This window comes from Homo sapiens, chromosome 5 (assembly GCF_000001405.40).
Source record: "Homo sapiens chromosome 5, GRCh38.p14 Primary Assembly".
Lineage (NCBI taxonomy): Eukaryota > Metazoa > Chordata > Mammalia > Primates > Hominidae > Homo > Homo sapiens.
The window spans coordinates 106,780,695-107,069,052 of record NC_000005.10 but is presented as its reverse complement, the minus strand read 5'-3'; the positions used below and the strand labels follow the sequence as shown (position 1 = coordinate 107,069,052).

The 288,358-nt window shown below is 35.6% G+C and overlaps 1 long non-coding RNA gene across 1 annotated transcript, besides 2 other annotated features; it reads left to right on the top strand.

Annotated features, from left to right (window-relative positions):
• Positions 1-58,038: 58,038 nt before the first annotated feature.
• Positions 58,039-253,856, top strand: LINC01950 (long intergenic non-protein coding RNA 1950). The gene is made up of 4 exons (NR_104671.1): positions 58,039-58,113; positions 99,102-99,169; positions 250,576-250,654; positions 253,507-253,856. It is a non-coding gene; the product is annotated as a long intergenic non-protein coding RNA 1950 (long non-coding RNA).
• Positions 84,716-85,467: an enhancer, noted in NCBI's record as "OCT4-NANOG-H3K27ac hESC enhancer chr5:106319287-106320038 (GRCh37/hg19 assembly coordinates)". NCBI's record gives its function as "activates a minimal SCP1, AML or CMV promoter by ChIP-STARR-seq in naive and primed H9 embryonic stem cells {active_cell/tissue: H9 hESC(naive and primed)}" and the evidence as "EXISTENCE:reporter gene assay evidence [ECO:0000049][PMID:30033119]".
• Positions 89,982-90,735: an enhancer, noted in NCBI's record as "OCT4-NANOG-H3K27ac-H3K4me1 hESC enhancer chr5:106314019-106314772 (GRCh37/hg19 assembly coordinates)". NCBI's record gives its function as "activates a minimal SCP1, AML or CMV promoter by ChIP-STARR-seq in naive and primed H9 embryonic stem cells {active_cell/tissue: H9 hESC(naive and primed)}" and the evidence as "EXISTENCE:reporter gene assay evidence [ECO:0000049][PMID:30033119]".
• Positions 253,857-288,358: the final 34,502 nt, after the last annotated feature.

Genomic DNA, 288,358 nt, shown 5'->3' with positions numbered 1-288,358 from the left:
GACTACTTTCAAATAGCCTGATGGAAAAAGAAATCTCTTACTGGGGTTCTAAAGAACAAAATTTGCATATTAATAGAAGATTAAAGTGCCCATCAAGTATTCTGAAGCAGTTACTTTCTCTTGTCTATTTTGTTCTTCACATAAACATCTTTCATAATAAAAAGAAACTTGTGCCTTTGCTGCTATTTCAATGAGTCTCCAAGGTTTCTTATTACAATAGAACAGATTTTTAAAATGTCTAAAACCCTTGAATAAAGCTCTTTGGATTTTTATTATTAACACAATAAAGGGGTTACTTTTAGGAAAAAATAGAACAGTTTAGAAGAAAGGACATATCAGAAATTTTTTTTTAAGAAAGACTCCCTCCACCAAAAAAATAGAAAAACAATATATACAACTAATAAATAAATATGAACTCAAAAGCTCTTATAATGAATAATATATATTTCAAAAATAAATTTTGGATGTAGTGACAACAAAAAGAGAAAAAGGAGACATTTACAGGTGGCAAAAAAGTCCTGTGTCACTCTAATAGTGTTCCATTGTGGCAAAAATACAATTGCATTTCTCATGTTAGTTTCTGATAATATCCTTGCAATATATTGCAATAAGATAGGTGTTCCTTAATCCACAAAATTTAAAATTCAGAAATATATTTGAAATAGAAAGTATAGAGCAAAATCAAGGAAATTTGTAAGGTAAGAGTGTGTGCCGAATTTTAGGCAGGAAACAGAATTTATTTATTTAACAACCAAGGATGTGGGAGTCAGAATAATATTCTGCACACTTCATGGGTTTCCCTCAATGTTTCCCTCTTTGTCCCCCTCCCCTGCCCATTTCTGTTTCTTTTGGTTTTACAGCTGCCTTCAAGTTCAAAGACCTGAGAGTATTGCCTTTCTACTGCTTTATCTGGAGTTTGAAAAGGAGCAGTCATACTCAGTCATATGAAACATAGTTTTTTTTCACTGATTTTAATATAAACGACTGCTATTTTTCAGATGAATTCTCTAAGCTGGACAATTTACTTTTTAAAGAATAGTATCTTTCTGTCTCTTCAATTAAGAATGTGTAGAATAAAAGTAAATCATATGTGGATTCCCTTTTCACACTCTCTCAGGGTCTTAAATATGAAATAACCATTTCCATGATGAGTAGGCTGGTATTCCCGTTCTATGAATGTATTATATGCAGCCTCAGCTTGAAAATGATACTTTTTACAATGGACTTTTGTGTGCCTGTTTGGTCTGTCTGTCCTGCTTTCAGTTCCTAGCCCTCTCTAACCCCAATGACAAATAAGACCAGAAAAGTGTGAGGACTAGAGCTATGAGGGCTTTGGAGAACTCATCTCACGCGGAAGTGCCCTTCTTTTCTCTCACTTTGAAGATGCTTGCACAGCGTACTTGTTAGCAGCACCAGGCATTCCTGGGCCCCAGCCTCAGCAACTTGCTGCCAGGGCACACTGTCTGGGGCATTCACTGAGCAGCAGCGCCAACTCTTGGCTGAATCTCAGTGCTCCCAAATATTCCCTTTTTGTTTGTTTGTTATTTTGCTTTTGCTGATCTAATTTTAGTCCTTGGACTTTCCTATCCTACCTTAAATATTTTAGTATTTGCTCTGGTTTCATGATGTGTTTCTCTCACTCAATCCCTTTTAGACCTAAAGGTGCTTCCAACTATGCTGCCTTTAAAAAAGGAAAGAAAAACCAGTCAAGACCCTCAAAGAAAGAAGTTTCCTACACAGACATTTCTTCCCATCTCTCTTTCTCACCGTGAGTCCTGTGGAGAGATTGATAGAACAGAGGCACTATCAGTATTTTTAAGAGTAATATTTCTATGACAAATACGTTTCTGGCTTGTAACTCTGAAAGACTTTCAGAAACCATTGTAAAGTCCTTTTGTGAGGGACATGCACCCAGAAATATTAGGTAGAAAGGAAACACAACAACCCAAAGTAAAACCTTAACTCTTTCATTGTTGCTCAGTGGCAAATTTTTACTTTAGTAATTTATTAACTTTATCTTGACAAAATTCCCACTATTTATGAATTAAAAGTGGATGAATCACAAAATGAAACATCAAGAAATAGTAGTAACCATTTGTTAAGGGTTTTTTTTTTTTTCAAGGAAATATGACTAAAAATCAGATATAATTATTTTGGCAAACATCTCAAATGACCTCGTAAATTTCAATGCCATTGGATTTGGTTTGCATCTTATTTGGATTTGACTCCATTGATTACTGCCATTGCTTGAAGTTCCCCTTTTTTGTCTTTCGAGACATCACTTTTTTTTTCCTGATGTTTCATCCCTTTCTAATAGTTCCTTATTTTTTTTTACTTTTTATCTACTACCACTAAGAGGACAAGGCCTACTATTAATATTAGCTACCATTTATTGAGCCTTCCTGCCATAGTGAAGACATGCTGGAACTCTACGAGGCAGATATTATTGTTATTATTACCTAACAAATGAGAAAATGCAGCTTAGAGAGTTTGAATAACACACAAAAGGCCACAGGTGGTGAGGTACAGATTTTCATTCAGGTCTGGTTGAGGCTAAAGTTCACCTTCTTGACCAGTGTGCAGCCATATCTGCCATGCCAGCTTTAGCCTACCTGGTAACTGTTGGTTGGGACTCTTCAAGGTGCTTTTCCATGCTTTCTTATTTTCTTATATTTCATTATTCCTAGGTAATTGTATGCATGCAGTGATTTTAACTCTACCCAGTATGTTGTTGGCTTCCAAATCTATAGTTATACCTGATTGATCACATGGCTGTGTACTGGTTTTCCTGTCCATTGGGCACATCCACCTACATGTTTTGCAAAAACTTAGGAAGAAAAAAACCCCAGAAGTGTAAAATTTTGTCTTTAAAGTCAGTTCCTTTCCCTGAATTCCCAAATTAAAAAATAATGATGTTGTTTACCCAAACCAATTTCTTCATTTCTTCCTTCCATTTTCTTCAGTTAATAGATTAACAAATTCAATAAATTCTCCTGAACATTTCCCACTATATTTTACCTAGCTTTCCTTCCCACATCTACTCTCTTTCTTCTGGTTCTCTTTATTGCAGGGCTGGACCGTTAATAGTATTATTAACATAAAATGAAGCAAGGTATGTTCATTGTAGAGAATCTGGAAAATGTGGAATTCAAAGAAAAGAAAACTAAAATTACTTGTTATTTTATTGGAAAAATACTGTGCCTATTTGATATATTTCCTCTAGCATATTTCTGTTGTTGCACACTAAAAATATTAGCTTCATACTCTGCATATTACTTCATAATTTTCTTTTATTAATGTGTCATTAACAGTTTCCCACATAATGATATTTTTCTACAATATGGTACCTAATGTCTGCTTTGGGTTTCATTATGAGGTTATTACACAATTTGATCAGTCCCCTATTGTCAGATAGATGAAATGTTTATGGATCTTCACACACTTAAATCAGTGTGCACATCTCATTAACTTTTTCGGGTACACCCCCAAAGGGATCAGCGTGTTTATGTTTTGTGTTTAAAAAATAAAATATTTTCTTGGAGTAAAAGTAATAGACATTATTTTGGATAAATCAGAAAACACATATTAGTGAAAAGTTATTACCATGTAACTCAAGAAAAAAATGTGTGTTTGCGCATGTTCTCACTCATAGGTGGGAATTGAACAATGAGATCACTTGGACACAGGGAGGGGAACATCACACACCAGGGCCTGTCTTGGGGTGGGGGGATGGGGAAGGGATAGCATTAGAGAAATACCTAATGTAAATGATAAGTTAATGGGTGCAGCACACCAACATGGCACATGTATACATATGTAACAAACCTGCACATTGTGCACATGTACCCTAGAACTTAAAGTATAGTAAAAAAAAAAAAAAGAGAGAGAGAAAAGAAAAAATGTGTGTTTGTTACAACCTGGTACATGTTATTTGGGACTTTATAGCTATGACAAATGAAATCATTCTGTATATAATATTAAAAATGTTTCTCAATTCTGTATGTAACTTTTCATTTCAAAAATATCAGTTTATAGGATGATAATGCCTAAAGTGTACATGATTTTGTGACTGTAGCATATTCTTGAAAAAATTTCTTATTGTTAAATATTAAGGAGGTGTTACTATAGTTAACCTTTTAATACCTATATTTTTGCAGGTAATTTTTTGCTTGTTTTCTTCTTTATTTCTTTAACATGATTTCTGAGAACAGAAATCATTGAGTCAAAAGGTAAAGGTGTTTTTTAAGACTTTCGATAAATATTTCCAATTTTAACAATATGACGGATTTTTTCTACTCTCTTAAGACATTTTTATAATTTATTTTCTTTCACTTCTTTTTCTTTTTTAACCAACTATATAGAAAACATCTCAATAATCTTAAATTTAAAATAATTTTATTTGTAAATAGACCGAATATTTTTCACAAGGTAATTGTCTATTAGTATTGCTTCCTTTGTTCTAATGAGTTATACTCATCCTTTAAAAATTGTATTTGAAGGTGCTCTTTAAATATTAAATAAGTGCTATTTTAAAAATATTGCAAATAGTTCATTTTTTTCCAAGTTTGTCTCCCTCCCTCCTTCCCTCCCTCCCTCCCTTCCTTCATTTCTTCCTTCCTTCCTTCCTTCTTTCCTTCCTTCCTTCCTTCTTTCCCTTTCCTCCCTCCTTCCTTTCTGTCTCTCTCTCTCTCTCTCTTTCCTTTTTTCTTTCTTCTTTTTGAGACAGTGTCTGTTGCCCAGGCTGGAGTGCAGTGGCACAATCATAGCTCACCGCTGCCTTGAACTCCTGAGCTCAATCAATCCTCCCTCCTCAGCCACCCAAGTAGATAGGACTACATGTGGTATGTGCCACCATGCCAAGCTAATTTTTAAATTTTTTTGTAAAGATGAGGTCTTGCTGTGTTGCCCAGGGTAGTCTCCAACTCCTGGTCTCAAGTGATCCTCCCACCTTAGCCTCCCAAAGCACTAGGATTACAGGTATGAACCAACGTGCTGGGCTCTGTCTCAAGTTTCTTAATTTTGTTGACGGTATTTGATAATGCATGCTAGTTAAAAATATTATGTAATGAAAGCAGTCTATTTTCAATTTGCCTTTCCTTTATTTTTTATCCATAGAAAGTCTCTACTGAACTGAGATAGATAAATTCTCACATTTTACTTTTCACTTTAACCTTTTAAATTTAAAAATGTATAAAAATCTTAATAAAAGTATTATAAGGATATAAAGGACTTTGAAAGATCTGATATTTTACCCTACATACAAACTATCAAGTTAGCCCAGCACAGTTTCATGGATGCTGGTAGAAGATTCCAGACTTCTGGGTCAGAGATGAACAATATATTACTCATAGCAATAGCAGTAGCCAGAGTCCCAGAATTATTTTTGTGCTACTTAATAGATCCTCAATTCCCACAGGGCAAAACAGAGAGAGGGAGATGGTACCTGTAAATGCAGGTGGTTGCATTACAGGAAAAAAACTTCTCTGAAAGTTATAGTCCATATAAGAGAATATGAGTCTTTATAATGGGCAATAAGCAGGCCTATAAGGAAGACATTGCATCTTCCAAGACTATAAGAAAACCTGCCCTATATAGGGGAAATACTATCTCTTTATGCCAAGGCTATTTGTTACACAAAAATTTTTTAAAGATAGTTATGGGACTTGCTACCCCAAAATATGGCACATTGGCATTTAACAAAACAGCTGAAGCAGGAAGCTCCCTCTGACCTTCTCCCACCCCTCTTCCCTGAAGCAGGTCAAAAAATAATTATCTGATCTTCCTCTAATGTATTAATAGGTCCTAAGATCCTCATGTAAGAGATACCCTCTCTATACTCAAAGAAAAGGAATGTTCTTGTCTCTGAAGACACAGAGACATAGAGAAGAATCTGAACAAACCTGTCTTGCTAAGTTTCCCCCCAGTTTATTACTATTAGATTATATCCTCTTTGTCCAATCATACTCATGCCTTACTGTCAACTATTCATCAAAACTAAGCATAAAAATACACAGGTTTCCCTGTTTCTTTGATTCTTCATTTCTGAAGACTCCCATGTCTTGTAAAATTATATTAAATAAATTGGTATCCTTTTCTCTTGTTAGTCTGTCTTTTGCTTGAGGAGTCTCAGACATGAACCTAGCAATGTGTGAGAAAAGAAATTCCTTCTCACTTACCACAGTTTGCAACTAAGGTTAGCCAGTGTCTTCCTTGTGAGATGAGTTGAAATATGAATTATCAATAGATGATTGTCTTACAACAAAACAAAACGGCTAGTAATCGACATACAACACCATATAATACAAAACAAAATTCATTCTTCTACCTCTTTTGCTCCCAAATCCCAATCTTCAAACAAAATTATTTTGGCTTGTTCTTAGCTTTTCTCACAAATATGGAAAACTTCCATATTTCTAAATAGCATCTTGATATTGTGTATTATTTTTAATAGATTAAATTATGTTGTGGTAACAAACTGACAAATCCTAATGAATTAAAACAAAAATTCTGGGTATGTTTTCTGCAAAAAAGTTTTATTTTTTCCTTTATAATATTTTTATACCTTTTATTTCTTCTTGTTTAGACAATTTGTTTTTTTAGTACAATTATGTCACATATAAGTTTGTCTTTTATCTTAGTGTAGTTTACTCTTTCAATAGTTAATATTGGAATATATTTATCCATTATTTCTCTACAATTTAAATATTACTGGGCACCTTGTATATTATCTGGCAACACTATGTGGTTGTCCTATGAGGCTTGTCTGTAGGAGTGGCCTCACAAAAAGGTTTTATAGTGGATACTGATAGAAATTCAGAGGATTCAAATGTTTTTATTTTAATTTCTTATGTTAGGATTTCTAGACAATGCAGATGGTTTAAGCTAATATCCCACAGCCACATTTGGTCTGTGTCGAGTTATTATGATTTTTGTAGCTCCCCCCGCCGCCCCACAAATGGCCTTGTTGGCACCTGGCACCCTGGCCATTTTTCCTAGATTAGTTAACAAGGTGCTATAATGTATATATGGGTCTCAATTCCTTCACCCTGCCTCAGCTTCCTGAGTAGCTGGGATTACAGGCAACTGCCACCACACCTGGCTAATTTTTGGATTTTTAGTAGAGGTGAGGTTTCACCATGTTGGTCAGGCTGGTCTTGAACTCCTGACATCAAGTGATCCACCTGCCTTGGCCTCCCAAGTATTGGGATTACAGGCATAAGCCACTGCACCAGGCCTACTTTTATTTCATTTAAAGATTTGTTTTTTATTAAGCATTTCTAAGTATTTAGTAGAAGAAAGCCACATCAATGTCAGTCTACCATATGCTCTGTTATTGTTTTTTCTGAAGCTCAGTTTTCTCTTATTATTGGATATAATAATAGTGTTTCCTTTATGAAGCTGTCAAAATTAATAGGTTCATTAATGAAAAAAATCATATACTGCCTTAAGCATAGAATGTAGTTGATAATGAATCAGGTTTCTCTACATTCTCAAATTTTTCTTCTATTTCAGTGTAGTTTTCTCTTTCAATACCTTTTGCAATTTTTGGTTCTGCTCCAGAATCAACAGTTTCCTTATATTCTTGCCCTATTTTACTTAGCTCTTTTTTCAAAAATTTCTCCCTGCCCTTCAGCCAGTTGCTTTTTTATATTTTATGGTTCATTTTTATTTTGGAGAGCAAATATGCTCTTGGATTTAAAAGACAGTACAAACAGATGCTATAGGAAATTTGCTTCCTTAGTAAATGTTTTCCCAAAGCAGATTTTCTTTTTTAGTGCTATGCTTTTCTCTTTTTTTCTTTCTTTCTTTTTTGTTTGTTTGTTATAAAAATTTTCGCTCAGTTTTGTGTAAATCACTCTTACTGATTCTTGATTTTGGAATAATGTGTCTATCTGGTAAATGCCTCAAAGAAAAATGTCTGTATTATTTCTGGATCCAAGACCCTGTCCTTCAGGATCTTGTTAGAATGACCTTCTCAGATATTCATAGAACTGCATGTCAGTTTGATGATCTAGCAACAGCTGGAAAGAGTGTGGATTCTCCCAGAAGAGCAAATTTGTCTCTCTCTTCAAGCTTTCTTCCTAATTACCGAAACCCAATGAGCAGATTTTCATAGTTTTCTGTTTGGCTTGATCTTCTTCTAGGCCTTTATCTTTGCAACCCCAAGAAAAAGCTCCACTGTGTTTATTTCTGGAATAGGTGTAGTTGTCCCTACCCATCTGTTTGGCTTACCTTACCTACATTGCTTTGTCCTGCAAATAAGGAAACATTCAATGTAAAGTCAGCCATTAGAATTTATTGGGCATCCATGAAGTACAGACCACACAATTAGGTATTAGAGGAAGAACATTGCTTGTTTTCTTTTCGCTATCATCTTTAGTTTCGTTAATGTGTTAACAAGACAAGTTGAATTCACATAAAATATTAACATAAACTACATTTGTTATAGTGTCTATGACCTGTCTTATCCTATTTGCTTTTACTTTTTATCTATCTGCTCTGTAAAACAAAAAGTATCAATAAAACAGGGAAGAAGGATTGACTATACCAATCACAATGCTGGGACTTTCTATCTTAAATCAGTTCTCATGTGGGAATTTTTGATGTTTAATTTCCCAAGTAACAGTTTAGATAGAGGAATACTATGCTCTTCTTTGACACCTCCTTATATATTTCCTGATCTTCTGTCACTTTTTCTAGACATATATTAAATCATCTCATTAAAGAAGGTTAGTTCAGTTATTCAAAATTTTAAAATTACGTTTAGATCAATTCAATGTCTGAATTATATCAATTTTATTTCACCACTTTGATTCCTGCCAAATAATATTATTAACTGGAGAGCTATGGAACTAGAAATATAGAAAAATTTCACTTCAGTTCATTTATATTTTCTTCAATGGAATTCCTTTAAAAATAGGGTTAGTATCAATGCAGGATATAAAAATTTATAGATTTGGAATATACAGGATATGACAAAAAGAAAAATTCTCATCCATAATTCCTCAAAACAGTAGTTATCATCTTTGCATAGCCATTTCATCAATTTTCTGTGAACAAGTATACATTTATATTTTTGCAAAATATTAGAACACTATATAATGTTTTCATATAAACAGCTACTTACACTAATAAGATACCACAAATATTCTTCCATGTTGTTAGGTATTCCTTTATGACCTTAATTTAAATGGATGCATTGCATTTTATTTAACCAATTTTATACTGAGGATATTTTAGGTTCTTTCCATATTTTCTTCATTTTAAACATAACTTCCATGGACATTGTTTTTTAAACACAGTTGTAATTCTATAGAGTAAGTTTCTCAAAGTGGAATTCCTGGGTGAAAGGGGATGCACCTTGCATAAGACTTGTGCCACAACACAAAACTGCTTCATTTCCCTACTGCAAGGGTGCAGCAACCTCTGCTCTCTCTAGCAGCTTCCTGCTAATTTTTAAAGGGACCTTGTAAGGTTTTTAATATAGAAAATAGTGTTGGTGAATTTAGAGCTGTTATTTATTAAAAAGTCACAAGGAATATCTGGGCTATATATAAAGAACTTCCTCTTTTCTGATTAAATTGTCAGTCCTACTAAGAATGGGGTAAGAGCAATTACTTCTTATTTTATCTTTTTCTACTATTCATATTTCACAGTACTTTCATTCAGAAGATAGGCAGAAGCATATGATATTTTCCCTTCCCTTACAAGCTCATTCAGTAGAATAAATGTACACATACAATGTGTTAGAAATTTTTATCAATATTCGATTAGTGTCTAATTTGTTTTTATATGAACCCTGAATACTAAAAGACTCTTGTGGCCTAGAGCGAATTGACAAAGGCAGAGGGGTCATACAATGGGATTTAATTGGAACTTTAAGGCTAAATTGATGTAAATGGACTAGATGGAGGTAGGCCAGAAGCTGAGTTCCGCATGAGCAAAGCTTCAAAAATGGGAAATGGGCAGGGAGTATTCAGGGTATGCTAAGGAAAGGAGCTAACAATCTCAGATTTCCTGCTATGTTCTGATGTCTACGCCGGGCACTTTATTCCAAACAACTCTATTGGTTTCATTATTCCCATTTCACTGTATCTCAGGGAGGTTCAAATACTTCCTTGCCCAAGCATATCTGCATATGGCTCACAAATGGTTATTCACTCAAATACATGGTTTGCCTTAACTTCAGTCTAGTTCAACATGAAGTATCAGCTGTTGCCTTAGGGATTTTTTGGGTTCTCTGGAGCAGTTAGTGCTTCTTGTATCACAACTGCTTGCTCATTCTAAGTCTGGCATCCAGACATTGTAATGGTCAAATATTGGGGAATCACAAGTTGGTGCTGTAGTGCTGAAGTGACACATGTCTCCATAGAACTAGTAAGTATCAACAAGGTGCTTTATTTGAGTTAAATTTATAGTTCCAACAAAACTAGAAAGTCATCACTTGATTTGGTCAGTGGCAAAGTAAGCACTGACACAATTATACCTTCTAACATTAGGAACAAGTGAGGTAGAGGGAGAGTAAGCAGTTGGCTGGACTTCAGGCAACAGGGCAAGTTCAGATTAGTTGTCTTCATTGCAGTAAGAGCCAGGACATTTTCTCCTAGTTAAACTGCTAAGTGAAGGGTATATTGTCCTAGTCATTAATCATAGCCAAGCCCATGTGTGTAGAAACAAGCTATGTTACTAATGATGTCAGAATTGCAAAACTATTTTGTAATATAAGCCATGATTCCAACCCGGTATATTGATGGTAATGCCATACTTTCTGCCCACACCCACTGTGCCCACCTTGAGTACACCAGCCTGAACTCCACAAAGGATTTTGTTTGAATTAAGGGAGATAATGCTGGAAAGTTCAGGTAGGGTGAAATTATAGAGCCCTTACAATGTTGAACTGGAATTTTACAGACCTGTCTCTTCTTGTTGAGAGGCTTCCAGTTTAATCTCACACTGGGCTATTTTCTAGCTTGCTTGATCATTAGATTCACAGAGGGTACTTGTTAAATGCATTTCCTGGCTCTACTCTGAAAATTCTGATTCTGGGAGTCTGGGGCAGAACTGGGCAATCTGAATCTTTTTTTTTTTTTTTTTTTTTTTTTGAGATGAGTCTTGCTCTGTCGCCAGGCTGGAGTGCAGTGGTGCAATCTCAGCTCACTGCAACCTCTGCCTCCCGGGTTCAAGTGATTCTCCTGCCTCAGCCTCCCGATTAGCTGGGACTACAGGAGCATGCCACCACACCAGATTTTTGTATTTTTAGTAGAGATGGGGTTTCACCACGTTGGCGAGGATAATCTCAATCTCTTGACCTCGTGATCCACCCTCCTCGGCCTCCCAAAGTTCTGGGATTACAGGCATGAGCCACCGTGCCCGGCCTGAATCTTTAACATGAGCTTCAAGTAATTTTTTAGAGAGAATGTTTGAGAAGCTCACCTCTCCTGCTAGTGTGGATATATACTCCGTCTTCAATCCAGATAGGATACTATGTCTTGAGCAGTTCCTGTGAGAAAGGTGCTATGAGAGAAAAAGAGGAATACAGTTGGGTTCCTGCCTTCAAGAAGTTTCCTTTGGTAATCGAAAGATATCGCTTGCCTCTTTCTGAACTACATGTAATAACCTAGTCATATTATTAAGAGAAAACCTGATTATGATTTGATTTTCTGGCTTTACAAAGAAATACATTTAAAAGTACTGATTACTGTGCACTTGGTTAAAAAAAGATTTAAAGGGTCTCTTTTCTTCACTTTGTGTGTTTTCCATATTTAATCTGAATTTTAATTGTTCTAAATATAAAATTATTTATATTAAACACATAATCATAATATTTATATTTCTATGGTAGTTACGGATTAGAGTTACATAATTCTCTGAATTATGAAAGAGAGGCCAGATAAAAACAATTCTGTTACTTATCTATTTAACTAAGCCATCTGATGCTTAAAACCTCATTTTGAAGGTATTGTAGAAAGCAAGGAATATTTTAATTTTAAATTCAAAATCTGGCATCATAGCTCTTTTTTTCCTTAGTTACACAGAAAATATATGGCCCTCAAACCTCTGTATTTCACTGCTAGCCCAGCTCTGTAAATGTGTCATAGTCTTGGGTTTGCACAGAGAGTATTCCTTGGGGCCATTTCCACCAAACTAAAACGGTTCCCAAATGAAATACAAATCACCACTGAGATTGTGTCTACATGTGCAAAGTTAACTGAAAAATTGTGATATGCATATCCAGGCCCCAAACATCTTTGCTTGAAATATTCTGATATTTGAGGTGATAAACATGTATTCTAGCCATCAGAAGGGACTCACAAATCCTGTAATCTATTCATTTTTAAACTCATAAGCTAAAAAATCTACATTTTCTTTAATAAAAACACACATTTTAACCTGAAGTATCCAGATAATTTTCTTACTCTTTCATTTCATTTTGCTTAAGGTCCTGGCCCCATTTTAACATCTGACATCAACAGCTTTTCTTGGGCATCTGCAGTCTGAATTGGTAACACTGTTTTTTCTATTTTGAGAAACTGTGAAGCTTAGATTGGACTCGACTGAATATAGTGTGTCATGTGATTCAGATCCCTGGGTGTTAAGCATACGACCTTTGAAACTTGTTATGTTCTCAGCATTCACCTTCACTCTCCTGATTTGAGCACCTTCCAGTTTATTCTTCACTATTGGCTTTTCTGTTCAATTTAGTTTAGTCTAATGTTCTTCTGATTTTTTTCCTTCTAAAGGAGAAGAACTAATGCTCTAATTTAGAGGACTCAAGTGCCATTTTTGCCCATTCTTCATCAGAGATTGCACTATTCAGGTACTTTGCTTTTTTTAGATGAATGCCCTAATTTGTTCCTGTTATACAGTGGAGAAATCTTAGTTTTATATTAAAAAGGTCTCATCACCAGCCTCAGACACCTTGGAATATGGAATACAAAGAAACTACCATTGAATGAATAAAAAGGTTTCTGACTTTAGGAATGAAAGCCCATAAAATAGAAGGTCAAAATTAGCTTTTTTTGAATAGATAATCAAGGAGAACCTCCAAAGCTAACCTGAGTCATGTCTGTGTTCCAAAGATGGTTGAACTTGAAATCACGATTTACTAAGTTTTGCAAATAATGACAAGAAGGAGTATTTGAGAAACAAAATATATTGACAAATAAATGGAGTCAATGTTTAAGTTAACCTTTTACAAGTCATATTTTAAATTATTAAAATCTATTTTCTTTGTACTGAACTTAGCATTAGGATGAAATAACTTTCTGTTTAGTATTAGACCATATTTGACTAAAACCAAATTCAAATGTTTTACGTGATACTTTCTTTGTTTCTATCCATATTTAATGAAACAAACCTAGGCTTTGGGAACTAAGAAAATTTAGAGATTTTCTTAGTAATTTCCAGTCTTAGAGGCAGATCACTGAGTGGTGATGAAGGATCATTTATAGTCATAGCAGGGAAAAACAACAGCAGAATAAAAAATTACTAATTTGTTTAAAATATGTTTAGAAGATGTGAGCCATTAAAATCAGGTTTCTAATATTCATCAGAGTTTATTTTCCCCTTTTATTTTTAATTGGAACATACTTGACATAAAGCAAAACACACAGATCTTAAGTGTACAATATGGTAAGTTTTGGCAAATGCAGCCATCTCTGTTAGCCACTTCTCTATCAAAGTATAGAATACTTTTATAAGCTAAGAAAATTCTTATGTCTCCTTCCAAGTCAATCCCCCTCCCCAACCCAAATGGGCAATCACTGTTTTGATTTTATTACCAGTTTAGTTTGCTGTCCTAAAATTTTATATAAATGTAATTATGTGGTAATACTCTTTTGTGTCTGGTTTCATCCATGTTGTTGTAAATATCAGCTTGTACATTTTTATTGTTGAGTAATAGTTGTTTGAATATGCCACAATTTGTCTGTGAATAGGCAGTTTACAAAAAGATTTTGGCTTTTATGAATAGAGCTGCTATGATCACTGTTATATCTGTCTTGGCTGTGGATATTAGCTCGATTTCTTTTGGGTACATAGCTAGGAGTGAAATTGCTGGACCAAACTTATATTTACTCTTCAACTTTATAAGAAATTTCCATAGAGTTTTCTAATGTAGTTGTACCATTTTTCATGTTTACCAACAATGCATAAGAGTTCAATTTCCTCTTTATCCTTGCCAAAATTTAAGGTTTTCAATATTTTGATAGCTATTCTTTTGAGTAGATAGGGACATCTTACTGAATTTAATTTGCATTTCCCTGCTGCCCAATGATTTTTGAGAATTATTAACTGCTTACTGCATATTTGTGAATCTCCCTTTGTAAAGTTTCAGTTTAAGGTCTTTTATCCATTTTTAAATTTGCTTTTTTTGTTTTTGTTAATTATTATTAAGTTGTAGACATTCTTTGTATATTCTAGATTAGGGTTCTTTTAAAAAAAAAAAATTGAGATGGAGTCTCTCTCTGTCACCAGGCTGGAGTGCAGTGGCACAATCTTAGCTCACTGCAACCTCTGCCTTCCAGGTTAAAGCAGTTCCCCTGCCTCAGTCTCCTGAGTAGCTGGGACTACAGGTGCATGCCACCACACCCAGCTAATTTTTGTGTTTTTAGTAGAGACGGGATTTCACCATGTGAAATCCAGGATGAAAGCCAGGGTGGTCTTGATCTCTTGACCTCGTGATCCACCCGCCTCGTCCTCCCAAAGTGCTGGGATTACAGGCGTGAGCCACCGTGCCTGGCCTAGATAAGGATTCTTTTACAAATAAATGTTTTACAAATATTTTACCCAATCTGTGACTTGCCATTCATTTTGGTAGTGGTTTATTTTAATGAGCAGGAGTTTTTAATTTTGGTGAAACCCATTTCATCAATTATTTACTTTTAGGGATAGTGTGTTTCCTGTGCTTGGTATAAAAACATTCATTACATATTCCAGGTCATAAAAATATTTTCCTTTTTTTTTCCAGAGGTATTAGAGTTTTAGTTTTTTTACTTATAATGTCTATTAAATCAAATTTATAAATGGTGTGAGTTTTTCCCAGCACTTTTTTTCCCAGCACTTCCACTTTTTCCCAACACTATTTGTTGGAAAGCTTTCTTTTTTCATTAAATTGCTTTGAAACAGTTGTCTTAGGTCAAGAGCAGGTATATTTCTAGAGTTTTTATTTAGTTCCTTTTATCCGTTTGTCCATCCTTAGGCCAACACCACACTGATTTGGTTTTTAGAGCTTTAAGAGCATTAAATTACATTTTGTAAATCCTCTAATTTGTTCTTCTTTTCCAAGATTGATTATTTTCCCTTTACATCCTTTGCATTTTCAAATAAATTTTAGAAACAGCTTGTCAATTATGTAAAAATGTCTGCTGGGATGCTGATCGTGATGATAACATATCTGCAGATCAGCTGGGGAAAGAATTGTCTTCATAACAATACCAATATTTCTGTTTATGGCATATTTCTTTATTTGTTTTAGTCTTTATTTTTTTCAGCATAGTTTTTATAAACATAATAGTGAAGCCTTGTACAACTTTCACTGAATTTATTGTTAAAGGTATGTGTGTATAGATTTGCTTTTAGTTATTCAAAAGGACATTTTAAACATTGTATTTTCCAATGCTTACTAATATATAGAATTAGAATTTATTTTTAAAATACTGACATCATGTATGATGATGTATTAAATTAATTAGTTGTAGTGTTTTTTATCTAAAAAATTTTACTTAGAATTTTTTATGTAAAGCAATCATATTGACTGTGAATAAAAAGAATTTTATTTCTTGCTTTCTGAACTTTATACTTTTATTGCTGGTTCTTACTTTATTGCACTGTGAGATTCTTCCAGTAAATTATCAAATAGATGAGAAGTTTGGGTGAGCATCTTAGCCTTTTCTCAGTCTTAGGAGGAAGTCGTTCAATATTTCACCACTAATTGTGGTGCTAACTGTAGACTTTTTTTTTTTTTTTTTTTTTTTTTTTGAGGCAGAGTTGCACTCTTGTTGCCCAGGCTTGAGTGCAATGGCACGATCTCGGCTCACTGCAACCTCCGCCTCCCGGGTTCAAGCGATTCTCCTGCCTCAGCCTCCTGAGTAGCTGGGATTACAGGCATGCACCATCACACCTGGCTAATTTTGTATTTTTAGGAGACACGGGGTTTCTCCGTGTTGGTCAGGCTGGTCTCAAACTCCCAACCTTAGGTGATCCGCCCCCCTCAGCCTCCCAAAGTGCTGGGATTACAGGTGTGAGACACTGTGCCCAGCAACTGTAGACTTTTCATAGATGTCTTTATCTGACTGAGAAGTTTTCTTCCATTTCTAGCTTGTTGAGAGTTTTTAATCATTAATTGTTGCATATTGTAAATAATGTTTCTGTAGCAATTGAGATAAGCATATATATTTTTTCTTCATTCTGTTAATATAGATTATAAATTATAATCAATATAATTTATAATATGTATGTTGTATTGATTTTTTAAAAATATTTTGAACTCACTTTGTACTTCTGGAATCAACCCCATTTGGTTATGTGGTGTTATCCTTTTTATATGTTGCCAAATCTTATTTGCTAATATTTTATTAAGACTTTTTGTGGCTATGTTATTTGTTCTCTAATATGCTTGTCAGGTTTTAGCGTCAGGATGATTAGTTGTGAAATACTTTTTCTGCTTCTGTATTTTGAAAAAAGTTGATGGTATTGGTATTATTTCTTCATCAAGTGTTTGCTAGAATTTATTGTGCCTTCACATTTTCTGTGTGGAAATGCTTTAATTCCAAAAGCATTTTCTACAAAAAATACAGGAACATACAGAGTTTCTATTTCTTCTTGTATCAGTTTTGGTAATTATTATTTTGATAATTTATTTCTTTCAAATAACATATCCATTTCCTCTAATTTGTCAAGTCTATTGGAATAAATGTGTGCATAATATATTCTTATCTTTAATATCTATAAGATTTGTCATGATGACCTCTTCACTATTTCTATAATTGATAATTTGTGTTTTATTTTTATGTTGGTTTAGCTAGGGGTTTATCAGTTTTATTAATCATTTCAAGACAACCTATTGTTTTTATGTATTTTTCTCTCTGAACTTTGTCCACTATTTTGATATCAGCTATTACCTTTATTATTTTCTTCATTTTCTTTTACTTACTGAATTGAATTTTCTCTTCTTTTTATAGCTTCTTAAGGTGGGAAGTTTTAGTTAAAATCTTTTTTAGCAATAAAATCTTTATACAATTTCTATAATCTTCCCTCGGATTTTCTTTTAAAGATTATTATTCATTTGGAAATGCCTTGTAATGTATCTTGAGAATTTTTTCTTTGATCCATGGATTATTAAGGAGTGTTTTTCTTAATTTGTAAATATTTGGGCAATTTTCAGGTGTATTTTTGCTACTAATTTCTATTTGAATCTTACTAGGTCAGAGAATATGCTCTGTGATTTTAATTCTTTAAAAATATTGAGACTTGTTTTATGGTCCAACTTATGGTCTATTTATGTTGGTGAATTATTTATGCAGACTTGAAAAGAATGGGCATTATGTATTAATAGATGCTGTCCTCCATAACTATTAGGTCAAATTGATTCATAATGTTTTTCAAGTATTATATTCTTACTAACTTTTTATCTACTTAGTCTATCAATTAATGAGGGCAGAATTAAAGTCTCTAACTATAATTGTGTATTTATGTGTATTTCTCTTTAGTTTTTTGAGTTTTTTGCTCCACGTATTTTCATGCTCTTTTAATAGTGTAATTAGAATGTTTTTGCTTTTATGGTGAACATATTCTTTTATGATTATGAAAATCCCTTTTACTCTTGGTTAATATTTTATGTCTTGAAGTGTATTTGCCTAATATTAGCATAGCTTCTCCTGCTTTCTTATGCTTACAGACTATATGGTATATCTTCTTCCTTTCTTTGATTTTCATCATCTCTGTACTTGTTTATTTAAAGTAATTTACTTATAAACAGCATATGTTTGGGTTACTTTTAAAAACTGCTGTGACAATTTCTGACTTATAATTGGTTTCACACATTGACTGTAATTTTACTGTGTATCTACTGAAATTTTAGTATGGTTAGGTTTCAGCCTACTGTCCTGTATTTATTTTCTCTTTGTCCTGTTTGCTCATTGTTACCTTTTATTCCCCTCTCCTGGCTTTCTGGCTGCTTTTAAGTACTGTTTTCTATTCTCTGAATTGGCTTTTTAATTTAACTTTTTGAATTTTTATTTTTACCAGGTCCTTTAAGGGATCCAATATGCACACTTATCAAATACTACCCTGAATATCACATCATTCCATGTATTAAAACTTATGATATTATAGTTTTATTTACTTGACTTCTGTCCTTTGTACTGTTGTTGGCATACATTTACTTCTATATATCCTATAAAGCCCATAACATATGACTTTTATTTTGGTTTTTAATTATCTATTATTTTGTAAAGAAACAACAAAATGAGGAAAAGCATCTTACATTTGCCACAGTTTAATCATTCTGCATTCTTCATCTCATTGCTGAGTTTTTCTTCAAATTGAATAACTTCCCTTATGATTTTTTGTGTGCAGGTCTGCTCTTTTTGTGAGAAATTTTCCCAGCTTGTGTTTATCTGAAGATGCATTAATTTTGATTTTGTTTTTTAAAGGTATTTTAACCTTTAATTCTTAGATACAGAATTTGAAGTTGAGAGATTTTTTTTCCTCCCAGCACTTTGAATATTTCTTCCATTGTCTTTGACTTGCATTGTTTCTGATAAGAAGTCAAATGTTGTGGTTAGTCCCCTGTTTATAAAGCATTCTTTTTCTCAAGCTGTGTGTTGAACACATCCTTTTAGCATTGGGAAATGACTTCTTTAGCATCATGAAGTCCCCTTTCCTTAGGCTATATCTATGGTTTTTATAAAATTAATGATTATTTGCCTAGATTTAGTTATTTTATAGTTATTATTCTTATGGCTTGTTAAATTTTTTTGACTTGTGTGTTCAAGTTTTTTTTAGTATTTGGACAATTTTAGCCATTTGAATTTTTTTTGGCATTAATCTCTATATCCTCTCTTTCTGATATTTCAGTTACTTATGTGTTGGACTACTATATATTGTTTCACAGGTCCAATATAGTTATGGACATATCTGTTATTCCTTGGTGGATGTATTAGTCTGTTCTCACACTGCTAATAAAGACATACCTGAGACTGGGTAATTTGTAAAGCAAAGAAGTTTAATTGACTCACAGTTCCACATGGCTGGGGAGGCCTCCCAATCACGGTAGAAGGCAAATGAAGAGCAATGTCATGTCTTACATGTCAGCAGGCAAGAGAACTTGTGCAGGGGAGCTCCTCTTTATAAAACCATCAGATCTCATGAGACTTATTCATTTATAAGAAAAGCAAGAGAAAGACCCGCCCCCATAATTCAGTTACCTCCCACCAGGTCTCTCCCATGACGTGGGCATTATGGGAGCTAACATTCAAGATAAGATTTGGGTGGGGACACAGCCAAACCATATCAGTGTATTTTTGATTGGTTTTTGCTTTGTGTATTTTGAATCTGTATTAACAGAAACACAGCTTTTTAGGATTTTGATACCATCATGCTCTGCTACATTACTTGGTTTTCAAATCACCACTCTAGCTAAAGCCAAAACCTTGATTTAACTGTGAACAGTTTACTAGGTTCCAGATTTTATTTTCTCCTATAGTAATGTAGAAACTTGTGACCAGTAATCACAGCTATGTTGATCACTGTCCACTCAGAAACATGAAGTTGCAACCCATTTGATGTTATGTATTACTGTTTGTCATTCAATTCCATCTCTTACTGTGCCCAACTTACTGGTAAAAAACCCTGAAATATTATATTTGCCTAATTCAACCTTTATACTCTTAGGTTTTTTTTTGGTCAGTGTGTATTACAGTCCTAACCACTTCCTTTGTGATACTGTGGGATGAGTATCAAATTGGAATAGTTCTTTCTAGCTCCCATTCAATATGGTCTTAGTTTTGTCATTGTCTGTATTGCTAAGTTTCCTCATAAATATGTGTCTGAGGTATGAGAATATTTCTTTTTATTTGGCTTGACACCAAGTATTTTCCCAAGAAATATTTGTAATTGATTGAATTAACAAATTAGTTAACTCAGAAATTATCTTTTTTTTTTCTGTGTAAGGAGTTATTGGTGACCAAAAGATGGCTGTGCTTTTAAGTGACTGGCCATTCACTTGGAGCCAATTTTTCTGCCTTGTATTCCATGCAGACTATTTACTAGGAAGCCTGAGATAAGTAAGTGGTTAGGGAACTCAGAAATATTAACAATCTTAATGAACCTGCACAAATGTGACTGACCCTTTGAATTAGATAGGAATCAAATGTCAGGTGTAGAATTTTAGTGGAAAAGATACAACAGAAATCCTGCTTGTTCTTGATTACTCTATCTTGGCTTATATAAGTTAATTAATATTTTCATAGTAATAAACTAGCTTCTACAATTTCATGCACCAGTTCTCACTGTTCTTTGTCAAGCTTAAAAAAAATTATCTGCTATGTAAGGACATTTCCATCCCTCTTCCACCAAGAGAAACCTCTTAGTTGATGGTAGTTGATTCTTTCTAGTTCACTTTCACCAAGACAGCCCCTGATTGGCTAGAAGTGGTTAAATGTCACAATTTATCTTTATCTGTAACATCTGATCAAGGCTTATTGGTAGTGTATTTCAGGTCAAAGAAAGCATTTTCATGATAAGTTATATGGAATAGTTTGGCCCAATCCACTGGAAAATGGTAGCAGTTATTCGGGATATGTAAAGTCCCTCTTCCTTCCTCTAAAGTAAGCTTTAACTCCCAAGTCAGCACAACTTGGACAGTGTACCTAGTGGTTGTGTGGTGAAATCAAGAGATCTGATGTGTTGCACTGTGAAAAAGCTTAAACACATACAAACTCTTCAAAATCAAATTATTGGGATTGATCGAATTCAATAAATATCACAAAATATATGTTTATGTTTACTGAGGATCAGCAAATTATTTTCTAGGTCTTATAATGAGTCACTCATATTTTAGAAAAATATTTACAGCAAAATGATTATGAATTAAAAAAAAGAAACAAAACACTGTTTCTTCTGCTATTATGAATGATACCTAGTCTATTTCCATCCTGAAAGTAATTAATTAGAAAGTCAAAATTAGGACAGTTATTTGCAGTTACATCCTGCAATCATTAAATAATGCTCTTATTGAACTTTCCTTGCCAACAAGGAAATAAATTCTTATAACTTATTATGACTTCCACATATAATCTTGAACAATGACCAATTAACAAAGAAGAGCTTGAACTTAAAACACTGCAAATCGATTCAAAGTTTAAAATCTCCTGATATTACATACATCTGGAACCACTGTTAGGTACATGATTCATTTAAAATTTTAATTTTATCAAAGGGAAAATTTTTTCTACTTGTACAGAGTTTTAACTTTAGAAATAACCTTAAGATTAACTTGGGGAGTATTCTTTTTCCAAAAATATCATTTGTAAAAAGATCACAATACAAAAATTGTTAGTCTTATATACTAACAACATAACAATGTTGAGTAGCATATACAACCAATATAAAACGAATTTAGACTAAATGATACTCTAAGTTTTGATCGCTTTGTCAAGATCATTTAATCAAATTTTCTCTACTATGTGACTATGCAGGTTTGCCTAGAAAACTTCAGCAACAGGTACCTTGGAATCTGATGTGATATGAGCAACTTTATTAGCTTTGTCTGTTCTTGTTCCCATCTATAAAAACATGGTTTTGTAATAGTACACAGGTATAAAAATAAAATCATTAAAATAGATTTTACAGGCTGTAACTTATTCACTGCACTATCTCTAAATGCCTGACTCAACAGGTACTCAATAAGTACTTGTGGAGTGAATATATAAAAATCTGACTTTTCTGTTAATATTCAGAGCTTAATCATTACTTGTTACTTATAAATTAGCAATTGGCATTATTATTATTTTGTTAATGCTATTTTGTTAGGCTTGTTTAATCCAGCTTTTCACAGGTAGTAAAAATTGTTTGAGGATTTGTTCAGTACCCTGCAGACATTTATGGTTCAACTTACGAGGTGAGGCTTTAGAGGACAGAGGAAGAAAGAGATGTGCTTTTCTCCAGCTTTCTGAACCGGCCCTTTCCAACACCCCTAAAAGAAACCCTGCACCTATTAGCAGTCACTCCTAACTCCACCCTCCCTGATCCTCTGGGATTTATCTATGCTCAGTCTCTATGAATGTGCCTACTATGGATATTTTATTTACATAGAATGATATGTACATACAATCAATTATTACATGACCTTTTATGCCTGGCTTTTTTCACTTAGCTTTCAAGTTTCATCCATACTGTACCATGTATGAATACTTCATTCTTTTACATGGCTGAATAATATTATATTTCGTGAGTATATCTTGGTTAAAGTTTATGTCCTTATCCTTGTTTTTCCCATCACATTATCATTTACTTTTTAAAAAAATTGAGATCGAATTCACTGAACTTGAAATTGATCTTTTAATCATTTTAAAGTGTACAGTTATGTGGTTTTTAGTATATTTCCAATGCTGTACAAACATCACCACTGTCTCCATAGATTTTTCTAGTCTGGATATTTCATATAGATAAAATCATACAATATGTAGCCTTTGTGTCTGGCTTCTTTCAGTTAGCATCGTATGTTTGACGTTCATCTATGTTGTATGCATTGATGTAGAGATTTTGAAATATGTCTTGAGAATTAGATGATCCTAAGAAAACTGGAACAAAGTAGATGGCAGAGTGACTGACTGTAAAACTAATATGAGACACATGAACAAAGCTAACTCATATTGAGGACAAACAAGAAAATATAATTTCAATATCACAAGAGTAATTGCTACTAAATTCTGTGTTGGTCAGATAACATCTTGGGTAATGTGTACAGTTCTGGACACTGGTTAAAAGAAGTTCATTGATAACTGCAGGTTATTTAACATTACAAAACTGATGAGGGATACCATAAAGTAGAAGGAATGAGAGAAACCAGAAATGTGTAGCTTGCAGAAAAGCCTAAGGGGACATATGGTAGTTCCTTTTAAGTGTCTCAAAGATTGACATTTCTTCCAGGGAGTAGATTTTCTTTTGGCTCTAGAGGAAGGAATTCAGATCAGAGGGTGACAGTCAGGAAAACAAAACTTTTGACTCAATAATAAATGTTTGAGATTTAGACATGCCTAAAACTGGATGAGCTAAGGAGTTTGGGTTGGGACAGGTGAGTGGGCTGGATGATTTCCCTGGTTCCTTGTAACTCCTTCAGGCCAGTCCTGTAATATTCACTTACGCTGTGGCAGCTGACCTCTGGGGAAGGCTTTAGTGACGCTTTATTTGAAAAGAAGAGGACTGGCTTGTCTAACTCCATACTTGTCTTTAGTATCTTCGATTTCTGTTTGCAACAGAAATCTGTGCCTTAGAAAGGTAACTCTTGTGCCTTGAGAAGGTCTACTCTTTTCTTGAGGTACTTAGTTTATCACATTTTGTTTACCATGTCTCTGGTCCACATCTGCCCTCAGAAAAGCCTCTGCTATCAGTCATTTGTACCATAGTGTGAAATAGCATCATTTTTCCCCCTTAGGGTTATTTTCATTTTGACTCTTGTTGTAGAATAAAAGGCTTTATTTCTTGGTAAGGAAATTGAGGCACCATGTAGAGATAACAGCTTTATTGGAACCATTTGAATAACCGTCTTTCATATGCTTAAGACTAGGGAGATGCCGGTATGTTCCTTTTCTGGTCACCATACAGAATGAAGAAATATTACTTTACATTTCACCTAAATAGTAACAAAATAAGTGAGAGGGAGAATATCTAAGTACTCCATAAAACTGTTATTTTTAGTGTATTATGGAGGAAAACTTAGCTTTATTTCTGATTAGATGCCAGATTTAAAAAATGTTATTTCAGGAGACTTACTTCTCCATCCTTCCTAGTGAGTCTATCTACTACAAACTATTTTTATACCATTTTGTAGAGTGATAGAGGAAAATGTTTACAACATAAAATTAGGTGGAAAAGCTATATACCAATTTGTAAATTATTTTGTCTGCGTTTTCAAAGAAACAAAAAAGGGAAACAAAACAAGCTGTTAGCAGTAGACAGTATTAAGTAGGATAATATTTGATTTTTATTTGATTTTTATCTTCTTATTTTAAAAAATTCTCTATAATGATTGCATATTATTTTCATAGTTAGAAAAAGAATCCTTGAAAAGTGCAAGCTATATATTCTCACTCTGGTACTATATTTGAACACTGTGTATTTCCTTCCTTTCCTCTACTCCTTTGTCATGAACATTTTCCATTTTCCCCTTCTCTCCTGCCCGCCTATCCTAATTTATATCTTTGCATTTGTGCAAAATCTCATGTTCACTTAAGTATTTATGAATGAAGTTCACGTTGCCCATGTGGACACTCTTCCAGATACACTATGAGGCCCATCAGTGGAATAGACTAGATGTGGAAATCCTTTGTCACAAAAATGTCTTCCAATGTTACTGGATAAATAGTCTAAGTAATGAACTTACCTTGCCTTTTTCTCCATGGGTCATGGAGGTGTGGGCAAGTGCAGGGCCATGGACATGGTGCAGGGGAGGGTTCTGAGAGGCAATCCAGTGAAGCAGGAGGAGCCCTGTTTGGCTGGCTTGAGGTGTATATGGTTTGTCTCGTGATGAGAACAGTGTATGATTATGGGCAAATATTTTTCATATTTGTTTCCTCTGTTTATAAAGTCTGGATTTTGAGGTCATTTCTGAACTTAATATTTCATGGAACTGTGTTTTGGACCTTTTTTATGAGCCTATATTTATCTGAGGTCCCTCCAGTTAAACTACTGTAGTAACTCTATAGAACTTACTGACTTTGAGACTTAATAATCAATAAAGGATGAGGTGGACATTGACCATAATTATGGAGGCAGATTGCTCTTTAGTTGCTCTTTAACTATCTTTAAAATTCATTTCCTTACTACTGTCTGCTGCACATGGGTGTATATGATGGAACTCATAACATGCGTGTGTCATACCTGGAATGAATAGTGTTTGTCAAGTCTAAAAGAGAATACACATGAGAAGGACTGCCTGAGTTCAGAGAGTAACTGCTGTCCTCCTTGGTGCTGACAGCTATTCAGAGTCTGGGAAGGAATACAGTTTCACTACCTGTGAAGTGCTGCAAAGAGACATTTTCCAGCTACCAGAGATAAGAAGCAGTGGCTATGGAATGATTCTTTATTAAAGTTTGATGAAAGTGAGAATTTTAATTGAAGAAGGTAGTATTCAGCTATTAGGCACATGCTAGTATAATTTCAGAGCTTTATTAAGTACCTTAATTAGAGCTATCAGCAATCCTGTCATTGGAATGAGAATGCATATGAAAATGCTTATTTTAATTTGCGGTATCTTATGTTGACAATCACTACTAATTTAATGTTGTTGGTAAATTTCCCTAAGAATTCAAATTTTAAAAATCTACTTCTACGATCCAGTGTTTTTGGGGATTGTTTTTGCACTGTTCTAATTATTTTATATGCATTAATTCATTGAGTTCTTGTAACAACCAGTTAGGTAATAGTATTGTCATCACTTAGCAGTAGAGGGACTTGAGGAAATTTAGCAGAAGTAAAGTATAACTTACCTAAAGTCTTGCAGAGGAGAACACTGAATTCCTACCCAAAGACCTCCGAGTCCAGAGCCTGAGTAATTACCCACTAACATCTGTCTCTCTCCATGGCTTTTGTCTATGTGATATTCTTATGTTAAGTATTCAATTGCATTGATTATTGCAGAGGCTTACAGTGCAACATTCTGAGTCCCCACCTGATTTCTGTGCAGCCGTGGCTATAAAGTGCCACTGCTAGCATTACTTGTCGGGCCTGCATCTCTGAGTGTCCCTGCTCTGCTTGCCTTCTTCAAGGCAAAAGAAGGCTTCAATCCATAGGGAGGTATACAAAGATGTACAGGGAAGATGATGCCACTGAGGGCAACTCTCAGCCAAGGGTGAGGAAGTCAGCGGATGAATTCCTTAGCCTCCCCAGCTTCTGGCAGGGCAATTCTCAAACATGCTAGTCATGGTTTCCGTGGAGGTCCCCAATAGAATCGAGCCCTATTCATCCACATTGCTAGGCAGCTCTTTAATGGTACCCTTCACTGGCTTTTATCCTTTCTCTGCTGCTTTCTCCCCACTTTCTCACTCTTTCCTTCCTAGGGACTTTTCTCAAGTAAACGACCTGCATCCATGCTCTTGTCTCAGGCTGTGCTTTCCGAGGAACATAAACTAAAACAGTGTTATTATGTTGTATGGGTGTCTGGTTGTTAACTCATGTAATATATATTCTAAGTTATAATATAATCCCTCTCTACTATTTCCATGCAGTTATGAAGACCTATCAATTTTTTCTTCAAAATGTCAATTTTCTATTCCCACAACCCACCTTGTAGTCCAAGCCTTTATCATATTGTCCCTGAGGTATTTTTTTAGGCTTCTAGTTAGCATACGCTCTTCTATCATCTAAGACTTCCTGCATACTGATGCTCTATAAATTTTCCTCTAGTGTTGGTTTCATCTGTCACTCCCCTGCTCAAAAACCTACAATTACTCTGAACAATTTATCACATCAAGTCTAAATCCCTCTCTCCAAATTAAGTTGCACTTTCTTTACGAAATTCTCCAACCCTGATAAGCTCTATTGATTTTTCATGTCTCTGAATTCTTATAACACCTATAATTTTGCCACAGAATTTAACACATATTTATTACCTTGTATTATTCACATATTTTTATGTTATCTTTGCCCACTAAACTACAGGCTCCTTGATGCCATAAACTATAGCTTGTAGTTAATTTGCGTTTTATATAATCTAGCACAGTTTTAGGCACAAAAGTACAACTCACTACTTTTCAACTGGATAATTATTCATTTTTAGAGACTATAAAAGGGGAAAATTTGGTACTGATTTTGCACATATATTTTCTAAAAAAGACAAAATCTGGAAGGCATATTGATTTGATCAAATTCTCAAAGTAAACAACAAATAAATGTCAGTTCTTTTAACTTTTAATTATGGAATATGATTTTTACTATTCCAAGCGGCAAAAATCAGCTTCAAAACCGAGCAAGATTTGCATGTGTTTTTAAACCTAGAGCATTGTTAAATATTTGACCACATGGCTGAGATAGAAAGAAAAATGAAGGTCTTCTTATGGACCCTCTGAGGACTTTAACACCTTGAAGGGAATTATTTTTAGCCAAGATATCACTATTGTTTGGCCTAGTTTTAAAGGCATCTTTCAGTAAGATAGTGGAACCCCATCTTGATTAATATAAAAGGCTCTGGAGAAGGAATGATTTCATATTCCTAAATAACTTCCCCAATATTCCCAAAGATACATTTTCTTTTGGTATAATTTTTCCTCAAATTTAAGCTGTTTTAGGGGTTCATTTCTTTATGGAAGTACATAACAAAGGTTATTTAAAACTGGAAAATAATACTAAAGAGTAAAAGATTCTAGAACTCACCATACTTAATATCCTAATTTAATGTAGTGAAAGTAGGTGTGTGTGTGTGTGTTCTCATAAGGTAGATGGGAAAATATTTCGATAAAGTATACAAAACTTGAAACCAAAAGCTCTATTTAATTCCCCTGGGAGTCTGTCCAGGTGTTTTTCCAGGCTAGATTTTTATAATTACTGAAGCATGCTCCATTGCAGAGATCCTAATAGAAGCATCTAAATCTTACTGTGCAACCTCAGGGAACAAAGATATTCTCTTGAAAACTTGATTGCTTTTCTATGGAAGCAGTTAGCTTTGATTTATGTCACTTTTGAAGGGAGCTTCACTGAGGCTTTGAGTAATCCAATAAGGATCATATAATATACTCCCCTTTACATCTTGTAGAGTTGCTGTGTATGGAGCTCTTTGTTTATGATTCAGGAAATGGGCTAAAAGCTTCCTAGGTTCATCTCTGTTCACAAAATTTGTTCTAGGGGAAGTAATGGCCTTTTGCATTTTAATAAGCAGTAAATCTCAAGTATTACAATGCTACAGTAGCAAGCTATCTTTGGCAGTGTGGGTCTTTCCCTGTTGAACTTGCTCTTATTCAGCAGTTTGGATATGAAGATGATTCTTATCTCATCACTGTGTTTCCATTGGAAGACACTGCACTGGGAATTGCTGCCCACATTTTTTTTTCTGAAAATAGTCTGAGCCTCTTTCATGAGTGCCTACGAGGGATATGAAAAATTTAACAGAAGCTCTATGAATGGCCAGAAGTTTTATTGGAGTTATATAACCTCATCTAAAAAGACAATGATATGCTATTTTACATCATTTCCCTTTACACATTGATTACTTAAGTATTTATAGTTAATTTAATATTCGGTGTAACGTCTTAGTTCCTGGGGGTGATACAAAAATGAGCATGATAAAACCTCAGCTTATAACTACTTAAGGAAATCTTGATGTTAATGAGTTTCGTGGAGTATACCACAGTGGGCCTTTTCTGAGTTTTAGGACATGAATATCCTTCTAAGTAGGTTCCTTGGAGAATTTCTTTCTTTTAAGTAGAACTGTCTGCAAAGATGACCAGATATATAAAAGCCCAACTGTGTAAACCAGTTCTGTTTGAACAATGAATGTGGTTTCCACAACTAGAAACTTCTAAAGGAAGTTCTCATAAGGATAGGGTTTTTTTCACCTGGCTCTTTGGCTGTATCTATGTGACATGACATACCTACCGCAGAATGATGTAAGGGTCTTGATAGTTCTAATTTGATCTTATCAATTGCTTAACAATCAATTAGATTGTGGTTAATTAAACATCCATAAGCAGATGTAAATTCCAATTTAATCACTAGCTCAGTGTCTTTATAGCAAAACTTTCTCTAACGTTATGTGATTAAATTTGCTTTTCAAAATTTTACTCCGTGAACATTTAAGCAGCTTAAGACTATGCAATATGATGATGATTTAAAACATAGTTAAAATATTCACAAACTATTGGCATAAGACATGGTATATAAACAAGTATTTTTCTAGATATATTAAAAATATTGCATATTTCTCTTGGGTTCAACATCTTCATTAAAAAACAGAATTTGGAACTGTAATGAATCTTTTAACTGCAGTCTGAATTGCTTTTTTAATAAATAAGATGGAAGCTCTTAGAAGCAAAATATGTCCAAGATAGAGGAAGAGCTGGAATATAAGCATTGGACTTGTAATTCAGTTCAAGATGTACTTACTGAATTCAGTATTGTATATATTAGGAGCCTTCCCTTTATTTTTGTGAGATGTTTTCTTCTAAATATTAATATATTTGACGTGATATGTCCTGTAAGTAGTAACATATTCCCCCCCACCTGCCTTCCTTCTACAGTATTTATTGAGTGACTGTTATCTGCCAGACACTAGTCTACGTATAGGTAATACAGACATGGACACAAGACAGTTGAAATCTTAGTACCGTGGAGATTAAATTCTTGTGGGGAAGATAGACAACAAACAAATATGGCCAAGAGACATATGAAACAGCCATAAATGCTGTGCAGAAGTTTGAACTGGGTGATATAAAGGGACTACCTGGGTGTAGCTGTAGCTTGATCTGGAAAGATGACATTCACACTGTGACAGGATTCAGGACCTACAACTCTAAAATATGGCTCCCTGGCATTTGAGAATACAGCAGAAGCAGGAAGTCCACTCTCACCTTCCCTTCACCCTTCTTTCCTGAAGCACGTCATAAAACTTTGGAAGGTCACTCCCTGACCTTCTCCCCTGAAGACCCTCATGATACACGTGTCCTGTCCTATAGCTGGAGGGAGTGGACATCACATAAAGGCACCAAGAAGAGTCTGAACAAAGAGGCCTTTCTAAGTTCCCTTCAATTTGTTACCATTAGAGCGTACCCTTTTGTCCTCCAATCGTACTTCTGCAAGACTGTCCATAAAAATACACAGATTTATCTGTTTCTTTGGGTCTTCATTTCTGAAGTCTCCTATGTTACATAAAACTTATATTAAATAAATCTTGATGCTTTTTTTCTTGTTGATCTGTCTTCTGTTATAGGAATCTCGCCCAAGAGCCTTGTAATGATGAGACATATTCTTTCTTCCCCAGCTGAGATGCCAAAAAAGAGAAACTATACACACAGACTGGGGGAGATCAACCCATGGGGAAAGAAGAACAAGGGTAGAGACTTGACGGTGGGGACAAACCTGGAATATTCAAGAAACGGGGAATAAGCTAGTTTGTCTACAGCTGCACCATCCAGTAGAACTATGTGCAGTTATAGAAATCTTCTCTGAGCTGCCCAATACTGTAGCCTCATGTGGCTGTTAAACACTTGAAATGTAACTAGAGTAAAGGAGGAGTTGGTTGTGATTCAAAGTGGATTGGAAATTATCAAGATATTGTACATAAGGCAGTGACACAATCTGATTTATATCTTAACAATACCATTTTTGTTGCTAGGTGGAGAATGCTGCTCAGGCAGCAAGAGTAGAATAAGGAGGCCTATTAGAATGTCATAATGATAACACATGGGAAATATGACTGGCTTGGATCCAAATTGCACAATTTTAGGAATATCTTTTTACATGTGGAATTTTAGCACATGATGATGGAATAGATGAGGAGAAAAGAAGGATAACAAAAAAGAATCAAAGAAAACATCTAGAATTTTATTGGAGCAACTGAGTGGATAGTGGTGCTACTTACTAAGTGGTAAAGATTGAGAAAGTGCAAATGTGAAGGGATAATTATGTCTTATTTATTTATTATTATACTTACATACTTTTGGCTGTATTAAGTTTGAAATGCTTCTGATACACTTAGCTAGAGATGTTACATAGTGAGTTGTATACATTATTATTCTAGTCTGAGAGGACAGGGCTGCATAAATAGGAGGCCATGATGTATATTTGTTATTATGTATATTATATATATATATATAAAATAACATATATATGCCATACGTGTATATATGTACATACATACACATAAAATCTGAGGAAAACAGAAAAATAATGGAACTGCTCTTTCTATAAAAGCAGACTACTATAGCATAGCTGCTGAAGCAAATCAAATAAAGCAGCACTTATTATTAAAATAAATATCTTGACAATGTGAATGAAGAAGAAAATTCTTAGTAAGAAAGATGGTACTCTGTATATAAATGGAAGTTTTAAAGAATCAGCAAACATATCTTTCCCAGACATTGTAGTGGCATGTGCTGTGTGGAGATGGCAGGACAACCTTTTAACTCATTCTTTGCCATTCTTTCTTTCCTCAGTTCTTTGTCACCCATGCATTTGTACAGTACTGGAGATAGATGAGGTTTTCCAGAGAGATTCCATGGCTCCATGTTGATGGTGGCCAGTGAGTGTCCAAGGGGCTTTGTGAGTAGCTATGCATATCTCTCTCTTTTCAAAAATCACCTAGAAGTTTTATTGTTATTTTTTCAATTGATATATTTATACATATGTATGGGGGTCCATGTGAAATTTTGTTATATGCATAGACTGTTTAATGATCAATCAGGGTATTTGGGATATCCATCACCTTGCGTATTTATAATTTCCATGTGTTGGGAACTGATATGGTCTGGCTCTATGTCCCCACCCAAATCTCATCTTGAGTTGTAATCTGAATTGTAATCCCCATGTGTTGGAGGAGGGACCTCATGGGAGGTGATTCGATCATGGGGTCGGTTCCTCCATGCTGTTCTTGTGATAGTGAGTGAGTTCCCATGAGATCTGATGGTTTTATAAGGGGCTCTTCCCCCTTCACTCTGCACTTCTCTCTCCAGCTGCCTTGTGAAGACGGACATGTTTGCTTGCCCTTCCAACATGATTGTTAAGTTTCTTGAGGCCTCCCCAGCCATGTGGAACTGTGAGTCAATTAAATCTCTTTCCTTTAGAAATTACCCAGTCTCGCGTATTTCTTTATAATAGTGTAAAAACAGACTAATACAGGAACATTTCAAGTTCTTTCTTCCAGCTGCTTTGAAATATACAATACATTGTTGTTATCTGTAGTCACCCTATTCTGCTATTGCATATTAAAACTGATTCCTTCTATCTAACTGTATGTTTGTATCCATGAACCCACCTCTCTTCATCCCCCCAGTCCCCCAACACATACCTTTCCTAAACTGTGATAGTTATCATTCTACTTTCTACCTTCATGAGATCAACCTTTTTTAGCTCCCACATGAGTGAGAGTTCATGATATTTGTCTTTCTATGCCTGGCTTATTTCACTTCACATAATAACCTCCAGTTCCATCCATGTTGCTGCAAATGACGTAAGTTCATTCTTTTTTATGGCTGAATAGTATTCCATTGTGTATATATACTATTTTTTCTTTATCCATTTTTCTGTCAATAGGGCAATTTGGTTGATTCTAAATATTTCTTATTGTGAATAGTGCTGCCATATACGTGGGAGTGCAGATATCCATTTGATATGCTTTTTTTCCTTTGGATAAGTACCCAGTAGTGGTATTACTGGATTGTGTGGTAGTTCTATGTTTAGATTTTTGAGAAATCGCCATACTCTTTCCCAGTGTAGTCATCCTTATTTCTTCTGGACTATTGTAATATCTTCCCAAGATGTAGGTTTTTGTTGGTAGACAGATGGACTGAGCTCTTCTCCTCTCTAGATAAGCCATATTACCAGTTGTAACTTTGCTATACCCTAGAAACCATTCTGGTACCAACATAAGGCTTTGGTGTGTCTTAATTTTACTAAAAATTTGAAGATGAGTAAAGGGAGGTTACATTTTAATACCACATAGCAAATTAGCTTTTCATGTTCTTACAAATACCATTAGGGACTCTGGACTTTCATTAAGGGGCCTGCTGTATTTCTATAGCTTTAAGCATCGGGCAGAGGTGTTAACGAAGTTACTAGAAGGGAAGGAACAACAGGCATATATCTGGTAGTCAATAAATACTAGCTGAATGAATGAGTAAATAAAGAATTTTATTTTGAGAAAGGTTACCATAATTTGTAAGAAAATTACATTATGTCTTAAAAGACAGAAGCATATGTAGCCACTTCACTGGCATAGTGATTCTCAAACTTGAGTGTGTTACAGAATCACCTGAAGGGCTTGTTAAAACAGCTTGCTGGGCCCTGTCCCCAAAGTGTCTGATATACTGGTCTAGGATGAAGAATTTGTGTTTTCAATAAGTTTCTTGGTAATGCTGATACTGTTCTTCTGAGGATGAGGCTTTGAGAACCACTGCTTTAGAATAGTTCCCCCATCCCATTCCTGATGCACATGAAGCTCTGATGCAATCTACAGTCTACAACCTGTTCCATAGTTAAGATGACAGAGACACTCAATCAGGCCTGAAATGTATTGAGTATTCTACAACTCTAATTACGCAGTATGTTTCTTAACAGTTGTTGAATTTTAAGATTATGCAAATATTCTGAGAAAAAGCCATCTAGGAATCACAAATTTCTTTATAATGTTTTAATAATGAGCTTTGTGTTGTATTAGGGTGATAGCTATAAAACAAAATAAAACTAAACAAAAATCTTTCTTTTCTAGCTGAGGAATAATTTTATAGCTAGAAAGGCTATAACTATTGGCTCTGGCCTTTGATTTCAGTGAAAACTTTCATAGCATGCTTGTTGAGAGTTTCAGTGTGTGCATATTAATTTAAATGTCATAACACCATATATCTGCAGTTCCTTATCATAAGGAAAAATATGAAATGATTAAATGGGCCAGACCCTATTTATAAATAGAAACTTTCTCTTTAAACTATTTTAAATTATGCTTCATTCATGAGTAACAGAGCGCACTAGAATCAAAAACAAGTACAATGGTGAAATATTGTCTTCATTTATACCAGTATCTTTTAATCATTAGTGGCCAAGATAATTCCCTGGTGACATTTATTGGAATAATACCAAAGTCTTACCTGCCTCAGCTCTTTACTCAGCTTGTCATATTATTAAACTATAGGTTTGCTTTGGAATGGAGACTGAAGTAAACAACTATGTGTTTAGTAGTTCTCACACTTCAACAGAATCAGAATCACCTGCAAGGCTTGTTGAACAGAGATTTCTCGACTGCGACCTCCAGAGTTCCTGATTCAGTACCTCTGGGTGGGACCTCCAAATTAATTTTGTACATATACCCAGGTAGTGCTGACGTTGCTGGGAAACTTTGAGAACCCTATTCTAGGTTCTATTTGGGTAATTGTAATGTTCTGCAGATGTCAGAAGATCCTATTTATCTGTGGCTACTGAGAGAATGTAGGTAATCTGTCTGGAAATGTGAAAGTTCGTTATTTTCAAATGCGGTGGAGTTACGTTATCCTTCTAGAAGCAAACCTGAGAAATGTCTGTCCTGTTCTAGTATCAGCTGAGGACAGATTTGACTTCTTGAAGTTGTGTGTCAATCAGCGTATACACTTAGGAAGTCCTCTATATTGAGGCCAGGTTTTCTGCCTCACTGGATTCTCTTTGTGTTGTGGCAAAATGGTAACTGTTCTAATCTCATTAAATTCCTTGCTTATAGAATTCCAAGGTATTTCTTCTATTTATAAATGAATGGGTTTAATTTTAATATCTTAGAAAGTGTACATTGACATAAACAAATCATAATGAGAACTTTGGACTAGGGGATCTATAGAGGCAAACAGATCATTTCGGTGCACTTTGGTCCACTTTGTTGTTTTAGGACTAAGAAGATGATTGACTTCTATTGTGTATTGAGGTAAGTTTAAACGTATCATAGGACAAAGGTCAAATGGAAACGCTTATGCCAATTAAGTAAAAGGAAAAAAATTAAGAAAACAGCAAAATGAAAATCTCCAGCACTTAATTGGTGTCAAAAGCTTTCTAAACTTTAAACTTGTCTACAGTTTTACTTTGTTGTGATACTCAGCAACTTAAGTGCTACTCTAATTACTTTCATTATTAGTGGCCTAGATCTCAGGTACTCCTTTCCTAAGTAAAATGTTCCCTTTGGGTATTTTAAATTCCCTCTTGCTAATTCCTATTCATTGACATTATCTAGTATAAGCTGTATTCAGTGAAATTTTATGTGTAAATGGGTGTCATATATCTTCCCAGGTGGCGGGATGGATAGCTGGACAGGCAGCTGTCTTTCTCTACAAGGAGGGAGTTAGGAAAAATGTCAGGCAAGATAATTATCTAAATGTTGCACAGATTATATTCAGATTTTACTCTTATGTAACTTATATAGATCCGGATCTATTAATGAACAATCAGTGATTTTTCTCATGGTTTAGTTTTCCTTAGTTTATAGTTTATACTAGCTTTATTTTTTAAAGCTCCATTTTTGTTACTTTCATATATATATATATAATTTAACATAATGACCTACAGTTCCATCCACGTTACTGCAGATGATATAAGTTCATTCTTTTTTATGGCTAATATATATGTTTATATTTTTTTTTCCCAAGGGTAAACTTTGTTTCTTTGATATCCATAGTTATTGTGATTGGCTGAATTTCTGTAGTTTTCTTTTTTTTTTTTTTTTTTGTTGTTATTGTTGTTTTGTTTTCCATTCTACAATTTGGAAACTTTCCAAGTACTGATATGATTGTAATTCCTCCAGCATCTACAGTAGCTTGTTTCCCTGAGGTTAAAAAGTATATTTGGTGGCTGAGAAAAGTTGGTGCTCTAGAGAAAGAAAAGTCAGTGTCTTTGGAAATTCTGTTTTGGCTTTATTTTCTCCCATTAAAGAAGTTTCTTTACTATTATGCAAGTATCTTTTCTGGTGCTCTACATATGTGTAATATATGTATTTATGTGTGAAATTTTATTCCCTAATTTCACACAGAAAAATAAAGTTGAAAATAGTGAAAATATTTGTAGCACATGTGCAACTGAAAACCTAATGATGGATTCATATTAGATTGTCTTACATTTCTGTTATTAGGCTACTATGTATCATGAAGCTCAGAGGTGTTTTTGTTTGTTGTTGTTGTTGTTTGTTTTTGTGGCTAGCTTTTCATTAAATTCTCCAAAGCCATTAAGTAAAGGAATGTGCTATTTTGACAGCTGTGAACATAGCCTTCTATAAGCTTTCATTGTTGTCTAAGGAAATTGCAGGTTTCTGTTGCTGCTGATCTTCATCAAAATATATGGTAATCTGATTACTAAAAGTCATGTTGATTCATTTCCTCTGGGCCAGAGATTCTCTTGAAATGTTCTCACTTTCTGATGCTTGAGTCAAAGATGTAATTGCCCCTGGACCTGGAGTTAAACCCAAGATGATCTTCATTTTTGTCTTTCATGTTTCTATTTCCTTCTTCTTTTATCAGCAAAATCATCCAAAATATACTTCTCAGAAATATTAGCAATGCCATCCAGAGAAAAGATATTGAAATACAACTGATTCCCCTCCCATCTCTGAACAAACAAAGAAGTTTGGTGGTCAATAATTATTCTTCTGAAATGCCTGAGGTCAATTGCAGACTGATTTTTGTAGATGAAGGCAAAAAAGATTCTTACTCTCAGCTACAGGGAACTTCTTTAGAGCTAGCCCAGAGAACCTCCATAAGAGCCAAGCTGGCTAGACTGGATAGAAGTTGGTTCAAAACTAAATATTTTTTCTTCTTTCTTACAAAACAAAACAAACAAAGCAAAAAAATTGCTTGTAGAAGTTCAGCTAACAACCCGCTCCAAGGTCATTAGTCAGCCATACAGGAGCCTTCCTTTTTTTTTAGCTAGAGATAAAAACACAAGTTGCAAAGTTATTGTAAACCTTTCAAGTAAGTCATCTAATCTATACTTAAACAAAACCAAGACATGTTTACTTTGTATATATAATTTTGTCTTATCAAATCATTTGAATTATTTTTCTTTAGTTATTGTAATGATAGGTGGTTTTCAGTGATAAAACTTTTGTTTATAGAGTATTTGCCAATCCAGAGAAAGCTTTCTTCAGATCTCTGGAAGTTAAGAGAGGAAACTCAGGGAAGACAATTATGTCTCCCAGGTCATACATAGCAGGTACCAGAATCTAGGCTATGTTTGCCAACACATATTTCAGTGGAAAGTTTGAAAGCTTGTCTATTACATTGTGAAATTTGCTTAAGTTCTCCTGTGATATTCCCTTCCTTCAAAGAATGCTAACAGCCATTTCTGCCTTTTCTCTTCTGTATATATGTGTTATTCTTTTCCTGAGTTTATTACCATAGCAAGGTAAGAACCACTTATTTTTAGTACTACTGGTAAATTTATTTTTAACATTCCTTTGAAAGAAGAATGAGGATGAGGCATTTTAGAATGAAATATGCTAGTCATCTATGATCACTTGTCCTGCCTTTTGCAATTCTGAACCTATTCTCTTTAATGGCTATGGAAATGCCTTCCTTGATACTATGCTTAATTTCTATTGTTACACCTGTACAATTTATTTTTTTAATAGCAACATCTGAACAAATTTGGGAAATTAGAAACTTTGAAAGACCATACAGTTTAAGGAATAATAGAGTTTATTATTATTATTTTGATTCACATCTCTGGAACATTCTGATAGATCAAATTTGGTAAGGAAAGCCATCATATCATGGAAGATTGAAGGGTTAAGGAACTTCAACAACAGATAGGAAGAAATGACTAAGAAGCAGAAAGAACTAATGCAGTGATATTATTGTGACTGTGACCTCCAGGACAGAGCAAAGGCAAAAACAAAATCTTGGAAAGCAACTGCATTACAATAATAATAATAATAGGCCAGGTATGGTGGCTCACGCCTGTAATCCCATCACTTTGGGAGGCCAGTCCACTTTGGGTGGATCACCTGAGGTCAGGAATTCGAGACCAGCTTGGCCAACATGGCGAAACCCCATCTCTACTAAAATACAAAAAAATTAGCTGGGCATCGTTGTGGGAGCCTGTAATTCCAGCTACTCAGGAGGTTAAGGCAGGAGAATTGCTTGAACTCGGGAGGTAGAGGCTGCAGTGAGCGGAGATTGCACCACTGCACTCCAGCCTGGGTGACAGAACAACACTCTGTCTCATAATAATAATAATAATAATAATAATAATAATAATAATAATATAAATACATTTGACTCAATAAAATTATGAATATTTAAATAGTTATACATAAAAGATCATCCTTAGTATTCACACAATCCAAGTGATGCTTACTCAAGTTCACATCATTTTTTTCATTGTGGAACACAAACAACTCTGAGAATATGACCTCATGAATACAAATTACTAAAGTTTGCAGCCTAGATGAAAGGAACACAGACAGATGGTGTTCTGGCCATTTAAAATTTAGGCTTTTTTGGGTCTCTTTTGGTAGTGTTTAAAATGACTCTATGTACTTTATGTACTCCCTATCCCTCTAGGTTAGTGAATAGTCTCCCCTGTGGTAGACTGATCTATTTTACCTTCATGTGCCCTACTGCCATGCGACCAGACTTACCTGCCATGCTTTGTACACAGTAGATGTGGAATAATTATACACTGAATTGAAGTCATTGTGCCTAATCTATTTATAGAAAACAGGAGTAAGCGATGACAACTCATCAAAACCAAGTAGCTAGTGAAGGGTTTGATCTTATTCCCTTATTTACATTTGATTATTAAATACTTCAAAACACATGTGGTCATCATATGTTGAAACATCTAAATTTGAAGTGACTAGCTGGTTTTTTAACTTCCATCAGGATAAAGCATGTTTCTGACAATTCTTCTGCAGCTGTGGAACAGAAAAATTCCTGTCATTTATTTTTCTGTCATACTAAAATCTAACTCATGATCTAAGATTTTTTTTTAGTACTTTGAAGGAAATTGCTGAAGAGGATTTGGCCAAGATCTTCCTGTCAGGTAATAGCCTTTTCCTTCTTCCACACCTTACCCTTCTTCCATATCATTACTCATATTTATGTACATTTTTGATGTGAGATACTTGTGATGCATTACTGCATTACAAGTTTATCAACTCCTTGATGACAGGCACTATAACTTATGTATTATTGTATTTTATGAAGCATCCATCAGAATGTTTTGCATATAGAAGTTTCTCACATATTTAATGATTGAATAAGTATTGTCCACTGAAAGATTTGTTTATCAGAGGCAGCACTGGGGAATAGTTCAGAGTTTAGACTCTAGAATTAAGTCACCACCAGGTTTGAATCCTGATTTCCCCCCTTTCGACATGAGCAATCTTGGGTTAATTGCAAAACCTCATCAAAGTCTCACATTCTTGTGAGTATTAAAAAAGGACATAATGCAGATGTCTTAGAGCAGTGCCTGCTTCACAGTCAATGTTTTGTGGATGTTAGTTTTTGTTCTGCCATTTCTATGGCAAATCTTATTTTCTGGCTAAAGAAGCTACACTGCCGGGGCTTAGGAAAATCTGGGATTTTAACTTCCTTCCATATTTCCATGATAGCAATGTAAAACCGTGCCATGGATATCTTTTATATCAATATTTCAGTAGATTGAGAAGAACTAAAAAAATTGTTTATTGTGACATATTCTGCCAGTATTTTAATGTCACTGTTTTTAATGAAAGAAGTATTGAAATGTTGTCTACAATGAATATTGATAAATACCAAACGGATGGTGGTGGCACTCAGTGTTATCACCAAGGAATAGAGAATACCTAAATAAGGCCTTGTCAATCACTTGAAGTTCTTGAAGAAGCTATGCCCACAAGCAACAATGACAAATGAGACAGCATGGGCTGTTTTATGTGGACTTGGCTAGTAATCTGATGCTGCAAAGTTGAGCTCTCTGGTCAGTTGTGTCAGAGAGAACCCGCCTCAGGTGCGTGACCAGTTAGTATTCTATGTATCACCTAAGACATAATTTCATTCTTACTCAGCTGCTAAGTCCCCATAGGTGAGAATGAGAACTCCCAAGGGACCAAGTCTACATGTGAGAAGAAGGAAGAAGAAGACAAGATGGCATGGCCCTAAAAGGCCTTGGCCTTTTTTACCAATCCCATTCCCTGGAGGCCTGTGAGTTTCTGCTCAATAGTAAATGCAATGAAACAGTGGCCTGAATGTGACCAGCCCTATTAGTTTTTCCTCCTCTCAGGAGGGAGAGGTGGAGCAGGGGATTGCTATATGGGGAGAGAGGAGAGACATCTCTGATTTGGGAAGTGAAAAGGCAGATTTTTCTTCCCATAGAAGCTGAAACGTGTTCTCTTATGAGATTAACCCCTGATTTTAGATATGAAGTGCTGTGACACACAGATGTTTGCATCATTACTGATATGTAATGGTCGAATCAAATTTATTCTCTTCAAAGAATTGTAAAGAATTGTACTCTCTTTTTTTTTTTCCAAATAGCTAAATGTCCTTAATATTGGTCTTACTCATTTGTACATTTGTTTTCTTTACTATTAATTTTTACAGTACTACAGCATTATCAACAGAAAATACCCTAATAACCTTAAGTAATTTGTAAATAGTTTTCCATATTTATTAAATGCATCCTTGAATATGCTTAAATAAGGATTTTTATGTATCTTTAAGGAATTCTAATACAGAAAACATTTCTCAATATTTTGGCTCATAGATTTTCTGGTTTATTTATAAAATCTATTTATTTTTAAGGCACTGGAGAAACTAGACCCATTTAATTGTGCCATGAATTCTTTAATTTTTACCTGTGGAAGTCTTAGCTTTACAATAGCAAATAATTAGAGGGAAATTTAATATTAACTAAGTAGGAGTAGTTCTGATAGATATTATTTCTTGTTCTAAGTATAAAAATGTGGATTTTATGATTCTGGATTAACATTTTAATCTAGTATAATAACTACAGCAATATTCAGTTCTCAGATAAGGAACATTGTGATATTTTGTGTTTTTATGTGAAGTAATGGAGTAGTAATTGTGTTGGTGGTAATACCAAAAAAACAAAAACAAAAACAAAAAAAACTCAAAGGGCAGGTGGTGGTAGAAGGAAGCTAACATTTATTCTACCAATTGCCAAGTGCTAAATCAATGAAATTATTCATGTTATCCTATTTTACTCTGTCACTAATCCTGTACTATTCAATTACTTTTCAGATGAGGAAACTGGTTTGTATAGAAGATAAATAGCTTGCTCAAGATCATTCCAAGAATTAGTAGCAGAAATGGAGTATTAACCCGAGAGTTGTCAGGCTTCAAATATATTCTTTGAGTGTTTTTTCTATACCTAAAAATTTAACACTAATATGACACAAACATTGGGGCTTCTTCTTTTTTGTTGATGGGAATCTTTCTACCATGATGTCAAAAAACTTGGGCTGGCCTACTGGAAGATAAGGACATGAGGCAAGAAAGGCCCCAGCTGTTCTAACCAAGTCATCACAACTACTCCAGCTGAGGCCCCAAGCATGTGATTGAGGCCATTCTACACCACCGTTGAGGCTGGATCAGAAGACCAGTCTGACCAGTCTACACAATTATGGATAATGCAGAGATATAGTTATTCACCATTGTCTTATGCAACTAAGTTTTTGGGTGACTTATACATCAGAAGCTGACTGATACACACGAAGTAGTTTTTGAAGTGATAGTTTGAATTAAATTGTAAGGAATGTTTTAGAATCATTACATTGGAGATAACTGGCGCAATTGAAGTGAAAGAGTGTTAACTTCAAATTCAAGTACGATGACCTATACAGTAATATATTACATATCCTGTACTATGCCAATATTTTTCACATGCTTGATCACTTTTAGTCCTTATCACTGTCTCATGAGGTGAATATTGTTTATCTCTATTTTACAAATAAACCAAGATTCAGAATAGTTAAGCAACTTATCTAGGCCACAGACACTTAATAAGTGGTGTTGGCAGGATTTGAAATCTCAGGGGGCTAATGTGAAAGTCTTCTGTGTTGCTTTCAAACAGCCTCAGGACAGAAGTCATGGAAGAATGGAAGAAGTGATTTGAAGAGGAGGAAGTTTACAAGCAGGATTGCTGCGCTAAAGCTGTCCCCTCAAATTATGAGAATCTGTCACTTTCTGATAGGGAGGCTTTTGTTAAAAATGATGGATCAGTGGAAAATATCCTGTAGTAAAGTTCAAGGAGATTACAGGATTAAATTAAAAAGAAGAAAAAAAAAAGTCAAAATGAGATGGAAAGTGAATGTGAAAAGAATATTGAAAAAAAAAAATCACATCACAATTCTTGTCTCTGTGTCTAGTAGCCAGCCTAAGGCGTGGAGAGAGGAATGTGAGATGTCAATGTGACAGTCTCAACCTGGGATTTAAAGAAGGGTATGGGTGGCAGATAATAAAAAACTTTAAAGAATCTCAGCGATATTCTTACAGCAGTCTCTTCATTAGCCTGGATACCTTGTCTTGGACCATTTAAATTCTCCTTGTGCCTGATAGACTTAAACTAATTTTGACTAGCTTATTATGAGCAGATGTTCATGTCATATATTAGCTATGATAAATTCACTTTGTCTCTCTTTCTCTTCTATTCTAGATGAATTGAAAACAGTATTGACAAAGTTTAACTTAAGCTTATAGCATACAAATGGCTACAAGCTTGCACATTATAATTTTTGAATTATGTGGTTAAGAGTTATCACTGGCAGAAACATCTCAAGTCAAACCTTGCTCACAGGAGGGAATAAACCCATCAGGAGCAACATCTTTGAATCATGAGTATGTTAATGTGTGTATCATGGCAACGACCTTCTCCACTGATCAACATATGAATAGATCCTCTCTTAACCAATGAGTAATATGGCATAATCAAATTAAGAGTGGTGTCATATGACTTCACAGTCAAGTAACCAGAATATAATTAGTTTGATTTAATCTGGAAAGCAAATTCATTATTGCCAAGACAGTGATTCAGTGCTCTGTGCTAAATGAGCTAGACGTGGATGTTTAACAGTCAATTTGCACCATGTGTTTTGTAAAAAAAAAAGAAAAAAAGATCCAACTAAGGTTGTGAGGAAACTCTTTAACATTTCAAAACTAAATGGGAACTCTTGGCTTTTTTTAAAAAGGAAATAAATAGAAGTGTTTTGTAGTCATAGCAAGAGTTAGAGTAATACTTACTTCATGTAAAGTAACCCTGTCTCTGTAGTAGATTTATACCTGTCACCACTAGTTCACAATCTTCCTTGCTACATCTAAGATACTAACGATTTGAGTGCCATGTGGAATAACTTAATGAACTACACATGTTTAATGGAATTACTTTCATTACCAGTCTTGATGCATTTCAGTCTCTTATAGAAACTCTCCACTATCAAACTTACTATGAAAGTGTATTGAAAAATCCAACAAAACATTTAACATTTATGCTGCCTTACTAGAACATAACAATAAAATTTCTTAAATTTGTATAGCTTTTTACATTTTTGTCATGCTCACATGCCTGCTCATTTAGTCTCACATGGACACAGCCTAGGTAGGGGCAGATGAAATTACACCCATTTACATATGAGATAACTGAGACTCAGACATAATGTCCCCTGTTTATGGTCACTCTGCCAAGAGGAAATGAATAGAAGAAAACTTGTCTGATTTTAAGAGAAAGGTCTCTATAAATTCTTACATTGCTTTTTTTCTGTGGAACTAAATATGGTTTTTACTCATCCAAATAAATTACTGAAAAGTATGAAACAGACATCTAAAAATCATTTGAGATTGATAATGGCTATGAATAGTTCAAAGCATGGAGTTTATATTTCCTGAAATGTTGCTAAACCTTCAGTGTTAATTCCCAACATATACTCTAGCATCATTTCAAAACTATTCTTAGGTAAGCTTGATTCCCATTTTCAAAAATTGATATCACCTTATAGGTTCTAAAAGTTTGGTGGTTTATTCAGGGCAAAGCCAAATGTTTTGATCTATAAAATAGACCTGCAGATCTTGTGAGAGCAGCTTTTTCAAGGATATTTCAGTGTTAGACCATCTCATTCCCATCAGTTAGATACATTAGAGAAGATAAATGAAAAGCAGTATGTGACTAAGAACAAATTTGAACTGGGCAAAAAGTCATATTTTATGGTCAGTAACTTAGATGATTTGAATTTGAAGACACAATTACATAAAAACAACCAGATACTGGGGCAGCTTGACAAGAAGGCACTTTGTATTAATGTTTTCAGATTTTTCCAAGGCATCCTTGGTATGATTCCACTGACTCTAATAGAAGTTTCATGTTTAAAGCAAGTAGTCTATAAAAATTCAATAATGGGCTATAAAAGCCATCATAGCTCTTCTGTCAATTGAATGAAATATACTTGATTGTTTCAACTTAGAGCTCAGAAAATCACATGCTGAAGAAGAGACTAATCGAAATTGTTTTATGACAGTGTGCCATTATTTAATTACTAACACTTGATATGTATATAATAGAGCTTGAATAATTGACAATTAGATATAGGAGTAGATATAATTATTTTTAGAATTCCCCAATACCTATAAAAATCCTCACAATCCAGGTACAATCTGAGTGACAAATATTAGCATTATTAGCCTAAAATTAATAGCATAATTTTTCTTCTTATTGCATGTCTTTTGTATTCTATGTCTAATGATATCATTTAATTTAATGTCCAGGGGATATTTTCAAAATACAAATTCATAGGTCAATATCCAGGCATTCTGAATTAGAATTTCCAGGGCTGAAGCTTGTAATTTTTATTAAAAAGGAGAAAAAATTGTTTTTAGGCAAGTCCAATATTCAGCTTGGTTCGGGGATTCATTGGGTAATTTACTGATAATTTTCTGTTCTCTATTTTGACTCCCTTTTGTCTCCCTAAGACTTTTCAATTTTATGCAGTAATGATTCCCCAAGGACCCCATTTTCATTGATTATTCTTATTCTCTGATCCCCTTGACTCCCCTACATTTTGTTCACTGTTGCTTCCCTCAGGCTCTTAAGCTTTCTTCTGAGATCAGAATCTTGCTTGTTCATCCTCACTGTCATTCTGTCTTTCTCATATCACTTTTCTTTACCAACTTTGAGTTTTACAAAGCTCCTTAAAAGAACTACTCAGGATTTCCACTTTCCTGTCTAGACTTGTAACTTGAGTGTACTCATGGAACTAAAAGCAAAAACACCAAGGCCCAAGTTCCCATTTCTGAGAAATATTCCTAAACAAATAAAAATATGCACAATGATTCATCCACTCATTCATGTTCCAATATGTGTTCTTGGGTCTCATATGATATATTTGGTATTGTACTACATTCTGGGGATTCAGCAATAAACAAGATACACACAGTTCTTGCCCTCATGGAAACTCTATTCTAACAATAAAGACAAAAGTAATTCATTAACCAAATAATTTCATATAGCAGTAAGTGCTTTGAAGAAATGTATTGAAAGGTAAGGTGTTCATGTCAGAAGAACAAAAATGGCCAAAAATGGAGAAAAGTTTGAATGAATAATGGTGAATCAACCTGAGGGAATATTATTCAGTTACTGAAAGCTGTAAATGTTAAGACTTTGCCACTAAATCTGGAAAACATTTGTGGTGCAATAGTCAGTTAAAAATATAGGATAAATTATATATCACTATATCTCTGCAAGACATATAGAGAAGAAAACAAAATTGGAAAAAAGTCCATTTTTGAGATAATATACTCTTCATAATTGCAGTGTTATTTTGGATTAATCTATTAAAGAGCATGAACTGTGAAAAATATAGTTTATTTAATGTCTTGTTAAGCAAAAGAATTCTATTACCTGGTTCATCTATACACTACAGCACTTGATTTTCCATAATGATAAACTTGAGGCTTTGAAGTACATCTTAAGTCATCAAGGAAAAGATAATACTTTACTTCAGTCTAATTTTGTGCTAAGTATATATTATTGTGGTTTAATTTTTCATAATCAGTGATATATGCATGGAATTAAGTAGGGTAATAATATATTAACCAGAATATTTTATTAACCAGAACACATCATTTCCCGATACCCTAGATAAGAGAGTTATTTATAGGCAAAAATAAATAAATTAAACCTCATGCTCAGACTGCTTTTTGTTAACCTTCAGTTTCTTAGAGGATGTTGGTTGCTAAATTAGAATCCTGCAAAGGTGTCTGGAGAGGCATAGAAACCTGTCTCTTTATTTCACTTCTAAGTAACAGACAGTTATTGAGTGAGTGCTCTTTTCCTGTCACTGGATATTGAGAATTGGAAATTGTTAAATATATTTTATATTTTTTTGTCTGAACATCTATCAGTTCATTCAAAACACATAGCATTTTTGTAGACTATGGTATCAGTGATTATAAAGATCCATTGCTGAATTAAATACAGCATTTGTGGAGAAAAATAAATAATTATATTAAATGTCTATTGAAATTTTTAGTCATATCCCAATTTAAAAAAATTAAAATGTGACTTAGAATCAAAGAAATATGATACATATTCTAGAGAGTGTTCCAAAATTTGTCTGCAGATGATTCAGCTATAATAAAATTCCAGCACTGATTCTGGGCTGATACTGGAAGGTAGCTGTGGCAAAGAACAGGATCCTAAATAGTGATCTATGAACCACTCCATTCCGAGGCAGACGTCTCACCAACGTGTGGTGAAATGACCAAAAAAAAAAGGGAAATACTCAACTTTTCACAACAATAAATTTATTTAATTTAAAGAGTAAAATGCCCTTTCTTTTGTGAACTGATGATGATTGGAAGCAGCCTTTTTTTGTTTTCGTTTTAATGTGCTTGGCAAAAGAAACATTAGTAATGCCGTGGTGGCTTCCCATATATTTTGGAGAAGTTTTCGAATCCATGGATGAGGATAAGTGGTCTGGTGGGAGGAGCAGTGAACTTATTGTCAGGAGGACTGGGATTGATTTGGCTCTGTCAATTAATAGCTATGTGTTCTTGAGCATTTCTGAGTCTCAATTCCTTCATCTGTGAAATAGGTCTAGTACCAAGTGCATAGGCAATACTGCATTAATGACATAACATTTGAGTTTCTCACATATATTCCTGCTCCATAAATACAACTAGTTACTTTGGTTGACTGTGTCTTGTTAACGATGTTGTTTAATTTCAGTTTTCTCAAAGCTCTCTGATTGAGAGAGTGTTAGTCAGCCACCCTGGGCTAACTTCCCTTTAAACCTCCAAGTTCCATTTGTGCCCATAAGAAATCCTCAGTGTACCTTCTTGACCTTCTGCAACAATACTGGATCATGTCATACCACTTTCTTACCTCATCTGAACTCTGTCATTTGATTCTTTCGGTGACACAGTGGACTTCAGTGACCACTAAACAACATGGATTACAGCGTGAACATGCAGTACAGAAACCACAAGTTGTCAAACCTGCTAATCATAATTTGGTCAGTAAGAATCTAGGATCCTGAAGAAGACATGAAGATAAATGACTCTTTAAAATTGAAGAAGGAGCAATCATTACCTCTGTTGTTTTGAACCAAAAAGGTCTTACTCTATGCAATGTTAGTGCAAAAGACGAAAATCGGTGAGTTCAACAATATTTTTATTGGAATAAATTTTCATGTGGAATGTCGATTTATCTTTGAGTATGCAATCTTGCCAAATTGAAAACTCTCATATATAGTTCTTTTAAATTTGATCTCTTGGTATGTCAAGAATTCTCATATTACTTTTAAAATAAGATCTCTACCTAATACTGGAAGCATTTATCTCAAATTCAGTATTTAAATTACTACTTTGAATGACTGCTGAAATTAATCTAATATCAAGTTTATATACCTTTATAATTTTTTTATTTTGACAACATGGTTTCATAAGCTATGATTAGTTCAGGGATTTTGTGGGCGTAATGTACAAGATAAGCAGGTTGAAAAGTTTTTTGACTTATCAAAGCCACATTTTGAGAAGTAAGGAAATGCAGCTTTCTTGACTGGCATCTCCATAATTATTTGCACAATTTTCTGAACTGTTTGACAAGTTCTCATTTGTCTTTAAAATAAAAGGACTATAGGGAGAACACCCTCGGACCTTCGAGGTATTTTAAAAATCTTTCATGAATAAACACTACTTCAGCCAGAGGGGAAAAATTGACACGTTTTGAATTTTTAGATCATATCATAATGCTACTACTCCAAATTCAATGAAATTTTGACTCTAAGGGACATTTTGACATCATTCTTACACTCTCTGAATTAACATTTAAATATTTATGCAATGTTTCAGTGTAGAAGAGGAACTGTAAGACTTCCCTGAATGAGAGGTTAAGCAAAGGTTATGATATTACAAATGAGAACTAAATAGGACACTGATGCTGAGAAACTGGGATCCTGTTAGCTAGACTAATAATGAATCAAGTCAACGAGAAAAAAGTTCCCTCAAGGTGAGGTTTGCTAAAGTCTGAATATAAATGGCCATATTATTATTAATGCATCCATTCATGAAAATGCTATAATACTAGTTTATGGCACAGAAAAGATAGAGTGTGAGTCACTATGAAAGTGTGAATAAAAAGGAATTATTCATACCTCTCAATTTAAACAAAGTTTAATAAAGGGGTAGAGAAATTTGCCTAATTTGTAATATATTTCTCCATCTTTTCCTTACTGAATAAGAGTTTTGCATTTTATTTTCAATGGGGGGTAATCATATTAGTTTATTTTAAAAGAAAGCATTAAAAATCAAGCAACAATTCCAGGACCTATTTGGAACATTGCATTGCAACATATCCTTTTTTATTGACTGTTCTCACTCTCGTGGTACATTTCTGCCAATACACTTTGAGAGAATAAAGTAGTGAGAATGTCTATAATGATGTTTTTGTTCTTCCACCCAAAGTTTTTATCCTTGCTCTTAAGTGTAAGTGAAAATGAACTACTTTCCCAACCTATACTTTTGAAGACACCTCAGAGTTATACAGAATTAAATTTGAAGATTGATATGGTTTGAATCTGTGTTCTCTCACAAATCTCATGTTGAATTGTAATCCCCAATGTTGGAGGTGCAGTTTGGGTGGGAGGTGATTGGATCATAGGGGCAAATTTCCCCTGAGTGATGTTCTCATGCTAGTGAGTGAGTTGTCGTGAGGTCTGGTTGTTTGAAGTGTGTGGCGCCTCCACTCCCTTCCTCCTGCTTTGGCTGTGTAAGTTGTGTCTGCTTCCCTTTCTCTTTCTGCCATGATTCAAAGTTTCCCGAGTCCTCTGCAGAAGCCACTATGTTTCCTGTACAATCTGCAGAACTGTGAGCCAATTAAAACTCTTTTCTTTATAAATTACCCAGTGTCAGGTTTTTCTTTATAGCAATGTGAGAGCAGACTAATACAAACATTTTAATCATTTTGTTTGGTTTGTTTTTTAGAGACAGAGTCTCACTCTGTTGTCCAGGCTGGAGTGCAGTGGCTCAGTCATGACTCATTGCACCCTTGAATTCCTGGGCCCAGGCAATCCTCCCACCTCAGCCTCTCAAGTAGCTAGGACTACAGGTACATGCTACCACACTTAGCTAACTTTTAAATTATGTGTGTTGCCGAGCTTGCCATGTTGCGGGGCTGGTCTCAAATGCCTGACCTCAAGAGAGCTTCCTGCCTTTGCCTCCCAAAGTGCTGGGATTACAGGTGTAAGCCACTGTGCCTGGCCCTTTATCAAATTTAAATATATCTTTATTATTTTGTTTCATATTCGTATTTGAAAGATTATCTTTTTGTGCAATTAATCTTTGTAGAAATGATATACAATGATCAAATGTGTTGGAAGTTAAAGGTCTTCTACTAAGTTTGGAGCCAAAGTAAAAAGCTGGTAGTTGAAATGAACATCTTCACCTTAAGTATATTGAGTGAAATAATTTTATATGAAACTTAAAATAAAAACAAACCTATCTTGACCTCAAATTTGGTTATCTTTCTCTGCAATGCTATAAGAAGTCATACTGTGCTGAGAATGATGTTGTTGCAGTAACATTTAATGTTGTTTATTGAAACTTGAAGTTTAAAAATTGAATTAGATTCACATTGTTCTGCTTTGGTAAACTTTATCTGGAATCTGATGTCAATAAAATTTCTACAAATACTCATTTATGCTTTCTGATGTTTTAGTAGATAAGCCTGGACACATGTAAATTTTAATATACTACATATCAATTATTTGTCTCACTCTTTCTAAAACAAAAGAATTTAGATATATTTAGGCCCAGTGAGAATATACATGTGAATGAACAGTGTAACCGAGGTGAGCACTATAAATATTCACCATGTATTTATTTTGCATTCATTTTGAGCCAGATTCTGCGTTATGTGAATATAATGGTGTGCTAACCAGATGAGGTTTCTGACTTCATGGAGCATACTATCAAAAATAATAATGGGGAACTTTATTAGTAATAAATAATTTATTCTGAAACCAGTCAAAAATATTGTAAACACTTTTACGATAATGGATCTTTTAAACTTTATCTCTCCAGTGTCCTACTCAAAGTCTTCATATTTTGAAAGTCTTTGGATTCTCCATGTTAAAAAATGAAACTTCTCATGAAAAATTAGTAAAATGCATATACTAATAATGATCATATTTCTAATGATGTTACCATAACCATTTTCACACATTGAATTTAAATTGATGAAGTATTTTCTTTGACTAATATGTTTTGAGCATTTTGGAATTGTTCATAAACTTTGGCAGAATGTCCCAGATTGGACACTGTACAGCAAACAATTGGACACAATACAAGCTAGGAATTGCTTATATCTTCTCAGATTCCTTGTTGAATTGGCCCTGGGCTTTATTATCAGAATTTAGAATTTTCAGAACTCTTTTTTAGAGATATGCTTCCTGTTTCCTCACATTCCTTCACTTCTCAAGCGCCCCTCCACCCACACCACCGACTGGCTTCTGACTTAAGCACTCTATGCATAATCCAGGTTTATAATCCAATCTAAAGGGACATTTTCACTCTTAACCCTTCATGAACCAGCTTTAGGATTTGATACAATTGACGATCCCTAACTTCTTGAAAACTTCTCTTTATTTGAGTCTTACAGGATTTTCTCCCTTTTATCATGTTCTTCCTTCTGTTCTTTGCTCCTTATTTCTTATCCTCATCCATGAATAATACGATTTTTTCCCCCAAAAGACTCACCTTTGATCCACTTCTATTCACAACATGTATGCTCTCCTTAGTAACTCTAATTTGCACTTATCAAACACAATTTACAATTCTGGAGGACTCCCAAATCAGCATTTCTCATCCTCCTGGCACCAGACCCATATTCCCCACTGCTTTCTGCATATATTCATATGGAAATTGTGCAGGTGCTTATCTATAGCTAAACTCTGGGCACCAAGTCTCCTTACCTCCTACAAACATACCCAAACATGCACATAGACAACCAAAACTTGTTTCTCTTCTGTATTCTTAATCTTTCCTATAGGAATTAGTATTAAATTATACTTGACTTCTCATTCTAACTCCTCGACCCAATTTATCCCATTTTATATCTGCTATTTTTTATATCTTCTTTATGTCTGCTATTTACTCTATATCTCCTCTAATTTAGTTTATCTGCTTCCTTTTTTCATTTTACAAACCTTAAACCCTGTATTAGTTTGCTAGAGAAGCCATAACGAGGTACCACAAACTAGGTGTCTTGAACAACCGAAATGTATTGTCTCACAGTTCTGGAGGCTAGAAGTTTGAAATCAGGGCTTTGGGAGAGTTGGTTCCTTCTGAGGCCTGTGATAGCCATCTTCTCCCTGTATTTCTTCATCTTCCCTCGAATGGATGTCTATCTCTTTGTCCAAATGTCCCCTTTTTATAAGGACACTATTGCTGTTGGATTAGGGCCCTCCCTAATGATCTCAGTTTAATTTTATTACTTTTATTAAATGCCTTTCTCTCAGTAAGGTCATATTCTGAGATCTTGGGTATTAGGATTGTCTCTCTCTCTCACACATACACACACACACGCATGCATGTGTGTGTGTATATTTTAGAGGATGCAGGTCAACCAATAAGAAGCTCCTACTATGTGTCAGATACTGTTCTAGATGCTGAGGACACCACGTGATGGGTGAGAGTACTATTTCATGGAGCTTAAAATCCAGGGATTGGGGATTTCTCTCTCTCCATGATTTGGGAGAGACAGATGACATATTATCCTTAAAAATGAACAAAATAATTTAAGCTGGTGTTAAGTGATATGGCTAAGATAAAACAAGGGGATAGTGTCTCTGTTTTTGGAATTCTATAATAACTTTCCACCTCTCCTTGTCCTCCTCACTTTCTCCACTCTGTGACATTGCCTTTGTAGCTCAGTAATGGCATTTAGAACTTTGAACTATAAGTTACCTGTGTACATGTCTGTCTTTAAAACCACTGAGCTCCCCAAGGGCTCATGCTCGTATCCCCAGGACATAGCATGAAGCCTGGCACATAATGGGTTTTCATTAACTGTTTGTTGAATGAATTTATTTTCTAATCATTACTCTGTGACATGCAGCAAACTCAAATAGGAATAAAAACCATGAAAGGAATACTCTTTAAAAATGATGCTTTTTTGGGTTGTGACTATAAATGTAAGAATGGTAAATAAGAAGGAGCCCATCTGGTCTAGATATCTATACACATAAAGGATTTATTAGCTCAGGGCTTTACGATGATAAGAGAATAGATGAACTCACACTGCAGAATAAAAACAGTGGAATAATGCTAGTTACCTGTATAGTTACTTATTTATTAAATAAATACACTGTCAAGCCCTTATATGATTGTCTATGTTTTCCTCATTAGGTATTGGTAGGAAACTTAGCCAGGAGCGGTTGAGTCAAATACTGTCTCTCCTGTAGTCCAGCCCTTATTTTTCTTTTTGGGTTGTTCTGGTACTCATGGGCATCCTCGGTATGTCACAATTTGGCCCTGCTATGTTAGTGACAGCAGTCTCCCCTTCTCCATGGTTTCACTTCCCGCAGTTCCAGTTACCGGAGGTCACCGATGGTCCTAAAGTAGGTGAGTATACTATGAATATACTACAATAAGATATTTTGAGAGAAAGAGAGAGAGAGAGGGACCATATTCACGTAACTTTTATTATAATATATTGTTACAATTGTGCTTTTTTATTATTGTTATTAATCTCTTACTGTGCCTAATTTATAAATTAAACTTTATTATAGGTATGTATGTATAGGAAAAGTCACGGTATACATAAACTGTGGTACTGTCTGTGGCTTCAGACATCTACTCGGGGTCTTGGAAGTTATCCCCTGAGGGTAAGAGTTGGGGGATGGCTACTAAACAAAACTTTCTCAAAATGTTTTCATGTATCTACTTAAAGTTTACTCTTGGTATATGATTGTTTATTAATGACATTTCCAAGTCATCTTTGTTTCTTTCTAGTAAGGGCCATTATTGGAAAATCAGGATTGGCTTTGGTGCCTCTTCACTGCATCCTTATCTGACCTTTTTTTGGTGGTGAATTGGACATAATTAGAACAGCAGGAAAAGTAATCAAAGGAACTTCCACACAAGGGTTAAGCTGAAAAGTACAACTCCATTGGGCAAAAATATCAGCTCCATGGTAATATCTGTGTCTGCCTCAATGTCATAGAACCTCTCTGTCTGAGTATTGCCTGGTCTCCCCCCAGGTGACAATGTCTGCCTTTCCTCCTCACAGGATTACTAAATGATAGATGCAAAAGTACTTAGAACAGTTAAAAGTGTTACGTAAATGTTAATAGGAATATGACTATGGTGACTTATCTAGGACCAAAAGACTAATATATAATGAGCTAGGTTGAAGACAGAGCATGATTTGAATTTCTGCTCTGAGATACTGTCTCTTTGTCCTGAGTTTGTATATTTTAAGAATGGAGAACAGGAATATGATTTATTTATTTATTTTTTTAAGCCACCCCCTGACAACCTTGTTTCTGAATATTTTTTGATATACACAACCAGGGGAAAGACTAGCATGAAAATAGAGTAGATATGTGGCATGGAGATTGGGGACACTAAGCCAGGCAGAGGAAGCTGACATAGTGGAGAGAAGGAAGAGACAGAAATGGTGAGAGAGCAGAATAAAAAGTGGTTAAAATCTTGGAGGCTTGCAGGGTGATGGGGTCTGAGGTGGCTGCAGTTTACAGAAGAAATGGGTTTGGGGAAAAGGGATTTGATTAGGTGTTTTTGTAAGCAAAAATTGAATTACCTTTAATGTTCCTTTGAAGTCTGAATTAAATATTGGATTTCCTTTTTAATTATTTGAGAGCTGGATTTTGCTCCCTCGACTTCTTTTCCATGCATGGACTGTACAATGTGGTGGTTGCATTTCATTTTTTGGTTTCAGATGAATAGGCAAGTACAGAATAAGTCTTTTTCTAAGAATTCAAATATAGAGAGTTTGGCATTTGAATTTTTCAATTTCAACTTACCTGTATTACTGAGCTCTAACATTTGGTAGTCAGTTTTAGATAATAATTGAAGTAAAACAGGAAATATTGAGATTAGGATTCTAAGAGTGACTGGTATTTCCATCATGTCTATTTAATGAGAAGTACCAAGTAAAGAAATACCTAGATGGAAATTCAGAGCTTTGGGAGGAACATTCCTGCTTCCAGGCCACCAGGGTGTCATTTAGTAAATTGCTTCTCCAGCACTCTGACTGGAGTTGCCAAATTTCTATGAATTTAGGATTCAAATCAGAAGAAGAATCCAATCTATTTCAATTATTAGCCTAAATGGTGTGTCTGGCTGAGTCCTTGTGACGAGTGGGTTCATTTATGCTGAATGCCACCTATAAAAATCGGTCTTGGTTCACTGCCTGTGTCTGCAGGTCCAATCTCTAATGTGTGGAAGTCTTCCAATCTTGTTTTCAATCTGAAAATCAACTACTGTGATTTTTTTAAGTAGTAGTGCCTTTCCTGAGACAGAAATACGGATGTGTCCATGAAGATGGTGTGAAATACGTATGTGTTGCGTTGAAGAGCCTTTTGCCCTTCATCTCTCTCTCTTCCTTAGACATAAAGACTCCACATTCCTCACATTACTCTTTTTTTTTTTTTTTTTTTTTTTTTTTTTTTTTTTTTTTTTGCTTATAACCAGTTTTAGCCACTGATAAATGTAATTAAATGTTGCTGGAGCAGTAACACATTTTGATATTTTCATCAGAATTGCCTCAATCTGAATTAGTTTATCAAAATAGCTTGCATAAGTCAGAGTCCTCAGGAAATGAGGGGGCGAAGTGTCTGAGAAAGAGGAGGTGAGCAGAAGGGCCAATGGAACAGGAGAGAGAGGGAATTAGAATCAGGGAAAGAATGGCTGTGGGGAGTTAGTGAGGGGGCAGTGTGAGAAAAAGGAGCTTTTTCAAAACCCGATCTGAGATCAATCTTTTCCTAAACAAGTGAGTAGAAAAGAATCCAGCATATATATGTATCTCTAGCATATATATATGTGAAATATATATATATATTCCACATTATGTGAAATATATATATATATTCCACATTATGTGAAATATATATATATTCCACATTATGTGAAATATATATATATATTTCACATTATGTGAAGATTTTCTTTATTACACAACTACAAAGAGTTTTAGTCCAAATGTTTCTGTTGATGATAATTAGGTTGTTTCCAGATAATAACAAAGTAGAAACCAAAAAAAAAGAGAGAAATCCTTGGATTGCATCCTTACTACATGTAGAGATGGATTTTGAAGAATTCATTTCAGTAATTCTTCACATTTATAAAACATATCTGAAACTAGTTTCTGATCGTTTAGTAGAAAGAATGATAAAACAAAACATTTATTATCTGTTTTATTCATTCAGGGTTCATTTTATTCATATAGAAATGCAATATTAAGCTCTGATGTTCCTATTGAAAATAGAATCTTAGAATGCATGGGAAGAAGACCCTAAGCATTTTATTTAATTTGATGTGAAATCCATATGCTGTCACTTACAGACATCAAGTCTAAGAACCTGGTGGGTATAAAATGTGCTCCGCATGGTCCTATTTAGAAAGACGCCTCAAATGGGAGTTTTCACAAGTTCCACAAAACACATTTTCACACCAAATTTGATACAGACATGTATTTCGAAATCCCCCTATTGACATTTGAATATAGAATGGAACAGTTTCCCTTGAGTTTGCAAGTGTGTTTCAAGTATAGGTAGGGGAAAGTACAAGCTGTGTAAACATCTGCCACTTGAAACTGCATTGTGGCATTTAGACTTTCAAAGAGATTGTGTTAAAAAATCTATTTTTCCTTAATGTAGATCCAATGGAGTTTTATATATACAAAACAGAGTCTCTGATGGTTTCTGTCATTAATTTCCAAATTAAAAATGACTTCAGCCACGCATATACTCCTGCTTTCTCTGCCATCAGTCACATCGTACACGTATTTTAACTTGTATGTGTTAAAATGTGCGGGCAGTCTCGGTGGCTCCGGGATTTTCGGTTGAGTGCTGGAGTAGTGGAGGAGAGCCCAGCCTGGCGCATGTGTTCATGTGCACACTTGGGAGCACACACTGACACGTCTTCACTGATCCGGAGAGATTGGTATGGACATTTCTTATGCAAACCACACTCAGGCATTACCTAAACATGTTATATGGTTTAGATTGTGTGAGAAAGTACTAATTTAAGTTTTTGGGTTTTATCTTGAGAAAAGGTTACATATTCTAAATTCACACAAAGTCACTATGTCGGGTAGTGGCAGCCCTGGGTGAATTAGGGCACATTTTACTCTCTTTATACATTTCTGTTTTACTTGTTTTGTTTTTAAAGTATTTTAATTTTGTATTTTCTATATTAAAAGGCAAGAAATTTATGTAAGTAAAGTTCCTTAATATTGCTAGACGTTTAATACATTTTTCTGGAAATACTGAAATAAGGCTTCTCTAGGAGCTGCAATAGAAGCCTGTTTTGTGGAAAAATGAGCTCGTTTGAACAATGTGCATGTGAATTTTAGATTAACACAGATTGCACATGTAAGCAATACCCTGATGTGAGGTTCTAAAAGATGTGGACATGATTACACTGTTCCATTGATACCAGATTTTGACATAAACCATTCAGAGTTGAGTGTACATGTGGATGCAAAGCATGTGATCGCGTCATGCAAGGGCAGGTGCCTGTGAAATCACAAAGCTCTCTAAGGCATACTGGAGGAGAGGTACATCTGTTGCACTGCCTAAGGTTTCTCCAATTACATCTTGATTAAATAGTCAGTCATTCAGCAAGTATTAATTTAGCATTCATCGGATATCTGGGGAAGAAGAACTTGCTGGCCTTGATCCAGATCTTTTGCCTGGGCTCACACTGTGCATTTCCTAGCGTTGTCAGTAACCGCATTTCCCTCAAGATGGCCAGATGAGCATGCTGTCCAGCCAGCCAGCAGCTGTCTTACCGACAGCACAGTCATCTCTAGTTTCAGCGCTAGGCCCAAGCCACAGGAATATCAAACGAAGGAATCCATATTCAGTATGGCACGTAAATGAATTATTGGGATGTTTTCATGCTGCAGCAATTAAGGATTTCAATCTATTGTGAACCTGTTCATTTGCTTTGGGAATTCAAATTTCCAAAAAATTTGGACAGTTTAGTTTCTATCTACAATCTGATGTAAAGGTTTGTGATTTTAACTGCATCATATAAATGTGTGTATATTATTGTACTAAAGTTACATATAACAGAAAAAATGAAAAAAGTCAGATATGTCATTTCTACAAGATGAGAACAGTTAATAATTTAACGTGTATCCTTCCAGACTTTCTCCCATGCAGATTTATAAGAAATGAATTTTCTAAACACGAGGTTATGATATACATACCGATCCGTAACTTGTTTTCGTACTTAACAAAATACGATTGACATGGCTTGGTTCTTTGTCCTTACTCAAATCTCATCTCCGTCCCCACGTGTTGAGGTAGGACCTGCAATTCTCACACGTAGAGGGAGAGAGGTGATTGGATCATGGGGGCAGTTTCCCCCACGCTGTTCTCGTGACAGTGAGTGATTTCTCACGAGATCTGACAGTTTTATAAGAGTCTGGCGTTTCCCCTCCTTGTGCTTTTCTCTCGTGTGCCATGTGAAGAACCTTGCTTCCTCTTTGCCTTCCACCATGATTGTAAGTTTCCTCTAGCCTCCCTAGACATGCAGAACTGTGAGTCAACTAAACTTCCTTCCTTTATATTAGGTTGGTGCAAATGTAATTGTGGTTTTGGCCATTAAAAGTAATGGCAATTACATTTGCACCAGCCTAATAAATTACCCAGCATCGGGACTAATACAATGATGAATGTCATAACAATTAATGTAATCTTTACAATCATCTTCTCACCTGTGTAATATATCTGTGTTTGTCTTTTAAATATCGTTAATACTTACATTCCCTGAAAACGAAAGTTTACTTTTTAACAGAAATCAGTTGTACTCAGACTTTGCTAGTTGTTGGTAATTCATAATCTTGCTTCATATATTAATACAAACTGCTAAGTTTTGTTTGTCACATTGTTCCTGAGGCTACGCTCTTATATAATCTCTGAGAGAGATGAAAAGTTCTAAAATTCTACTTTATATGGTAAGGAGAATCCATATAACTTTCATTTTAAAATGTTTATGTGCATTTTTTTAAAGTTCTGCAATGCAGACCTGCCTTTTCTTTCTGACTTTCACAAACTTGATTTTATGAGCATACAGGAGCTGTGTTTACCGCTCAAGTGGGCATATTCTCTCTCCATAGTCCCAGGCTCAGAGACCACTCCTCTCATGTCCAAAGTAGTGCAGGCCCCGGGAACCCTGCAGCTCTTTTTGACCGGATCGCTTGTGTTGAGACTTGGTGCGCAGCAGGCTCAGGTTGCCTGGGCTTATAGTTTCTTTTTAATCAATAGTTGGCATAACTGTAAATAGCCATTCTTTTGCCTTCTAATAAGACCCATTTATGTTAAATGGGAATGCCATTTCACTTTCCGAAAGCAGTAGCATTGTTCCCCAAGGCACTTTGTGTTAGAGGATTGAGTAGAGAGAGAGAAAACACTTCTTTTTCTTTGATCCTGTGGAGCTGTTCATATTAAGAGAGTAGACATTCACATTATGGAATTTACCTTTGCTTGTACTAGGATTGGCAAAAACCTTACGTAAATAGGCAGGTTTCCTGAATCTAACCTCTGAATCTTCAGATAAACGACTACTCCATGTCTTACTGCTGTTAAAAAGCAATCAGTCGTTCAGTGCTGTACGGTGTGGCTCAGAGTCCACCAACTGATTTTCTTTCGGGTCTAGAGGTTCCTAGCAGGTTTCCAATGACCTGCAGTAATTATTTGCTGGCCAGTGTGGTGACACAGATATACACACACACACATACATATTATGTTAAACATATATTTAATAATTAAAGCCACACCTTTAGTACTTTAGGTATTATACTAGATACCTTGCATTTATGATCTGATTTAACCCCATAATCTGCAATAAATTCATATTACACTAGGGAAAAAAAATCCAAATTTCATGTCAGACCCTACAAAACCCTATATGATCTGGACCCTGCCTGCCTCAATCAACTAAATTCCTATCACTTTTCTATTTGCAATATCCAGTAGTGGTCCACTTATTCTCTGTGTTTGCTATGTTTCAGGCAATGCTTCACACTTTGTATCTATTGACTCAGGTAATTTGTAATCTTCACACTAGCCTATGAATTAGTACTATCATGAGTCCTGTGTTACACCTGAGAAAATTGAGGCACAGAGAGGTCCTCTAAAGAATAAATTGTGGCCAGGTATGGTGGCTCACGCCTGTAATCCCAGCAGTTTGGTAGGCTGAGGCAGGTGGATCACTTGAGGTCAGGAGTTCAAGACCAGCCTAGCCAACATGGTGAAACCCGGTCTCTACTAAAAAAACAAAAATTAGCTGAGCATGGTGGCACGTGCCTGTAGTCCCAGCTACTTAGGAGGCTGGGGCAGGAGAATCACTTGAACTTGGGAGGCAGAGGTTGCAGTGAGCCAAGATCGTGCCACTGCACTCCAGCCTGGGTGACAGAATGAGACTCCATCTCAAAAAAAAAAAAAAAAAGAAAAAGAAAAAGAAAAAGAAAAAAAATTTGTGAGACCAGGATTCCAATGTGGGCAGATGGGCTTTGAAAAATGAATTCTTAACTGTAACACCATATAACATGGTGTTACTCCTCAGTAGCATTCTTAAAAAATTACAAAAGTAGGTGATCTCAGGGGTCTCTAGGCTTAAAGTGGTAAATGCATGTGAAGCACTTAAGTGCCGCTTGGATGCAGCTGATTGGCATAGAAGTGCTTGTCCTTCCAGTGGCTGAGTGAATGCTGTCATTGAAAAGGAAGGGAGGACATGATTTCCATTTTTTTCCTTCCTGGTTGACCATTCCTCCATTCACAGTCCATTTCATATTTGAACATTAAGATGAATGACTGCCTAAACAACATGTAATAATGTTGGAAGATTTTTTTTCTCTTACCATCCCCCAGATACCTAGTCTCAAATAATTATTACTATAGGTTCATTATTCAATTACTATTCAGGCTGCCTAGTGCTAGATTTATGCAGTAGGCAAGCTGAGTGAACATTTGGAACACTAACAAAGCAAGGCTCTTGTAAGAAAATAAGAAAACCAAAACAAAAATAAATAAAATTTTAAAAATTATTTAGAAATAAGTTAATTTCAAGTGGTACATTAAATAAGTCACCATTGTAGACAAATTCAAACCTTGTTGAACATCCATACACTTATTTATGGGTGTGTGTGTGTGTGTACAAATGCGATACTATAGCTTCTTCAGTGGTTATAGTCTCTAAAACTTTAATCCTTCCTTTGCCTGTAGGCTGCACCTCAATTAGAGAGGTTCAGCGAAGAGCAAATGTAAGAAGGACTCACTGTGAAGAATTAGCACCTGGAAGTTGTGGTCATGTCCCTGATGCAATAAGATTTTGTCAACAAATGTATCTGTTTCAGGATGCCATAAGAGAAGGCGATGTTTGATATTTTATGAAACTCTCCCCAAAGGGAACATTATTATGACCATATATATGACTTACAACTTGCTTCATCACATTCCTCAAATATATTGCTTATATTAACATTGAACTTAGTTAAAATAATATAACAGGAGTGTCTAAATTTAAATGAGTTTAAGATTGTGGTTAGAAAAAATGTATTAAGTTAAAGACATTTGGAAAGTCTTTTCATGAGAGAAAAGCATTTATTAAATTTTCCAAGAACATCTATTTTATACAGAATGGGATGTGATAATAGAATTCATCTACCTTTATTATTAATGAGCTAGACTTGGAACTATGGCTGGTTTGGAGTAATATAGTTTGGGAAGCCAAATAAACCAATATCATTTTCTTCAGTACCTTGTCTGAGAATCCCACTGTCAGGTTCACATTAACGAGGCCATTCCAGAGGCCTAGAATGTTAAAAAATTTCAATATTTTTGCGTATGACCTTGATATATGCTCATTTTATAAAACCCTGCAAAATAGAGAAAAACATCTAGGGTTTTCAAAAAATTAGTCCCCCAACTAGGTAAATTCTGTCCTGTGGTAAATTATTTACACACAGATTATTATTTTACAAAACTTGCCTCATGCATAGTATATGCCCATTTATTTATTTATTGAACATCTTTTCATGACACTAAATATTCTTCTTTATACCATTTTATAGGCTACCGAGTATGCTGTTGAGTGTGCTTCATATTTATTCAGCGTAGCACATATTATTGGACATTTGTTTTCTAAATCTTTTCTATTATAAACATGCTTAAAAAAAGCATTCTTACAAAAAAACCTCTAAAGACCTTCATGTTTATTTCCTAGCAATGAATTAACTAGATAAAAATTACGTACATTTTTAAGGTTTTTGACCCCAACTGCTAAATTATCCACCACAACATGTTGCCATATTCTCTGATATGTTTTATTTTTCTCTTTTTATGTCCACAAAGAACACGGCTTTGGAGAAACGGCACAAAACTTAGGCTGGAATATAAATTAGAGGGAATGTAGAGAAATTAAAGGCTTACTAGTAGCATTGGTCTGCTTAGTATGAGCTGTAATAACAACAAGTATTATCATTCTTCACATAAAGAACTATGCTAAATGATTCACATGTACTGTCCAATTTGATTCTCAAATCAACCTTTTGAGACATAATTATTCCCTTTGTAAGTTTAAGGTATTGAGGCATAGATAGGCTAATTGACTTACCCCATGTCAATCAACAATGCTTTACCAAAATTTGAACTCAGTTATGCTTGATTGGAAAGTATATGCTCTTAACCAATATGCACATTACTCTCTTGGCTATTTTGGATGGACTTGGACAGTGTATACAGGTTTTGGTACTGGGTGCCAATTGGAATGGGAATTGTAAAAGGGGGCAAATGGGACACCAGAGTATTGGGGCCATCAACAACATAGGTTTTTAAAGGGCAGAGCTGATCTCATGTAAGTTAGATTAAATCTTCAAAACCTGAATTCATAATCCATCAGCTAAATTGTTTACTACTTAATTTTGTTGCAATGAGTATTGTGCCCTACATAGAATGTGCAAACTTTAAAGTCAGTAAGAAAATAGCAGGCTGTGTGCTGATGCTGAGTTTGCATCTCTATGTAAAGGGAATATTGTGAAGGCCAAGAAGACACTTAGGCTTGTATATATGTTCTGTAATTCTTCTCTGAAGTGATGATTAGAATGTGTCATTTAACAACAGGAGTGTTGGTTCCAGCTGGTTTGATAGCCACGGATTATCGGCAATGGAAATGGATTCTTATCATAGTTGGTCTCATTATTAAGGCTCGCAAGTCTGTGAGCCTGGGAATGCCTCCGCAGTTTTCTCTATCTTTCTCCACTCCTCTATCCCTATTCTTCTGTCTGCAAATGATACATTAGATTCTTTAGAGAATGGCTTATGCTATTTAGCCTGAATTACAAATCTTGAGTTTGGATATAGTAAAATAAATATCCAGCTGTTAGCACACACCTTTATAAAAGTCCTTTAGATTGAGTGGAAACTTGGCATGTAACAAACCTTTTACCTAAAGAACACATAATGTCTCCTTATCTGCTGCTACTTGATATGCTTTAAAAATATAAACCAGACACAGAAAATGAAAAATTGCATGACTCAAATTGTTTTTGGACACACCACCCACAGAAGATAATCTGTGTTCATTTAGTTTTAAACTTGTTAAATTGTAGCTTGACGTGTAGTATTAGTTTTGAGCATCTGCCAGTCATTAAGTGCCTTAGTGGCCAACATTTTACAAGTCTTTGAAACTAGCCTTTTAGTTCACTAATTATTTGATATCAGTTGATGGCAGCAGCCTTAGAAAGAAAAATATTTGTAACTATGAGAGAGTTTAATATGCACAGTTTATCTCAGTGACTAAAGTTGTGTGTGGACAAAACATGCTTTAAGGCAAATTGGTCTTTCCATGTGTTCTTTGTCCTCTGGTGTTTTCATAAATATGTTGATTTTGGTTGATTCTTTGAAAATGGGTTGTATATATGTTTCACGAAGTTAAAAGATTACCTGCCATGTGACTACCTTAACACTCCCGGCCTCATTTTTCCCTCTAGCAGGGACTGTGTGTCTAGGTTCTCCTATACGGAATATCACCCTTTTCAGGATTAGTAGCCTTTGTTGACCTAAAGGAAGAGAGTTTGTAATGTGCTTGAGGGCTCTAGTCTTTTACATAATGACAGGAGGAGAGCATGTTAGCTCTTATTCAGTGGCTACTCAGTCCAGATAGCCATATGTGATTGGAAGCTTTTCCAGGACCGGCCTTATGAAGAGGATCTCTAGACAGTAAAACTTACAAAAATAAGATGTTTTGTTCTCTTGTTCTCCTCTTAATCTTTATACTTAGTACTATGCCTATATCCACATATATTTGTGGATGAAGAAATTATAATTTATATAAACTGATATAATTATACTGTTATCTTTTTTATTTTTCTAATTAATTATACATGTCCTAGTAGCAGAAAATTCAATTATCCTTATTTTAATGCCTTCCCCTGAACTTCTAATTTGTTTAAGAACTTCAGAAGCATATTTAATTGGGGGAGGGTGGGTAAAATTTTGCTTTTAAAAATCAGTATGATAAGAACAAGAGCAATTAGAGTGCTAGCTTTCTGAAGACATATAGTGTATATAGAGTGGCCCTACAGAATCCTGGGAACAATGGCTTCTCTCGGCTGATGCTCAGGACACAGTGGTGCCTCACTCCGGGGACCAGCACTATACCTCCTTTTGGTGCATATTTTAAGTTCAGCCGTTTCTCCCTCAACAAAACCAGTTCCAGGGTGTCTGGGTCTATATGAATTTCACCGTCAGCCACCCTAATAAGCCATCACATTGCCTAAGGAGCCCAGGTCTCCAAACTCAATTCCCAATGTCCTCTTAATAGATATGGCTTCTTGCATCTTTGGTGCCTTTTCTGCCTGAGAATTCCTATCACTCCATTCTGGTCCACATGCTGGTTTCCTTCCCTTAGGTCTCTGAGATCAGTCCTTCCTCTCCCTGGAGACTTTGGGTTTCTTCTGCAAGTTAAGTCAGTGTCGTCTCTGTGTCTGTCTTGCATATCATTCTTCTCCTCATAATGGAAAGTCTAATATACTCCCAAAAGACACATTTTTGGTACAGTGAAAATGTCTGATAGTTTTAAAGTGCCCATTCAATAAGAAGGCAGTTTAATCTCTCCTTTTACAGTTGCCTTGTTATAGAATGAATAGGACATTTAAGCAGTATCTTGTGGGAAGATGTATTTCTTGGTAAAATTGTACTAAAAGTACAGAATACAATAGCTCTCATATATTATAAAGACATATTTGGGACATGTTCTTTTCTTTAAACCAAGTCTCACCATTTCTTTAATATCTATATCCAATCCCAGTCACCTTCGCTGTGTCTCTGATTCCTTATTAGCACTATTCTCTCTCAGTTACCATTTTTCTCCTTCATAGTCAAGTACCATATTCCCTTTCAGTTGGTCCTGGGCATGAACAATCTCATATTAATAGCTGCCCTCTTTTGCTTATTTCTGCAACTAGACCTTAAATTTCCAAAGGCAGAACCCATGTCCACAACTGGAACCCATGTAGGCAGTTGGCTTTTAAGAACCCAAGGGCAAGGGCTTCCACGTACTTCTTTTCTGCTTATGTTCTTATCACCATTTCCTGCACCTAGGAATAGCAGAATACGTACTAGCTAATAGTAATTATGATATGATAGTGTTCATGCATTTATGCTGGAAGAGAGTATTTGTGAGCAGTATTGTGTTGAAAAGCCTGTGGGAAGATTCATAGAGAGCTTCTCCAGGATTGATAGGGAATTGTGAAAACTTTCATACTGACCTAGGTGCCACCTCTTTCTTTCAAAGACGCAGATGAGAACCTTAGCCCTGTGTATCCTGCTTTCTGAATAGTGCTTATACTTAGTAAGTGGGTGACTGAAAATAGCCATTCTCACATGGGAGTTTGTTCGAAATTAAAAAATTATAAACCTCACCCAGACCTTGTGAATTACTCTCTGAATTTATCAAGATCCCAGGTGTTTCTTAGGCACTCTAAAGTTGGAGAAGCAGGAATCTAAATATCCTCCACACATCCCTTTAATCACTTTGGCCACTTATATATAGTGACTGGTCCCCCTTTCTGCCTGATACTTGGGAATAGATTTGTAAGTGTCTATCTTCAAGAGAAATGCTTTCTTCATGTCTTTGAAACACAGCATGTTCATTTTTCTAAGGATTCATCAGGATAAAAGAAGAAAAATGAAATGTGATATAGCTTAATAATATGAAAAAAATTATGGCTGTGTGTACTGTGTTTCATTCTAGAATTCAATATGTTACTCAAAAGGTCAAAGAATATATCTAATACATTCCCTAATGTTCTGAAGAATGATAATGAAACTGGCCAGAAACCAATTCGAATACTCTCTGGTGCCATTTAATCAAAGAAACTTAGATAAGGTAACACTTTGTGTAATGGGTAGGCAAAACATTTCATATTAAAAATTCGTTATCTGCTCAAACTAACCAAATGTCTTCATTCATGCTTTTTAGCATCAATTTAACTTTTTTCTTTCTATAGTAATATCCCTCAAAAAGGTAAAACGGGGTTTCTTTTAACCTCAACTTAAGAAGAACTAATTTTGAAGTTGTTTTCTAAAGAATCTTCCTCTTGGTATGGCTTACAAAGAAGTAACATTATTCAATCCCATTGAGAAAAATTTCCCCTAAACAAGTTGATATATTATAGAAGATGCTTTCTAATAGAAATCTGAACTTATAATTAAAAAAAGATTATCTTGAAATGGTGTTATCATCCCTACCAATATTTAAACTTCTTACTATGGTGTGAAACCTATGACACCTGTCTTCTGGAATATTGTACTTTAACACAAAATTGTGGTGTATATATAAACTGAAGGATTGTGTCCCTTGAAGTGCTGTCACTTACCCCCTTTGAAAAAAGAACACCACGTAAGAAATTCACTTAGGTGAGTTACTTTTCTAATGTCAGAACATGTAGTTCAAAAACAGTGTTTTAAAAGTAGATCTTAACCCTAAAGGATTCCACTTTATTTTCAGTAGATAAAGTTGAAAATCAATCTGGAACAACAGTTTGTTTGTGATGTGATGTAGACATATCATCATGAAATTTGGACAAATTCCCACTCTTAATGTTCTTAGTGGCCAGATAATTTCATAAGAATACACTGGATGATAGCTATTAATATATCATTATCTGATTTCCCAGTGAAGTGGTAGATTATGAACATGAGTTTTATATGGCTGTCTAAGTAAAGACTTGGGAAGTTGTAATGAAGCCTAACATTGGCTCTGAAATAATAAAATAATTGAGTTCCTTAAAAATTTATTTATTCACTTGTTAATGTGTTCATACTACATGTCTGGCATGAACATACATAGGATGAAAACATGAATGAATAAGTAAGTCATTCTGTAATTCTATAATTAGAATCTATTGGGTCAAATTGTAATACTGCATCTTTTTTTCAAGGTTTTTGTGATAAAACACCCCAAATGGCTTCCTAGGAATATTGTTTCAATGAACTCTCCTACCATCAGAATACCAGGGACCCTTAAACTCTCAGTATTATCAATAGGGAGGTTGTGCAAAATAAAAAAATCCTAACTCGTTACTGCTTGCATTTCAGTTAAGTATTTTAAATTTATTTTCTCTCTTTATATTTCTTTTTTTGCATGCAGCATTTATTCTTGCCCTGTGGCATATTTTGGAGTATTAGCATATATTACTATAATAATTATTTTCATTTGTTATAATTGTTTTTCCCAATTTATTACAACTTTTTTTTACCAATTTTAATTTGTTTATAATTTTAATAACAGAATTGTTAATATTTGTATGTTATGATATGTATGATATTTGATAAAACTTATATCTTAATTTGTTCAACCAATATTTTAGTTTCTTGTTTTCTCACCCTGTAATAAAGATAACTGCAAGCCAGGTATGTGCCACCAGACACAACCTGAATACTGTCCGCTAGGTCAAATCCCTTTTTCCTATCTTTGCCTAAAAGACAGGCAAATATACCCAGCACCAATTCCCAATTGCCAGCGGGCATATTTTCTCACCGTGACTCTGCTGAGCTGAGAGGGCATCTTCCCTTACCCTGCTACCTGACCCTCTGAGCTCATGGACTGGGTGAAGAATGGCTGTTTTGGCCTTTGCCTGCCTCTCCACAGTGTTGTTTGGAAGACACCCTCGGGTGGAGTGAGCATAGCCTTGCATTTTTTGTTATCTATACTTCCTTATTGTTATATTTGGGAATTTTAGTCTGTTAGTAAATATGTATAGGAGACACGGAAAATATTGTTTTTTTTTTTACTACCTTAAAAATATTGTGTATTCTATTGATGGTCATTTGCCATTTTTATGGTTTATTCAGATCTTAGGTTTCTGAGAAAATTTGGAAAAACACTAAAATTCTCTGTGCTTTTCCTAAGGCTAGCAGACATTAGGCAAATTGTCTAATAAATAATATTCACTATAATAGTGGTATGTTTAGTGAAGAAGAAATGTAGGGTATTGTGAGGATTGAATAGAAGGATTGATTCTGAGTTTAACTCTCATAATTGCTCATTGTATTGACTTGTGACCTATAATACAGGTACAATATGCCTTTATGAGCACCTAGAAGTGTAGGCATCCTTATTTCATGTAATTATCATAATGATTTTGATATTGAGAGTTTTGCTGGAATTGGGATTTAAATGTTTGATTCCAATTAACTACTTATTTTTTCTTATTTTACTTGTCCTCATCATTTGTGCAAATCTTGTTATTTCCAAACTATCTTCTAATAATTTGCTCAAATGAAACCAATAAAAAATGAAAGAAATGATAGATAGCCTACTAAAAGAAAGGCCCCCTGGAAAGAGAATATAGAACTTTTAAAACTATTGACTAACATAACCTATATGAATCAATATCTTTAATGATGTAGGAAGATGATTACATAGAAATTTTAGCTGGTATTTAAAGTAGCTAGAATTGCAAGAGCATTATCTCTCATTTCTGTTCACTTTAATCATGTATTCTCATATTTTTGCTATTCTACTCTTTTAAAAATAGTTTTAGGGAAAAGGTGGCTCTGGCCAGGGTGGCTCAGCTTCTTGGGGCTATGTAGCTGAGCTCGTCAGCTTGGGGTTCCTTCTTTGCTGCCCTTGCTGCGTGCTAGCACAGACTTACCCCAGCAAGACAGAACTGTTCACTCCCCTGGAAAAAGGGCTGAAGCCAGGGAGCCAAGTGGTCTTTTTCAGTGGGTTCCACCCCCACAGAGCCCAGCAAACTAAGATCCACTGGCTTGAAATTTTCACTGTGAGCACAGCAGTTTGAAGTCGACCTGGGATGCTCCAGCTTGGTGAGGGGAGGGGCATCCACCATTACTGAGGCTTGAGTAGGCGGTTTTCCCCTCACAGTGTAATCAAAGGCACCATGAAGTGTGGACTGGGTGGAGCCCACCGCAGCTCCACAAAGCCACTGTAGCTAGACTGCCTCTCTAGATTCCTCCTCTCTGGGCAGGCTATCTCTGAAAGGAAGGCAGCAGCCCCATTTAGGGGCTTATAGATAAAACTCCTATCTCCCTGGGACAGAGGACCTGGGGGAAGGGGCAACTGTGGGTGTAACTTCAGCGGACTTTTAAACATTCCTGCCTGCCAGCTCTGAAGAGAGCAGCAGATCTCCCAGCACAGCGCCCGAGCTCTGCTAAGGGACAGACTGCCTCCTTGAGTGGGTCTCTGACCCCCGTGCCGCCTGACTGAGAGACACTTCCCAGCAGGGGTCAACAGACACCTCATACAGGAGAGCTATGGCTGGCATCTGGCAGGTGCCCCTCTGGGATGAAGCTTCCAGAGGAAGGAGCAGGCAGCAATCTTTGCTGTTCTGCAGCCTCCACTGGTGATACCCAGGCAAACAGGGTTTGGAGCAGACGTCCAGCAAACTCCAGCAGACCTGCAGCAGATGGGCCTGACTGTTAGAAGGAAAACTAAGAAACAGAAAGGAATAGCATCAATATCAACTAAAAGGATGTCCATAGAGAAACCCCATCCAAAGGTCACCAACACCAAAGACCAAAGGTAGATAAATGCATGAAGATGAGGAGAAACCAGCACAAAAAGGCTGAAAATTCCAGAAACCAGAATGCCTCTTCTTCTCCAAAGGATCACAACTCCTCACCAGCAATGGAACAAAACTGGATGGAGAATGAGTTTGACGAACTGACAGAAGTAGGCATCAGAAGGTGGGTAATAACAAACTCCTCTGAGCTAAAGGAGGATGTTCTAACCCAATGCAAGGAAGCTAAGAACTTGATTAAAAAAAAAAAATTACAGGAACTGCTAACTAGAATAACCAGTTTAGAGAAGAACATAAATGACCTGATGGAGCTGAAAAACACAGCACGAGAACTTCGTGAAGCATACACAATTATCAATAGCTGATCTGATCAAGCAGAAGAAAGGATGTCAGAGATTGAGGATCAACTTAATGAAACAAAGCAGGAAGACAAGATTAGAGAAAAATGAATGAAAAGGAACAAATATGAGAAATATGAGACTATGTGGAAAGACCAAACTTACAATTGATTGGTGTACCTGAAAGTGACTGGGAGAATGGAACCAAGCTGGAAAACACACTTCAGAATATTATCCAGGAGAACTTCCCTAATCTAGCAAGACAGGCCAACATTCAAATTCAAGAAATACAGAGAACACTACTAAGATACTCCATGAGAAGAGCAACCCCAAGACACATAATTGTCAGATTCAGCAAGGTTGAAATGAAGGAAAAAATGTTAAGGGCAGCCAGAGAGAAAGGTCATGTAACCCACAAATGGCAGCCCATCAGACCAACAGTGGATCTCATGCAGAAACCATACAAGCCAGAAGAGAGTGGGGGCCAATCTTCAACATTCTTAAAGAAAAGAATTTTCAACCCAGAATTTCATATCCAGCCAAACTAAGCTTCATAAGTGAAGGAGAAATAAAATAATTTACAGACAAGCCAATGCTGAGGGATTTTGTCACCACCAGGCCTGCCTTACAAGAGCTCCTGAAGGAAGCACTAAATATGGAAAGGAGAAACTGGTACCAGCCACTGCAAAAGCAAACCATAATGTAAAGACCATTGACACTAAGAAGAAACTGCATCAACTAATGTCCAAAATAACCAAACAGCATCATGATGACAGGATCAGTTTCACACGTAACAATATTAACCTTAAATGTAAATAGGCTAAATGCCCCAGTTAAGAGAAACAAACTGGCAAATTGGATAAAAAGTTAAGATCCATCAGTGTGCTATATTCAGGAGACCCACTAAATGTGCAAAGACACACAAAGTCTCAAAATAAAGGGATGGAGGAATATTTACCAAGCAAATGGAAAGCAAAAAAAAAGCAGGTATTCCAGTCCTAGTCTCTGATAAAACAGACTTGAAACCAACAAAGATCAAAAAAGTTAAAGAAGGTCATTACATAATGGTAAAGGGGTCAACGTAACAAGAAGAGCTAACTATCCTAAATGTATATGCACCCAATACAGGAGCACCCAGATTCATAAAGCAAGTTCTTAGAGACCTACAAAGAGACTTAGACTCCCACACAATAAAAGTGAGAGAGTTTAACACCCCACTGTCAATATTAGGCAGATCAATGAGTTGGAAATTAACAGGGACTTGAACTCAGCTCTGGACCAAGCAGACCTAATACACATCTACAGAACTCTCCACCCCAAATCAACAGAATATACATTCTTCTCAGCCCACATAGCTTTTGTTCTAAAATGGACCACATAATTGGAAGTAAAACACTCCTCAGCAAATGTAAAAGAATGGAAATCAAACAGTCTCTCAGACCACAGTGCAATCAAATTAGAACTCAGGATTAAGAAACTCACTCAAAACCGCACAACTACATGGAAACTGAACAACCTGCTCCTGAATGACTACTGGGTAAATAATGAAATTAAAGCAGAAATAACTACGTTCTTTGAAACCAATGAGAACAAAGACACGATGTACCAGAATCTGTGGGATACAGCTAAAGCAGTGTTTAGAGGGAAATTTATAGCACTACATGCCCACGTGAGAAAGCGGGAAAGATCTAAAATCGACACCCTAACATCACAATTAAAAGAACTAGAGAAGCAAGAGCAAACAAATTCAAAAGCTAGCAGAAGACAAGAAATAACTAAGATCAGAACAGAATTCCAGGAGATAGAGACACAAAATACCCTTCAAAAATCAATGAATCCAGGAGCTGGTTTTTCGAAAAGATTAACAAAATAGGTAGACCACTAGCTAGGCTATTAAAGAAGAAAAGAGAGAAGAATCAAATGATAAAGGGGATATCACCACTGATCCCACAGAAATACAAACTACCATCAGAGAATACTATAAACACCTCTATGCAAATAAACTAGAAAATCTAGAATAAATGGATAAATTCTGGGACATATACATTCTCCCAAGACTAAACCAGGAAGAGGTCAAATTCCTGACTAGACCAATAACAAGTTCTGAAATTGAGGCAGTAATTAATAACCTACCAACCAACACAAAACCCAGATCCAGACGATTCACAGCCAAATTCTACCAGAGGTACAAACAGGAGGTAGTACCATTCCTTCTAAAACTATTTCAAACAATAGAAAAAGAAGGATTCCTCCATAACTCATTTTATGAGGCCAGCATCATCCCAATACCAAAAGCTGGCAAAGACACAACAAAAAATGAAAATTTCAGGCCAATATCCCTGATGAACATCAATGTGAAATCCTCAATAACATACTCACAAACAGAATCCAGCAGCACATCAAAAAACTTATCCACCATGATGAAGTCAGCTTCATCCTGGGATGGAAGCTGATTCAGCATATGCAAATCAATAAACATAATCTGTCACATAAACAGAATCAATGACAAAAACCACATGATTATCTCAGTGGATGCAGAAAAGGTCTTCGGTAAAATTCAGCACCTCTTCATGCTAAAAACTCTCAATAAACTAGGTATTGATGGAACATAGCTCAAAATAATAAGAGATATTTATGACAAACCCACAGCCAATATCATTCTGAATGGGCAAAAGCTGGAAGCATTCTCTTTGAAAACCGGCACAAGACAACGATGCCCTCTCTCACCACTCCTATTCTACATAGTATTGGAAGTTCTGGCAAGGGCAATCAGGCAAGAGAAATAAATAAAACGTATTCAAATAGGAAGAGAGGAAGTCAAATTGTCTCTGTTTGCAGATGATATGATTGTATATTTAGAAAACTCCATTGTCTCAGCCACAAAACTCCTTAAGCTAATAAGCAACTTTAGCAAAGTCTCAGGATACAAAATCAATGTGTAAAAATCGCATGCATTCCTAATACACCAATAATAGACAAACAGAGAGCCAAATCATGAGTGAACTTCCATTCATAATTGCTTCAAAGAGAATAAACTATCTAGGAATACAACTTACAAGGGTTGTAAAAGACCTCTTCAGGGAGAACTACAAAACACTGCTCGAGGAAACAAGAGAAGACACAAATGGAAAAACATTCCATGCTTATGGATAGAAAAAAATCAATATTGTGAAAATGGCCATACTTCCCAAAGTAATTTATAGATTCAATGCTATTCCCATCAAGCTACCATTGACTTTCTTCACAGAATTAGAAACAATTACTTTAAATTTCCTATAGAACCAAAAAAGAGCCTGTATAGCCAAGACAATCCTAAGCAAAAAGAACAAAGCTGGAGGCATCATGCTACCTGACTTCAAACTAGACTACAAGCCTACAGTAACCAAAACAGCATGGTATTGGTACCAAAAGAGATATATAGACCAATGGTACAGAACAGAGGCCTCAGAAATAATGCCACACATCTACAACCATCTGATCTTTGACAAACCTGATAAAAACAAGCAATGAGGAAAGGATTCCTTATTTAATAAATGGTGCTGGGAAAACTGGCTAGCCATATGCAGAAAACTGAAACTGGACCCCTTCCTTACACATTATACAAAAATTAACTCAAGATGGATTAAAGATTAAAGGTAAGACCGAAAACCATAAAAACCCTAGAAGAAAACCTAGGCAATACCATTAATGAGACAGGCATGTGCAAAGACTTCATGACTAAGACACCAAAAGCAAAGGCAACAAAAGCCAAAATTGACAAATGGGATCTAGTTAAACTAAAGAGCTTCTGCATAGCAAAAGAAATTACCATCAGAGTGAACAGGAGAGCTGCAGAATGTGAAAAAATTTTGCAATCTATCCATCTGACAAAGTGCTAATATCCAGAATCTACAAAAAACTTAAACAAGTTTACAAGAAAAAATCAAACAACCCAATCAAAAAGTGGGTGAAGGATATGAACAGACACTTCTCAAAAGAAGACATTTATGCAGCTGACAAACATATGAAAAAAAGCTCATCATCACTGGTCATTAGAGAAATGCAAACCAAACCACAATGAGAGACCATCTCATGCCATTTAGAATGGCGATCATTAAAAAGTCAGGAATCAACAGTTGCTGGAGAGGATGTGGAGAAATAAGAACGCTTTTACACTGTTGGTGGAGTGTAAATTAGTTCAACCATTGTGGAAGACAGTGTGGCAATTCCTCGAGGATCTAGAACCAGAAATACCATTTGACCCAGCAATCCCATTACTGGGTATATGCCCAAAGGATTATAAATCGTTCTACTATAAAGACACATGCTTGTAGCACTATTTACAATAGCAGAGACTTGGAACCAACCCAAATGCCCGTCAATGACAGACTGAATAAAGAAAACGTGGCACATAGCAATACTATGCAGCCATAAAAAAGGATGAGTTCATTTCCTTTGCAGGGACATGGATGAAGCTGCAAACCATCATTCTCAGCAAACTAACACAGAAACAGAAAACCAAACACTGCAAGTTCTCATTCGTAAGTGAGAGTTGAACAATGAGAACACATGGACACAGGGAGGGGAATCTCACACACTGGGGCCTGTTGGGTGGTGGAGGGCAATGGGAGGGATAGCATTAGGACAAATACCTAATGTAGATGACAGGTTGATGGGTGCAGCGAACCACCATGGCACATATATACCCATGTAACAAACCTGCACATTCTGTACAGCTATCCCAGAACTTATAATATATATATATTCTATTATAATTATATATATATATATAAAAGTATTAGTATTTTAGGTATCAAATACTTGTGATTAGTGACTTTTGCTGCCATTTCAGGGTGTAGTGTTAGGCCTGTTTATTTTATATTGCTTTACATCACCAGTTTTGTCTGGTTGTAGTGACCATTTTAAGGACATAATGCTTTATTACTTGAACCTAAGTATAAAATACTACAACATTTTTCATGCTATTATAATAATGTTGTTTCATTAGCCCCAAACGCTATGTTTTAATATAAATAATATGCACTCAGTAAATATTATGAGTGATCAAACATTTTTTTCATTTCTTCTTTTTGCAACTTAAAAGATATTCCAATAAATATAGGCTAAAGTAAGTGCAATAGATATTTAATGTTTCAATTATAGGAAAAAATTGATGCCACACTTTATTATTTGCTGAATTGTAGAATAGATGTGAAAATAGTCATACGGATTCAAAACTAGATTTTGGACCATAAATAAAGCCGGAGAATAAAGTGGCAATGACACAAAACTGTAGGAGGTGTTTAGAAGTTTGCAACAAAAACTGGCATTGGGATTGATCATTTTTAACATTTGTCATTTATTAACGATTCAAAAAGAATCTGTGAATAGCACATTGGGGAACTTTGCAGCCTGTGCTAAACTGGGAGTTTTTGCAAGCAATAGAAACTAAGAAAAATAATTGACCTCTAAAAACATTGTAAATATAGGAAATTTTATTATCACTACAAAGACGTATATGTTGGAAATAATTAAAATACAGCATTTATATTAACAAAATCCTGAAGAATGATCATCAAATTGTTGGGAGACAGTGTTCATGCTGAAGGCTTAGTGGCTTTCATGGTTATCTTATCTCTGTGCTTCTGTTTGCCTTCCTTGCCATCGAGGTAACATGGATGCTTGTCTTAAACTGCCCCCTTCATTATCATCTATTTGCCAACATTTTTTCTTAACAACCAGCTAATCAGAAAAGAGAGAAGACTAGCATGTTAAAACATATTTGTCTTTAGACATCTATAGCATAATGGTTAAGGGTACAAACTCTGGAGCCAGATTGTATGTTTAATTTATGGCTCCACCACTAGTTGTATAATCTTGGCCAGGTTCCTTAATCTCTCTGTGCCTCAGTTTTCTCATATTTACAATGAGTTACTAATAATGTCCATGAGACTATTGTGAAGATATGTGAAGTGCTTGCTGCATAGAAGTGCTATGTGTATTAACTACCAATACTGCTATTATTAATTTCATCACTTTATGTTTGCCTTATGAATAGAGATTGAGCAAATAACATTTGTGAAGTGTTCATGTCTAAAGAGAAATTATGTAACCAATACTGATTTTTCAGGTTTTGAAACTCCTCTTAGTAAGAGGTTCTCTTGGGTACCAAGCCTCCTCAGTGATATTTTAAATTATATGCACATAGGTACCTCTGGTTGAATTAAAATTCATTTTAATATTGTGATTTTTAAACATCTAGCTCTCTTTCTCAATTAGATAAAAACTATTACTGAACTGGGTATTGGGTCATGCTATCAGGATAAGTGTCAGAGAGTTTATATCAAGCTGAGACCTGGCAGAGTGTAATTTAATGTGCCATCAGTCAGGCAGGCAGATGCCCTGACACCATGGATGTTAGGTTGGGTAGATAGGCAGTTTCCTTTCCTGATGAACATTAGAAGGAAAAAAATGACTTGTCCTATTAAGTTATCACTGACCATAATGCAGTATGGTCAATACTAAGTGAAACTGTGGGGTAAAATCAAAGCTAAATAATATAGAATGTGTATATACCTTTATCTGATACAGATGCAATCCATATCAGATAACAGCATAAAAATGATAAAGATGAATGAAATCTAACATTACTTATATAGATCTGAATTTTTATGTTATTATTATAAATAAAACTAAAGCTTCCATGAAGTGAATAAAATAATGCCAATGGAAAGAAACGTGTTTCTTCTCCTCGTGATACTAATGAGAAAAAGCTCCATTCATTCCGCCATCTAGGATCCAAAAGATACCAATAAACTAGTCCAGAGATGTACAACTAAAGTTGATTAAAGAAATAGATGATGGATTTATACACAGGGTGAATATAAACCAAGAATAAAACAAATGTGGCCTGATTATCAAGAACAATTTCCTGACTGTAAGAACAATTTGGTGCTGGGAATCATCTTAAGTAAATTGGGACAGCTCTGGGATATAGTCCAATTAAAAGAATAGGGATTTTCTCTCTCCACCCAAACAGAACACAGATAAAGCAATAATTGAAAATGAGTCCAAGTGAGTCCTCAGGTCTGTCTGTCTCTCTCTCTCTCTCTCTCTCTCTCTTTCTCTCCCCCCCTCACTCCCCCCTTGCCTACCTCCCTCTAGATAAACGGAAGAATAGTAACAAACATTTACCTTACATTTGAAAAAATGAGTGTCCTTTTCCCATTTTTGGCTTATGTTTATTGTAATTTAGCAAACGAAGTTAAAAAAAAAATACAATAGGAGATTAAGTGCCTGGCCCAATGTGTTATGGCAGAAGTTTAGTTTTTATTTATTTTATTCTACAGATGCTACCTCACCCTTCAAAAGTTGGGGATAAATTGATACTTATGTAAATTGCATGAAATTATAGAAATCAGGATAAAAAGAAAAATGTTCAATATTTCATTCAAGCCTATTTTTTTCAAAAATGTTTTCAGAATAGTATCCTTCCTTGCAAATAAATCATTACTTTCTTCTTTTAGTAATACAACTGTCCAATTTTAGCTGGGCTACTCAGCCTTCTTCAGTTGTAGGTACAGCCATATGGTTCTGTTTCTGCCTTCCTTCTACTCCCTTCTTGCTAATTGGAATCAGGTCAAGATGGTGAGGGCAGAAGTAACCATGGGGCACCATGAGTTGGAAACCATATTTTGAAGATGACAGAGCAACAAGACAGAGGGAAGATGATTCCTTGGCACATTTGTGAAGGAGCACTGCGATATTATCTTGCACATTTATTCCACATCAGAGTGAGAAAAAAGCTCTTGTTAATTTGGCATCTCATTTACATTAGCCAAGGTGACATAACATACCTCCTAAAATACGATGAAGTTAGTTGTTTGTTTCCACTGTAAAATGGGGGTAATAATATTACTTACTTAGGGCTGTTGTTAAGACTGGCAACCTAAATAAAAGAGGCTTTCTAAAACAAAATATTTGTTTGAGAATGAGCCTTGCAAAAGGAACATGGTGCAGTAGTAAATTTTGGGTGTATTCAGGGAGGTAAAAGAAGACAAAGGTTTTTAAAAGAAAAATAAGGAGAATTATACAAGTTGTTATTTTTTTTCAAACAATTATCCTTGGCTACAGTGATCAATAGCAAGGGTGTTGTCAGTCCAAGATTGGACAGGCAGTTGTTGGGCAGATGTCCTCCCAGAAATATCTATTTTTGGTAAGGTTGTGGTGACCTTTGTGCAAGTTTGTAGTTTTTGCAGTCTTTAGTGATAGTTCTTATGATCAGGCATTGGTGCATGAGAATTCTCCATTCATGTCCTTCCTTGGCTCCATTTGGTCAAGGTTTGACACAAGTGTCTTTAACTCTGACACCTTTCACAAGATTAATTCCTCAGCATCATCTCCAATACATATCATTCACTTAACAAATGCTGTTATATGTTTAATTTTTAAAATAATAAAAGCTTTTGTATCAGCACCTTCAATCTCTCCCTCTCCGTCTGTCTCTCTCGACTATCTGTGCATTTACTCTGCTAAGTCTTAACTTTGAGTCAGTCTAACAATCTGCTTTCATGACACCCACAATGTGGGAGAAATCATGTCATTATGTAGACTGGGCAACCAGAAATCTATGGCCCACATCCTTAGCTGAGTCTTTGGAGCAGCTGAGCTCTGTGTCAGTATATTTACATATCTCTGAGTCTCCGTTCCATTTCACTTAGGAGTGTTCTAAAGTATGAGCACTGTGCTTAAGCCACTTATATCTGTGCCATGTCTTCCAGCAGTGAGCATTAAATATGTTATAATAAATCCCTTAATTTCCCACCCCCTTTCCCAAACCTAGGTAAATCTGCATTCATTTGAACCTTTTTTCTTCTCATTTCATAAGAAGTGTCCTCCTTTCTGTTTTGATCACTTCCTGATTTTGGCAGGACCTGGCTTCTTCAATGATTCTATTGTTACACTGTATTTTTGTTTTTTTCTCTTGTATGCATCTTTCACATAGAAAAGCCTAAACTCAAATCTTTCTCCACTTGTGAGAGTTCTTGTCTCTTATTTTATTTCCTCCCCTCTACCTGTCACCTTATCTCTCTCCTCTCTGGAATCAAGCTGTCTTTACTTCATTGCTCCCAATTCACTCTTTAATCCCCTGCTCTCTGGTTTCTGCTCTCATATCTCCAATGACACTCTTCTAGCAGAGACACACTAATAGACAAATATAATGATTCTTTTAAGACCTGCAAGCTGCATAAAACTTGAAAAAGTTTTTTAAAATGTCTCTCCTTTTAATAACCAAAGCACCAATTACTTTTTTTTTTTTTGCTTGGATTCCTTTAGATTCATTTCAGAGTCTTTCACCTCTCCCTTCTCTTCTGCTTTTAAAATACTGATATTCCTTTGGTTTCTGTCACTTGTTTGCTTGCTTCTATTCTAATGCCATATGTTGTCTTTTACTGTTATCCACTACGATTCCTTAAACATCATTTTTACCTTCATGCTTCCTTGTGACAGATTGATTTACTGAACACCACTGTAAACCCTATTTAAGAGGCTCTATTTAGAGGCTGGAAAGCTAAAAACAGTGTTACCCAGAGACCACTGCAATCCTTGGCATTTGCTCTAGCTCCTGTGAAACAAATGCACCATGTGAGAGAGTTGTAAGGTAGTTGTGAGATAAATGTTTACATAGATCTTCTGTCAAGCAGAGTTGCTATGCCTTTGATAGAAGCCTTGATATTTGATCCCTAACTTCATGGGTGTCAGAAGGCAAGGCAAAGAGCATCTATTTTGAAGTGATGAATTTGATCAGCATTGGCATGTTTCTAAATCTGATAGGTGTGCTGGTAGCTTTCTGATTCTATTGCTTTCTGATATTAGCAGATATAGCAACTTCATTGGTGGGCCAGGCTTTTGGTGTCATTTGGGTTATTGTCTGTGGAAGTTTAGACTATGGGCTCTCCATGTCTGCACTAATTCTGCAGGTGCCCCATAACTCTTAATAGATTTCTTTCTGCTCTTTCTATTTAGAGTGGATTTTGTGATCTACAACTAAGAACCTTGACCAGTTAAACTCCTGCACCCATGTCTGTAGCTCAGTTGTGCCCTGTCCACTCTATATACCTTAATAATATTGCTGACTACTGGTTAACTCATCCTTCCAGACCTGCAATGGTGGCAAATCCAACAGGCTACAAATAAAACTCATTGTCTTTCCCCTACAAAAATATGTCTATTTATGAATTCCCAAATGCTGTTAAATGACACAAATGTCTACATAATAACCCAAGGTATAAACCTAGGGGACATCTCTCTCTCTTGTCCTACTTCCATCTTGTCACTGCCTAGCTAAATCCATCTCATTAATTGCTTTAATATCCAACTCTCCCCCCATCTTCACCGTTTCTTTAATTCAAGCTCTCATCTTTTTTGGCCTGGATTATTGCCATAACTTTTCAAGTTCCCTTTGTGTTAATTCTTGCTATGTTCCCATCTAACCACCTCCGTTTGGACAGTTCCTAAGACACAAGGAAGATGTTAAACTATTGCTTAACAAACTTCTCACTGTCTGAAAAATAGAGTATAAAATCCCTAGTATGGCAAACATCACCCTCCGTGAGGTGGTCCATTACAGTGCCTCCAGGTGAATCTTTCCCTGCCTCTTGATATTTCAAACCGTATCTATTCTGAATTGCTCACAGCTCCCGGAAAACATGAGGCTCTTTGTGTCTCTGTATTTTTCTCCTTTTGCTTTCCCCCTCTCCATCACCCTATCTGAAGTGGAAAATGAAACTTTAAGGCTTTTTTCACATACTGTCAAGTAAATTTTCCTAAAAGACAGGTATGAAGTTTGTATTCCTTCTAATGTTTGCAGGAAAAAAAAAGTCCTTGGAACAAATAGTTACAAGAATTATATTATTTAGCATTTTGGCAAGTTCGAATGACATTTTCAAGGTTACCTGGCATGGAATAGCAGATATGGGTTCTAAATTCAGATTTTCTTATGAAATCACTGTGCTCATCTTTTTTACCAAAACTGAAATAAAAGACAATGGAGTGGGGGAGGGTAGTGGAAAATTAATATTAGAGAAAGGTAATGGCCTTGTGCTTTGCTGGTACAGTAGAGCTTTCCTAAGAGCCTTTCCAGATAACAAATTGAATAATTTTGACCTTCATCTTTGGGGGCACAATAGGCTCTTAAAGAATTTTAATGGTTACTTCTTTGAAAATCTTCAGAACAGACGATTCCCATTTACTACAAATAGAGACCTGTAGCCAATTCCCAATTGAAATGAAGGAACAACTGCCTAAAGTATGTTTTATCTTCAAATTTACTTATAATACCAGATGATATTTTAATTAAAGGATAGATATACAGATGACTACTATCATATTTTCTTTGGCAGACAAGAAGAAATTAGGAGCGAGATAAGTGAAATGATTTGGTCAAGTTTATAAAGGTGTGGTAGACAGTAAAACTGCTCTTCTTCTAGACATTTGTTTTTTGCCTTGATTTTTTTAAAAAAGAAGTGAAATCAACAACTTCACATCAGCCACTGATCAGGTACCAGATGGCAAAAACTTTCAGTCACTACCACCTAGGGCTATATTCAAACCAATGAAAGGCCTGTATCTCATTATAGGTCCCCTGAGCTCTCCATTCTCCCACATGGTACTGTCCCTTTCAAGTAGAAAAGTGACATTATTTTTAAAACTGCCCTTGTTTCAGATAACCAAAAGATTCTAATAATTTAAACAGGTTTGTCCTTTTAGATTTTTGATTTTGCATGACTTTATTAAGTTTACATTGAATTCCACTGCAACAGAAATTTAGCAAAACAAAACCAAATTAAACTAAACTATATATTAACAACCTAAAATATTCACACTCAAGAATTATAGGTTATTGAATAGGGTTTCCAGGTTTAGCAAATAAAAATACAGAACATCCATTTAAATTTGAATTTCAAGTAAACAATTTTAAATATACATATGGTCCAAATATTTAAAGAAATATTCTATGCTAAAAAGTTATTCTTTGTTTATCTGAAATTCAGTTAACAAGAAATCCTGTATTTTATCTGACAGCCCTATGTATGAAGAATAGATAAATTATTCTGTACAACTGAAAACACAAGGACGTCTAAGTTGCTCATGAAAGTGTGTTACGATGTCCACTAAGCCACTTTATACTCTGTGGGAAGCAATCATGTCCTGTAACCGTTATATAATAATATGAAAGTTTATGAAGAATAAAGGGGAAAAGTAGCTACTGTTTTGGCTTGAAAATGGAATTATATTTTGCTAGCATGATAAAAGAATGTAAAAAAATAAAAGGTATTGTGTGTTTTTGCAGTTCCTCTCATAGAAACCAAGAAATCTTTCAGCAATTTCTTTTCTTTTTTTTTTTTCAAATAAAAAAACATGCTGCTCCAAGTTGGAAAACTGTTACGTAAATATGAAGTTCAGCAATGTTGCCTGCTGAATAACTAACCTGGAATCATGGCATGTATAGCTCCATGATTCTCTTCATCAGCTCTGTGACAAAGTGCAACTTGTGTCATGAGTATGGTTCAATGGTGTCTGCAATTAAATGCTAGAACACAGATGAAAGGAAAATATGAACACTTGCCTGGGTACAGATTTCACGTTTAATTTGTTTCTTTTATCCTGTTTCAAGAGCAGTTGAAAGAAATGTGACATCTAATATTTTACATTTCTAATATGTATGCATATGAACTCAAATCACACAGCCACAGTAACAAGGACATTCATGGTAAATACAAACAGTACTTAGGAATCCCTTTTGAGTGTATGTTCTTATCTTGATCCATAGAGATTTATACATCTAACAACCTTTAACACTGATGAATATAAATCTCAGGCACCGAGAAAAGAGCATAAATCCTTGTAATTCAAGATGTATAAGTATCCCTACCTCTAAGGGTTAGTCTTATGAAAACCAGCAAAAGCAATGAAACGGAGATTTCAGAGAGCTGACATTATGCTCTTAACCCAGGATAATTTAATAAGGATGGTAAAGTTTTTGAATTGTAAACTGTTTTCTGATAATAATTGCAATGTGAGTACGGACTTTACATTATGCTATAGCCATAGTAGGTATTTTAACACAGCTGTTGTTTGAAAAGTAAAGCTACTTTATTGTAGTTTCCACCTTTTTTTGAAGTGTTAAAAAGAATAAATCTATCTTGAATATGCTCCCAGCCGTTTTGTGTTCTGAAAATTCAGGACCTTAGAATATCTTCTGTGATGCGACTTTATTCTCAAAAAAACAAGTACTTGGAGCCATGAAATGTCTTCATGAAAGAAAAATATAATAAAAAAGACATTTTTCAGTGAATTGTGTGATGATATTTTATTATGTGGACATCAACTTACTGATTTCCGAATTCATGTTTTAAGCAATAGTATATCTGATTTTGTGATTTTAAAAATTGGAATTTTTGTCTGTGAATTTGTGATAATACTAAATATTTGTTTTGAAAGAGGTTATTTTGTTTCCAGCTTTCTGGAATTCTTTTGGAATGCATCAGTCTTTTGGGTGGTGGGTCGGGGAAGGGAATGGGGGTAACATAGTTGTTGCTTTGTGTCAGAGAGCTGAAGAACCACCAAAGCTGAATCCTCAGTGACATGTGGCTGTGACTGAGAAGATTCAGTGTGGCAGGAGTTTCATGCACACTTCAAAATAATGGAAAACAGTTATTGGGAAAATGTCATGTACTCACAGCTCGCTCTACATGCAGCTTCTAATCTTATTTGTACAAGTACAGGCAAAAATCTACTAACAACAGATATCGTCTCTTTCCCTTTGTTACCATTTAGTATTGATCGCTGTGAGGGAAGGTTGACACGAATCCCAAAATGGGTTTAATTACAAGTATACACCGAAAAGTAATTGGCAGAATAAGTAAGGGGATAGTTAGCGTGTTTCTTTTTACAGAACCACAATATTATACTAGAGCAGCCATAGTAATCAACAAGGAAGAAATTTAAAAATGTGTATATTAGAGTCCCCAGTCCAATTTAAAATTCATTTCTCCTTTCTTTTAGTCAATTCCTACAAAAGCATTCTAATACCATTTCTATTATCTTGCTATGCATGTCACTGCCCACTCAATAAATGCTGAAATAGAAAATTAAAGTAGGATGAGATATAGAAGAAAGAGAGTGAGTAGTATGGTTTCCCCACTAAATAGCATGAGGAAGCTATTCTAGTGTGATATAAGACATATTATAACCACATATATAAACATTTTTGCATTTTGCCAGCCTTCAGATAGCCCCCAAAATTCAGCTTAGTGATATCTTCTCTACTGATGGTTTTTATATTGTAAATAGAACAAGTTTCAAAAATAAGAATCTGAAATTTCATTTCATAATATGCTTCTTTCCTCATCAGTCGATTATGTTTCCACTATCTCACTTTGTTCTGGGGACACAAATTGGTTTCTCAGGTCATGCTGTTATTAATATGATTTTTTAAAAATAATTGAATTTAACACCAAGGTCAGTTGAGAAAACAGGCAAAATGAAAATGATAATTCTTGGTGTGAAAACCTCAAAAGTGAAATAGAACACAGTAGTGTTCTTTGCTTACTTCAAAATGTCTACAATATGCTGGACTTATTAATGGTATAATAGAACAGAAGTAGGGCTTGCTGAGGCATTTCTGTTCATGAGGTGTGAACGGTTCATTAGAAAGTGTGCTAGGAAGCCAAGAAATACTTCATTGGTTTTATTTAGTTTTGATTTCTTTTAAATGCAGCATTTTATTCCCATTACAGACTTATTTTCTGTAATTAATGTGATATTTATTTGCTATACAATTAATAGTAAGCTTCTGTCTCTTCTCTCTATTGATTACTAAGTTTCCTTCCTTCTCCCTTCTTGGGTTTCCTGTTAGTTATGTGGAAAGTCTTTTTCTGTGAGCTTAACTAGTCTAAAATAATCTAATTGGAGTAAATAAAAGTGATTATTTTCATGCGCGTCCGTGTGAAGAGACCACCAAACAGGCTTTGTGTGAGCAACATGGCTGTTTATTTCACCTGTGTGCAGGCGGGCTGAGTCGGAAAAGAGAGTCAGCGATGGGAGATAAGGGTGGGGCCGTTTTATAGGATTTGGGTAGGTAAAGGAAAATTACGGTCAAAGGGGGTTTGTTCTCTGGGGGGCAGGAGTGGGGGTCGCAAGGTGCTCAGTGGGGGTGCTTTTTGAGCCAGGATGAGCCAGGAAAAGGACTTTCACAAGGTAATGTCATCACTTAAGGCAAGGACTGGCCATTTACACTTCTTTTGTGGTGGAATGTCATCAGTTAAGGTAGGGCAGGGCATATTCACTTCTTTTGTGATTCTTCAGTTACTTCAGGCCATCTGGGCATATAGGTGCAAGTCACAGGGGATGCGATGGCTTGGCTTGGGCTCAGAGGCCTGACATTCCTGCCTTCTTATATTAATAAGAAAAATAAAACAAAATAGCGTTGAAGTGTTGGGGTGGTGAAAATTTTGGGGGGGTGTTATGGAGAGAGAATGGGTGATGTTTCTCAGGGCTGCTTCAAGCGGGATTAGGGGCGGCGTGGGAACCTAGAGTGGGAGAGAATAAGCTGAAGGGAGGTCGTGTGGTAAGGGGTGATATTGTGGGGATGTTAGAAGAAACATTTGTCGTATAGAATGATTGGTGATGGCCTGGATATGGTTTTGGATGAATTGAGAAACTAAATGGAATAACAGAAGGAGAAAAACAAGTATAAAAGGTCTAAGAATTGGGATGACTCAGGATATCTGATTAGAGTGCCTAAGGAGATTCAGCAGTCCTGCCAGCAAAGATTATTTATTTACTTCAAGAGTTAAGGGTGGCAGTTTGGGGATAGCACCAGGAGATATCAGCTGTGATGGCTTGGAAAAACAGTGTAAACCGGCAGTGTAAACAAGAGCAGGGCATGTATGAGTAGTTGAGAACGAACAGGAGTATGACTAAACAGAAGATAGTAGGGATGACAAGTTTTTTGGGGGCACAGTCTAAGTTGGTCTGGTGTCTGGAATGAGACTGGGGCCTAATAAAAAGGAGCGTCTATACAGGAGCTTAAATGGGCTGTACCCTGTAGCATTCCGAGGACAGGCCTGAATTCTGAGAAGGGAAAGTTGTAAAAGTTTTGTCCAGTCCTTTTTAAGTTGGTGGCTGAGCTTGGTGAGGTGTGTTTTTAAAAGACCTTTAGTCCATTCTACTTTTCTTGAAGACGGAGGACCGTAAGGGATATAAAGGTTTCACTGAATTCTAAGAGCCTGAAAAACTGCTTGGCTGATTTGACTAATAAAGGCTCATCTGTTATCAGACTGTAGGAATTATGTCTGACAGAAGGGAAGAAATGACTGCGGTGGCCTTCTCAGACCCTGTAGGAAAGGCCTCTACCTATCCAGTGAAAGTATCTACCTAGACTAAGAGGTATTTTAGTTATCTGACTCAGGGCATGTTGAGTAAAGCTAATTTGCCAGTCCTGGGTGGGGCAAATCCTCGAGCTTAATGTGTAGGGAAGGGAGGGGGCCTGAATAATCCCTGAGGAGTAGTAGAATAGCACATGGGACAGTGAGAAGTTATTTCCTTGAGGATAGATTTCCACGATGGAAAGGAAATGAGAGGTTCTAAGAGGCAGGCTAGTGGCTTGTACTATAGCATAACCTGCCTTTGCTGGTGTGTGGCGATTAGGCCTGGTGGAATCGCCATCAATAAATCAAGTGTGATCAGGGTGAGGAACAGGAAAGAAGGAAATCTGGGGAAATGGGGTGAATGTCAGGTGGATCAGAGAGATACAGTCATGGGGGTCAGGTGTGGTATAAGGAATAATGTGGGAGGCCAGATTGAAGTCTGTGCCAGGAACAACGGTAATTGTGGGAGACTCAACAAAGAGTGAGTATAGCTGAAGGAGCCAGAAAGCAGAAAGTGTATGTGTCAGGTATGAGGAAGAAAATAGATTTTGGAAGTTATGAGAACTGTAGAGAGTGAGTTGAGCATAGTTTGTGATTTTGAGGGCCTCTAAAAGTATTAAAGCTGCGGCAGCCGCTGCACGCAGACATGAGGGCTAGGCTAAAACAGTAAGGTCAAGTTGTTTGGACAGAAAGGCTACAGGGTGTGGTCCTGGCTCTTGTGTAAGAATTCTGACCATGCTAACCATGCCTAAGAAGGAAAGGAGTTGTTGTTTTGTAGAAGGTGCTGGGGTTTGAGAGATCAGTCGGACACGATTGGCAGGGAGAGCACGTGTGTTTTTATGAGAATTATGCCGAGATAGGTAACAGATGAGGAAGAAATTTGGGCTTGATTGAAGTAATGGGGGCTGTCTGTGAAGGTTTGCAGCAGTACAGCCTAGGTAATTTGCTGAGCTTGATGGGTGTCAGGGTCAGTCCAAGTGAAAGCGAAGAGAGGCTGGGATTAAGGGTGCAAAGGAATAGTAAAGAAAGCATGTTTGAGATCTAGAACAGAATAATGGGTTGTAGAGGCAGGTATTGAGGATAGGAGAGTATATGGGTTTGGCACCACAGGGTGGATAGGCAAAACAATTTGGTTGATAAGGCGCAGATCCTGAACTAACTTGTAAACCTTGTCTGGTTTTAGGACAGGTAAAATGGGGGAATTGTAAGGAGAGTTTATAGGCTTTAAAAGGCCATGCTGTAGCAGGCGAGTGATAACAGGCTTTAATCTTTTTAAAGCATGCTGCGGGATGGGATATTGGCATTGAGTGGGGTAAGGGTGATTAGGTTTTAGGTAAGGGGTGCATGATCGGTCGCCAAGGAGGGAGTAGAGGTATCTTATACTTGTGGGTCAAGGTGGGGGGATACAGGAGGAGGATGCAAAGGAGGCTTTGGATTGGGAAGAAGGGCAGCAATGAGATATAGATGTGGTCCAGGAATAGTCAGGGAAGCAGATAATTTAGTTAAAGTGTCTCAGCCTAATAAGGGAACTGGGCAGGTGGGGATACTAAAAAGGAGTGCTTAAAAGAGTATTGCCTAAGTTGGCACCAGAGTTGGGGAGTTTTAAGAGGTTTAGAAGCCTGGCCGTCAATACCTATAACAGTTATGGAGGCAAGGGAAACAGGCCCTTGAAAAGAAGGTAATATGGAGTGGGTAGCCTCCGTATTGATTAAGAAGGGGATGCACTTACCCTCCACTGTGAGAGTTACTCGAAGCTCGGCATCTGTGATTGTCTACAGGGCTTCCGAGGTGACTGGGCAGCGTCAGTCTTCAGCCGCTAAGCCGAGAAGGAGTCAGTCAGAGAGCCTTGGGCCAGAGTTCCAGGGGCTCTGGGAGTGTCTGCCAGGTGAGTTGCACCGTCTGATTTCCAGTGGGGTCCCGCACAGATGGGACACGGCCTAGGAGGAATCCTGGGCTGCAGGCATTCCTTGGCCTGGTGGTCAGATTTCTGGCACTTGTAGCAAGCTCATGGGGGAGGAGGTTCTGGAGGAACCCCTGGCTGCTGCGGTTCAGGCGTTTGGAAGTTGTTGTGTGCTGGAGATGTGGCTGGGGTTTGTCTCACAGTGGAGGCAAGGAATTGCAACTTTTTTTTATTATTGTACCCCTTGAAGGTGAGGTTAATTAAGTCCTGTTGTGGGGCTTGGGGGCCAGATTCCAATTTTTGGAGTTTTATTTAATGTCGGGAGCAGATTGGGTAATAAAGTGTATTTTGAGAATAAGACGGCCTTTTGACCTTTTAGGGTCTAGGGCTGTGAAGTGTCTCAGGATTGCCGCCAAACAAGTCATGAACTGGGCTGGATTTTTATATTTGATGAAAAAGAGCCTAAACACTATCTGATTTGGGATGAAGAAAAAGGAGCATTAACCTTGACTATGCTTTTAGCTCCAGCCACCTTTTTAAGAGTAAGTTGCTGGGCAGGAGGGGGAGGGCTAGTCACGGAACGAAACTGTAAGCCAGACCAGGTGTGAGGAGGGGAGGTGATAAAAAAGATTATAGGGTGGAGGAGCAGAGGCTGAGGAAGAATTGGGACCTAGCTTGGCCTGGCGAGGAGCAGCCTGGGGAGGAAGGGAGAGGTTGCATGGGTCTGTAGAAAAGGAAGATTAGAAAGACTCAGAGACGCTTGGGGTTGATACTGAGGGGACAGGCGGGAGGGAAAGAAGGAAGATTTGGGATGAGTTGCACTGGGCACAGAGACTAGGAAGGGACTTATGTGTAAAAGAATGCCTGGACGTCAGGCACCTCAGACCGTTTGCCTATTTTACAACAAGAACTCTTTAGTTCTTGCAGGATGGAAAAATTCAAAGTGCCATTTTCTGGGTATTTGGAAGTACAGTCGAGTTTGTATTGGGGTCAAGCGGCATTGCAGAAGAAAATAAGGCATTTAGGTTTTAGGTCAGGTGTGAGTTGAAGAGGTTTTAAGTTTTGGAGAACACAGGCCAAGGGAGTAGGAGGAATGGAGGGTGGAAGGTTGCCCATAGTGAAGGAAGCAAGCCTAGAGAAAAGAGTGAGTAGAGAAACGGAGGGAAAGGGTTCAGGGGTTCTTACCTTCCAGAAAAGTGGGAAAAGGGGTTGGGGTGCGGAAATAAGGGATGGGGTGCAGAAATAAGGGGTCGGGGGTGGAAATAAGGGATTGGGGCTCAGAGATATAAGAGGTTGGGGCGCGGAAATAAGGGATTGGGGCGCAGAGATATGAGGTTGGGGTATTTGCCCCTCCTCTAGAAAAGCGGGACTTGCTGCTAAGAGTGAAGAAGGGGACCGGCGCCGGAGTTTTGGGTCCACGGATAAAACGTGTCTCCTTTATCTCTCCCAGAAAATGAAAGGAATTGAAATTAAGAGAAGGGAGAGATTGAAGAATGGAAAGGAGAAAGTGGTTGAGGGACAGTGAGAGAGGTTGGAGAAGAGAGTAAGAAGAGGCTGCTTACCTGATTTAAAATTGGTGAGATGTTCCTTGGGCTGGTTGGTCTGAGGACCTGAGGTCGTAGGTGGATCTTTCTCACAGAGCAAAGAACAGGAGGACAGGGGATTGATCTCCCAAGGGAGGTCCCCTGATCCGAGTCACAGCACCAAATTTCATGCGCGTCCGTGTGAAGAGACCACCAAACGGGCTTTGTATGAGCAACATGACTTTATTTCACCTGGGTGCAGGCGGGCTGAGTCGGAAAAGAGAGTCAGCGATGGGAGATAAGGATGGGGCCGTTTTGTAGGATTTGGGTAGGTAAAGGAAAATTACAGTCAAAGGGGGTTTGTTCTCTGGTGGGCAGGAGTGGGGGTTGCAAGGTGCTCAGTGGGGTTGCTTTTTGAGCCAAGATGAGCCAGGAAAAGGACTTTCACAAGGTAATGTCATCACTTAAGGCAAGGACCGGCCATTTACACTTCTTTTGTGGTGGAATGTCATCAGTTAAGGTGGGGCAGGGCATTTTCACTTCTTTTGTGATTCTTCAGTTACTTCAGGCCATCTGGGCGTATATACGTGCAAGTCACAGGGGATGAGATGGCTTGGCTTGGGCTCAGAGGCCTGACAATTATGATCTCCACTTTGTAAAACAGATGTAACTTGTGTAATCCTATAAAGATGAAGATTGATCTTTTAATTAGCCATTAATTATCAGCCCTAATCGTTATGCTGGAAACATAATAGGTGGTTACTAGATACTAGTGACTAGCAGCTGGTAAAAATGCTAAATAGAGAGTTTTGCTTGAAAACTGACCTGTGTTAATATAATTGCATAGGAAACCAAATAAATAAAATTTTCTAGGCATTTTTGCATAAATAATTGTACATAGATAATTATACATTTTATATTTTTCTTCTGAATGTTTTCTGTAGATAAGTATAAAGAAATGCAAACAGTGATACAATAATATTTTTGGTAGAAAATAAAAATAATTATTTACTTACACATCCAAAAACTCACCATCTTGGTTGATTCATATCCTGGTTGTGATTGTCAGACTGATTCAAAGAACTAAAAAAGCAGAGGTGTTGCACATTAAGATCCAGATGTACTAACATAAAAGAAACTGAATCACACCCACCTGTATAACTCAAATCAGTGCAATAGAATTCTTCCTGTCTGGGCACTAAATGCTATAATGCAACACAATGAAAGCACAGAGGCATGGTCTGCTCAAAAATAGAAAAAAAATCTTTTATCAGAGTTTTCCCTATAGCAGACTGGCATTCACATGACAGAAGAAGATATAAAGAAGCTTATATTTCTTTATATTTTAGGAAAAGTAAACTGCAGAGCAGTGATTTTACTGCCTGTCTGCATTATAATTTCTGTGAACATGTAGTGCATGCTTACTTTAAAAGAATATATTTAGTAATATAGTCAGTAGTGTAATTCAGTTTTACATGGGAAAACTGAAATAAACTTTCTACAGTTTAAACTTGTGAAGATAAACACAGACAAAATATTAGTAGCTGCTGGATAACAAGTTTTAAAAGCATAGTTCAAGATAATTTGGGTTATATCAAATTAATGACTTCCTGGATTATCAGACAATAAAATTGTGAAACACAGCTAAAGAACAAATGATTTAATCTGATTTTCTCACAGCACTAGTACATTTACAACTCAACGGGGCTTGCATTGATAAAAGACAACCTGCGACATTAACTAGCAGGAATATTTTTTGTAGGTATCTCAGGCAATTATTTTGAAGCCAAGGAAATGAAGAAACACTTGTGGCTTGTTTTCTGTATTAGAGAAGTAGAAAAGGTTATTTTATATAAAGCAAATGAAACAGAAATATGGCATGTAGAATCTTACATTAAATGCCTGTATTAATAACCAAAAAACCCCCACAAATAATGAGCAAAATGTAGGTGTTCCCAAAAGACATTTGAAAATAAAGATTTTAAATGATCTTCATAGGAATGGAAAATTTAGGAGGTATTGTAAACCAAATGAGCTAGCACTTAAACTGCAAACAATTTAAAATATTTTAAAGATAGGCAGGGCATTTTGGGAAATTGTGGTTTTACATTGCAATCTTACTTGAGTATATTTTTGCAATAGTTCAGTATTTGCATTCTTTCTAAGGTGCAAAGGCTAAAAATTTAAGGGCAATCTTTGTCCTGAATGTCCATGGATATTTTATGAGAGGGAAAGGTAACCGTGATTCATAGAAAGGTCATCAAAATTTTTTAGAACAGTTAATTCTACTGCTATAAAAATTATCATGTTTGACTGAAAGTACATAAATATCACAGTTAATTAATAGAATAATTATCAACTTCATGTAAAAATTCTCAGTGTAAGTTTCTTTAATATTTTTTATTTTGATTGAGCTTTTAGTTTTAGTTAGAGTTTTATCTTTAAGAAATAGTTAACTGAAAAGTTTAGATAAACAATGACATAAATCCAACTGGATGGATATCAGTGTAATGGAACATAGATCTGTAATTTTTCATCTCAGGAAACTGAGGCCAAGATATATTGAAGATCAATTCCAAGTTATTTACTGGCAAAGCCTGGGTGAATTCTTAAGTCTTCCAACACCCAGTGGCCAGTTCCCTTGGCCACACTGCCTAGATCATATTGCTCTTGTGAGAGTTGAATATGCACGTATTAAACTGACTTTTAAATGTAATGTAAAATTTTGTTGCTTAAAGCAATCTTACAAAGAACGCTTTTAAGGCAAATAACATATGTGCAATATAACTAATAATTTTTTCAGTGGTGGAGAATACTCTGAAGCAGGCTCCAGAAGACACGGTTTCCAGCCCTACTGTGGCAATAACTAAGAGTAGACTTAGGGCATTGCCTGTAACTTCACTCTCTAATCATTTCCTTCATACAAACAAAGTCAGATCACATGATTTTTGAAACACTTTCTAGTTCTTTGAGTTCAGTAAAGGAATTTCAGTGATCTACAAGTAGCCCTTCTCTTCAACATGAAGGAAAGAAAAGAGTGTGTATAGAATTGGAATTGTTAATAGAAATCATTATAATGGCCCTGTGAGCCATTATTTTTTGCAAGGCCCACATTTCAGAGTTTCTGATATGTACCTTCTCAAGCTCCTGCTATAGAATCAATCTTATCCTTGCAGTATAATATAATATGCTTTATTGTAATAGTTAAATGTGATAAATATTGACATATAGAAGAGTAAATCTAACACACGCACAGACATACACATATACACACAACTTTTTTAGTTATAGGAGTAAGTGAAATGGCTAATCCTTTTACCATACATATGAATCTTTTAGCGTACTTTATATTTTATCTGAACAACATATGCTGAGTTTTTAATGCAGTTAGAAAAGGATGAGCTCAGCTCATATTTTCCCTTCTTATCAGTCTTAGTAAAGAAAAGAGATCCTTTGTGGGAAGGAAAATGAATGAGCTGTCTTGGATTTGTTACACTTAATGAAGTACAATCATCTGTTTATTTTCTCTTAGTATATCCAGTGTTTTTTGGGATACTTAAAGTTTGGTGACTATCATACTGTCACTTTCTCTTTGATACATTCCTATCACTTTCCTTCCATTTTTGTATTTACTTTTGAGAGTGGAGTAAAAGTTATTCATCTTGTGCTCTCTTGACAAGCCTCAAACTTGGGAGGCTAGAAGAGTTCATTAAAATTAGCATGGAAATGTTGGGAAAATAATAAGTTAAATAAGTAAATGGAAGCTTGATGTATGAGATTAATAATCACCATTTATTTGAATCCTTAAACACAACCATATCAGTTGAACCATTGCTTTTGGCTTTACTTTTTTTAATCCTAGGTGGTATGGTTTGGCTGTGTCCCCAACCAAATATCATCTTGTAGCTCCCATGATTCCCACGTGTTGTGGAAGGGACACAGTAGGAGGTAATTGAATCTTATGTATATAGTATATTCCAGTTTAGTTAAAGAATTATGATAATGTACAAGTAGCCCTCCCCTTCAACATGAAGAAAGGAAACAGCTGTGTGTGTGTGTGTGTATACATATGTATGTGTGTGTGTGTATATATATATATTTTCAATTCTCTCTCAATATATATAAAACACATATATATGTTTCCAATTCTATTGTGTGTACATGTGTATGTGTGTGTGAGTACACACACATACACACACACATATATATATAATGTATTTATATGAATGGAAGTTTTCTGTCTGGGAATAACTTTAGAGTCAAGAGTCAAAGTAACTCAATATAAAAAGTGGAAAACATATTTTGAAACATGACAGAAAAATAACTACATTGTGATAGTTGTAATTTAGCTAGGCTTTTTATCTATTTCTTGATCCAGTAAGGAAATGGTGTCCATTTGAGTCTACTAGATAGAGAAAATTATTGGTGAATGCATTTGGAATTATTGATTATGCTGAGGCATAGTGAGAGTTGTTAAAAGGAGACTGAATCAGGGAAATTTAGCTGAATTCTCTTCCCTCATGGTTCTGCCCTTTTCTCCCCTAACCATCCCCCCTCTCCTTGCAGAACCTTCAAGATAACAGGTATAAACCCAATTCAAAAATGTTGCTGAAAAGACATTTATAATAATGTGTGATAATGAAGCAAGAAAAGCATAACATAAGGCATATTTATCAATCCAATAACATGCACTTGCCTTGATGTGAGAAAAAGGACTGAAACATGAGCTTAGTGCCAAACGACAGAAGGCTGTATGAGTGCATGGTAAAGAGTTTGGTTGAATTCTTTAGCTATCAGTGGGAGTAACAGTAACAGAACACTCTCAAGTTTCCTTTTCTACATATCTCCTTCCATTTTAGGATCGTTTTCATGCCTGTCTTCAATAGATTGTGCAATTATTTTTAGGCTTTAATTCTCTTTCTCTTTGTTCCTTCCCTTTCTGTGTTTTTCAAGTGTTTCAACCTCAGTTCACATCTGTCAGGGTACACGTTGTTAGACATAGCTCTGGGGTGCCTTATTTGGCAAATTTAGCAAATTTGTTCCAATTCTCTTCATTAGTATTTATTAACTTGATAAAATTTTCAATCCTGACAGCATATATAAATGCACACCTGTGGGTCAGAGTAGGAATTTTCCCCCTCAGTGATCAGATGATGTGAGATAGCTAGCTCATGCACCTGCGGAAAATGTTTAGGAAGTCTTAAGAGTGAAAAGACATTCGAATCACTACTGGGAACAAGGAAGGCTATTTTGTTTATAAAGGAGTATACGTAGAAATATTTGTGGAGCTAAAACACCAAATATTAAAAGACAAGGTAATAAACCATGCTTTAAACATGCCAAATATTATGTAAACTTTAAACATGGTTTCCAATAGTAAGAAATGCAGATGCCATTAAAGGTTTGTCAAATAGCCATTGCAAGATTTAGAGAAGCCCAACTGGGATCCAGACTCTCATCTTACATAAGCCTGTAGGGATTTTTTAAATACTTTTAAAGGAACAAGTATTTTATCATGAACCTGAATTTGCCTGCTAGCTAATTCAGACTCAATGGACATTTTTTGTTTGATTTTGGTGTGTGTGAAACTCTACAAAGTAGTTGGATAAAATTCCACATTGTCTGGTAGGTAATGAGTCTGGGCTGAATCAAATCTTGTCAGGTTCAGATTAGAGTTGACCCTATCTTCAGGGTCACATTTTCCAATCCTCACACCACTTTACAAGCTTCAGTGTGCATGAAATTATAAAACAAGGAGCATGAGAAAATATCTCCCAGGTTGTTTTTGTGGCAAGAAAGCCCAGAGAAATAAAGTGATTTCCAGCACTTTGAGTTTTATTACTTTCTGAAGAAAGAAAATTTGGTTAGGGTCAGTTTTCAAGTTTAACAGTTCATCAGCCCATAATTGCACTCATTATTACTGTAGCCAGCTTTATATTGGAGTTTGATTAATAACGATATGCACTTCAGTAACGCTTTCCATTAAGTGGCACTAATTATACTGTAACTGCTGTTCAACAACCAAGCAAGTGTAACTACAATGTCATTTTTATGAAGCCAGATTTGTTCATAAGGATACTTTGATAATGCTAATGTGGGAGTGAAGTAGCAAAAAATGTAGTAACAAAGTTGCTATTGCTTTAAATCCTATCCTCAGAATCCATGGTATTCTGAGGTTTCTATTGGTAGAAGAAACTTTTGATAGGGACTCAGCGAAAGTCTTTGGAATATAATTAACATGCATTATCTGCTTAGGATTACTGTGAGTACTAGGAAACCACATTGTTGATATAAAAGCATAAGACTTAATTGGAAGACTAGGCTAAAATCTTCATGCTAGTCAGCGATTACTCTGATCTTAGGGAAAGTACTATTCTCTCTGAAATTACCACATGTGCATAATGATGCCTGCTCCTATATTTGTGATGTTAAGTCTAAATGACATACTGTGTATGTGAAGATGCCTAATTTAGTGCCTAGTCCATAGTAAGGGCTCTTTCAATCTTTCATGAAGGGATGTTGTCTTCATTCTTTATCATCATTCAGTAGTAGGGAATAGACTCTTGTTCTCTCAATAAGATTTCCACTTGAATTAAGATTAAATAAATACAAATGCTTAAAAATACTTACATATGTAGGGAGGAAAATGTTAAACTCAAACAGAAAAGCATAAAACAATCACCATTATGAAGCTGAAGAAACCATAGGAAAGAGGGAGAGGGTCTAAGTTTGATTTGCAAGGTGGGATATTACATAGAGAGAATGCCATCCATATATAGGAGGGCTGGGGGCAAAGAGTTTAGCCAGATCTCAAGGAAGAATAAATAACTAGAAATAATGAAGCAATCTGGAGTGAAAAAGTTGCACAAGATAGTGAACACCCAGTACTTAAGAATGGTTGGGATGGTTGGGTTTTTCCGTACTATTGGTTCTTCTGCTAATCATTGGATTTCCCACCCCCCCCCCCGAAAAAATGTTGCCCAATGAAAAGAATTAGAACTTACATAAAATAAATTATTATACTACCCAGAGTAGGAGGGAGGATTTTTTTTTTTTTTTAAAAGAGGAACCACAGGGAATGGGCGGTGTTCCAACATCTATAACAGTATGCTTTGCAGATAATGTATTTAATAGTGAGTAATGATAGATTAATTTAATTAGAATTCTTGCAGGAAATCAGAGATATTTGCTGGAGAGAAGGTAAGATGATCAAAGTATGATCACAATTTCTTCATATTGTAATCGTGTCTTGCTGTTATATCCTTCATATAAACACCCCCATTAAAAAAGCTTTTTTCATCCGCTCAAAAATCACCGTATAAAAATTAGCTCAAACATATTGTGGGACTCTGTGTGAATGGTGGTATGTTAGGAAATGTGGGGAGAAATCACTTACATATAATTGTTCATCTGCAGTTCTGGGTTATGAATATTAAATATTAGAAATATTATATATTAGAATAATAAAAGAAAAGAAAAAATGAAAGGAATTCTCAAATGTTTCAATTTTAAATGATGTGCCATTTAATCCCAGTGTCTAATAACATGAATTCTTGCTGGTGCCCAACTGCATCATGTAATGATTTAGTAATGGGCTTTGTAGCACACCCAGTTGAAAGAGCAAGATCTCTGGAGTTAATATTAAGGGGTAAGAAATTTGGGTGTAATGAAAAATCATACAGTTGGCGAACTTACTGAAAGGGATGGGTTCTTTCTTAATACCAGCATCACTGATTAATAGCTGGTGAGCACCAGTAATTAAACATTTGGCTCTGATTATCTTGGTTGTAGTAAACTCTCAATTTTTGTTTAAATTTGTTGCAGAGGTTTTTACATTTTCCTTCAGAGGATTTTGTGGAATCCAATTTATCTAAAAAAAAATATAATGATGAGGAAATTATATGGTCCCATAACAGGGATCTAGGATGGGAAAGAATCACACTAACAATGTGCTGAGCCACCACATGAACCCAGAGGCAACACCCCAGGAAAAGAGAACTCAATACCACCTTGAGCCTAAGGTGGTCTTGAATCTCTAACCTACACGTGGAATATTTAATCAGCAGTCTATTTGTAGTTTCCTATAAATCTATAAGAATATGATTTTGTACAGAATTGTAACTGTTCAAGAGTAGATAGTTTGGTGTTCCCACTTATGTAGGTATATATATTCACAAAGAGTTATGTAGGCTAAAGATGTTATAAATGTAACCCTTTTAGCTTTTAATACTTTTTTCCAAATAATTTATTAACATTCATTAGTCTACTTTTTCAACTGTTTTCCCACATACACATCATGTATTCTTTTCCTGATATATTTATCTGTAAAAAATAGAAACTTATTATTTTATGTTCCAATACAACACAAATCTAATACACACACACACACACACACATACAATTTTTAAAATGTACTATACTTTGGACAGTATTATTCTACATTCATGCACAGTATTTATGCCATCAAGCTTTACTTATACAAAAATCAGTAATGATCTTTACTTATAATACCATTTACAATTATCTATAAATTATCAGAACTGGGCTGGACCTCTATTTGAATTGTTAGAGCTGTTTGAAACATAGGAGTGGTGGGAGAATAAGGCCTATCAAAGAAGTATACAAACATATGCATGTGTATATGCACACCCCCTCACATTTGAGTGTATTTTGCTGAATACCTCTGTATCTAGATATTTTTGGGTGTTTCTCCAATTAAACATGTCTTAAATAAAGAAGTGCTTTTTTTTTTACTTTATAGTCTATGCACCCAAGATATATAGGATGATATCTATAGAAAAATATAAATGGTTCACATCCTATTTATTTTTAAAATACTTGCACATTTTAATGTTTTAGTGAAGATTGTAGATCTCTGCCTCTGTGTGTGTGTGTCTGTGTGTGTGTTGTGGGTGTGCATATGTATAATAATAGATAGCAAAACACAAGTTTTACTTTTCTTCTCGAAAGGCAGATTTAATGTTATTTTAAAATAAAAAGGTTGGTACCTCTATAAAAATATATACATATGTATAGAAATTATCATTTTTAATTATCATCCTAATACACACATTGAAAATCCAAATAAAAATACATGAATAGATTGATCTATCTATCCATCTATCTATCATCTATCAATCATCCATATCTATATAACTAAGAATGATCAAACTGTACTGGATAGTCTTACCTTTAGCCCCCAATATGATCTTTAGTTCATAATTTTGATCTATATTCCAGACCCTTATAATATATCCTTTCTTTTCTGCTTTAGACTCTTACCAGTTGTTTTAATTGCTAAGACAACCCAGTTCTGCATGAGCTACAGCCAACTTCACAAAGGTACAACCTGAGACTGTCCCATTGCATGTCTGTGCTGCATACATTTTGCCTTATACCTGTAGCTTCTTGGTTCACACTAAAGCATGAGATATCTTAGGGCTCTTTCTGAGTCCTCACATGCACAAGCTAGATGTGTGTGAGTTAAACCCTGTGAGTTGAACCAATGAAAGGCAGCTGTGGGGTGACCTATGGGATACAGGAGCTGATAGATACATGTTCTCCCTTCTTCTAAGAATAGACCATACTGAGAAGCAGTTGTTTATGTGGCCTCCTGGAAAAAGGATACCAATGAAATCAACCACTCTGTTGCATTTGATCCAAAGCAGTGGCCAGCTAAATGATACATTATTTTATTGGTGTGCCCTTATTTCTATCTTTCTTCTCATTTCCCTCCCTCCCTCTCCCTGGGATTAAACATTTCAATAAAAGTTCCAGGCTTCAGGCTTTGCCCTCTGGGGAACTCAGGTTACAACCTGAGTCCACTGGCAATAAAGATTCATTTGCTGATGGTATTTGGTGATGATAGCTCATGCATATATTGGAATCACAATTACTAAGGATTTAGTCTACAGCAAAATAAGAAAAACTTGAGATAGAAGGTGAGATGCTGGGTTTTACAATGGCAGTTGCTCTTTAATGGTATAGTGTAAAGAGAATACAAGAGTCGGGAAGTGACCTGGCTATTGTTAACAGCATTAAAATCTTTGATATAAAAGAATGATAGGCTAAAGAAAACCAAATGCCAGTTGAAGCCCAAAGACCTTTATTGCAGCTTGTAAAGAAACTGTTGTTCTGTGATAATAGAGCAGACTGCACTGAATATACAGCCTGAACAGGTCTCCTATGTCAAAATCAGGTCTCTAATAGAAAAAGACAGGCATTCTAAGACCTTTTGTGAGGCTGTTGGATGGGGCAAGATGGAGATTCTTGAATCACTAGATTCCTATGAACCTTCTGGGCTGGCAGAAGCAACCCCTTCCTTAATGCTGTCTTGCAGAAGCAAACTGCTTTTCTCTGAAACCATGCAATAAATGCACTGAGGCAGATGCCTTGCAAGATGATGTTTGTTCTCAGCAAAATTTGCCCCCACCACCCCTCATTGTCTTCAAGCTAATCACCACAGTCAGTCAGATCTCTCAGCAAAGCTATTTCTCAGGAAGGAGTTAGCCTATTTACTTAAGGAAGTTCAGTATCTGGTAATATGTACCAACAGGGGCAATGGAAGATGCATGGGGGAGTGGAAATGAGTGTGTTCACCAGGAGAATATGGAATATAAAGCAAATAGTGGAGAATTTACTGATTCTCTGGCTTTCAACAAGCAGAAGTGATGAGCAACCCATCACTTGGGATTCAATATTCTGACAAGAACCCTAGAATCTAGTAGTAATAATCCGCTGGTTTAGCTCCTTAAATTGAAGGCATCAGCATGCCCTCCAATATAGTATATTTTATTTTCAAAATTCAAAGCAGACCACCAAGCCTTGTATCTCTTTCTTAGTAGTAGGGAGTAGTAGGAGTAATAGTAGATAAGGAGGTGAAGTGAAATAGCCTCTCTTTTGCTTTAGAGGGGATTTCCAAACATGCCTCCAGACAACTGGATCCTAAAATCTTCTTTGATGCAGTGGGCTCCTAGACCCTTTTGGGGTTTATCTCTGTCTCCCTGACACAGAATGTTTTAGTAGGGTATCCAGAGTGTTTTCCACTTCCTTCTTGTCAGAATGAATTGGTTTGATGTCATCAATATAATAGGACAGCTAACATGCTGTAGAATGTCAAGATGATCTTGTCCCTATGACTATATTTCTATAAAAAAGCACAAGACATAAAACAGCTTTGGGGCAATACATTGAATGTGAACTTCTATATCTGCCATGTGAATGCAAATTGTTTTTTTCTTGTCTCTTTTTCGGGGTAGAGAAGAAAGCATTTGCCACAAGATCAATTGCCATATACCAGAAGATAGAGGCTGTGGATCTTCTCTAGTGATGACACATTTAGCATGGCAGGTGTGATTGAGACTACTCTCTGGTGAAGTTTTCATTAGTTTACTGTCACTTGCCATATTCCATCTGTTTTCTGAGGTCCGGAGAGGTGACTTGAATGGAGTGATGGGAAATATTATCACGGAATCCAATAAGTTTGATAGTTGCACTAATCTCTGCGATGCTATTCTGCCTGAGCTGTTCTATTGCTTCTGATCTACTATTTTGGCCAAGGCAAAGTGGGTGCAGTGAGCAGTTTCAGAAACTCCTGCTTGACCCTTCCTACATAATAATCATTACTCCGCTGATCAGAGGGGCAATGTGAGAGTTCTGTCAACTACAAAATATATTTACTCTGATTATATACTCAAGGGAGCAGGTAAATAACCATAGGATGAAACCATTACAAATAATCACAGAGTGAAACCACTATAAATAGCCACCAAGTGGAGCCATTCTAGATAGACTTGGTTCTAAACTACATTTATGATGTGACCTTCATAAGCCTTACATTTAGTCAGAAGAACTTAAAAGTATTTTAAGTCCCCTAATCTTGGTGTCATCAAATCATGTTTTTCAGTGTCCTTAAAATTCTGGCTATTCTCACCAACCCTGTACATGTAGTTACTGGGCAAATAGCCAGGGGTATGTGTTTGGCGGGACGATTGATAAAATATTTACTATTTATTTGCAGAAGAGCTAACCTTGGTACATCTGTGGAATGTGTGGTTTTAGAAAGAAGTACTTGCAGTAAATTCATGATAACAGGAAGAAAGGCATGAGAAACAGACACAGAAAATTTATTATGATTAAGTTTATGTGTCAGCGTGACTAGGCCACAGGGTGCCTAGACATTTGGTTGCTCATTATTCCGGGTATGTCTATGAGGGTGTTTCTGGATTAAATTAACATTGGAACTGGTAGACTGAAAGCAGATTGCTGTCCCTGATGTGTGTGTACTCCATTTAATCTAGTCTTGAATTCCTGACCTCAGGTGATCCATTAATGCAACAAAAGGCATTAATATAACAAAAAGGCTGACCCTACTATGAGTAAGAGGAAATTTCTCTCTGCCTGACTGTCTTCAGATGGACATTTTTTTCCTGCCTTTGGACTTAAACAGGAACTGGCTATTCCTGCATCTCTAGCCTGTAGGCCTTCACAAAGGAACTATGACATAACTTCTCCTGGTTTTCAGGCCTTTGGACTCAGACTTGAGCTACACCATCAGCTCTCCTGGGTGTCCAGATTGCTGACTGAAGATCTTGGACTTGTCAGCCTTCATCATCATGTGAGCCAATTTACAGTAAATCACACACACTTGTCCACTGGTTCTGTTTCTCTGGAGAACCCCAACCAACGGAGCAGAGACACTGGTAGATTTGGTAGAAAGAAAGTAGGGAAATTCTCTTCTAATTGTTTATATCTTCAGTGAAGAATGAAGGGAGTTTATCAGCAGAGAATGAGGATGAGGGGATATTACTATAGTAAGCGCAAGCTTGTTGTTTGTGTTGTTTGCATTTAAAAGAATGGCTGAGGAGACATGGCTGCTTGTTGAAAGCCACAGTTCCTATATTTGGGCTGCTAGGGTTATTCTGAAGCCCCAGGAAAGGAGATGGATTATGTTTAATCAACTCTCAGGGTTTTACAGTTTAAAACATAATTTGATATTTGTAATCTCATTCAATCTTTCCAATAATACTGTCATACCAATTTGATAATATCTCCATTTTTTTTCAAATAAGAAAAATAATTTTCAGAGACCTTTAATTCAATTAGATGATATTGGTAGGCCTGCTTTAATTTATGTTCTCTACCAATTATTGGCTATGTTCCAACTCATATAAGATGGCACATTGTGACCTAGGCACTGAACCAAGCTCCAACTCTGAACTCTATACTGCTATACCTGTTTCTCTTGTGTTGGAAAAGTGCATTATCATTTTCTCAGTTGCTCAAGGTAAATATTGCATATTGTCATTCTTGGTTCCTCTCTTTCTCTTGCTCCAGTACCAAGTTTGGCTGACTCTATCTCCTATAAATATCCTAAGTGCATCTACTTCTCTCTCTTTTCATACCTTTTTGGTCCAAGCAAACTTAGCGTATGACCTGAATTTCTACAGTAATCTGCTCCCTAATCATTCTCACTTCTATTCTTGCTCAATCAATCCTTTCTCCACTCAGCAGTCAAAATAGTCGCTTAAAAATACAAATTATAGGCTGGGTACAGTGGCTTACACCTGTAATCCCAACACTTTGGGAGGCTGTGGCGGGTGGATCACCTGAGGTCAGGAGTTCAAGAGCAGCCTGGCCAATATGGCGAAACCCCATCTTTACTAAAAATGCAAAAATTAGTTGGGCAAGGTGGCGGGTGCCCGTAATCCCAGCTACTCTGGAGGTCAAGGCAGGAGAATCGCTGGAACCCAGAAGGCGGAGGTTGTAGTGAGCCAAGATTGTGCCATGGCACTCTAGCCTGGACAACAAGAGCAAAACTCTCTCTCCCAAAAAAAAAAAAAAAATCCAAATTATATTATGTCATTCCTCTGCATAAGATTCACAATACTTTCCCACCACATGTAAAGTGCACTTGGAATGCCTTACCCTGACTTTCATAACTGGCTAGCTCATGCCCTCTTCCAGTTTTCCTCCATGACACTTACCCAGGGCCCATCAGCCACACTGATTTTCTATCTACTCCTTGGCCATGCCAAACATACTCTTGCTTTAGCTTCCTCTACTTCTTCCCCCTTACTCTTGCATGACTTTGTCTAAACATGCAAATATCAGCTTAAATGTCTTCACATTAATGTGGGTTTTCCTGACTACTCAATATAAAATAGCCATCCAGGCACCAGCTATCAATCTTTACTGAATCTTTATGGAGAAAGTATCAAAATGTTAATTAAGGCTTGACTGGGGAAGGATGTGTTCAGAGGTGTGACAGATAAATGCTAGGGCAGGACTGTTCAGTGGAGCAAAGATAAAAAAAGTCTACAGCAGGTAGTTTATTGAAAAAATACTTCTTGTCCCCAGAGACCTTTGGAGAACAACTAGGTTAAAAAAGAGAAGACAGTGAATAAATGTGAGCCTTAGGGAGAGAAGAAGAGAAACATTACATGTGGATTTTATGAGTATTGCTGACAGGATAAACATTTTCTACATGAATTACAGTGTTTAAGACAATCTTTGGGATTAAAATATGTCTTGTAATTTTGCACTTAGTTAATAACTTTACTACTTGATAAGCTTTGCTATCTGAATAGTACATTGGCCAGAAAGATAAATTGGTATAAAAAGGATGTTATAAACACTACTAATAAGAGCTAATGTTATGATTTACTTAAATATTGATTGAACTGTTTTATACTACTCAAACTAATACTAGCCACATGGATTAACTTTATTACAATACAGTGTAACTGTAACAGTAGTCAATTATTTATGAATCGGTGGAAACATCTGGAAGCTTGACCTCTTTTTTACATTAAAAGTACTTGGAGCATTTGCTGTGTTTCACTATTAGTGCCACTTCAATTATTACATGCTCTGCCAATGTTTTGTGTAACTGGACTGATTTCCTTCTGACTCATAAGGTCAGTTGGCTGTGAAGGGATTGAGTTTTCTAGGTACTGCTTCCTGCATCTATCTCTTTATTGATACAGTGCCCTGCTACCTCTGCTTACACACAGCAGAAAATGTGTTACTCTGGCACTACATAGCCAGAAATGAGAAGCTACTTTATTTTCCTGTGTCAATGTTATATTCATGTTCTTTAGTCCTTCTTTCCTTTTCTGATATATGCATATATATGTATATACATACACAAACATATGACTAAATTTTCCTCATTTGTATATAAAAAATAAAATTACCTTACCCACAGGTAGAATTTATTTCAGCTGGTTAAGAAAGAATGCTTCTGTTTTATATCAAAGATATTTCCAGTGTACTTTGCATAGAAAGTAGAGATGGAAAAAGTGTACGTTCAAGGACTGATGACATATGGGCTCAAATATATGCAAACATAGATATATCTGCATAGCTGAATATGCAAGTCTATCTCTGATAAAACAAAAAAACACATAACTAAGTGGACATATCCTACTTAGGTGGATGATTCCAAATTGCAGACAAGTTATTTTTGTTTGGCTTTGTTGCCAGGTTTCCATCCTAATGCATTTTGCTTAGGCTTCTTATTTTCATTCATGGAATATTTATTGTGCATTTTCCATGTATCTGACATGATACTAGACACTGGAGATCAAAGTGATGAATAAGAGATAGTCTCTGGTTCTAATGGGTTTGTATCATTTCATGTGGTTTGAACACGGAGCAGCATAGCACCAGAGTGAAATGTTTAAAGATTTTAAATAAATAAAAACTTAAATGAGAGATAAGAGTAACTGTTCTGAAATGAAAAACAAACACAAACAATCAAAACAAAATACCAGTTTAATAATTAATCTAATTATTTCCCAAAGCTCCTATAGTGTCTTAAATCAGGATGGGACAATATCAATATTGAAATAACTGAGGTGAAATAACGGAGCCAGTGATGTGAGTCCCTAGAAGGACCCATGTAAGAAACTCATTTGGAAAATGAACCTTTCTCATTTTAATAGAAAACCAATGCTTGGGAAGACATAAACCCCTTAAATGTGTGTATGGAAATCTGCCAGCGTTGGAGAGGACGTAGCACACTTTGTCTCCTGAAATAGCAGGGAAGTATACGTATCTAGAGCTTGTCTCACTCCTTCGCCATCCCAGAAGTATACATATCTAGAGCTTGTCTCACTCCTTCACCATCCCTGCTGCTTTCTGTGCTCTGGTGCTCTGCTTTGTGTCACTTCACCCCATTGCTCTCATCACTGATGATTGGATCAGCAATTTGACTCCAAAGCCATCTTAGAAGATTATGTATGGAGTATCCTGGCCCTAGAGTTCTAACAAGCAAACGTTCCCTAAACTAAGTGTGATTGACTGACCCAACACACCAACTCCCTTGAGAATGTCTGAATGTGAGATATAAAGTTAGAGGCCACAGCTGGCAGGAGTAAAGTTTTAAGGATGGAACAAGCCAGTGGAGTGCTTGTGATTAGAAGACAGACTCAGTAAAATCTGGTAGGTGGTAGAGCTCCCACCTCAAGTAAGAGGCATAACACTGAAAAAAAGGTAGTTGGATTGAGGTTGCTGGGTAGAGGCCAGAGCAGTAGAAGCAAATATAGAAAATAGCTGAGTCACCTTAACTGTGGATCTCTGGAGTAGTGAGCAAGGAATGCCTGCTTCTCAAGGGACTAAACTTCAGGCGTCCATCCCCTAAGCAGGTGGCGACCCCTTTAATTAAGAAGCACCATACTTGGTGTTTCCATAGAAGGAAAGGAAACACTCATATCACTTTCCCCATAGCAGGCCCACTTAAGAAAAACAGATTTTTTTTTTTTTTTTTTTTTCCTGTAAGTTCTGGGTTACATGTGCAGATCGTGCAGTTTTGTTACATAGGTATACATGTGCCATGGTGGTTTGCTGCACCCATCAACCTGTCACCTACATTAGGTATTTCTCCTAATGTTATCCCTCCCGTAGCTCCCCACCCCTGACAGGACCCAGTGTGTGATGTTCCCCTCCCCGTGTACATGTGTTCTCATTGTTCAACTCCCACTTATGAGTGAGAACATGCTGTGTTTGCTTTTCTGATCTTGTGATAGTTTGCTGAGAATGATGGTTTCCAGCTGCATCCATGTCCCTGCAAAAGACATGAATGCATCATTTTTTATGGCTGCATAGTATTCCATAGTGTATATGTGTCACATTCTCTTAATCCAGTCTATCATTGATGGACATTTGAGTTGGTTCCAAGTATTTGCTATTGTGAATAGTGCTGCAATAAACATACGTGTGCATGTGTCTTTATCATAAAATGATTTATAATCCTTTGGGTATATGCTCAGTAATGGGATTGCTGGGTCAAATGGCATTTCTAGTGAAAAACGAATCTTTTAATAGCAGTTAAATCACATGGGAAAATGGGCTCAACTTTTTTTATGATTGATAACCCTCAGCAAAATTTTTATTTATAGAAGTAATCTTTGGCAAGAATTTTGAGAAATTATCAGAATTTCTTAAGTGCCCCTGTCTTTAGAACCAGAAAACTGAAGTAACAAAGGACCCAAGTGGTCATGTGGTAATCATAATTCTGAACATGGGATAATCTCATTCTATTCTTTTTCCATGTAAAGTTCCCTAGGCTTTTTTACTTGGGGAGTACATATATCTCAGCAAAAATGGGTATAAAACAAAACCATTCTCTGTGATGATGAAATCAATATTCTTGGGGGAAAAAAGAGAGAGAAAAATAAACTTCTTGGTGATGAGAACACCATTCCCCATAGACAACATCAGGCAGGAAGAAATACTCCTGGAATATTCTGTGCCATATGGTGGTATAACCTCAGAGAAGCAGGATGTTGGGAGGTTGAAGCTGATCTACTTCATGGGATCCTACTGTATACCACCCAAATGTGTTTCTGCTTTTTATCCTGCGTGGTGTCCAACAAGGTTGGATTATGCCGCATTTCTCATCTTCTGTCTTTAGATAAATGAATTGTCACAGTTCCATATCCAGGCACCATGCTCATTACCTTCCGTGAGAGAATGTGAGATCCCTGCATACTCAGGACCAGGATTTCAAGCAAGAACTCCTATTTCATCCTTAATAGCATCTTTCTTTTTTTGGGGAGGCCTAGCTACGGGGCTGCTGTAATGTTTCTTCTTTTCTTTATGTGTCTTGGTTTTTCTCATTAAGTGCCAAATAACTGGCAGGCATAAGTTTCTGGCAATCTGTAAGACTAAGAAAAATGGTGAAATGAAGAATATTCAAAACCTTTTTAGGGTGTAAATGAAGGAAACGAATGACAGGTTGCTTTCATTCTTTAAGTAATGTAGGAGGCAAAGTTAGCCATACAGAGAAAAAACTAGGATAGAAATGGGTAATAAAGTTTGGAATTGCTCCTGTGAAAATATGGCAGGAAGTCAACTAGAGATGAATAAGAAAATTGCAATAAGGTCCAAAAACTGATGGATAGCATGCCTTATTACAGTGATTTGCAGGGTTTTTTTTTCCCCCCTCAAGTCATGACCAAATGTCCTTTGGCAGAAGTCCATGTATAAGGATGGGAAAATTTACATCTTTATTTTCAATAACCTTGAACTGAAATTTACATTTCCTTCAATTGTGAATATAGGCCACAAACCACATTAGTATTAGTAGTTCTTGTGACATTTTACCCGATTGAAATATTAGATATTTTCATATCATATTAGCGTTATAGAATCTCAAAATATCAGCTAAAATGCTCCAGTGATATTGCTTTTCCTTTAATGTGTTACTGCAGAAGCATATATATTAATATATTACAATTTCACACTTTTTAAATAATTTCATTTCAGTATAATTGGTTTTCTTTGTATTTTATGAAATTTATTTTCTTTTGAATTTAAAATATTATTAGAAGGGTCCTATGGTGTACATAGGCATCATCGAATCACCAGAGGGATTCCTGGCACGTAAAGGGTTAACAATGCCAGTTCTTTTGTGTCTCAATATTTGTCATGCATTATGTAAAATTTTAGACTGAAAAGTAGGATACAAAGGAATGAAATATTGTTATTGAAATGGGCAGAAAATATAAGCAATTCCCTAAGTTCATCAGCTAAAATGAGATGCTGCTTTTTTATGTCAAATTTTTAATATTATGACTTAAGTGATATTTTTCTTTTACAAATGCCCAGGATTTTTAGTTACAGTCAATTAAACCTGTCTCATTAATCCTCTCTAACCTTCCGTCAGAACGCACACATGATGTGGCATTCATATTTTAACACTGTACGTCCAACAGCATGATTTAAGGCTGACGAAGGCTTTTCATAACTTGGTACATTATTTGCTGAATGTCTGCCACCACCATTTACAAGTCCTGTGGCTGCTTGCATCAGGGATTTTTGCAGGTGAATATTGATTGTGTACCTTTGATTTTTTTCACTGATTGATAAATCAGTGCCCAAATGAGGTGATTGAAGAAGGCTGACAGTTTAGCATCAAAGCAAAGATTACAACGCCATAATGGATAGCTGTTTCTTTTTTGCATTGGCCATGTCAATATCCTTCCTCCACCCTTTATCTAGGAAAACAATAAACTTTCTATCTTATCAAAATGTTTCACCCATACTCTTAATTCCTGTGATTTATATGGGGCTGGCCCTTTTCCCAGCTTGAGGTGAGCATGTGACTCATACCAATCAGAGTATTCTGTTCTTTTTTCCGTAGTGATTGCTGTAGGCAGAGACATGATTGATCTAGGCAAATACAACTCATTTTACGAGAGTTCATTGAAATGATTGGGGAAGAATTGGGCTTGTGGAGAGACTGTATTTAGCCAGAAACAGCTGGGAAGCTATTTTTCCACCATGACAACAGGGCCTGCCAAAGAATAGAAGCTATAGAAGAAAATGGTCCTAGACGTGGTAAGAGCCACAGTCATTCTGGTGATCCAATTAGAGCTTTGGGTCCAGCTGTGCCTGAAGTCAGCCTGTCTGTTTTCATTTCTGTGCACGTATGTATGTGAATCTATGTGTATCAAGTCACTTTGAGGTTCAGTTACTTGTAACAAAAAGAGTCTGGATAAGGCACTTTTGCTAAACTCTAAATTCTAATTGGTCTGGAAAGTTATTATTAAATTTGAAATACTTATTAGTGATGCAGAAAAAGTCAAAATAGGAATAGCAACAAAGGAAACTTATTACATACTTTATCTTGTTTTAAATTAAAGCATGACTAAGTATGGAAGGAGGACAAAAATTTGGGTACTTCAGGTGATCAGTAAACTGTATAAATATGAGTTAATTATTTGAGAGGTTTCTTCATCCAAGGTGTCATCATTTCTAAACTGGCAAGCTTTGATCATTTACACACTTTGAAGTCTGAGAATCTAATCAATCTTCCTCTTGGATTTGTATTCATGTAGAAAGGATGGCCTGTTCTGGGACAGCCAGTGTTGCCTGGCCTATTGTACTAAAGAATAAATGAGTAAGAGTCTTGATTACCTTACAAATAAATCTGGTTAACAGTTATATTAATTAAAATGCCTGGTTCTGCGGCTATTCTCAACTATTTATACGTGATTTAATTCATATCAGCAGCTAATTTGTATTTAATGCAAACTAATGGGTTTTATGTAAATGGAGCATGTGGCAGTCTATTTAAAAAACAAATTATCTCTAGTTTCATTTCAGTTATTTTAATTAAATTTAGAGTATGTGTGTGGTGGAGGGATGAAGGGGAAAGGGATGTGTTATATATGAAGTGATGATTAAATCCAATTTAAGTCCACTGTATGAGAAACAAGTAATTCTCTCAACAGACACATTGGCCCTTTCATAAAGTTTGGAGAAGTCAAGAGCATAGTATAAAGAAAAGCCTGTGAGATTTTAGACGATGTAATTTTTCTTAAGATCATGCTTTTACATTATAAACTACAAGCACTTATAAGTGCATATGTAAATAAGATTCTTTAAGGATTTTTTAATTTGGCTAGAAAATATTTTATAATGTAACTATCCACTATATATGTATTTTTTTTTCCTCTTTTTGATTTGGAAATTTTGAAACCATTGTATAAATCAGTTAACTCATGTTTCTTTACTTCACTTTCTGTCAACGGCTTAAACCTATGGAATCATATTTTAACTACAATAAAGCTTTCCCTAATCTATAGTTTATATTTCTCTAGATCATCTTTGTTTTTCCAAATTGTGTAGGTTTCTTTTATCAGTGAGCATTTTTTCTCGTATTTCCCTAATGTTAATATTTGTTCTGGAGGTAAAGATAATTTTGGTACATTCTTTATAGTTTCTTCTACTTAGTACTAGTCTAGAAGTATTTCTCAGCTTACATAATTTAGGTAATTTCAGAGGTGACGTACTTCTCATTTTTTAAATATATGTTTCTATTCCCACCTAGATCGTTAAGGATAAGAATTAATTAATTAATTTCTACAAAATCAATGTCATTTTGTTGCATGTAGTAGATATTCAAAGAATGTTTCTTGAATGACATCTCTTAAAAAATCATTCACATCACAAAATGATGTCTTTCAAAATCTTCAGTCTGAACAAAAACTAAAATATAGCCTTCTCCCTCTCATGCTATTTGAGGATGAAAACTAAGCTCAACAGTTTGTTCACTCTAGTTTTCTAGACCTAATTTCCAATATTATCTTAAAAATTCACAAACCATTACCTCATAGAAGTTGTATTAGCTGATGTCAAGGCGGCATCATAAGGCAGGGCCACCTGTTGGCTTCCTTTGGAGTTTCCATGACATGGAACGGCTCATGAATTCCTCCCAGAATATGTATAGCTTTAATCGCAAAGAAGACTCTATGTACTGGCATTAAACTATGTCATTGAGAAAACAGATTAATTCATAACCTACCTTAAAACCTTTCCCAATTGTACATTTATAAGATTGCAGCCATTCTTAAGATACCCTGGATTTTTCTGTACTTGAATATTTCAGAGTTCCCCAAAGCTATAATGCCAAACATAAAATAAGTTTTAGAAATGGTGACATTGGCATTTATCCACAGTTATAGAATATTGTCACCAGTTCATACAGGAAAAGACAATGAATTTTTAAACTTCATGTTTCCGTGTAATCAAGGGACAGAAAAAGCAAATCCAAACAATTGTGGTTGTTAATCCTTGTCAGATTGATCAGATGACAGCCTCTCCAGTTTCACCAGCTGTCCAGGGAGCCTTGACTTTTCTGCATAGCAGATACAATGACTTCTGTTTTAATTCAACTGCTGCCAATTTGGAGCTGCACATAGCAACTCAACTCCTCCAGAGAAACTTTAACAAATAAAATTAGCCATATTTGAAATGAAAAAGCATTCATTCACTCAGTCAAAATGGCTGGAAATCTATTTTTTTTTACAATGGAGTTATATTCTAACAAGTTATTTAATTTATTTTAATTTTGTCAGGAATATTATAACTACTCAGATGGCATAATCCATGTTTTGTTTAGTACTGTAAAGTAAGAGATGCACCAAAGCAGAGTAGTTTGATTCATTCTCAAAAACAGACCGTAGAAAGCTGGTGTGGTGGATAGGAGCTACTTCATCTTAAGGAAGCCCACTAGATATGCAAATTGGAATTTATAGAAAAAAATATCTCCAGGGATGTAGTTCAAGGAAGAGGTGAGAGGAAGAATAAATGCAGTTAAAAGAGCTCACTTCTGTATCTTATTTTTTTTCATGAAAGCAAAGAATGCCTTAGTAAAGGAGTGTTACTTGTGTAGTTGCCAAATCCCTCTTCTCTCAACGTCTTCCCTTTCAGATCCTCCCCTCTCAACTTAGCTACATTAACCATCTACATCGATTCAATTGGCAGGTGATTTATCAGGCCAGCATTTCATCTTCCCTACAAAGCCAAAGGGTGCCCCGTTTCTCGGTGCCACAAGGGGGAACAGGCGGGATATTCCTTTGATGCTACAAGGACACCAGACTGATAAAATTTGCTCCTGCATTGAACTTGACATGGAGGTGGAGTATTTTAACTTTAAAAGTCTGCTCTGAAACTCTTAGAACAACTGATGACCCTCATTGATATTCACACTTCAAATGCAGATAAATCTTCTCAGTTTTTTTCTTTGATTCTAGGTTCAAAATCTTCACCTTCTATAAATGCACACTCTGTTATCTCAAACTGACAAAACCTTACTACCTGCTGAGTCACTCACTCCATCCATCTATTTATTCATCTATCTATCTATATGCAGTGGGATGGAAAAATGTTGCGATTTAAACCAAAGTCATCTGCATTTCTGCCACATACTAGAGAGTGGGATGATTTATAACTAAGAGAAGATTCTTTGTTTAGAAAAGGAGCATGGTCTTCATTTTCTTTACTGGTGTGAGAAAAATTTAAAAAATGCATAAGGAAATGATAAGAATCTGGAATTTTTGAAGGCACTAGGGAAGTTAAGAAGGTGTAACAGCAAGACCAATTCATAGGTGACTGAATTGTGCAGCACACAGTACCCTGATTTAAGAAGAGCCCCATGCTTAGTTCACCACTGTTGCCATCTTGAAATTCTTGATAATTTTTGAACAAGGGATCTGCGCTTTTATATTGCACTGGACCTTGCAAAGTATGTAGCCGGTTCTGAATAGCAGCTCTGTATTCTCTTAAATTTAGCCAACTTCTTGAGTTAAATATGGCGAAGTGTTGCCAGTCAAATTTCTTATGTCTATTTCAAGGTATGAGCCAACGTACCAAATGTTGTGGAAAGTCACTTAATAGCAATTATGAGTCTTTTATCTCATAGCCCTTGTGTTTTCAGACATTAGAGCTACTTTATTTCATAAGGTTTGAGGTGAATTTACAAAATTTGCATTTATTTAATTAGACTGATACTCTTTTCCACCACTTTATGAGTGTGTTTTATGGTTTTTCTAGGAAACTTATTTTCATACTGAAGGTTGTTAGCCAACTTGGCATGGAAAAACTTAAACTTCAGTCTTATTTTATTTTTATTTTATTTCCCTTAAGGCTAGGCAATTACATTGATCAAATCCTGGTTTATGGGAGGTAAGGGGAAAGGACTGTTTGAGGCTATGAAGAAAAGTTTTATTTGATGATAAATGAGAGGAGAAACTCGTCCACATTGCCTGCCTTTGAGTAATGGATAGATGAACACATGAGGTATGGAGCTACAGCAGCCATTCCGTGGCAACAGGGCAAAGCCATGAAAATAGAAGACAGGAATGATGGCAAGCACATTGGACATTGATAAAACCATTTTGCTGCTGAATAAGCCAACACTAAAACCACTTACCTCCAGAATACTTGTTTATTTAAGTTCCTAGACAGCAACATCAGACATTTGTTAGAAAACAGAATGCTTGGGCCCCAGCTTAGATTATTGAATCAGAAAACCTGGGGGTTGACAAAGCATTCTGTGATTTCACAAACCCTCTCGAAGTTCCGATGTATGCTAAAGTTTAAGAACTACCGCTTTAAGCTACATTTTGTCAGCTATACTCTTCATTATAACTGAAAGGATCTCCATTTGATTATAAGAGAAAAACACACATTCAAATTATGGCTTAAAAGATTGTACTTTCATTTAATGCTATGTGTGACAACACACAGATTGCTTTAGCAATTAGAAATAACTGCTATTAGTTAACAAAATAGTTTAAGAATCACTACTTTATCTATAATCCCTGCCTGTAAGAATCATCACTATCAGATACCAAGTTGATTTGACATTATATTATTTGTCTCATTTTTACACATGATAGTTACATTTTTAATGCTACTTGGAGAATTATTATCTGGATGAGAAAAAATGGATAAATATAAATAGTAGTTATAACAATGTTATAAAATGTGAGGTAAATATGATGAAGTATTGCCAGTTTTTTTGTAAATATATCAAACCATCACTGGATTTGGACACAAAATTCCTGAGTTAAATTCTAACAGTAGTCTATCACTTTCCATATCACTCCTGTTCTTAACTAAGGATCTGTGGGTACTCTGCTGTTCGCTCACTACTTCAACCATAGCTTGACCTCTGTCTTCTGCACAAGATTCTTCACGTGGTTCTTGTGTGCCTATAGAAATTTTCTTCGAAGTATGAATATTTGTACTCTAGGTATTTTCAAGATGATTCATTGAGGCCCAAGAAGAAATACTAAAACATCTTATTATTATACTTTTCAATCTAAAACATAGGAAACAAAACTTTACTAATAATGTTATATACTGATTAACACAAATATACAGATGTGGTCCATTTATTGGTAGGTTGGTAGGTTATAGATCATGCACAATACAAAAAATATCTTGAAGAAATAATGAAAGTGGCACATTGGACAGAGGGGGACAGTAGAGCCTTCCTTTCTTTTTTCTTTTTCCCTTGCTGTCAGCATATTGCTACATATAGTTTATTTGTGCCAGGCTAAGTAACCAATTACATTATCTAGTTTTAGCTATCTGAACTTTCACAAATTATATGAGGAAATTAAAATATTCCTAGAAATACCTTGCAGGCTACAAGAATCATAAATAATGTAAATTCAGGTGAAAATGGTGGCGTTGGTGCTTTCCATTTTGTTCACAGGTATTCTGCCAGACTTGCTAAAAGACAAAAACAAGTATGTTCCCACATAACACAATGAGAAGTTGCCAAATATTTTTTAAAATGATTTAGGAGATTATTTGGAATGTAGGTTTATATCTACTGTTTTTAGTGATGACCTTCATCGTAAGTAGATATTTGCCTATAAGTATTAGCTAATAATAGTTATAGTTATATCTGTAATGATTAATACATACTGCACACACACTGTAATTTTTTAAAAGACTTCTAAAATTTTATTTTGCTACTGATTTTACTCTAATTTTAAATGTTTTTGTTTACTTTTTTACTAATTGGGTGTATTAGGTCAAAAAAGTTTGCAGGATCTTGACTCATAGACTGAGATAAAAATTTCTTGCTTTTCATACTAGGGTTTCCAGTATCTGAGTCCAGTCGGCTTCCCAGTCATAATTTTTCATTGGTCTTCCTTCACTATGTGCTTCTGCTATACTGAAAGTTCTGTTTGCTCTTCTCCAGGCCCAGCTCTACATACTTCCTCAAAGGACTTTCAGCCAGGAGTCATGTCACCTTCTCTGAACCCTCATCATGACAGTTGATACTTCATAGTCTTTTAAGTTATTTGAGAGCAGGATTCATTATCCAATCCATTTTACATCCCCCATAATACATAGGAAATGCATTCCAAGAAAATATGTTAGAAAGAAGGAAGAAACGAAAGAAGTAATACCAATTGTATGAGCAAAAAAAAAAAGTAGTTCTTCACCTTTCCCATTGGAAGGTTCAGGCTGATGGGGAGGCACCATGCTATTCAAATTAATTCTTCAAATCATCTCATTTTGAAAGTGTACTTCCTTTTACACTATATTTGATGACTAGAGCAAGCTTAAAATATCACCCGACTGCTGTCTTTTTGTCATGTAATGACAATGAAATATTACTTTATTCATAAGGTCATTCCCAGATGACAGAAACTACTGAACTACAACAAACACGAAAGCCGATAGGCAGGGGTGTGTGGGGCTGGGTCTTTTATTCCATCACATCCAGGTGATAGTCTCTGTTCCATTGCTTACTCATGCACATGCAACTGGTCCAAATTCTTCTGTCTTTGATATTCTCATCTTTAAAATGACTATATAGATTCAAATAAATGATACATATAAAGAAATGTATTATATATTACCTATTATTAATAATTCTTCTCATTCTATGTATCCTTAATGCCTGATTATAATAACATGCATCATAATATATTTATTTTTATTTATGTTATTTGAGCTTTAAATCCTAAGGTTAACTAACTAGCCTCGATATTCATACAATTACATTAAGTTTTACCCATAGCTTAATAATTTTATGCTTTGACTGTTTCCTGATATTCTAACATGTATCATTTCCCATAATAAAAGTTATTGATTCCCCAGCTTAAGTGCCCTCTAACATTCACCAAATTGACCATTTAGCATCATGGGAGATGGGAATGAAAGTTTTTGCAAGAGGATATCACAGCAGAAACAAGGGACAGTCCACTTCTGCTAAGAGCTTGGTGGCTAGACCAGTGTCAGGGTCTCACTGAACTGCAAAAGGGTGAGAAGTGTAGATTCTACCATATGCCTAGAGGGAAGAAAAAAGATCGCACAGGTGGACAAATGGAAGTTGCCCTCCACATCTGAAGTCAGAGGGAAGATTCCAATTAAAAGGCATGAACAGAAACCTCAGGTGAACTACAGGTATGAATGCAGATATCAGTACAGATATAGAAGTATAATGATTAAGGATAAACCGCCTGAAAATATATATTGCAAGTGCTAAATAAGATCATGTAAAACAGAAGAGACATTCTGTGAGAGAAATTCTAACTACAAACTACCCTTGCAAAACCTGTCAGTTGGAGTTTAGGGAAGAAGGAGATTAAAATGTTCCAAAGGTCTCATGTATCATGAGAAGGATAATAAAGAGAGGTATAAATCTATTTTAAAGGTTTTATTCTATAGGAGAAAGGAGTAAAGCAAAAGAAGATGGGAATTAGAATACCATGGTGAGAGAGGCAGTGAATTCTGGTGAGGGACTAGTTGGTAACCAGTTTACAAATAATAGAATCATTACGTGTGTATTTAAGAAAATAGTGAGAGGAATAACAATAGAAAGGAAGAATTACAAAATCTTCAATCTAATCAGGAGAAACCTAGAATGACAAACAATAGAATAATCATTCAAGAAATAGACTAAGGAGAAAATAAAATCTAAAATAATTAATAGAATAAGTTTGAATAAAATGGAAAATATGATAAATTATACTGTGAATAGTCTGAAACTATCCAAAAGAGAAAGAGACACAAATTGGAATAGAAAACAAACCTCAAATACATCCTGTTTTCAAGGAATATGCTTAAAATAATAATAACATTAATAAAAATAAAATGAAAAACAAAGGGGTGGACAAAAAAGTTAACAGGCATTTGAAACCCAAAGAAAATAAAAATGGTACAGTTATTGTCCAACAAGTTGGAATGTACAATTAAAAGCATTGAGGGGATTAAGAAAGGGCAATATATACATTAAAAGTACAAATGAAGAAGATATTATAGATGTAAATACATAGGAAACAAACAGTGTAGCAGCTAAAGATAAAACAGAAAATATTAGAATGTAAAGATTAGAAATATATAAAATTCAAAAAGTACAAATATAACAAGATTTTATTAGCTTCATCTCAGCATTACAGAGAAGAAATAAGTAAGATTTGAAAGTGGCTGCCTCTCCTAAGGTTTGGAATTTGTGAGATAAGAGCAATGAATGCCAAATATGTACATATAAGCCTTTAAATATTCTTTTTTTTCAAATTAAAATCATGTATGTAATAAATATTATATATAACCTAAATATTGATTTGAAATCATATCTGTGAAATGATAATATCTCAGAATAAAAGGAGAAAGGCGGGGCCCACCGATTATGATTATACTATGTCTTTTCTGAAGAGTATTAAAATCCATGCTATTGTGTTACTGTCAGAGTAAATTAAGTCCTTTAACATTTTCCTAATTCATGCTAATTGCAAATAAATAGACTTTACATATGAAAATAATTAAAATTATAGACATTTCATAAAGTTTGTGTTAAGTTTATTTCAAATGAGAGGTAAAGATTAAAATCACATTAAACTGGAAGCAAACCATTAAGCAATAGTCTCTAAAAATATTCTCATTTACAGAGAAAAAAACATATATTTTTTTCTTGGTAAAAGAATGTAAATTTTTTAAATTAAAAAACTGTTATATTTGGTTTAAAATTTCATTTCTGTGGGCAGGTTCTTAAAGTCTCTGTATATATTAATGAAATTCTAAACCTGTTTCTCTTCATTGCATGCTATTTTGTTAATGCTTCTCTTTAAGCAACTAACATTTCCCAGAAGTAAACCAAGTTGATACAAAATGGATGAATTAGAAGATCTTAGAACATTTTTTGGTTGGCTTGCCAGGCCCATTTTAATTATAAGCTTTAACTACATTCTTTTTATGAGATATGTGGATGAATTCATGGGAATCTAATTTGATCCCTATTTCCTTTTATGACTTGTTTTTTCAAAATTCTTCTGTTTTACATAATCATTTTGTAAAATGTGATTTTTATCAAATTCAAACTGATTTAATGTGGATTTTAATTGGAATTATGTTAAATTTGAGGAAATTACCATATTCATAACACTCATTATTCGCATCTAGCAATTTCTATATCTCTTTATATAGTCAAACCTGGTTTTATATTTCTTAGAAAAATTTGATATTTTTCTCTATATGTTATTCACATATTTTTGTTCATTTTCTATTTTTTAGTTTTCTTCTTAATTATATTTTTTGAATTGTTACTCCTAGTTTATTAGATGTATTTTGGATTTGTAAATTAGTTTTTGTATTCATTACCTTAATAAGTTTGTTTTTAAAGTCTAATTGTATTTTAGTATTTTTTCTTTGGTTTTCTAGATAGACTGTCAATCTTAAACATAATGATAATTTTGACTTTACAGTCTTTACATCTTTTGTTTCTTGTCTTATTGCATTGGCTAGAATGAGGTTAAAAAGTAATTAGCACAGTAGGCACACTTATTATGATACTTTAAAAAACATACTATTGAAAATGCCTCTAATACTTGTCCATAAGTGTATAATGGTTTGTTCATTCTATAGCGTTTTTCAGGGAGTGCTCATCTATTGTTCTTTTAAGTCTTTCCCGGAATGATGGTTAAGTTTCATCAGATAAGTTTTGGGCATCTTACGAGATGATCATATACTTTTTCATTTAGGGCTAATTAGTGTTATGATATGTACAAAAATATTTTAGCATTTCTGGGAGAAACTATTTGTCTGTGGTGGATTAATTTTTAATAAGTCAATAAATTCAATTCCACTTGGGATTTTAAAATATGATTTATGTTCTGTAACATTTTCTTGGTGCTAACTTTGTCTATTTTTTATGTCATGAGGAATACATAAAATTTAATCCAACTATATCTATCTTCTAAAAGAGATTGTAAGGGGTGAGAAATATCCAATGTTCAATGTTTGTGTGAATTTACCAGTAAGTTGTAGAGACAAGATATTATTTTAGAGATATTTATCTCTTAGTTTTTCTACTTCATTTATTGTCATTGGTCTGATTTGATTTGATTTTCTAATTCTTGAGATAATTATGGGAATTCTATTTTTTTTCAGAAAATCCATTAGATTAGTATATAAAATATTAATATATAATCTCATGGACACCAAACATTTATAAATTTAAAAATCTTCCCCAATTATTCCCCCATTTATTTTAATCTCTTCTGTTAAAATGTTAGAAACTATTGTATTTATGAATAGTATATGAATATATTACTTTCATTATATTGCTAATTGGTTGGGTAGATGAATTAAATATGATTTTGTGGTTTCATTTTCTTATTCTTCATCTATATTTGTGTTATTAACCTCTAGACCTACTGCATTGTAGTATAAACATTGTGTTCACATGCTTTGTATTGTTTGGATTCACTGAGGTTTTTCTTTGTGACAAATAAATAATACATCTTAAAAATTGTTTCATGTAACTAAAAAGTTGTGTATTCTCTACAGGATTATATGTACACTTATTATCAACTAAACTTTATTGTCTATTATTATTTTTATTTGTGTTTTGTATGCTTTTTCGTATAGTTTGTCTTCTCTATTTGAATGGTTCAAAAACCACTGCAAGTGCTTTTTCTCAAATTTTTATTGTCTGATCAATAGATTTGTTAAAGTAATATTATTCAAACCACCTCATTCCAAGAGAGCACAGTTTATTCTCACATGTCTACTGGGAATGTAGTAGAAAGCAAAACTCAGACAATAATTGTTGGAAAAGGTCAGAGAGCCATAATTTGTCATTTTTTAAATTTTATTTCATTTTTTAGAATACAGAAGAGTGTCTTGCTGTGTTACCCAGGCTGGTCTCAAACTCCTGGTATCAAGTGATCTTCCCACCTCAGTGTCCCACAGTGCTGGGATTATCGGCATGAGCTACCATGCCTGGCCAGTAAATTGTAATTAATATCATCAACATGAAAACATGCATCAGATAAATTCATTGAGCAGGTTTAAATGTGCAGAAATATAATATTTTGAAAAGTATTATAAAAATAAAAGTGTATTTTAAATGGAGAATTGTAAAATTAGCAACATTTACTCTACTCTAAAAATGGTTAGTTTTTAAGTGAAAAGAATAAACATGGTATCTGTATTTTGGAATTCATTAATATCACAAGCTCAAATTAAATGTTCAGATTAAAATATAAAAGTCAAATAAATACTTGAGTCACTTTCTGGATATATTTCTGCAATTTGAATTTTCTGCTCTACAGTTATGTTTAATGTTTGCTAAGGATTCCTTTTTTCTGATGAAAAATTGAAGAATTATTATCAATTTTTAAAACTTTCTGAGGATATTTGAGGAGAAAATGCATTTTAAAGACAGAAAATAATGTTGAAAATAGAGATATGTCTAATCCCTAGAATCTATTTTGGATTTGTCAAATTAATTTTCCTTTTCATTGCTTTAATAAACTTGTTTTATAAAATCTAACTTCATTTAGTATATTTAATAATATGATAGCTTGAGTTCTACCCCTGAGATCTTTTTCTTGATTGTCTTTCTACATCTCACTGGAAATTTCCTCTTGGACTCAATGAGTGATGTTAAAAATTTGTGCTGAAGATTGATTTAGTTGTGCCACAGAGTAAAAGTCTGCTTATATGGTTACAATTTGATGCTGACCAAATGTTCTTTTGGAAAGTAATTCCCACATCTGCCAACTAAATTCTATCATACATCAAATTAGATGTTAGGGCTGTTTCTTACCATCTGTATTCTGTAAACTCTTGAATGATAATTTTCCCTGATTATACAGAATATATATTTTAAATGGGAAATCTATTTGGCTTAATCTGTGATGGGTTTGTATATGTTATTATTCTAATTATGAAGAGTTTTAGAGTTTAAAAAAATCAAGCGTGGTTCTCACTTTTTTCCCTAAGCACACAAAAAGTTACATTTTCCAACACCTTGCAGTTAAGCAGGATCATGCAAAATTAGTTCTGGCCAATCAAATGTGTGTTTAGTGATGTATACCACTGCCAGGCTAATGAAATTAAAAGCCTTTTAGTGATCAGCTAGTATTTTTCTTTCCTCGCATGTGGGAATTATTGACACTATTTTCTGAGATGTCAGAATTATAGGATTAAACATTGTGGATCCCTGAGTTACTACATGGAGGACAGGTGCCCTAGGAAGCGGTCTGGACCCATATGGACTTAACATGTATGAGGAATAAACTTTTGTTGTATCAAACCACTGAGATTTTGGGGTTATATATTACTGCATATATATTCCTTCTGACAACACATCAAGAAATCTGTAAATTTGGGGCTTTTATTGACCAGTAGGGAATTTCTGAATGTGTGGTTATACTTAGCAATTATTCAGATACTTTGAGCCTACTCTTTAAAAAAATTACTTCTCAATATGCATGATATGATAAATTTAATAATTTTATCTTTACATACAGTGTTGTATTTTATTAAAATATGTTTTAGACCTTCTGTTTCTATTTACCCTACTGTTAGCAAATATGTAAGTGCACAGTAACAATTATATTTGACCCAGAAATGTTGAACTCATCCATTTTATTTGTAATACTTCTCTTAGGACATGATTGATTATGTTAAATGTGCTCCGCCTGTTAAATTTTGTTGTTATATTTTGTACTTGTCACATAGAATGCTTAACATGAAATATTTATGTCTCCCGAGGAGCCTTAAATGTGCTCCTCAGCTTTTGAAGTAGACAATGGTGGTAGTAAATATTTATTAATTGTAAAGCATGACACCAAAATTTATGAAATGGACTACATGCATATGGAATTTCCATACTGAATGCCAATGTACACATTGATGTGTAATGGATAATAAGGCTGTTATCTCTGAAAAGGTGAGCTCTTTTGAGGAAAGAATCTATAAATATATTGAAAGGCATTACTCAGCCTTTTTCTCTACCTTTGTTTTTGTTTAGTTTTTCTCAAAATTTAGGGGCATCGATAAGTGAAATCTTTCTGTTATTCTCTCTTCTCTTGCACCTATGAAATTATTCACTCATACATTTTACAGGTATTTATTGAGCACTTACTCTGCTCTAGGTACTGAGGTGGAGCATTTAAAAACACATGATGATCCTGCCCTCCCAGAACTTGTATTCTACTAGGGGGTCGAGATTATTACATGTGTTGATTTCATAGAGCAAATATGAAGTTGGTGTCATACGAGGAGTAGTCAAAGAAATCTCTTAGAGGAGGTGATATTTGATTTGAGACTTCAGTGATAAGATCCAATACCTCTAACATCAGACATTTCTTTATTTTGGAGTCCATAGAGATCTAAATAAAACAGTATAATAATTATCAGCTGATACTTTCTGGTTCAGATCTTCTAGGCAGAAGGCATTACCTTATACTATATCTTTCCTTTTGAGATTAAGGGACTGATAATATGCTCCAATGACTATTTTTGGTAATGATTTCCCACTTTAGATTCAAGAATACTCAAATCTGTTGATCAGACTCATTTACTTTTTGTGTAATTCTCTTCATCTTCCAGTAAGTATATTAGGGTGTCAAGCTTGACATCTATATCTTATTCAGGTTTTTATTCTAATTTTATATGTCCTACTCATTATTTTTCTTAATCATCTGGAGTACTGCAATGCCTTTCAAACGATCAGTGACTCCCCCTGGCTCCATTCTAATTCATTTCTCACGCTGCAATGATACTAAATCTTTTTAAAATGTAAATCTTATTACTATCCCTAACCTCCATAGACTCATATCTGAGGTTCTCTACTGGTTTCACTTTGCTCTTAGAATGACGCCATCAGATCCTAATAGGCCCTAGAACCCTTTCACATCCCTGCCCTCAATGGTCTCTCCCCTCAGTAGCAGAGGAATTGGTTAAGTTTCTTGCATGTGCCATGTTCTGTCCTGCCACAAGTCTTTGCGTATGCTATTCCATCTGCAATATTCTTAACTCACCTCATATCCGAATGATTTCATTACAGTTTTTTTGCAAATTCTAAATTATTTTAAACATAAAGAAATTATATATATATATAATAACACAAATGTCATTTACACATTGTTTATCAAATTAAATATTTTGGTAAATTGTTCCGGAATTTTTAAAAACATTGAGTGTATTACAGAAGCATTGAGAGTTACAAAGTTATTATTTCATTATCTTCCCTCCTAACCAGAAATCAACCACTGTTTTGAATCTAGCAGGTTCCCATCAATTATTTTGTATGAAAAGTTCCCCTCTCTATGCAATTATAATCTCTATCTGAATTTGGATATAGGGTTATGGAGCAAAGAATAGCATATTATCTAAATCTATTTGGTTTCTGAATTTCAAATAGCAAGTAATGACAGTTTAGACAGAGAGAGATTTATAAAGAAATGTACCAGATCTCATCAATTCCTAAATTTGAATAGCAAAAATTTGGATAGTGAAAGATCACTGAATGTGTGTAAGAATATAATATTTCACAATATTTGCAATTTGTATGCATGGATTCATAAAGTTTACATAAAGTCAGCTACTTTAACATTATGTCTTTTGTAGACTTATGCATGTTGACTCAGTTTATTTTCTTTAATTGCCATGTATTACATGATTATGGCATAATTTAATTATCATTATCTTCTCTATATTATAAATAATGCTTCAGTGAACATTGTTCTATAATTTGCTTATGCTCAAGTTTTCCTAGGACACATACCTATGAGTACTAGAGCTGGGTTGAGGGCTTAAACATTGTCAATTTTAAAAGATATTGTCAAATTCCTCTCTAATATAGATTTACCAATTCACCCTCCACCTACAGTGGGAGCTTCCATTTTTCTACTTGCTTCCCAAAACTTGGTCATGTCAATATATGGTATATGTTTTTATTTGCATTTCCTTGATCACAAATGATGTTTGGTATTTTGCATATTTTATTTATTAATTTTGAAATTGTTTTGATAAAAAGAAAAAAATATTCTTTTTTTGTGAACTGCCTATTCAACTATTCTACCCAATATTATATGGAGTTATTTAATCTTTATTTTACTAATTTATAGAAATATCTTACATCTAGATATTAAACTATTGATCACCACTCAGTATGTTACTTTAGATACCATCTGACTTCCTCTATATGTTTCCTAGCACTGAGGACCTCTCTCTTTTACTTTCCACAGATGAGATTTGCTTTCATTTTTATCATTACTTTACTAAGTGCTATATCTTCCACTAGATTTGTACTCTAGATTAGGAATCATGTCTGTTTTTAACTGTCTTCATATCTCCTATATTTAAGGTCAATGCTTTGCACATAGCAACAACTAAACTAGTACTTTTCGAGTCAGTGACTATGTGAATGAATGAATATGTTAGTTGTGTCATGTTTTGAATTAAGTTCTTAATCATACTTAGATCCTCAGAGTATAAGAAAGATTAAAGAAAGCTTCTCTTCAGACATAACAGTTCACTTCATACTGGAGACATTAATTAAGGCTAGCAGTCTTTACAAGACTGAAAAGGATTACCATTTGAGATTTAAAAATTATGTTTTCACTAGCTCCTGTCTGCTGATCATAACAACCTTCTTCAAATAATACATGAAATAAAGAGTTGCTTAGAAAAGGAGAGAAGCAAATATTGCTGTTCATTTTAAGAGTCCTTTAATGGTAAAACACTGTGGAACATTTACGTGAATCTGAATGAATAACAAATGGAATTGTTCTGATCCAGGCTACTAAAAGGAAGGCTCAATGAATTATTTTAAAAAAGGTACAACTTTTTACAATGCAACAATTCTTAACTGGGTTGCAGTTTGCTGAACAATAAATAAAATAGTTTAAATTTAATTTTATGTTGGTATAATAACTAAAATTTTAACAACACTTGCAGTTATGATTACAAAGGAAGAGGAGCACATTAACCGCTGTCGAGATGATTGTGTAATTTTTCATCTGTAGGTTTTCTAAGCAGGAGGAATCTTTGAGTTTAGAAATTGTCTTTTTTTCCTAATTAAATGTTTTAATAGCACATAAGGCTTCATATTTATCATAGATTATATTGATGAGCACAGCTATGTTTCCTGGGTCATTTTTTTTTCTTTTTATCTAGCTCTTACATAATTCCTAGCAGTTTTGGAAAGGTCAAGGAAAATAGGTAAGGAAGAATTAACTCTCTCACTTTTCACATATACCCCTAGATTCATATGCTATAAGATACTTGTGAATGGTTGATGACACTTTAATGGGAGGTGTCAGGAGAAACTCATAATCACTGCTTCAGCCAAGATGAACTAATTTGTATGACTCAATGCACAGTGAAAATGTGGGTCCCTTGTACAAAATTTTTAAGATTTTCAAGAGGTTGACAACAGAGCATTAAATAAAGTTAGGGCCCTTTTGAGCCTCAGAGGTTTACTGTTCATGAAATTGGGGCTTTTGCATTTGTTTTTGCAGTCCTGATACTGGCCAGTGTCTCTTTCTTTCATGAATGGTTGCTGATGAAGTGCAGATGAGGAATATATTAGTTTCAGGAAAGGGCTCCAGGTGAACCCTAAAACACGGACTCTAACTTCAACCATAGAGAACACACTCAATGATCCTTGAGAACATCACAGACATTTCTCAGTAGCAGCAATGGTGACTGGATGTCTTTGGCTTTCTTTCTGGAAAATGAACGATAATTACAAAATTAATTATAAATTTATTTCAATTATAAAATTATAATAATTATAAAATTTCCATTTCCTCTTTATAAAATTTTTAGTGTGAAATAGCTGAAAATAATGACATTGTCCAGATTAAAGAAGACATTAATTTGAAAAAGTATGATGCAGATACTATTGCAGTTGGTCTCAATTTCTCTACACACTGGTGTTTCGCTGCTTTGAAAACTTTCTTTTTAATCTGGACCACATCGTCATATCACCTACAACCAAACTGACATTTTTTTCTTAAAATTTTCACATATATATGAATTTTGTTTCCTGCTCCTTCCCTCAAAAATCATGGAAAAATATTTGAGAACTGGGCCTCCAACCTGCTAAGTACTTTGTAAAAAGTATTTTGTAGGGTGCTGAAGCTCAAGTAGAAGCTGCAAAACGGTTGTCCCTGTTGCAGGAGAGTGATTCACTTTGAAAAACAGATGCTAGAACTATGGTCTTTTAGGCCTGATTTGGACTAGAGCTAGATATGAAAAGTTCAATCCAGGAGGTGGAGTAGGGAAGGAAGGTCTAAGAAAAGGGCAGTACTTATCAGAAGGAGGGCTGCATCGTGAATCACAAGTGATCCGTTTGTTCATGATAGGGTTCCTCCTCTTAGCATGGTAGGGTTCCTCCTCTTACTGGGAGAGAGTTTAGCCAAACGAAAGGGAATTCACAAGAACAAGGCAAGGTTAGCCCATGTTGAGGGGCATGGCTATGGCAGGGCTTCCTTCTCAGCAGGGGAACTGGACTGGAAGCACAATCAGAAGGAGTGCTATTGAGAAGGCAACGTGATGTCAAAAGTAGGGGCAAATAAAGGCTGAAGCAGGGGGCAGAATGAAAGTTTAGGGTACTAGGAGTAGTGACCCTCAGACAAGGAATGTTCACCCAACATTTACAGAGCACTAGTAGGCATTGTGTTATCAGGTGGGAAATATGCCATAGATATAGGATGCACATAGCCTTGCCTCTAGATGTTCTGGGTCTAATACGTAAAAGAGACAATTTCTTTATGCCAGAATAACAGCAGGCTTAGCAGTATACACAGAGTAAGTGTAGCAACATACAGGGGCACAACACAGCCTGGCACCTCAAGGGTGAAGTTTAAGACCTGCATCTTGAAGAATAAGCAGCAATGAAGCAGATGGAGATTGAATGGGAGGTCATTCTAGCTAGATGAGATAGTCTGAGCAATGCCAGAGGCATGAATCAGCGTGGCACGGCATGGAACTAAAGTTAACTCAATATTTGCTTTACGTTATCTTTCCAGGCAAAGAATGGTAGGAAATAAAAGTAGAGAGATTAACAGGCCAAGTCATGGAAGGACATAGATGTCATACTGCTAGGCTTTGACTCTTGACATTTGAAAGGTTTTTTTAAAGGAGGCTGGTAAGACAAAGTTGCCCTGTAGATTTAACCACAGGTAAAATGAAGAGAGATCTGAGTGGGGTCATCTGGAGGCAGAGAGACTAGCCAGGAGGCTATAGCAATAATCTGGTGAGAATAGATGATGGCCTGGACTAGGGGAGTAATGGTGGAATTGGAGAGGAAGGGGCTTATGTGGGAGGTATTTAGGAGGTAAACATATTAATTATTAACCAAGTTGGTTTGTGGTTTAATGACGAGCTTGAAGGCGAAGGAATAAATAACTTTATCTGAGTGGTACTGAGAAAGATAGCGCTAAATATACCCCTCAGGAAGTGTGTGAATTAATTTTAATGGCATGCAGCAAGTTACTCAGGATAGGCTGTTCTGTTGCGGTAAAAGCAACTACAAGTTTCAGTGGTTTCACAGAAAGTTTATTTCTCATTCATGGAGTGCACACCGCATGAGGATTGTGAGCGATCTCTGCCCCACAAAAGCACTCAGGGACCCAGACCGCCACAGATGTCACCATTTTTTACCTGCAGCAAGGAAGATGTCCCAGCACAGGGTGAGAAAAGCCTGGAGAGCTGTCCATGGTCATTTCCTACCTCAGTCAAGAAGTAATGTACATTTCTTCTACTCACATTTCTTTGGTCAGAACCAGCCACGTGTTTTCATCCAACTTATGATTTACACAGAAGCCTAAAACATGCAATCTTCAGTATGCCCAGAGGGAAAGGAGAACCAAATATTGATGACAACTAGTGAATTACATTGAAAGCATAATGTAAGCCTAACCTTTTATGGTTTAAAGTTGTGTAGCATAAGACGGGCTAAATTAGCCATAGGAAGATCTGCAGAACACTCACTTTGTGATAACTTACTCTGTGCTAAGCTTGCATAAATTAGAACAATCAGTTATTTGATCCTCAAAACCATCCAATCATACAGAAACTGTTAGAGACTTTTAGAACTCTAAACTTGGAAGAAAACTTTCTTTTTTTCTTTTTTTTTTTAATTAAACTTTAAGTTCTAGGGTACATGTGCACAACGTGCAGGTTTGTTACATATGTATACATGTGCCATGCTGGTGTGCTGCACCCAGTAACTTGTCATTTACATTAGGTGTATCTCCTAATGCTATCCCTCCCCCCTCCCCACACCCCATGACAGGCCCCAGTGTGTGATATTCCCCTTCCTGTGTCCAAGTGTTCTCATTGTTCAATTCCCACCTATGAGTGAGAACATGCGGTGTTTGGTTTTTTGTCCTTGCAATAGTTTGCTGAGAATGATGGTTTCCAGCTTCATTCATGTCCCTACAAAGGACATGAATTCACCCTTTTTTATGGCTGCACAGTATTCCTTGGTGTATATGTGCCACATTTTCTTAATCCAGTCTATCGTTGTTGGATATTTGGGTTGGTTCCAAGTCTTTGCTATTGTGAATAGTGCCTCAGTAAACATACATGTGCATGTGTCTTTATAGCAGCATGATTTATAATCCTTTGGGTATATACCCAGTAATGGGATGGCTGGGTCAAATGGTATTTCTAGTTCTAGATCCCTGAGGAATAGCCACAATGACTTCCACAATGGTTGAACTAGTTTACAGTCCCACCAACAGTGTAAAAGTGTTCCTATTTCTCCACATCCTCTCCAGCACCTGTTGTTTCCTGACTTTTTAATGATTGCCATTCTAACTGGTGGGAGATGGTATCTCATTGTGGTTTTGATTTGCATTTCTCTGATGGCCAGTGATGATGAGCATTTTTTCATGTGTCTGTAGGCTGTATAAATGTCTTCTTTTGAGAAGTGTCTGTTCATATCCTTTGCCCACTTTTCAATGGGGTTGTTTGTTTTTTTCTTGTAAATTTGTTTGAGTTCTTTGTGGATTCTGGATATTAGCCCTTTGTCAGATGAGTAGATTGCAAAAATTTTCTCCCATTTTGTAGGTTGCCTGTTCACTCTGATGGTAGTTTCTTTTGCTGTGCAGAAGCTCTTTAGTTTAATCAGATCCCATTTGTCAATTTTGGCTTTTGTTGCCATTGCTTTTGGTGTTTTAGACATGAAGTCCTTGCCCATGCCTATGTCCTGAATGGTAATGCCTAGGTTTTCTTCTAGGGTTTTTATGGTTTTAGGTCTAACATTTAAGTCTTTAATCCATCTTGAATTAATTTTTGTATAAGATGTAAAGAAGGGATCCAGTTTCAGCTTTCTGCATATGGCTAGCCAGTTTTCCCAGCACCGTTTATTAAATAGGAAATCCTTTCTCTATTGCTTGTTTTTCTCAGGGTTGTCAAAGATCAGATAGTTGTAGATGTGTGGTATTATTTCTGAGGGCTCTCTTTTGTTCCATTGGTCTATATCTCTGTTTTGGTACCAGTACCATGCTGTTTTGGTTACTGTAGCCTTGTAGTATAGTTTGAAGTCAGGTAGTGTGATGCCTCCAGTTTTGTTCTTTTGGCTTAGGATTGTCTTGGCGATGCGGGCTCTTTTTGGTTCCATATGAAATTTAAAGTAGTTTTTTCCAGTTCTGGAAGAAAGTCATTGATAGCTTGATGGGGATGACATTGAATCTGTAAATTACCTTGGGCACAATGGCCATTTTCATGATATTGATTCTTCCTATCCATGAGCATGGAATGTTGGAAGAAAACTTTCAGATGATCATTCAAGAATAAACCCTTTATTTTTTTAGATGAAGTGACATCAAGAGAGTGAAATGATGAGTCTAAGATAACAGAGAAAATGAGTTACAGAGTTTAGAATCAAACACACAATAAACTCTAAGTGTATTTTTCCTCCATCACATTAATTCTCTGTTTTGTGATTTGGATCCCAAAGATTACACAAAGGCTCTGTGACATTTCCATATAGCTGGGCAAAATTACAGTAAAGAAGAGCATAAAGTCATATTTAAATTACCATATTTTGTTCAATATTTGTATTATCTCTTGTGGTTTGCTCAAGACAACTCAGCTGGTTACGAAGCTTTTATGAATACCCCAATAATAATGCATTATTTGCATGCTTTATGGCTTGTGTTCTACCTGTACTAAAAACTTTATGGTTTGGTGGGGTTAGGAAAGGGGGCAGGTTTTCCCTTGTTAACCTTATAAATGCTTATTGACAAAGTCTTTGTCTTTATGATTTACAGTTTTATAATTTGGAGTCACATCAAATTCTGTCTAGCATATATGGTAAAAAGAATATACAGCAAACCTCTGGTCAGCTCTCTTGGTCTAGTGCATTATTCATTTAACCTAAGAATTGCCCTTGTGAGGCCCTTACTATTTTGCTTTAAAATTCACAGCAAAAATTGTAAAATAAAAATAAATTTTAATTATTGAAGGTCTAAAATGGTTAGCTGCATTATTAAACTTGCATTTTTGTTGACACATATAATAACTGATGAAAGTAGAGTTAATGACAAAGTTAGTTTACTTTCTGGTTGCAAAATTTAACAAGCATTATGTTAAAGTCTACAGCCAAGAATGAAATTTAATTTACCTATGATTTTTAAAATATATAAATAAAACCATAAAAGAGAGAGATGTTATGAAATTAGACAACAAAGGGCTTTTACAAATGACAAATAACATTTTTAGAAAAGTATGAGTGAAAATTAGATTATACTTCTCAAACATTGGTGCTTACCTCTAAGGAGTGTGCTGGAAATATTTAAAGCAAAAGGGTAAACTATCAAATAAGCACATTTAATCTTTCTGAAAAATCTATTACAAACAAATGTTTAAAAATTTAAAACATTTTTTATATTATGATAAGCTTGGATATATTATGGGGTAGAATGTAAAAGATGCAAAAGTTGCATTACTGTATATAATAAAGAAGGAATTACGGAAGCAGGCCACTTTAGTCTTCCCTGAGGATATACATTGGTTTCCTCTGCCAATAAAGTTATCATAGCAATAAACTCTGAGAAGCAGATGAACAGAGTTTGCATATTAGAGAAACAAAAATATATTATGCAGGGTTCTCCAGAGAAATAGAGCCAATAGGAGATATCTATATTTATTTACTTATTGAGATTGGCCTATGTGATTACGGAGGCTGAGAAGTCCCAAGATATACAGTTGGCAAGTCGGAGATCCAGGAGAACCAATGATATAGTTCCAGTCCAAGTCTGAGGGCCAGAGAAACAGGGGAGCTGATGGTGTAAGTTCCAGTCTGAGATCAAGTCCAAAAACAGGAGAAGACTGATGTCCCAGCTCAGAGACTGGCAGAGAGAATGAATTCTCCCTTATTCATCCTTTTGTTCTAGTCAGGTCTTCAACTGATTGGAAGAGGCCCATCTACATTTAGAAGGGCAATCTGCTTAACTCAGTTTACCCATTCAATTGTTAATCTCATTCAGAAGCACCCTCACAGTTACACCCAGAATAATGTTTGGCCAAATATCTGGACAACCCATGGTCCAGTGAAGTTGCCACATAAAATTAACCATCACAAAGTTGGTGATTTTATCTTGTCTTTAGACTTCAGAACAAATAACTCAAATGATATGTCAGCAGGTAAAGAGGAGAAAAGGTTAAGTATTATTATCCTTCTTTGAACATGAACTGGACAATAACATGGCTAAATGATGAGACGTTATGTGCAGTTACAAAGTTGGCAGAGCATCTAAGAACCTCCTATTTTTATATTAGAGGACAGAGGGTTGGCTGAGCCTTAGACCACAATGCTCTTAAGACACCTGTCACAATGATGATTTTAGTCCTGTCTACTCCTACAGAATCTATGACCTCCATTCGTCTTGGCATAGATTTAAATTGTATACTGAAACTGTGAAATAGAGAGACAGATTTAATAATCATTCCACTTAGTAAGTACAGCTGGGGCAGGTAATTAAACAGGTTTTCTCTTGCCAGGAGGCCTAAAGCAATGTAGCTAAGAGTCTCGGTCACACCACCGGACTGAGATGGAAAGGTAATATCAAACAGGCCTTCTCTATGCAGGCCCATGTCACATCACCATTCTTAGCAAACAGAAGTTATTAAAGGGGCCTAGTCAAGCCAGTCAAGCCACCAGAGGCCTGCCACATCTTCAGTCTCAGAAATATTGGAATTATAGGCTGAAAAATGAAAAGGGACTAAAATAATTGAAAAAATATTATCGTTATTTTTGAGGTGGTTGTCATCTAATAAAATATGCTCACTGTGAATCTTTGACATTGTAGTGATATGAATAACTATTCAAACATTGGGGAAATCATTTCTTAATTTTAAAAATATCTGATTTCTTTTTGCATTAAGGAAACACTGTATTTAATGGATGTGAGACATAGTAGCCTAATTGTGTGTAGGTAGAGTAGTCATAAAATACTCATAAAGAATATCAAAATTGACATTAGTAAAATAGTGCTTTGTTAGGAAAGGGTTTTCTTTTGCTTTGAGGATGGAAAGTCAAAATTTAATTAAAAATACATTAAATATATCTTCAATTTTGTTAACCATTTTCATCTATTTATTGTTCCAGTTATATATTGCTATATAAAAACTACTTCATAACTTTGTGTGTTAAAATAGCAAACATTTTATTATACCTCAGAATTTTGGTGTTTAGAAATTTGGGCAGTGCTCAGTTGGGTGATCATATGCTCTACAGTGCACTGACCTAGGTCACTTGGTGGTAATCAACTGATAACCGGACTGGTCTAGAGAGTCCAAGACACTTGGTGCTTTGGTGGGACAAGTGGAAGTTTGAGCACAACTGGGCCTTTTTCCTTCTCCATAGGATCTCAGGGCCTCTTTCTTTGATATCTCCAGCTGAGTCATCAGATGGCTCTTTCCTAGGCAGCCCCAGGTTTCAAAAAGAAGACACAGGAAGTGGAGGCTGCCAGTCGCTTAATGCCTGGGCCCATAAACTAGCACAAAATCACTTCTGCCATATTCTCTTGATCAAGCATTCCCAGAGGTTTCTCAGATTCAAGGGAAGGGGACAAAGACCCTATTTCTTAATGGGAGAAATCCCAAAGTATTTGTGACAACTTCTAATCTGGCAAGTATATACAGTCTCCTACTTACAATGGTTCAACTTATGATTTTTAGACTTTATGATGTTGTGAAAGCAATATGCATTCAGTGGAAACCATATTTGAATTTTGATTTTTTTTTCTCTGGCTAGTGATATGTGGTATGACACTTTAAAATGATATAGTCAACACTTTCTTATAAAATAGGCTTTGTATTAAATGATTTTTGCCCAACTATAGGCTAATGTAAGTGTTCTGACTGCATTTAAAGTAAGTTGGCTAAGCTATGATGTTTGGTAGGTTTAGATGTATCAAATGCATTTTTGACTTACAATGTTTTCAATTTACCACGTTTGTGAAAACGTAACCCCATTGTTAAGTTGAGGAGCATCTGTATTTTTCTATGAATATGATAGATATTAGATAGTAAAACTTGGCTTATGCCCCAAGGGAAAAAACACACAATTTTATTCAGAAAATATTAAAAAGAAACCTGTATACCATTAAAAAACTTTTCTGATTTGTTTGGTATATTTCACGACTTGTTGTTTAAAAGAAAGATTCTTTAAACGAGAGTCTGAACTACAAAATTGTCTAAAGATTATCATACATACATCATACATTAATGAAACATTGTATGAATTCCTACTATGTGCTAGGCCATAAACACAGCGACTAACTTATGCTTTAGTGGGGAAGATGAACCTATAATTAAACAGATACAATTCTTATTGGTGTGCTATAACAGAGGTATGGGAAAAAGGTTGAGGAGAGAACTCACAGGTTACCATATAGGATAAGGGTACAGAGAAAACATTTTTTTACATTTATGAAGTATTCCACGTAGTTTCAAAACGGAGTTATTTATTCAATCCTCAGAACACACCTTCTAAGTTTGGTACTTATATAGCCTTCATAGAGTTGAAGAAATTGGGAGCTAATGTGACTCATCCTAGTTCACTTTGCTGCTATATGGTGGAGGCAAATTTGGGCCCAGTGACTCCAGAGATACCCTTTTATATTAGGATGACAGCCACATAGATCTCCTTCTTTCTCACCTATACTAAAAGATAAAATTCGGTCATAGGTTGAGGGACATCTGATAGCTTGTACATTCTTGTTTGTAAGTTTTCAGTACAGAAGAACTTAGCCAAAATATCTAAGAACTGGTCCCTATAGACAGCCTAAAGGTTACCACCATGGCCATTCATTCAGGCTTTTGTTCCTTTAGTATAATAGTAAATATTTAAGGCAGGCAGCTGTGCTACAGCTTGGGGCAGCAGTGGTGTGTGTGGAGCTGCTGGTACTAGCTGGGGAAAGCAGATTGCTAGATATTCTTGAACTTTTCAAGCTAGTTGTCAAATGGTTAGTAGCTTAAAATTGTAGTTGTATTTATATGACAAAAATCCACAACTGCTACAATTCAGGCTTTCTGTTGTTAATGGAAACTCTCTTGAGGAAGGAGAAGTTGTGCAGGGTGCTAGGTACAAGAATAAAGTTATTTCAGATAAAGGAACAGCAGGCATACTTTGGTTGACAGGAACCCAGGGGATGCTTAAGGAGAAGGATGAATAGACCAAGAGACTCCCGCACAGAATGTGAATAGAAAAGTAGAAGGAGGTGGAGCTGCAAAAACAATCTCTTCAGTCCCATTAAGTCTTGAGAGAAATTTTGTTTATATATGACATTTTAATAAATCTTTGCCAGTTTCAAAATACAAACTAATTTATGTATCCCCCTTAACAACAGGTATTGTTGTTAAGTTTTACAGTAAGTAAAATGAATTGAGATTCAAAGAATGTAAATGCCTTCTTGTCCAGGCTTTCCTCTGTTAGGGGTCTAAATCAGGATTAGAACAAGCCCCTTTCACCTCTAATTCCAGCGCTCTCTATTATACGTCTATATTCCTAAATTCCAAGGTAGAGATTTTGGGCTTTGTTTTCATTTGGAGATGAGAAGTCATCGCCAAAAAAGCAGGAAGACAGAGGAAGAAAGAGCAGGAAGACAGAAGGATAGTCTGTAGGTTTAGGAAGGAAACTCTAGTGTGCCTGAAACTTTTTTGTACCTGTGTGCCTTCCTCCACCCTTGAATGATAACATTAATATTTTCAATATAAAATTAAAATCAATTTTAAATGTCATAAAGTTAGCAAACACGGGCCGGGTGTGGTGGCTCACGCCTGTAATCCCAGCTAACATGGTGAAACCCCGTCTCTACTAAAAATACAAAAAATTAGCCAGGCGTGGTGGAGGGCGCCTGTAGTCTCAGCTACTCGGGAGGCTGAGGAGGGAGAATGGTGTGAACCCAGGAGGCGGAGCTTACAGTAAGCCGAGATCACCCCACTGCACTCCAGCCTGGGCGACAGAGCGACTCCGTCTCAAAAACAAACAAAACAAAACCAAACCAAAACAAAACAAACACAAAAACAAAAAAACTAGCAAACACATTTACATGTTTGCAAATACCGATGATGCACAAAGCCATGATATTTGGCTCTCACATGGATTCCCAGGGAGAATCTACTGATGATCCACCTCTGTGAGCTGACGTACGCACCCAATTCTGCAAGTGCTGATCTAGACGATACATCTTGTCCTAATTTCAACAGGGTGTCAAAACTAAAAATATTCTTCATATATCAGACACATAAGTTTCAACAAATGCATATGAATAGCGTGGTGACATTTCAATCATGGTCCACCCATCTGGGAAGGCATCAAATCTAAAGAAAGTTACTTGGCCCACTCTCCTCCACGGCTCCACTTTCAGCAGAGAGGGAATGGCAGGAGGCTGTTTATGGTGAGGGGGCCTGGAGTGGGGGGGTGGGCTTGGGTGGAGCTTTTCAATAAGTTCCCATAATTAAATGTTTTTATTTGCTTGCTTTTTGGCGGGGGAAGGGATGAGAGGACTATCTTTGGTGACTTGAAGAAATAGTATCGTATTTTTGACATTAAAACATAAATATGATGTATTAATGTTTTCTTTCTTTTACTAAGTGTTTGAAAACATTTGGATAAATCCTTTTGATCAATAGAAACTCAAATTGATGGCTTATGATAAATATAAAATATTTGGGCAGCTGCGTGATGAGATAGCTACAATTTAAGCTAGAGTGAGAACAATGCAGAAATAAACACAATTGGAACTGTTGACTGAATACTTAAAAATAGAATGAAAGCACAACTCTGCTACACAGATTTAATAAGAAGCTAAGTTTGAGAGATATTCACAGTATATTAGGCACTTAAATTTGTATTTTATAAAATGTACATATTTTACTAGATTATATTTTTACATGACTAAAACCTTATACACTATATGAAATGTAAGTTATAGAGGAAAATGTCTTTCTCTTCCCCTGTTCCCCATCCACTCATATCTCACCTCAGCCTCACACATTATTATTATTATTAGTTTCTTTTTTTCTTTTCTTTCCTTTTGTTTTTTTGAGATGAGATCTTACTTTGTCACTCAGGATGGAGTGCAGTGGTGTAATCACGGCTCACTGTGGCCTCCACCTCCTGAGTTCAAGTGATCCACCTATCCCGGCCTCCTGAGTAGCTGGGAGTACAGGTATATTTCACTACATCCACTAATTTTTGTGTTATTATTTTTTTGTGTGTAGAGACAGGGTCTCACTACATTGCACAGTCTAGATTCATATGCTTTTAATAATCACTGGTGATGATTTATGCTATTTATATTAATATATTTCCTAACATTGAATCACACATTTTTGTAATAAAACAGTCATCATAGTAAGACTATCTTTTAGTTTAGTTTTGCTGTATTTAAAAAAATATTTATTTAGGAGTTTTCCATCAATTTTTAAAATGAGATTGTTCTATAGTTTGTTTTCTAAGTATAATCTTTACCAGGACTCAGTATCAATGCCATATTCATTTTATAAACTTGTTTTCTTTTTTATGCCTGAGGCAGTTTAATAGCATTTCAATGGTCCATTTGTTAAATATTTTTGGAATTTTCCTGTGAAGCTTTTTTATCCTAGTGCTGTTTGGAAGGAGTAATTTTTGCCTTGTCTGTTTTATAGGAATTAACCTTTTCTAATTGTCTCTTTTTCAGCACCAGTTGTGGCAAATTATTTTTCTTAGAAAAACGATTTGTTATTCAGATTTCAAGTTTATTTTTATAGTATTAATATTAATATAGCACTTATTAATAATTTTCTAGTTCTGTTACCTTTCCTACATTATCACTTCTTATTGTATACTGTCTTCAGATTTTGACTAGCTTAACGGCTGATTTATATGTTTTATTGCTTATTTTTTTATTAAAAGAAGCAATTTTTAATTATTTTTGCTATTTACATATTTTAACCTCATTAAATTCTACTTCTATTTTTATTAATTCTTATGTTTGCTTTCCATTTTTTTTGGTACTACTAATTGTTTGAATCAGTTAATCCATTCTTTCTTTTTTTTATTTTATTATTATTATACTTTAAGTTTTAGGGTACATGTGCTTTCTTTTTGTTTTTTTTTTGTTTTGTTTTTTTGAGACAGAGTTTCGCTCTTGTGGTCCAGGCTGGAGGGCAATGGTGTGATCTTGGCTCACTGCAACATCTGCCACCCGGGTTCAAGTGATTCTCCTGCCTCAGCCTCCTGAGTAGCTGGATTACAGTCACCTGCCACCACACCCAGTTAATTTTTTAGTAGAGACGGTGTTTCACCATGTTGGCCTGGCTGGTCTTGATCTCCTGACCTCGTGATCCGCCCGCCTTGGCCTCCCAAAGTGCTGGGATTACAGGTATGAGCCACAGTGCCCAGCCCTCCTTTTGTTCTTTTTGATGCATACAAGTATTTCAGGCTGTACATTTACTCTGAACACTACTTATCTTAAGCGTACATGTTCAAATACAGAGTATTTTTTAAAATCTTTGTTTCTTTAGAAGTTTTACAATGTTGATTAGTGTTTCACTCGACAACTTTTTCTATATTGAGATAGATATATTGATTTATTTTGTTAATTTCCAATGGTTATTTCTTTGTTATCAGAATATATTGTCTCTACCACCCAACATTTTAGTCTAAATTCCCTCATCATTTTGTCGACTGAATTTTGTAGCTTAAAGAGGAGCTCGTGTGAACACTATATTTTGAATCTGTGCATGTTTAAAAATTTATGTGTTAAATTTCCCTGACATTTGCACTTACCATAAAATTTGTAGATGGCTTTTCTTTTTAAAAATTCTATTATTCATTATATTTTTATTATCTTATAAGTATTGTTCTACCACATTCTGGCATTAAATGTTGCTGGGTAGATATCCAAGACAGCCTTGTTTTTCCCCCTTATAAATATCTTGTTATGTTTCCCTGACTGTTTTATAATTAAACTCTACTGACTTTCCAAACATATGTCTGGCTATTTAGTATGGTGTTCAGTTTATTTTGACATATACTGTATTCTTTTAATATGTAAATACCATTACATGGCATTACCATTTACTACTTGATACTTGGGAAAATCACTTAACTTCTCTGCATTTCAGTCTTCTCATCTGTATAAAACAATTGGATTTGCCTTAGAGAGTTGTTATGAGATGGAGTGAGTATCTTTAAAATGCTTAGAACTGTGCTTGGTATATAGTAAATGGCACTGCTCATTTACTAAATTAATAAATGAACACAAATGAACTACCTCCTTTTAGAAAACGTGTTTTAGATTTATGGCTTTAAATGTTATTTCAGTTTACTTCTTAGATAATTTCTTTTTTTTTCTTTTTCTTTCTTTTTTTTTTTTTTTTTTTTTTTTTGAGACAAGTTGTCCCACTGTCACCCAGGCTGGAGTGCTGTGGCCTGATCATGGCTCACTGCAGTCTTGAGGTGCTCAGGTGATTCTCTAGCCTCAGCCTGCCGCAGGTGCATGCCACCATGCCCAGCTAATTTTTTTGTAGAGACAGAGTCTTGCCATATTGCCTAGGCTGGTCTCGAACTCCTGAGCTCAAGTGATTTGCCTGCCATGGCCTCCCAAAATGCTGGAATTTCAGGAGAATTTCAATTATGGGCATGTTAGATACCCTGTTTGTATTCTAAATGTATCATTTTCTTGCCAATTCTTAAACAAAAAAGCATTATAGGGGTATATTTTCTATGTAAGTGCACAGTTTTGAGTTTCGGTAAATAACACAGTTGTGTCATGACCATTACAGTAAAATTGCAGAACATTTCCATGACCTCTAAAAGCTGCCTCACATTGTTTTGCTGCCCATTCCTGCCCCATCCTTAGACTCAGGCAACCTCTACTCTATTTTGTTCTTACTATTGTTTTACGTTTTCTACAATTTCATATAAATTAAGTAATACAGTATAGAGGCTTCATATCTAGCTTCCTCCACCTGAATTGTGTGTATAGTTTTTCACTTTTGTTGTTGAGTGGTACTTCACTCTATGGATAGATCACATTTTGTTTATTCTAATCCGTTTAAACAGTTTATTTCCATTACTCTTTGCTTGCTTTACTCATTTTTATCTCATATACTTTTGATTGGGTTTTCTGAGGTGTCTCTTTCCCTTTCTGCTTTTCAAATTTCATCTTTCTCTGTGTGATGTTTATTTTCTTCCTACTTATTCCCATCTTCCCCCAGCTCTTTCTGCATTTCCCCTCTTGTCTTCCAATTTCTTCCCTGAGTTTTTACAGTTGTCCTTTGTGAATATCCTTCAGAGACTTGATGGTTTAATTCAATTTTCTTAATTTTTTAGTGATACGCTTGACTATGCTCTTTATCTATTCTGTGGAAACATTTCCTGAAAAGTGTAAACTCATTCATTCATTTAATCATTTATTCACTTAAGAAATAGATTTTGACTGTCTACACTGTAGCAGTCACTAAGGATACAGCAGTGAATAAAACAGAATAAAAAGTTGTGAAAATACATAAAATGTTAGATTGTAAAGAGTGCTATATAAGGAAATTCAATTCAGATAAGAGGAAGAAGAAATGTTGGCATGTTGTTCAAAATTGTAAATAGTGTGACCTGTGATGATCACTCTCAGGAGGTGATATCTCAACTTGAAGAAGCTAAGAGAGTGAGCCATTATTACTATCTGTGAAAGAATATTCCACACAGAGGGAAGAGCAAGGAAAAAGACTGTGAGGGATGATTGTGCTTGGAATGTTCTTAGAAAGAAAGGAGAGGGGACAGACAGGTTTGGGAGAAAGAAGCAATAGGATAATGAGATCACGTAGGGCCCAGTAGACCTTTACAAAGCTTAGATTTGCTTGGGTGAGATGGAGAGAGAGTCCTGTATGGAATACAAAATGAAAAATCTGAGTATTTTTCATCTTTTGGTAAATGTGGTAAACTTTACCCTATTTTTTATAGTGTTTATATATTGATGCTGCACCATATTCTTTTTTATTATGTATCACGGAAAAAGTTGGATTTTTCTAAACTAGCTATTTGCAGATGATTTCTATGAAATGGGGGAGTGAGAATGTCTTAGATAGCATTCCAGACTTCACAACATAAAAGCTCTCCTCCTGCTGCCACAGAGACAGACTACTTCCTACAAATGTGGCTCCTTTGTGAGTCTTTGTGTAGTTGCACAATATACCACATCTTCTATTTCTCTTGGTCAAGCCTGGTCCAGAGGTTGTATTCTCTCCTGTTCAAGGGATGTAGCATGTGCATTTTTGAGAGAGCCTCTCACCTTTGTTGATGCTGTTGAGAACAGCTCCTTCTGGGCCTCCTTGGATTCTCTGCTTTGTTATTTTTATTTCTTCCCCCAATGGCTTCTGTCCAGCTCAGCTCCTTTGGACAGCCCTCACATGCATGATGAAGCCAGCTTATTACATCTGCCTCCCAGTTTCACTAAAAATTGAGGCTACAGGTGTTCCTTTTTCTTGTTGTTTTGGTGTGATTTTCAGGAAGAGAAGGAGAGATACTGATTTAGTGTGATAATTTTATACATTGACTTACGTAGGGGCCAAAGTGGAAAGCTCCCCTTGGCTCCCTGAAGGTTCACTGAAAAATTAACTAACTCGCAAAAGGCAGAGTAATTGGAGAAAAGGCATACAAATGTATTTAATATGTATGTAAAGGAGCCCTCAGAATAAAGACTCAAAGACAGAAGGGAAATTGTCCATTTTTTTGGTTACGTTCCACCAAGTATAGGCATCTGTATAGAAGTGCTTAGATAAAAAGTGTATGGTCTAAGCTAATAGACTGAGTGGGGAAACCCCACACTCCCCAACACAGTGGGGTCATCCCAGCCCCCACTAGACAGGTTTTCCTGTCTAGATTTTTCTTGGCATCTCTGAGCATGTAGTCCTTCCTTCTGAGTATGTTGCAGGGCCCTCTTTAGAATGGGAGTCTTATGATCTTCAGTCAAACAAGGCAAGCCAGATAATTTATTTATGGGCAGTTTTGACACAGAAAGGGAGAGGGAAAGTTAGAGTAATATTTGTAGGTTTCTATGGCTCGCCTTGGAGAAGAAGATTGTAGTTTCTGTGCCTAGGCTTTGGGGAAGACTGGGACTGAGAGACAGGAGGGCAGAAGGTCAGAGAAGTACTTTTACTTGTGAGGTCTTCACTTTGGGATATTTTTTTCTCAGCCCCAGCACTTGGTTAGGCCATGGTGCTCAGTTGTTTGGTCAAACACCAGTCTGCAGACATTGCTGTGAAAGTATTTTTAGATGTGGTTAACAGTTAAATAAGTAGACTTTGAATAAAGTAGATTAGCCTCCATAATGTGAGTGGGCCTTATCCAATCCGTTGAAGGCCTTAAGAGAAAAGACTGAGTCCTCTTGAAGAGGAAGTGATTCTGCCTCCTGATTATCTTTGGACTCAGAATTTGCCACATCAACTCCCAGAATTTCCAGACTGCTGGACTGCCTTGCTGGTTTCAAATTTGCCGGCCCACAAAATCGTTTGAGACAGTTTTTAAAAATAGATCTCTCTCTATGTACAGACATCCTATTTGTTCTGTTTCTCTGGAAAACACTGACTCATGTAGGTAGCCATGTTTGTAATGAAAATTCAATAAGTAATTTGGTGCAAATATTGGGAAAATTTTGTAGAGAGACTTAGTTTAATAACCTTTGGTATTTATTCAGCATTTATATAAGTTTAAGGTTTTCAAAAATATATTTACCGTCACATATGTAATTCCAGAGAACTTCTTTGAGAACAGTAGTTTAACATGTAGGTAAATTCTGTATTACTTCTACTCTTACTGTATACAGTGCTTGGAAATTGTGATATTAAAAGCAGAGAGGTTAAGGTGTTATCATTTGGAAAGACTGTGTTTGTCAGACGTCAATGATTCAGTCCATAGATTACAGCTTGAAGTTGGAATACATTTTATCTTTGATTGGAGATAGGAACAATCTAAATCTCTTTCCTACCCATAAGCATACCTATTATTTTGTAAGACATCCTTCAAGTACAACATACATTTGTAACCAAAAGCGTATTGAAGGAAACTAAAAATGTTTCACCCCAAAATATACTTCCTTGACATATTTTGAGATGGCTGTTCAGAGGGCCTGCAGACAGAAGTAGCCCCACAAAGCTGTCTTTTGGAGACGAGATTTGTAGAGGGAATAAAGTGAAGTAAACAACAGATGCAAACAGACTTTTCTCTGAAGCTTTTCCTTGTCCAGATCAAGAAAGATTAGTTGTGTGCCTGACACTTCGAAAGTTCTGACAAACAGATCCTACAAGGGCTGATACCTGTGAGGCTTCATCTTCATAACAGACCACCTTTTTCTCCAGCCTTTCCTCTTCTGTCCCCATCGTAATATGGTTGGCCACCCTCAGAGCTCCTGTTATTCCTGTAACCTCAAGATGGTATAAAATTATTAACCATCTTGACTTTCTTTGAGTTTTTCATATTTTGTATGACTCCTGTGCCCATATGCATGATAATAAATTTGTATGCTCTTTTTCCTATTAATCTGTCTATTATCAGTGAGCTTTATGGACTCAGCTTATAAAACCTTCACAATTTGGGAAAAATTTAAACTTCCCTAGTATCAAAGTTATATAATTAAAAATAGTAACATTCAATATGAGACCTATATGGTAATCTTATAAATGTCTAGATCAGTATTTCAAAATATTTTTTAGACATTTCTGTCAGGGTCAAGAGAGAAGATTGGATACCTTAAACTTAAGTCTAGACTCAGAAAAGTCTAACAGTCATAGGAAAAAATATCTAACATTTAATGATTAAAAATATACTGAGAGTAAACATTTTTCTTGTGATTGATATAATGAGAGTAAACTTTTTTCTTGTTATTGTTTTATGTGATTTTACTTTCATGTTATGCTTAAAGGCTATAATAGCATATGAAATAAATACAACAACAATAGACAGCAGCTTTTGAACATATAGCTTAAATAACTATAACCCCACTGTCTTACTCTTTGAAGGAAAAAAATTTCTTACATGTTTCCATAGAGCACATTGCTTTGAGAAGTTTCATTTTCATGAATCTGTGCTAAGTTTTTAAACTATTACTTATGCCCAAGTCATTTGCGTAAGTTCTAGATTGCTTCACATCTTCATTATAATTATTCACAAAATTCTTGATAACCATAAAGAGTGCACATGATCCTCTAGCTGGTTAAGACATTTAAACACATATCTTGAAATGACCTGAGGTTTCTTAAAATGAACATTATATGAGTGTGAAAGATGATTTGATGTAGGTTCTTACTCTACAGGAGTTGTGAAACCTGCAGAACCAAATGTGCTTACCACATAGGCAGCATGCTATGGATTATGGTGGCAGTTCCCAACCTTTTTGGCACTAGGGACCAATTTCGTGGAAGACAATTTTTCCATGGACGGAGGGGGTGTAGGGAAGCATTATATTCTCATAAGGAGCATGCAGCCTAGATCCCTCACATGTGCAATTCACAATAGGGTTTGTGTTCGCTCCTGTGAGAATCTAATGCTGCTGCTGGTCTGACAGGAGGTGGAGCTCAGGTGGTAATGCTTGCTCACCTGCCACTCACCTCCTGCTATGCAGCCTGGTTCCTAACAGGCCACAGACCAGTAGCGTGGGGACTGGGGACCCCTGGATTATGGTTCACTCATGCAAAAAGAGCATTTTGTACAGGGATAAAATAGAAAAAAAAAAACAAGGAAATAAGCATAAATTACCCTATCAGTGATTAGATAAAACATTCAGAATATGAGCCAAAGATTTAAAACATGCTGGAACAACTTTAAAAGAGATCCTTGTCATATGGGTGATATTTTGCTAAGATTTTTCTAGTCTTTTATTTTGTTCTCAAACTCATACCACATAAATTCCTTGGACAATATAACTCTATAAAAGTCCTTAAATAAATTATAAGAGACACTCCATTACACAAAAACAGAAACAGAATCCTTAAGAGGTTCCTTCCATTCAGATACATGAGCCTGAAAGTTTGTCAATATTTAAGTATGCTGTAAAGAACATATAGCAGGTTTGAATATCAATTTCTGACTCATTTAAGTACATAGCCAACAAAATATTTCATTATTGTTTGATTTGCTCTGGACCATATTTTATGTGTCCTGGTTTGCTCTTATTCCAAGATGTCTTACTCAAATAACTATTCTTGCTTCAGAGAAGATAGTGCTGGTTATACAAAGATGTTTATGTTGACTTGCGCCAGGGGCTCTCAAACCTGGTAGTATATCAGAATTTACTAGGAAACATTTTAGCCAGAAGAAGACTCCAATCAAGGAGATTCTCATTTATTAGTAGAGTGGGCATGCATTTGAAAGTGTGTATAGTTAGTTGTAAGTATAACCATAGGTTTATACTTATCTTAAAGTTTAGTCTTTAACTATCAATTCTATTAATCACTTCCAATGGCAAGAGAATAATCTATAAAACACTGATTGCTTATTTTATTGCTTAATGCCGGGAATGATTTGACATCATGGTGTCCATTCTGAGTTTCTCTGAGTTGTCTTCTCCTATTTAGTCTTCATTTCTTCTCCTGTTCAGCATCACCATACTCCCTGTCCTTAATAATAAACAGCTACCTACCAAGCCTCCTATCTCTGGCATCTCTCTCCTCCTCAGCAGCAGCTCAGCATGTTTACTGCTTAATCACTTCATGCCCAAGAACACGTGGGCTGTACTGAATGAGGCTTGTAATCAAATGATAGAGCTCTACTTGATTATCATTCACAACAGTAGCCCAATACATGATTTTTCTAATTATCTCCCCTATGGTGGACATTAGCTCCTGTTTGGCTTTCAATTATACCATCTCCACATCTTAGTCCCCCAGCATTCCTAAGGGATATACTATCAGAATAACCGAGGTAGAGAAGTTAGTCAAAGTTCCAGAAAAGCAACCCCCTTTGATGCCTTCCTTTTCTCTTCATGGTAAGTTTGACAATTGTTAGGAGAAGAGTTGGAGCAACAGATGAAGCAAGTATATTACCAGTTCACTTAAAACTAATTTTCAAAAATTTTCCCAGAAAATAACAAAAAGTAAATGTCATATTAATTTCCTTATATATTTCTCAAATATGTGTCATTTCTTTTAATTAGAGGAATGTTCTAAATGAGCTTATTTTCTGCCATCATTAAAATTATGTCTGTTTTAAAAAATTATTTGTTTAAGTGTATTAGGTAGATAATTTCTTAGGATTGAAATCAGACTGGATTATAATAATATTATATTTAAAATGAGATTATTGAAGTTCTTTAAGGAATTTTAAAAATGTTAGTCAATGTGTATTTTGTATTGTTAGTGATAATAGCATAGTTCTATTTTTACTATTATTTCATAATTTTCCTGATAAATTTATAAAGGAGAGATTAATTTCCTGAAAAATGTTGAATTTGGCAAAATATTAATATTCTTCTTATGCTGTCATGTCCCAAAAGGAGATACTATGAAGCCATTTTATTTGAATGTCAAGTTTTATTGATGATCTAAGTCAGAATCATTTATATTTTGCAGTTTCTTTGCACATGTCATTAATAGAAAGCTGCTTTCTTGCTTGCATGAATGTTTGATTCCTTTTTTAGTTAAATAGTGTTCCAAATGCAAAATCTAATGCTTAGGGTAATCATGTGAATTTATGACCATTGCTAGGATGCTGGGCTTTTAGAAATGAAATTAAATACATCATATTTCTTCATAAATGTAGGTTTTACAGCTGAGATAGATCTAATATTGATAATCTCTTTATTTAACAGTTTCAAAATGCCATATGTGACTGAAAGCAACAGAATGAAAATAACTGTGTTTATAGCAAATAGAACAGGAAATGAAAGCAAGATATGCAGAAAGCTTCTCACCGAAGTGAGCATCGTATTAGTGCTGTAGTGCAGCAGCATTAATGGGAGCAATCAGCAGGTTGAAGGAAGGGATTCGAGTTCACTCAGATGTAGGATGAGAAAATTAAAGTGAGGAAAACATGACGGCTATTTTCAGATATGTAGAATCTCCTAGAAAGGATAATTTGAAGACGAAAATAAAACTAACTTAAAATTGCAGAAAATACCTGTTGATGTATTTGAACAATTTTGTTTGGAACAAAGTGCACCTACTAGGTAATATTTTCCCAGAAGCTGCCATTGTCAGATCTATATTACTGCAAAAACAATGGCTCACACGACAGCATAATGCCAACTTAAGAGGCCTTATTCATTCTAAAATGGATTCTGACTTTGTCTTTTTCTTAGTCTGTATTCATTCATTTCCCCACATAATCTTTGCAAGTGAAATTAGTCAAAGAAGAAGTGCTATGGACTGAATTATATTTTCCCAGAATTTACATGTTGAAGACATAACTCCTAATGTGACTATAGTTTGATTAAAGCTTTTAGGAGATAATTAATTTTAAATGAGGTCATCAGAGAAGGGTCCTAATCACATAGGATTGGTGGCCTTGTAAGAAGAGAAAGAGTCAGTGATCTCTCTCTCAGCCATGTGAGGACACAGAAAGAAGGTGGCTCTCTCCAAGCCAGTAAGTAAAGCTTCACCAGAAACTGACCATGTTGGCACTCTAATCTTGGGCTTTCCAGCCTCTAGAGCTGTGTGAGAAAATAAGTTTCTGTTATTTAAGCCACTTGGTCAATGGTATTTTATTATGGCATCTGGAGCAGACTAAGACAGAAAGCATGCTCATTCCAAACATATACCAATGCTCAGATGACAGAACAATTATTTACCATTTTGTTTAGTTTCTTCACAATTTCTACTATACTTGAATGTTTTAGCAGCCATGGTGGTGACAGATCTACACAGAGGTTTTTAAAGACTGTATTTAGTCTACATTTGCTCACCATCCTGCACCAATTTGTCAAAGTTCTTAGGACCTAACGGAGGGATACTGTAGTTGAAAACAAACGAGCAAATACAAAAGCCCTATTTGAAATCTCAACAATCTAAATTAGAGTCAAATCACTTAAGAAAAGATTAGGTACAAAATATACAGATACCAGAACATTTAAGGAAATATTAGGCATAAAACATACAGATGCAAGAAGTCTTTTGAATTTTATTGTAAACAATTTAAATTCTGTGGTTATCCAAACTATAACTCATGTCTTGGGATGTCTGTTTTACTGTGGTTGAGATCTGAATGAGACCCAAATACATACATATATTTCCAGAAATAAAGGCAGGGATTTTTTTCAATTAGAATTTAGGAAATGAAACTATTAGTTACCAAATTTATCTAGATATATCTGAAGGCAAGTAGATGACTCAGGACAGTTAGAATCAAGTCCAGATTTTTAATCTGCAGGGTGATTTCTGGAGTTAACATAAAATTAACAATAAAACCAATTATTACTATTTTAAGCTATTTTAGATACCACTGCAAATGAACAGAGAATATGTATGTAAACTATATGATATCAAAGGAACCACGTTCTTCAATCAAGACATAATAAAAACATGTTAAAATGAAATCAAAACCATTTTAAGTTTCATTACATGTTTATTTCCCATGTTTACACATATATTCATTATACATTTTATGTACCTATTATGATGTGCCAGTCACCTTGTTAGGCTTTGGGTATAAAAAGAATACAAAGATGAAATCCCTACCTTTAAGGCTTTCTATACTTAAAAAATGACCCATAGCTCTGAGATTTAGTAAATCAGAAATTTGGACTTAAGAAAGCCATGAAGGCTAGGCATGGTGGCTCACACATGTAATCTTAGCACTTTGGGAGTCCAAGACAGGATGATTGCCTGAGGCCAGGAGTTTGAGACCAGTCTGGGCAACATACTGAGACCCTGTCTTTACAAATAGTTAAAAAGAAATTAGCCAGGTGTGGTGGCATGCACCTATGGTCATAGCTACTTGGAAGGATCAGGCAGGAGGATCACTTTAAGCCAGGAGTTTGAGGCTGCAGTGAGCTATGATTATACCACTGCACTCCAACCTGGGTGATAGAGCAAGACCCAGCCCCTAAAACAATTCTTTTAAAAAGAGAAAGCCATCAGAATATTGCTATGAAATGAATTCATTTGTAGCTCGCACAATTAAGTTGTTTAAACTTCGTCTGTCACAAAAATCAAAATTAGATACTTCATTTAACTGAAAAAATGTAACACATGATAATCAGTTACAAACTCAAACAAACTTAAACTGTCTCATGAAGAATTTTCCTCTTAAGAATCCCAGTGTGATGGTTAATACTGAGTGTCAATTTGATTGGATTGAAGGATACAAAATATTGATCCTGAGTGTGTCTGTGAGGGTGTTGCCAAAAGAGATTAACATTTGAGTCAGTGGGCTGGGGAAGGCAGATCCACCCTTAACCTGGTGGGCACAATCTATTCAGCTGCCAGCGAATATAAAGCAGGCAGAAAAACGTGAAAAGGAGAGACTGGCCTAGCCTCCCAGCCTACATCTTTCTCCCATGCTGGATGCTTCCTGCCCTCGAACTTCAGACTCCAAGTTCTTAAGTTTTGGAACTTGAACTGGCTCTCCTTGCTCCTCAGCTTGCAGACAGCCTATTGTGGGACCTTATGATCATGTAAGTTAACACTTAATAAATTCCTCTTTATATATATTAGTTCTGTCCCTTTAGAGAACCCTGACTAATACAGATTTTGGTACCAGGAGTGGTTCTAGAGGAACAGAATATTCATTGGTTTTTGGGTTTCTGGGGTTGGCTCCTTAATGTGATTAGACATAAAATGCTAAGGACTCTACTTCTAATAGTATGGAGAACATCCTTGGAGTGAACTGTTTAGAGAGTTATGCACAACAAGTGCATTTGACACTCTTGATTCATTGCTTGTGAGAGGCAAGTAGTTTAGTGACTCTATACATAATACATTTGACCATATGTGGAGAACCAAAGAACATAAGCTGGTTAGTTGCTCCTAAGTTCAGTGGACAAAGTGATACAGTAAAATGATGAACTCAGGGATTCTGTCTCCTGGCTTCAGAAGTAGATACTGAGCCTTACATCTGCCAAGATTGCCCTGAGTGAGAGTCTTATCTCCTGTAGAGAAAGAGGTGAAATTTTGGAAAAACAGACACAAGCTCTTATGGGAGTGGCTGACCTGCAACGAAAGGAGCATGCACAGCCTCGCCAGGTGTCTTCTGTTAAAGTGAGGGCATTGATTGGAAAAGAATGGGACCCTGAAACTTGAAATGGGATGTGTGGAGGACCCTGATTAAGTTGGGGACACTGAGCTTGTAAAGTCTGATTAATCTTTTTTTGCCAGAAGAAACAGCTTCCCCATTCCCACTAGTGGGAACATCCTCTCCCCAGCACATGCTGCCATCAGCCTTTCCACCTTCTCTGAGGAGATAAACCCTGCGCTGCCTGAGGCAACAGTGATGGCCTTCCCTGAGGCAATTGCCAGGCAAGATAATGTTGATTCTCCTGAGGAGCCACCCCCAACACCTCTGTTTGCTTCTAGACCTATAACTAGACTAAAGACCCAGCAGAACCCTAGAGGGGAGGTTGAGAGTGTGATCCATGAGGAGGTGCACTACACTTGAAAAGAACTGTTTGAATTATCTAATTTATATAAACAGAATCAGGAGAACAGGCATGAGAATGGATATTAAGATATGGGATAATGGTGGAAGGAACATAGAGTTGGATCAGGCCGAATTCATTGATTTGGGCCCACTAAGTAGGGACTCTCCTTTTAATGTTGCAGCTCGGTGAGTTAAAAAAGTTCTAATAGTTTATTTGGTTGGTAGCTGAAATACGGATTAAAAGATGGCCCACTGTGAGTGAGGTGGAAATGCCTGATCTCCCTTGGTTTAATGTAGAGGAAAGAATCCAAACACTTAGGGAAACTGGGATGGTAGAGAGGAATAGTCATTTTACACCTACTCATCTCAGCTGTGAGGGTCCGGAAGATATACTGTTGATAAATATCTTGTGAAATAGATTTGTGAGGGCAGCACCTGCATCTTTGAAGAGCCCTATAATTGCTCTTCTCTGTATGTCAGACTTAATGGTGGGAACTGCAGTCACTCAACTACACAATTTGAATACAATGGGAATAGTTGGATCCTGAGATGGCAGGGGCCAAGTGGCAGTAGCACTCAACCATCAAAGGCAAGGTGGGCATAGCTACTGTAATGGACAGCAGAGGCAAAGTGGCAATCAGAATAGTCTGACTCATGTAGAGCTCTGGCATTGACTAATTAATCACGGTGTTCCTAGGAGTGAAATGAATAGGAAGCGTACTTCATTCCTACTTAATTTATACAAGCTGAAACCTTCTAGGTCAAATGGACAAAAGACTAATTTGAATTATAAAAATGGAATCACGGCCCCTCAATCAATTTCCAGACTTGAGCCAGTTTACAGACCTAGAACCCCTGGAATGAAGGGTAGGCCAGGTCCCCTTGAGGAAGGAGCCCACTACATTACTGACAATTTATGCAGCAAATCTTTATCCCATCCTTCCCCAAGGAGACTTCCAGTCTTTTACCAGGGTAACTATGCACTGGGGAAAGGGAAATGATCAGACATTTCAGGAACTGCTGGACATTGGCTCTGAGCTGACATTGATTCCAGGGGACCTAAAATGTCATTGTGGTCCTCCAGTTAAAGTAGGGGGCTATGGAGGTCAGGTAATGAATAGAGTTAGCTCAGATCTGACTTACAGTGTGTCTACTGGGTCCCTGGACTCATCCTGTGGTCATTTCCCTGGTAACAGAATGCATAATTGGCATAGCAGATGGCAGAATCCCCACATTGTCTCCCTGATTGGTAGGGTAAGGGTTGTTAGGTGAAAAAGGCCAAATGGAAGCCATTAGAGCTGCCTCTACCTAGAAAAATGGTAGATAAAAAACAAATATTGCATCCTTGGATGGATTGTGGAGATTAGTGCCACCATTAAGGATTTGAAAGACACGGGTTGTGATTCCCACCACATCCTCGTCCAACTCTCCCATTTGACCTGTGCAGAAGACAGATGGATCTTGGAGAAGGGCACTGGATTATCACAAGCTTAACCAAGTGGTGACTCTAGTTGCAGCTGCTGTACCAGATGTGGTTGCATTGCTTGAGAAAATCAACACATCTGATATCTGGTATGCAGCCATTGACTTGGAAAATGCCTTTTTTTCCATTCCTGTCCATAAGGCCCGTCAGAAGCAATTTGCCTTCAGCTGGCAAGGCAGCAATTTACCTTTACCATTCTACCTCAGGGGTATGTCGACTCTCCAGCTTTGTGTCATAATCTTATTCGGAGAGAACTTGGTTGCTTTTCACTTCCACAAGATATCACACTGGTCCATTACATTGATGACATTATGCTGATTGGATCCAGTGAGCAAGAAGTAGCAAACACACTGGACTTATTGGTGAGACATTTGTGTGTCAGAAGATGGGAAATAAACCTGACTAAAATTCAGGGACAGTCTACCTCAGTAAAATTTCTAGGGGTCCAGTGGTATGGGGCCTGTTGAGATATTCCTTCTAAGATAAAAGATAAGTTGCTGTATTTGGCCCCTCCTACAACCAAGAAAGAAGCTCAATGCCTAGTGGGCCTATTTGGATTTTGGAGGCAACACATTCCTCATTTGGGTGTGTTTCTCCTGCTCATTTAATGAGCGACTGGAAAGGCTGTCAGTTTTGAGTGGGGTCTAGAACAGGAGAAGGCTCTGCAAGAGGCCCAGGCTGCTGTGCAAGCTATTCTGCCACTTGGGCAATATGACCCAGCAGATCCAATGGTGCTTGAGGTGTCACTGGCAGATAGGGATGCTGTTTGGAGCCTTTGGCAGGCTCCCACAGGTGAATCATAGAGGAGGCCTATAGGATTTTGGAGCAAGGCCCTGCCATCTTCTGCAGATAACTAACTACTCTCCTTTTGAGAGACAGCTCTTGGCCTGTTACTGGGCTTTGGTGTAAACTGAATGTTTGACTGTGGGTCATCAAGTCACCATGGGACCTGAACTGCCTATTGTGAACTAGGTGCTTTCTGGCCCACCTAGCCATGAAGTGGGTTGTGCACAGCAGCATTCCATCATCAAATGGAAGTGGTATATATGTGATTGGGCTCAAGCAGGTCCTGAAGGCACAAGTAAGTTACATGAGAAAGTGGGTCAAATGCACATGGTCTCCACTCCACCCTGCCTTCTCTTCCCCAGCTTGCACCGATGGGCTTATGGGGAGTTCCGTATGATCAGCTGACAGAGAAAGAGAAGAAAGACTAGAGCCTGGTTCACAGATGGGTTTGTATAATATGCAGGCATCAACTAAAAGTGGACAGATGCAGCACTACACCCCCTTTCTAGGACATCCCTGAAGGACAGTGGTGAAGGGAAATCTTCCCAACAGGCAGAACTTCAAGCAGTGCACCTGGTTGTGCACTTTGCATGGAAGGAGAAATGGCCAGATGTGCGATTATATACTGATTCATGGGCTGTAGCCAATGGTTTGGCTGGATGGTCAGGGACTTGGAAGAAGCAAGTTTGGAAAAGTGGTGGCAAATAAATTTGGGGAAGAGGTACGTGGATGGACCTCTCTGAGTGGTCAAAAACCATGAAGATATTTATATCCCATGTGAGTGCTCACCAATGTGTGACCCCAGCAGAGGAGGATTTTAATAATCAAGTGGATAGGGTGACCCGTTCTGTGGACACCACTCAGTCTCTTTCCCCAGCCACCCCTATCATCGCCCCATGAGACCATGAACAAAGTGGCCGTGGTGGCAGGGATGGAGGTTACACATGGGCTCAGCAACATGGACTTCCACTCACCAAGGGTGACCTGGTTATGGCCACTGCTCAGTGCCCAATTTGCCAGCAGCAGAGACCAACACCAAGCCCTCGATATGGCACCATTCCTTGGGGTGATCAGTCAGCTACCTGGTGGCAGCTTGATTATATTGAACCTCTTCTATCATGGAAAGGGCAGAGGTTTGTCCTCACTGAAATAGATACTTACTCCAGATATGGGTTTGCCTATCCTGCACGCAATGCTTCTGCCAAGACTACCATCCATGGACTCACAGAATGCTTTATCCACCATCATGATATTCCACACAGCATTGCCTCTGACCAAAGCACTCACTTTTCGGCTAAAGAAGTGAAGCAGTAGGCTCATGCTCATGGAATTCAATGGTCTATCATGTTCCCCATTATCCTGAAGCAGCTGGACTGATAGAATAGTGGAATTACAATGTCAACTAGGTGACAATACTTTGTAGTACTGGGGTAAAGATCTCCAGAAGGTTATGTATGCTCTGAATCAGTGTCCAATATATGATACTGTTTCTCTCATAGCCACGATTCTCGGGTCCAGGAATCAAGGGATGGAAGTGGAAGGGGCACCAATCACCATCACCCCTAGTGATCCACTAGCAAAATTTTTCTTCCTGTTCCCATGCCATTAAGTTCTGCTGGCCTAGAGGTCTTATTTCCAGAGGGAGGAACGCTGCCACTGGGAGACACAACAACGATTCCGATTCCATTAAACTGGAAGTTAAGATTGCCACCTGGACACTTTTGGCTCCTCCTACCTTTAAGTCAGCACGCTAAGAAGGGAGTTACAGTGTTGGCTGGGGTGATTGACCCAGACTATCAAGATGAAATCAGTCTACTACTCCACAATGGAGGTGAGGAAGAATATGCATGGAATACATGAAATCCATTAGGGCATATCTTAGTATTACCATGCCCTGTGATTAAGGTCAATGGGAGACTACAACAGCCCAATCCAGGCAGGACTACAAATGGCCCAGACTCCTCAGGAATGAAGGTTTGGGTCACTCCACCAGGAAAAAAACCATGACGTGCTGAGGTGCTTGCTGAAGACAAAGGAAATACAGAATGGGTAGTAGAAGAAGGTAGTCATCAATACCAGCTACAACCAAATGACCAGATGCAGAAATGGGGACTGTAATTGTCATGAGTATTTCCTCCTTCTTTTGCTAAGAACATTTGTGCATGTATACACTTGTACTAAGAAAATATCTTTATTTTCTTTTCCTTAATCATATGACATAAGATTTATTGACTTCATATCAGCATTTAAGTATTGTTAATTTTATGTAATAGTATTTGGTGGGAGGCCGAGGAGGGCAGATCAAGAGGTCAGGAGTTCGAGACCATCCTGGCTAACACGGTGAAACCCCGTATCTATTAAAAATACAAAAAATTAGCTGGGCGTGGTGGTGGGCGCCCGTAGTCCCAGCTATTTGGGAGGCTGAGGCAGGAGAATGCCATGAACCTGGGAGGCGGAGCTTGCAGTGAGCCGAGATCACGCCACCGCACTCCAGCCTGGGCAACAGAGTGAGAGTCTATCTCAAAAAAAAAAAAAAAAATTGTATTTCGTTTGGGGATTGTTGCATTTCAATTTGTATGAAGGATACTTGTATTATGTTAGGCGTAATTATGACCTCACTATTATTGTCTTTATTTGAAGATTATGTATAATCTCAGGAGATGTGCATGGGCTCCATTTGACAAAGGGTGGACTTATGATGGTTAATACTGAATGTCAACTTGACTGGATTGAAGGATACAAAATATTGATCCTGTGTGTGTCTGTGAGGGTGTTGCCAAAAGAGATTAACATTTGAGTCAGTGGGCTGGGGAAGGCAGACCCACCCTTAATCTAGTGGGCACAATCTAATCAATCAGCTGCTAGCGAATATAAAGCAGGCAGAAAAATGTGAAAAGGAGAGACTGGCCTAGCCTCCCAGGCTACATCTTTCTCCCATGCTGGATGCTTCCTGCCCTTGAACATTAGACTCCAAGTTCTTCAGTGTGGAGACTCGGACTGGCTCTCCTTGTCCCTCAGCTTGCAGAGATCCTATTGTGGGACCTTGTGTTCATGTAAGTTAATACTTAATCAACTCTCCTTTATATAAAGGGACATCTTACATGGCAGCATATATATGTATATATGTACGTATATGTATATACATATATGTATATACATATACGTACATATATATGTACATCTATGTGTATGTATATATAAATATATATATATGCTGCTGCATAAGATGTCCCTTTGTTCTTCCTTCATTTTTCACCATGATTGTGAGGCCTCTCCAGCCATGTGGAACTGAAGCTAGCTGCCATGCCATGAGGACATCAATCAGCTCTGTGGAGAGGTCCAGTAATGAGGAGCTAAGGCCTGCCACCAGCATTTAGCAAGGAAGCTGATGGAGGCCTCAGACCAACAGCTACATAAGTAAGCTTGGAAGTGGATCCTCCAGCTTTATCAAGCCTTCAGATTACTGTAGTCCTGGCTGACACATTAGCTGCAATATCTTGAGATACGCCTAGGCAGAACCACCTAATAAAGCCGCTCCTGAATCTCTGACTCTCAAAAACTATATGGTAATAAATGTTTGTTAAGAGTGCTAATACATGTATTATATATATGTTATTATATATGTATATGTATTTTATATATATTACATATATAATATATATTATATATAATATCTATATCTATATCCTGTTCTGTCCCTTTAGAGAACCCTGACTAATACACCCAATAAATAAATTATTCACTAGGGTAGGACTTTTCCAAAGTACTACACGTTTCTGCCCCTGCCTATGATCTTTTCCTGACAGATTCAATAATAGGTGTAAAGTACAGAGGGGTGGTAGAAGGAATGGAGAAGTATAGCTCTTGTTTTCTTTTTTACCACTGCTCCTCCTTCCATTTTTTCTTCCTCTTGTAGAGTGTGGAAGACTTGTTTATGTAAGTAGCACTGGAGACTACTTTGTGGTTTTAGGTGGTTTATATGCACCATCTATTGGTACCATCAGCCTTTGACTTCTCTCCTCTTTATTGCTTCTATTACTTCTACACCCCACACATTTCTCAAATTGACCTTCTGTAGGCACTACATTCGTTTGAATAGTCTATCAATTTCCTAATATAATGTCTATCATTCTTAGTCTATCAATTTCCTAATATAATGAAGTATAATGAAGAATATAATCTTTACAAATGCATATGCTACATTGTGATAAAATCACCAACAATAGCTAATAATCACAGATGAGTATTTGTGACATATGTTGTACTAATTGTTTTTTATGGGACTATCGATCCTGTTATTTTAGCCACGTTTTTCAGATACAACATTTTGATGATTTAATCTACCACTGCCAAAAACAAGACTATATATCTGAGTATATACCAAGAAGACTCACTAAACTTGAGTTTAAAAATACTTCTTAGTCATGTAAACTTATTTTCACATCTTAGTATAGCCCCCCATTTTTTAGCTTTAGCATCAGTTCCATATTTCTGCCAGTAGACCCAGAAAAAATCAGTTTTGATATGTTCACCAAAGAACATTGTTTTCCTCTTCCTTTGACACGTTTTTGGGATCTGGTCTTCCACTCTATGAGGGACAACACATGGAGAAATTGTTAGAAGGGTGATATACAGGTTCAGGGTAGGCACTGAATCACAGCCAGGTTTCTAAGAGCAGGGGTAATCTAAAGAATTGAACTTGTTGACTTCTGGGTACTTTCTAACCCTCTGATTTTTTTGATCACTTGGCTTATATTTTATAGACTTTGATATTAGAAGTCATGTCATCTTTGTAAAGTTGGTACCAAAGAAAAGGCTTTTGACAAAAGAAGTTCTAGGTTCTTGTTTGTTTGGTGCTACCTATATTATCTGAGAAAACTCAGTTGTCTCTGTTTCTTCATCTGTAATCTGTGCTTCTGAGCTAGATTAATGACAAGTTGTGCTTTCTTGACTCCTGTTCTTCCCATTTTTAAAGAGCAGCTAGACTGAGCCAACCCTTATAGTTCAGTTTAAGGTTATGTCAGTTTAGAGGGATTCACTCAGCGTGCTGTGTGGAAGTATCAGCTGGTGTATCATTGTTCATTTTGCTCTCAGTTGATAAGGCATAGCTGTTATACAAATCCTTGAGGAATTTGCTAGAAATAACATCTTAGATATCAGATGTACAGTAAAAGATGTTAGAACTTTAGACATTCCTTATGGTTTGCCTTATGGTTGACTCTAAGTACTGAGTCGTCTTTCGCTATATGAATTATTTAGAGTGCTGATTTCATTTTTACTCTTCAACTGTCTCATTCAAGTTTACTAAATCTCTGTGTGAAGGTCACATAGAGATTCTTTGATGCCATTTGAATCACCTTCTTTTAACCTTCCCCTCACCCCACTTATATTAATTATAGAAATAACTTGATTTAGGGGACATAAAATTTGCTCATAATTTTTATGGGATAGAATTTTATTCACTATTTTTCTCCTCTTATGTCCAGAAAATATAAAAACAGACCATAGTGGACTGTTTTGGTTTCTTTGATATTCAGAATTCAAAATTAAGGTGACAAGAAAATTATTTTGTGTATATATTTTAATATTACTGCATAATCAATGCATCCCATTGAAAAAGGAATATAAAACATGAACATTAGAATATTCAACTAACTCTCCCATTGTGGTAAAAACCAAGCCTTCAGTAATTATTTTATTTGTGAAAGAGAAAGCAGAGAAATCCAAGCATTGCTACTATTGAATTATAAAACAACAAACTATCTCTTTCTCTGTGGCTTTCATCCATATAATTTACAGTGCAAATGCAATTTTTGGTACACAAATGCTTCTATATTGAGAGCTATGTGGAAAATAGAATGCCTAGTTCCAATTTTCTTACCAAACAAAGAAAACAAAATCCTTCCCCATCTTCTGTATTATGTGAGTGCCAATAACGCCTCTTTGATGGTAGCTTTGTGTGGTATTGTGTTTTTGCTTTTAATTAAGATATATTGGGTAAAATAATGCTTCATTGTATTGTACAAAATACTGAAGCATGGGCTAATTACAGCCTTCAATGGGATTCAGTATAGACCTCATGTTACTGTCTCATGCCCATTTTTTAGTTTAGTGAAGTGTTCTGATGTTATGTTTTCTCTCGGGATTTTCTTTTTAGCTTCTCTTCATCCAAACAAAAAACAATGACCCCCTACCTAAAATGTTAATTAAATGGCTACCTCACTTGTTATAAAGTTTTTATTTAAAATATTCTTATATTTTGAATGCCAAAACTCAATTTTGCCCCATATGGCCCTTTTCACAACGCTTGTTTTTTAGAGGGCATAATTTTCACAGAAGGCAGAATTCAAAGTTAGCAGAAAGCAGGTTGGGAGCCAGACAAATATGGAAGAAATGTCACCCTCATCTTTATTTAAACCTAGTTAACCTTTTTAATTTAGTCATTAAGTTTTATTGAAAATGAACCAAATACAGTCATTAGTTGTGGAAAGAGAATGGAATAAATTTAGACATTATATTAAAGGGCAAAATCTCTGGAACTTCTAGGTAAAGATAAAATGGTAATTTGTTCATTGGAAACTGATCATAGGAAAACAAACAAAAAATACTACCCATATTGAAAGTGAAATTTACCAAGATATCTCTGTCAGTAATTGCAATAATGTGATAAAACTCAAATAATTCCTAGAATATATTTTTTCAAGGAACTTACTAAATACTTGTTAATTGACTTGAAAAACTAATATAGCTAGTATTCCATCTGGGTTTCCTTGAGTGCTGAGCATAGGGTATTGGGGCAGAGTTGGGAAGAGATGGGGACAAAAGGAAAATATTGCATACTTTTATATGATCTTAGTAAAATATCTTCATCTATATATGACGCAAAAATTGTGTTGTAGAAAAGCAGTGAATTGAACCAAAGGAAAGTTTTAATGTACATTATAAAAGAAATAATATCAATAACTGTGAAAGGTTCTGTTTTATGTTCTTTCTCTGACCCTATTGTTTCAAGATGCCTGCAGTTTTCTTTCGTCATGAGTTTTCTGCAAATATTATTAGTGTTCATACAAGTATCTAATCTTTTGTTGAACTGCATTGGATTAAAATGGTAATTGTAATTGTTGTAATTGTCATTTTCATTCTGCATGCTAAATACAATGGGGTCTATTAAAGTATTGCCTGAAAATGCATAATGTTTAATAATGTATTCTGAAATTTGGTTTTGCCAACAGCAATAATAGTGTTATGCAAATATATATGTTGTGGAGTGCTTACTATGTGTGCTTACTCGGATAATCTCATTAAATACTGACAACAACTCTATGATATCATATGAATACAAGTGACTTCTTATTATGTCCCAGGATGATAACATGGGCTTTTTATACAATTTCATACTCAGTTTTCAAATGACCCCCTTCCTTTCCCTAGGAAGTTGGTTTCATTATTACTGTCAGTTTAACAATGAGGAAACTGAAACTTTAAACAAATGATGAGCAGGGTTTAAAATCCATGCAGCTTGATTTCAGAACCTGTGATCCTAGCCAGTACATAATGCTGCCTTCTTTTATAGATTATGTTTTACTTAAGAGAGTAAGAGGCTGATATAACAGCCCTCTCTCTGGAGATTTCCACAAAGTCAACAGTGATGCATAAAACTGCCCATAAATCATTTGGCTAATCAAGTATTGTGGGAAGCACAATACTGCACCAGAGCTTTGGGTATACCAAAGGTATTCATATCATGGTCCTTGCATAGGGTTCAGTTTTAAAATCTAAGTTAAATCAAATGCTAGAATGGCTTCTGTTTGTACTCAGGGTGAAGGATTGTGTCTTCAACATGGGCTTCAAGGCGCTGTATAATCTGGCTTCTTGTTTCCTCCCTGACCTCACCTCCTATTTCTCTTTCTTTTGCTCACTCTGCTTTAGCTACTTTACCATGTTGTTTCCCTAGAATAAACACATTGAAGACCAAGAGCTTAGACTGCAGTGATATTAAGTTGGTGCAAAAGTTATTGTGGTTTTTGCAATACTTTGGGAAATACCTTGCACTAGCTGTTTGCATGGCTAGCTTTGGCACATCTTCAATTTCTTTATCAAATCTCACCCCAATGAAGCCTATTTTCACCAGGCTTAACTTGCAGATTGCAAATTTCTGGAACTTCACTATGGAAATTCTGGTACCCTTTACCTTGTTTAATTCTTTTTAATGCTTTGTAACAGACTATATAATTTACTTATTTATTGTCTCTGTCCCTTGTGAAACATGAAGATTTGTTGTTGTTCACTGATACACCCTAAATTTCTTGAAACAGAGCCCAGCAAACAGTAGTCAGTCAATAAATATTTGAGTGGAAGAACAGAGACGATATCAATATTTTTGTGAAAGTCAAAGCTCAATTAAGTCACAATCTGGATTTTCAAGTACGAATCTGTAGGAATTCAGTCTTTCTGGAATAATTGGATATATTTACCCGATGTAGGTGCAAGTTGAAGGAGCGACAGAAGTTTTGGTTAGCAAAGGGAGAGCAGGTTGACAGAAACAAAACAGATGATGACCAGGCTGTCAAAGATCCTGCCGGGCAAGAGGCTGTGGAGATGCAACAGGACCAGACTAGGGGACAAATTTATTTCTATTTCTGGAGCCATTTATTCAATAAATAATAACTGAGCCCCTACTATGTGTCAGGTATCTTTCCAGGTGATGAGGATTCAGTAGTGAACAGTGAACAAACAGACAAAATCTCTGCCTGCATGGAGTTTATAGTAGGAGATCAGGGATGCCATGAAAATGAGTTAGCTAAATTCTAGAGAGACATACTGTAATGTCAGGTATTTCAAACAGAAATAGCTTTTACTTTTTATGTGGCTTCACTTGCTTGGTCTTCCCTGTCTGTATAGTAGGTTGGTGACTCAAAATAATAATTGGCTCTATCTGAGTCCGGTACATTACCCTAATAATACAGGAAAGGGGTCATTGAACTTGGAATTATGTAATGACAAGCAAGTGATCACTTAGGAATAACTTGCACCACAATGTGAAATGCACTATGTAAAATTAATACAGATATAGAAATTAAAAATTAAAAGTGGGCATGACTGCAGGATAGTTTTCGTTTTAATTATCCTATAGGGCATTGTCACCAGCAAGTATCAATCTTGGTTCATGTTCAGAGTTTTTGGTGTTATCTTTCTTCTGTGCCGTTCTCTGAGGCACCTCTGAGCTCTTTTTTATTTACATATCCAGCTCTTATTCGTATTGTTTTTGTTTTGGGGACACTGACTTTTTGTAGATATACATATATAAATGATAAAACTATTAGCAAAAATCAGGAAAATGACAAATATAAAATTCAGGCAAGTGGCTTCCCTAGTGTATGTGTGTGTGTGTCTGAGTACTGAGGAAGCTGTGTTGAGGGGCGGGCAGAGGATGAGAGGATGGAAGTGGGGAGGATCACATGGCAAATGCAAGTCATTAGTGAGCTTTGAGAGGGAATTAATCCTCTTTCTTTGCCTCAAGCTTTTCACTTTAAATGTACATTAACCTCTGTCATATCCTCTAACTGAATCATAGAATTTTTTTCTAATGTACATTTATCTCTATATAATGTATAGTAAACTATGTATATAAGAAATATGTGGTCTTGTTGGAAGTCTACTTGCCCTCTTCATGGCAGATTACTTAGAATTTAGATCCTTGTCTACTGGGAGGGTGTTGGATAGTTCATCATGCTAGTGCTATCCTTGGCTATTGTTTTTATTACAATTGACTTAATTATGATTATCACTTAAACACCAATTTTCTCATTTCTTTAAAAATAAGAATCCCTACATTTTTGACACTATAAACCATAGATGAAGGGTTGTGTTGTTCTAAAAATATAACATTGTTGCCTACAACACCACCTTAACCTGCTTTTGTCTGGGGGCTGATTAACTGGTTTTCTACACAGTGGCTGACCCTTGTTGCCCTGTCATTAGACTCTGGAAGAAAGGAAAAGAATGCCCCAAGGAATGCCCCTCACAACCCAGAGGTCTGCCAGATTATTCTGTAACTCAGGGAGCCCTCCTGAGGCTTTCAAACACAATATTGAAATTGATCATAAAAAAGGAAAAAAGTCTTCTCCTGCCTAAATCATAGAAGGACACATATTATGATTGCTGTATTTTTGCTTTTTTTTTTCTTTTGAGGAGAGGAAGTAATCAAGGCAAAGTATTATAATAAAATAGCGCAATTATGTAATGACCACAATGTTTCATAGTGGAAAGATCACATAAGTCAGACATTTCTGGGCACCACTTCTATCTTGCTACTTATTGTTAGTGCTGTAGGCTGAGACAGGCCAGAAGGAATTCACCAGATCTTCTTTTCCTCAGGTACACTGATATCCATATAAACAGAATGCATTTTAGCTGGATTTGTTTGTTCCCTCATCAATATCTGTAAATCTAATGGCTCGATGTTTTTTATACCAGAGTGAAAATGACACTGAGGCCAAAAACTGAATTACAGATGTATGTCTTTTATTATGTCTTTTGTTAAGATGTTTTTCATTATTCAAATAATTATCTCCATTTTCTAAAACTATATTCTTTGTAAAGCATTTTAAAACAAACATGCTGTGTAATACTTAAAATAATGGAAGGAGGAGCCAAGATGGCCAAATAGGAACTGCTCCGGTCTACAGCTCCCAGTGTGAGCGACGCAGAAGACGGGTGATTTCTGCATTTCCATCTGAGGTACCCGGTTCATCTCACTAGGGAGTGCCAGACAGTGGGCGCAGGACAGTGGGTGCAGCGCACCGTGCGCCAGCCGAAGCAGGGCGAGGCATTCCCTCACTCAAGAAGTGCAAGGGATCAGGGAGTTCCCTTTCCTGGTCAAGGAAAGGGATGACAGATGGCACCTGGAAAATTGGGCCACTCCCACCAGAATACTGTGCTTTTCCGACGGGCTTAGGAAACAGCACACCAGGAGATGATATCCCTCACCTGGCTCGGAGGGTCCTATGCCCACGGAGTCTGGCTGATTGCTAGCACAGCAGTCTGAGATCAAACTGCAAGGCAGCAGCGAGGCTGGGGGAGGGGCGCCCGCCATTGCCCAGGCTCCCTTAGGTAAACAAAGCAGCCTGGAAGCTCTAACTGGGTGGAGCCCACCACAGCTCAAGGAGGCCTGCCTGCCTCTGTAGCCTCCACCTCTGGGGGCAGGGCACAGACAAACAAAAAGACAGTAGTAACCTCTGCAGACGTAAATGTCCCTGTCTGACAGCTTTGAGGAAGCAGTGGATCTCCCAGCATGCAGCTGGAGATCTGAGAATGGGCAGACTACCTCATCAAGTGGGTCCCTGACCCCCGAGCAGCCTAACTGGGAGGCACCCCCCAGTAGGGGCAGACTGACACCTCACACGGCGGGCTACTCTTCTGAGACAAAACTTCCAGAGGAATGATCAGACAGCAGCATTCGCGGATCATGAAAATCCGTGGTTCTGCAGACACTGCTGCTGATACCCAGGCAAACAGGGTCTGGAGTGGACCTCTAGCAAACTCCAACAGACCTGCAGCTGAGGGTCCTGTCTGTTAGAAGGAAAACTAACAAACAGAAAGGACATCCACACCAAAAACCCATCTGTACATTACCATCATCAAAGACCAAAAGTAGATAAAACCACAAAGATGGGGAAAAAAACAGCAGAAAAACTGGAAACTCTGAAAAGCAGAGTGTCTCTCCTCCTCCAAAGGAATGCAGTTCCTCACCAGCAATGGAACAAAGCTGGACGGAGAATGACTTTGACGAGTGGAGAGAAGAAGGCTTCAGACGATCAAACTACTCCGAGCTACAGGAGGCAATTCAAACCAAAGGCAAAGAAGTTGAAAACTTTGAAAAAAATGTACACGAATGTATAACTAGAATAACCAATACAGAGAAGTGCTTAAAGGAGCTGATGGGGCTGAAAGCCAAGGCTCGAGAACTACGTGAAGAATGCAGAAGCCTCAGGAGACGATGTGATCAACTGGAAGAAAGGGTATCAGAGATGGAAGATGAAATGAATGAAATGAAGCGAGAAGGGAAGTTTAGAGAAAAAAGAATAAAAAGAAATGAACAAAGCCTCCAAGAAATATGGGACTATGTGAAAAGACCAAATCTGCATCTGATTGGTGTACCTGAAAGTGACGGGGAGAAAGGAACCAAGTTGGAAAACACTCTGCAGGATATTATCCAGGAGAACTTCCCCAATCTAGCAAGGCAGGCCAACACTCAGATTCAGGAAATACAGAGAACTCCCCAATCTAGCAAGGCAGGCCAACACTCAGATTCAGGAAATACAGAGAACGCCACAAAGATACTCCTCGAGAAGAGCAACTCCAAGACACATAACTGTCAGATTCACCGAAGTTAAAATGAAGGAAAAAATGTTAAGGGCAGCCAGAGAGAAAGGTCGGGTTACCCACAAAGGGAAGCCCATCAGACTAACAGCGGATCACTCAGTAGAAACTCTACAAGCCAGAAGAGAGTGGGGGCCAATATTCAACATTCTTAAAGAAAAGAATTTTCAACCCAGAATTTCATATCCAGCCAAACTAAGCTTCATAACTGAAGGATAAATAAAATACTTTACACACAAGCAAATGCCGAGAGATTTTGTCACCACCAGGCCTGCCCTAAAAGAGCTCCTGAAGGAAGCACTAAACATGGAAAGGCCCAACTGGTACCAGCCGCTGCAAAATCATGCCAAAATGTAAAGACCATCAAGACTAGGAAGAAACTGCATCAACTAACCAGCAAAAGAACCAGCTAACATCATAATGACAGGATCAAATTCACACATAACAATATTAACCTTAAATGTAAATGGACTAAATGCTCCAATTAAAAGACACAGACTGGCAAATTGGATAAAGAGTCAAGACCCATCAGTGTGCTGTATTCAGGAAACCCATCTCACATGCAGAGACACACATAGGCTCAAAATAAAAGGATGGAGGAAGATCTACCAAGCAAATGGAAAACAAAAAAAGGCAGGGGTTGCAATCCTAGTCTCTGATAAAACAGACTTTAAACCAACAAAGATCAAAAGAGACAAAGAAGGCCATTACATAATGGTAAAGGGATCAATTCAACAAGAAGAGCTAACTATCCTAAATATATATGCACCCAATACAGGAGCACCTAGATTCATAAAGCAAGTCCTGAGTGACCTACAAAGAGACTTAGACTCCCACACAATAATAATGGGAGACTTTAACACCCCACTGTCAACATTAGACAGATCAACGAGACAGAAAGTTAACAAGGATACCCAGGAATTGAACTCAGCTCTGCACCAAGCGGACCTAATAGACATCTACAGAACTCTTCACTCCAGATCAACAGAATATACATTTTTTTCAGCACCACACCCCACCTATTCCAAAATTGACCACATAGTTGGAAGTAAAGCTCTCCTCAGCAAATGTAAAAGAACAGAAATTATAACAAACTATCTCTCAGACCACAGTGCAATCAAACTAGAACTCAGGATTAAGAAACTCACTCAAAACCGCTCAACTACATGGAAACTGAACAACCTGCTCCTGAATGACTACTGGGTACATAACAAAATGAAGGCAGAAATAAAGATGTTCTTTGAAACCAACGAGAAGACACAACATACCAGAATCTCTGGGACGCATTCAAAGCAGTGTGTAGAGGGAAATTTATAGCACTAAATGCCCACAAGAGAAAGCAGGAAAGATCCAAAATTGACACCCTAACATCACAATTAAAAGAACTAGAAAAGCAAGAGCAAACACATTCAAAAGCTAGCAGAAGGCAAGAAATAACTAAAATCAGAGCAGAACTGAAGGAAATAAAGACACAAAAAACCCTTCAAAAAATTAATGAATCCAGGAGCTGGTTTTTTGAAAGGATCAACAAAATTGATAGACCGCTAGCAAGACTAATAAAGAAAAAAAGAGAGAAGAATCAAATAGATGCAATAAAAAATGATAAAGGGGATATCACCACCGATCTCACAGAAATACAAACTACCATCAGAGAATACTACAAACACCTCTACGCAAATAAACTAGAAAATCTAGAAGAAATCGATAAATTCCTCGACACATACATCCTCCCAAGACTAAACTAGGAAGAAGTTGAATCTCTGAATCGAGCAATAACAGGATCTGAAATTGTGGCAATAATCAATAGCTTACCAACCAAAAAGAGTACAGGACCAGATGGATTCACAGCCGAATTCTACCAGAGGTACAAGGAGGAACTGGTACCATTCCTTCTGAAACTATTCCAATCAATAGAAAAAGAGGGAATCCTCCCTAACTCACTTTATGAGACCAGCATCATCCTGATACCAAAGCCTGGCAGAGACGCAACAAAAAAAGAGAATTTGAGACCAAGATCCCTGATAAACATCGATGCAAAAATCCTCAATATAATACTGGCAAACCGAATCCAGCAGCACATCAAAAAGCTTATCCAACATGATCAAGTGGGCTTCATCCCTGGGATGCAAGGCTGGTTCAATATATGCAAATCAATAAATGTAATCCAGCATATAAACAGAACCAAAGACAAAAACCACATGATTATCTCAATAGATGTAGAAAAGGCCTTTGACAAAATTCAACAACCCTTCATGCTAAAAACTCTCAATAAATTAGGTATTGATGGGACGTTTTTCAAAATAATAAGAGCTATCTATGACACACTCACAGCCAATATCATACTGAATGGGCAAAAACTGGAAGCATTCCCTTTGAAACCTGGCACAAGACAAGGATGCCCTCTATCAATCACCACTCCTATTCAACATAGTTTTGGAAGTTCTGGCCAGGGCAATTAGGCAGGAGAAGGAAATAAAGGGTATTCAATTAGGAAAAGAGGAAGTCAAATTGTTCCTGTTTGCAGATGTCATGATTGTATATCTAGAAAACCCCATTGTCTCAGCCCAAAATCTCCTTAAGCTGATAAGCAACTTCAGCAAAGTCTCAGGATACAAAATCAATGTACGAAAATCACAAGCATTCTTATACACCAATAACAGACAGAGAGTCAAACCATGAGTGAACTCCCATTCACAATTGCTTCAAAGAGAATAAAATACTTAGGAATCCAACTTACAAGGGACATGAAGGACCTCTTCAAGGAGAACTACAAACCACTGCTCAAGGAAATAAAAGAGGATACAAACAAATGGAAGAACATTCCATGCTCATGGATAGGAAGAATCAATGTCGTGAAAATGGCCATACTGCCCAAGGTAATTTATAGATTCAATGCCATCCCCATCAAGCTACCAATGACTTCCTTCACAGAATTGGAAAAAACTACTTTAAAGTTCATATGGTGCCAAAAAAGAGCCCGCATCGCCCAGTCAATCCTAAGCCAAAAGAACAAAGCTGGAGGCATCACACTACCTGACTTCAAACTATACTACAAGGCTACAGTAACCAAAACAGCATGGCACTGGTACCAAAACAGAGATATAGATCAATGGAACAGAACAGAGCCCTCAGAAATAATGCCGCATATCTACAACTATCTGATCTTTGACAAACCTGAGAAAAACAAGCAATGGGGAAAGGATTCCCTATTTAATAAATGGTGCTGGGAAAACTGGCTAGCCATATGTAGAAAGCTGAAACTGGATCTCTTCCTTACACCGTATACAAAAATTAATTCAAGATGGATTAAAGACTTAAACGTTAGACCTAAAACCATAAAAACCCTAGAAGAAAACCTAGGCATTACCATTCAGGACATAGGCATGGGAAAGGACTTCATGTCTAAAACACCAAAAGCAATGGCAACAAAAGCCAAAATTGACAAATGGGATCTGATGAAAGTAAAGAGCTTCTGCACGGCAAAAGAAACTACCAGCAGAGTGAACAGGCAACCTACAGAATGGGAGAAAATTTTCGCAACCTTCTCATCTGACAAAGGGCTAATATCCAGAACCTACAATTAACTCAAACAAATTTACAAGAAAAAAACAAACAACCCCATCAAAAAGTGGGCAAAGGATATGAACAGACACTTCTCAAAAGAAGACATTTATGCAGCCAACAGACACGTGAAAAAATGCTCATCATCACTGGCCATCAGAGAAATGCAAATCAAAACCACAATGAGATACCATCTCACACCAGTTAGAATGGCAATCATTAAAAAGTCAGGAAACAACAGGTGCTGGAGAGGATGTGGAGAAATAGGAACACTTTTATACTGTTGGTGGGACTGTAAACTAGTTCACCCATTGTGGAAGTCATTGTGGCTATTCCTCAGGGATCTAGAACTAGAAATACCATTTGACCCACCAATCCCATTACTGGGTATATACCCAAAGGACTATAAATCATGCTGCTATAAAGACACATGCACAAGTATGTTTATTGCGGCATTATTCACAATAGCAAAGACTTGGAACCAACCCAAATGTCCAACAATGATAGACTGGATTAAGAAAATGTGGCACATATACACCATGGAATACTATGCAGCCATAAAAAATGATGAGTTCATGTCCTTTGTAGGGACATGGATGAATTTGGAAATCATCATTCTGAGCAAACTACTGCAAGGACAAAAAACCAAACACCGCATGTTCTCACTCATAGATGGGAATTGAACAATGAGAACACATGGACACAGGAAGGGGAACATCACACTCTGGGGACTGTTGTGGGGTAGGGGGAGATGGGAGGGATAGCATTAGGAGATATACCTAATGCTAAATGACGAGTTAATGAGTGCAGCACACCAGCATGGCACATGTATACATATGTAACAAACCTGCACATTGTGTACATGTACCCTAAGACTTAAAGTATAATAATAATAATAGTAAAAAGAAAAATTCAAACAAGACAAAAAATAAAAAAAATAAAAATAGTTAAAAAAATAAAATAATGGAGACCACTCTTAATCTTTCATGTACCAGAAGGCTGACTAAATTGAATATTGTCAATATATAATATTGTTATCAGAAAAATTAGATATATCATTCATTGATTGGATTTCTTAAGATGTCGATTTTTTGATGTTTGTCATATGGTTTAAACACCTTAACCTAAAGAATGTTGCAATCATCTTCTTAAAAACACATAGTAAATTTGAACAAGTGTTGATAGTAAAAGAAAAAAATAACAGGGTCTGGGTGTGGTGGCTCACGCCCATAATCCTGGCACTTTGGGAGGCCAAGGCAGGCAGATCACTTGAGCCCAGGAGTTCAAGACCAGCCTGGGCAACATAGTGAGACCCCCGTCTCCATAAAAAATAAAAAAGTTAGCCAGATGTGATGGTGAGTGCCTATATTCCTGGCTACTCAGGAGACTGAGGTAGGAGAATCACTTGAGCCCAGAAGGTCAAAACTGCAGGGAGTCATGATTGGGCCACTGCACTCCAGCCTAGGCAAAAGAGAGAACCTGTCTCAAAAATAAAAAAAAGAAAGAAAGAAAAAAACCCAATTTACTATCATGGTAAATTTTCTGATGTCTTTCTTTTAAGAAAGAGTTATACCATAAAAAAGAAGAATTACTGGAAACAATGCAGTGTTAGAAAGGAGTAAGAATGGAGGAAGGCACAACATCATCTCTAATTGCTAGCACTTGCAATTGCATAATTGCAAAAGAGAATGTCTATAAATAAACCCTTTTGAGTGTAAAACAAGAATGCTCTTATGTAATGAATTAAATTTAAATTGGAGGAAAACATTTTGTCAAATTAGAATTTAGTCAATGCTTTGTTTCTCAGAAATCAGGGTTTAACCTCAGGAGCACTTTTCATGAATGGTAAAAATAGCTCTCCTAAGTCTCTGACTCCTTTATGGTTCAGTTTTTCTGATTGTCTGTACGTTATAGTTTTTACCCAGTTTTGTTTTTCTTTTTCACCATTGACAACATTCCTCTCCATATGGCAAAATGATTTCTGTTTAAAATGAAAGACTGACGGGGAAAACAGGACTCCATAAACCCCTCACACTTGCACTAACTCTACATACCTAAATCCACCTGACTTTCCTCTTTCCAGCTGCAGTCCAGATTCCTTCAGGTTAGGAGTGAGGGAATGTATCAAAAATGTTTCTTGCAGTAGGCGATTACACTACAAATAAACTTGCTTCTTCCCTGTTTTTACCCACTCTGATCATATATATGTAAAATAATACCTGAAGCTTTCTCTTAACTCAGGACTTTTTGAAAACATCAAAAGCTACTTTGAGAATGACCAAAACCCATATTGCTGAAGGATATATATATATATATATATCATATATATATATATATATCATATATATATATATATCATATATATATATATATATCATATATATATATATATATCTAGGATAATTTCTTATATCTATCTCCATCTGTCTATACACACATGCATTCATTTACATATGTTTGTATTCTGAAGAATGGAATCAGTGGCGGATTCTAAATGTAGCAATTCTCTGGACTTTCAGATACTTATGAGTTGCTTACCATCACGGTAAAAATTTCCGTTTTGCTTAAAGCTAGCTCCAGTGACTTTGCAAGTTTATAGCAATGACAAATGCTTTGTCTATATAGCAAATTATTAGCATGCTTATAATTTGATTAATCAAAATATTTGATTAGTTTATAATGTGTTCATTAAAGTGTTAAAAAATTTGAACTGGAAACTTTGGATTGTCTTAGTGCCACATCCTTTTGTAACAACCCTAACTGCAAAAACGTAATTATTTAATGTGTTAAAAAATTGTATGGGAATAAAATATACCTCTGTGAGTTGGAATTTGCTTTTTAGTTTGGATATTTAACTTTCAAATCCACATGCATTATGGGAAAGTAGGAGAGTCCTCTTTGGGTTCATGTAGATTTGTTGCTTTGTCTGTTCTGCTCTGCCTAATCTTTGTGCTGTATTTTATGCTGCAGACATCAATATTTCTTCTTCTTCTGAGATTGAAGAAGGGTTTAAAGCTTCATGTTTCAAAATGAGCCTTTTTTTTTCTTCGTGTGTGAAAATGGCACCTGCCTCTGGCTATAAAACAAACATATAAGTCAGGAACTTTTCATTGACTACCATTAAATATTTTCTTTGGTGTTACTCATTTACCTCTACTCCCATTGCAGCCAGCTCAATTCTTATTTAATGATTTCATATCTAATATTTTGTAGGTTACCTAATTAAGTGAGTGATTTTATGGGAAAGTATTCACTTCACATATGATACAAAATATACTCATTATTCAAACTCTTTTCTCTTTATTTCATTTGTAAGAACCAGCAGCCTTTATAGTTATGTGATGAATATTTGGTGTGCATATATAGATACATAAACACACATATGTACATATATACACACCATATATGTATATATGTATATATACCATATATGTATATATATTATATATGTATGTGTATATATACCATATATGTATATGTGTATATATACCATATATGTATATGTGTATATATACCATATATGTATATATGTATATATACATATATGTATATATGTATGTATATATGTATGCATGTATACATACATGTATATATGTATACATATACATATATGCATATATGTATATATGTATGCATGTATACATACATACATGTATATATGTATACATATACATATATACGTGTGTATATGCACATATGTATATATCATATACACATATATGTTTATATATACCATATACACACAGATATATATGTGTATATATGCCATATACACACATATTTATGTATATGTATATGTGTATGTATGTACAGTGTATATATGTACATATATGTATATATACATACACACACCATACAAATATTCATACAAAGATATACCTTTGTCTACTATAGTTGCCTCCACTAGAGGAAATAGCTTAAATTATTGTCAGAAAGTCTAATACTTCTTCTAATCTGTTCATTCTCTATCTGCAGTATTATTAATATAGGGTAGTTCAAAAGTAAATGAAGACAATGTTATTTTGAAGGAAAATAGAACGATAATTGACTATTCTGTAGTTATTGATGTATTTTTCTCAAATTGTACCTATTTTGGCACCTAGAAAATAAAAATCTCTCATCATATGCTTTATAAATAGATATACTACATTTATTTACTAAAATTCTATTATTAAATCTTCTAAAGAAATATAGTACAATTCTTATAGTAGGATTTAGAGTGATAGAAATATTATCCATATATGGTTGGCTTTGGGATTCTCTAGGGTTACCAAGGAACAGTTCCTTGAAGAATGTCCTGCAAATAGCATATCTGTATATAAAATGTTATCATATTTCATTTAATCAATAGCAACATTCTTACTGTGGTGGCTAATTTTCTCTGTCAACTTGACTGGGCTTAGGGGATGCCCAAATAGCTGGTAATACATTATTTCTAGGTGTGTCTGAAAGAGTGTTCCCAGAAGAGTTTAGCATTTAAATTAGTAGACTGAGTAAAGAGATCACTCTCACCAAGGTAGGTGGGCATCATTCATTTTGATGAAGGCCCAGATAGAACAAAAAGGTATAGGAAGAGTGAATTCTCTCTTTTCTTGACCTGGGATATCTATCTTCTCCTGCCCCTCTTCTGTTTCTAGAGCTTTCAGATTCCAGTACTTACACCAGTACTCACATCAGTACTCTCTCTCAACCGTGGGTTCTCAAGTGTTGAAACTCTAACCGGGAATTACACCATTGGTGGTTTTGAGGTCTTAGGATTCAGACTGAATTACATCACTGACCTTCCTGGTTGCTCAGCTGACAGACAGCAGATGGTAGGACTTCTTTGTCTCTATAATTGTATAAGCCAATTCCAATCATCAGTTTCTCTCTCTCTCTCTCTCTCTCTCTCCAATCTCCTATTGGTTCTATTACCCTGGAGCACCCCGACTAATAAATTTACCTACAAAATGCTTATTTTGTGTCTACTCTATACAAAACATAGTGGTAAATGTCAGACTCCAAGTTCAATTTCTTCAAGTTCCTTATCCTAGAACTAGTTTCAGACCTTAATAAATTCTAGGGGAAATCAAAAGAACAAAAGAATCCCATTGGATGAGATGAAGAGAAAGGCTTTAAAGATGAAATGAGTTTTGACTTGCATTGTGAAGAAAAGTTACATTTTAGCTAAGCACGGAGAAGAATGAGGGACATTCTGGAAAAGATAGAAAGTGCAGGGAAACCCTAAAATCAGGATTTATGCAGAATATTCCTAGGAACACTACATTAAACAGTTTTCCTCAAATAAGTTACTTGATTAGGGAAATGGTAGAAGGCATGTAAATCTAAACTGTTGTAAGCAATTTAGATTTTTGTGTTGGAGGCAGATTTTTGTCTTGGAAGTCATCGACTATTTTGATGGAATACAATATTATATATCATTTCTTTTATCATTAACCTTTTTCTCAATTAATTGAAGTACTTTTCTTATATGACCAGAGTTTTGAAAATACTCACATTTTTATGCCTTTACATTATGTTTTCCAGTTATCACTCAGTTAATCTTTTCATTTGGTTTTTTAAAGCAAATATCTCTATACATCATATTATTTGTGCTTTGCCAACCTGCAGATCTTACAAAAATTATAATTCATTTGGTAAAGAACAAAGGAAAAATAAGTGTCTCTTTTCTACATTAAGAAGAATGACATATTAAAGTTAACAAATGAGAGTTTACAATCACTGGTATTACATTATTTAATATATTAACTTTCACTTCAATGAGAATTTTCTCTCTGAGAGACTAAATGCATCTTTTGATAGCATAAGAGAAAGAAACACAAGCAGCTCAAAGTATGATCTTTGGCTCTTCTATCCAAGCTGTGACCACTCATCAAAATTTCATGTGTAGTCTCCAAAGTCATTTGGAGTTCACTAAATCAAATCACCTCTCATATTACCCCTTTGCCTATCCTAACATGTTGTTATACCTGCAAACATGGCATGATCACATTTCCTATTGTCATACTTGTCTGGAGAGAGATATATATTATATCCAATCCTTTCATCAATTGGCACGAATTAACATAATAAATGGCAGATCCCTCTTTATGATCATGGATTAATACTACGTTAGCCAGCATTTTTCTTCTTTTTATCCAGATGTCAAGTAACCTATATAGTTCCTTTAATATGTAATAAATTGAGATATTATTTCCTTTCCTTTTTGAGTCTTAGTCTGAAAGCCATAGTCTGAGTAATGTCTTCTTTCTATCCCTAAAGTTGCAATAATACTCTAAAATAACTTACTACAATAAAAGGATAATTTCGTAGACAGGTAGTAACATTTACAGTTTAACAGACTTTTTTTCCCATCTAAAGTGACTAATCTTTAATCAGCAAATGCCCGTAATTAAGTAAGTATTATCTGGAGAATTTTAGTACTACACTTACCCAATGCAGTAATGTGTCATTTCTAGTATCTTCTGTGGTTATTATGTATAATCCTATTTTAGAAAGTGCATTCAATCTTTTTGTTTCATTAAATGTCTGCTTTGCTTGTAGAGTGCTTGAAATGAGGATCTTGAATACTTACCACACTTTTTAATTTCTGAGTTAGCTACCCAATAGCCTGTAACTATGGTTTGACTCTTTTTGACCCAGAAAGACAGTAACCAAAACAGCATGGTACTGGTACCAAAACAGAGATATAAACCAATGGAACAGAACAGAGCCCTCAGAAATAATGCCGCATATCTACAACCATCTGATCTTTGACAAACCTGACAAAAAAAAGAAATGGGGAAAGGATTCCCTATTTAATACATGGTGCTGGGAAAACTGGCTAGCCATATGCAGAAAGCTGAAACTGGATCCCTTCCTTACACCTTATACAAAAATTAATTCAAGATGGATTAAAGACTTAAATGTTAGACCTAAAACCTCAAAATCCCTAGAAGAAAACCTAGGCAATACCATTCAGGACATAGGCATGGGCAAGGACTTCATGTCTAAAACACCAAAAGCAATGGCAACAAAAGCCAAAATTGACAAATGGGATCTAATTAAACTAAACATCTTCTGCACAGCAAAAGAAACTACCATCAGAGTGAACAGGCAACCTACAGAATGGGAGAAAATTTTTGCGATCTACTCATCTGACAAAGGGCTAATATCCAGAATCTACAATGAACTCAAACAAATTTACAAGAAAAACAAACAACCCCATCAAAAAGTGGGTAAAGGATATGAACAGACACTTCTCAAAAGAAGACATTTATGCAGCCAAAAGACACATGAAAAAATGCTCATCATCACTGGCCATCAGAGAAATGCAAATCAAAATCACAATGAGATACCATCTCACACCAGTTAGAATGGCAATCATTAAAAAGTCAGGAAACAACAGGTGCTGGAGAGGATGTGGAGAAATAGGAACACTTTTACACTGTTGGTGGGACTGTAAACTAGTTCAACCATTGTGGAAGTCATTGTGGCTATTCCTCAGGGATCTAGAACTAGAAATACCATGTGACCCAGCAATCCCATTACTGGGTATATATCCAAAGGATTATAAATCATGCTGCTATAAAGACACATGCACAAGTATGTTTATTGCAGCACTATTCACAATAGCAAAGACTTGGAATCAAGCCAAATGTCCAACAATGATAGACTGGATTATGAAAATGTGGCACATATGCACCATGGAATACTATGCAGCCATAAAAAAGGATGAGTTCATGTCCTTTGTAGGGACATGGATGAATCTGGAAACCGTCATTCTCAGCAAACTATTGCAAGGACAAAAAACCAAACACCACATGTTCTCACTCATAGGTGGGAATTGAACAATGAGAACACATGGACACAGGAAGGGGAACATCACACACAGGGGCCTGTTGTGGGGTGGGGGAGGGGGTAGGGATAGCATTTGGAGATATACCTAATGTTAAATGACGAGTTACTGGGTGCAGCACACCAGCATGGCACATGTATACATATGTAACTAACCTTCATGTTGTGCACATGTACCCTAAAACTTAAAGTATAATAAAAAAAAAAGAACCTACATGTTCCTGCTAAGCTTTACTTTGTCATTTATTTTAGTACTGCATTAATAATGGTGAAATATGACTACCTTGATTTCCTATTTGCAAATGATCTTTATCTATAATTTATATTTACTACTATTACATATGAAATAATATACCCAGGAATGAAACAAATATCTAATACATCACAATGTAATCCTAAAATGCCCTTTGGTGACTATATAAAAACAACTCTGAGATAACAATAACAATTAATAAGAGTTGACATGTATTGAAAGATTACTATGTTGCAGATACTAAATTAAGCACTTTGTAAATACCATCTCATTTACTCTTCAAAACAACCTTAGGGTAAGGAGTACAACTGTTCCCAGTTTTAGGTGAAGAAACTTAGACATAGAAGCTAGTAAACGGTAGAATATGAAAATAATTCCATGCTGGTTGATTCCAAAAATGGTAACTTATCAATTAATAATGTTATCTTTTTAATTAACTTGCAAATTAACTTATAATATTAGCCAATAAAACAATCAAGTTATAAGGTTTTAACTTCAAGTTGTTTTCAAAGGAAAAAATGGATAGTTTCTTTTTTGGGGGGGCAGAGTCTCGCTCTGTCACCCAGGCTGGAGTGCAGTGACACGATCTCTGTTCACTGCAACCTCTGCCTCCTGGGTTCAAGGGATTCTTCTGCCTCAGCCTCCTGAGTAGCTGGGACTATAGACATGCACCACCATGCCCAGCTAATTTTTGTATTTTTAGCAGAGATGGGGTTTCTTCATGTTGTCCAGGCTGGTCTCAAACTCCTGACCTCAAGTGATCCACCCGCCTCACCTCCCAAACTGCTGGGATTACAGGCTTTAGCTGCTGCACCCAGCATTTTGTTTTGTTTTGTTTTGTTTTGTTTTTATATATTAATTATCTTACCATCTTTAGGAACAAACATTTCCCCTTTATCTGGAAGAAAGGAAAAATGTTCATCTGGTGGTCCTGTAGAATCTGTAGTTCCTTAAGTGGAAAATCTCTGACCTTGACTGGATGGATGTTCATTAAGTTCACTGATAACAAATGGGCCTGTCACACTAAGGTTAAGAAAGTAGGAAGTTTGTGTCAGGGAGAGCATGGAATAGCCAAAGACCGCAAATAACAAGCACAGGAAAAGATGTGTTGCTGGTTTGGTCTCTTTTCCTTGCTCTTCAAAAGTATTGTATGTGTTGACGACAGTGCCCTTTGCCATTGAGCTTGAGAAGGTAGGAGACGCAGAGAGATACTACTTACTTCCTCCTTTCGTTATAAACTTCAGATCCGCCTCTACCCAAACCTAGCTAGCATCATAGTTCTTCAAAGTAGTCTTTTCTTATTAGCATGTTACATTAAATGATTTAAAGCGGCTCACTAATTTATTAAAATTGACCATAACATTTTCTTGTAAATTCCTTGAAGGTATTTTTTAGGTCTCCGGAAGAGAAAATTACACATTAAGAAAACTGAATAATGAAAAAATTTTCCAAAGACAGAGAGAGCACCTCTAAAATAAACAAGTATCACATGACAATAAGTTAAAAAGTGTTTACCTTAGAGACAAAGATAATATAATTAGCTTGATTAGATATTAAATAGAAAAATCAATTACAATCCATTTAGTTATTACAAGCAGTAATCATTGTTTTAGCTTTACTTGGTATTAAAATATTTCAGAATTTTAAAGGAATATCTTAAGATTTATAGTAGGATGTGACAAGTCTAACAGAGGCTTACAAACTGTCATATAGTATTTTAGGATATTTATAATGGAGAGGGAGAGTATGTTTTCAAATGGAATCTTAAGAATAGAAAATATAATGCAAATTAATACCAATATATGAAACATTTAAGATTTAATTGAACTCTTTTAAGTTAGTTTCTATTTATGTCTTTAAAATGTTTAAATAAGCCTCAAAAGATATAAACTGACCCATTCATCATATTTCAAAAGTGTGCAAGAATATATGAAGCTAGAATATAGGCTCCAGTGAATATTTTGCTTTCTAATATTTATGGTTTTATGGAAAACATTATTTGTATGAAGTCCAGTAGGTGTCTTCCTGAGATAAAAACTTATTCAACAAACAAAATATAAGTTTATTATTTATAACTTGTTTGGTATGACACCAAAGACCATACAATACTGGTAAACGTATTTATAGTAAGTGAATGTGAATACATTAAAATATATAAGACTTAATATGAGAGGAGACATGAGAAGGGTAAAATTTTTTTTTCTGTTTAATAAATGTCAGAAAGTTGAAAGAAAAAAGAAAGAAAAAAGCTATCTAGTGTGAGACTTGTGTAGTAAATGATTTAAAACAATGTAGAGGGACAGGAAGTTAAATGATCCCATTATTATTTGGAAGAAAATGTAAAGGGCTTCACATCATAGAGCTGGGATGAAATGGACTCTCTCTTTCTTGATGGCTGTTGAGAATGATTGTGGTTCGCCATATTTAGCCTTGGCACTCATTACCTAAGAGCTGTGTACGCACATAGGAACTTCAGAGAGGAGCAATGGATAAGATTATGGGAAAGAGAAGAGAGGGAATGATTTAAAACAAGGTTAAAGATACCGAAGATTTTTGCAAGTTCTAAGGAACAACAAAGTAAGAAAATGGTAACAGTCTACAAATAGATAGCAGGTGGAAACCATAAGTACTGAACATATTTGAAGGAGATAATGGGATGAGATTAAATTTAAGTGAAAAGTTGGTGTGGAAACAATCCCTTTGTATGAAATACACAGCAGGCAAAATATATAACTTCATGAGAAAAGTTACCTTATGCTTGAGGTCTCCATGAATTCACATTCTATGAGACAAACTGGGATTAACACTAGAGGTTCCACATCCAAAAAGCAGGTCTATCAACCTTATGAAATATAGAGTTAAACTGCAGCTGCTGTTTGAATGAACTGGATCTGCTAGGTTGCCATTGATAACCAGGATATAAGGGCCAAAGTACATTCAGGATTTCCGCTTGGTCAGCTGGACAGGGGCAGAACTCACTAAGGAGGTAGTGATACAAAAAATTGGTTAAACCAGGATGGAGTAGAGACTGAAAATCTAGGAAGGAAGCTGGGAAAATGTGTGTAGTGTTGTTGGATAATTGGATATTCTATCAAAATTGGGTCAATATCAAAAGACTACATGCTGCCACTAAATTGGGTTGTAAATATTTAGAAAGGAAGAGGTTTGTTGGGAGAAATGCTATAGGAAAACTCTACAAGAGGATTAGAATATTCAAATGCATATAGCAGAGAGTGAAGTAGCGCAAATAAAAGAAGTGGACTCTATTGATTATAATGAAAAAAAAAAAAAAAAAGGCTAGGCACGGTGGCTCATGCCAGTAATCCCAACAATTTGGGAAGCCGAGGCTGTGGGTCACCTGAGGTCAGGAATTCGAGACCAGGCTGGCCAACATGGTGAAACCCCGTCTCTACTAAAAATACAAAAATTAGCTGGGCATGGCAGTAGGCAACTGTAATCCCCAGCTACTCAGGAGGCTGAGGCAGGAGAATCACCTGAACCTGGGAGGCGGAGCTTGCAGTGAGTCGAGATCAAGCCATTGCACTCCTGCCTGGGCAACAAGAGAGAAACTCCATCTCAAAAAAAAGAAAAAAGAAAAAAAAAAGAATCGTCTTTCAGATTTGGGCATCTATCGTCTTCTGCTACTTCTGCTATATATTATGATGTATTATTATATAGGTTCTTAAGATATATAACAATATACTATATATTGTAAGATATATAATGTATATATAACTCTTCAAGAAATCATGTACCTATGATAATTTCTCACCATCTTAGGAAGAAAAACAATGGTTTGCAGGAAGCTAATCCTCAGCTTTCTCCTGTTGCCTTGATAAAATTTTTAATGATAATTAAGATCTGCATTTAAAACAGGGAATTTGTATTTTGTTCCTAAAACTCTTTTTCACTCTTTTCCTGTGGGGCCTGCCACACTTGGTCCTATGCTTTACTTGGGCAAGTAATCAAAAAAGGCGCAATTTAAGATGGCATATTGGCTTCACGATTTAGACATACCCCCTACTTAAACTCTGGAGAATTGCGTGGATAAAAGGCATAAAAATCAGGAAGTAACCAACCAAATTGCTCTTATTTTTAGATAAAATACCTACATTGAACCCTCTCTCAATCAACATAGAAAATATAACTAAAAAGATAATTTAGCAAGGTTGTTTAACATGAGTCCTCACAAAAATCAGTAGTGTTTTTATACAAAAGTAATCTCATTTAAAATATAACATTTTCTATTCACAATAGTAACAAAAATCTGTAAGCTATGTAGAAAGAAATCAAACAAATGTTGTAACCACCTGTTACAAACTAATTAAGAACATATAAGGAGACCAAAATATTTAAAATAATATAAATGAGAAGGCCAAAAGGTATAATCAAAATATACATTATTCCCCAAATTAATTTAAAACTTGATTTCCAATCAAAACCTAAACTGTTCTTTGGAAACTTACAAACTAATCCTGAAATTTGTTAGGGAATTTATATAGTTCCTTAAGTGGAAAATCTCTGACACTGACTGGATGGATATTCATTAAGGTCACTGATAACAAATGGGCCTGTCTCACTGGGGTTGAGAAAGTAGGAAGCTTGTGTCGGGGAGAACATGGAATAGCCAGAGACAGCAAATAAGAAGCATAGGAAAAGATACATTGCTGGTTTGGTCTCTTCTCCTTGCTTTCAAAAGTACTTTATTTGTTGATGACAGTGCCCTTTGCATTGAGCTTGAAAACATAGGAGACACACAGAGACAGTACTTATGTTCTTTAAATCTAAACTATGTCAAGTTGGTTGATTGTGTTTATAACTTCATCTTTACTAACTATTTCTGTTTCATATTCTACCAAAAACTCAAAAAGGAATGCCAATGTCTGCAACTATATTTGTTAATTTGTCTATTCCTTCCTTTAGTTTTGTAAATTGTTACAATGTGTATTCTGAAGTTCTGTTATTAGGTATATAAAATTTAAAATGTTAACATCTTCTTGGTGAATTGATCCTTTTATTATCAGGAAATATTGTACTTTGTTTCTAGTGTATTCTTTGTTTTGACGATTTTTATTTATTTTTGAATCCTCTTATGCCATTTTTCTTATGTTTAAGGTTTACATTTTATGTCTTCTTTCTTGTTAATGATATACTCTATTTTATTATACTGAAAAACTGAACATGTTTTTGCTTTTCATACATTTTAGTTGTGGTTTATCGTAATAGAATTTGATTTGGGCTACATATGTCTGCACCCTCACTGAGGTTATAAGAAAATATGGCCCCTGGCTGAAAAACAAACAAAAATAAAGGTATTCTATTTAGGAAAAAGAGTTTTTCTTCACTACGTGCCAAAAGGTGTAGGATTTCTTCTCCAAAGCTGGACCTTTGTACACATAGCATCTATTCCTTTATGACTAGACAAGACATGGGTAGAAAATCTCAGTGTTTCGGTTTGAGTTGACAAACATTCATGGGCAGCATGAATGTTAGCCATTCTTTTTCCTGCTTCAACTTTGATTCAAATTTTTAGTGTAAAGCTAAAAATAGTTCTTACATCTGGGAAACTGAAGGAAAATGTTTCTATGGATCTCACCCAACCTATCTTCTTCTTCTTCTTCTTTTTTTTCAAGATGTGGTATCACTCTGTAGCTGAGACTGGAGTGCAGTGGTGGGATCTCAGTGCACTCTGATCTCTGCCTCCTGGCTTCAAGTGATTCTCCTGCCTCAGCCTCCTATATAGCTAGGATTACAGGGGTGCGCCACCATGCCTGGGTAATTTTTGTATTTTTTTGGTAGAGACAGGGTTTCGTCCTGTTTCCCCAAGCTGGTCTTGAACTCCTGGACTCAAGCGATCTTCCTGCCTCAGCTTCTCAAGGTGCTTGGATTACAGGCATGAGCCACCTCACCTGGCCAGCTATCTTTTTTATTCATTTGGTCTGTGATTATGTCTTCTCTTTCCTTATAGCCAGGTTCCCACTCCTTCCATTTGATCAGAACATTCTGAAAAAATCTACTGTCTTCTCATCCTTTTTGTCTTAAATATATATATTTTTTATTTCAGAGTAGTTATATTTACAAGAAAATTGCAAGGATAGTATAGAGTTCCTATATAACCATCACCCTTTTCTCTCATTCATTATTCTCTTACATTAGTATGGCACGTTTGTCATAATCAACTACTGTTGATACATTATTAACTACAATCTATAGTTTTCCAATTTTTCTTAATTTTTTCTTATCCCATTTCTGTTCCAGAATCCCAGACAGGGCAGCACATTACATTTAATAGTCACGTCTTCTTAGGTGACTCTTGACTGTGACAGTTTCTCAGACTTCTCTTGTTTTTGATGATCTTCACAGTTTCAAGGATTACTGGTCAGTTATTTTGCAGAATGTCCTTAGTTGTGTTTTGTTTAAAGCTTTACTTATGATTACGCTGGAGTTACAGGTTTCTGGTAGGAAGATTGCAGAAGGTATGGGTCATTTTTATTACATAAAATCAGAAGTATATATTATTAACAAAATTTATCACTGCTGAGTAATGTGGCCTGGATCACATTCTTGAGATGGTATTTCTCAAGTTTCTTCACTGTAAAGTTTCTGTTTTCCTCCCCTCCTCACCATTTCCATACTGGGTTCTTTAGAATGAATTCGTTGTGTGCAGCCCACATTTAAGGAATGGGGAGGTGTTCTCTACCTCCATTAGGGCAGAGTACCTATATAAATTGTTTGGAATTTCCTATATGGGAAAGTTGTCTCTTCTCTCCCCTATGTATGTACTTATGCAATTATTTATTTACATCCATATGAACGGAATATTTATTTTATGCTACTTTAGTGTTCAAATTGTTTCAGCCTTGGCGTTCACATCTCTTTTATTTGGTTCTTATTTTCCTTTAAAATACCCACTCTTTGTAGGTTTTCTGCTGTTGTTTGGCTGGGGTTTTTGTTGTGTTTTTTTGTTTGTTTGTTTTGTTTTGTTTTGGCACTTCCATACTTTCTGCCAATCTCATGCTTCACTTCCACACCAGCCTACATCAATTAGAGTTACCATTGATATGTTCCAGCCAGTTTACAGCTGTTTTACTCCAGGGAAGAAGTTATGATCTTGACTGATTTTCTCTGGATGACTCTGAATTTCCACATTTTGGGGTGGATTTGCACTGCCACCTCAGTGCTCTGATGAGTCCAAGAAAAAGAACTGATTTTCATTTTTTCCAGCTGTTTAAGAATGAGAGTGCTGACTTCTAAGCTCTTCCTCCGTTGGTACTGAACCTGGAAGTTCATCTATGTTTTGCTTAACATGTTTATTTTAATATGCCTTAGAAAAAAAAAGAAAGTGTATTTGTTCTTGCTTTTTAACCAGTATGATAATCTCTGACTTGTGTTTAGTCCATCACATTAAATATAGTGGTCACTATGGTTGGGTTTAATACTTTTATTATGCTATGTGTTTTATATTCACACATGTGCTTTAGTCCCTGTGCTTCCTTTCCTGACTTCTTTCATGTAAAGTGCTTATTTCTTAATATTCATCTGCTTATTTTCTCAATATTCATCTCCTGTTTTGACTTTGGATCTATTCCACCTTACATTATGCATGTCTTTCTCTAGTAATGCACACTTTTATTTTTCTCTTCAAGTAATATGCTACTTCACAAACAGTGTAAAGACTTTACAATGGTGTATTTCTTCTTTTTATATAAATGACATAAATTCTACAATACATAGTTATACATTATTTGTAATAGTTTATAGTTAAAGAAATTTAAATATCTGTCTCTATATAAATGTTATACATATGTACATATATACTATTTTCCTCTACATATGCTGTGTCTACTGATCTTTATTCCTAAGATACCCCGATTCCTTCTAGTGTTGTTTTGCTTCAGGCTGAAAAACCTCTAGTAGTGCAGGTCTCCTGGGAACAGATACTTTTTTCATTTTGTCAGTTCAGAAACATCTTTACTTCACCTTATTTGGGGTGGATATTTTTACTAGGTATAGAATCTTAGGTTCATACTATATTTTCTTTCAGCTTTGTAAAGATGTTAGAAGGACCCCTACCCTAGTATTTAATATGTCTTTTTACCCCTCTGTCTGCTTTTAAAACTTGCTTTTTATCTTTAGTTTTCTGCAGACTGACTACTTGTGCCCAGGGATTTTTGTTGTTGTATTTATCCAAGTTGGGGAGTTAGATGAGACTCTTAGATTTGTGTGTTGAGGTCTTTGATTAATTTTGAAAATTCTTAACCATTTCATCTTTACAAATTTCTTGTAACCCATGATCTCTCTCCTTTCCTTTCAGGATTACAAGTATGCAAACAAAATACATATTGATATTTTTCCACAGATCACAGACTCTTTTCTTCTCTTGATTTTGTTTTAATTCATTTTTTCTCTTTTTTCTCAGTTTGGATATACTCTATTGACCAGTCTTCAAATATTAATATATTGATTCCATATTCTGCTCTGCTCAATCTGTTGTTAAATCTAACAAATTCATTTCTGATAATAGATTTTGCTTTTCATTTCTACAATTTCATTTGGTTCTTTTATGTATTTTCAATATGTTATTATGCATGTGTTCATTTCCTGTAGATACATTAGTTTTCTTATTATCTAATATTGTCAGATAACTGTGTCATCAAGCCATCTATGTTTTCTCTGTTGACTATTTCTTCTTTGACTATTAGTCACTTTTTTAACAGTGGAGACTGAATTATGTAGTATTTACCTCCAGAAAATATATGACATTTTCTTTCAGTTTGCTAGAGATGGAGGCTGGATCAATCTGATATGTAGTTAATCTGGGTATAGGCATTCCTACAGCTTTAGTTCACCACTGACTTAAACTATTCTGAGATTATCATCAGGGCTTTTCCATCTGTAGAACAAAAAATATGAGTTCTAGTGAGATTCTGGAGGCTTCTTATGCTTTATAAATAACCTGTCAGCTTGTCGAACTGTATCATATCTCTCTCAGATTAGATGCCAGTTTTCTGGGCCATTGGGGCATTGCCTCTGCTTTCCAGTTTTAACCCAACTTTTCTTTGCCCAGGAAAATCTTGTCTTTTCTGATGTAATGCTGTCTTGCCCCCAGCATTGAGAGTGGCTGCATTATATTCCTGGAGTGTTTTAGAATGGATTCTCTCAGCTCTCCTGCTGCCCTCTTGTAGTTAAAACCTTAGAGTATCTCAAAGAGTTTATCTCATGCAGAGCTCTATGAATATGACTGACAGTATGACGATTTTTTTTACTACAATATATGCCTTGATTTTTAGATATACTGTATGTGGTAGGTGTTAGCAAAATTTTACACCAGAGTAACCGGAGGCCCACATAGGTAAAGTAACTAGAATTGAAATGCAACATACATGAGATCTTGTGTTTTTTTAAAAATCATAATTTAAGGTGAAACATTTATGCTAAACATGAAAACCAGAACTACAGAATGAAAGAATGCTGTTGATAAAGTTATCTCATGAAAGTAAACACTGCAAAATAAAATGGAGACAGGAAATATAAATTCACCAAATCTAAAAGTTAATGGGAAATGTCAGAAAATTGATGAGTCATGACAAACTAAGTAGGTCTGAGAAAAAAAAAAACATAAAAATGAAAGTATTAAAGTAGGCAAATAAATATAACAGGACAATAAATGACAAATATGAAGTTGGAGAAGAAATAAGTGTATGTTTACTACAAGAACAATTTATCATATTAAAAGGAATCTTTTAATATTGAAATAACAACAGGAAATTAGAAGACATTAAGTTCAAAAGAATAAATTTATGACCAACGAAAAAAATAGACAATTCTATACAAAAAGAAGAAAAAAATGGAAGGAGAAAGAGTCTACAAGCGTCTGTGTCCATAATACAGGAAAGGTTTAGAGCCAATCTACTGAAGAAGTTAAATAGCGGCATGTGTGGCAAGTTTTGTTTTCATTTGCTTATTTATTTATAAGACCTATACAAATTTATTGACAATTTGTGTTCACTCTGTTTCTCACTAGGCTGTATGTTTGTTAAGGACAGAAATTGTGCCTTATTCATATGTATATATCTTGGGCATATGCAAAGGCCTGGGCACATATTCAGTATTCAAATGCATTCATTGTTATCTTAAGGTTTCACTCCATTCATTCATTCATAAAATATTTTTGAGGACTTTCTACTATGTGCCACACACTCTTCTAGAGGCTTGGGATATAACAGAGGGCAACACAGACCAAATATATGCCTTTGTGAAGCATAAAAGGAGAGAGCAATGAACAGGAAACATAAAACAACACAATGCTAGATGCTGAGGTACTATAAAAGACAGAATTAGGAAGGGATAATTTGGGGACTGTGTTAGGAAAAATGGGTTTTAATTTTAATGTAGTCAAAAAGGCATTGGTGGGCCCAGCATGGTGGCTTATGCCTGTAATCCCAGCACTTTGGGAGGCCAATGTGGGCGGACTACCTGAGGTCAGGAGTTCGAGACCAGCCTGGTCAGCATGGTGAAACCCTGTCTCTACTAAAAATACAAAAATTAGCTCGGTGTGGTGGCATGCGCCTGTAATCCCAGCTACTTGGGAGGCTGAGGCAGGAGAATCACTGGAACCTGGGAGGCATAGGCTGCAGTAAGCTGAGATCATGCCACTGCACTCCAGCCTGGGTCAAAGAGCAAGATTCCATCTAAAAAAAAAAAAAAAGCATTGATGAAAGGTGATAATTTGATCAAAGTCCTGAAGAAAGGTAGGGGGGCAGCCAGGCAAGATGTGAAAGCCTCATGTTCCAGCACACTGAGTGATTCAGACACTGCACAGAGGCGAGTATGAGTGCACTGGAATAATGACGGGGAGAGTAGTGTGAGATGAGAGAATGCAGGTAAGGGTGGGTCAGGTTATGCAATACCTTGCAGGCTTGCAAGACTTTGAAGTAAAAGGAGGAGCTGTGCAGAGTTTTCAGCAAAGAGGAGTGACACTATATGACTCATGTTTTAACAGTTTTGCCTACTCTACAGATGGTATAGCTCATGAAATAGAGCTTTATTGCCTTATCATTTTCTTTTCCATACAACCTATTTCAGGTTCCTATATAACAGTCTGTGGTAAAGAAACAGCATCATGATCCACCTCATAGTTATGTAACTCATGGGCGGGGGAAGAGCTTATTGGGGCCTAAATATCTAGCTACCTATGTCCAAGAGATGCAACAGACAACTTTCCAGACTCTAAAGTTCTTCCATGTTTATGGAAAGAACAAGGCTAACTTGTCGTCTTTTTATATATAAAGAAATTGAGGTTTGGGGTATGAAGAAGAGTTTCTGACACTAAATCTGTATTTCTTCCAATTACAATATGCTGCCTCTCCATAGCTTTATAAAATAAGAAAATGATGATTTAGACTAAGCACCAACACATTTTATTTGGACAGGGCCACATAGTAAATATTTTGAGATTTGCAGTGCATACAGTATCTTTTACAAGCACTGGACTCCCTGTTACATTGCAAGAGAAACCATACACAATACATAAATGAATGGGCTCAGCTGTGTTACAATAACTCTTAATTTATAAAAACAGACAGTGTGGTGAGTAAAATCTGGCCTGTGGGCCATAGATTGCCAACCTTTGATTAAAATTATGCTGGTTGAGAGCAAAGGGGAGATTGTAAAACACAGTTGCCAGAAGTTATACTGATTCTTTTATGCTTAGTAGTTCCTGGGTGACATTGAACAGGAAAAAACTATGCAAATAAGAACATGAATATAATTAGATTTCGATTGCACCATATTCCTACATATAGCTCATCTGCTGCCTAACCAAGAATACCTTTGGGAGGAATTATAAGTTAGTTTGTCTTTTCTTACAAAATAGTAATTGAGAGAGTCCATCATAGGTAGATGAAAATTACATATTTGTTTCTCAGAAATTTGTAAATGATTTGCTACATTTCCCAAGGCATTCGTGGCTTAGAAATACAAGTTTAAGAAATAAATAAACATTTATAAAAATTGAAACTAAGCATTAAAGTTTTAATATTTCTGTGTTGCTACACCTAATAGCTTATATTAATACAGCATCTTTATTCTCTTACTTTCCATGCAATATATCTGTGAATTTTATATATACGTTATAAAATTTTTATTTGTATATTAAAATATATAATTTATATATAATAAATAATATATTTATATATATTATATATAAATAAATGTTATATAATATTATATATGTATTTCCTAACCCTACTTCCAGATAGGAAAACTGAGCCATGATAAGGATTAATAAATGCCTAAAAAATAAGTCAATAACAGGTCTGAGTCAAGAATTCTAATCTCCTGGTACCCAGATTAATGTGGTTTACATTTTCTCTAAATCAATATATGTGTAGGCCCAAACAAGTCTCCTAAAGCAATCAAATAGGAATCCTAGGGTATGCCAGTTTCAGACAAGAATAATAATTTGCATGTGTGCATTTGAAATGAGGACATATCTACACTTTTCTAAAGCTGAAAACCTATCTTTGTGAAACTCACATTTAGCACAGATGTTTCACATACCTTATTATTACTGGTTAGCATATTTAAGTAGTAAACAAGTTTGTCAGATATTTTCCTTGGCTAAATAACTTTAATAGGGAAGATTGTCACTAAAAGAGATGACGAAAAGTCCGCAGTGGCCTTCTACCTCACATCCAAATGCAGGTAGGATATTTGCTAGTTATTACTTAAATCTTTGCTGATAATCACTGACAAAATGACACAAGAAAGCCACTCACTAGAAATATGCTTTGGCTAGCTCCTGATAAGAGGGTTTATTTGAGTCAAGATATATTATCTATAATCACATATATCTGTTTTAAAAATGTTTATAACATTTTTGAAGGCTTGAATTGGAAGAAAAAGGTTAGTTGGCTTTTTACTTGTTAACCTAAAAATAAAAAAGCAACATGAAATCCCAACTACATATGTTATGACAGACACATGAACGACTGATTCAGGTTTCTGTATCAAAACAAATTTTGCTTAGGTAAAAGAGGTCTTATGGATACAAAATTTAGATTTAAAAAATTGGAAGCAGCATTTAGGCTTTTTCTAATAAATATATCTTTCAACTTGTCATGAAAAAAGGTTGAAAATATGTAGTTTATTTCAGACCTGTAATGGACACATAAAGGAAACAGAGAACCTCTGCAGGTATCCTGGATAGTTTTGAGAACTATGTGTTGCATTTCATATATTGGAAAAATGTTTTCTACTTGAGTAGAGTTGTGTGTATTACCTTATTAAATAATATCTAGTAATCTTAATGTCAAGATACAAAAAAAAGTATTAAAGTATTTGTTATTATCATGTTGAATACTAAAGATTAATCAGTAAGTATTTGATTAACTGGTTATATAAACATTTAAATATAGGTCACACCCACACAGACACATATGTACACACACACACACATTCTGTTGTATCTTTAACTCACACATTATTGCATATATATGGGTAAATTAAAGGTGCATTCTAAAAAATGTCGTAGCCATATGAGAAAGCTTGAATTATATACAGAAAATGTTACATTATAATCTAATGGAGTATCCATTTATGATAACGTCCAATGGTAGTATCCATTTCAAGCTCTGACTTTGAGAAGGAAATACATTTTCCCTAAAGAGAAAACTTTCAAATTAGTCTTCTTTCATCATAGCTTATGGAATGCTGAACTTGGCAGAGGAAAAGCAAAGAATCAGACACAAGATGTTGAACAGCCCGATTTGAAAGTTAGAAATTTGCAGTTGTGTATAGTCACTTATATTCAAGTAATACAAGAAGCTAAGGTTTTTATCAAGCATAGTAAAGGGACCATTTGGTAAAACTCCATGCTTAACACCCTGGTTTTGACCAAATTAATATGTCAAAACAGAGAACTTTAGGGTCATAGAAATTAACAACCTGAAATAAGAAACAAAAATCTTGGTGTAAGGCAACAATATTTTAGAATGCTAAACAGAGAACTGGATTGATTAAAAAAAACTGATGCAAACAAAGCTTTGTTAGCCAAGAGAACATAGAAATGTATTTTAGGACTCATGGTATAGTAATCGTAATTCGTGTATGTAAGCCTTTATGATAAAAACGTACATTGCTCTCATTAGGGAGATATGATCAATATTTTTGAATAAGTCTTTTTGTTAATTTTATAACATCCAATATGAAACAAGCCACTTGGTATTGTTAAGTACTTCAAACTGTACAGATTCTCTTGAGAACCAAATAAATATATTTTAAAGGAATTAAAGCTCAGTGTCTGATATAAAATACATATAATTAGAGAGAAGATAACCTTACATAAAATTGAATAATACAGCCAGAAATTATAATACTTATAATGTTTTTTATTGTTAGAAGGGCCTTGGTGTGGAGGCTCATGTCTGTAATCCCAGCACTTTGGGAGGCCAAGGCAGGAGGATTGCTTGAGGCCAGGAGTTCAAGAGCAGGCTGGCCAACATGGTGAAACCACATCTCTACTAAAAATACAAAAATTAGCCAGGCATGGCGGCACGTGCCTGTAATCCCAGCCACTCAGCTGACTGAGGCACGATAATTGCTTGAACTCAGGAGGCAGAGGTTGCAGTGAGCAGAGATCGTGCTGCTGCACTCCAGCTTGGGCCACAGAGCAAGATTCTGTCTCAAAAAAAAAAAAAAAAAAAAAAAGAAAAAAGAAAATCTACATGCTAATTTGACAAAGCTTCAGAATGTCCATAGTTGTCCTAAAAAAAAAAATTGTTAGAAGGGACCTTTATATTTTAAAAATGCAATGGTCATGTGTAAGGGAAATGTCTGTGCTTTAGTCAGGAGTAGGCTGAGGTGGCCTTCCAGCAGCATAACTCAGCGGGTTTGGAGCGCAGGCACCACAACTCCCCACGTTATGTAACCACGCCATGTGAGGCACATTACCTAACCACACCACGTGAGGAGCATTAGGTAATCACCAACATGAGCTTGTGCTTGGCCCAGAGCCACTACTGTCGGTAAAAGGTATAATTATGCTGCTAATGCTGTACATACAGCATGCTTGTGCCCATGGCTTGCCTGCATCCAGGCTCATTTGTGCCCAGAGAGTAAAAGCCATGTTGAAACTGTCTACGATTCCTCAAGTGTTTTTCCAGCTACCCACCACTGGCCCACCAACTCCCCTCAGACCTCAGTTAGAACCTGACAGTTGGCAACATGAACAGGATCTCAAGCTGTGCTGCTTGGATGGGCTATGGTGGAAACCTGGGTGGTGGTAAATGGGTCCCCGGCAAGCATGAAGGCGCTGGTGCAGCTGGAAGCACAGAGCACTGAGAAGGAGCGAGCCTTTGTCGGCAGAGTTGGATGGGTGTTTTTGAATGCACTATGAGAGGTATACACTCAGTCCCTGAGGGATGCAGCCCAGGTAAGGGACCTTCAGGCACAGGCGGGACGCCTGGAGACCTGGCTACAGAACTTGGAAAAGGAATTAGAGGCTGCAGTGAATGCAGGCCTGGGTCCGCCATCTTGGCCTGAGACCCCCCACTCAGTCTGAGACTGAGGAGGATGAACCCCCGTTGTGGGCTGGCCCAGTGGTCCATCAGAAAGTAGATCATGAACAGCCGTTGGGCCCCAAGGGCAGGCTCAGGGACTCCCCCACCATAACGCAACACACTTTATATATTGCCCATACCCCAACTGAGTTGTAGGAATTAGGCAAACAGTGCCGCCAGCATCCAGGGGAACCTCTGTCCGCCTGGACAGCCACGTGGACTGTGTGGAATGACGCTGGTGAAATACCAGAAACTGTCAGTAGATGGCAGTCGTATACAGATTTGGTGCAAGTCATTCGGGAGATGGGCATGCGGCAGGCTATGTTTGACCTGAATATCTGGGGGCCAGATGATGAACGTTTCACCTTCCACATGACGGATCTCCTGTTGGGTTCTGCGTCCCCAAGTGCTTTCAGCTCCCTAGCTGCTGTCCTCGCCCTGTACGTAGGGTGCTGCATACATGAAGTGACCACTGCTATGGCGGCTCTCGGGGAAGCAGCAGACCATCACTGGGACCGCGCCCTAAAGAAGGAGAAGCTGCCCCACCCACAGGAGACTCCCCCCAGAGGAGAAAACGGAGCCCCAGTGAGTGACATGCTCACAGATGTAGATAGATTTGATTTTGGCTGGGGCTGACTGAGAGAAAATTGATCAGCAGCCCAATGAAGTACTCTGACTTTGTGGAGACAGTTGTCTCTGGAGCAGCAATTCCAGAAAATGCCCAGTGGGGAGAAAGACATTGCTGCGCGAGCTAGTCCCGCCCAGGTGCTTCAGCTCAAAGACTACTTGTAGCCAGATGGAAATGTTTTTTCTGTTTGATTAGGGAACTGGTCGAGGTGCCTGGCTTGAGAGAACACCAGACAACCAAAGGCCACATGTGGAATTAGCAATCCACTGGTCCCCCACCAATGTACAGCGGCGGGTGCTGGTGCAGGTGGATATTGGCAAAGATTGCAGCCTTGTTTACGGGAACCCGGATAAGTTTCTGGGCAAGGTTGCATAGACAGCTCTGAAGGCCAGTCAGTGAAAGTGAAACCTGTATCTCGCACCTAGGCATTGGCCGTTTGGCTCCCCACTTATGCACTGTGCATGTCTCTCCCATACCTGAATACATCCTGGGGGTGGATATTTTGGACGGCTTGGCAGCTGTGCCGTTTATCATGGACTTGATGGACCGCTTGACAGAACTGGGCCAGTACCAGTGTGTGGTGGACTTGGCTAATGCATTATTTTCTGGAGAGCCAGGAACAGTTTGCCTTCATGGGAGGGCACAAATGGACTTTCACAGTGTTGCTGCAGGGCCATATGCATAGCCCCATCATACTTCATGGTCTTGTTAATGATCTTATGTTAACCCATGGCCAACTCCTGGAATACAATGTGGCAAGCTTTGGACAAAGGATTCTGCAAGACCCATGGTGCACCTGCCCCCTGACTGGCTTGTAGCATCTATGATGGGTGGGGATGGCTAGTGGGGGAACAGGTAGTACCCCCGGCCCAGGCACTGTGGTGCATAGAGGAGCACTACGGTAACACCCCTGTGGGATAGGTACCTACCACGGCCTGTGTAAACAAAACACGTGTCATCACACTGAAGGTATGGTGGAACAAGCAGCCCCACCGAGGTTGGGCCTCGATGGATTTGGTGCCCTCTGGGGGTTTATGGGTCTGTGGGGACACAGGGTAGCCTTACCTACCAGCGGACTGGACTGGACATTGTACTTGGGGGTGGCCTTATGTACTTGTCACTGTTCTTCCCACATTGCCCAGACACCTACATAACTGAGAGATGCCACACTCTTGGTTTCTGTGAATGCAAGGAGCCCTATGGTGTTTCTACCCCTTGGCAGTGACTATCCCTGGAGCTGGTGTCATAACTGTAGGAGCACAGGTTACTTCTCTTGTAGAGCACACCGCTTAGGCTCTGAATTATACCTGAGTGGCCCTCCACCTATTAATGGGTGAGGTTGATCAGATGAGAAAGGAGGTACTGCAAAACGAAATGGCCTTAGACATAGTAACTGCTGCACAAGGAAGTACCTGTGCCCTTTTAGGAACACAATGTTGTACCTTTATCCCTGACAATCAGCAGAACACAACAGCCCTGCGAGGGCTCCTATGGGAGATTAAGGCAGTCTAGAGCCTTACTGACAACCACCTGCAGAGATGGTGGGCATCTCTAGGCTCTGGCCTACACTGGGCCCTAATAATCATAAGTAGCATAGCTGGGATCCTAGTAGTGAGCTGTTGCTCTCTGTATTGTTGTTGTGGGTTATGAATTCAGGGCTCTGCCCTGTGGGCACGTGTTCCTGCCCAGAGGATTCCCTTGGCCTAGGGGGTGGAGTGAAAAGGAAATGGCTGTGTGTTAGTCAGGAGTAGGCCGAGCTGGCCTTCTGGCACAGCATGACTCAGTGGGTTTGGAGCACAGGTGCACAACTCCGCAAGTTACATAACCACGCCACGTGAGGTACATTATGTAATCACGCCATGTGAGGGGCATTAGGTGATCACCCACGTGAGCTCGTGCTTGGCTCAGAGCCACTATTGTCTGTAAAAGGTATAATTATCCTGCTAACGCTGTACATACAGCTTGCTCACACCCACCGCTTGCCTGCTCCCAGGCTCGCTTATGCCCAGAGAGAGAGAGTAAAAGCCATATCGAAACTGTCTACGATTCCTCGAGTGTTTTTCCAGCAACCCCATAATCACCCACCAACTCTTCTCGAACCTCAGTTAGAACCTGACATCATGCCTACAAATGACACAATATTAAAAACAAGCAAACAAAAAATCTCTCTCAACTACTGAGTCAAAAAGACAAAGTAGAACACAGTAATACACACTGATAAACAAAAAGTTACAACTATGAAAGATAAGTAGAAGACAGGTGGATAGATTCATACACATGCAAATTTAGAGAGAGACAAATATAAATAAAAGCAACCAGGAAATACAAATGTGATACGGTCAATGTTGTAGGAGGCTATCACAGATCAATAAAAAATTAACGCTTAAATATAGCTTTAAAAGTATATATTTTAAAGAACAAGATAAGAATCAGATATTTGGCTCTATTTAAAATGTTTAGAAGTAGAACAAAGTGCCAAAAGAAAACAGAAACCATCTGCTGCTTCTGACCTGTTTCTTTCCTCCTACCTGCCATGGACACAGCTCAGTTTTGAACAATTTTTTTCTTTTTGTACTTTCTTTGCCCCTGAAGAAAACCTAGAGCTCCCTGGAGAGCTCCAGTCACCGGAGGACAAAACTTCCCTATTTTGCTTAGCTTTGCTTTCTTTTTATTCACAGTTGAATGTGAAGTCATTGAGTACATTTAAAACAGATCCCTCTACATTTTAGGTAAATAGAGAAACAGGCTTTCTTGGAAGTGTTGTTGCCAAGACAGGGGCAACCCAGAGACAGGGGTTTAGTTTCTGGGTGGGGGTGGAATCAGGAATCTATGTTAGCTGTGTCCTGAATACTTGGGAAAATGTCTCGAGAAGACTGTCTTGGTCTTCTTGGATAGAAGTCTTCTATATTGGATAGAAGACTATCTTCCATTTTTTGAAAATTGTGCAAAAATAGTGATCTAAGATGGTTAACTTGCAGCTTAGGCTACAAAGATTTGAATTTAATCAAGGCTTATTTCTGTAAAACGAAATTAGAGATACACTGCTTTATTTTGACACATCATTTGCTACCTTTAAGAGGGAGAATAATGATGGAGTTACTGGGTTCCTGTTATTTTTTAGTTTGGCTTTCTTTAAGAGTTCAAGTTATACTCTGACCCACATAATTTCTGAAATTCCTTGGGGAGTTTGGTGAACGTGAGTTAAATTATTGATTATTTTGTTATTTTACTTCATATTCAACTTCAAAAGTAGGCTTCTACAGCTAAATTACTGGAAATACCATTTGGGTATTAACATCTGCTGGATTTTAGAAGTTTAGTCAGCCTAATTTACATCCTCTGAGTGTTTAAATGCATGTTTTAACATATCTCACTTTTATGTGTATTACATATTTCCTCAAGTATTAAAGTAAAATATAATCATTGAATAAAATTTGAAAAATAGCAAACACTATCAAGCAAAATCAACCATAGTCCAATGTCAACATATTATATATATATATATATATATATATATAAAATGCCAGGCATAATAAAAGGTGCATTATAAATAGGACATAAAAGTCAATTAAATTATATCATAGAGAAGTACACTTTGGATCAAGCTTTTAAAAATTATGATTGTATTACATCTATCTTTCCATGTTAAATTTTCTATTATACAGCCATTTCACAAATTATTAAGCCAGCATTCTATTATTTGGTATTGATATACGGTATTTTCTAATTATTTTTTACAAGTGATGGTTCATTTCAAGAAGTGGGATTATTGAATCAAATGCTATGGTTTTCTATATTTCTTAATAATTAACTAGTAATCTAGATAGCGTGATGAAAACAAGTTTCAGAGCTTCACAGACTTAGATTCAAAAGTAGGAAACTCCAATTTTAAGCTTTCTGCTTCCACTAAAAAATAATTTTTAAAATCAAGATGTTGAAATTGTACATCAGAAGAAGCCTGTTAATAGAATATAATTAAATAACATATTGAATTTAAATATGTCTACTTTAGATCAGGCACGGTAGCTTGCCCCTATAATCCCAGCACTTTGAGAGCCCAAGGAGGGAGGATTCCTAGAAGACCAGAGTTCAAGCTTACAGTGAGCTGATTGTGACACTGCACTCCAGCCTGGGCAACAGAGGAAGACCCTGTCTCTAGGGGGAAAAGAAAAGAAAAAGAAAGTCTATATATCTGTTTATTTTAAACCTACTAAAGTATTTAGTAGAGAACCTGGCACATAGTATATTCTGAAATGATAAATATTTTTTACTTCAAAAGGCCTTATAACTGTCATATTTGTTCCAAACATTACTTTATTATTTGCAGTTTATTTTTGTACATGGTAATTTTGACATCAAGACGTTTATATTATTATGGAACAAAATCTACTTTTCTTTTTGTATTATTCCCATTTTCTTTTACGTTTAGAAAGTTATTCCCCAAATTGAAGTCAGAAAATAGATCAGCTATATATTTTTTAATTGTGTGTCTTAATTTTTTTTTACAAGGAAAAGTATTATAAACAAGGTGAAGAGTAGAGAACTGAGTGACTAATTTTCTCGAATATTACCTAATTGGATAATAACTATAGATTCCATTGCATTCTCTATTTGAATAAAAAAAACTAGATGTCTGAGCAAATTCAACTGCACAGGAATAGACTCACACTAGATCAAAGCTTATTAGGTTTTGCATATTGAATTAGGGCTCCTGATGATAACCTTGACCTTCATACATATCTTAGAAAAGGAGATGTCTATCAGCATAGAAGCAGATATTAAAGAGGGATACCAAAGGCTCTTCTTTTACCATGTATTAAACACTGAACCTTGGTATATCTCTCCCACTTCAGTGATTGGCAAACAGAATCTAAACAAAATGTGAAACATAATGGGTTTTTAAAAAAGAAAAAAAAACCTAAGGGAAAGTGGACAAATAATGTAAAAAGTTAGAGGAGTACTTTTCTAAGATTGACTATAAGGAAAATAGTTGAAAATGTTAAGAAAAGCAAAGGGAATTAGAAAGAAGGCAAATAACCACAAGAAATGAAAGTTTATAATGACTTCAGAGATGTACAATAAGCTGGCTAGAATCAGGAAAATAAAAATGCCACACTATTTCATTGTGTATAGAAGAAATCATTAAAAATACAAGAAAAGAGAACATTTCTGAAGTGAAGAAATATTAAATATAAAACTGATAATGTATGGAGGCAGAAAAATTAATTTACTTAAAACGTATTAAAAATCAGAGTGGTGTGACATTTCTTTTCTCCAATACAAATCACAGGAGCCAATAGAATTTTGAATTAAAAAAATCTCATTCCAGGATAGTGTGCCCCATAAGGTCGTTTTTCACATGCACATAATACTTATATAATTATATAGGAAATAGAAATTGTACCACTCCTTACCCTTCCCAATAACATTATGTGAACACTCTTTCTAAGTAAAATACTTCACTGATGTTAACTTAACATTAAATTGACAATCAACTGAAAAGTAAATCAAAATTAAGTATTCAAAAAAGTCATAGCATTAAATGTATGATGGAGAACACTGAAACCAATGAACTCAATTGAGTGAGGTATAAATAGTGGTTATAATCATGGCCATAAACTTGAGTGCAAAAGCCCAAAACCATCTTAAAAAGTATTTTTATGTGGTAATAATACATATAAAATAAGCTTGACCTGAAATATATATTTAAAGAGAACATATATGTTGCAGTGTGGAAAATTAGGGGATATAAAAACATGCTTTATGATTTTTCTCTATATTTCAAGTTTCTGGCAATGAATATGTTTTTGTAAACATTAAATGGTATAGAAAAGGATTTTCAATAAATATTTGTAATTTACCTATGGAAAATCAACTACTATATTTACTAAACCATAAGATCTAGCTGGATTCTAATTTTATGCCATATCAAAGTAAAATATGTAAGAAAATCTAGATAGTTATTTAATAAATCTCTGGAGAAGCAAGCTGAGAAAAAATAATAGAAACAAAATATTTATAGATTTGACCCCATTAAAACTTTAAAAATACATATAAAATAACATGTAAATAATCAAAACAGAAATTACAAGCTGAGTAAAATCTCCAACAAATAAATATTTTTATGATATAATTCCATAAAGTATTTGGAAATCAGTAATAATAATAAAAATTATAATACCATAAGTATGTAGTCAAAAATAATATATAACCAATTCCAGAAGAATTATATTTGGAATGTAAGCATGAAAAAGTCAAATTTCCTAGTCAACAAAATGCAAATTGGCAATCAAATAATTTTTAAAAACATAAAAATTTGATGAAGAACAACACAATATATAATACTTAGTACTGGCCTCACTGTTGTAAGGACTTTTGGGAGAGAATTTGACAATGTCTATGACAGGCCATGAAAGTATCTATATCTTTTGACACAGTTATTTTAGTTTATGAATCTGTTTCACAAAAGGAACTAAAAAGTGGGGGCTCAGAAGTATATGAGCATAAGTTTAACATTCATTAAAGAAACACGTGCTACAAAGAGGAAAAGCATCATTGGGAAATAAATGATGACATTTGAATTTAGCAATATAAACCACATTTGTCTAGGAAAAATATAACAATGATCAAAGCTATACCATACTTATTGACTTATGAAAATACGAGATATTAAATAAAAATAAATAATCTGTTTTATTCAGTACGATAACTTTAAATAGAGAGATATAGAGCACCATAGAAACTATAGAGCACCGAAGAAACTCTACTGAAATAATATACACCAAAATAGCAATGAAGACTTTTTGCTAAAGGGTGGCATAATAAGTGGTTTTAATTTCTGCATTATATTTTAATGCTTTTACACTATGTATTTATCATATATATTGTGCATATATATACATACATATATGGTACAAATATTGTTTCTATAATAAAAAGCCATGAAATGCATAGCTGTTTTACCTGCATGATGTATTAGAGATACATGAAATACAAAGAATTAGGAGATTTGAGTCCAGTCCTGGTTCTATCTCTTAATACCTGTACCGTTTTGTACAAGTTACTAAAATTTTAGTTTCTTCATCTCTAAGCTAGGGATAATACTATATTATAAGGTTGGCATGATAATTAAATAAAATAAAATAGTACTTTGAAGTTTCCTCCACTATTCACTAGGCCCTTGATAACAAATGGTGTTTAGACCACATAAAATTTTAACCCAAAGTTTGATTTATCACACCTTTAGTTTCAGAATGCTCTTTGGTTGGATTATATACATGTATATCTATTTTATTGTTGTTGTTTTGTGTGTGTGTTTGTGTGTATACACACAAATATATTAATAGGGAAGGCAAGCCATAGTTCTCTTCCCTACTGTTCTTCAAACCACTTAAGAATCTCATTTTTCAACTATAAAATTGATATATGGAGGTTAAACTTCTCAAAGGCTGCAAATTCCCTAAAAAATTTCACAAGTACTTTGTGGATCATAATGCAACTTTTAAAAAAAATTATTGAGCACCCTATTAAGGTGTGCTGTTTCCTTTTCTGAGGATGGCAGCTCTGCTTCTGCTCTGGCACCAAACATTTTCAATTGAACTGACTCTACACAACCTTCTTTTGCATTTGTAACCAATTCTAGGAAGAACTGAGTTGGATTTCAACTTCATTATTTAATAGATAGCCTAATTGCTTGAATAAGCAGGTAAAGGTGCATGTATCTTTATGTCTATAGTCTTGGGCTTTCCTTTTACCATTTCAGAACATTTTCTATTGTTCAGTGGATGTTTGCACCTCCAATTAAGAAAGGTGCTAGAAGTCTGATTTTCTGGTAACTCAGTGTGTGTTAAATTTATTGCTTCTTTAACTCCACACTATGCTAAATTCGTTTCAGAGTATGGAACTCAATATGATTAAAATATAATCACATGGTTAATTGCAAGTAAAACCTCCTCTAAAACTAATATTTAAAGTAGAATTGCAGCCAAAGTAGAATGAATGAGGAGGTATTGTTATAACAGAGTGCCCTAAAGGAGATTAGCGCATTTCAGAGAAATTTGGGTTGTGAGACAGGAAGTAAGTCTCCAGAGAAGGTCACTCTACTTCGAGAAACTATATTTATCACAGTTTACATACTCCTTCTTGCTTTACCACCTTTGCATTTGGCTAGATAATCTCTTGTAAAAAAGAAAAATAAAGCTTTTTTTTAAGATCTTTTTGATTTTTTTTTAATCTTTCAATGGCTGACGGTAACGGTTTTTGCTTCTATCATGAGCACCTTTTGTATAACAAGACTTTTTGTTTTGCTTTTTTTTTTTTTTTTTTTTTGAGACAGAGTCTCACTCTGTGGCCCAGGCTGGAGTGCAGTGGCGTGATCTCGGCTCACTGCAACTTCCGCCTCCCAGGTTCAAGTGATTCTCCTGCCTCAGCCTCCTGAGTATCTGGGATTACAGGTGTGCACCACCACATCCAGCTAATTTTTGTATTTTTAGTAGAGATGGGGTTTCGCCATGCTGGCCAGGCTGGTCTCGAACTCCTGACCTCAGGTGATCCACCCGCCTCGGCCTCCCAAAATGCTGAGATTACAGGCTTGAGCCACCACGCCCAGCCGTCTAACAAGATTCTTCTTTCCACATGTTTGCTAGATGTAAGAACTAAGCTCATATCCTTTGCTTATTCCTATTTAGCATTAAATTATTAGCAAGTATTTCAGTTTATCTTCTATCTCAGAAGACTAATTGAATAAGTACATATGTAAATTATAAACAGATACGTTTTTGTGGCTGCATCTTATTGTGCTTTGTTGATTTAGTGCAATGTAAGATGAGATTTATATAGGGAGTTAATGATATGGTATTGCACTCAACTTTAAATATTTAAGCACTCTCTCTGCACTTATCAGTAGTCACTTGATTTCTAATGCTGTTTAGATCATATAGACTTTTAATAAAAAATTTTAACTTATCAAATGTTAAATATAGAGATGCCATTTTTATAAATATTTTTTGTTTTTTTTCTTTGAAAGAAAGGGAGCATAAAGCCATAATAGTAAAGATTTTTTCTAACTGATTAGAAGAATATTGAAAAGGTTCTAAATCCAAAAATCAGTCAAAAATTACCCCCAATACGATCTGAAATTTCAGAAATTCAGTTGACTTCTAGTGTTCTGGAGAGGTGACTTTACATACCATCTTCACTGGGCATCTGTCATAAAATGTGTCATAGCACAGTACTCATCTATACTCAATATCATAAAAGAAAAACGATTCTTCAAAATAATTTTCCCTTAACACATGAAATAGGTTGCAGTTATGCCTATTTGGATTCTTTTTGGCTGGTTAATGATGTCTAGTTGGTAGTTTTCTTTTGCATTTCTTGACTCCTGAAAATAACTGAATAAAATTAATTGTAACAGATGCATTAATACTGAACTGAGAAAAATACAAGTTCACTTGTTCTTTTAGTCTCAGATTAAATTTCTTCATTGATAGAATCATAGCATGTTTACCTAGAGAATTTAGGAGATTCCTCAGGTGTGATATTTAATTTTATAAATAACCGAGACCCTGAGAGTGTTTTATCTTAAGTCACTGGGCAGTTAGTAAGTGGACTTCTCCCTGTACTTTGCTGCCTCTCTGGTTAAATATTTTCTCATCTCTTTGGACTCTGATAAATAGATTTCACCAGATGATGGTGATAGCCCAGGAGAGAAAACCTGGAGGAGCTTTATCAAGAGCCCAACAAACTCACCCTCACTCCGTCTCTGACTATAAGCTTTTCATAAAACCTGGCCATTTCCTGTCTCCCCATGATTTGGGCTCTGTGGGCTGTACCATGTGTGTTTAACTGGTTAATCTTTTAAAAATTCACTCAACACACTTTTATTTATTTGAAGCTCTACCATGCACTTTTAATAAAGGGAAAACATATGCAAAAGCTATCTACAATATTTATTAGAATAAAATGAAATTTAAGTGGACTTTCAGATTGTAGGAGGAAAGGGACTTGATTCTAATAGAGAAAAAATAGGCGTAGAGGAAAAGGCGCTCATCTACACCTTAAACTTGAGGAAACATTTGAAGATTGAATCTAAACAGGCATACCAAGAAAACCACATTCAAAAAGTGTGAGAGGTTCAAATGGAGGGAACAGGAAATGGCACGGATTACGGTTTGGTTGAGATGGTTTCATGAAGTATCATATGAAAGGTTGTGGTCTCATTGATCTATTGATCTCATGTATATTCCAGCCCTTTCTGCTACCTATGGGGCAAATAATTCAGCTACTTGTCAATTTTGAGATACGTGGGCTTATTTCAGATTATGAGTATTTGCTTTAGGGATTACAACAGTTGTAGTTCATGTTCTTCCTAACTTATCAGGCAGCCTGTATGTTGTGTGTTTAGAACAGGCAGAAGTCTGGATGTCATGAGTTAATGTTGAAAATACCTTTAGCTGTAAAATAACACAAGGCAATCTGTCCATGAAAATATAAACTTCACTACTGAGAGATACCTTAGTGCTGGAACCAGGCATTTTATTAAAGCAAGCAATAGAAAGGCAGTATTTTGGTCACAATCTTGTAACATTGGTAGTATCACATACTTGTTTTTGAATGAAGAAATTGTATCTGTAGAATTCGCCTGTCATAAAATTATAAAACCCAAAGACTCTCTGAAGAAGAAATACTCATTTTAGAAATACACACACGCACGCACACACACACACACACACACACACACTTTTTTTTTCTTTTTTTCTTTTTTCTAGAACCCAAGTCACAGAGTATCATTAATTATGGCTTGTGGTTCACAGCTTACTGACACCTTGGTCCATACATGGCTCTCTTTGGTTATATTTGCTTAAATATTTATTAAATATAATTAACACCTCTAATGTACCATGCAATACAAGATTTCAAATATTTCTAAAAATGTGCATTTACTTTTGTACTTCTTCCATATCTTGTCCTTGTCCTTGGTCTGACCCAGAAGCAATTTGTTCCGGAAATTAATGCTTATCATTCCTTGTTTTTCTTCAGTATTTTCTATTACACACATACAAATGCTTAACAAATATGTTGTGCATTTTTGCTTATTTTTTAACTTCTTAAAAGGAGTATAATTTTGTATAAACGTCTTAATGTAAGATTATTTTGTCAGATACTTAACTATACTTTGAAAAAAAAGAGATAAGAGCCTGAGGGAATAATAATAAAAGCCCATTCAGCAAACATTTGTGGAATAGTTACCATTTCCAGATGCTGGAGATACAAATAAGATATGTTCCTTTCTTTGAAAAATTTGTGACTTTGAGAAATGAGTATTAACAGATAATTGTGATAGCATATAAAAAGTACTATACAAACATGTTTGTAAACCAGTATGACTATATGAGAGAAGTGGGATATTTCTTAAGTCCTTAAGGATGTTAAGGGTATTACTATAATAAGAGATATATTTCAGGTTGAGGGACACAACTGTGTAATGCTACTGAGGTGGATTACAACAGATGTCAAAAGATCGAGAAATTATAGACTTAAAGCAGAAGGAATTAAGGCTGATAGATTAGGAGTAGTGATGAAGTAATGGGGGGATTATACGGAATTTTAGAAGTTATATCAATACTATCTACACTGTAGATACTATTGATTCTATAGGATTGGTGATTGTTAGAAAAAGAAATGAAAAAGCCAAGTCAAAGCCAAGGATGACATAGACTCTTACATTGTATAGCTGAATAAATTACAATGCACCAGAGGAGAGTAAGAGGAATGAGTAAGATAAATAAAACTTTTTTTCCATATTTAACAATATTTGTTTTACATAATTACAAAAGACATATGTTTTCATTGTGGAATATTTTAATAGGTATGCAGCAGTACAATCTGTCAGTATTTATGCAATTTTAATGTGCATGTACCTCATGATGTGTGAACCTGTGTGTGTGTGTGTGTGTGTGTGTGTGTTTGTGTGTGTATTCCCCAAATTCTCATAGAAGTGGGAGTATTCAAGGACATTCAAGGCAGCATTATTTGTGGTGTCAAGGAAGGAGTGGGAGGCAGCCTGAGTATCCGTAACATGAATCAGTAAATAGGGTATGTATATAATGAAACTTTAAGCAACAAATAAGAAAAGTGCTTTTATGTTAGATGAGTCTTGTGTTGCATCTTGGTGTTCTTTATTCTTATCACAAAACTGGCCAGATGTGATTGAATTGTCTAATCCATGACTTTCGCTCATGTGGAGTCACTGTACTCTGAAATCTCATTACTGCAGAGTTTCTCTGCCATGTGATGTTAGGTGTAGCATGGGTGTAATTTGTCTGGAAACTTCAATGACTACTACACTGGGTCCTGGCCTTGCACTCATACCCTTTTTAATAATCCAAACAGTTCACATGCAACAATCTGCCTTTTTTTCTGAGGCCCACATCAGATGCCTGGTGTCTGGTTCTCATAAAATTATCCTGACATTCACAAAGCAAATGTCCTTTGAGCTTTGACTGCAGGGTGAGGTGACCCACCAGATGTGGTATTCTGGTGTGGTTTGAAGGAAGCAGACGATGTTTACATTAACCTTTTCAGGCCCTTTCCCATGTGGGGTTAGCAGCATGGCAGTTAAATAAAGATGCTTAGTCATCCAGAATCCTGTAAGCACTTGACACCATGTCAAGTAATCTACTCTACCCCAAATGATTTGGCAGTCCCATATATGGTGGAGAAGCAGCTGGTAATAAGAATCCAGTGCTATTTGAGTACCTATCTGCGTCAGGACATTACTCTGACTATTTTCTTTTCCCTTTGGTAATATGCTTTTACCAAACCTCATTATGAGGAGACTGGCCACTAATAGGAGAGGGATGAAAATTTCATCCTGACTTTATGAATTTCTGGACTGCAAATAGATTCCTCAATTATCTTATCTATTTCTTGGACTGTGATCTCGTAGATAGAGCATTACAGACAGGGTGGATTAGTAAACAGTGTTCCTTCAAATTGTTAAATAGTTCACCAAGGACATTTTTCACTAACAGGAGAACTCCCTATTGGCCTACTTTATGCTTTACTGTAAGTGATAAACTATTAGAATCTGGCAATACTGGTAGCTTATTCCAAGAAAGGATAAAGATACTTTTGGAAATGACTATATTTAAACCTTATATGCATTTATTTTTCTAAGAAATGAAAACCAAATTTAAACACCTGCCTTTTCTTGGGTAAGCTCCTGTCTTAACTTAAAATAGCATGTGGTTTTCTTGAAACTTGTTATTTTTCTCCTTTCCCTTCTAATTTATGAAACAAGAACATAGCAGTAGATTTAAATGTTCCAATAGCTTCAAGGCAGCACAAATATCATTTTACAAAGGCGAAATTTGTCATAGTGCTCAAGTAATAGAAAAAAAACATTGTGACTATTTCCCTTTGTAAGCACTTGTGACAGCTAAAAAGTAATTATTCCTATTAATAAGCGATTTAACGTGTCCCAACATGTGTCCAGGCCTGCAAATATTATGTCAATAAACAGCTAATCAGTTTAATGTGCTGTAGGCAGGGACTAGTAGCGCATACAAATGTAAAGATTACAAGGAACAGAGTCTTTATCTCATCTACTGTGGGTTTTTCCCAGTGGTAACACACTTGGAGACATCCCTATGTGAATTCTCTTTCATTTGTACCTGTCCAAAATGTCTGTTCTCAAGTTTATTCTTATCAGCAGGCTATTTTGAAGCCATTTTTATTCCACTCTAATCTTCCCAGTGTATCTTGCTGCCTCGGCAGTGTCTTACTTTGATTAGGGTGTATACTCCACCACCCTTGACAGGAAGACTGAGAGTGTGGGAAAGAAGGAAGATGGGGTGGAGGAGGAACAGGGTAGAGAATTGAAATAGATTTTCTCTGTCTTGTTCTTGGGTTGAAAAAGAAATGCTCACAAGTTACTACAGTTAAAAGATTTCTTTATGAAGCTAGTATTTAGGAACACAACTATGTTGAATATATATGTGTATGCTTTTGAGTCTGTGTATGTATATATGAGTATCTACAGTCATCAGTATGTTACATGTTAATCTGATCATGGAAAACTTTTCAGATTATAATATTGGCATTAAATGTGAATGAGAAGACTAAAAAAAAGCACAAATGCTAGATAACTCCAGAAGCTCTAGTGTCTTATGTAGGTACAATGATAATGATTAAAGATAACTATTATTTATCCAGTATTTACACTATGCCACTTGCTTTATAGAACCTCTTTAACAGTACTCCCAATATTCCTCTGAGAAAAGTATTGCTGTTGCAATGATAATGATTAAAGATAACTATTATTTATCCAATATTTACACTATGCCACCTGCTTTATAGAACCTCTTTAACAGTACTCCCAATATTCCTCTGAGAAAAGTATTGCTGTTGCATCTATGTTAGATTATTGAAGTACAGCAATAAATAAAGAATTTTGTTTTCTTGAACCTACTTCTTTTCTTTTCTCCTCCAGCATAAACTCCAACCCCTGGAAAAAAACAAAACAAAACAAAACAAAACTTCTTTGTTGATAGAAGCAAGAGACAAAGGCATGAGTTTCCTAGTTAGGCTCTGAGATGTGGCCCACAGCACCAACACAATAGTTACCCTTGTAGGCACTCTACACTGAAGAAATTGAACATATTTGAAGTATTCTCTGGCAGGGCACTCCAAGGCTGAACATCCCTGCAGGACAGTGCATTGACTCGGCTGGGAACAGAGTCCTATGGCAGAACTCGTAGATTGAGTAAGAGTATTCAGAGAGAGAAGGGACCACACAGCACCCATCTGTAAGAACTCTTCATGGCTGAAGTGAGATTGAAGGGGAAAGGTGGAAGCCTCTTTTGCAATATCCTCTGGTCTTCAGATGGTTTTATAATTCTCTAGGAGTAAAGCTATTTTCTTTTAAAACACAGATTGTTTCTGCAAGCCTTTCTAGATGCGGCTAGCAAAAGTTAGCTGTTTGTTATAGAAGGAAGTGAAACAGCTTAGTTACTATCCCACTACCATGACCAGTTTCTAATTTGAATTCAGGTTTGTCTGACTCCAAAATCTATACTTTTAAAGCCATGTGACACTGTTTAAAGAGTATTAAGGGACAACTTATATCTCTATTGATATCTGCTATCATGAGCCTTAATATGGCCTGGCATATAATAGTTAACTAATACTTCTAAAAATAAGGAAGTCTCATGCATACTAGAGAAGCACTTTTAATCTTTTTCAATTTCTTAAAATCTATTATGATTTATTCAGCCAGGAAATGGGTAAATTATTTCTGTCTATAAAGCCATAACTAAGTAAATGTCATGGCAGAGAAAAAAATTGGTTAAACGTGTATTTCTTATAAATAAAAGCATTCTGAAGAAATCTATTTTCAATATTAAATGTACATAGATATCTATAATGTAAAGGTAAAATATTATTATTATTGTTATTGAGACAGAGTTTCGTTCTCTTGCCCAGGCTGGAGTGCAGTGGCGTGATCTTAGCTCACTGCAAGCTCCACTTCCCAGGTTCACGCCATTCTCCTGCCTCAGCCTCCCGAGTAGCTGGGACTACAGGCGCCCGCCACCATGCCCGGCTAATTTTTTGTATTTTTAGTAGAGACGGGGTTTCACCGTGTTAGCCAGGATGGTCTCGATCTCCTGACCTTGTGATCTACCCGCCTCGGCCTCCCAAAGTGCTGGGATTATAGGCGTGAGCCACCGCGCCCAGCCATGTAAAGGTAAATTATTAATAAAAATAAATGTATAGATAGATTGGGGAGATAATGATAAATGGAATACAATTGCAATCCTTAGCAAAGAAGTAGAATCTCAAGGGTCTTCCTGCAGAGTAGGTATAGATATTTGTACTGCATCTACCTGGCTAAACAGATGGCTTTTGTCTGTTTAAAGTGAATTTAAAAAATAAATGTACTTATATTTTCAACCTGAGAATTACATTTGCTTTAGAAGTGATTGTTGGAAGTACTCATCTTTTATAGATTTATCCCAAGAGGGTCTTGAAAGTTTTCCCATTGCTGGTTTTCACTACATGCTTCCAATCTTTCACAAAAATCAAAACCTCAACTACACTTAAACTTCCATTTCCACCTTTGCTCAAATTGAACAAAAAGTATAGCTATATTATGAAAATTACTCTGAGAAAGTAGACTGAATATTCAGAATTGTTGTTTTGGGTAGATGGCAAGTAATCCTTTACTGTTTGAAGTTTAGGTCATCTCAATCTCTTGCACAATGCCATGGTCAGAGTAGGTGCTCCAAAAATGTTGCGTTGCATTGAAGCTATGAATGTGGAACCCACAAACAAATAATTTATGGAAAGAAAATCAGACAACTCACGTTCCTATGATAAATCCAGCTAATGAGTCACAACTTAATTTGTGGATGACGGTCTGGAATACTATTAGTACGAATTTCGGTACAGTTCTACCTAAGTCATTTGGACAAAATTAAGTCAATCTAATTCAATGAGTGTAGTTGAATGAATATACTTCAACTTTGAGAAACAAATGTTCCTATATGTAAATATAAGTAAGTATACATACCTATATGAAATGAGAGACACACACTTAGTCATCTAATAGAGCATCTGGGAGAGTTGCAGTATCCTCAGAAATGAAGATTGTTTATAAGCTAAATTGAGCAGCAGGAAGAGACATCTTTTTCACTTGCTGAAACAGCAATATAAAAAGGTATACTCCTGCTTGGGGAGGTCGGGAGGGGGAGCAATTGTTAATCTGAAGTCAAGCGTGGGGCTTTCAGGAGACCCAGACTACAAATCCCCATTCCTGTAAGGGATGAGAATGAGAGAAACTTAACAAGGCTTTCCTCCCTCTGTGTTCCAGATGAATGCCAGCTATGCATCTCTGCCCTGCAATTTTCTTTTCCTAGTTGTCATTGTTTTGTTTTAGAATACAGATGGCCAAAATGAGCTCCATTCAGGGAATAAAGGTATTATAAGAATATGTGAGAGATGATTTCTTTTTGGGGTTGGCTGTGTAGCTCCTGGGGGGCAAGTGATAAAATTAGAAATTTCTGTACTTGATTTTATTCTGAAGGAGTACTTTTGAAACAGGGCTTGGCAGCTATTTTTTTTTTACCTTATAAATGCTTGCACACACACACACACACACACACACACACACGTGGATGATATGTTCTTTTCCCCAATTGTTTCATTATTGACATTTGCAGATATTATTTGTATGACTTTGGTTACAGCTCCAGTTAGGTCTCTATTGCTAGAAGTGACCTTGCTTATTGCAATAGTTTAGGCACTTAAAGCGCACACATATTCTCTAAGTATGCTAAGATCACAATACCCAGGGCATTGACAAAGGAGTATTTAATACCAGCCAAGACTGAAGTAAAATGACTGTTTTCAAATAGGGCTGATTGAATGAAAAGCAAAGATCATTTTCAAGCTAAAGTATGAACTGTGTGACTAGTAACAATCAATTATCTCTTCAAGAACTCATTATAGCTTTATAATTATTCATAATTCATACAGCTCTCATGTAATAGCACTTTTGGTGCCACATACAGATATTAGCATACTTTATGGAGAATACAAAAATTACAGATTTGGTGCAATATATTATAATTTATACGTCTTCTGTTTTTCATGATTTTGTTTAGAAAATGCTAACGTAATTTACTATTGTCTAGTTACTTTAAATGCATTGTTTCATATCATTCTCTAGCCAGTGAAACTGAAGATGAATAATAATTTGTCTTTCAGTCCAGAATGCAAGCCACTGATGGCAGAGACCACAATTAAATCTGCCATAATGCTTTATATAATTTGGTTGCTCAAATGTTTTTATTGAATTGAATATTTGTTTGTCTTGTCCAAATCAGAAAAAAGACACTTTTACTTCAAAAGCATAATTATCTGCAAGTTCATTCACAAAACCTATATTGGAATTAATATATTATAATTGTAATATGTGACTTAGCAATATTTCTATTTATATCTGGAATTCTGCTAATATTTAAGCATAGACATTTAAGTGATAAATTGATTGACATTTAAATAGAAAAAAGTACCTTGCACTGAAAGCAAAGGGGATGTTTAAGTTCAACAGTGTTGCTCTTGTTTAAGCAACAGTCCTTGATTAACTAGTAAAAATATTATTTATGCTAGATTAAAAGAATTGGGGCTATTTTGCTAATTAAGTGCTTAAATTTGTGAAATTTATTCAGCTATAGTTTACAGATATCTTAATTTCAAGGAGCTACACTGTTGGTTAATACCAAATATTTTAATATTTGTTTTGTACATTCTCAATATATGCACTTCATATGACCTCAAAGGCTTTGAGTGTCTGTATCAACTTGCAAATAATCATCCAACAATATTGATACTACATCAAGGAGTGGAAATACTAGTGATAGAGACAGAAGACAGCCAAGGGTCCCCAGCGAAACCCCATCATGGAGCCTAAAACACCCTGAAGGCTGAAAAACCAGACTGCTGGTCTGGATGAAGCCCACCTTTTCCCGATTGACTGTCTCTGAATAATGCCCACTGTGCACTGGGGGAAGGGGGTGGAGCCAGGGGAAGTGCACTCTGTTCGCAGTGGGGAGGAGCCTGGCTCTCTTCAGGTCCTGTGTGGTGGTCTGGGATTCAATCTGTAAGGTGGAGGCCTGCTAGCAGGACTCTCTCTCACTTTGCTGAGAGTTCCTCTTTCCTTTTTAACTTTCCATCCAATTAACCCTGCCCTACTCACCCTACAATGTGTCCGCGTGCCTAAAAACCCGGCCATGTAACGAGAACTCGGTTTTTTCCACATCACTAAGGAGAGGAAAAACTAAATTCTCCAGGGCCTTTATTTCCATCTTATTTTTCTCCTTATAAAGAGAGTCAAGTGACATTTTTATAGAGCTAAATACGAATATTCTTTTGGAAGAAATATGTTTTCTATTCCTCTATGTCTTCCAGAGAGAGTAACCAGGATGGTGCTCACCCTTCTGAGAGTGTTGGCTACTCTCACTTTCATACCACATATTGATTTCTATTGAAACATATTCCCTGCTTAGGGAACAGACTCTGATGTCCCATCTCTATACTTTTCTTGATAACAGTGTTTGTGCAGCATGTTGGTAATTAGAATTATTTGCCCTCACAGTCATACTCTTTATTTCTGTAGAGACATTCATTAGGATATTGATGTGAAAAAAATATGAAAGGGACAATACCAACTTCTGAAGAATTCTAGTTCATCTTATGCCAAGTAACAAAGCTTTGAAAACCCATTCAGATACTTATTTAAAAAAATCTTATTTTGAAATTTAATCGATAAAATTAGGTTTTGATCTACTAAATTTAAATAAAATGGATCTAAAATTTTATGCAAATGTGGAAATGATTTTTCAGGCTTGTGATTTTAAATTGGTGTTAATTTGATAAGTTTTAAGGACATTTAGCATAAAGTAATGCCTTTCTAAAAAGTTCTAGGAACATGTGCCTTGGGAACACGTATAATCAGGAAACAAAGTGATCCTGGAAGATTCAGGTAGTATCCATAACAATAATGTGAAACAGACATGCTCCTCAGATGTGTGACCTTGGTCCTCTCCATCAGTCTCTCTGGAGCTTCTTTTCGTTCATCTGTGAAATCAAGGGGTTGAACTAGAAGATTTTAAAGTCACTTCCAACATTCATGGTATGTATTTCCTTTTGTGAATTTTCCACTTATAGAGGCTGACCGAGGTCATACTCAGAAGACAGGCACTTCTATATGTAGTAGATCTCAAAACATGCTCTTCCACCTCTACAACATTTCCTGCAGAGCCCAAAGGAAAAACTAACCGATGGTTGGGTTTTTTTTTCTTTTTTTGATATTTCAACCCATGCATTTAGTTCTGGCATATTGATAGTTAATTGTAATTTATCAAAGACAAATTATTTCACTTGCTGTAACTGAGTCCTGAGTCACACATAAATTGCTCTGGAACATTTAGTTAAAATGTGCTCAGAGAAGCATCATATAAAAGTTATTTAAAGTCAATATTATAATCCAGAAGAGAAAATCAACTTTTTGGAGTATTTGTCTTTAAACCTATATTTACTTTTGGGGAATAAATAAAATTTAATCCACTAGAATTAGGCTAGTTTAGGTTCAATAAGACCAACAAAAAGATTTTCTGAGTGAAAGAGAGGAAAACACACACACACACACACAAATCTATTATGTCTTCACCATTTAACCTGATATACAATATCGATGCAAGATTTTTTGCTCCTTAGCTCAGTTAAATCCGGGTTTTTGTCTCACAACAAGGAAAAATTAGGCACATGGACACATTCAAGGGTGAGGAGGGTAGAATTTATTAAGCGAAAGGAAAGCTCTCAGCAAAGAGAGGGATTCTGCAAGCAGGTTTCCCCCTCACAATAGAGTACCAGGACTTCCATGCATGAGCTGAAGAGGCCCAGCTCCTCCCTTGCATAAGGTGTGAATTCCTGTTGGCTCCACCCTGTCCTTCCAGTGTGCATGTGGGCCCTTAGTCTGAGCCACTCCACATTGATTTATTTCCCTTATTGCACATGTATTAAGAGATGGCAGTTTTCACTATGGGCATGTTTAGGCAAGCCCCCTGTGCACAATGACCTAGGCAGGTCGGAGCTTCTGTGGGGACCCTCCCCTGTTTGCCTAGGAGAGTTCTCTGCCTCCTGCCTCTATCAATATAATTTGATGTACCATATTCCAGTTAGCTTAAATATGGCCTGTTAAATATATTTACATTGGCTTTATAATCTTCAGACAAATAAAAACAACACATGCAAATGTTCGGGTTCTTAGAAACAAATGAGGACATTTCAAAGTTGAAATATTTAAGTTCATTTATATTCAACATTTTTGTGAATGCTCAGAAAAAGATAATAAGCAACACATTTTTATTTGTGGATGGTACTAACTTGGATGATGTTGCATACACAGGGGAGGACAGGGAAATAATTTTAATAAAGAAGCTAGAGGCATTAGAAGTGTGGTAAGGAAATAAAACCAAGATTTAAGTTGTAAAAATGCAAATCATTACACAAGGGGAGGAAATAACCTAATGCAGGTACTCAGAGGGTGGGACAGACACAAGAAAACAGTTTGAGGCAAAATAAATCTCTGGGTGATAGTGCAGAGCAAATGAAATATGAACCAGCAATGTTAATGGGCAGAAAATGTTCCCTTGCACTTTTGAACCACAAAGAGGCATTGTGGCACAGAAAGATGAAGGGCATGACACCTAAACATTGGATTTAGCTTCTGCAACATACCAAAAAAATAAGCATGAATGCACAGTTGGACACACAGCTGTTTGCGGATCCCATTGCTAGGGAGCTGCCACAATAGAGTGAATTTCTGTTACATGTCTATTCTGTGGATTCCTTCTAAATTAATATAGCATAAAGGAATAGAGTAAGAAATGGTGACTGCCTCTAAGAGAAACATCTAAATCCTAGGAATTAAAGAAAAATTCCACACACATTGCAGTTGAGCTTCATTCTTATTAAACACAACTCATCCTTCATAAAAACTCAGGCAACAGAAACAAGCACTTCTAATACACCAACAGAATTTAAAAAATCTAAGCAAGCAAGTTGCTCTTAGGCTTTTAGTCATATAGCACATAGTAACAACTGAGGTTATTTTTGTAGAATAAATGAATTAATTAGTAAATATGAGGTAGGAATTTTTATATCAATTTCACAGGTGAGAAAAATTGAGGAAACACAAAAGTTAATGAACATTCCTAACCATACCCAGACAATAAGTTGTAAAGCCAAAATTTAAACACAAGTATGCCTAGTGCCAAAGTCTATGATTTTCCCATTATTGAACTAGTTCATTGACTCTGTAGCTGACCCAGTGGCTGTGAAGCCTGTAAAGCAAACTTGTGTCTCCTTATCTGCTTGCAGAGACTTTCTTTGGGTTTCTATTTTACAAAGCCTTTCACCTGGCTTTTCAATGGCTTTGATCAGCTACTGTTAAGCATATAATGTAAAGAATATCCAGAATTGTTTCCAAATTCACATACATAATATTTAGAAACCATGGACATAGTAGATTTCACAAGTGAAAACGCTCATGTAAACAAATTACGATGTCAAGACACGCGACTATTATACAAGCATTACTCATAACTTATTTCTAAATGTGGAGCCAGTGATCACAGTGCCATTAAAAAGAATCACTAGTGAAATAAATTTGCAAAGATTGCTTACATTTATCAGGGCCATAGGACCAAAAAATACTCAGTTGTTTAATAAAATTGATTTTGTTCCATTCCCAATTTTTTTATGCTGACAAATAATTTGGTATTTGAGTGTAGTTATTTAGGAGGGCATGATACGACTGTCTGGAGATGTAAAGGTATGTAGGGAATTGAATGAACTTATCTTGCCAAATAGTACAGCATAGATACTTTCATTAGACAGAATGACTGTTAAATGGATGTGATCCAAAATGAGGAATGTTCTATGGACTTACTAATTCTAGAGATCAGTTAACTTAGGGAAGATAAAAATATAAATATGTCGATATTCCAGAAAGGAACTTGCAAATGATTACACATACGGCTGATTGGCTTAAGACTTCATTTTTCACCCTTCGTAATTTGTTCTGTCTGTCAAAAGGTAACACTTTGGAAGATTATCAATTATTTATAATCTGATGGGCTCAATCATATGAAGCCACTTTAACAAACTACGCCAAAATTTTGCCTAATGTAACAAATATGATTATGATTTAAAACATTGATGCCACAAGCAAGAAATAAAAATTAGCCTATGCAAAAGTGATTTTCCAAAGTTGTATTTAGTATTACCTTTCCTTCAGAAAAATGTGAGAGAAAATGTCAAACATATTTATGTAATGCAAGTAATTTTAAAGAATCAGTGAGAAAATCTTCACCTTTGATATGGCAACTTTAAAGAGGTCTATGAAAAATAACAATCTTGGGGCTATGGACCAATGCGATCATGTTTCCACTTTTGATTCCTGATTTTGATGCACAGTTATTTAGAAATTATTGAGATACGGTCACAGAGAGGCTGTTGAATGGCTCACCCTGCTTTTATTGATGATTTTTTTGTGAGAACATATTTAACTCAAGGCAGTTCCTGAACAAGCAGCTGAAGTTGGAGGCAAACGGCAGTCAAGCTAGGGTCCCAGAGGTATCCCTACATTACACCCATCACCAGCAAATCCATTGAAAAGGAAGTCACCTGGAAGATCAGAGTATTGTATCTTGTTAACAAGATTGGCAGAGTGGCAGCCATTTTTCCTTCATTGTCCATTGAATTCCAATATTCTGACTTTGCAGCCTGAGCTTGTGATTCCTAAGTATGCAAGTATAAACTGCATACATATTATAATATGTAATATTATACATATTAACCTATGTATAAGCTGTAAGAAAATATGTTAATATTATTCTTTATATTTCAGAGATGTGGAGTATTAAACATGTATAGGATGGTCAGAAACGGGGAAAGGGTTACAGGAGAAGTGATAAAAGGTGATTCTAATTGTTTGAAAAAGGCTAAGACCTGCTCACTGGGACTCAGGCACAGAGTGAGATAAGCTGGGGGTGCATCTTGATTCTGAATGATAGAAGGTGGAGCTTGAAATCTGCAAGCCACATAAAAAACTAGGGTTTTTGCTATCTAGTGTTAAACATTTTACTAGAGTTATCTAATGTTAAACATTTGCTATCTAATGTTAAACATTTCACTAGAGCCTCAGGGCAAGGCTGTGACTAAACCAAAGAGTGAAGGGCCCTCCCGACACTGAAAAGAGATTGAAGGGCAGAAGAAACACCAGGCAGAACTTGGAAATCTATAAGAAAGTGAAACTTTAGTCCTTAATCTATTAAATACATGCTGGGATCTCTCCTATCCAATTGTATTGCAGCAAACTGTATAGGAGTCAATGGGCAGATACATCTGGAAAGGTGCCAAAGTGCTCACTGCTGAAAAAAGTGCAAAAGGAGCACAGGGATTATCTGGGATGTGAACTTTGAAGTGTTAATACAGTCTGAGGTTGGTGAAAACCTAAACTAAAATGCTGAATCTTTACAAATTGTTAGCTGCATACATAATACATACAAATTGGCAGGAACGAGGTATTAGACTTCCTAAAGTATCTGCAATTATCCTGGGCCTTCAGTATTGCAATTTGTAAACTTTTGAGAGTAGCACAACAATATAAACACATTAAATATTATTGGTATTAATGAAAAATTCAGTTTCCTATAATAAGTAAATGGTTGCACAGCTTTTAAAACAGAAGTCTTGACATTGGAGTCAGTTCAGCAATACATGTGTGTAAGAGTGTGTGTGAGCACACGTGTGTTGTTGTTGCTGTTATTATATTTGTAAGGATAGACTCTTTGCCCTATACTTCTGGAGACTCTGATTCCATAGGGATAAACTGTGACTTAGCCATATGAGGTTTTTAAAAATATATATCTGTAAGTGTTATTGATACAGAGGCAGGTTTTTTAATTACAGCTTAAAAGTAGATCATAAAAGTTAGAAGTTTAACTATGACCTTTAGAGAAAAATTGGTCCAAATTATAATTCTACACATGGTAGCCAATTAGTTAAGTTACTCAGTGTTAGATTCCTTTGTATTAAAATTGGGATGTTGATAGAACCTACTTAATAGGGTGATTGTAAGGATAAATAGAGAAAAGATATGCAAAGTACAACCCACTTGCTGGTGCAACAAGTGCATTTAATAAATATTATAATGGACTGCTAAGGTGTAACTCTTCAAAAAGAATGGCCAATCTCTAATTATTAAATGGGAACTGATGGAAAATAGAAATCATGTAGCATCAATCTTCTAAAGCAAAGTTTATCATTTGTCAATATTTTAGTATTGAAATAAATTTTTCAAAATAACATATTTTAAAATAAAATATACAAAAAAGTAATAAATGATCCAAGTACTCTTGGAACTGTTATGATTGTTAATCTGTTGAAATTCAAATTGAATACAAAAGTTGAAAATGGTATCTAGATGGGGTTCTGCTCTGATGAGCTAGTTACATTTGGGCCAATTAGTATATTACATATGGCCCTGTTTTTATAACCCTCCTATTCAACAAGCACCTGCCGTACTAGCAACAACAACAGTAAAACTGCTTTAGTTTTTGGCTTTTTATCTCCAAAGTTCATTCACTTATTTAGGGGGAGGGTGTGATAAGAAATCATGCTATAATTTTTATCAACATTTCATACGCTTCCGAATTACAGATAATAGTGTGTAAAGTTTGATGTGTATTTATTAACTGCAAAAGTTAGTCCAAATTCTTATTTATGATTACTTTCTTGATCAGTCAGTAATTAAGAATGGTGTGTCAAGATTTCTTATTGCAACGTTTCTATCAATTTCTTCTATTTTTAGTACTATTAAGTACTTTCAAAGCAAGAAAGATGTATGATTATTCGTATTTACAGTTTAGATTTGGTTCTTCATCAATAAATTTACTCTCTGTTCCATGTAATGTTACATCGTTGACAAAATTTGGAAAAATTTCAAACTAATACCATATACTTTAAAATGTTGGTCAAATACAATAAAATTGGGGCAAAATCAGAAAAAGATACTGGAATAAATATTCACAACTCCACCTTTTGAGAGAGTATATTATGTGAAGAAAATATGTAGAAATAATTCTGACAAAATCACCTTAAAAATTTCTCATCCTCCAATTTAGCAAAAATCAGTGGAACTGGAGATACGTGTCATGAGAAATGTGGGAAATCCCTACCAAGCTCAGATGGATGGTCTCATGAAGGGCACCCGGAAAAATTTCCTAGGGGCCATTGCAGATGAATGGTGACAAAAGGCAGCTGGGTGTTCACACCAAACACAAAGCCTGACAATCACAGAATTTCTCACTAACTCATCCTCTCATCAAATTAGCCAAATGACCCTTAAAAAAATGTCATCAACCAATGGGACAATTTACACCACCAATCTACTGACACAACCACAAAAGTGACAGTGGAACTTATTCAGAGAGAAACCTCACAGGAATGATACTTCTTGACGAAGACAGCCCGCGTTTCTAATTTCCTCCCTAGTACTTCAAAAGGTTAATGACTAACTAATGTAAAAGTCAATATTTAATATCCAAGCTCATGTTTTAAGCAGAACATTCAGAGAATGTTATGATAAACAGAAAGAGGAGCCAAGGAGAATCTACTATGATGTTTGTAGAGAAAATAGAAGGCTTAGAGAGAATGTATTTAAAAGTAAACAAGCAATAGTGATAACAAAACCAAACATACAAACTAATTAGATTTAAGTAGTTTGTATTAAAATAAATGATAAGTTAATTATGTCTTCAGAAGACAGATAACTAGCACACATTGGAATAAAATTGATTTTAGATACAGTTCACTCTCAAGGTAATTAAGCAGAATGAGAAAATATTGAGATAATTTACAGATCTATGAAATAAAATTTTGAAAAAATAACTGTGATACTTATAATAATATCATAAATAGTCACACAAATCAATAGAGGAAAGACTTGAGAAAAATACTGTTAACATAGTGGACAATTTATAGGTATAAAAATTACTGTGTGATTTGGGGTCTAAACAATTAAAAGACAACATACAAATTACTGGTTTTTATCAAGAAGAGAACATGGAAATAGAAAGAAATTAAAAGATGAACTAATATCTCCATCTCTGTATCTATCTGTCTGCCTATATATTTTTGGAAATAACTTAAGGTACAAATCTGGGGGATGGAAGGTGAAACATACAGCAAGAATATAAAATAAAAATTGAAAATCAGCTTCCATTCATAATAGTAACAAAAAAGATCACATACTTAAAAGTATATTAAACATAGAACAAAGTAGGCATATATGTCAGTAAAACCTTAAAATACTTCTGAGGACACAAAAGGAAATTTAAATATATGAAAAAGCATACTTTGTTTTTGGAAAAGAAGACCAAGCCAGGAAAGTACAAAATTTTCTCTGAGTCAGTCTAGACATTTAATACAATCCCAATAACTTATTGTGAAAGGTAAAAAAATGAAGAAAATTTGGGGAACATTCTTGAAAAAAATAAAAATTACAAATCAAACTAGTGTTAAAACATTCCATAAAATTAGTCATTTTAACAGTAAACACTGGTATATGAACATAGAAACAGTTTCCTTGAGGAGACTATTAGGGTCTATATGAATTAATTAAGATTTGACACATGACAGAAGTGGCAAGGTAATCATTGAGGGAAAAAGAAGTTATTCAATAAATGATATCGAGACACCTGAAAAGGCAAACATTTAAATCCTAGGAAAAATATTTGGAACTTTTAACATAAAAACAGCTTCCTTTTGTTAACATATAAAATGTTAGTAAAAAATAAGAATAAGGCCGGGCGTGGTGGCTCACACCTGTAATCCCAGCACTTTGGGAAGCCGAGGCAGGTGGATCATCTGACCAAGTCAGGAGTTTGAGACCAGCCTGGCCAACATGGTGAAACTCTGTCGAGAGAAAGAAAGAAAAGAAAGGAAGGAAGGAAGGAAGGAAAGAAGGAAAGAAGGAAAGAAAGAAAAAAATAAACTGATAACCTGTCAGAAAATGGGCAAATTATATGGCAAATATTTCAGAGAAAACAGCAGAGAAGTCATTTAAATACACTACAAGATACCCCACGTATAATCAGAGAAATAAAATACAAATTAAAACTATAATAAAATTCCATTTTCCAATTGTTAATTGGCAAAGATAAATAGGTTGAAAACACTGTGGTGGTAAAATTGTAGACAAACAGGAGGTGTCACATTTGCTGACTAGAACTCTTATTTTTTAAATAAAGCAAAGTTCAGAAATATATTTATAGTGTGCTACCATTTATATTAATTAAAAAACAGTATCTTTGCAAGGCTACGCAGAGTGATTGCTATTGGTAGAAGCAAAGAACCTGTAGAAAATAAAAAATCAAGTCGTCTTTAGACTTGGTAAAATTTAAATGTCAGAATATAAAATTGCCATGTCAATGGAGTTAAAAAGAGAAGGGTAAAAGTTACATACATATTCAAGCAAATGTAATGCATGGATGAAGGGAAATACATGCATCATGGGGAAAGCAATAAAAAGGGAAATAAACAGTAAATCTTGGGAAATATATTTGCAAATGAAATCCAACTAATCAAAAACAAATCTTAAAATATTCCATTAATTATAAAAAATTAGAATTAAAGGCTTAAAAATGGAGAACATTGAAGCTATCCATGTAAATATAAAGTTAAATCTAAATATTTAAGGTAAATGTAAGTTCCAAAATTGAAAATAGAAGTTATCAGTTGTATAATATAAACCATATTTATTGAATTTTCATAAATGTAGAAATTAGTGGACTTAAGTTTTTCATTATTTAGATGTCTATCATTTTTGCTAGTATGTTTTAGGGTTCTGACCCAGTCCTTTTTAGTTAAATTATTGTTACCTTCAGTTAATCTTTATTTTGGTAGTCGTAATGCTTACATTTTGCTTTACTATATTATCTGTCTTAGCTATTTAGAAAAATTTTTGTTTTAATAATTTTCTTATAATGACTTGTGTGCATGCATCATATGTTTCTCTTACTTTACCAGGGCATAAAATCTGGGATTACAATTTTTTTCTTTTAGAAATTGACAACTGCTTTGATGAGGTAGATGAACACTCAGATCACTAGCTAAACTGAAAGATCTAACATTTTAGATCAATGGGATGAGGGAAAAATGAAGTAAATGGTTTCTATTTTCTTTTTCTTTCTCTTTTTTATTTTTTTTGAGACAGAGTCTTCCTCTGTCGTCCCAGGCTGGAGTGCAGTGGTGCAATCCTGGCTCACTGCAACCTCCGCCTCCCAGGTTCAAGTGATTTTCCTGCCTCAGCATCCCGAGTAGCTGAGCCTACAGATGCGCCCCAACACATCTGGCTAATTTATGTATTTTTAGCAGAGATGGGGTTTCTCCATTTTGAGCCAGGCTGGTCTTGAACTCCTGACCTCAAGTGATCCACCTGCCTCAGCCTCCTAAGTGCTGGGATTACAGATGTGAGCCACTGTGCCCGGCCAATGGTTTCTATTTTCTATGACCCTCTTTTACCCCAGGCTTTTCCCATATACAAATAGATCAGTGTTGGTGATATTTCTCTTTTTATTATTTATTTTTGTAGAGACAGGGTCTTGCTATTTTGCCCAGGCTGGTCACAAACTTCTGCCCTCAAGTGATCCTCCTGGGTCAGCCTCCTAAAGGAGGCCTTAATTAAAGTTTGGAAATCAGATGAGGGCAACCATGTATTGGCCTATTATTCAGTATATGTCACCAGAAGTCAGAACATTAAAATTCATCCACAATGGGTATTAGCCAGATTTAAATGGCCCGTTAACCATATTTCAACATAATATTTTACTTATATAGATGGGGAGAACTTTAAAAATCTAGATTTATCTGTAGTGGTTTTTAAATGAATTTTTCTTTAATATGTGCACCATCCTTAAATATAGCTATCCTTAGAAATATACATGCGGCCGGGCGCAGTGGCTCACGCCTGTAATCCCAGCACTTTGGGAGGCCAAGGCGGGCGGATCACAAGGTCAGGAGATCGAGACCATCCTGGCTAACACAGTGAAACCCCGTCTCTACTAAAAATACAAAAAATTAGCCGGGCATGGTGGCAGGCGCCTGTAGTCCCAGCTACTCGGGAGGCTGAGGCAGGAGAATGGCGTGAACCCGGGAGGCGGAGCTTGCAGTGAGCTGAGATCGTGCCACTGCACTCCAGCCTGGGTGACAGCGTGAGACTCTGTCTCAAAAAAAAAAGAAAAAAAAAATATATATGTATGTATATATATATATATATTTATACATGCTCAAATATAACAATACTCAGTGACTTACCACTATATTATAATGTAAACAAAGTAAAATTATTAAGCTGATGTAGTGAAAATCTACACATGAAGAGTCATTATTCTTAAAAAATTCAAAGTATTTAAGGAGGAGGCACAGTTTTTCCATAGTTTAAATGTTTAGTTTTGCTTGAAAACCATAAAACATTTTGTTTTGTAATAAATTATTAATTAGAAGATTATGTTAGCTTTCCAGGCAAAAAGTTGAAGCCTCATTGTTAGCCTCAGCATCTTGATTTGGTAAAAATTGAAAATGAAGAGTCAAAACAATATTAGTGGATTGAGGTCATAAAAAATTAGCAAAAAGCTTTAATTTGTTGATGGAAATCATGCCATTGTTATCCAAATGCGAAAAGCTCCTAATAGCAAATGTAGTATCATTAGTGTTTTTTTTTTTTGGCCTTTTTTTTGGTTTGTTTTTCATCTCTTGGATTCTTGCTGTTCAGTAAGATCCAGTTTGTATTCATTCATTGTCTGCATTTTGGTTTATAGATATACAATTGTTCAGAAAAAGATGTGCTCAAAGTGCCTATAATTCATATCTTTTGCTAAATAGTCAAGAGAAAATCTTTCAATGTTGTTATTTCATTTTATGGTAAACAACAGAGATATCCCCCTTTTTATAATGATCTTACTGTGGATTATTTATATTATTTTGCTTTCTTTTGATAGTAAAATGTAGAACTATTATAAAATAAAGTTTTAATGTTTTTGATCATGCCTATTTGGCAGCAGTTTATAATAGCAAATTGAATATACTTAAAAGTATACTTACATGTACTACATATGGGTAATTTAAAGTATTTTCATGGCAATAGTATCAATGGTGAATTTATAGTTTCCTAATCTATGTAAATAATATTAGTAAATTACCGGAGATAATTACTTGTAAGTGGCTTAAAATATGTTTTTTATGTCAATAATCTATAAATTAAGAACCATAGATTTATTATATTTCTACTAACCTTCCATGAAGATTAATATATGTGACCAGTAGGTTGAATAAACCTGAGTCATGACATGAAATTTTTAATTGGAAGAAAATGTCCCATACCTTTTTATAAAAGCTCTACAGTTTTTCCATGGATTTTCTGCTTATGCTTAGCTAATAGTCTTTGAATTACTTGAGTTGTTTGAACATAGTTATTCAACTCACCAAATAGCATATGCAACCTATAATAACAATGTAAATTTCAATTTGCCCTCTCCTCTCTTATTTCCACCTGGAAGCCTCCAGTAAGATAAAGCAACTACGATTTGACAGTTCTATACATTTTTGTTAGCTCACTTCTTCTCCCACTCCATACTGATGTTATTTCTCCAGGTTTCTGGAGAGAAGAGAGGCTAGAACAACAGGTAACGAAATATAACTACTCTTGCTGAGCTGGCCACAGATGTTTTAAGTGCTGCTTTCATTTTTGGTATACCTTCCTTTCACAGACTCTTCAGAGGTTCCTGCTGGGCCTCCCACTGCTCCAGTGCTTTTGATGAAGCTAGACTATTCCCTGCAGCAGTTCCTTTTCCCATGTTTTGGCCTCTGAGGATCAACAGTACAGCTCTATCTTCTTTTTGATGAGATCTTTAGTCTCTCTTGGTGAGTCAATTTTATAGGACCCGAGATGATCACATGCCAGCTCTCTACAGAGTGGTATACATCTGTTCCAAGAGAAACATGCTGTCATTTAGTGGCTAAATTTGGAATTGCAAGGAGACCTCACTGCAGCAATACTCTCCAGGTTCTGTCAGCTAACCCACACTTTTTTTTTTTTTTTTATCACAGTATCTTATTAAAATGAGACCACAGGCCACGGTACACTCTAGCTTTTACAGATATGAACCAAATCCAATATTTTAGGTCCTTCAATCACAGGGAACATATTGCCTAGTTTTCCCAGTGGTCCTTTTGAACATCTTACTAGGTCTATAGTTAGAAGTTGGCCTCCTGTGTTTGTCCAGTTCCTCTGAGATACTCCAAGAATGGTATCTTATTAGGTCAAAACCTGTGTAGAAGAAATGGGGAGGGCCAGGAAGTCTGGGAAAATCTTCAGACATGATGCCAGACTGACCTTGGGAGAAGGAGAGTGGGAGAGAAGATTGGATATAATGGTCATAGACTGCCATGTAGTCAGATGGAGATTTGGCAAAGCCATGATGGAGTCCTAAAGCCATTGCTTTGAGAGAAGTCCTGTGTCTCCTAAAAAAATGGGGTTTTAATAACATCCTTGCCTCATTAAGTCACTGATTGGGAGCAGCTCATGAGAATTGTAGCCTTCATATATACAAACACAGCACAGCTATTGGGAGTCTTGGCCAATTACACTTCCTATGGTTGGAGGTCTGGGAGACATATCCTCATTGCCACCTGCTATACCTCTCCTTCTCTGCAGAGTGTGAAAGTATGGACTCCTAGTGGGGAAAGAGTTCAGTCCAAATACATCTCTTTATTCGTATACCCCACAAAGCCCTATCTCTATCTCTTACTCCTCCTGTCTCTATCTTTCACTCTGTATATTCTTAAAGTGCATAAAGTGATTCAAGGGTCATAGAACAGTTTTACCCATTCCCTTGGAAAATATCTCTATGGTTATTTGGTCTTGATATGTCATATCAATTTTTTCTGGAGTTCATCATTTTCTACTTTTGACATTTTGCAACATATCTATTCCTGAACCTAGTAAAAATGATGGAACTAAAGGTTGGTTAATTATTTTCTTTAATATTGAATCTGATAATAAAATAATCACTATTAAGATAATTATTTTCATATGAAAACTCACACAAGGCTTCTCTGAGAAGAAATGATGGTTTTTGACATACTTGTTAATTAAACATGTTATTGTGACTCATAAGGGTCACATGAAAGCTTCTGTCTGTTTGGTATATATGGTAGAATATGTCAATCTGTAAGCTGTACTGGAAAAGTAGGCTTACGTATATATAAGAAGTCGTTTTTTGGAGAGTTTTCAGCATGAAGGGGTGTTGAATTTTATTGAAGGCCTTTTCTGCATCTATTGAGATAATCATGTGATTTTGTCATTGGTTATGTTTATGTGATGGATTACGTTTATTGATTTGCATATGGTGAACCAGCCTTGAATCCCAGGGATGAAGCCAACTTGACTGTGGTGGAAAAGCTTTTTGATGTGCTGCTGGATTTGGTTTGCCAGTATTTTACTGAGGACTTTCCCATCGATGTTCATCAAGGATATTGGCCTGAAATTTTCTTTTACTGTTGTGTCTCTGCCAGGATTTAGTATCAGGATGATGCTAGCCTCATAAAATGGGTTAGGGAGGAGTCCCTCTTTTTCTATTGTCTGGAATATTTTCAGAAGGAATGGTACCAGCTCCTCTTTGTACCTCTGGTAGAATTCGGCTGTGAATCCGTCTGGTCCTGGGCTTTTTTTGGTTAGGAGGCTATTAATTACTGCCTCAATTTCAGAACTTATTGGTCTATTCAGGGATTCGACTTCTTCCTGGTTTAGTCTTGGTAGGGTGTATGTGTCCAGGAATTTATCCATTTCGTCTAGATTTTCTAGTTTATCTGGATAGAGGTGTTTATATTATTCTCTGATTGTAGTTTGTATGTCTGTGGGATCAGTGGTGATACCCCTTTCATTATTTTTTACTGTGTCTATTTGATTCTTCTCTCTTTTCTTCTTTATTAGTCTGGCTAGCTGTCTATCAATTTTGTTGATCTTTTCAAGAAACCAGCTCCTGGATTCATTGATTTTTTTGAAAGGTTTTTGTGTCTCTATATCCTTCAGTTCTGCTCTCATCTTAGTTATTTATTGTCTTCTGCTAGCTTTTGAATTTGTTTGCTCTTGCTTCTCTAGTTCTTTTAATTGTGATGTTAGAGTGTTGATTTTAGATCTTTCCTGCTTTCGCCTGTGGGCATTTTGTGCTATAAATTTCCCTCTACACACTGCTTTAGCTGTGTCCCAGAGATTCTGGTGCATTGTGTCCTTGTTCTCATTGGTTTCAAAGAACTTATTTATTTCTGCCTTAATTTTGTTATTTACCCAGTAGTCATTCAGGAGCAAGTTGTTCAGTTTCCATGTGGTTGTGCAGTTTTTGGTGAGTTTCTTAATCCAGATTTCTAATTTGATTGCACTGTGGTCTGAGAGACTGTTTGTTATTATTTCCATTCCTTTGCATTTGCTGAGGAATGTTTTACTTCCAATTATGTGGTGAATTTTATAATAAGTGCAATGTGGTGCTGAGAAGAATGTATATTCTGTTTATTTGGAGTGGAGAATTCTGTAGATGTCAATTAGGTCTGCTTGATCCAGAGGTGAGTTCAAGTCCTGGATATCCTTGTTAATTTTCTGTCTTGTTGATCTGTCTAATATTGACAGTGGGGTGTTAAAGTCTCCCACTATTATTGTGTGGGAGTCTAAGTCTCTTTGTAGGTTTCTAAGAACTTGCTTTATGAATCTGGGTGCTCCTGTATTGGGTGCATATATATTTAGGATAGTTAGCTCTTTGTGTTGCATTGATCCCTTTACCATTATATAATGCCCTTCTTTGTCTTTTTTGATCTTTGTTGGATTAAAGTCCGTTTTAGCAGAGACTAGGATTGCAACCCCTGCCTTTTTTTTCTTTCCATTTTCTTGGTAAATATTCCTCCATCCTTTTATTTTGAGCATATGTGTGTCTTTGAATGTGAGATGGATCTCCTGAATAGAGCATACCAATGGGTTTTGACTCTTTATCCAATTTGCCAGTCTGTGTCTTTTAATTGGGGCAGTTAGCCAGTTTACATTTAAGGTTAATATTGTTACATGTGAATTTGATCCTGTCATTATGATGCTATCTGGTTATTTCACCTGTTATTGATGCAGTTTCTTCATAGTGTCCATGGTCTTTACAATTTGGTAAGTTTTTGCAGTGGCTGGTACAGGATTTTCCTTTCTATATTTAGTGATTCCTTCAGGAGCTCTTGTAAGGCAGGCCTGGTGGTGACAAAATCTGTCAGCATTTGCTTGTCTGTAAAGAATTTTATTTCTCCTTTGCTTATGAAGCTTAGTTTGGCTGGATATGAAATTCTGGGTTGAAAATTCTTTTCTTTAAGAATGTTGAATATTGGCCCCCACTCTCTTCTGGCTTGTAGGGTTTCCGCAGAGAGATTCACTGTTAGTCTGATGGACTTCCCTTTGTGGGTAACCCGACCTTTCCCTGTGGCTGCCCTTAACATTTTTTCCCTCATTTCATCCTCAGTGAATTTGACGATTATGTGTCTTGGGGTTGCTCTTCTCGAGGAGTATCTTTGTGGTGTTCTCTGCATTTCCTGGATTTGAATGTTGGCCTGTCTTGCTAGGTTGGGGAAGTTCTCCTGGATAATATCCTGAAGAGGCTTTTCCGACTTGGTTCCAGTCTCCCCATCACTTTCACGTACACCAATCAAACATAGGTTTGGTCTTTTCACATAGTCCCATATTTTTGGGGGGCTTTGTTTGTTCCTTTTCATTCTTTTTTTTCTCTAATCTTGTCTTCATGCTTTATTTCATTAAGTTGATCTTCAATCTCTGATATTCTTTCTCCTGCTTGATCGACTCGTCTGTTGATACTTATGTATGCTTCATGAAGTTCTCATGCTGTGTTTTTCAGCTCCATCGGGTCATTTATGCTCTTCTCTAAACTATTTGTTCTAGTTAGAAATTCCCTCTAACTGTTTTTTACAAGGTTCTTAGCTTCCTTGCATTGGGGTAGAACATGCTCCTTTAGCTTGGAGGCGTTTGTCATTACCACCTTCTGAATAAACTAGGTATTGACAGACTGTAGGTCAAAATGATAAGACCTATTTATGACAAACCCACAGCCAATATCATACTGAATGGGCAAAAGCTGGAAGCATTCCCTTTGAAAACTGGCACAAGACAAGGATGCCCTCTCTCACCATTCCTATTCAACATAGTACTGGAAGTTCTGGCCAGGGCAATCAGGCAAGAGAAAGAAATAAAGGGTATTCAAATAGGAAGAGAGGAAGTCAAATTGTCTCTGTTTGCAGATGATATGATTGTATATTTAGAAAACTCCATTGTCTCAGCCACAAAACTCCTTAAGCTAATAAGCAACTTTAGCAAAGTCTCAGGATACAAAATCAATGTGCAAAAATCACAAGCATTCCTATACACCAATAATAGACAAAAGAGAGCCAAATCATGAGTGAACTCCCATTCACAATTGCTACAAAGAGCATAAAATACCTAGAAATACAACTTACAAAGGATGTGAAGGACCTCTTCAAGGAGAACTACAAACCACTGCTCAAGGAAATAAGAGAGGACACAAATGGAAAAAGCATTCCATGTTCATGGATAGGAAGAATGAATATCGTGAAAATGGCCATACTGTGCAAAGTAATTTATAGATTCAATGCTATACCCACCAAGCTACCATTGACTTTCTTCACAGAATTAGAAAAAACTACTTTAAAGTTCATATGGAACCAAAAAAGAGCCTGTATAGCCTAGACAATCCTAAGCAAAAAGAACAAAGCTGGAGGCATCACACTGTCTGACTTCAAATTATACTACAAGTCTACAGTAACCCAAACAGCATGGTACTGGTACCAAAACAGATATAAAGATCAATGGAACAGAACAGAGCCCTCAGAAATAATTCCACACATCTACAACCATCTGAACTTTGACAACCCTGACAAAAACAAGCAATGGGGAAAGGATTCCCTATTTAATAAATGGTTTTGGGAAAGCTGGCTAGCCATAGGCAGAAAACTGAAACTGGACCCCTTCCTTACGCCTTATACAAAAATCAAATCAAGATGGGTTAAAGACTTAAATGTAAGACTTAAAACCATAAAAACCCTAGAAGCAATCCTAGGCAATACCATTGAGGACATAGGTATGGGCAAAGACTTTATGACTAAAGCACAAAAAGCAATGACGACAAAAGCCAAAATTGACAAATAGGATCTAATTAAACTAAAGAGGTTCTGCACAGCAAAAGAAACTATCATCAGAGTGAACAGGCAACCTACAGAATGAGAGAAAATTTTTGCAATCTATCCATCTGACAAAGGGCTAATATCCAGAATCTACAAAGAACTTAAACAAATTTACAAGAATAAAACAAACAATCCCATCAAAAAATCGTCGAAGGATATGAACAGACACTTCTCAAAAGAAGACATTTATGTGCCCAACAAACATGAAAAAAAGCTCTTCATCACTGGTCATTAGAGAAATGCAAATCAAAACCACAATGAGATACCATCTCATGCCAGTTATAATGATGATAAATAAAATGTAAGGAAAATACAGATGCTGGAGAGGATGTGGAAAAATAGGAACGCTTTTACACTGTTGGTGGGAGTATAAATTAGTTCAGCCTTTGTGGAAGACGATGTGGTGATCCCTCAAGGATCTAGAACCAGAAATACCATTTGACCCAGCAATCCCATTACTGGCTATATACCCAAAGGATTATAAATCATTCTACTGTAAAGACACATGCACATATATGTTTTCTGCAGCACTGTTCACAATAGCAAAGACGTGGAAGCAACCCAAATGTCCATCAATGATAGACTAGATTAAGAAAAGGTGGCACATATTAACCATGGAATACTATGCAGCCATAGAAAAGGATGAGCTCATGTCCTTTGCAGAGACATGGATGAAGCTAGAAACCATCATTCTCATCAGACTAACACAGGAACTGAAAACTAGACACTGCATGGTCTCACTCATAAGTGGGAGTTGAACAATGAGAATACATGGACACAGGGAGGGGAACATCACACATAGGGGCTTGTTGGGGGTGGGGGACTAGGGGAGGGATAGCATTATGAGATATACTTAATGTAGATGACAGGTTGTTTGGTGCAGCAAACCACCATGGCACATGTATACCTATGTAACATACCTGCACATTCTGCACATGTATCCCAGAACTTAAAGTCTAATAAAAAAAAAAAAGAAGTTATTTGTTTTCATTGTCTTTCCTGCTCTTCCCTGTGAAACATACTGATTTATATGCAGTTTTACAAATGCAGATATATTCCAATCTGAAACTAGTAGATGAGAAAGCAAATGAGAATAACTTATTTTAAATGTTAAGAAGCTAATGTGTAACACATGAGCTCTTTGTAAAGCTAAATCTGAAATAAATTATTAGGTGACTGCTTATTTTGCAAAAAAGTCCATTTTGTTAATTTTCAAAGAAAATAAAACCAAAGAATGTAATATTTAGAATTCTGTCATCTTCATATGTAGGGAGACTTAATACCTCATTACAAAGTTATTGATTTTGGTGCACAGAGCACAGAAGTTATATGTTACTTTTCTAAGGTAATGGCGTGTTTCTTTTGAGCTGAAACTGTACCTAGCCTAAACAGGTTTCTTTGAATGCATAGAACATGAAACAAAGTCCTAAATAACTGAACGAATTATAATAATCCCAAGTTAGAAAACATGGCACTTTTCAGCTAAATGTAAACCTTTACATTTAGGTTGAAGGTAAATTTAGCAGAGTGTTGCTGGATCATTTTTAAGTTCTATTCCCAAAATAGTTGATTGTACAAAAATCAGCATGGCTTAGTACTTCATCAGAATAAATGACAGTTTAGGAACTCATCTAGTTGCTTTTATTTATTGAAAGCATTTCATAAGTATGCTTGCAAAAGCAGACTTATAAGTCAAATATGTAATATTGATATTCAGTATAGCTCCACTTCTAGTAGTTTCAAATAATTAAATATCTTTATCCTTATACATTTAAATATTAATAACAAAAAAATCTAGTTGCAGAAACAAACAAACAGACAATAAGCAAACCTGTGTAAGTTTTCCATTTGACTGGAAAGATAATTTCAGAAATGGAAAATGAAGACAAAAAAGTTTTCTTTTTTTGAATAGGATGAAGTACCTACTTATAAACAAAACTTATTGTGAGAGCAACTAGAAAATTCAATTAAAAATTTTAAAATCACTTATGTGAAGGCACGAGAAAGCTGCTAAAGTAAGAACTAAAAGGTCAAGATTTTGGAAAGCGGAGAATGGAGGTGAGATGTGTCAACTTTCTCCATTTGTCTGGAGTTATTTGTTAATCCTAGGTTTAGAGTATCAGTTGGAGAATTCAGGCTTCGCCTGGACAGAATGCAACTTCTGGGGAACAGGAATATGAGTAGAACTTTTAGTACCCTCTAGCAACGGAGTAGACAAAGTTGGTAATACATAAGGTGCCAAGATTTCAGTGAGAAAGGATGAGTGGAGAACTTAACCTGGCACACAGCCAGTTTCCCCCTCAAATTATTTACCCCATTCTGAAGTTGTTCAAGGTGAGGAACTGAAAATGTAAGCAGAAACATTTTTAAAAGGAGATCAGAGATTTCTGCTGTCTCATTGTCCTGTCCTTAAAATTAGAGTTTGAAACTTACCAGAGAATCCCCAATGAATATACCAGGTTTTTGATTAAAAGTCCTGGAGGTCTTCGCTTTAGGAGTAAGTGCAAACCAGAAGTACTAGAACCTTATGCAAATTACTATCTTACCTCAACTCAGCTCAGACCCTGATTGGATTTTAATCATCAGCCACTACTCTGTCTGTCCAGCAAAGTGAGAAGTAAGCCATTCCTAGAGAAATATAACACTACAAATTTTAAAATACATAATATCCAGTATTTAATTAAAAAATAATCAGAGACGCCAACATCCAAAAGAAAAACAATTAAAAAAAGACACAGTCCAAATGTTGGAGTTAATAAAAATACGTTAAAATAATTATAATTAATAGATCAAAGGAAATAAACAAAGACATAGAAAAGTAGATGACAAGATGGAGAATTTCACCCAGAGATATAGCATCTATAGGTCGGGCGTGGTAGCTCACGCCTATAATCCCAGCACTTTGGGAAGCCGAGGTGGGTGGATCACTTGAGGTCAGGAGTTCGAGACCAGCCTGTCCAACATGGTAAAACCCCGTCTCTACTAAAAATGCAAAAACATGAGCCAGGCATGGTGGCACATGCCCTGTAATCCTAGCTACTCTGGAGGCTAAGTTACGAGAATTGCTTGAACCCAGGAGGCAGAGGTTGCACTGATCTGAGATTGCGCCATTGCACTCCAGTCTGGGTGACAGACCCTGACTCAAAAAAAAGAAAAAAAAAAAGAAAAGAAAAGAAATAGCATCTATAAAAAAGATTTACATATGAATTCTAGATCTGAAAATTGAAATATCTAAAATAAAGAGTTTAATAGAGGGTTTAAGAGCAGGATGGCTTGAGACCAGGAGGTTGAGGCTGCAGTGAACTGTGTTCCCACCGCTGCAATTCAGTCACGGCAACAGAGTGAGACTCTGTCTCAAAAACAAAATAAAACAAAACTAAATAAAAACAAACAAACAAATAAAATACAGCTGAATTAAAGAATTTTTAGACAGAAACAATATTTTGGCAGCAAAACTTCACTAAAAAAGTAGAGAGAAATTTTATGTAGAAAGAAAATGATCCTAGAATATGTAATTATAGGAAAGACTGACTTTCAAAGGAGAAATTCATGTAGATGAATATTGACTAACTTAGATAATAAGAATAATAATTTACGCAGTTGCGTATATATATATATATATATATATATATATATATATATATATGGTTAAAATGCATGAAAACAATAGTGCAAAAGTGAAGGACATATGTGGAAAGAAAGTTTTATTGTAAAGGAAGGACTAAAAGTAATAATTTATATTAGATTTTAATGATTCAAGAATGAATATTATAATCTATAGTACCCATTAAAGAATAGGAAAAGAAGCTATAATTAACAAATTATTAGGGGTAAAAATAGAATGGTTAAAACTGTAAAAGAAAACAAGAAAGAAGATAATGAGAGCTTAAAGCAGGTTGGTCAAAGAGAAAACAAGTAATTAAATGGCAGATATGACAGTAAATATATCTTAAATTTCATTCAATGAAAGTGCACAAAATATTTCTAGAAAAGGATAAGATTAGATTGGTTGAGAAAAAAACCCTCAAGTATATGTTGCTCTTAAGAGGAACACCATAATACAAGAAAATAGAGAGACTGAAATCCAAAAGATGGAATAAAAGATACATCATGTGGATATAAAGCAAAAATATATGTTGCTTTATTAATATCCAAGATGATTTTAAGTTAAAAGCATTGCTGAAGATGAAGAATGACATTTCATAGTGACGAAGGAGTAAATCAACGGGAAAATATGACCTTTCTAAATCTCTGTGCAATCAATACATAGTTTCAAACTACATATAAAGTTACCCTTCACAAAACTTCAAGAGTTGATAATACCTCCAGCTAAAACAAATCAGTAAAGATGTAGAAAATATGAACAACACAATTAACAAAGCTGGCCTAATTCTCATATTGTGTGCACTACATTCAATAATGACAAAATTCAAAGTATTTTCAAGTGGACTGGGAACATCTACAGAAATGACAGGAGATAATCTTTGTAAAATAACATTTTATTATCTTACTAAGGAAGTGTTTCATGTTCAATCTGCTAGGTATTCCTAGCAGAATTTCTATTAAGTTAGAAGTACATCTTATGCAAGGAAAATGAACAAGATTCGATGGCACCTTTCTATCCTATGAGTTAATGTTGCTCATGCAATTAAAGAGGACTGCAACCCTCAAAATGAATGTCTCATGGGCTGCTGTTTTTGCAAGTGCAGATTAATGTCATTAATTTTCTTAAAAAAATTTATTTGCACGGATAGAAAGAAGATGAAAAAATATATTTTCTTTTTAACTTAAAAAATTTACTTCCAAGTATTTATATTGCTAGTCTCTCCTTTTAGTTGTACATATATAATTTATATTACTTCAGACGGAAATTCTCCTTCATGTTGACACTGGAATTAATGTGCCTATCAGGCAGTTAGCCCAACTTGCCATTAATAATGCCAAGGTCATGAGGTCCACTATTCATTGGCCAGTGAGTACTGTATCATGCTATGCCTCTAATAAGCCTCTAAGCTTCGCTGGGCATTTTATAAAATGTGTATTGCTAAAATGGGAAGTAAAATGTAAAACGTAGATGGATCAGCACAACAATTAAAAAAAAACTGCTTAGAGAGCATGCCCTTTGAATCAATAACATCATCTTTGTTTAATAAATGCAGCCCTTTAATTTATCAGAAAAGACTCAGATTCGTCCCTCATTAAGGAAAGACTGTGCTGCAGGCTTTGTTTACTTAGAAAACCAAATTGGAGGAAATGTTGCTAGGTTGCACTTGTATGTGGTCTCCATAATTTGCTGTGAGCAAAATACATTTGCAGCCTTGACAAAACTAGGAATTATTTCATATGAAGTAAATTACTCAAAAATGAAACAAGCACAATTTAAGAAAAAATAATCTGTGATTACTTCTTAAAATAATCATCTCCAAAGTATGGTATTAATATATGAATTAGCTAAAATAGAGTTTAAAGTCCCCTTTATCATTACTCTTTGATTTTCGAGGGGCAAAGTGTCAATAATGAAGATATGTGCAGTACATTGAAATGTAAGATTATACAAAGTTTGAATAAACTGACAAAATGGTAAAATCAGACATGTTAATCTAAATGAAAGTGTATTTGATATACAAGGCTAATAATTAGGCATAATATGTAGGCATAATATGCATTGCTCACAGAATTAATTTCACAGATTTGTCTCTGGAAATGCATGGATTTAACTAAGAACCCATTTTGAATTCTCTGGTTTTGAGTCCATATGTATCTTTGGCTAATGTACAGAGATGTGGGTAAGATTTGACATTTTAGTTTTTAATTAATTACTGCACTAAGTATCTTGCCTGAATGTACCATAGAAAGTGGAAGCAAGTGCTTCTTTGACTAAATGTCATTATTTTTCATAAGTCATTATTTTTCACAAACTATACCAAAGGCCAGCTGAATGGGTTACAGTTTCACAAATAATTAGACTAAATTATAAAATGTCAAAATAAATGAACAAGCATGCCCTATGATGTGTTTTCCTTATTTAAAGCATTATTAATTTGCATATGGGCCAATTAACCAAATTGCCAATATTTAACTGTTCTTTTTATCACTTGTGTGAATCACCTTGTTTCCTCTACTTATGTGTTATTTACAGTTTATATAGTTGCTATTACTAAGGTGAAATCCTGGTAGTTTTTCTTCTGCAGAAGGGAAGTTTGTATTATATGATAATTTCTAAGTGCACAATAAAGACTATGTTTTCTATACAACGTAATTTAAGCAGACATGTCAAAGACAGATCTTAACCAAAATCAGCTCCCTCTGTGGTCTGAATTTTCTCCATTAACGACTAATACTTTAAATGTCAACATGTATTAATATATGTGAAGGTCCATTCCCTGAGTTATGCATTCAAAATAAGTATATGGAAACATGCACTGTTTTGGGCTTATATTTAGTCTTCATAAAGTTATTATCTCAATTAGTTGCAGCCCTTCAATGACCAGCTTCCCGTCGACTCTACTCTTTTTAATTTATCCTTCAAGCCACTGATAGCAGATTTTTGGCCCACTGGCACATAGCCAATGATTTTGCTGAAGTCACCAATGTCCTTTGTCATTAAGTTCCTTAATGACATATGGCATACGACAGTGGCATACAACAACATACATTTATTTTATTCACATTTGTGAGTCAGCTGAGGTTGCTCTGCTGCTCCTGGCTGGGCTTGGGGGCATCTCTATGTGCAAAAGAAATCCAAGTATGCTTCATGAGTCTATTATTTTACTTGGGCTAGTAGGCCGGCCAGGGCATGTTCTTCTCATGATAATGGCAAAAAGCCCCAGAGGGCAAGTGGAAATATGTGAAGCTTCTTAAGGCCTAGCCTTGGAATTGGTCACTCTCACTTCTGTCCATATTTCATCGGCCAAATTAAGTTCCATGGCTGACCCCATGTCAAGGAGTTGGAAAGCACATTCTGTCTTTTGTGTCAGGAACTGTGAAGTTACAAAGCAAAGAATATTAATGCAAGAAATGTTGATGAATTGGGGCCACACAGATAGCACAAAAGATGGTTTCTTCTAGGATGTTGTCCTTCTTTGATCTCTGAAATGCACTGGTTTCCCAATCTCAATTCTACTCTGCTTTCCCTCTACCTGTCATCCTTTTGTCTTGCTTCCCCAGTGTTGGCATTTTATGAGGCTTCTTATCAAAATACAGTTGACCCTTGAAAAACATAGGTTTGAATTGTGTGGGTCCACTTTTACGTGGATTTTTAGAAATAAATATATTGGAAAAATATGTAGAGATTTATGACAAGTTGAAAAAACTTGCAGATAAACCATATAACATAGAAATACTGAAAAAAAAATCCAAGAAAAAATAGATATTCCCTGGGTGTATAAAATATATGTAGATATTAGTCTATTTTATCACTGACGCTCAAACAACAGGAGTTTGAACTATATTGGTTCAGTTCTATGCGGATTGTTTTTTACGACTGCCACCCTTGAGATAGCAAGACCAGCTCCTCCTCCTCCTTCTCAGCCTACTCAACAAGAAGATGAGGAATAAGACCTTTACAATGATCCACTTCTACTTAGTGAATAGTAAATATATTTTTTCTTTTTTTATAATTTTCTTAATAACATTTTATTTTCTCAGGTTTACTTTATCATAAGAATATGATACAAAATATGTGTTAATCAACTGTTTATGCCATTTGTAAATCTCCTGGTCAATAGTATGCCATTAAGAGTTAAATTTAAGGGGAGCCAAAAGTTATATTCAGATTTTTGACTCTATGTGGGGACAGCATCCCCCAACCCCCAGGTTTTTTAGGGGTCAACTATATATTCTTTCCTTGTTCTGCGAATTATCTTTCTGAGTGGTCTCATCTACTTATGGAGCTTTCTATTGTTATTTCTATTCTTAAAGCACTTAAATCTTAATTTTAGATGTTTGATTTGAGTCTCAGGCTCAATTTTTTAGTCTATATTACACTTGTCAACCTAAAAGTATGTTAAGAATTTCAAACTCAGTATGCCCCAAACTAAATTGTTGATATGTATTCCAATTCCAGTTATCAAGACTACTACTTCTATTTTCTTTCAATATCCTAATGGCATCATCTTGTACTTAAACACTGAAGCTTGAATTCTGAAAAACAAATGTAACAACTTCTCCTTCCACCTTCCAGATTTAATCAGCTGCTAAATCCTGTTGAGTCTACCAAATCCCTCTCCTAATATTTCCCCAGCTCTTGCTCTAATTTATTAGACAAATTTTATTATACCAATTGTTGTCAAGATATTCTGCTAAGCCATGTTAAATGCCCGGAAAGAACTTAGTCTCATAGAGGATGTAAATATTAAGATATTGATAAAGTACTAAATAGTGTCCAAAGTATGGAGGGATAATTTTTAACAGGGTAAATCAGGGACAATGTGATGTTCTCTAACTAGCCTTTGAGTTATATTATACAAGATGGGTAGGATTTAGATATATAGAGAATGCAAGATAATAGGGAAAAAGAACATTCTAGAAAGTGAAATTAATGATTAAAATTACAAAAGAAAATTGGAGTATTTAAAAATTAAACCCTAGGAAGGTTTGAATGTAGCAAATACTTGGTTTTCTTCCCATTGTATGGATCCAGTTGTTAAAGAGGAGCAGGCAGGCATTTCCTATTCTTTCTGAGAGGGTAGGCACAGTTTTATACTAGAAGTGTCAGGGTTAACAGTCTATTGGCAGGGCCAATGACTCGTGGGGGTAGTGTTACTAGTGGTGAGAAGATTTTAGTAGTGGTGATGCCAGTGTGTGTAAACTGTAGAGTTACATATTTTATAGCTTGAAATTTCTTATGTTGTTGGATTCCAGACACGTTGCTCCCTATCAGTTTTCTGCAGCAGTTTTAAACTTCCTAGTACTTTCATGAATTGTCCAACGTGCCTCCAATGCATCCTTTTTGCACTTAAGTTAATCAGTGACTGTCTCTGTGTTTTCCAGGTCCGTCATTGGTCAGCTTCTCCAGAAGGTGAGGGTTTCTGTGTGAGAGATTTATTAACGAATAGCTCTCAAGATTTAAAAGATGGGTCAAGTAGAGCAGGGAAAGGAGACAGCAAGCATGAACATGATTTCAGTCCAAGTCTTAAGGAGGGGAAGTTTAGCCTGCTTCCTGAGGGGAACTCTGGATTTTTTATTTTTTTATTTCTATTTTTTTATTATACTTTAAGTTTTAGGGTACATGTGCATAACGTGCAGGTTTGTTACATATATATATATACATGTGCCATGTTGGTGTGCTACACCCATTAACTCATCATTTAACATTAGGTGTATCTCCTAATGCTATCCCTCCCGGCTCCCCCCACCCCACAACAGGCCCCGGTGTGTGTCCATGTGTTCTCATTGTTCAATTCCCACCTATGAGTGAGAACATGTGGTGTTTGGTTTTTTGTCCTTGTGATAGTTTGCTGATAATGATGGTTTCCGGCTTCATCCATGTCCCTACAAAGGACATGAACTCATCCTTTTTTATGGCTGCATAGTATTCCATGGTGTATATGTGCCACATTTTCTTAATCCAGTCTATCATTGTTAGACATGTGGGTTGGTTCCAAGTCTTTGCTATTGTGAATAGTGCCACAATAAACATACGTGTGCATGTGTCTTTATAGCAGCATGTTTTATAGCCCTTTGGGTATATACCCAGTAAAGGGATGGCTGGGTCAAATGGTATTTCTAGTTCTAGATCCCTGAGGAATCGCCACACTGACTTCCACAATGGTTGAACTAGTTTACAGTCCCACCAACAGTGTAAAAGTGTTCTTATTTCTCCACATCCTCTCCAGCACCTGTTGTTTCCTGGCTTTTTAATGATCACCATTCTAACTGGTGTGAGATGGTATCTGATTGTGGTTTTGATTTGCATTTCTCTGACGGCCACTGATGATGAGCATTTTTTCATGTGTCTTTTGGCTGCATAAATGTCTTCTTTTGAGAAGTGTCTGTTCATATCCTTCGCCCACTTTTTGATGGGGTTGTTTGTTTTTTTCTTGTAAATTTGTTTGAGTTCATTGTAGATTCTGGATATTAGCCCTTTGTCAGATGAGTAGATTGCAAAAATTTTCTCCCATTTTGTAGGTTGCCTGTTCACTCTGATGGTAGTTTCTTTTGCTGCGCAGAAGCTCTTTAGTTTAATTAGATCCCATTTGTCAATTTTGGCTTTTGTTGCCACTGCTTTTGGTGTTTTAGACATGAAGTCCTTGCCCATGCCTATGTCCCGAATGGTATTGCCTAGGTTTTCTTCTAGGGTTTTTAAGTTACACCTTAGAGATTGTCCTCTTCAAGGCAATGGTGCTGGGCTTCCTACTTCTGTGTGAATCAGTTATTGAAAAAGGCCCACTTCAGGGGTGTATAAATCTCAAGGGCACTTCTGTATGTCTGCTTATTTAAACAAAACAGTTTCAGCAGTCCAATGGCAATCCTCAGGGAGAAGTGCAGGTGCAGGCTATAGGCAAAAGCACAGAGATTCCAGAGGAGAAAAAGAAGGATGCACAGAAATGACTAGAGACAGAGACGGTTTCTTGATGGAGCAGTGATAGTGCTTGCTATAGACTATACCTGGTTAAAAAAAATTATTGGGGTTTCAGATAATGTGCTTTTATGGAATGATGAATCTTCAGTTGGTTATCTGTCCTACTTGGGGATTAAAATAATAAAAATGCTGTTAGTATCAAGGAATTTTCATATGGAAGACCATGGCTTGCAGGGAGAGGCAGCATAGAATAATAGTTAAAAGCATAGACTGTGAAACCTAACTGCACTGGTCAAATATCATCTCTGTGATTTCTAGAGGGTGACCTTTGTAAATTACATAACAGTATCTCAGTTCCTTCATGAGTGAAATCAGGGTTAATTATTGTACCTACATCAGAGATTTTGTGAATATTGAATCAGTTAATATTTCTTCAAGACTCACAACAGTGTCTGGCTCATAGTAAATATTAAAAAGTATTTAATAAATCAATTCATTGGTGAAGTAGCTGATTTAATTATGATCTACAACTTCCTAACAATTTCTCTGCTATAGAATATTACAAATGGCGTGGGTCCAAGACAGATGTATTTGAATACTGGAAAGTAAAGATTCTGACCATATAATAACATATTATTTCTTGACTACCTAGCATAATTGTTTTTCTCATTGGGGAAAGGGGTTCCTATAGTATAAGTCTTGAAGGGAAGAAGAATCTTGTCTTCCATTTTCTTCTGTTTGATGGCTAAGATGCAGATAGATTAGCCAGGTTCACTAATCACGCACAGGACTTTGAGTCTGGAGAAAGTGACTAACACCACTAGGACAGGGAAGAATATTCCTGGAAGCAGTGGTGATGTTAAGGTTAGGCATGCACTATAGCAGTGTCTGAACACACTAATCCTCCAGAATGTATTAGTTATGTTTTTGGCATCCAGTTTCCCATGACTTCTGCTCATTTTCTGAGCTTGGTTCTCCAGTCTTCCCAATTGATCTGTGATTGCCCAAGATTCTGCCAATAAATTCCTTTGATGGTTCAGTTAGCCAGCCTTGATTCTATTACTGCAACCAAGAACTCATGTGGCTCACAGGCTTTGACTTGGAGAAACATGTGGAGAGGGAAAGAATATGAGATGAAATATAGAGATTCTATTTGACAGAAAGTCTTTTCTTTTTTTCTTCTTTTTTTTTTTTTTTTTTTTTTTGCCAGAGACATGCCTATATGCATTGTTGGAATTAGGTCTTGAAATTTCAAAATTGCTTCTTTGGTCATCAGAGTCATTTTTATAATTTTATTGAATTCTTTTTTTTACAGTTGTCAATGACCAATATAGCTCTTGCAAATATGTATATATTAAATTCATTTTTTCTTGTATCATTACAAAAAGACAAATAGAATATTAACAAAAACATTTTTTCTAATAATCATTTGATTTTATTATTACTGTACTTTGAATCATTGGCATATCAGGTCACAGATTCTTGGACTAGATTGCCTGGATTTAAAATCTTGGTGTACTACTTACTAGTTCATTAATTTCACTAAGCCTCTATTTGCTTATTGGAAAAACTGGAATTCTGTCTGTAAATTCTTCATAGGATTACTGGAAAGTTTAAATGAGTTATTAAATGGAAAGAGCTTAGAAAGAGGCTTAACTCAGTAAAAATTTTAGAAGAGGCTGTTATTATTATTTGCTAGCCAATTTGTACCACTATATAACATTGTCTTAAGTTCATTTTTATAAGTAATTTCACAAAAACTTAGCTTGTCTTATAATCTACAAACCAGATCTCTGGTTAATTTGCTATCTATTTAACATGATCTTTCTTTTTTGGCCTTCATGCATCTTTTTCAATAAATCTTATGCTGTACCTGCAATAGTTAATATCTAGCAAGTATATTCACATAAGTCAGGGTTAAAATTGGCCACAAATATATTCCTCCCATATTTTTATGTACTTAAATCTGAGCCCTTTTCCAGTATGCTTAAAATATTCCTGAAGCGGTTAATGTCTAGGAATTAAGTACAGAAATGATTTCTAAAATTAAATGGGATAATTCATTTTTATTTTAGAAGTACTACACATAGCATTTTAAATTCAATAAAACTTTGAGATTGGCTTTTAAGAAATTTCAATGTGTTCCATTTTATAATACTGAATGTCAGGTTAACAAACATTGTAATGTGATATAGTTAATGTACAGACAATTTTGACTGAGGCTGTGTTATATGAAACAAGATGGAAAACTCCATATGGAATAAACTAAGTACTTTATCCAGTTGCAAGAAAGTGTATAGAAAAACTTCAAGGTCAGAATTTACACTATTTTTCACTTCTAGCTGTCAAGTAGCATTTTAAAAACACACTCAACACATTTTATCCTGGAGGAAACACAAATCCTTAAGAAGAAAATGTGTCCAATTCACAATTCTGTCCCAGCTTCAAGGGTAAAGTAATATAGGTGTTCTGGAAACTTCGGGAGATGCAACAAAGTGAAACAGGAGTAGGCTCTTCAGAATTAAGAACAAGATATTTTCATAAATGTATCTTGTAACTAAAAACCCAAAGAGTATAATTCCTCGTGTATTGAGTCATTGTCATATGAATATGACTTGTTCCATTTTGTTTCCCTGGTGATACTGAGGGGTTGAACTATATAATAAAAACCAAATCAAGGTTAGTTATTTAGTTGCTAATGTGGGCTGAGTGTCAGCAGGGCAAAAGGTTATGAATAACAGTGCAAAGAAACTGAGACACAGTTGCTGTCTCTGACTTATTTTAATATTTTCACATTTAATAAGATAGATAAAATATAAAAAATTAAAATAGGCAGTATTTTAATATTTTCACATTTTAAAACTGTACAAAGAAACTGAACCATGGTTCCTTTCTCTGAAATATTGTAATGTTTTCACATTTTCTTTCAATGCCTCTTTGAAATTTAAGGTACAAGAAGCAACTCAAGGGCCAGATTGAGTTGATGTAGAAGTGTCCTACTCATATGGATGTTGTTAGAAGCATTTTATAAACAATGGTACTGACATTTAAATATTAAATATTACCATGCATATTTTAATTCTGGTGCTTATTATGAAACTAACTTCTATTCAGATTACAATGTCAGTGTGGTGGCAGATGTAATCACTCAGATCTGAGTCCAAGTCTCAGCTCTATTTTTTAGCTGAGTGAATTTGGGCATAGTATTTAAATTTTATAATCTAAGAAGGACTACTGAAATATTGTACTGTCATCAAACAAGTGTATAAAAAACATCTATTGTATTTATTATCCATAAAACATCTATTGTATTATCCATAAATGAGGCACACAGACATTTGTAACTGCTATTACTATCATAATTATTTAGAAAGATTTCTGAAAAACCTATTAGTGTTTTATTAATACATACATCTGGTAGTAGTTTGTCCTGTTAAAAATAGGTGAAATACATTTTATTATTACAAAACTCCAAATTTTAAAAATTATTTCAAGATATAATTTCCTTAGCCTAGGGAAGGAATTTTCAGTAAAGTTTTATTTAATAGTTAGAGAGTAAAAGCATGCCTATTGATATTAGAGGAAAATTAAAATCTCCACTAAAACCCTTAGTATTTAACATTTTCTGAGGCTTCTAGTAAATACATCAAGTCAACAAAGATAGATGAGTTAGAAATATGAGAAAGGAAGAAAGGACAAACAATGTTTTCAGGCAATATTATTTCTGAACATGATATTTAGAAGCCCAAGAGATTTAACTGGCAAGAGTTCCAACTTTAGTACTATCAGTCCTCACAGAGCTTGCTGGTTTTAAAGACCGGAATGAATGACAACTCAATCTATGATCAATTCTGTTTGATATAGGGTAATGAGCAGATGAAACTCACTAGTTCCTCACTGAAGAAATATATTCCCCAAATAATAATAAGATGAAATAAATATTGCTTCATTATAACACCACAAATTACAGACTTCCTAGAAATAACCCTTTAAAAAGGGGTGTGAGATATATTTAAAAATTACAAATTTATTAATGGGATAAAAAGAATCTATATAAATAGGGAGATATACCTTATCCATATAAGGGAGGATACAATATACTCAAGAAGACAATACTTAGTTTGTAAATCAAATTAAGCTCCAATCAAAATTCTAACAAGTTTTTGGTAGAACTTGACCAGATAATCTATCTTAAATCCATATAGAAAAGACTCAATAGCCAAGATTGTCCTAAAAAAGAACCAGGGAGTAGGAATTATCCTATCATTGGTTAAGATTTTATAAAGATATCATTCCTTAAAATCATACAGTATGAGTACAAGAACAAATACTGTACCAATAGAGCAGATGATGTTCATATACAAAATCATGTTATAAAAGTTTATAATAAATATGGTGTCTCAGATCTGTGGAGAAAGTGATTTATTCAATAGATGCATACTTACATAATCATACTGCATTTGTATAATTTACTCCACATAATTAAAAGAAACTCCTATTTCACACCATTCATGAAATAATTTTCAAATGAATTATAAACCTAAACATTAAAAAACCCATAAAGTATTAGAAAGAATTATAGTGTTTATGAATTTGGGAGTAAAGGAAGGCTCTGTTTAAACAAGATATAAAATACAAAAGCCTATGTTAACATAAATAATAAAAGACATAATAACAAAAGAAAATAAATGATACATAGGTCGATATAAAATTTTAAAACATTTATCAGGAATAGTACATAAATGATACCAAAATACAGATGACTTACTGGAAGAAAATATACACAAAAAATAATATCACAATTTAAAAAATTAATTACAAAGAAATGATTAGTACTCGAATAGAAAATAAATAGATGATATAACTGGGTAACTCATAGAAAAGGAAAGAGAAATGGCCAATAAGTATATACAAGGATGTTCAATCTCACTAATAATTAAGAACATACAAACTATAACAAGTGAGATATTAATTTTTTACACGTTAGAATAGCAGAAATGGAAGCTTGATGATAGCAAGATCTGGCAAAGAAATGGTAAAAAGAGTATTCACTGATGGTTATCATGTAAAATTCCACAGTCATATGTAAGGCAATTCATCATTATCTCTTTAAATCCAAAAGTACACACATTCCATGATACAGCAGTTTCACTTCTTAGCATCTATTTTACAGGAATACCCACCAATTTCCACAGGAAGGATGTTCATTGCAGTATTATTTCCACAAGAATGAGGTTCATAACAAAAAAATGAAAACATCTTAAATATATCAATATGGGGATAGCTAAATAATTATACTTTATCCAGTCTGTGGATTGCAATGCACAAACAAAAAAGAATAATGAAAATCCTTGAAAGTCAACATTAACATAATGACTCTTATACAAAACAAGTCAAACAAAAAACACAAAATAATGCTGTATATTTTCTATAGAGAAATGTGTGTGTGTGTGTGTGTGTGTGTGTGTGACTGAATGAAACAGAGTCACCAGAAATTATTCATATTATTTCAATGAAAATCATCATTTATTAATTTTGTCAAAATAAATTTATTTTATAAAGAACACAAACAGTAATATATTACCTCAAAGGGGTCATTTAAAAAATTAAATTAGTCAAAGTAATTATCATAGTTCTGGGTACATAGCAGTGGTTGTCCATTCAATGGCAACTCCTTTCCCACATGTATAAATAAATACATAAAAATTCTTAAATTTCTATTTTTAGGACATTTACCATTTGATAGAAATTCAGACAATAGTGATTATCATGGAGAACATGAATTTAGGAAATATTTCTTTGTCATTAATTGATTTGGATTTGACTCTATTTACCTAGGTCTAAAAATGTAATGTAATTTGAAGAATGGTGATAATTAAAAACAATTGGCTGGGAGAAAAAAAGAAAATCATTTTCAGTATTGGTTATACATTTACAGTGTATCTATATATATATGAATTCACCATGTGTATATGTAAATTTAAATATATATAAATTATTTACTGTACATATATAAAATTATAGAGAATTTGTGTATTATGAACGATCATCAATGAATTGGATGGACACTCAGTTCCTAAGTGTAGGTAACTACAGATGACTAAGCAGTGCAGTTGCAGGTTGTCATTTATCATTATTTGCTCATGGCAATCATTCTCAACCTGGATTGCACATAAAATTATTTGGTGAGTTTTTAACAAAACAGTGATACCAAGAGCCTCCCCCGCCACCCAGATAATCTCACTAATGCCCAGGAAATGGTAATTTGAAAAGATACTAGAAGATTTTATTATGTGGCCATTGTGAAGAATCACGGCTTTGTGGAAAACCTGTGCAGGATTTTAAACAGAGTATAGACTTGGTAACCTAGGGTAGTCTTTCCTTAATCAGAGTACTTTTATTATGTGTAGACAAAGCCTCCATTTTTTTAGTTGATTATCTCTGAATCACCATTAATAATAATGGCATTTGATTTCAAAATGAATTATAACAGGATTTTTGAATGACAACATATTACATAAGAAATTATTTGAAATTTAAAAAATCAGATACAGCTCTAAAAATTATCTGATTACCGAGTACAAATATAATTATAATGCATGCATATCACTAAATACGATGTGAAAAGTTTCTATCTCCTCACCTAGAAATATTATTATTTCATAATCACAAATTGAAAATTCCATCTTAAGATGCAAATATTTTTTATCAGTTGGCTTATAATTATTTTAATTGAATCAATTAAATGGCATTTGCACAAATGATTATGAGGTATTATGCATGCATTACAGCAAATGAACTTTAAGGTAATGTGTAAAATAACTATGGTAGAAATATTAAGTTAGAATATTTTAATGCCATTTTAAGTATAGCAATATACTATAAGCACAAAATGTTGAATACCATCACTATTATTCCTGATTAAAATATAAAGTTAGCTGTAGCCAATAAAATAATACTTAAAGTTTAAAAGGAGATTTGTTCTTATTGTTTTGTTTTTAAAGGGTAGCAGCAATATAGGTGAGATTATAGAAACAGAATGCTGATTTGATTTTTAAGAGAGAGATAATTAGACTTGCTTTATGATGCTCAAAATAATTATCTGAATTAATATATCCTATATAAATACAATTTGAGTTTCCAATGGCAATATCTTTTAAAATCCCTGTGATTTTTATGATCAAATCATTCTTTTTACCACAGGTAAATCTGATATTTGAAACAACAAAATTGTAAAAATGCTTTTTATCTATGTAGAGGTTTTTATTTCATAACAAAACTCGCTGTGGGTTTTGGGTAGACAGAATAATGAGCTACAAAGATATCAGCATCTTAATCTCAGAACCTATGGATATGTTATCTTACATGGCAAAAGGGATTTTACTCCTGTGATAAAGTAAAAGATCTTTAGATGGGAAGCTTATCCTGAAATTTCCAGGTAGGCCCAATGTAACCACAAGAGTTCTTGAAAGAGAAGTTCTTTCAAGGGCTCTTGAAAGGTAAAAGTCAAAGTTAGAGAAAGAAGATGATGATGGAAGTAGAAGATGGAGTGTTACAATTGGAAGATAGAGCAAGGGGCCACGAGCCATGGAATGCAGCTGGCTTATACAGTGGGAAAATTTTTTTTTTTTTTTTCTGTAGAACCTCCATAAGGAATGAAGTACTGCCAGGACCGCCCACACTTTGATTTTAGCTCATAACACTTATTTCAGACTTTTAACTTCCAGAACTGTAAGAGAGTTGTTGTTTTAAGCCACCAAGTTTCTGATAATTTGTTACAGCAGCAATAGGAAACTAAAACAGGTTTCAACATGCATTACATGATTTGTTTCTATTTATTATATTTTTGAGAAATATAATTATTTCTCAAAATAAGAGATCAGGCAATACCAATCCAATAGCAAAGCCTTAATGTTGTCTCCTACATCCTTGTAAAGGATACTGGTTTTGATCTTTGTGTTCAGGTCGGGAGTTCAAGACTAGCCTGGCCAACATGGTGAAACCCCGTCTCTACTAAAAAATACAAAACATAGCCAGGAGTGGTGGCTGGCCCCTGTAATTCCGGCTACTTGGGAGGCTGAGGCAGGAGAATCGCTTGAACCCAGGAGGTCAGGTTGCCATGAACCGATATTGTACCACTGCACTCCAGCCTGGGTGACAGAGTGAGACTCTGTCTCAAAAAAAAAAAAAAAAAAAAAAAAAACAAACTATTTAGCTCTGTTTTTATCTACTATATACTCAAAGTATGTGGATCATATACTTTAGTTTAAATCAATATAAATCCTTGAGAGACAATAAAATTATTTAGGGCCCTCAGAAGCCTGCAGATAACAAAGATCATATGCTTTTTTCCTAAGGAAGCCAAAAACTTAAAAAAAAATTAATGTTCTGAATAGCAAGCAACAGAATCAACAAGCCTGGAATCTCCATGTGATACATATACTTTGAGTATATAATATTGTACATGTTATCAATGTGTGAACATTATATATTAATTTACATATAATTAATGTGCATTTAAACTGACTATTTAAATTTATCATCTGTTACACAGTTGTTATTCCGATTATGTAGATTATTTAGATCAGGAAGTTTAGGATCAGAGGTGTCAAGTAAATTACTCAAAGTGACATGGTTACTAACATAGCAAGCTTGAATTCAAATCCAAGTGCTCTAAATCCAGGTGGTCTATACCCTGGCACTGCTCTGCTTGGAAGCTCCAAAGTGCTGAAATGGGTCTGTGATAACAATGACTCCCTGGCCAGCTTAGACTCTGGACACTCAGTATGAACACAGAGCTTAGTTTGCAGTGGTAGCCAGCTTCCCAGAAGACCTAAGATGATTTCTGTCTCTTGATATTCACACCCTCGTGTAGTCCTCTCCTTCATGGTATCAGGGTTGGTCTGACTGACCAATAGCCTATGGCTGTAGTGATGGGAGGTAACTTCTTTTTTTTTTTTTTTTTTTTTGAGATGGAGTCTCCCTCTGTCACCCAGGCTGGAGTGCAATGGTGCTATCCTGGCTCACTGCAACCTCCAACTACTGGGTTCAAGCAATTCTCCTGCCTCAGCCTGCCAAGTAGCTGGGATTACAGGTGCCCGCAACCACGCCCAGCTAATTTTTTGTGTTTCACCATGTTTGCCAGGCTAGTCTCTAACTTCTGACCTCAAGTGATCCACCCACCTCAGCATCCCAAAGTGCTGGGATTACAGGCGTGAGCCACCGCACCTGGCTGATGGGAGGTAACTTCTAAGTTTAGGTTATAAAGACTGTGCTTCCATCTTGTGTGTTCTCTTTGTCACTTGTGATCACTCTTGGATCATTCACTCTGAGGAGAGCCAGATGTCATGTCACGTGGACACTCAGGCAGAATATGGAGAGCACACATGGTGAAATGGTGGTTTCCAACAATGGCTTGTAAGGAACTGAAATCTGCCAACAACTATAAGAGTAAATAGGGAAGTGAATTATCAGCCCCAATCAAGCCTTGAGGCAACTATAGCCCTGGACAACAGCTCAACTCCAGCCTTATCAGAGAACCCTAGCCAGAACGACCCAGCAATGATGCCCTAAGATTCTTGACCTATAGAAACGATGAGATTAAAAAAAGTATATTGTTTCAAGCTGCTATATTTTGGGGGTAAAGTGTTATGCGGTGATAGATAACTAATAGCTACTCTTGTTGCAGCTTCAGGTGCCTGGATGTTGAGGGGCAAATAGGACTGTTCACTGAAGGAGCTAGAGAATGGAAGAGAAGGTTGTGTCAGGTAAAGAAGGAGGAGGAAGGATAGGTTTTTCTGCCAGTGGTAGCACTTCCATACGTGTCTCCTACTCTATTTGATCTACTTTATGTTTAAGCTAATGAGGTAATATAATTTGTTCCCAAATCCACCTGACGTGTTTGTGTTCATACTGTGCTTTTCCTCAGCTTTTCCCTCTTCTACATTTATGCGTCATAATTCTTTAGCCTTCCTTCTATTTCCTGCTCAGGGACCCACTCATTCTGTGAATCAATGATTCATGTATAATATTCTCCATTTGAAGTAATGTTCTCATTTGTGCTACCAAAGCTCTCTATACATTTACTCTTCTCATATTCAGCTTTTTAAAATCACAACTGGGTGTGGGTTTCTCAATTATATTTTAAGTTTTTGAGAGAAGCATCTATGAATGACTTGTTTGTTTTCTGATTCCCAAGACTTGTAGGGTTGAGTTCAACTAAAAATAAACTCTGGAAAAAATATGTATATATTTACTTGTGCTAAAGTTGTAGTTGTATCATTGTATTTCATTTTGTTCAATTTAATATAAAGAAGAAACCTGAGTCGGGATCAGAAGGAAATAATCTCACTTGGAATGATCAAATGATAATTTGATAGCCTTGGGCTCATTTTTCTTTTTCTTTCCTTTTGTTTAAAAAAACTGCTGGGCCATACACGAGTTAATAGACTCTCCTGAGCAGAATTGCAAATCTTAAGTAATATACATATAAAATCATCTTGTTCAATTCATATATCTTTTAGGGACTCGATGTAAATTATATAACAAAAGATCCGTGTTGTAGTTTAGTTTCAGGAATGTAGATAACAGGATGAATTAACTCCTGGATTTGTCATATTAGAATCTTGTCTGGAGTCTGCATCAAGACAGACAGGTTATTAGCATTTAATTCCTAGGCAAAACAAAATTTAGCACTTATTCATTTTCAAGTAGGTATTGCAGGATAAGAAAATGTCACATTTCACGTGGTATTCACATCCTAAATTGCTAGGGTTTGAGGATAATGGAGCTACTTATTCACAAAGTGGATCTTATAGAAAATGAAAGATAGTGCTTAAATTGGCCACTAAGTTCTGGCTTGTGTCAATTAATTCCTGAGAAGACTTTTTTTTTTCTTTAAACAAAACACCATGAATGCACAGCTGCAGAATAAGTGAAAAACAGTTTTGTAATATACTTTTCAATCAATTAGGCATTTAGAAAATGTACATAGCATTATTTCAGCAAATGGCCTGGACATAAACTTTTAGTGTTTGGATTAATTCCAGTAGTCTCAGAAATTGAAAGAAAATTAACCATATTTGTGGGAATTTGTTTTTACACCCTCTAGTAATTAAGGGTAATCTACCCTATTCTGAGAGTCTTTGGGCCAGTATGGGAAAAGAAAAAAAAAAAAGGGCAGTGTTCTCAGTATCTAAGCAAAAGCCCTTTTAGATACATTAAAATTCACATCTGGGGCAAAATAAATAGTGATAAATGATAATACCTGTTTTTATGAAGTGCTCTACAAGGAGATACAGAGCAAGCTAGGCATCCTTAGAAATACTAATTGTTGATGAATATTCATCTCCTAGAGGAGCTTACATTATGTGGAAATTGAATTCAAAGTATGCTTTTAAGTAGCTAGTCTGCTCAGAAAAAAAAGCAACAAGGTGACATAAATTGTTAGATTGGCAGGATTATTATTTTTGTTTATATTGTTCCTTAAACTATTTCAGCTTTGCCACTTTTGGTCTTTTAAATTAATCTTTTATATTCCTTTCTGAGAATGAAATGCATCTAAAATAAGGAGAACATTTCATGATGTCTGCATTGTAGCCAACTGCCAAATGTAATCTTTGTCTCTGTCCACAGCCCAGAGAGGGAGACCATGTTGTGGGGAAAGCAGTATGCTAGCAGTGACAAATTCTAGTCCCAGCAAAGCTGTTCTAGATTGGGTTCTGCTTCTGGCTCTGGCATTTGGGACTTTCTGACTCTCTGTCTTGTCTTGATATTCACTTATTCTCTCTGAATCTCTTTCCATTCTGTCAACAACAATATTAGAAATATTTATAATGGGGTACCATGTGCCAGGCACTCCACTTATTACCTCAATAAATTTTGAATGGCGTAGGCATAAAGGTGGCCTAATGGGTAAGTGAGACAGTTCACTGGAATCTAAAATGTAACTGTAATTGCAGTAGCATAGCCATGGGAAAATTAAATGCTGCTCTGGGCATACAAAGCTTAACACAGGGGCAGGTGAAAAAGTGGCATGGAGGAAGTGCCGCTTAGGCTGTGACATGAGGGGTGAGATAATACGCGTAAAGCAAAGTACAGACATGGACCATTATTATTATTTGGCAGATTGGCTCTATTTTAGAAGCCAAAAATGACAATTGAATCCATAAGTCTGCTCTTTGGCCCAAACTATTCACATCAGCAGTTAGAGGTGGTTAAATCTGTTTGATTTTACAAGAGATAACTTCACTATTGAATGAAAGAGCGTTTTCCCATCTAGCCAGATGCATAAAGATAGTTTAGAAGCCATTCTTATGTTCTATACAATGGATAAATTTCGTTTATTTTACTAAATAAAGTTTATTGAATTCCATGAGATACTTGAAATTATTTCTAACTGGGCAATTCTTATTTAAAAAAATAATTTTACTGGTATTAATAAAACTTATTTTTTAAAATATTACTTTTTATTGTATCTTTTAACATAGGAAATCTAGTGTTGTTATTCTGGATTGGGGCAGACAGGCATATGCATATTTTAACTTCAAGCAATAACTGCATTGAAAAGCTAACAACTCTTTCACTTTATTTCCCCTCCTCTCCTATACCTTATCCACAGATAGAAATAACAGAAGCTTTCTGAAATGAAAACAGAAATGTTACAACTTGCACCACAGTACTGGACTGAAACGAAGATGTAACACAGCCATAATAATTTAAATTAATAGCAAATAAATAAAGAAAAAAAGAACTTCATTGTGAGGACCATAGTCATGGGATAGCTCTGTCTTTTCGGGGAAAGTGGAGTAGAGGGACAGAGTCACCCCAGGAGAAAAAATGCTTAAATTAAGACTCCCTGAGAGACTGAATAAGAGTATGATTAGTTCAGCCTTGCTTTCATCCTCCACTTCCCCCTCCCACTGTAGACTTCAGTTTTAATAATGATTAAAGAATAATGCCTGAATCCCATCTGAATGGCTTTTGAGATTTAACTCACTGAATCTATTCATAGCTTTGAGCTTGTAAGGGGGACTGAACAGATCTGCACAACTAATCGTGGAATATTACACTGATACTTCATCTCCCACATCAATACCAATTACGCCTGCACAGAGAGCATCACATATTATTTTAATAGGATAGGAATTTTTAATCCAGTCAGGTAGTTCTGGATGAATGTGTTTGTATGTCTGTCATTAAAATTTGGTGGCTCATGCTGCTCAAGACAGACACATTTTGAATGTTTAAAATTTCCACAGATGTTATTTATCCATCAGGATGGAAAATTTCCTGCTCTCCAGTGTATAGATTCTGCCTCATTAACATAAATAAAGAATAAGGCATAACAACAACAATCTTGCTTAATGTGTACACACAGAAATATTGTCATAGGCATCTGGCAATCAGTTGGAGACGGTGAAAACTGCTAAATGAATGAAAGTGGCAGAACTAGCAGAAGTATGAGATCCCATACTGGAGAAAAAGGCTCACTGTTAAAATATTTTGTTTCTTTGTTCTACTCCTTTTTTATTTTCAAGGCATTTTATTCAGCTTGGACCTTCAGATAAAAGGCACCTTTACCTATTATTTGAGCTGTTAACATTATTTAAAAATTCCTTCCCTTAATTGAGAAGTAAAGATAAATTTCTCTCAAAGCTATTTGGTTAAAAAATCATAAAGAAGAATGCTAACTTTTTAACAGCAGCATCTATATGTCACAGGCATGATTTGAGATCGTGATTGTAAAAGAAATACAGCTAATAGCGGTATATCCCTTGTTCCATTCAAGAAAATACCTTTACAGAAGTTTGAATATTACATTTGAAATTCTTTTTACTATTCATTTATAAACTTTGCAAGTTTCTAAAATCTAGGGAATGATAGTAAGACAGTTTTGGTTTTGACTTCAATAAGAGCTTATAAAAATCGAATGGAAAATTTTCATTAATGATACATGCATTTTTCACCGTCTTTCTTTAGACAATGTTGGCCACTTTGCTACTTCATGTTGACTCTTTTCATTTCTATATTCTAAACTAGGCAGAAAGCTTTCTTGAGGGCAAGGATCATGCTTTATTCGTCATACATAATGATGGATTCAGAGGAGACATGTTATGTATTTTCTTTTTCTTCGTGAGCAGATTAAAATGCTATGTTCTTTGCCTGAGGTTATAAATAATTAGATATTTGAATTGACAAGATAAAAACAGATACAAAATCTATTACAAAAGTTATGATTCTAAAAACATATGACACACAAACAGAGTATTTTAGCTATCTGAAAAACTAATTGCCCAAGAAACCAGCACTGAAAAAGCAGAATTTGATATTAAAAACACATTACAATTCACATTAGCATCTCCCAAAGTAAAATACTTATGTATAAATCTAACAAAATATGTATAAGGTCTATGTAAGGAAAACTATAAAACTCTGATATAAGATATCAAATAATAAATAAATTGAGAGATAGCTCATTTTTATGGATAGGAAGACTCAATTTTGTCAAGATGTCAATTCCTCCCAACTTCATCTATAGAACCAAGTCAGTCTGAGTCAAAATCTCATCATGTTATTTCATGGCTATTGACAAACTGATTTTGTCAAAAGACCTGGAAGAGCCAACTCATTGTCGAAGGAGAAGAATGAAGTGGGAGAAGTGACACTACCTGACTATAAGACTTACTTATTATAAAGCTACAGTAAAAAATAATAGTGTGGTATTGACAAAAAACAGACAAATAGATCAATGGAACAGAATATGGAAACCCAGAAGTAGACCCATATAAATACAGTAAACTCATCTTTGACATAAAACAAAGGCAATACAATAAAGCAAAGATAGTTTTTTTTTTCAGCAATGGGTGCTGGAATAAATGAACATTTGTACACACACACACACACACACACACACATATAAATCTAGGTACAGACCTTACACCTTTCACAAAATTTAACTCAAAATGGATTATAGACTCAAATGTAAAATGCAAAACTATAAAACTCCTAGATAATAATCTCTGAGAAAATCTAGGTGACTCTGGATATGATGATGAGTTTTTAGACCTGATACCACAGGCATGATCATAAAAAAAAAATAGTGTTGGAAGTTCTGACCAGGGCAATCAGGCAGGAGAAAGAAATCAAAGGTATTCAATTAGGAAAAGAGGAAGTCAAATTGTCCCTGTTTGCAGATGACATGATTGTATATTTAGAAAACCCCATCGTCTCAGCCCAAAATCTCCTCAAGCTGATAAGCAACTTCAGCAAAGTCTCAAGATACAAAATCAGTGTGCAAAAATCACAAGCATTCCTATATACCAATAACAGACAAACAGAGAGCCAAATCATGAGGGAACTCCCATTCACAATTGCTTCAAAGAGAATAAAATACCTAGGAATCCAACTTACAAGGGATGTGAAGGACCTCTTCAAGGAGAACTACAAACCACTGCTCAAGGAAATAAAAGAGGATACAAATAAATGGAAGAACATTCCATGCTCATGGGTAGGAAGAATCAATATCATGAAAATGGCCATACTGCCCAAGGTAATTTATAGATTCAATGCCATCCCCATCAAGCTACCGATGACTTTCTTCACAGAATTGGAAAAAACTACTTTAAAGTTCATATGGAACCAAAAAAGAGCCTGCATTGCCAAGACAATCCTAAGCCAAAAAAACAAAGCTGGAGGCATCACTCTACCTGACTTCAAACTATACTACAAGACTACAGTAACCAAAACAGCATGGTACTGGTACCAAAACAGAGGTATAGACTGATGGAACAGAACAGAGGCCTCAGAAATAATACCACACATCTACAACCATCTCATCTTTGACAAACCTGACAAAAACAAGAAATGGGGAAAGGATTCCCTATTTAATAAATGATGATGGGAAAACTGGCTAGCCGTATGTAGAAAGCTTAAACTGGATCACTTCCTTACACTTTATACAAAAATTAATTCAAGAAAACCTAGGCAATACCATTCAGGACATAGGCATGGGCAAGGACTTCATGTCTAAAACACTAAAAGCAATGGCAACAAAAGCCAAAATTGACAAATGGGATCTAATTAAAATAAAGAGCTTCTGCACAGCAAAAGAAACTACCGTCAGGGTGAATAGGCAACCTACAGAATGAGAGAAAATTTTTTGCAATCTACCCATCTGACAAACAGCTAATATCCAGAATCTGCAAAGAACTTAAACAAATTTACAAGAAGAAATCAAACAACCCCATCAAAAAGTGGGCGAAGGATATGAACAGACACTTTTCAAAAGAAGACATTTATGCAGCCAAAAGACACATGAAAAAATGCTCATCATCACTAGCCATCAGAGAAATGCAAATCAAAACCACAATGAGATATCATCTCACACCAGTTAGAATGGCAATCATTAAAAAGTCAGGAAACAACAGGTGCTGGAGAGGATGTGGAGAAATAAGAACACTTTTACACTGTTGGTGGGACTGTACACTAGTTCAACCATTGTGGAAGACAGTGTGGCGATTCCTCAAGGATCTAGAACTAGAAATTGCATTTGACCATTACTGGGTGTATACCCAAAGGATTATAAATCACGGCGCTATAAAGACACATGCACACGTATGTTTATTGTGGCACTATTCACAATAGCAAAGACTTGGAACCAACCCAAATGCCCATCAATGATAGACTGGATTAAGAAAATGTGGCACATATACACCATGGAATGCTATGCAGCCATAAAAAAGGATGAGTTCATGTCCTTTGTAGGGATATGGAAGCTGGAAACCATCATTCTCAGCACACTATTGCAAGGACAGAAAACCAAACACCACATGTTCTCACTCATAGGTGAGAATTGAACAATGAGAACACATGGACACAGGAAGGGGAACATCACACACCAGGGCCTGTTGTGGGGTGGGGGGAGGGGGGAGGGATAGTATTAGGAGATATACCTAATGTAAATGACTAGTTAATGGGTGCGGCACACCAACATGGCACATGTACACATATGTAACAAACCTGCATCTTGCGCACATGTACCCTAGAACTTAAAGTATAATAATAAAAAAATTGATAAACTGGATTTTATTAAAAATAAAAACTTCTGCTATGTAAAATGCAAATTCAAGAGGGTGAGAAGACAAACCACAGATGGGGAAAATATTTGCAAAAGACAAATATAGTAAAGAACTGGAATCCGAAAAATGTAAAGATACCTTAAAACTTAACAATAAAAAATGATCAACCAGATTAAAAAATGGGCAAGAGACCTGAGCAGACACCACCCCAAAGAAGATATACAGATGACAGGTCAGCATATGACAATATGTTCTATGTCATATGTCACTAGGGAATTACAAATTCTGTTAAAACAACAAGGAGATACCACTATATACCTGTCAAAATAGCCCAAATCTGAACTGCTAACAACACCAAATGCTGGCTTAGCTATGGAAAAACAGGGACTCTCATTCGTTACTGATTAAAATGCAAATACTACAGCCACTTTAGTAGACAGTCTGGCAAATTTTTAACAAAATGAACTTACTCTTACTATACAATCCAGCAATTGCCTTCCTTGATATGTGTCCAAATGAGTTGAATATTTATTTCCGCACAAAACTATACATGAATGTTTATAATAGCTTTATTCATAATTGCCCAAACTCAGAGGCTGCCAAGATATCCTTAAGTTGGTGAATGGACAAATAAACTGTGGCACATCCAATAGAGTATTCTTAAGTGCTGAAAAGAAAGGAGCTTTCAAACCATGAAAAGACATACAGAAAATGTACATGAATATTACTAAGTAAAGGAAGAGTATCTGAAAAGGTGAATACTGTATTATTCCAACTATATGACATTCTGGAATAGGCAAAACTATGGATAAAATATTAAGATCATTGATTGCCAGGGGTGATGGGGAGGGAGTGTTGAATAGGCACAGTATAGAGGAATTTCAGGGCAGTGAAACTATGATATTATAATAATGAATACATATTATTTAACATTTGTCAAAACCATAGAGTATACAACACCAAGAAGGCACTCTAATGTAATCAATGGACTTTGGGTGATAATGTCCTGTTGATATAGTTTCCCAGATTTTAACAAAGGTACTGCTGTGGTGTGAGATGTGGATAGTGGGGAAGCCTGTGCATGTGTGGGACAGGGGGCATATAAAAACTCTGTACTTTTTGCTCAATTTTTCTGTGAACCTAAATCTTCTCTAAACATAAAGTGTATTAATTTAAAAATCAAATTTTTAAGTGACAAACATAAATGTGAACATTATTCAAGTCCACTCACTCATTTTTACTTTTTCTGATAGTTAAAACTTCAAGTTCCAGTTGGCAAAGAAAGGGCCTTTGGTAAGTATTTCATTTTGTTGTTGTATTGTGGAGGATTAAGTCGGGCATTTTAAATTATTTCTTTACTTTTTACAAGACATAAGGCAGACTTCTTTATTTACATGTAGTCTTAAACAGCCACTACATCATTCAGGGTACTCTTTGCAAGCAACAGAAACCAGCTTTTGGTAGTGTAAGTAGTAAATGAATTTCTTAAAAGGATATTATGAAGCTCACAGAATTTTTGAGAGTTCAAGAAAATGGGACAAGGAAGCTACTCAGCCAGAAGCAGGGCTTCAGATCTCTCTGTGGACCTGATCCTGTGAAAACACCATGGCAACTGCCTCTGGTCACAGACACTGCAGCTTGTATTTCCAACATCACCAACTTTGGGCACACAGTGCCTCTTTTTGAATCAGCAATTGATGCCTCTGAAAATTGAATGAGCCATTATTATTGTCACTTATACCATTCTTGACAGAATTGATGCTGCTCAGCTTCTGCTTCATCTTTTCATCCTTAGTTTTCATTTGAGCTGCTGGAGAATTGAGGCTTCAAGAACTCTGGTTGGTTGAGGCTATGTATGACTTATTTTGTCCTAAATCCAAGAAAGCTCAGGAAAGTGACACTCTCACATTTTTCATTTCTAGGTGAAAAGGTGTTTATACCCTGATCACTCAAAAAGAAAAACACAAATCTCCTACACAATGATATGTATATACCATCAGCTACATAAATGATAATCACATGCATTTTTAACCAGGAAAATATATTGCTATTTACCTGGTGCCCCATTTGTTGCCATGCTGGACCGTGGCTTATGATGATATTGATATTACGGTTTTATCCTGGTTTTGTTTTAATGGGCAAGTGAGTGATGACAATGAGCTTCTGTGTCAGTAGGGTATATTATAAATTGGAGAAATAAGACTGATGGCTGAAGAACAGAATTAGATAACTAGTAGTGAGAATGTATGCAATGTTCCATACATTTGTTTATTTATTTAGGTAGGTAGTTTGTTCAGAACTCCTCTGAGAATTTGTTGAATTCTTGGTCATTGATGCCAGAGAATGTACATACTTATGAAATTATGCAAAACTTGATAGAGGAATAAGCCTGGATCAGAAAAACTTGAAGTTGTCAAATAATTGGATGTGGAAATTGAAAAAACAGGAAAAGCCACTAAATCCTTAAATGTTTCAAACCTGAATGATGACAATAAACAAGAAAATGATGAAGTTTTTATGGTGTGGATAAATATTGACACTTCCCTTTAAATTGGAATCAAAACCAGGCTATTGTAAATGGCTAAGCATCATGTCTTTCATAGTTGTGTGCTGAGTAGTTGGAGGATGCAGAATTTTGGGCAGGACTTTCATTATAGGTTTTGGATAGAACATCTTACAGAGCTGACTTTGGAGGGATGTGGCCATGTGCTCTTAGACTGAAGAGAATAACAGAAAAAGCATGTAGAGAATGCTGATGACTTTGCTCACATATAGTCTTTATTGTATTCAGCCCGAGTTTTAGTAAAGTGGTATTTCTTTGGCACCTTTGAAGTGTTTCAAAATTATTTTCTAATAGTAAATTAAGTACTGTTGAAAATTTGCTTCACTTTTTCTTCCATATAGCAATAACCTCTGTCATTGCTGAAGGAGGGTAAATTTACATAGCTCCAGCCACCATGACTAGATTTTTATTATACTGGGTTATAAAGAAAATAAATGGAATTATCTTGGCTCAAGGTCATTTGCAATAGGATAAGATACCATCAATTTAGACAGTTTAGTTGCCAGTCTCATTATAAGTTGAAAGAGACAAGCTGACCTCTCAAACTACTTCTCAAGATAAATTCATAAGCTTTTATGAGCTATCAATCCCCCAAACTCATTATCCAAGACTGATGTCCTAGTCCTTTTGTTACTATTAGAATATGGTGAAAAGCTAGCCCCTAAACATTATTTTCTCCCTTCTGCTGGGATTAGAATTAGTAGATGATGTAGAGAAATGAAAACTAAATGTCACGATATGTTCACAAAAAAGATGAGATGGCCATTTGATGGATATTTGTACAATTCTACATCTTTAGCTTGATTCATCTTTAGAGCCAAAGAGATTGAATTAATAACACAAATTATGCAATTCATATATTGTATCTCTTTGAGGCAGATAAAGATAATTATTTATAGTTACTTGAAATTCATTTAAAATTTAGTTAGATGTATAATTAAGAAGGATAATATTTTAGAATATGTAGTATGAATACTTGCCAGTTTTATTTAGCATTATTCAGAACCTATTAGTCGATAAAAAATGAGAATTTTTAATGTAATGTTAATTTATTTGTTAATGAAAAATTGACAATTAACTTTGAATAAGTAAATTAAATTGTTTTACAATAATACAATAATATTATTGTATTACACATTACAATATATTACACATATATATGTTTAATCCAATAACACAATGGATTAAACATATATTTTAATTTTATTTAATTTTATTATCCAATAATACAATGGATTAAACATATATATGTGCGCATAGCATCTCTATTATCCATATATGCATATTCATATTATGTTACACTCTCCACATGTTTATATTTAGTCCATTTCAAATAATGTATTTTTTTTTTGTAATTAGAGTGCATTTTGGTAATGCGCTTTCTTAAAAGAAAAATATCAATCAGTGCATTGGGTCATTGAAATTTAGAGCCAGAAGGAATAATAAGAATTATATAATAAAATCATCAAACCTGACTTTTTACAGATGAAAAGTCAAAAGAAATGAAAAGATTTGTCCACTATCATGGGAAGATTTGTCCACTATGATCAGTTTGATCAGAAGGGTCTCAAACTGATTTCCTAGTTCATAGTTCAGTCTGCTTCCCACTATATAAATTAAAACTTCCTATTTTTCTATCTCAAGAAGAGAAGGAAAACCAGCTTTAGCGCACCAAGAAATCTTTTGTAACTTTCCATTTTGGAGTTCTTTAATTAGTAGAGACCATGATGGTAATCTGTATTAGCCCAGTTATATTACAGAGTCTTCATACACGTGGATGTTGGATGCAAACTTCTGTTGTTCTGAACCTTTATTAAATAAATATATTAAAAAATTCAATTTGTTTTTATTTTCTTTCCTTGCTTGAGTTCACTTCAGTTAATAAGTGTCTTCCATTGGGTCAAACCAAGAAGTCTCAGTCTCTGCAGGTTTGAAGTTCTTTAGCCATAGCTTTAGCTAGCCAACGCATTCTCTCTGTAGAGGTTCTCTACTGAGATTTCAAGATTTGACTCTACAAAGACTGATAACAGAGGTTTTCTAGGTGTCCTGTTACCACATAACTAAATGCTAAATGTCTTACTGCCCTCTTGTTTATGTTAAGGTCTCCTTTAATAGTTAATTGCATAATAATGTTTGTGAAATTGCTATAGAATCATTTACTATTAACTATTTAAAGTCTTAAATGCACCCTTGTTCAAATAAATATGTTTCTGAGATGGTTGTTAAAGCAATTTGCTTTTCATAGCTAGTGACTTTTACAGACTTAGTAAGTCTGGATAGGACTATAAAATGATTAAAAGGTATTCATCACTCCGATTTAATTTTATTTAATAGCTGATATTTCTTAAAAATTAAAATGACTATTTTTAAATTAAAAATGGGAAAAATGTTTACTCTAAAAAGTCATTTATTTTTTAAAAGACTGGTCCATTGGTATAAGTACAGATTCTGAAAGAGCTAATGCTTTATCTGAGTCACAGCTACAATTGAAGAGAAAAAGGAAAACAGGAAAAAACAAATTGCAATGAGGGCAGATTGCTATTTGGAAAAATATAATGATTAATCTAATTTAGCTCATAACTGACATGTATTAAAACCTAAGTTATTTTTGAGTCAGTAGAAAGCCAAAGTACAAAAACAAGTGATACAATCCTGCATTACAAAAATGTTTTTTCAATTCATGTATTAACTTTATAAGGGAAATTATTTCAGATTTTTATATGTATTATTTGACAATAAACTACTTATACAATTTTAAATGTTTATTTATTGCAATGTGAAAATTGCAAAACGTTTATAGAATCAAGACAAAGCCCATGCCATTGCTTTTTTCAGCCATTACAATTTTTTTTTTTTAATGTGTTGAGATTTATAATAGTGCATAGTTTTGTTGAGCCAGATAAGAAAGAATCCACTGGTTTTTGTTAACTGGAAAGACTAAATAAAAACAGTTCAAATATTATTTGATTCATTTCCTTATTTCTTTATCTTATACTACCTGCTCTCTCCAACATCTTGATTTAAAAAGTCTCAGATTCTTTGTATTTACATGTTTATGGGGGACAACAAAAATGAAAACAACAATCTATGAAGCTATTGCTCAAATCATGTTTAAATGTATTGAAAGGTTCTGATGTGAAACATTATTTTTTGTATCAAGAAGATAACATAATGATTAATATCCCAGTCCCTGTCGCCAGAATGCTGGGGTTCTAAGCCTTGCTCCACCACTTAAAATTTGAGAGAACTTGAACCAGTTACTAGACTATCAATGCCTGTTTCCTCAGCTACCAAACAGGAATACACATAGACCCTACCTTCTTGGTTTTATGTGCAAGAGTTAAATCTGGTAAAGCATGTTTAGTATGGTGGTCTATACTGACATATAGGAAGCATTCAATAAATATTTGTTTTCTTATAAGGTGAGTTTAGTTCTATTTTTATGAGAGGAAATTCCCCTTGAAAATGCAAATTTCTTGAGATACATATTTTGTTTTACTCATGGGTACTTTAATAATATTGTAATTTCCATATGGAAAGAAATAGAAATTTGCATGAAATAATTTATATTCAACCTTCAGTTTATTTCTGAAGAATCCTTAAAGAATCTACAAGGGTCAGAAATTAATTCTAACCTGAAACAATTGACTCATTTATTAGAGGGTATATCTCCTCTTAAGTGGATGGGATCTTTTGATCTCTATGAGAGCTGTATGTAGAATTGAAGATATAAAAATCTATCAAATATTTCATTATTAACCTCAAATTATAAGTCTGTATCCTGGTGAAATTACCCTTTCACTCTAGATTTCCTGGAAACTCTGTTTCATAGAATAGAGATTTAATTCTCATTCTTCATTTTGAAAGAAAATTAGACCAGAAACCCAGGCTCTTTGGGGTATATCTGCATGTTCACCAAATAACGGCTGCCTGGACAAATAACACATTCTTTGTTGTATCCAGGACCTATAGCAACATCTGTCTTCTTGTCCATCTTTCTCTTTCATGAAATAAAGCAACCACCCCAAGTGGCTAAAAGGCATACAGATCCCAGTTATGCACACTAAACATATGTACGGAAACAGTCTATGGCTAATTTTATGGCCTTTAGATGCAAAACTGGGTGACGCATATCTCCAGGCACCAAAATCAGGATGGAGACAATGCTTCTTTCTTCAGTGCTTCTTTTTTTGCTTTTTTACGTCTTTATATCAATAAAAGAATATCTTCACATTGCTTGAACATACCAGGTGTCAATGAAACTAGAGGAGGTATTTTTATTCATTAATTTTCCAATCTGGAAAGTGTAGACAGTGAGTGTAACATCAGGCATAAGATAAATGAGACTCTGCTTACTCTCACAATTTAGTGCTAAAGTTAAAATGCTAATTCTTTAAGCCACACTTTCCTCTCAAACTCTAGCCACTTTGATAGTTGAAACTGTTGACTGTATGCAGCAAAAATGTTTACAATAAAATATTGAAAAAAATGCAGCTCCTTGCAATATAATTGCACTGATTATCCATAGCTTTCATGTGATTTTTCACCTTCAGAAAATTCGTTAATTCGTGATGAGTGGTGATGACTATTCTTTATATGTACTATAAGGATCTAAAATTCAAATTCCTACACAGTAAAAACAAATGACCCACATCAACATGTAGATCAAGATAGATATCTCTATCTGGGTAATATTCCAATTCTTAGGATTTTCTTTAAAAGACACGCAATGTCTATGAGAGTTTAACATTTCAACACATTTGCCAGTAAAATAAAAATATTCTGGGATTGATCTCCCATTCCAAATGTAGCAATAAAATGTACAGTTCTGTGATTATGTAAAATTTCTCATTAGCCTATTTTTGCATAACCACTTTAAATGAATTAATCAATTTTGACCACATTTTATATACAATTAAGCATATTAGGATCTGCTTGGAGTTGTTCAGGTCCCGCAAGGAAACAAGACAGCACTCTCAGGGATTGAAATGGGTATATTTGGTAAATATTTTGATACAGTTCTCCATATCTAGAAGGGATACCAGATTGCATAGCAATATACTCATTTTATAGATGATGCTTGAAATAAGACCCACTCAATGTCACATGTATAGTTAGTGGCCTAACAGGGATTAAATCCCAAGTCTCTTCTCTGAATTCACTTATCTACTCACCACAAGAAATGCAATGAAAGTTTCTCAGTGAGTAGAGACTCTACATATTTCAGGTGATAATAACTAGGTCTGTAACTGCCAAATTTTTTAAAATACTTTGGTCTATAACTTCTAATTTTTTAAAAATTCCATTAAAATATATATTTCATATACTATAATTGGCAAAAACTACAGTTACTTTTGCACAAAGCTAAACACACACACACAGAAAGAGAGAGAAATAGAAAAATATCCAAGGTAACAATATCTTCTATAAAATGATATCAAAGCTCATAGACAATGATTTTTAAAATTATTCTTCAAATAAAATATTTTGGTTAGCAATTGATCTTTTGACTGAGTGGAAGAAAGTACAACAGTAAGTGACATAGTGTTATTATATACCATTTAGAATCTGTGATGATACTGAATGTCAACTTGATTGGATTGAAGGATACAAAGTATTGATCCTGGGTGTGTCTGTGAGGGTGTTGCCAAAGGGGATTAATATTTGTGTCAGTGGGCTGGGAAACACAGAGCTACCCTTTATCTGGGTGGGCACAACGAAATCAGCTACCAGTACAGCTAGAATATAAGCAGGCAAAAAATGTGAAAAGATAGACTGGCCTAGCCTCCCGGCCTACGTATTTCTCCCGTGCTGGATGCCTTCTGCCCTCGAACATCGGACTCCAAGTTCTTCAGTTTTGGAACTCGGACTGGCTCTCCTTGCTTCTCAGCCTGCAGATGGCCTATTGTGGGACCTTGTGATCGTGTGAGTTAATACTTAATAAATTCCCGTTTATATACATGTACATACACACACATATATATTCCGTTGTTCTGTCCTTCTAGAGAACCCTGACTAATACAGAACCTCTTTGTGTGAAGTCTCCACTGACTCAATTTAGGGAATAGTTTAGAAATATGTTCATTGGCTTTAGTTTCTTACGATATACTTTATTAGTGTTGATTTTGGCATGTTAATTTGTTCTAAGTAAGCACTTAATTTGTTCTAAGTAAGCACTCTTTATTAGTGTTGATTTTGGCATGTTAATTTGTTCTAAGTAAGCACTTAATTTGTTCTAAGTAAGCACTCTGTCCATTATTTAATGTGCCTACTACAATTATTTATAGAAAATTATAATTTCATATGTATGTGAAAAGTCTATCAATTGACCTCATGCAAGGAGTTGGATATGTGCATTTGTAATCATCATACCACAGTTCTTAATTCATCATTTCAGACACCATTGAAGAGTATTGTAGTATTGAGAGGCATTTTGGCAAATAGTAAATGAGAATAAAAGAACCTAGTTCAAACTGAAAATTAAACTGCATTTCTAAATGCTTTAATATAAGAGAGCAAGTTCATTGCTTTTTAAAGTGTCTGGCCATTTCATTTAATGAATAATCTATTTATTGTTTATAATATACTAGATTTCAATTTTTCTGACTTAATGGGAATGAATACATGATGTCAGTGTATCGTCTTGTGTTTTTTCCTTACATTTGAAAGATCTCCTTCAAAATGATAAACTACACCAGGATAGATTTCTGCTATTCTTCTGGTTCTCAGGAAATGTATGAGGTTGAATGTAAATTGAACAGGAAATGGTGAACAGTGTGGTTTTCAGACTGCGCATACTTCCTAAGAATCTAAATTTGGAAAAGAGACGTTGAAGTTTGTATCTCTTGATTCACATTTTGTTGTTTAAATATTAAAATGCAAATGTTAGAGTTTTTTTTTTATTGGAGCAGTCTGATAACTGGTAGGTTCTGATTCTCCTTAAAATAATTATACTAATTAATCCCACTAGTATGATGTTGAAAATCTGGTTAATTTCACAATAAATATGTCTGCTCCTCACTCCTTCAAATACATAGATTCATTAGCTTGTTTGAAAGACTTTATACAAATTTCCTTCTCAGTAAAAATCTGACACAGATTAAACTCTAACATATCGTAGGCAACTCTTCTTATATCTAAAGACAACTGTTTACCACAAACTCCTCAAGTTTTGACTATGAGAATAAGATATTTTAAATAATTTAACTGTACATGTTAAGTTGCAAGACATTTTAATACCCTCTCAAGAGTCATGGCTATTGTGACAAATCCATCAAAATATGGAGTAAGCTGCATTTTCAAAATCTTTTGTGACTGAATATGTTTCTATGTTTATTAAGGAGATGTATCATATTAGGAATTATAGTGTCGCCACTAACAAAATCAGAGTAATTCAAGAACCTTGATGAACTGAGGAGATGGGAGCATTATGAAAGAAGTAAGTTTAATCAAACTGAGAGTAATGTAGTCTTAGAGGTGAGCAGGGAAAAAGAGGAGCTAAATTATTCCTTTTCTTATTCCCTATAAACTTTATTATATTATCTGCTGGTTTGATTTTTAATGGAAAGGGGAGACTGGTTCTTTAAAGGGCTTTGAACCTGTTTCAATAAGAAAAATGGGATAGCTCTCACCTATGTAATATTTTTTGGATAGGGTACCCCAAATAATCAGGGAGAAGCAGACCTTCAAATCTTTTAAAATTATTGCCATTGAGCATGTGAAGTCTTCTTCCTCAGGGCCTACCCAACCCACATGGGCCATGTATTATCATGGCCCTTGCTCATGTATTGTAAATCAGTGTAGTGGGTTGAATAGTGGCCTCCAAAACTATATGCCCCAGATCAAATCTCTGGAATCTGTAAATGTTGCCTTATTTAGAAAAAGAATTGTCATAACTGGAATTAAATTAAGGGTCTTGAAGTGAAGAGATCATCCAGGATTTTTTGAGTAGGCCCCAAATCCAATGGCAAGTGTCCTTGAAAGAGATAAATGGGAGGGATTTGTGAGGCAGAAGCAGAGTAAGTGATACGAAGACAGAGAAAAGATTAGAAGAATGTGGCCACAGTCAAGGAAGCCAAGGAATGACAATGGCTACCAGGCTCTGGAAAAGGTAAGGAGAGATTACCCTACAGCGTTTAGAATTCAGACTTCTGACCTCCAGAACTTTAAAAAAGAATACATTTTTGTTGTTTTAAGCTACCTAGTTTGTGGTGACTTGTTAGGGCAGCCCTAGGAAGCTAGTAGAATCTCTAAGTATTGCAGACAAACTATTTGCACCCATGTTTTCCCTTTCAAATAAAATGGACAAGGGGTTAATAAATGCTGCTATTACAATACTGATGTTTCTTCTCAGATCTAATGAATTAGCTCCAACAGAACTTCCTAATTTTACTAACTCAATCATTTTAGAATCATGTATTTCGTGTTCCTGAAAACATTCTATGATTTTTAAAGTGATCTCTGTCTTATTTAAAAACAATTAAATATTCTCTTCCTGAATAAGATGAGGAAGAGAGGCAAATATGGCATGCCATAAGACACATATTTGGCTTTGGGATTATTTATGGGAATGGCTATTATCAAACAATTTCCTTCACATCCAAATTTGCACAATCTTTTGAAATTCAGACACAAATATAGTAACTGCTAGAAGTTAGAATCATGTCCTCAGTAACCTAGAGGATGAAGTCATTTTGATGTACTCATCATCACATTGATGGTTGCACAGCGAATTCACAAATGTATGTGTGTTTAGTAATATATGTATCCATATATATACACATAAATATAATCCCTGTTACTCAAATCTATCATCTGTCTATCTAATCTGTGCATATATTGTAATTTCTAAGGTCCAAGGACATATTATGAAGCTGATATGATTTCTATTATATTTAGAAGTTTCTGGAAAGTAATACAAAACGGGCAACAAATGCAAATTGTATACATATGGCTTTTTCCTCCTAGACATTATCAACCTTCATGCTCCTTTAGCCTTGAGAAAAAAGTAGCAATAACATTGGTCACCTAGCCACCTCAGTTATATCCTGTCATTCACTGCATCCAGCTCACCTTCCAGTGGTTGTACACTATTACAAAATACCTGTCCTGTTCACTTCCTCCCTGAGCTTGGTGCAGTCTTTGCCTTTGTTGTTCTTGTTTAACAGTGTCCTGGTAGTTTATTAGTAACACCGGAATCCTTTACCATTTCTTTGAGAAATAGTTTGATATCTTGCAATTCTTGAAGCATATATAAAACAGATTTAAACGGTGCCTTCTTTATGGGTGTCTATCCCTGCCTCAATGGAATGCCAATGGTATTTTATCAAACTAAGAAATAAACAGCTTGTTGAGGTCATTTGTTACAAGAGCCCTGTGGAACCAGATCATTGTGATTACCAACACAGTAACATTTCAAACAGATTTTTTTTCTATTTTTAAGTAAAATAGTGAAAATATGTAATATATAAGATAATGGGGAAGTCATATGAAATGGTGGTCGTCTGCAGGTAGACTGGATGGGTTTAAATTCCAGTTGGATTATTTACTAACAGTGTGACCATGAAAACATTGTTTAACTTCTATCAGTCATCTACAAAAAGGTGGCATTTATTGCATAGGATTGGTGTGAAGATTACATGAAATGAAGAACATTGGGTACTAAGGATAATATCACCTAGTAACAGTTCAATAAACCAATATTATAGTCATAAAAGGGAAAGTATCTTTGAATAGATTAAGTGAGATGCAATAGAATATTATAAATGTAGAATAATGTATAAGACTGTGTGACTAAATGTATGTATTTCTAAGTTCTTCAGTGTCTTGCATTCATAAGTAAGCAATTCAAATTTATGTCTTATTTTTTCCAGACAATTAATTTTGGATTTTAAGCCTTTTTTCAACGTTAAAACCCTGTCTTGAAAGTATCTTGAATTCCAAATGAAAGAGGTCTGAAAAGAAGGATTATTGTATATTTTCCATTATGAAGGTTAACAATGGAGAGTATACTATATGTCAACTTATTGTAATTGTATAAAGAATTTTTTTTCAGAATTATTCTCAGTATCCAGTCTCAAGTCTTATAGTTAATCTTGTTTTCTTTTCATTATGTTTTTATTGTGTTCTCCAATTTTATTCTTCTGGAAGGTTTACAGTTTTCTCTCAATAAATGAATGCCTTGGTTCTTTACGGCTGCAATAGGAGAATATGCAGTTGTTCATAACGATTTGCCAGTGGCTAATCTCAAGTTTTTCTTAGTTTGCAACAAGCACTGGATACCTGCAGGGAGGTGCCAGTGGAAACGTGCTGAGATAACAGCTCTGCTTACAGTCCTTTCAGATATACACTAATCCCACTGTGCTGAGGGATTAAGGGAAGAAAAGATGGGTTCATGACTCAGAGAATTTAGGTAAGGTTTTTTTTACCCCTCTGCTTAAAAACAAGTGACAAAGCCCATAAAAATGGCTTATTTGAAACTGTTACTCTCCTATTTCAATTTTAGTCAAATGCATTCCTGAAGCTGGGAGGAAGACAGAGCTCTGATGTGACTTAGCTTGTATGAATCATTTGAACATTTCTGCAAATAATGAGGGCGTTTATAGGTAAGAATAAAAGTAAATCGTTTGGGTTGGTGAGCAGGGTGCAATGACAACAGTAAGAAATAACTAAACAGCCTGAGAATTAGTAAAAGCAAAATAGAGTATGATGAGGAACCAGTGAACAAAGCTAACAGCCACCCTAGGCCATGTAGGGGAATATGACCCATGGTGCCAGGTGAACATCTGTGCCTAAATTTTGTTCTTTAGAAAGGACATTGGAAAGACTAGCTCACAGTTTGTTTAATGGATATTTAATACATTAATGCCAAACAAATACCTAATCCTGGGACTCCTCAGTACCTGCCAACTTCCCTTCGATCGTGGAACATTCAGGGTGTTTTGGATTTGTTTCTCAGCTGTTCATAAAAATGTATCAAGGTAGAAAGAACTAAGAAAGATATTGAGGCAAACAAGGGCATCTCAGGAAAGCAAACCCACTCTAGCACTAATATATCACATGTATTAGATATGCCACCGACCTCTCATTAAAAGGCTAAAAACTAGCACACATGAACTAATGGCTCGATAATTGAGTGTTGGTAAGGATGGCATATTTTCAGCATGCTCTTTAATGAGGAAAAATGCTGTAGCATTAAAGCAAAAATAAGAATAAATACTATCTTCCATTCTTCCATGCTTTTTAAAACTCTCACTCTCTTTCTTTTTTTTTTTTTTTTTTTTTGTTTGAAACAGAATTTTACTCTTATTGTCCAGGCTGGAGTACAGTGGTGCTATCTCGGCTCACTGCAACTTCCGTCTCCTGGGTTCAAGCGATTCTCATGCCTTAGCCTCCCGAGTAGCTGCGATTACAGGCACCTGTCACCATCCCCAGCTAATTTTTGTATTTTTAGTAGAGACGGGGTTTCACCATGTTGACCAGGCTGGTCTTGAACTCCTGACCTTAGGTGATCTGCCCGCTCCGGCATCCCAAAGTGCTGGGATTACAGGCGTGAGCCACTGCACCCAGCCGATCTTCCATGTTATAGTCTATGGGTAGAATTTCACATTCACTGCAGTTTGGAAAAGCCCAGTCTTTTAGGGAGAATTGGAAATACTTTGAAAATTGATGCCTAATGGTTTGAATTTGACATCAGAGAGGAGATAAGTGGGTTCCTACAAAACTTATGTTGCTACCAAACATACGTATTGTGTGCAGGTAAAACACATCTATTTGAAAAAAATATACTTTCCTTATTGTGGCTATGGTTTGGGGAATTTAAAAAGGACAAGTAATACAGGTGGAAGGATAAGATCTGAAAATAAATATTGTTGCCTGGATATTCTAGTTTTGTTAGCTATCACCCAATAGTATTCTTAGGCTCATTCCCATTCCCTTCCTCTATGCCTTGATCCCCTCATTCTTTCGTTCCTCCCTCTCTTCCTTCCTTCTTTTTCATTAGGTCTACATCTTCATTCAGTTATTTGAACTTGGAATGCCTTAATTAAATTTTGAGCTGGGTTCTACTATTGAAGCATCAAGTTGCTCGGTTGCTGTATAAATGATTAAAAGATGACTTGTCCAGAGCAACATGGTTCAGAAGATTGAATCTGAAGAGAATAGCAAATGCTGTGCTTCTCATGTCACTTTCGATCACTGAAGTATGTGCAGTAGATGCTTCATTACTAGCATTCTCTTCTCTTTACCACTGATGAAGTTGAGCAGCATTAGCCAAGCATGACATATTAGCTCTCTTTAAACAAACACATCAATCTTGTGTTTTCACGTTCTCAGTTCATTATTGGAGTGATGGAGTGAAATCACAGCTGCTTTGTGGGGTTAGGATTCAAATGAGATCTAAAATCTGGGTGAATGATGTTTTCTTCCTGAAACTATTTTTGGTGAATATGTACAGATATATAGAGCTAGAGTTTTTATTTAAAGATAAAAATTATTATGCCTATAAACATGATATAAAATAAAATTTCATTAGTTATAAAAACTCTGGACATGGAATTATTATTGTCATTCTCTTCTTCCTTTTCCAAAGTTGTGTTCTTTTCCTAATGTATTTAAATAATAAAAGACACACATCACTTTTGAAAAAGAACAAACTAGAAATTTAGAAAATTCAGAAAGTTTTGAAGAATAAAAATTCCTCATCATTTGATAACATAGAAATAGTCATTGTCACAGTTTTCATTTTTCCTCCTTCTGTATCTCAGTTATGTCATTCTCTCTCTGTCCCCCCCATATATATATGTTTGTGTGTGTGTGTGTGTGTGTGTGTGTGTGTGTGTGTGTGTGTGTCTGTCTATACCTGATTTAGCATTTTCTTATCTTCGGTTTTCATTTGATATCATATTTTTACCATTACTAAAAATTCATAAAACACAATTTAGAAAACAAAAATTATATTACAAAATTCAACATCCTTAAGCATTCACTTAATCCCAATTTCAGCGTTAAAAAAGAATGGTGATAATCATACATAAATATATATTTCTGATTACATCTTTTACACACATACACAAATACACCATTAACTCTCCTATAAGCAGTGTATGTTATATGGCGCATATGCCTGCATTTAAAATTCTCATTAAAATTAGAACAGAAAAGAATAAGAAAAAATACTTTTGCTAATTTGATAAGGCACAATATCAGATTTTATTACACATGTGCTAGTTTGTTTGTTAAACTTTCACTAATCTTCCTTTCAGTTAAATTTACTTCTCTCTTTTGTTATTAGAAGCTGCAATGCCTTAATTAAATTTTGGGCTAGGTTCTACTATTGAAAAATCAAATTTGCAATATATACCCTTACCATGTTGTGTAGTACATACATGCTCACTACACAGAGGATATCATAAAGCTCTAGAAGAACTGTGATAGGAATGCATAAGAGACAAAACCATATTTTGTATTTCATTCTTACGGTCATTATACAAGTCACACAAGAGGCTTGTGTGGGTCAAATATAAAGGCATGTCAAAATTCTTTAATGAGATAGATTCCATTAATTTGGTGCTCCCAGATGTCTAAGTAGTACTTTTTCTGGTAAACTGATTAATTACTCTGAAGACATTTTTAAATATAATTATTGTTATAACAATTTACTGTGAAACTATAAATGGACTCCTAAAGAAATGCTAATTTTGATGGCATCTGTAAAGTGATGTAACCATAACATAAAGTATATATTCAGAAAGTCATGAAAGAAGAATATAAAAGCGGAGATGAAATAATTAAAACAAAGCTTAATCAAGTAAAGTTTGCAGTTATATCTCAGAGATCTCAGAGCCCTGTGAATACATTTAAATAAGATTAGTGAAGCACTGTCTATGGCTTCAGAGGGATATGGGGACTGGGAGAAGTTCCAGAAGATGAGCAATAAACCAAACTGAATAACCAGAAAACGGATTTCACTACTGAAAATCACAGGCTATTGAGCTTGAAGTCAATATGTGAGAAGAGTTTAGAGGATATCGTTCAAAGGATGCTTAGGATAACATAGAAAATGGGTCAGTGATAACTAGTATCCCATATGAATTAGCAAAGAATGAGACATTTTAGACTAACTGCCTCAATAAGTTATACAATTATTAGTTATTTAATTTATATATTATTAGATTAGAACATGGTAAGGAAACAATGTCTCAATGCTAGTCAGGGATTTGTGACTACTTTTTATAAAATGTTTGTAGATAATATGGATAAATAGCAAACAGATGACATAACAATTAGATCACTGTGTATGAGCATGCTCACAACACAGAGGGTATTTTTAAGCAGTATCAGAAATGTGCTAGGAATATCGAGAGGGAAAACCATGTTTTAAATTTTGCCCTCAGAAATATTCAGAAATAAGCTAAGTAAGTGTTAATTTAAAGGAAAATTTATAAGGAGTCTTATAAAAGATGATCATCAATATTAACATTTTTCCAATGTTGTGGACTACAACTTATTATGCAGATAATAAATATTAACTGATTAAAGGAAAAGTAATTGAGATTATGGTCATAAAATATGTACAAATGAAGATAATATTCATTTATTGGTTGAAAAATTATGAACTAGAAGATAATGATAGAATACAGAGATAATTAACCCTAAATTATTATTTTTAAGATTTAATTGTTTCTATTGGTTAAGCAATAAATGTTCGTTACATAGTAGGCCTAGATTGGTTTACTTGGCTTAATTCATTAAACTAATTTTTCTTTCCAAAAACTTACCTTAAACTACTCCTCTGGAAGATTATCTCCCAAAATAAGTCAATCAACTTCTCCACATTACCTTGAGCATCTTATTGGTATAATGGTTTCAGTTTCATTTCATTTGTAAGTTAATTGTGGAGAAATTGACACCATATAATATTTTGCCCAGAGCATGTTATGTTTTTTCATTGATGGAAGTTGTTTTGTGCATAAATAAATGTTTTAGTTCTCTTGATATTGGTATCCGTATTTTACAGTATATTGTTAGGTTAATTATATTTTTCATTGGTATTATGAACAGGTGTTCTTCCACTATGCTTCACAATTTATTTTTACTATAATCTATGCAAATATATTGGGCTTTGGATACTATCTAATTAGCTTATTATCTAATTAGTACAAATACCCTGTAAGTTGATTGTCTTAGATTTTTTAATGGCATAATTCTATATTAAGATGAAATTTAACAATGTTCTACAATAAAATCTAATATAGCAGTTGAAAGAGCTATAGATTGTGTTACAGCAATTATGAAAAAGATTTTATTGCTTTAGTAACTATTTTTTATTGAGTAGTATTATTAATTATTGAGTAATATTAATTTTTATTTATGAGTAAATTATTAAGTGGCTGGCACCATTCTAAGGACTGGAGATACAGCAGTGAATAAACAGACAAAAATTTACACCCTCATGGAGCTTATATTTTAGTGACAGTAGACAATCTAATTCCATATTCAGTGGGGAAAAAAGTCACTGAGCAGATGAGGGATGTGATCTGCCTTTGTTTTGTGAAAGTCCACTTTGACACTTTATCACCATATAGAGAATAGACTGTGATAGGCAAAATTTGAAACAAAGAGACCAGTTAGGAGCTGGTTGTAATGGTCTATGTGACAGATGACTGTGGCTTGAACCAAGATGAGATCTTCAATGCCTCACCATTAAAGCATAGAAACAAATTGCTGTGGATTCTAGAATTATCTGAAGGAAAAACTAATAACATTTATTGATTAGGTAGATATGTATGTCAACACATTTCCTGAAGAGGTTCATATAAATTTGAGAGTCTGATATATGAAAATAAAAAGTGACCACTCTTAGACTGCATTTTAAGACCATCTTCAGTGTGAAGGCAAAAACATCTGTAATATTGCATTTATTTTTGAATATCATAATTTTAAAAGATGGTAGACTAATTGCTCAGAGGAGTGTCTTCATAATAGTGAAAGGCATTGGAATCATATCATATCATATGACACACACTTTTAGGAGCAATTGATGTTTAATCTAATGACTGTAAGAGTCAGTTGAGAGGTAACAGCTTTTCAAGTACATTGTGTCATGCAGAAGAAAGATTGAGCTTTTTAGAAATGGTCCTCAAGGGACAAAAATATTATCTGATGAGTAGAAGTCAGAGGCACACAGACTTTTACTTATTATATATCTAAATTGTTAATGTCAAGCCTGGTCTAAATGTAACCTGTGTCCTGGGACACAGAATTCTTCTTTATTCATGCTATTCAAGTCCAGCATAGAGGACTGTTATTTGGCTGCCTCTCAAGGTTCACACAGAGTTCTAACAATGATCAGGAGAAACATCGGACTAAAACACTACTTATTGACTTCAAGTATTCTATTTGCTTTGCTTTGCCTAGTGTTCCTGTTTGAAACAATATGAGGCTCCAGACTCCAAGCTTCTCTCCCTTGAATTTTTTTTTTTTTTTGATGCTGTTGTTGTTAATAAGCCCTCCTTTGGGGATATAGTAAAGCTAAGACCTATCAACTATTTACATTTGAAGAAGCGATATATCTCCTAACAGAAACTATCCCTAACGGATAAAGATTTCAGTATGTTTAAGGAGAAAAGAAAGCTTAACTATGGGAATGTGTTACTACTGGGGAGAATAGGAACTATGTTTTGTTGAGAACTGGATTCATGAGGCTTGAGGGAGAAAGAGAAGAAGTGAAATGTGAGAAAATGGGGAAGAAATGAGGGAAGTGGGAATTCTGTCTATTTATATGGTGGCTTGATTTATTGTTGGGGCGAAGATTACAGGATCTAATTTAATCTAATCACATTTTGTCCTGGAAGACATAGTGAGCCATCAACTATTACAGAGGCTCTCAGGAAGGACTAAACTATTTCTTAGGGTTACTATGTTGGAAGCACAAAGTCAGAGCAGTGCTTACATGTGATAAGTCGTATCTTCTTATAAAAATATACTGCTTGTTTCCGAGAAACGTTAATTCTCTCCTCCATTTACTTGTTTCTTAAGAAACTTATTGAAAAATTAGCCATTTTTTTCTTGTACTGGAATTTGAAAAGCCTCTCTTCCCTCTTTCATAGAAGTCTGAGGCACTCAAATGTACAAGGCATACACAGGACAAGGACTACAGGAAATGAACAAGGACTACGTGGGAAGGAACTCTTTTTTGTAGGGACATTGGGCTGGCAGATATAAAGCAAAATGTTTAAATAAAAAATAGGGCACTTAAATAAGAAAGACAACATTTATAAATACTACATCTTACTTTCTAAGTCTGTTTTGTAAAATATAAACAAATATTTGTTTGCAATAATGTTACAAAACTCCATTGTTCTGACCTTTCATGCTGTGTTCTTTTGAAATTCACAGCATCCTTATGTTCATAATAGAGGCTTGATCTGTGGAAGACAAGGGAATGTCTTCCTAATTTTCAGCATTTTTGTGTGGGGTTGCTCCATTTTTCTCTGTTGCAGTTTATTTTATGTTTAATTGGCATTTTTACTGGTATAATTGTATATTAAATTAATTGTAAGGAATAATGTAGAGAGACTCTGACTCTGCACTTGGTTTACCCCAATGTTACCTTTTTTTTTTTTTTTTTTTTTTTTTTTTTTGAGATGGAGTCTCGCTCTGTCACCCAGGCTGGAGTGCAGTAGTGCAATCTGGACACTGCAACCACTGCCTCCTGTGTTCAAGTGATCCTCCCATCTAAGCTTCCCAAGTAGCTGGGATTACAAGCATGCACCACTACACCCAGATAATTTTTGTATTTTTAGTAGAGACGGGGTTTCACCACTTTGGCTAGGTTGTTCTCGAACTCCTGACCTCAAGTGATCCACCTGCCTCAGCCTCCCAAAGTGCTGAGATTATGGGTGTGAGCCACCTCACCTGCCCACAATGTTGTCATTTTGTAAAATTGTAGTGCCATATCAAAACCAGGATATTAACATTGACACATCCACCCATGCAATTCACATTTCCTCAGCTTTCCTTGTATTTGTGTGTGTGTATTAATTCTACACAAATGTATCTTATGTCTAGGTTTGTGCATCCACTGCCACAGTCAAGAAACTAAACAGTTTCAGCACCACCAGGATCCTTCCTGCTGCCTTCTTAACAACCACATCCACCTCCCTCCATCCTACCCCATCACTGACTAAACATTGACAACTACTAATACGTTCTCCCTTTCTAATACTTTGTCATTTCAATATGGTATGTAAATGGGATTATATAATATAATCTTTACAGATTTGCTTTTTTTTCACTCAATCCCTGGAGATTCATTGAAGTTTCTGCATGCTACATGTATGAATAGTTTGCTCTTTTTTATTGCTGTACAGTATTCTGTGGTATGGATGTACAAGAGTTTTTAGTTTAACTATTTGTCTGTTGAAGAACTTCTAGTCTGTTTACAGTTTTGTGCTGTTACAAATAAATCTGCTATATATATTCATTTATAGGTTTTTGTGTACACATAAATTTCTATTTCTCAGTGATAAGTGAATGTAATATTTAGGTCATGTGGTAATCACATATTTAATTAAGAAATTACCATATTATTTTTTAGAATGGTTATACCATTTGCATTACCGACAACAATGTAGGAGTGACTCAGTTTCTCTGCATCTTCAATAAAATTTGGTGTTGTCACTATTTTTTATTTGCTTCATTCTGATTAGTTTGTACTATTAATAATTGCCCATTGTGGTTTTAATTTGCATTTCTCTGATGGCTAATTATAATAATAACATTTTCATAGGCTTATTTCCCATCTATATATTCTCTTCAGTAAAATGTATGTTCATGTCTTTTGTCTATTTTCCTATGGATTTTTTTTAACTATTGAATCTTGAGAGTTCTTTATATAATCTAGATACTAGTCACTTGTCAGCTATATGACTGAAATTTACTTTCCAATTTGTAGTTTGTGTTTTCACGTTGTAATAATCATAATCTTTTGCAGAGCAAAATAATTTTGATCAGATTCAATTTGTTAAGTTTTTATTTTATGAATCATGCTTTTTGCTTTTTGTGTTGTGTAAAAATTTTGATGAAAAATTCTGAAGATTTTCTTTTTTTCTAAAAGTTTTATGGTTGTAATTTTTACATTTCAGATCATGATCCGTTTTGAGTTTTTGTAAAGTTGTGAGGTTTAAGTCAAAGGTCAAAGTCCTTTTTTTTTTTTTTTTTTTTTTTGCCCTCCATAGACTCACACAGGGGTGTTTCAGCACCATTATTGAAAAGACAATCTTTTCTTCATTGAAATGATTTTTACTTTTGTAAAAATATCAGTTGAGAATATATTTCTGGGTTTTCAATTATGTTATACAAACTTATGTTTGTTCTTCTTCCAGAAGCACAGTATCTTTATTATTATAGCTACAGAGGAGGCCTTAATTATTAAGGAAAGTAATTGTGTATTTTATTCTTATTTCAAGAATATTAGAGTTATTCTAATATCTTTAATTTTCCATAGAAATTTTATATTTTTCTATGTCTACAGGAACTTCTGTAGGGAGTTTTGTAAGCTTTCATTAAATCAATAAATTCATTTGAGGAGAATCTTTCTTATTGAGTTTCCCAATTCATGAATCTTAGATATTACGAATGTTAGAAAACATGAATCAAAGAAATTTAAATGGAGAGATAACAGATTGGTTATATAACAGGTTTGTTATATCTCTTATTTATGTTTTATTTGATGCAATTCATTAGCATTTTGCGATTTTTTTATACATAGCCTGTACCTAATTCATGAAACGTATACCTATGTTTTTTATTGTGTTTGGAGTAATTGTAAATGGTATTCTGTTTTAAATTGCTGTTTTTCCCATGCTCATTATGAGTATACAGAAATGCATTTGAACTTTGCACATTAATTTTTATATTCTGAAGGCCAGGCATGGTAGCTCACACCTGTAATCCCAGCACTTTGGGAGGCTGAGGGGAGCAGATCACCTGAAGTCAGGAGTTTGAGACCAGCCTGGCTAACATGGTGAAACACTGTCTCTACTAAGAATACAAAAATTAGCTGGGCGTGGTGGCACGTGCCTGTATCCCAGCTACTCAGGAGGCTGAGGCAGGAGAATCGCATGAACCTGGCAGGCTGAAGTTGCAGTGAGCTGATACCACGCCATTGCATTCTAGCCTGCGGGACAAGAGTGAAACTCTGTCTCAAATTAATCATAATAATAATAATTTTATATTCTGTGATCTTGTTCTAGAAGTATTTTCGTAGGTTCCTTGTGGTTTTCTCCATAAACAATCATGGCATCTGTAACAGTATAGTTTTATTCCATTCTTTTGAATTGTTATGCCTTTTATTTCTTTTTTGGCTCTATTTCAGTGACTACGACTTGAGTATTATATTAAAAAAGAGTGTTGAGAGTTGACATCTTTGCCTTGTTCCCAATTTTATTTATTTATTTATTTTTTGAGACGGAGTTTTTCTCTGTCGCCCAGGCTGGAGTGCAGTGACGCGATCTCGGCTCACTGCAAGCTCCGCCCCCCTGGTTCACGCCATTCTCCTGCCTCAGCCTCCCGAGTAGCTGGGACTACAGGCGCCGGCCACCATGCCAGGCTAAGTTTTTGTATTTTTAGTAGAGACGGGGTTTCACCGTGGTAGCCAGAATGGTCTTGATCTCCTGACCTCGTGATCTGCCCGCCTCGGCCTCCCAAAGTGCTGAGATTACAGGAGTGAACCACTGCGCCCGGCCTCCACTTTCACTATTAAGTATGTTTTAATGGTAGGTTTTTAATGTTTTTGTCAGGTTGAGGATTTATCATGAATGTTATATTGGTTGAGAATATTGTACAATATTCTCCACCCTTGCATAAATATTCAATTATCTGATTTTAGCTCCTGAGATTGGGGTCCTATTGGTGGTGAGTGGAGCACCCTTCTTCCTGTCCTGACTACGAAGCTCTGGGAATGTTAGTGTCACTGACTTTTCACTTAAGGTTCATGCCTAGGAATGAAAAGGAAGCTTTGAAAATAGTGAGAGGTTTTGGGACTGTTTTTATGCACCTTTTGGAAAAAATTACTATTTACCAGGAACTTGTCAAATATTTATTTTCATTGCAGTATGCCTCTTCATTTTTGGATAGGAAATAAAACCCTCTCCTATTTCTACCCACTGAAGACTACCCAAATTTGTCAAAAAGAGCTTTGGCTGAAGAGTGACATAGCTTAGGTCAGTTAACATATGACTTTGTAGAGCTGGATCTGTGAATTCCTTGGCTTATGATGCGCCACTGATTTCAATTCTTGTGAAAAGCCAGAGAAAGGGGTCACATCCAAACACAGAAGCAACTGAGAACCAATCGCCGAGCAACATCTATCTATGAGTAAACTGGCAATAACATTTGAAAAGAAGGAAGGTTGTTTGCCACAATAAGGAAGTGCATTTGCAATTCCCCTAGAGCCCTGGTAAGAGGGTTGAACTAGCACTGAAAAGGACTTACATTCTGGATAAGTTTGTGTCTAAATGCGATCTGCAGCAAGTAAATATATATGTAGTCACAGGAAAGACTGAGAGGAAGGAGTATGGGGGACACACAGGTTGAGTGACAGAATGATGCACATTTCCTAATTACAAGTCATGTCCTCGTCCTTCTCCTTCTAGTCTGCCTCCTACTCTCTTGCTCTCAAAAGGGATGTATGGAATCGTAGTGTTTTACTAAGCAAAAGACATTGTGCTTCAGATTAGATCTGTACCTACTTTTGGGTAAACTATCTTAATATCTAGCCTAAGACATTTCTATTTTAAAATAAACTCAACGCTTTTGGTGGAAAACTTTAGTTATTTCACAGGTTTAATGTCTATTCATAAGAAAACTGAAAATAATTGGTTTCATCATTCATCCAACAAATACGTATTAAGTACTTATTATGAGTAAGATTTATGACTGAACAAAATTGAGCTATTAACCAACTTTGTCAATAATGTCTTTAAAAGAAAAACCTCAATTTTGAATGGTGTCTCTTTAAGAAAAAAATTATTGCTAATGAGTGTATTTAAAAAAACAACTTTCTGGTTGAGCATTTTGGAAGTTTGACTAGCTTTTTTCTTTGAGTAAACTTTTTCTATTTACATCACTGTGAATAACTATATGATCTCAGCTTATCCTTGAATTTATCTAGTGTCTTTAAATCCACTGGGATGAACTTGACCAGTGACCATGGTTAAAAAAGAAGTGTGATGCCAATGTCTTAGAATAGAATCATTTACTTAACAACTTCCTTCCACTAATCTATTTCTGTCTGGTCCGTGGCCACATATAGTTCTTGATTTCTTTCTTTAAACTCTTCTTCATCTTGAGTTTTGGAAGAAATGCAGTATATTTATATCTTTCTCAGATTGTCAGCATTATTTTCAACATTTCACTTGATAAAATATTTAGTTTGTGAGTTTTGTGTTTATGTATTTATTTTAACCAATTTTTATATGCTTTTGTAGCCTAAAGATTACAAGGCTCATCAACCAAGAAATACAAATAAGGTCATGTTAATGTTAATATGGAAATTCCGCTGAGCTGTTTTCTCCCACCTGTACAACTTCAGGATTTCAGCCCACTGGAAACTCTCTCTAGGTATTGCTGAGACTCCTCAGAGGGTGTTTCACATTTGTTCAGTACTGATGTTACACATCTAGCTATTGTTGCTTTCCTCCATGTCTCCACTGTTGATTATAACATCAACTTATCTTTAATCACATCTGCTGTATTTGCCATGATTGTGGCATCTCAGTGCAGCCTAAAACAAGCCAGAATGTAAAAGGCATTACTTTTCTTTATATCATTAAAATCACCTTCATGAAGAAAACAGATTCAAAAGGCTAAGTTCTGTATAATTCACATTATATGACATTCTAGAAAAGGCAAAATATAGGGACAAAAACCAGATAAATATTGACCAGGGGCTTGAGGTGAGAAGAGAGTTATGTAAAAAGGGATCACAAAGGACATTTTTAGAGTTACGGAACTGTATTTTTATTGTGGTTGTGCAATTTATGCATTTGCCAAAACTCATAGAACTGTATAAGGGATCTATGCAACTGTATGTAAATTATTTCATTAAAATAGCGTTTATGAAGATGTTTCCTTTAACCTCTACCCACCTCTATAGTAGAGTACAAATAACCACTGTAGCTGAATTGGATATTGAGGGAAAGGCACACATTGTCATCTCTTCCTCATCTTTTTGGCTTCACATGTGTATATTCTTCCTATTGCTTAAGCCAAAACAGACTACTTTATGTAAATTTCTTCATAAAGTAGACTCTTAGGCCTAATGACTTCAATTCTGTATATACATTAAAAACAAATAGTTACATTTTCTTAAATTCAACTAAAAATAACCCTATATTCATTGAAAAGTTGTTCTCTAACAATGTTTAACTTTTGATCAGTGGATTGTATAATAAAAAACACATTTGACTGACTCAATGTATGATTCATTGTAGCAATGATTTTTGCACCGACCATAGTCCAAAACTAAACAAATGCCTATATTCCACAAAATGTATCTGCTATCTTTTTAGAATTAATTTATTTTTATTTTTAATTTTTGTGGATACACAGTAGGCATATATATTTATGGGTTATATATTACACTTTTAAATAGGCATGCAATGCATAATAATCAAATCAGAGAAATGGGGTACCCATCATCTGAAGCATTTATCCTTTGCGTTATATAAACAATTCAATGAACTTTTAGTCATTTTAGAATGTACAATTAAATTATTTTTGACTATAGTCACCCTGTTGTGCTAACAAATACTAGGCCTTATTAATTCTTTCTCTTTTTTGTACCCATTAACCATCCCCACTTCCACCCTCCAACCAACTACCCTTCCCAGACTCTGGTAACCATCCTTTTACTCTCTGTCTCTATGAATTCAATTGTTTTAATTTGAACCTCCCACAAATAAGGGAGAATATGTGAAATTTGTCTTTCTGTACCTGTCTTATTTCACTTTTTAACATAATGACCCCCAGTTTTATTCATGTTGTTACAAATGACAGGATCTCATTCTTTTTTATGGCTGAATAGTACTCCATTGTGTATAAGTGTCACATTTTCTTTATTCATTTATCTGTTGATGGACACAAGTTCCCTCCAAATCATTGGTGTTGAGAAAAATATTATGATAAACATGGGAGTATGGATATCTCTTTGAAATACTGATTAGAATATACTTTATGGTAAATAACTATGAGTTGGATTGCCGGATCATATAGTAACTCTTATTTTTAGTTTTTTGAGGAACCTCCGAACTATTCTTCATAGTGATTGTACTAATTTACATTCCCACCAACAGTGTATGGGGGTTTTCTTTTCTCCGCATCCTTGCCAGCATCTGTTATTGCCTGTCTTTTGGATAAGAGCCATTTTAACTAGGGTAATCTAATAACTTATTGTAGTTTTGACCTGTGTTTCTCTGATGATCAATAACGTATAGCAAACTTTCATATACCTTTTTGCCATTTGTATGCCTTCTTTTTAGAAATGTCTATTCAGATCTTTTGGCCCTTGTTAAATTGGATTATTGGATTTTTTTTTTCTATAGAGTTGTTTGAGCTCTTTATATATTCTGGTTATTAATCCCTTGACAGATTGGTATTTTGCAAATATTTTAATCCATTCTGTGGGTTTTCTTTTCACTTTGTTGATTGTTTCCTTTGTTGTGCAGGATTTTTTTATTTGTATTTATTTTTAACTTGATGTGATCCCATTTGTCCATTTTCATTGCCTGTGCATGTAGGGTATTACTCAAGATATCTTTGCCCACTCCAATATCCTCAAGAGTTTCCTCGATGTTTTCTTTTAGTAGTTTCATAGTTTCTGGTCTTAGATTTAAGTCTTTAATCAGTTTTGAATTGATTTTTGTATATGGCAAGAGATAGAGGTTTAGTTTCATTCTTCTGCATATGGATATCAAATTTTACCAGCACCATTTATTGAAGAGACTGTCTCCAAGGTATGTTCTTGGCACCTTTGTAAAAAATGAGTTCACTGTAGTTGTATAAGTTTATTTCTGCATTTTCTATTTTATTCCACTGGTCTATGTGTCTGTGTTTAAGCCAGTGCCATGCCATTTTTGCTTCTACAGCTCTGTATTATAATTTGAAGTCAGGTTATGTGATTCCTCCAGTTTTGCTCTTTTTGCTTAGGATAGCGTTGGCTATTCTGGGACTTTTGTGTAATGACTTCTATCTAGAAGATCTGCCCAATGCTGAAAGTGGGATCCTGAAGTCTCCAGCTATTATTGTATTGGGGTCTATCTCTTTCATTAGTTCTAACAGTATTTTCTTTATATCTCTGGGTGTTCCAGTATTGGGTTATTACATATTTACAATTGTTAATCCTCTTGCTGAATTGACTCCTTTATCATTACATAATGACCTTTTTTGTGTCTTTTTACTGTTTTTGTCTTGACATCGATTTTATTTGATGTAAGTATAGCTACTGCTGCTCTTTTTTGTTTCAATTGGCAAGAAATATCTTTTTTTCCACTCCTTCATTTTTAGTCTATGTGTGTCTTTATAGGTGAAATGTGTTTTCTGCAGGCAACAGATTATTGGGTCTTGTTTTTTTTTTTTTCTTTTCTTTTTTTTTTTTTTTTTTTTTTTTTTTAGATGGAGTCTCACTCTGTTGCCAGGCTGGAGTGCTGGAGTGCAGTGGCACGATCTCAGCTCACTGCAACCTCTGCCTCCTGGGTTCAAGCAATTCTCCTGCCTCAGCCTCCCAAGCAGCTTGGACTACAGGCATGCACCACCACGCCCAGCTAACCTTTGTATTTTTAGTAGAGACGGGGTTTCACCATGTTGGCCAGGATGGTCTTGATCTCTTGACTTTGTGATCCACCCGCCTCGGCCTCCCAAAGTGCTGGGATTGCAGGCCTGAGCCACTGCGCCCAGCTGGGTCTTGTGTTTTTAATCCATTCAGCCACTCTATGTCTTTTGATTGGAGAGGTTAGTCCATTTCCATTCAATGTTATTATTGATAAGTAAGAACTTACTCCTGCCATTTTGTTATTTTTGTGTGTGGTTGTTTTGCGGTTTTCTCTTCCTTCGTGTCTGTTTTCCTTTTGGAGAACGTAATTTTCTCTGGTGGTATGATTTAGTTTCTTTTTATTTTTTGTCTATCCATTGTATTTTTTTTTTTAATTTGAGATTACCATGAAGCTTGAAAATACTATCTTATAGGCCATTATTTTAAGCTGATAACAACTTAACACTGCTTACATAAACAACCAACCAGAAGGAGAGCTAATAAAAACTCTATACTTTACCCCTCCACTTTTTAATGTTTTGTTATTTCTATTTACATCTTATTGTACTATGTCTTGAACAGTTTTTGTAGTTTTTATTGGTGCATGTTTTAGTCTTTCTACTTAAAATAATATAGTTTACACACCACAGTTACAGTGTTATGATATTCTGTGTTTTTCTGTGTACTTATTATTGCGAGTTTTGTACCTTCAGATGATGTCTTATTACTTACTAACACTCTTTTCTTTCAGACTGAAGAACTCCCTTTAGCACTTTTTGTAGGATAAATCTGGTATTGATTAAATCCCTCAGATTTTTTTTATGTCTTCTTCATGTTTGAAGAATATTTTCACCTGGTATACTATTCTAAGGTAAAGTTTTTTCCTTCAGCACTTTAAATATGTCATGCCACTCTCTCCTAACCTGTAAGAGTTCCACTGAAAAGTCTGTTGCCACGTATTGGAGATATTGAATGCAGTTTGTTTATTTTATCTTGCTGCTTTTAGGATCCTTTCTTTTATATTTGACATTTGGGAGTTTGATTATTAAATGCCTTGCAGTAGTCTTCTTATGGTTAACTCTGCTTGGTATACTATAAGCTCTTTGTACTTGGATATTAATATCTTTCTCTAGGTTTAGGAAGCTCTCTGATATTATCTTTTTGAATATACTTTCTACCGCCATCTCTTTCTCTACTTCCTCTTTAAGGCCAGTGATTCTTAGATTTGCCATTTTGAGGCTATTTTCTAGATATTATAGGCATGCATCTTTCATTTGTGTTCTTTTTTTCTTTTGTCTCTTCTGATGGTGTATTTTCAGGTAGCCTGTCTTCAAGCTCACTAATTCTTTCTTCTAACTGATCAATTCTGCTATTGAGGGACTGAAACATTCTTCGGTATATCAACTGCATTTTTCAACTCCAAGATTTCTGCTTGATTATTTTTAATTATTTCAATATCTTTTCAAATTTATCTTATAGAATTCTGAATTATTGCTCTGTGTTATGAATTACTTTGCATTTCTTCAAAACAGCTATTTTGAATTTACTCTCTGAAAGGTCATATATCTCTGTTTCTCTGGGATTGGTCCCTGGTGCCTTACTTAGTTCATCTGGTGAGATCATGTTTTCCTGCATGATCTTGTTCCTTATGATGTTCACCAGTTTCCGGCACTGAAGAGTTAGGTATTAATTGGAGTCCTGGCAGTCTGGGGTTGTTTGTACCCATCATTCTTGAGAAGGCTTTCTAGGTATTCAAAAGGACTTGGGTGTTGTGATCTAAGCTGCATCTTCATTAGGGGACACCCCGAACCGAGTGGTTCTTGCAGACTTGTAGATGTACCACCGTGAGGGTCTTGGGTAAGATCTGGACAAATTGTCTGGATTACCCGGGAGAGACTTTTATTCTCTGCCCTTACTTCCTCCCAAAGAAATGGAGTCTCTGTCTCTGTGCTGAGCTGCCTTGGGCTCACAGTGGGGTAACACTAGCACCCCTGTGGCCACCAACACTGGGACTCTGCTG